Source organism: Dromaius novaehollandiae, chromosome 20 (assembly GCF_036370855.1).
Source record: "Dromaius novaehollandiae isolate bDroNov1 chromosome 20, bDroNov1.hap1, whole genome shotgun sequence".
Classification (NCBI taxonomy): Eukaryota; Metazoa; Chordata; class Aves; order Casuariiformes; family Dromaiidae; genus Dromaius; species Dromaius novaehollandiae.
The window spans coordinates 11,998,853-12,242,645 of NC_088117.1; the positions used below are offsets into that span (position 1 = coordinate 11,998,853).

Below are 243,793 nucleotides of genomic sequence, written 5' to 3' on the forward strand. Positions count from 1 at the left end.
TTTTATTCTGTGTCCTTTTGCTTTCTCCTTCTAACGTGGCAAAGCCTGGCAATAAGCCTAATGTGAGTTCTCAACTCATATCTGGGAAAGTCTAATGAGGCAGTGCATTCTAGCATTAGCTGCTTCCCTCCCCTGTACCCCAGTCAGTTTTTTCAGGGTTGGCAGAGTCTAAAATCTGAACAGGTCCATCTTTTGCTCTTGAGGGACATACTTCTCAGGGTGTTTAATTACCAGTGAAATGACTGAAGATCTGTTGATAGGGAGAGTGGACCTCAGTTTTTCACCTAAGCTGTCATTTGTATGGGAATTCAGTCTTTGCAGCCTCATTTCTTGTTGCCTTAGAGCTGCCTCTGTGTCAGCACTAATCTGCCAGCTGCTTCAGTGCTGTGCTGAAAATTCAGAGGAGGCTCAGTTGCATGCAATGCTCTGTTCTTGCACATAAAGAGAGATTCCAAACAGGGAGTCCGTTTATCCCCCTATTTCCATGCACTTTCTTCTAACGCACCAGGATGTAGGTGTGGTCAGAGATCCCTTATCGTCAGCACATTTGCTGCAGGTTTTTCATTCTTCCATTACCTCCAAATTTTATCCCAACTCCGAGGTAACACATGTAGCCAAAATGTCTCGAAGTGTTACTTAGCTTAAGAACCAATGACACCTTAACTGGTTTTTCCTCACTCATAAATAGAAGCCATCAGAGAAACTCCTTCCCTGAGTGGTTTCTGTCCTTCTGGACAGATGTCAGTAGGCAGCTTCCAGCTCTCTGTAATGTGTAGGGTTTACAGCTGGGAAAAAAAAGCAATAAAAATTATCAGCTGTTCATTTCCTTGGGGTGTTAACAGTTCTACAACAATGGCCATTGGTAATAGTTTTGCGAGGCTCCATCTGTCTGGAACTGCATATTGTCTTCTCTAAGGGGGGGAATAAGAAGGGGATGGGAGTGACTGAGAGTATCTTGATGACTTTGTGAGATTAACACCTTGTGTTGCATCTCAGACTACTTTTTGTAACTAATGCTTTGGCAGCTTTAATATGCAAAGTGGCAAATGTGACAACCATGTGTATGAAGGGTGCTAGCTGCTCATATTCAAGTGTTGTGTATTCAGCTGAAGAGAGCCAACAACACTATGATAGTAACTTCAATTCTTTATTCTTCTCTTGGTTTTAAGGTAGCATCAGGTGTTTTATTTCTTTCTGGAATCACTCTTCCTTCCAGTTAGTCCTGGAGCTCCTTAAATCATGGCTCCACTGTGAGAAAAAAAGGATAAATCTTGAGTGTCTAGTTGTTGCAGCAGGTTCAAGGATATTTCCAGAAAAAACCAGTGATTCCTTGACATTTTCATATCTATTTTATTAATGATACTTACAGGAATCCTAAAGACCCTATTTTTACAAGGTTTTTTTTTGTAGTTTCTTATGAACAACAAATTGGTACATTTTACTACCAACTGCATGGTTTCTGGAAATGTGATCTAGGAAACCTTTTATTGTGGAAATTCCCGAATGCAAATACAAGGTTTCCAAGTGAAAATTTTCACATTTTAATATTTGTACACTCTTGTTAACAAAATGGGAATTTCATATTTCACTAAAAGCTTCAACAGTAAAGTCGCAAACAGCAGAAAGCAACAATCAAAAATTAACAGATTTTAAAATCTTGTTTTCATCTCCTGCGCTTGCTGCTCTTTTACCTCAGGAATAATAAAATATAGAGGAAGTATCTTAAAGGGTATTTGCTGAACCGAGAGGACAGCTGCTTCCTTCTGTATACATTTGGTCTGTCACTCTGAGCGTATGCCCGTTTCCTGTGGCCAGAAAAAGCAGCATTTCCTTATGCCACTAGATAATATGAGCAGGTGCTTCCTTAATGGTGGCATGCAGCCACCTTGCCTGATGTGAAATTGCTTTATGATTCAGGGTACAGTGCAATGTGGGCTCCTTTGCGTTGATACACTGGTGATCTTGATCATTTCTCTGATTTTGTCGTGAAGTTGGAGCCCTGCTGGACCTAGCCAAAAATAATTGACTCTGAAAAACAAAAAAAAACCCTTTATGACGATAGATAAGTAAGGCTTGGAAAGAAAAAATTGATTTCAATAGGTAAGATGTTAAAGACTATAATCCTAATGATAGGTATAGCCCAATTCAAATGAGTCAGACAAACTTTCCCAGCAGGTTTTATCCTGCTTTAATGGCTGTGATTTGCTGTCAGCAAACTCCATCTCCACAATATTGATATAATTACAGATGTATAATGTCAAGCTTGACAAGTAGCATTTCACGTCAAGTACTATCTTGCTTATTGTATCGTACTCTCACTGATTGTTCTTCAATGCTAAATCCTAAACTCAGCTTTTCAGTTGATTTCAAGCCAAATATTTTGTGTTATATTTTTACAACCTCTTCAGTAAAAAAGATTTTGGTTCTGTTGAGCAAAGCATTTGCCCTATGCATGAAAAAACCACGTCTGGTTTTCGTTGTTGGTTTTAAATATAATTTGTCCTTATGGAATTGCCTTCCAGTTTTTCTTGCTCTTGGGTGCCATTATACATTTTTGGAAATGCTTTTTTTTTTAATAGCAAGCAAGAATATCATTCTAGAAAGAAGCCCTGTGTCAATAAGTAGTTTAAGCCTGTATCCGAGTTTCAATGTCGTTTAAGCATGTGCTTACATGAATTTGACTTTTAGGAAGAATGGACATCTCCAGCTGGTGTAAATAGCTATACATGTTTTAGGTTGTCAAAACTTGCTAAGGAATAACTGCCCAGTCTCTGCACGATGAAACACGTGGAGAGAAATTCAAAACTTCACATAGCCTTTTCTATACATTGCTCAAAAACCTATGTGAAAACCAATATTCTAATTACTGCACAGACCAGGAAGAGCTACTGATCTGTTAAAGCTAACCTTCTCTTTTCACCTGTGTCTTGGATCCACAAATGGTGAAATAGAGATGCTTGTATGTGGCTTACATTTTACAGTAACTTCTGAAAACAACTTGGTTCATTAAGGAAAGAATTTCATCCATAAGCTGAAATTTCTGTGGCTCCTGCTGGGTTTAACCACTCTATGAAGGACTGTGCTGTGCTAATACCAAGGTGAATCTTGCCAGGAACAAGAGCTGGATGAAGTGTTTTTGGATGTACTTAACTTCCACAGGAGCCAAAGCACTTATTGCCAGAGGTTTTATGAAAGGAGGGTCATTCCCTGGCTGCTAATGGCATGTTTCTACTAGTCAGAGCTCATCAACTGCCTGTCTTGTATCTGACAGTGTGTTTGGGTGCATTATTAGTTGTCAAAAGTGGCCTTGATGTTGAGTAATCATCAGAGCTGAAAGCAAGTGTATTGCGTGTCCCAGGAGGTCACCTCGTTATTCTCTCAGGGAGAATTTGTTATTCTCATATGAACAGACAAGAGTGTTCTCTGTTATTTCTAGCATTTGTAACAAAGGAGATGTCTGATCTGACTGTTTTAATGCGGACTGAATGGGGATAGTGGGACATGAGAAGCCTGTATGTTGAATTGTGTTATCTGAGCAGTTCTGAAGCAGGATTAAAGTATCATTTGGTCTAGCAATGCCTTGCCCTAATATTTTGTGATGCAAGCCCAGAATTTTTCTTAAAAGCTAGTTTCCCTGATGGAGGAACTTTTTTAAAAAGAAAAATTTGTTCCCTTCTGTGTGATTGACCACACCAGCAAGGGGGTTCCAGTGCAGCTTTCATGTAACTGTGCTTTTCCATTTAAGAGTCAAGAAAACTGCGCTTGGTTGTTCCTGTCCAATTAATCCACCTTTCATAGATGTTGGAATTAAAAAGGGTGAAAACCCTAGAGAGTAAGAAGAATATGCTCTCCTTTTAGGAAGTAAAAGAATTTATAAACTAAGGGAACCCCAGGCAACCTTAATGCAACACCTCATGTGGCTGAAAGGAGAAACAGATGATACTAGAAGTAGGATATAAGGTCCCTTCCTCTGAGAGAGAATGTATGTCCCTTGAAGATGCACATTCGTTGTACAGGAGTTGGATTAAGTGCCTTACTTGACACAGAAAGTTTGAAAGTGTGAATGCAATTGAGCCAGAAGACCAGGGAATAGAAACTCATAGTAGAGCAACATGAGGAAGCTGCAAAATCTAGATCCTCCAGGAAGAAACACTCAACATAATTACCATTCCACATTATATTACATAACTTCAGAGGACAGGGTCTACATTTCATTTATGAATGGGATACAATCTAGAAGGATTTGGATGTCTTCTATTCTTGTTTATATTTGTCCAGATTGCAGAAACTGTAAGCACGTGCTTACAGTGCCTTCTGCCCTCAGTTGAAATGACTGCTGGATTGTTAAAAAATAAATTCAAGGGAAAACAGTTGAATTCTGTTAAAAATGTATGCAATAAAGGGATTTATCTGTACTGGGATAGAATTTTGACTGTTATGGCCTTGATCTCTTGTTTATGGTGCTATAAAGCTTCATTATAAGAAATGATTCAAATGCTCTTTTTATTTCTTGAGCTTATTTTTACTTTGGTTGTGGACATTTCCTGAGTCATAAATTCTGTTTGGTCTGCCTTTGTATCTTCTGTATCCACCTCTGCCATCTCATGAAATGTTCATTGTGTTACACTGAAAGCAACTGGGCTGAACTTTCATTATATGCTTTGAACAGATCTCAGTAAGGAAGCACAAGATCCAGTCCACTTGCCTAATCTCATAAGTTTAAGCAAATAATTGTGCCCTCTGTGCAGTGCTCCTCTGACTTTCTAAAGTGCTTTGAGACTTGCAGATGCAAAACATTATAGGTGTATTGTTTTATTTGTTTTTAGAAAGTAAATATTGATGCTCAGAGTTATGCTAGTGTTTTCTGAAGTAGGTTGTGGTGAATCACAAGTGTTATTTAGCAGTACATATGCCTGAATTCAACAGTTTTGTGGATAATTTGAGGTACAGATATGAGAAGAAATTCTTGAGATAATACTTTAGGTGCTGCTGTCAGTGTGTTTCAGCCATATCTTGTAGGTTGTATTGGGTGGGGAAATGATTAATTCTTTATTTATACTTATATTTAACTCTTAGCCTCTCTTCATCTGGTTTGGGAATTAGGACAGTGAAGTACATCTCCATGTTTCCTATAATAATCTGCCTAAAATCTTCAGCAACAGATGATGAGATCATCTACATTTGGAATCACTGTTACAGGGTAGTACGAAGGTCCTAATATGCTTTCAGTCTTTTTTTCTCTTCTGTAACAACTGTTGGGTTCTCTTTAGAGTATTCTTTTTCCTTTTTGTGTGTATAGGATCATAGGAACATAGGAACATTGGAAGGGAGCTCAGGAGGTCAATCTAGTCTAACCTCTTGCTCAAAGCAGGGTCAGTTATGAGGTAAAATCAGGTTGCTCAAGGCTTTATCCAGTCTGGTATTGATTGATAACCTCCAAGGATAGAGACTGCACAACCTGTTTTTGAAGGATCAGAGGAGACAGTGTGGGAAAAATTGAAGATTTAACAGAAAGAGATTCTTGCAAATTCTGCTCAAGTCTTTCTCAATTACAAAAAGGATTTTCTCAAATTAGCCACAAGAGGGAGTTTAAGCCTTTTCTATAAAGAAACAAAAAGTAATATTAAAATACGCCACCAAATCTTGGTGCTGAAACTGATTTCCTCAGACTTCTCAATTAAAGGGCTAAATGGATGGATGTCCATCACCCCAAATCCCAAGCTGAGGGAGTTGTAAATGTTCATGCTACTACTGCATCACAGGGTCTGTTTTGTCTCCATGGTATATATTTAGCTTCACCATTATCATTTAATTGTCTTTGTTGTTGGCACACTGTGCATAAAAGAATATGAGTCCTCCTGCTATGCAGATAAGGAGCCTTTGGAACATTGTTCTATGTATTGTTGTGTCATGTCTTAGCTCCAGGTTTGCTGTAACCTTTGTTTTGTGTGGTAGAGAGGTAACTGCATCCCAAGCATATGCTACGTATCAACACAGCACTTATTTTGTCTTATGGCTGGTATAAGGAGCGTTGACATCCTCATCTTCTTCTCTGAAGAAAAAACATATTAACTCCTTCACTGCTGGTCTACCACTGCAGCTGCTGTGCTGCTCCTGTTCCACTGAGGTTAGCTTAGTTCTTCTACTTCCTTTTGCAAAGATACAAATTGAGTCCCATCATCAGTTATCTAAAATGTTTCCTGTGAGCAGTTGTGCATCTCCTCAGACAGGCAGTAGGATAGGCATCTTTTATTTCTAAGGGTTCAATCCAGATTAGTAGTGACTGAGATTTTTTCATAAAGTAGCTGTTCAGAAAATACTGCAATAAATACAAATCTCATGCCAGTCTTTCAAAAAAAGTGGCCATTTCACAAGGTATGTCATCGTGATATGCAGTAACATGCCTCAGCAAATTCATCAGAGAGGCCCCAGCCCAAGTGGAGTCGGGAATTTGCATAGCAGCTTAAGAGTACCATCTCACTATGTTGAACTGAACTTGGTTACATTGAACAGCTGTTTCTTCTGACCGTCCTCATCAAGTTTTTTCCCCTGACATTTTGACTAGAAATGAGATGATAAGTTAAAGTGCATGCAGCTATTCCATAGACTCCATGCCTTTTCCTGAAAGTGATACCCAGATGCAAAATGCTAAATTTGCTCTACCAGCTACATCAGTCTTGATAAATCTCACTCCATACAGCTCTATAGTCATTCTATTAGGAAATAAAGTATAAGAGGAAAGGTCTTTTGGTGACAGCATTGGTCTCCAAATGCCAAGAAGCTTCACCTAACATTGGTCATTTCTGAACTTATGCATTGAAAGCAGATTGTATACACCATCTGTTTTTCAGATGTGTTTTTCATCCTCTCATGAGAGGGAATTAGTCCAAAGGCTTGAGTTAGTTAGAGAGAAATACGAGGATGAATATCAGGGTGGTTTTGTGACCTTGAACTGACAAACTAAGTAAATGATATTGATTGATACTGAAGGGCTTTGCTCCGAGGACGTTAGGAATGGTCTTGCTCTTCACCCTTTAACTGCAGATGGTCCCCACTTATGGGTGCTTCCAAAACTTACTTAGGAAAGGTGGAACTTACTTAGGTGCTTAGGAAAGTGGAAAGTGTAAGGGCAGACTTTGGAAGTTATTCTGAGCAAATGGCTGTGAAAATAAATGTTATTCCTCGTATTAAAATTTAGTTTTACAAGTAGCAAAACAGAGCAATTGTATTGTGATAGCTGGCTTCTCCAATTCTGAGCTGCAAATTGTTAAAATAAAAAAATTAAATAACCTTGAATCTTACTGAATTTGAAAGAACTCTCCTCAAGATGAAAGGAAGGAATAAAGGGAGAAGTCTGTCCCCACTGAACTTCTCTGAAACACTAGATCCAAAAAGGGGCTTGCATTAGTAAAAGCTAACTGCTTTTAATCTATTGTAAGGCTGTGCTGTTATGAAAAACCTTCTGGCTGAATTATACATTCACTTTTATATATTCACTTGTGTTTAACCAGAAAATCCATTAGAGGCATAGAGGCCACAGAATAGATCTTAATTTCAGATCAGATGCAAGAAAGCAAAGGCTGAGACACCAAGACTATGTGGCAAAAGCTTAAAAAACTAAGTTAAGGAAATGAAATTAAGGAATTGAAAGAAATGTTAAATGATTCAAGGGCCAAAGGAAGGCTGTCATGAAAACATAACATTTCTGATGCCAGTGAAGGGAGATGACCTGTAAACTATTCTGCATTCACTAGTTTAAATTAACAGATGGATTCTCTTCAGGTCACAAGTATGATTTTGGAAACACAGCCCAGTGATTAGTTCTGACCTGCATAAACTTTCCTCCTTTCTTTTCCAGAGAAAAAATACCGCCTTCCTGGCCATGTTAACACAAGGAGAACTGTCCTTTCTTACCTCTCTAGAACTCCTTTATCATAAAGGGAGATTTATATCCTTAACACTGCATGTAGTCTGCACAATTTGATGTAACTGGTAGCTGTATGCTCAGAAAAGTCTCCACAACAAACACTTCCATTTTCATGTGGAGACAAACAATTATTTTCAGCTAGGCAACCCCCCTGCTTAAACCACCTGCTTAATGTTGATTTAGGAGAATCGTTATTATGTATCAAATATGTACACCTTGTGATTGAAGCCATATTACTCTCAGCTGAAGATGAAGGAGGCTTGCTACTATTGTAAAGGGTAAATCTCACCATTGGTACACCTGTATTTATATGAGATTCTGCAGTGTAGGAAGGAAATGGGTACTCCTCTAAAGAAATATGTATGTACTCCACAGAGTTATGCATTGGAGTTTGATGGCATGTTGGAAGGAACTGGCCCTTCTGAAACTTTTGGTTCTGTTATATGGTCTCTTTCAATAACTTCATATCATTTATTTTTTCCATCCTCGTTTTTTTAATAAAGGAAAATAACTTCCTATATTTATCGGTGACATATATAGCAACAAAAAAAGTATCTCTAAACGAGTTTTGGGGATTCTCATTTTGAAATATGAGGCATCACTGTCTGTGATTTTAGGGAACAACCAGCACAGATTCTGTGATAAATTAGTTTATGAGATTCGTCCAAAGCATTCTGTAACCCTGCAGTCAGTGTAACTCAACATCTTTTCTCTTTGTTAGAGTGCTCAAATCCATTAGTTAATTCAAGCTGAATAAACTCTGTGGTGTGTTCATGCCAAATGCTATAAAAGGGAATATTGAATTGTTCCTTGGAAAGGCCCCTAGGTTCTGTCATGTCTGTACAGTACTTTTTACTAAGATGCAGATGTGCTCCTGTGTATTTCTTTTCCATCATAATCTGAGGTTTGTTGCATGTGGAGAAGTGAGAATATAGGCCTGGTGCTTCCTGAAATTATGAAACTTAGGGTGCAATGAATCTAACATAATGCTTGTAAAATGCAAAGTACTGGAGCCCATTTGCATTCAGTCTGATAGTGATAGATTTCCTGTGTACAGATTCAGTTTTGTGTATTTTCTATTCACATTGCCAGCATCTGCTGCAGGTTCCTGGTAGCAGCTACTTCGCTAGGAACGAAAGCGAAGATGAAGGAAACTTTTAGGAGGCGATATTGGTAGATGACCTATGATACAATTGGTCATGGTCTGAAAGCCTTAGCAGTCACAATATGTGCTCATTTCTCCACTGGCATCCTACGTGAAAATGCTTGCCCTCCTTCAGCAGTAGTCTGGCAAGAGCAGTATCACGTCTCCTACTTTGGAGTAACCTAACCTTCCTTCGTTCAGAAGAATTCATTATCTTACAATGTCATTAATAACTCAAGTGATATAGCTCCTTCACGTGTCATTTCAAAACTATGGAATACTCTTACCAGGGAAAGGTGATCGTAGGAGAATCTGGACAGGAGAAAAGAGAGTATCATAGAAAATGTTAAGGTCTTGGAGTGTTGCAATACTAAGCAATGAAGCAGTGCTCCTATATGCTTCAATACACTGTTCTTGGCATCTGCTATGGATGTCAGAAAACAGATTACCCAAGCTGTTTTCTCTAGCTAGTTAGAATATGGTGAATGGCTGGAAGATGGGCCAAAGAAGCATTACAAGGGCATGCATGAAGGCAAATCTTGGCAGAGGCTGCTATAGTGAGGCTGTCAAAACCAATGAAGCAAAAACAGATTGATGCTTCTCTATGCAAAAAGCACCAGAGAAAAGCAAGTGCAGCGAATGCAGGAGGTTGCATCTGTGACATCTGTAGCCTCTGTTGTACTGTGAAGCCACAAAAGGTGAATCTTCACATATGTCTAACTGATGGGAGACCCTATCATGTAATATGTTTGTGGAACAAATCTGTCTTTGTTTAGTGCTCCTCCTTTTGTCTCTGTTCTTCTCACGCTGGGTAATCAGTACATCAGAGCATAAAAGTTTTCCTCCAAAGCAAAACATTTGAACAATTGAATTAAAGGACAGTCTTCTTTATATGCTAGTGAGACGGAGACATTGGCACGTATATGGACTCAGATCTATTCAGCTGTTAGAGGGTGGTTGCTGTATGATACACTATATCATTTGTAAGCACATCTATAGTAAGATTTTACAGATATAATTCCTCCAAATGTTGAATTTTTGCTGTGTGTATTCAGATGGTGAAAGATCAATCAGGGAGACCTTTTTGACATTGGAATAGTAATGTAGTTTCTTTACAGCTTTCTTCTCTCTTTGTCCTGTTTTGAAACTGGATGCTATTTTTCTATAACTGTATGTTATCTTTATATAACCCAGGTAATATTTCACAAGCATTTCAATGGACAATGGTGCTGTCAAGGACTGCGGTGCTGCTTCCCACATTACATTGCTAAGCAACATACAATATAGCAGCATGATATCCTTCTGCACTTGGTAAGAAGTCAAGCTCTAATATTCAGTAAAATCATTCTGTTCTCCTTTTCCATCACACAAGAATCCGTTTATCTCAGCTCATAAGTAAAGACTTGTATTAACAGTAACAAAACCCATACAAGAGTTGGAGATTTCTTTCTAAAAAATTTCCAAGTGCTTAATATATATACATTAACAATTTTTCCTAGTCAATCCTAGAGAAGTTAGTACGTTTTTTTGCCATTTTGCCTATTGCACAACTTTCACTGACTTTAATAAGATGTGCTCTTATCAAAGCATCAATTCAGTAAAATGTTTTAACTTTGAAGTGAGGTTGTTTGCTCATCTGCTTAAAGTTATGCATATGCTTGAATACTTTGCTAAACAAGGGTCAACTTGAGAGCGGAGACAGGATGTCGAATTTGTGTTCAGAAGCAACCTGTATATTTTCTTACCATCTGCCTAAAATACAAACTGTAATATTTGATGAGGTGAAATCTCAGTTATCTCATTTATTCCAAACTGCTCTATTTAAAACCAAGGTAACTGTGAATGTGAAAAATCTCAACTGTAATCCAATTTATAAATTCATGTATGACATTTCATAGTGGAGAACATTTTTGCCAGCTGATCTCATCTCTAAAGAAAGAGATGCATATTTCAGTTCAATTTTTTTTTCTGTTTTTTTCAAAAAGAATTAGATAAGATCATCACACAAAATGTTAGCCCCCATTCTAAAGGATGAGTCTATCTAAAATATTTCAGTAGATCATGAGAGAGAAATTCTGTCACTTGCAGATTTAGTAAAGCCTTTCCTATTAGTTGTTTCTCACTGTGTTTTAAAAGCTGTTAATATTAATTATGCTTACTGTGCCTAGATATGCAAAATGTTCATGTTGTTGCTGTTAAGAATTGTTTTAACATTTTACTGTTAGCATTACCCACTCTGATTGGGATCAAAGGAGACTTTGTATTATTAATCTCGTATCTTAAGGAGGTGGAGCGCAGGGTCAAATCAGTGTTATTTTCAGTAATAAAATCATGAACTGTGTAAAATTGAGTAGGTGAGTATCAGCAAAAACAGCAACGTGGAACAGTAATTATTTAGGGTACTTCAAGAAGTTACTGCTAAGAATGGCTGTTCTGAGCTAGTGGCGAGGAGGAATTCTGGCTAACTGAGAAGCTGTTTCTCAAGAGAAAACTTACTCAGTTGCAGAGATGGTCTCCTCTTGCTGGGTGTGGAATCCGTTGGTTTGAATGCTGCTCCTCAGAAAGCCAAAATTACGCCAGGACCACCTCCTCCTTTTTCCTGTGTGCCAGCATACCTAATGTTTCATGACTGCCTGGGAGTGAGAGAAGCCCCATATCTGGACATCTCTCTCCTTCTCCAGATACCTGAATTCCCATGTCTTAATTAACAGAAAAGAGAAAAATCTTTGGAAGATATGTACCTCTGTTAGGATGGTTATCTCTCTAGGTGACTTATAGCAGAAGATGAGGGCTTTGAGGATAATAATAATAATGTGTATGGATGTAAGACAGAGCAGCTCAGTGTGTGAGAAATGGTCTTCATTTGAACAAGAGCAGAGTAAACAGACTGGCTGATAATGCTGAATGCCGTGCAATTTCCTTTTAAATTAGCAGATGGGGAGGGAAAGGAACATAAAAGGAAGTGTGAGAAAAAAAGAAGCTAATGATGAATGTTGAACAGGAACAAAATGTTGCCAAGACATCACGAGGGAATGAAGAATTGATGAAGAAAGGGAAATGAAATTGTTGCTCTATAAGGGAGCTCAAAGAGCTCTGAACCCCTGCCTTCAATGCCTAAGGTGCACATTATGTAATCCTGTAAGAGACTTGTAGTTTCGCTGGCACCCCCATTGTGCCTAGAGAATCAGAAGTGGGAAGGATTCTGTTCGATGATGGTAGAGACCCATAGCAGAAGATAAGTCTGATAAAGGATATCACAGCCTGTGCACACTGAAGAGCATTTCCTCAAATCAGGCAAAGCTAGTTTCATCTGACTCTAAAATTTTTCTATCAAGTGATGGGAACTGATTATAGAAATTCGTTATACTTCCTAGTTAGAACAAGAAGGCAAATCAGGACACTGCTAAATCAGATAAAAGCAGGCTGCCAAAAAAGGAGGAAAAAATATACTTTAAAATCTTCTAACGGTTCTAACATTTTCAGTAACTCTAACTAAGCTAGAAGAGCTGAATGTAGAGACTGAAGGTGATAATATTGCACAGGGAGAGGAGTATATATGTGTCTGCAGATAATGCTGAACAGTCGGTAGGATCAGCAACTGAATCTTAATGCAGCTGTATACAGCAGTAAGTCAGACTTGGTAATTGAAGTTGGATACCCCCAGTTATGGCACATGTGGTATTCACAGGGGCATCTATTCATGCGAGTAGTATAGAATAACTGATTGGAACAGGTCTGGTTTTGAATATGCTTGAAAACATGCACAGATACGCTATATATTTTCCAAAAGCTAACCCACCTGGGGCACTGTTTCGTAGCCTGTGGTCTGTGGACTATTCATGATCTGTGAACTAGCAGAAAGTGGTCTGTAAAATGATTAAAAAAAAAAAAAAAAAAGACAATTAAGAGTACCAAAAAAGCTATGTGCACCTTCTCCAGCATGCAAGCATGGAAACAAACAAAAGAGAGGGAAAATAAAACAATAAATAAACATTGAAAGTTTAGCTCAAGTTTTACTTAGCTGTAAATGAAAACCATGTTGGTAAAACTACATAATATGGTGCACAGTTTTTTTCAAAAAGGTTTCCTGTTCCTTAAGTTTCAAACAGGTTGTGAAACACTGAACTGAGGATTATTTACTAAATAGTGAAGTTGTTATTTTGGCTGAAGTGGAAGCAGCCTCTGCTTTCAGAGTCTGTGGTAACTTCTGAGGCATGTATATATGTATGTTTATAAACATTTAGACATATATCGTTGTTATATATGGCCAGCTTACCCCAGTGGGTAGATTAGGCTTGTTTCCTGCAGACCAGAAACACAAGCTTAGATTTACCATGGTGGAGAGTAGGGAAACTGAAGCCCTAGCTTCAGCTCCACCCCATGCAGCTCACACACTCTTGGTGGCAAGAGGAAGTGACAGTCACAAAGTTGGATAGGCCTCTCCTCGCCATCTGCATTATAGCTATGCATGACCTTGATAGACATGCAACTCATGTACTGGCCTTTGCATAAGACTAAGTTACCTGCTTACTTGATCACAGGTCCTTTATACAGTGAAACTTGACAGAAAGGTTATAGAAAAATGAATGGGAAAATTTAAGTGGAATCAATTCAATTAATAGAAAATGAGCTTTTTTAGAAAATGAGAGAATTTTGAAAATAAAACCCCAGATGGGGATGATACACTCTATTATCACTGAAACAAAACAAAATTGTCAAAACAAGCTGCTACAGTTCACCAGGAACCATATGGGACAAAAACAAAGGGAAAACACAGATAAAGACATTATTAAATAAAAGTGAATACAACTTAAAGATAATGAGAAACCATAAATAAAAATAATAAAAATAATGAAAATAAGCAAAAAAGAGTTGTTGGTCCAGTTTACATTAGAAAGGATTCTTACATTAGAAAGGACACTTCCTAGCCTCCTGATGAGCAGAAAAAGATGAGAACTTTTTACTCAAGCTCAAGAACTGCAGGACTGTTGCATCTCCATAAGTTAAGCTGGAAGGGGTAAACTTTATATAGCTTCATTAAGATCTTTCTGATCTTACTGCATCATGTTATAAGACATTGGTTTAAGTGGCAGGTGCGTTTACTAAGAAGACAGGCAATCCATTGCAGTGACCTGTTAGCAGTTTTACAGAAATTGCAAAATAGCTAAAAGGTTAGGGGCGGCAGGTGGCAGAGACAGACAGAAAGAACATAAACAATGGGGAAAGATGGTTTGCAAGAGAGGCTCTTTAGGTGCAGAGAACTGATAATCTTGAGCAAAACAAACTGTTTATCCTTGCAAAGGAAAATATCCCAAGGGAAGATAAAGTTAAAAATGAGGAATCCGGAGTAGGAAATGGGCATCTCAAAAGGAGATGTTCCTTCTCATTATCTTTTTATGTTGCTGAAGGAAGTGACAGATTTCACCTCTCTGTATGAGCATTTCCAGGTCCTGGATCCCCTTTGCAGCTGCTGTTCCTTTGAGGTCTTTGAGATTAGGGCTGCTGGGGAATGGGGAAGGGAATCAGGTGAAGAATCAAATTTGATTACAAGCAAAATCCTTGAAATATGCAGGAACTTGGTATAATACAGAAAGGAATCCAAGAAACTGAGATACATTGCAAGTAAAACAAAGCGCATCCAGGAAGAGTTGTTTCAGGAACAAAGAACACTCAGTCATGGAGAACAAGGGTGAGGTTTTGAGAGGAGACAGTTATTCAGCCCCTGGGAAATGATAATGGAAAGAAGAATGGAGGGATAAATGCTGAAGTGCAGAGGAGAGATTGGTTCATTTGATTTGGTTGTAGACAGGTTCATGAAACTTTGGAAAGGGGAAAAACGCACAGCCAGCTTCTAAGTAGCAAGTTGTTCACAGTGCCTGGATGATGAATGATAGAAGTGCTATCCATCATTAACAATCCCATCATGCTTTTTTGTTAGGTATGGTAATTATGGAAACCTCATTTCATGGTATCCCTAAATTAAAGAATAAAGTGTCACCCCAAAGTGGCTGATATCCTTCATGTCTGATTTCAGTCAAGAGCTAGTAAAGAACTACATACATTTATCCCATTTAGATATTTCTATCAAGTGTATGTGTTAATTGCTAGAGAAATCTAAAATGAAAGTTTCACAATGAAGATTGCACACTGGTTCTGTAAAGAGCAGATGGAAGATTAGGCATTCAAGCACAGGCAGTGACACTTGGTCTAGCAAAATGATACTTGAATTGCCAAGAAAAAGAGATAGCACTTGGTGTACGTAGAGGACCATCAAGATTATGCCCTGAATAAACAAAAAGGATATATGTGGGGTGGGAAGGGGGAAGAATTAGTGAGAAGAAAATGAATAAATCTGAGTGGGAAAAAGGAGAAGTAGTATACACATCACTGGAGATCCTAGGAGAGATTAGTTATAAAATTGAGCTATAAAAGTTATCATGCCCCACTGGGAAAAGATGTCCTCAGTGAGTGGAATTTGAAATTTAAGGTATGCAGAAAGACAAAATGCCTGACAAAATATTCCTCAGAAAAACAATTACATAAATCATCTGCATACAGGAAGAGAGGAACTTTCAGATTTAATCTTGGCTTAAGTGGACTAAGCATGTTGTTCTCTCATTTGTTGATCAGTGTCTTTGTAGCTGTGTTACCCAAAATGTTGCAAACAAATGCTAATTCTATTCTGCTTTAATCTGTGTTAAGAGAAATTTCAGGATAACTGGAATTCCTCACCTGAGGGCAAATATGGTGCATCTATAAACCAAGATAGTGGGATTCTTAAGTGACTGTCCTAGCTTCCCAGTACATTCTGTAGAGAAACCTAAGAATAACCCTCACAGAAGCTGCATGAACTGATCTGAGAACTGATGTTATGGGGGTCAGGAGAGGAAAAGAGTGACAGATGATTACTCAGAATTTTTTATGCATCGAGGTAGTGAATAGCAGGTTTGAACCTTGCAGTCCCTTGTCGTATGCCAAGATGGGCATTTATTTTCTGCCTTTTCACCTTACCCTTCCTCTTCCCATTGATTTCAGTAAAGTTTCTCATTTTCTATCTGAGTCTGAAATTAGATTTGCTGTATGTACTTCATACCCAAACCAATATTTCAACAATTCCATGGAAGCCTTGGGTTAAAAAAATGGTTTATCTGTGTCAGATAGTTAGATCTATTTCTGCAGGTCCTAGCTCAGGCAAAACTAATTGAGTGTAGGAACAGAGACTGTATTCTCATACTTTTATTCTGCCCAAAGCAAGAAAGAGTATTGAAAAAGTGAATGTGAAATCAGAAGTAAACAGACAACAAAGAGAAAGAATGACAGTAATATTCCAAAAAAGAGACATTATAGGCCTTTTTTATGGGAAACAAATTAGAAACATGGGAAAAGAATAAGACCTCATTTATCTTATGTTTCTTTTTCCTAGTGACATAGCAACAAACAAAAAAGTTAGTTCAAAATCTTTGCTTTTTGTTGTGGGGATTTCACATAAAGCAAGAGTCTGTATGGAGTAATTTATCCTAGAAAAAGCTATTAAAATAAAGAGTCTCCTTGATCTGGAAGGACAACAATTAGCTGAATCACTAAACAAAAAGAGAAAGAGGAAGGAAAAGTCAGGAAACAATAAATGAGAGAAAGAAAATAAGACAGAGCAGGCTCAGAGCAAGCAGCCCGGTAGCCTTTGAGGATTCGGAGTATGTCTCTTAATGTGATGGCTTTGTTCATGTGCCTAAACATTGTATGGAATTTTTTGTCCTCCCTAAGTAGCATGTGTGTGTGTAAAGAACCTGCATACATAAAGAAATATATATTTTGTTATATTATTTCTATGGTGTAACTATGGATGTGGGAATAATACACTGATGCGTGGAAACAAATATTTCAGAGAAGAGATCTGGATGTGGGTTTTCTCTCCATTATACTCGGTATAACACTAGCTTTCATCTGGACAGGTGCGCTTCAGTACAAAATGCAAGGCCTTATACCTGTCAGTTACCTTACTTGCATCTATTTTGGGATCATATAAATTAAATAATCTCACATACATCTGAACCTTGTATTTGCTTTTTGCAACCTTTCTTATTTTTGTAGAATTTTACAAACATATAAGAATGGCAGATTTACTAAAAGTCCTAGGTCCCCTGATCCAGGTTGGAGAAACAAAGAGCAATTAGACTTTGTCCCATCAAGTCCAATCAGCAACATGCAGAAATAGTAACAGAAGAGTCTGTATCTGGAGGAGGGAAGAAAAGATGATTTTCGATATGCAGAAAGGGATTTATATAATAAATGCTCCCACAGATCTATTTTTTCCAGCAGATGTTGTTAAGGATTTATGAATAGGTTTGGATAGCTTGTTATTTTAGCCTGAACCTTGATAGGAAACTCTCATGGAACCTCTGTCCATGTTCCAAGAAACTGCACTTTATTTTCCCCATTTTGATGTTCAGTAAGATCACCAAAATACCCTTCAACAGCTATATTCATTATGATGTTAGCATCGTATGAGAAGAATGTACTTGTAACTCTTCATTGTCTAGTCTACTCTTGGAAGATTATTAATCTAATCTGGGGATTCCCTTGAAATTCTGGTATGTATCTGAATGTTGGTATGGGTATTTCTCTGAATTACACTTTCCATTGCTACTTGTGGTCCAAGTTCTTTTTAATGACATATCATTACACCAGTTCCTACTGGCTGGTATCAAAGAGCAACCCATTTTTTAACATTGTCCACTGATTAAGAAAATATCCTTTGATTACTTGTGCATCCTGAATGTGGAGAAAGCTGTTGCAGAGTTTTTAAAAAAACTGAGAAACCAGCAAATACTTCTTGTTCCTGTATCTAGGAGACAAATGCAGAAACACAGTTAGGAATATGTAAAGTCAGCCAGGGTGGAATCTCAACAGACAGGGTGATAAATTGTGCACAGTACTGTGTGTTGCAGAACTTTTGTTATTTTTGCCCATGAGTCAGTTTAGTTTTACTTTCCTCCATTAAGCTGCCAGTAGGATTTTACCAAAGAAGTTCAAAGATAGTTGCCTCAGTTTGAAGTGTGCAGTAGCAAGAGGTAACGTTATATTCTGCGTATTCTGAAAGAATGTCCTGAGAGCATTATTCAGTTTTTGGTCTTAGATACAGAATGAATTTCTCCCTGACTACATTAAGTTCATTGTTGACATCTTTCATGGCATAGAGTATATAACATTTACTCCTTTCAGAGCCACAGTTGTATTTTCTACTCATGATTACTATAGAATTTGTAACTCAGAAGCATTTAGTTTGGTTTAGTCTTCAGAGATTTTTGCTAATGATGATAAAATTTAGCCGTTTGTTGCAGAGATTTGAATACAGATATAGGGCTCAATCTCTTTAGAAACTGAAGAATTTCTTTATTCTAAAGATCCTACAGTCAAAGATGGTTTAGTAAGTTATATGTTTTGAACATTTATTAGACACTGAACTGCTCTTACCCCAGAGGATATTCTTATAAATCAAACCTTCTAAAACACTTAAATCACTGAAGAGAAAGATTTGACACACAACTTCTTGCACTGGTATCCTAGGGAATGTCTTTCATATAGACTCTTTCTCCAATACAGGCCTTCCAGTTTTCCATGGTCTGTTTAATTGTTCCACCTTCTGTTTTCATCTATGGTGGGGGTTGGCTGAGTTCTGACTGGCAAGTTGCCACCTCAAATGTGAGCATCACCCACTTGAAAAAATTAAGGAAAAAACCTGCCGATTTAACAGAATATGTTTCCATCTCCGTAGATAAAGGATCCTTGGAGGATGTCTGCCCTGTTCCTCCAGGTTATATGATGCATATTCCAGAAGGGACCCAGCTGAGAATAAAGGCTTCCATATGGCAATGGACAACTCAGCAGACAAATCTTCTCTCTTTTGAAAGTTCTTGAGTAATAAGCTTAAAATAGGTTATAGTCTTTTCTTAGCATGATGATTGGTGCTTACTGACCAGAGCATTTGTATAGATAGAATCTCGGCAACTAGGGCTGCCCTGCAGCTGGGGCTTCCTGAAGATCCCGGTTATATTTAAATCTGCTACATTGAAAGGTTAAATTGCCATCAATTTCAGCCACAGCGGGGAGATTCTTTCTCCCAGTATGAAGTAACCAAGGATGCGCCATTTTTCAGTTTGTGCTTGTGTCATATTCAAGCACATTTAAGACAGACAGAGTTCAAGCCAAAAAAAGGCAGAATGGGGCTATGATATGATCTTCTTGAGTAGGATCATCCCTGCACTGACTGTCTGGGGCAAGATAAACTGCATTTCAATGCAAACAGACCCAGCCATGAGCAGTGACTTTGAAAACCTGCCAGGTAAAGCCAAAAAAACTGTGAGGCTGGTTACTTGGTATTAATTGTTATTCAGCCCTCACAAGAGAGAAGGCTTTGACAACACCCTCAGTAACCTTGGCAAACTGTTTTGTTAAGCAGGTCTGTGCTTCAGTGGGTTTTCAACTTGCATGCATTCATTGCTCCCTCCTACATACGAATTTATGTTTCAAAGCAAGGCTGTGTGGTGGCGGGCAGCTGTGGCATCATGCTGATCTTTTACGCTGGCTAACAACAACCGCATCAAACAGCAGGCAAAATAATGTACCTCTCTTCTGTTTCTGAAGGAAGAAAGCAACTGAAACTCTTCTCACTCTTTTGTTCGATATGCAGCCTGAAATGTTCTCTCCTTATTTTCAGTAATGGAGATCTTTCTATCTCCAGCTTGCTTCTCTCACATAGTGTGATATTACCAAACTGGCATGCTGACAGTTTCCTGATCCACAGGAAACATTTTTGCACAGATTTTAGAAACTGAAATGTAGTTGCTGGATTTTTTTGCCTGGTTATACTGGTAAAAACTCATGATAGGACTATTAGACCTTTAAATAGTTAATGTCCTTTAAGTTTTTTTATTGCAAAGAAGATGCTTTGCTGCTCTGTGCCTCCATATCTCTAGCTGCGATATGGGAATGGTAATACTTACCTGGCGCAAGCAAGACCTAGTAGATGCTTGTGATGTACTTTGGGGTCCTTAGGCTATTGGAGATAGGCCTTGTGATAGAAAAATGAGGAGTTGCCAGGAACAATGTAAAAATAATACCAACGCTTTCTTTTGGCTGTCCTTTTGAAGAGTGGATTACTGGTTTCAAAATAAGTGTTGACTGTGCATGTTTATATGTACAGGTATTTCTGCTTATCTTTTCCTCTAGATCTAGATCTGTTCCTATAGAACAGCTGGTAGAAAAGAAAACATGCTTTACACAGTCTCCACTGTTGAAGGTATTCTGTGGTCGCTATACATAAAATGGCAAAACCTGATCAAACAGACCTATGAAGTAAATCCACTCCCTGGAAGTAAATCCAAGATCAGTTAACCCCCACATTTCTACTACTTCCAACTTAGACAGCATGGCTTAATCTGGAAATATTAGTACTTTATGAAGAATAAAGAATAGGTATTGTTATCTCACTTTACAGATCAGTGGATCTGAACAAAGAGAGATGGAGTGATTTGCCCAAAGTTTTACATGAAGTCAGTAGCAGACTAAAAGTAAATGCCATCTTTCTTGATTATAATTTCATGTCATTGTGTGAAATAAAGGCCAATATGAGCTATGATTCCCATCTTTTATGAAAAGAAATGGGAGTTAAGTAGTGGCTACGAATTCCTTCCATATAAAGTCTTACATATTGAACACAATTGGAGTCTGATACATAAAAGTTGTTAACATTAGTATCATGCAGACATTAGGCATTTAGATATAACTTACTTTTTTGTTTCAAAACTAGCCATCTAGGGGAATGTAGAGATATTTTGATTAGACAGAAACAGAGTACATTTCCTGCTTCCTTCCAACCATTTCAAAATTCTTTCCTTAAAGAGTCAGCTTTCCAAAATTCCAAGTTTTGTGCTATACTTAACCTCATAGGTATTCCAGAGAATATGCTAACTAGACTTCTCTTTCCACACTCATTAGTTCAGTGTGCTTGGCTGATTTCCTAGGATTTGGTCTAGCATAGCCTCTGACCATTCAGGCCGTTTGTCTGAAAATCATTTCCCTCTTCACTTTTGCAATTTTCCATTCAGTGCCTGAGCAATTAAAATCCCTAGTGATCAAAGCCTGGTCTTCCAACTGGCCCTTTCTTTTCAGAATCATTGGATGGGCTACTTTTTCTAACTGCATGAACTGTGCTCAAACAAAGAGTATATGACAATTGCTCTGTTGTTAGAAATTGTGAATACTGCCTTAGCCAAAATATTGACATCATTCTGAATGGCAAATTAAAGATTAATTTTTACTAGGACTGTAACTATAGGTGAGCAGATCATTTGGATAATCTTAAAATTAAATTACTTGTTATATAGAATTATTGAGGTCTATTATTTTTCACTATTCCTATCTTGATTTCTTGGTCTTTGCTATTCTGTTATCATTCCTGGATTATTCATGACTCTCCACAAAGATGGATTTCACAGGTGTTTATTGCTTTCTGTCACTACATTGTCTATGGAAAGCAGTTTTGTACTAATGATACATTATCTATATGCAGGACCTGTTTCATGGAAAAGTATGAAATTGTTTTCTCTTTATATAATTCCTGTCCATTCAAATGTTCATTAGAACACTGTGTATTCCTGTATTGATGACCATGATCTATTCAAGTAGTCTGTGAACTAGGTAGGCTGTGTTAATGAGTCACTGGGTGGGGGGATGTATGTATTTGTGTATCTTCAGATCCTGGGGTACAGGATAGGTGGCAGGTGATATCTGTTCAGGACTCCTTACCTCCAGAATTTCTGTAAATCCCATCTATACCAGAGGTATTATTGTAAGCTTTAAGTCAGACTAATGTGTTTAATATCTGTCAGTCAAGAGTTAAGACACTCTTTTCTGTCATGTCCTAACTCCTAGACTGTATACATAACCCAAAATAGGTGGAGAGTGCCATGTTCCTATAGTCACAGAGTAGGTGGTTTTGTGGGGAAGGTGGAAAGAGGGAGTTTTTTTGTTGTGTCAGTGAGTGGGAGTGGCAGTGAAGTTGTAAAGAACATAGGGAGCGTAGGGTGCATGGAGAGAATATAGGGTTTGCAGCACTGTAATTTAGACCAAGGCAGAGATCTCAGAACATTCTTTAATAGAGGCTATATACTGTGTGATACTTAAAACAAATAGATGGAAAAGAGTTTCTCTTCTCTTAATATGGCATAATCCTCAAGAACAGTACTGAAGTGTTTTTTGCAAGGTACAATTACAGCAGAGTCATATCGACCTGCTAGGTTAATTTCTCCATACAGAACTGCATGTTTTTCTCCCTTCAGCCAGCCATTCATTTGCCCGCCTACAGCTTGTAGCACCAGGCGTGAATAGTTAGCTCTAAAGCACTAGTTACATGACTCTGTAAAGAATGAGCTAGTAATGCAGAAGCATTACCCAGACGCACCAAAATAGAAAATCCTGCACTATCTAGCCAGCCTTAGAATCCCGTATCATCAGCCATGACAATCCAAAAATGCTCTAAATCTATTGTAGATGTGTAGAGCAATCCTTGCCTTGGACTTAGCTTAGACTTAGACAAAAGCATTTTTTAAAAACAAGATTTGGCTTTGTGCCTTAGCTGGAGCGTTAAAGAAAGACTTTGAATCATAGATTCAAAGTAAAATTGATCCTGAAAGTCTGGATTTGCAGAATTGCTCCAGGATTGTTGTAACAGGAGTATGAATTACCTTTCAGAGACACATCTTGCTTTGTAGTTGCACATTGATATTTTTTTCTGTTGTTTTGCAGAGATGTCTTCAGAGAAAATAAAACTTTGTATTTTTCAGCTAGGTGATGGGGTCCTCTTCCTCAATCCTTGTACTGTACTATTTATCCAAGAAGTTCAAGGCAGTTAAAGCTGGGATGTTTCAGCTGTATTCCTGTGAAATAAGGCATATTTCAATGTCTATATTATAGAAAACTGAGGCACAAAGAAGAGATATGAATTGTGTGAGGTCTCAGGGAACTAAGGTTAGACCCAGTAGCAGAATGAGGTTGACCCAACTCCTAATACAGTGATCTAGCCACCAGCTTATATTGTCTCCAGAGCAGACTCTGGTATAATATACTATATGATTCTAGCAAAGCCTATGCTTGCTCCTCAGCTCATTTGGAGAAGCCTTTTAAAAAGCCAGCTTAGCAGCAGCTTCTGTCTTGGCAAAGGAGGTAAATACAGGGCAAGGTATCCAGCAGAAGGCTCTTGCTGCAGCAAGTTACAACTGCCCGGTGCAGAGTCATTGAGTTGCCTCCCCATTAGGCAGTGGCTGGTCTATTCATTTTGCAAACAGCCTCTTTCCTTTCCAAGACAGCCCTAGGGACACAAGGGAATGGCAGAGTTTATTATAAACTGAGTGAAGGAACAGACTATTGCTGGAGGAGATCCAGGGTTATAAAAGATTGTAGCGGGGGGAGGGGGAGGAGGGAACAGGACATAATTTGTGTTTGTGTGTGAGGGGGTGGGTACTGGTGGCTTCAGCAAGGCATTCCCCAAACCCTCAAGACCTGTGCTGGTTTTGGTGCGATTTTCTGCAGTGCATACCATACTGTGTCAAACCCCACTTACTTTTTATTGTATCAATCATTCTCTTTATGCAGCAACACGAATCAGAGAACGCTCACAGGTCCTGTTCTGAATGAGCTCCACTCTCTGCCAGCTCAGCCTAGTTACATTACTGTAACTCAGTCGGGGGGAGGGGAGAAAAAGGTTGCTGCTACTTTAAATATAATGCATTAAGAGGATGCTGGAAAAAGGCCTGCATGCTGTAATACCCAGCCATCTAGTTGGAAAAGCAGCCAGATGTAATACAAAAGAAGAAACACAGCCTCTTATGGATGCAGCACTAATTCATAAATCAGGTGAATCAGCTTAGGCAACTGCTGTGTTTTTATGCCTCTGCTGCATGGAGAACTGCATGTTGGATGCTTTTATTTGAAGTAATGGAACCAGATAATCTCTTGGACCAGGACAACTCCAATGGTAAGAAGTAGAAAACATAGAAAAGAGAGAAAAAAGAAAGGGTAGTGAAAGAGTATCTGAGTTACACATCCTACTTAAGGCACAGGATTAGGCATGTGTTTTTACTGTCTTCTGCATGGATCAGTAGAAATGAATGTGATAATGTACTTCACATTATTTTAGAAATCACTGTTTACAGGGTTTAGAGATAAACATACAGTAGACTGATATATACAGGGTATTGTAAGAAGCAGCAATCAAGCAGAATTGGTGCTTTTCTCATTAGCCTATCTCCTGGACAGTCTTTGCATTATTGAGTTCGGGGGTCTTTTTTGCCAACGAGAAAAGAATGTAACTTTATGCCTTATGTGCTGTCAAATGTAGCATTTAGAAACAGTTTCTTTATCTGCAGAAAGCTTTCCTAAAGGCAGTTGCAGTGAGTAATTTACTTAGAAGGATAAATTTAGCTAGGGACCACATGAATTCACCCTGGAATTAAAGTCCATGGTTAAAACTGCAGCTATTCCCTGCATTTACAGCATTCCACATACTGATGTACTGGTATCTGGTCTATTGGAAGGCTTATAAGAGGCATAAAATTGGAGTGAAAAGTTGTTTGTAATTGCAAGTCTTATTTATTTCTCTGTTAGTGGATTGGATTGGCTGCATTGAGGACAAAAAATTGTTTACACTTTTTTAGACTAAATTGATTCCATGCTCTTTAATATGTATTTGGTGCTATTCTAGATACAGTTTTAAACCTACAAAATATTGTGTTTCCTACCTATATATGGTTCAAGAACTAGTTACAAATTTCCCACAGCACATTCTCTGGAGATAAAGTAGAGCTTCCAGTACTACCTAGCTGTGGTGTTAATACCACAGTAGCCCTAAAACTGTGTGGAAGGAATGTGGTTAAGGGAATGAGGTAATATTTAAACTATGTGAACAGTTGACTGGACAGATATAAGTGGGCAGCACTGCTTTACTTTGGGCTCTGTGCCATGCTGAAGTTGAGTTGTCTAAAATAATCAAGGACAGATTTCAGTGTTAATGATAATATTTGCATGAAAAGATTAGAAAGGGAGAATCACACTTTTTGCTTTAATTTTCTGTTCCCTTTTTAAGTAGTTATATTAAATGGTCTCTAGAGGAACAGCATCTGTCTCTAATGTCTTACATCTCTCCTTATACTACTAGGACATAGAACTGATTCCTTTTTTATAGCAGGAAGTTTTAGGATTATCAGAGAAGTGCATGCATATTTGGGGCTGATGCTAACAAAGATAAGCAAGTATTCTTGCCTGTTCCAACATTAGACCTGAACTTTAGGAATCACAGAGAGAATGTCTTGATTTTGTGGGAAATATAACTTTGGTTTCTCAAGTGTGTTACAATGCCTCACTAGATTTAGAATGTGTATTTTAACATACACAGTTTTTTCATTCTTCTCCCTATGGACGTGTAAAGCATATTCTGTCACATTCTACAGAAACTTGTTTTCCTACAGAATATTTGAGTAAGGGGGCATATGCACTGGAAATGTTCATAAATTGTGAAATTAGAGATAAATAAGCACTCGTGGTGCCAAGTACCAGAGAAGAACCTTCATTGGTTCTCCTTCCTAGCTATGTAAATCCCTGTCTTCCTTTTAGAATTTTTAAAATTACTTTGATTAAACTATCCCAGGGTAAAACAAATGGGTTAAACAATTTGTTGCTCAGGAGGTCAGTTGCATAAGATGTTACGCTGCTGGTGCTGCAGGAGCAATACAAAGGACTTACAAATTCATCTATTATTATGATATGCCATGCATTACTTCTGCATGAATTCGGTAAATAGAAAGTCCTCAAACATCTGCCAGTACAGTGCTGGGAAGGAAAATTTTCTTCTTTGAGGAATTTTTCTGGTAGCTGTCATTCTTGAAACAGCTCCTTTGTCCCTTTTATTATCAAACAGCTAGTGAACTGCTATGAACACACTGGTAACTGTTGTGTTTACTATATTGCTCATGTGACAAATACTAATGCCTTGGGAAGTGACCATAACTTGAAATTTCTGTACTTCTTTCAGTAAAATGCCTTTTTTGTCTTCAAGAATGTCAAAGCAAAGTCCTTTTTCTTCTGGCAGAATGAAAACTATTATTTCATTTTTGATCTACCTGATGGTCCTTACTGGTTAAACATCTAGCTCATTTTAGAATCCAGTGTCAGTTCATTTTCAGTTGCTCATTACCTGCCCAATGAATAGATCATTAATGATAGCAATAACTGTTTTGAAGAATATGTGGCAATAATATCCTTTAGAATCTTTTTGCCTCCTGCGGCCTTCTTTTGCTTATAGAGCGGTATGAAATGAGTTAGAAGGACTGTAGAGGAACATGCAAGAACGAGAAGCTGTGTGTTCCTCATTTCTTAGCACAGATTTTTTTCTGAACAAATTAGACTCCTGGAATAAAATCATAACCTGTGGGTGAACTGGTTATTGAGTTTTTCACTATGATTCTTCACTGAGCTGTAGTACTTGTCCTGCTTTTAACACAAGCTTGATATGTTGATATTCATCTTGAGGTTTGTGAAAAGAGACGGAAAGTTCTGTAACTTTTCTCCGTGTGTTAGCTTCAGCATTTCTGCCTAGGCTGAGATCTCACAAAAAAATATAGGCTCTTATAAGGCTTTTAAAAACCATCATAGGACAGCCCCTCAATATTTCCTTTCCATTTTATGAAATATGGGAATATAAAGAAATATTATTGTCATTTTATGATGGCTCACAGTTCTGACTTTTTGATGTGTTCTTTTTAATGAACTAGAATGGGCTTACTTAATTTTTTTTTGCAAAAAACTTCTCTTGGAAGAAAAGTGCTGAAGAATGTGCTGATTCCAAAACCATAACCCTAAATTACCCATTTCAGAGGGATGACATACTAGAGCTGCAGATTTCTCTTTTGTACTATAGCCACTTACAGCTACAAGAGTAAGTAACAGCTCAGCAGCTTTTTGTGAGCTGATGAAGATTTATATGATGTTGTATTTGTGTACAAAGACGTAAGTACAAAGTATTTGTGAGATGTGCATTCATTTTATCTTCTAATTGCTTAGATTACAGCTTATAAATCTATAGTGAATACTGGTACCACCTCTGAGTGGTATTCTATCATGTATGTCCTGATAATAATTCTTTGTGTATTAGTTTTTAAGCCTTTAAAGGCATGGTATTTTTAATGGACATTTTGAATAACCTTGTAGACCAACTCCCAGCTACTGGATTTGGTAGAATCAAATCCACCTACACAAAGAGTGAGTGTGAATCACAGATGCAAATTTTAGACCACAGAGGACTGGAATCAAAACTACTGTGCCTTGATATTGTAAGACTTGTGGCATTTTTTTTTTTAGATCTCTGACATACACAAGCAACCAGGCAAATTACATGGATGACAGCCAGGCCTGACCTGTATCTGCTGTTGTTAATTTGGGCTCTTCAAGCAGTATACCAGGGCAGTAATGAAATCCTAGCCTCAGTGACACCTTGATGTACATTAGAGAACTCATTTGGTTGAGAGGAAACAAGAAGCAAAGACTGGAAAAACAGAAATTGCTGCAGATTAGATAAAATGTTTATTAGAGTTGTGTGGGAACCCAAGACCAGGAAGGTATGACTGCAGTAGGTGAAGACTGGGGGGCATTTGGCAGTAACGTAGCATGGGCCACCTCTTCCAGTATCTCAGCAGACAGAAGTAAGGGCTCCTCAGCCCTTTAGGCTCTTCAGTTTCACGGACATGAAATTTACTTTCACTGTATAGACAAATATATGTGTTATTGACCCCATATGATCTTCTTATAAAGATGATTTGATGAACTCGGAGTGAACAAACATGAGATTAAAAATAGGGTAAACTGGGGCATAAAGAAATCTTTTCAAGTATCTTTGTGAAGGTTCCAGAGGAAAGGCTTGGAATCAGGAATTTCACTTGCAGGATGAAATTCTGCTGCAGAGCAGTGCAGCGGAGGTGAGTAATAGGCGAGCTGATTGGGCATTTCTTCAAAACCGTATTTTAGGCATCTTGGAGTGAGAGAGAAAGGAGGAAAATAGGAAAACAGCACTAATTTTCAGTGCAGTACTCTGGAACCCCTGCCTTCTAAATAGAAGTACTACTGGAGATGTTACACAGTGAAGTTTTACAAAGTAAACTCCCCCTCGTCTACTAGCAACTGAGTTTGCAAACTGAAAGTTGGAAAGTATGTTGCTTACATTTTACCATTGTAAAAAAAATTAGCTTTTTCTGGAACAAATCTTAGCCTGATTTGCATTCTCCAAGTCTGTGGAAATTTGATCTGGAATCTATTTTAATAGAGGTATGTTTTGTGGTTTAATTTTGTACATTGCCTGGAAATGACATGTTAAGTTTCTCTTATAGGTGTTGCCATTCTGGTGTGCTATCTGAGGAAGCAAAGTTAATATTATTGAGCATTTGTATTTGGCATGTCCCAGAGAAAATAAAATTCAGTGTGATTAGATGGGAAAGCAAGGTTTGATTTAGATGTGGTGTACAAAAAAAGTATGAGGCATGAAAAGAGGAGAAAAGTATGAAAGAAAAAAACCTAGCTTGCTTGACATTTACACAGAATGCATTCATAGTTGATTTATGGGGTTTTTTTTCTCTTTTAAATACTCAAATTAGGCTGATATAGATATTAGTCAAACAAATTGAATCTAGAGAAAATGTGAGGTCTGAAGAAGATGTGGAGGTAATGCGGAGAACCAATGGAAAAAATTGTAATGCAATCTTAAAACGGCACAGTATATATATTTTTGTGCAACATCAAAAATTAGTTCATTTTTGCTGTCTTTCTAATGGGGATGGGTCACTGCATATTGGCTTGTTCTGGTAGGCTTGCTCAAATTGCAAACAGCTCACCAGGATTTTTTGGAAGGCAGAGCACTGATTCTTTTCTTTATGTGAGAGAGAGGGGGACGTTTTGCCTAGGATCAGCCATCTTGCAAAGACTATTAAGTAAACATAGGTGAACTCTGCTATTTCTTATACTTGGTATATCCTATAAATACACCCAGTTCTATTAAGCCTAAGAGCTCAGGTTCCGTACATGGTGAATATTGGAAAGTAATGGGTTCTGGCAGTAGTAGTTTTTAAAAGTTAATTTCCTGTTATTGTCTACAGGATTGAAGAAAAATGGTAATGAGTAGGTTGGCAATTAGAGATATTAACCTATCATTAGGTGATTAAGCAGTGCTGTACTGTGGCCTGTGACACAGATCATTAAAAATTGATTCCTTCTTTTCTCTGCCTACCTCAGCCAACATTTATATTGTTTGCTTCTGTTTATAAAGAAGTCTTTGGATTAAATACATTGAAGAAACAAAGTGTGCATTATTGCTAGAAATATTTATCCTAGACATTTGTGAGTAACCAAATTATTTAGCAAAGTGCCATTTCCTGATACTCCCTTACAACACTAGCAAAGTCTGTTTTGATTAAAGAGCAGCTTTTAAAATCATACTTTTTCTTAGTGAATTTCAGTTTTCAAGGCTGACAATTGCAGAGGATTATAAAGTGTTGAGATAGTTATGCATCATTCTTTTCTTCTTTGTTATAGTTCCTATATCATGTCTATTTTCATGGCTTCTGGCAAAGGAAAGGTGCAGAAACATACGCTTGTGGGTAGGAGAAATGGAAAAGAGAAAGGTAAATGGCAATATAATCCATGAAGAAGATTAATTCGGATTGATTTCATGATGAATTGTACATAAAAGCAGTAGGTGGTGTTTTGGGTCGTTCCCCCTTTCTCTATGTTGTGCTGTAGTGTTCTTCATTTTACCTACACCATGTTCAGGTGCTAACTATAACTCATAGGAAAGATGTGTTCTACTGAAAGGAAGACTTAAGGAGGTAATAAATTTCTCTGAAAAAAAAAAGTTCTACATCTTAGAAAAGACAAAGTGGGGTATCTGCACATAAAAAATACTGGTGACAAATTCAAATAACATGTCCTACCTGAGGGCATTACTTATTGGTGAACATCTCAAATAGTGACAGCTTAGCCCCCAAAATAATATTAGGCTGCTGTTCCACATTGTTTGCTGAGCAGCATACAAGTTACATGACCAGTATTGGACTTAGTCCAAAGAAATGATACAGGTATGTGTCAGGCATCATTGTTTGGAAAATGGTTATAAATAATCTGCCTGAACTGACAGTGAATGTGTGACAAATAGAACAAATGCCACAGAGTTTAAAATAGGTGAGAGGATGTAACTGGATTATTCTGTTGTCCCCAAAACTTTGTTGGCAACAGAGGGAGAGATTTATAGACGGATATCAGCACTATCTGGTAATTTCAGTATAGTTTACAGTATGTGGTGAAACAGAAAGATCCAATATAGCTTTAGTGAAGTGTCCAACAGTATCATATAAGCAGAAAGCTCCAAGGGAATAGGAGACCAAGGATTAACAAGATTACTATATAATGCTTTACAGATTGCCTTTTACAATTTCCAAGTTTTTAATTGAATTATGAACAGTATTTACATGCAGTCCCTTCCTTTATCTCACTACTGAAATGTGTTGAAAAGGATAGAGCCAAGCATAGAACAAGCACCCCACCAGATTATGAACATGCAATAAAGGTGAGCCATCAAGGAATATGAGATGTGTGGAACGTAATCTTCCATACTTGGACTTAGTGAAAATAGTCAAAGTAGCATCTTAATTCTTTGGTGATAAACCAAGGGATCTTTCATAGGTAAGCATGATCCACACCTTTTTTATTCTGCTTCTAAAAGAGAGCAATTCCAAAGCATGGCGTTTTGGTGGAGTCTTCCAGTTCCATCTCTAAAATACAGTAGTGCTACAATTCGCTCACAGAACTTGCTACCGCACCAGCCTCCTACTGGAGAGATGAATTCAGTATGATAAAATGGAATGGAAGAGTGTACACCATTAATCTGTTCTTTCTTCTGTGATTACTGAAATTCATCCAGTCAGAACCTGATAATGTTAGTGAGATGTATAGGCTGTGAGAGGATGCTACATAGGAGAATTCCTCAGAAAGATGTTGCAGGATTAGTGAAGACAAGAGATTTTAAATGTTTTGTTCAGGCATTTGATTTGGAAGAGAAAAGACAACAAATTTCATGGAAGTAGACATGATGAATTAAAATCCTACAGGTAACAACATATCAAGGTATTTATAGGTCAGAATTTTTTAAATTCATGCGGTTCTGGTGACAGACAACAGAAACTTGAGAAGCTGCAAGAGAAATTGTGAGTTCTTATTGAGAGAGGAGGCCTACATTTTGACAGAAAGTCAAGGCTTTTTGGAGGGACCTTTAATCAAGAGTTACCATGATCACATATAGTTAAGATGTTGGACAGCAGCCTCCTGTTCCACTGATATCAAGAAAGATTGACATCAGCTGATGCTTTACACCCATCTCTAAAAATGTAATGTACACTAGGGATATAAAGAATAAATAGCTGCTTACCCTTAGACACTTCACTATAATATTCTTTATAGTGTTTGATTAGGATGTTTGCCAAGGAGGTTTCTCAGTGCATAAATGTGGTTATCATGTCAGGTGGAGCATTATGGTAATAATATTTACATTTAGATATGCTTCCCCTCTGAGCATCTCCAAGGAACTAGCACATGTAACAGACTTAATTGCAAAGCATCCTTACTACTGATAAGGACTCTGAGGCCTTGCTAAGTGAGTCAGTAGTCAATGACTGTGGCAGCTGCAGAGCTTAATCCAGTTATCAAAAAATGTCTGCCAAAATTAAGTTTCAAGAAATGTTTGTTTTCCTGCCAAATCTAAGTATGGTGCTTTTTTTGTATTTTACACCTTTAAATGCTTTTCTAGGGGTAGTTGGGAATTTGATAGGCAACTGTGGCAGATGTAGTAACACAAACCATTGTTCTTTGTCATGCAGTTGTACGTATGGTTTTGTTTTCTTAATCATTGGGTGTGCACAACGCACACGTGGTTTATGTAACAAATGCTTTTCAGTGCAGGGGTGATACTTAGAACATCGCTGGTTCTTTTGCGTGGTCAGAACTTGAGGGGGAAATCAATACCTCTGAGTCTAGGTCCTGCGGTTAATCCAAGCTGGAGAAATTGTGATGCTTGGTGTTTTGGAAGAAGGAAAATAGGATGCTAATAGAGTTCTCTTATTTGTTGTAAAAGGAAAAAAGATAGATATTTAACTTAAAATAATAATAATAAAAGTTAGACCAGAGTTCATGACATTTTATTGTTCTTGCAACTGGTCTTATATTTTCCAGTAATGCTATTAAAGCATTACTCATGGCAGAGGGAATATCCCTAAAGAGTTTTTCACAGTTCATGTGTCAGACAGGAATGCAAAGGATCAATTTACAGTCACAGACAGAGATCTGAAAATGTCCAGGAGGACCTGGGAGAATGCTTCTCACCCCAAATAGCTTCACTTATTTAGCTGATTCCACTTGTCTTGCCCGAGTGTGGTTTCAGCAAACCCAGAGTTGATTTCTGAGTGGCAGCAATAAAAGCGCTGTGTGTAGACTGCAGTGAGAGCAGGCATAGGAACATTAAACACTGTGTTATCTCCATGCAGTTTCTTCTGTTATAAGACTAAAGAGAATTTCAGTATGTTTTGGAAGGCTCACTATTATCTTCCAGAGAGAAACCGTTCAGTGCTGTGGAAATCTGTTTCCACAAGTAACTTTGCTTTGTTTAGCAGATCATCCTTTACTACTCAATCGCAGCTGTCAGAAGAAGCCAGGCATCGAGTTGTGCAGATGTAAAAGTGATCTTGGGATGAGTCAGTTGCAGGGTTGTACAAGCTAAGCCCAGCAGTTGGGAATAGTTTACTGGTTCTATTTGGCCAGCTTTTGGATAACAGTCCTACTTCACCTAGAAGCTGATAGTCTTTTTGAATTTATTTTCTTCTTAGATGTATTTCTTCTATTGTAATTTGGTAAACTTTATACAACACCAGAGGAAATACTAGTCTGTTTAGGAGAAACTCTTCTGAAGTCGACCTTTCTTCTTTTTATGCCATTTACAGCAGGATATTTGAATTTATTCCTCAATCTTGAAAGTGTTTGTGTATGTAGTTAGCACTAGATGCATGAGCAGTTTCATTGAATTAATTGGAAATCATTTGTCTGGAAGAACACACATACAGGGCAGCGCTTTTTTGACACTTTCAATGTTTATAGTTTTTAAGACTGAAGAACAGATTGTCTTATCTGCTGGGAAAAAAATGCAAAGATCTAATTCTTATTGTGACTTCTAACCCAAGATTAAGTTCATAACACAAATTAAAGATTTGGAAAATGTAATCATTATTTGGAATTTAAGGAAAAACAGGTGCATTCAACTTGAAATCAATGCCCAGGACACTCAGGGCTGTTGAACTGACTGCCTGTGTCTCTGACTGGGAGAGAGGCGTGTTTTATTTTCCCTGCTTATTCATTTTCTGAGTCATTCATCTTGTGCTGTAGCTATTGAAAACTGTAACAGAGTCTGGGAAGCGCTTGGCTTTTGAGTGCTGCCTCCTGATTGGACTAGGGAATGCTGCTGTTGGGGAATAATGTGTGAATACCATCTGCTCCGAGGAGTTGGGAGTCTCAGTGAATTTTGCTTGTAGAGGCACCTTTAGCCAGGAATTACGAGCAAGGGGAACAAGCTTTCCTTTCCTGTTTCTTATCCAAACTTTTAGTTGTGGTTGGATTTCCTTTCTGCTTCCCTGTTAAACTTTCTTGTGCTTTGTTCAAGGACTGAGGTGCTTCTGTTGCAGATTTTGAGTTTGTTTTTTTTCCCTGCATGGGATTTCTTTTGGGGTTCAGCATGCATACAAAATGGGGAAGTAAATCAACAAGTTTTGCAGCTGTTTATTGTGGCACAACAGCCAACATGGAATGTTGGAGTTGGTTTGAGAAACTGCTTCCAAAAATTTGACCTGCTCATAGAAAGGTAAGCAGTTAAGGACTTCTGAATTTCAGGGACTGACTCTTCACTTGCATAGAGGTTTTGTTTGGTTAGGGGTGAATACCTCTCATTGTAAATGTGCAGTTGCTGTGTAACAATGCCTGAAAAGATCAAAGACTGTGCTGTGTCTCAGAATTTCTTTAACGACCCCCAAGAAATGCATATAATTGGAATGATTATTGTCTTTTGCTCTTTTGTGTAGAAATTATTTTAGAATAGGTATTAAAGACAAACTTTGTGCAATGTAAGTGGAATTATGATTTAAGACAACATATACTTTTGGTTTTGAATCTTGATGAATAGAAATATTTTGGCTCTTGTTTTCCTGATTATATAATCACCCTTTTAGACTTTAATCTCAGACTAAACATGGCTATTTTTCAGCAGTCTGGATTTGTAGTCAAATGGTGCATTCCACTTTAAGGCGGCAAGATGTAGTGTGTGAGCCCATTAAATCCTGCTCACTAATGACCTGCTGGTGTAGACTCAGTCACTAGAGAGAAAACTGTAGCTATCCCTTTAACCTTAAAACAACAGGCCTGACACTAACACCATTGATAGGCACGACTCTCTACTATTACTGTTATCACATACTTAACTTTTTGCTGTTATTGTTTTAAAATGTAATTATAATTTTTTGTGTAGGTTACACTTTAGCCAGTCACTTGTATGTACACAAGGCAAAGTTAGCGAAGGGAGCATATGCTATATTGATGTTTTACAGAATCCTAGCCTTCCTTCCAGTGAGTCAGATTATTCAATGTTACTATCATCTGTACCAAGGCGTGGAAGTCTGCAAGCATTGATAGTGCATATTTCTAAGACTTTGTTTATGCTGAAGGCTTTGCTGTAATTTATTTTTGACAAATATCTGTTTTCTAGCTTTCTTGTCAGTGTTTTTTAATTTTAATGTAATTTTAATTTTAACTGTATTTAAACTAAGTGTGTCAGTTTCACAAAGCTCTATGTATTTTAAGAGAAATGTTTAATATCTATAAATAGAAGAACAGGGGATTTATGTAACTGATACTTGATCTAACCTAAACTTGCATATGTAATCAATTTTAAATAAACAAGAAAAGATCTTACATCTAGCTTGCTTACTTACACTGAAGCCTGTTGAACTCACGTTCTTTAAAATAGAGAAAAGAGCTGTAGCTATCTGCAGTTTCACAAAAATGGATTAATAATAAGATAACTTTTCACTTTGACATTTTCCCACAAAAATGACTGATTATCAAAAGCGACACTACTAATAACAAAAAACCTACTATGGTGAAGCCCTAATCAGGAAAGTTGCTGCAAGCCAAAGATGGAATGTGTGAACCACACAGAGGTGCTACACCAATACAGTCCCTTTCCTGGCAGCCCTGTACCTGCCTAGGATATAGGAGATGCAGATTACGGTCTCACTTATGCCTGGTGCAAGCCAAATTTGTCTCTCTCACTTTGTAGACATTAAAAAACTGTGAAAGGTCTGGCATGACCCAGTTCAAATCGGGGAATCCAGTAGTCATCACATTTCTGGGAATAGAAAAATTAATTCTCATTCTTTGTTGCTAATAATAATATATGCTCATCTAGGCCTTTTTTGGTGAAATTATATTGGCAATGTTAGATTTCTCAGGGGTCCTTTTCTTAATGTCCTTGTCATTGTGCCAGACATCATGATTATAGTAAAATGACATGAGGACTCAAATCTTTGAACACCACACTTTGAAGTGACAATCACTTCTATTCCAGACATAGCAGAAGGTTTTTTAGCTGTTGGCAATAGTGACTCAGTATCAGCAATAGCTGATAGTATATGAGACAGTGGAATCAGAGCTGTGTTTAATCCAACTGTATGTGCATATACACATTCAATCAAACACCAGCTGATTATACCAGTGCATTTATTTTTTGCTAAGAGTCTACTGACTTTTTATATTTCTTCTTGATTGAACACAGTAGTTACTTGGTCCTGTGTGAATATCACTTGTATTTGTCTAACTCTGATGCGTGTTTTTGCATGGGGTAGAGTTTATTGTTCAGGAACTTGACATACAAACCATCTGTAGAGGGTTACTACTGGACCCCTCAACAAAATTCTCCACAACTTAGTACCGATTAATGTTTCCCTTAAATGTGATTCTGTGCAGCCGCAAAACACTTTGTTGCCTGCCTCTTGCTAATGTGCTAGTGTGGTCCTTGATACTGCAATATTTAAATGCCTTTCAGTGTCTAATCTAGCTATCCTCATGCCAGTTTTAATGCGTTGCTATTATCCCTTTCTTATAAAAGGGAGCTGAATTAAAAGTGACTTCTCCAGCGTCACACAGGAAGCTTTTATCAAATCAAGAAATTGTATTGGATCTTCTGTGTTCCTAATTATCTCCTTAGCCATTCTTCTTGCCCTTAGTCTTCTTGCCCATTTCCTATTCTCTCTTCTTTTCTTTCCCTCCCTCCCCCAAAAATTAATTGCTGAAGGACATTTGTCATTTTGCTGTGGAGAGCATTATCTGTCTGACATGTCCATATGAATTTGGAAAATACCAGTCCTATTTTTTCCATCAGACCAGAGTTTTTGCTTCCTTAAAGATGATGAATTCTCATTTTCAGTACAGGAAAGGGTGCCTTCTTGCTAAAGTGGCAACTCTGAAAATGCAACAACATTGTTGTGTGTTTACAGCTTAATTTCCAGGAATCCCACACAGATTTCTTTCCTCTTTTCCTCCAGTGCAACTCTTCTTGCCTGACTTCATTGCCAGACTTTCTTGGAGAGTTCACTGTCACTTAATCCACAAAGAATGTGGCTTCCTCTGCCATCCTCGGGGCCTGGTGTCTAGGTCAGTAGATTTTTCAGTGAGCTGCAGCTTAAGATAGATCTGACCTGCCTAGAATATAGGCTTCCCATTTGCAGGCATGAACCAGAGCGTTGAAATATTTCCATTAACATTAAAGTACTCGGCATGTGCTTGTGATAACTATTTCTATTACCTTTTTATATAAGCTAGTGTTTCTTTGCCAAGAAGTGAATATAATAGGAACTATTTTTGTGTTCTTGGGAGTATTTTTGCTGGCTCTGAGCTCCTCTGAATAGATGCTGCCTCCTGCTATGATGTCATCACTGGTGCTTGCCACTAGACTATAAAAATAAGAAACAAGATAAAATCAAGATAATTAAAATTAAAAAGAAAGAAAAGAAAAAAGGCCATCTTGCCTCCTTTTAGGTCAGGTGAACACATAGAAGCCAGTGTTTTAAAAAGAAAAGGAATGCAAATCAAGAGAGAAGGACTTTAGAGAGAGTGGGATAGTCTAGTGGCAAGGACGGTAGACCAGAGAATTCCTGGTTTCTGTTTCATATTATTTGAAACACTGTTTTGGAGAACAGCTGTAGGACTGAAAATCAGCAAAAGCAGATTTGATCTGGAATTTCTTCATGGAAATGTTGAAAGTCTGTCTTTCTCTCAAGGTATTTAAATCCACATCAGCTCCTCTCTCCCAGGAGACTATGCTAACTACCATGATCTGGGGTGGATTACCCTTAGTTCCCCTGACCCCAGATCCCTAAACTCTTCTGCTTTGAACCATATGCAGTAACTGGAACAGGGACTGAAAATGAGTGGCTTCACCTTCCTTCAGTCTTGTGAATTTTGTCCTGAAAAGATTTGGCCAACGCTATATGGCAATTAGGTGAATGGTTAGGTTTGAATGATTATAATCAGATTTTCTATGGAATGAATTATTTGCCAAAAAATATTCAGCTAATTTCTTCTATGCCTTTTTCCTCCAAACTAGTCTTTATAAATAGCAATCCTTTGCAAAGTTACAATTTGTTACTCTTTGACTTTTACAATGTCTAAAGCAATGCTATTACCATAAGACATGAAAATAATAGCAACTTTTGAACTGCTAAAAGGATCTCAAACAACGGTGACATTTCTTTGATTTTATTAGTTCGTCATTCAAGTCCTTAGAGTTAATGCTTTGAACTAGTTAACTACTACATTTAAATCAAACTTAGTCAAAACTGTAGTGTTTTTGTTTGTTATTTTTGGTAATTTGCAAAAAGATACAGTGCATTGTACTGTAGGCTGAAAATTAATTCCCAAACCTATACTGTCCTTCCTGTTGGCCTTCTCTTTTTGCCTGGCTGCCCGTTATGTGTTTGGCATTGTTAGAAGTGGAAGGCTGCTATCTAAACTCTAAATGCTGTCTGGGTGTTGTGCCAAGAGTTACTATAGAAGAATAACCACAGAACCACATTTGTGATGCTCTTAACCACGAACCGAAGACTTGCACCTCCTTTATAAGCTAGAATTAATTTAGGCTTCAGGGTGCTTTTTTCTGAGGCTCTCATTACTGGGGACTCTGAATTGGCAAACTGCTGTGGTGACTTTGCCGTATGGGCCTTCTGCAGGCCAAGGATGAAGCAGAAACAGCCAAGGGTAATTTGATAAAAGACACAGGTTAAACCTGCAGTGCACTGTAGAATGTAAAGCTGTTAAATTTTAAGGATTTTGTTAAAGGACAAGATTCTTTAATATTTCAAATAATAAATCTCTGTAGATATTATTTACATAATATATACATATGTTAGATATATATATGCATACATATCAAATAATAAGGAAATCTAGAACAAGGGGCAGCATAACAGAGGTCCATGTAATAACAGTGCAGTTTTTCCAGGTTTTCTTGCTGAAGTCCTGTACAGTCGCTTTACCTTCTGATCCTGATCTCCAAAGCAGGACAAGAAGCTTCCTTGTTATCATATTACAATTTTTACTTAATGTAGCATAGAGTTGAAGGCAAAGAATGTATCCACCGGAAATGAGTCTCATACTTTGTTCTTCAGTCACATGTCTAACAGAACTAAGATTAGATGGTGTGTGGACAGTGTAGAAGAACTGAACCCCTGAAATTAAATCAAAGTCTGAAGATAACTGCCTTTAGAAAGAGAAGTGTTTGAAGAGAGTAGTATTTTAAATGTCCATAGTACCTTTCACTGAAAAAGGAGGATGTGGTTTAGATTAGGACAGTGTGTTTTTCAAACTGCAGCATGTGAAATGGCTGCTGGCTATGTCTGTAGTTTATGGATTTTCACAGAAGAATTTCATGATAGGATTAATTGGAGAAATGGTGATAATTATTAATAGGATTAAAAAGAAATGGAGAATACTGATAACATATACAAGGCCAGTGCTTTTCATACAGTTTGTGTGGGTGAATTCAGGGAGGAAAGTAAGAGGAAACAAATCTGTTCTTAAAAAAGAATTCCTCACAGAAAGATTCATATCTTAGTACATATGGTTTCTTCAGTTTTCTTATATTTTTATCCACATGGCTTTATCTCTAAAAGCAAAGAAAAAAATGCCCAAATCCCTATCCCTCAAAAGAAGAGTAACTGCCAGGTATCAGAAGATAGCAGGAACCTTCCTTCTGTGAGTGCTGAATAGTATTGTAGCTATGGAAATTATGGAATAAGGGGAGGTTCCCATAGCAAGATTTTCAAGGCAGTGAAGAATAACTTTTTTATGGATGGAAAGAAAAGAATCAAGAGTCAAGTTTTCAAGCCATAGAGCTTATAAAAACCCCTTGGTTTTAAAAGAGCTACCAGTGTTCGGGACTGCTCCATAGAGAGGAAGAAGCAGTTTCCTCTAGGGAATATCCAACACAAATTTGTTATAGTCTTGAGCTTTGTGACAACAGGCTTTTCCTTCCTTTGTAAAGGGTCACCAGTCCAAGTAGGCTGTTCAGATTTTTGAAGGCACTTACAAATTAACAAGGAAAGACTTTCTTCCCTCATATTTTAAGGCTAAAGTAAACTTGGGGTAGGAAAAAGCTTCATTCACCATTATGTCAATACCGTAACAGTCCAACAAAGAATATGCCAGATTATCTCATTTTGTGTTTTGCATTTATGTATGTTAGGGATGGGAAGAGAACAGACACCAGAAGAAGGTCTCTTCTCCAGTAGTATATTTTAGTATTTTTGGTCAAGAAGGTCAAAAAGGCTTTTGTCAGACACCAGGATCTAGGCGTTTTGATATCTGGGTGCTGCTTTTTGGCTGTCTTCTAGCTCTTTCCAAACTCTTCTGGTACCTCCTCCTGGTCTACTTTGTCATCATTAGCCCTTGCCCCTCTTTTGGCAGCAGTAGCACAAAGGATTGCAGTAGCACAAAAGGTATTGAGCTTTTTTTTTTTTTTGGCATTTAGCCCTGTCCGTAGAGATGTCCTTCTGATCCTGCTCTTATTCTGGCTTCCAAGGATAGCTATTAATTAAAATCAAATGTAATTCAATTATGCTAAGGTTGTATTTGTGTCAGATTTCTTGTTTATATGTGGGATTTCCACAGCTAAACATTTGTGGCTGCAAAATAACTATGAATAGGCACCTTAACTACTTTGCATCCTAAGTAGGCATGATAGCAAGAAGCTAAGGCATACCTGCTGAAGTATGGACACAAACTATGAATACAAGGCATCTCCATTTGCAAAGATGTCTTTTTGCTTTGTTTTTTATAGCTATAGGAAGATTGGGATGGATAAAAAAGATAGCAATTTCTCTGGTACTGCCTCAGAATTTTCCATATATAGATATGTCATAAGGTTTTGGATAAGCTTACCTTGGTTTCTTACAGGCCTTTTGGTTTGCTATCTGACTTTTTGACCTCAGGCATTTGGTGCATCTAAAAGAGAAATAGGGAATTTTTTAACCCTTTCCCCCAACATTTTGTAGACAGCTGATGAGATTCCTGTCCTGCTCTCATTGCAGTTGCTATCATTCACCCCCTGCTTTTTATATGCAGTAGAGTACTAGTGATTTTGTGCTAGTGCAAATGAGAGAAGAATCAAGGCCTCTGCATTCTTTATTTCAGTGCGTCTTTCCAGTAACTACTCCAAGGCATTAACCACAAATGTAACAAAAAGAAGAAATAAAATTGTAGAACACTAATCATCAAAGCTGTCTTTCTGAATACCACTCCTCAGCGCTGCACGGACATCTGGACCACCCAAAGCGCGTGAGGAAAGGTGTGCTATTCCAACTCCTTTCTGTGATACTGCTAGGTTTACTGCCACTGAGGAACAGTCTGGACACAAACATGTCTCGCACATGTATAGATGTCTGTGCAGAGCTACTGTGCAGCTGATCTGCACTAGGCCTTGTGGATTTGTGTTAAATGGCTGGAGAAAGATTTTTTTTTTTTGTTCTCTCCCCTCCTCGTGTTTGAAATCCAAATATCAAAGAGTGGAGGAGGAATAAATGGGTGTTCAGCTTTATTCAGTATTCGGTCTTGAGCATGACTGTCCTACAAACCATCTGCCTGGAGAGTATCTTAGAAAAGGCACTCTGTATATATTGTTCAGGAAAAGGAGCACTATAAAGTGACGAGAATTAGAAGTCATTGTGGAATTGCTGGGTTTAAGTGTTAGATTCTAATACGTATATACTTTATATTTGTGAAACAAGCCAGTTAAGCTTAGTGATTTTTTTTTTTAATTTTACATGTGACTTTAATTTTACTTATCAGACCTGAGCCCTTTCCTCTTCTTCTTGTGTATGTACATTTTACATGCTCAATCGTTTGTAATAAGGGATTCTGAAATCCTTGATTTGCATGCATTTCATTTACCTCCTCTTTGATAAGAAGAATCATGATCTTGAGGGGAAGTAATTATTGTGTTGACTGACTCTTGATACTGATTGCATTGCCAAACACAAGAATACTGTCTACAAAAGCAAAACTGGTCAAACGCCTGCTAACTTCTGCGAAGTCCATTGTTACTCTGAGCTATGTGCAATTCTAATCTGTATTTTCTTAAAACACTGGAACATTCTTTCTCTTGTGAAGGGAGCCACTCTCCCGTTAGCTGTCTGGAAAGGTGTTACCATTTCGTGTAGAATTACAAATAAAAAGTCCGAATCTTTTTTCTTTACTATCCTTAACCACGATGAGTGGAAGGGGGTCATTAACGTGGGGAAACAGAATGGCAAAATTGTATTTTCTTCTGTCCTCTATGAAGTAAATGTTCATACAAATTAAGTTCCTCAGTGAGCCAACAATTTATAATGATTGCATTTTCTCTAGTCTCTTTCACGTTTCAGTGTTTTTTAATTAAATTAGGAAGTTATCCAATAATATGCTCTGATTTTTTCAAATGGAAAAGGTTTATGCACAAAGTCCGGTCGTGTTTCAGGAAGTGCAGCACGTGATTTTATTTGATACAACTCAAGCTGAAGACCTTCTGTGTAGTAAACTTATGAATGTTATGGCAATTTATAAATTATGCAGATTCCTTACTGGCTAAGGTATCTACATTTTTGAAAATATTGATGCTTTGTCAGTAAATCATTTCAATTGAGTCTTCGCATTTCAGTATCATGTTCCTTCAAATGAATCCCATATCAAGAGATGTTCTTAAATATTTAAATCTAATTATGCATGTACATATTTTGGTGTAAGATAGAGATGCAATGTAAATCAAAAACCAACACACAGAAATATATTCCCAGTTGGATTATAATTAACTTCCTTCTACTGTAAAAGATTTGTATCCAAGTAGAAGTAACATGGATATTTTGAAAACTATAATGTCTAAGGGTTAAGTGTCCATCTCTTACAGATGCTGTGGATATGTTCCATTCTCTAGAGGCCTTGCCAAAGAACAGGACTTCTCTATATCCTGATCTGTAATTAATTAAGCCCTAATTTTCAGCTAGAAAATGAGTAGATGTGCATCTTAACATAAAAGTTACTAATTTTTCTACTTCTGCTCCCTTTTTCAGGAAGCACTGAAAACTGTCAACCCTTTGCTCTCTGTTTCTTCTTTCATTACTTGAAAACTTTCCTGAGGGATTTTACCTCATTCTGTGACTTGCTTAGTGCATTTAGGCTAACTTCTGCTTGCCAGAGTTCTTACTAAGTAGAACTGGTCTCAATAAATCAATGTGGCTTTGTAAAGTCTGGATTTCCAGTCACAGCAGTTCAGAAGAGGGAGGGGAAAATAGGAATATGAGAGCTTTGCCAGCTTGGTAAAGAGCAAAGGCAACAGCCAGGAGAAGAGAGAAGTTTGAACAGGAAGGTCTGTAATAGATTATTGTGGATATCATTCTCTTATATGTGAGACTAATACTTCTTCTGTAGAGGTGGAGCAATGTGTTCTTATGGTTGGAAGTGACAGAATTTTACTGAATTCAGCTTCCTTTGTCAAGCTTCTCCCTCAGTATAACAGTACACAGTACAAAACCTTTTTTCAAGCAGTGTAGAAACACAGATCTAGCTGCAGTAAGTTAGCCCAGTGATACTGGAGCGAGTTGCTTAGCATCTGTCTCTGACAACTGTAGTTGATCACTGCCTTGCTTTCTTGAGCAGTAAAATTCACATCCCCAGTTTAAATCTCCATTTGGCATTGATTCAGACTAGTACACAGTACATTTATTTCATTCATGGCTTTATTCCTGTAATGGTTTCAGATAACTAGTATCTGTTACAGTTTGAGGTAGTAATCTTATTTTATTGACTTATTTAGTAGAAAACTAGCTTTAAACATCCCTGCTGTTACTGCTACCTAGCGCACAGCAAATTTATTCCTTTAAGATTGTTATTTTTATGGTAAGTGTGCTTCAGTATTAAAATCAGTATTAGCTGGAGAGTTTTGCTAATGGTGATTCATGTGGTATGATGACAGAACTGTTTTGCCAACTGTCCTGACCAGGATAACTTGGAAATCTTTTCTGGGTTTTAGGGTTTTTTTCAGTTGCTACTTTGTATCATAAGTGATATGATGCTTTTGGTAATGGTCATCAAGTTTTACAGCCGTCACTATCATCTATTCTCTGCTGTCAACCATCTGCATCACTGCTCATGTTCTATAGAAACTGAAGAGAAGACAAGTACATAGTTAATTTTAGACAGCACATCACCCCTGCTAGTGGAGTTTTGTGTGCTAAGTATTTTCACTGTGTGACGTCCATACAAAGAATCTTTTGTAAACCGTAAAGAATAGACACACAAGTGGATTTCATGATGGTTTAAAGCACTTAGGGCTGCATAACAGGTATCACTAGCCAGCCTGCAAAATGCATGGATCTTTGCTTTTGACAATATTGTACAGATGTCTGGCCACTCAGTGTTATAACCTCTAACCAGAAGATTTTCATTTCATGGAATCTGAATTTGACATCACCTGAACACAGAAGTCAGGTGGAGGGTCTATAAGTGTTTTCTGATTATGCAGTCACAGACACTTGCTGTACACACCTTATGAAGTGCCATGAACAGCAAAGAAAGCACATAGCACCCTCTGTACTGTAGTGAAGTATGAAAAATTCTTAACTGATTAAAGAGAAACCTGAGGAAAAATAGTGGAGAAATGTTACTCTGTAAAATACTGGATCAGCATTTATATAAGCCTGTGATATTTTTACTTCTGGTTCTACAAAAAGCAAGACTGTGCAAAGACAGATGGAGAAAAGCAGTTATATAGATAACAAGGTTGTCTACATCCTGTATCCTAATCCTGTCTATATGTTGTTTTGTTCTGTGGCTTTAGGCAAGTCATTTACTCTTCCTTTCTTCTCTTCATCCATCCATAAATAGAGTTGTCAGATATCCTACCTAATATGGGATTTCCTGTACTTCACCTTCAAATCCTCTGATTTGTTTAAAAGCATATGGAATATTGCTTTTGCTGTGCTTCTGTTACACTTTAATACAGAACCTAGGTTGAAATATGGGATCACCTCACAGCCAGCTCCCTCCCCTACTGTGCTCCCCTGGCTTCCCTCCGCTGTTCAGGAGTGCCCTCGGGGTAGTACAGGCAATGGTCAAAGAAGGTCCTCTGTTGTAGGACAGGTGGAAACACAGCTTCTGAAAGTAAACATCTGTCAACTCTCTCTAAGACAGGGATAACATGCCTGATGTGCAAGATCTGCATTCATGAGAGTTGTCAAATGATCTGCGTTTAGATACCAGGTGTTATAGAAAGCCCCCAAAGCTTCACATACAATGATATTTTATACTTATACTACCTGTTGCTTCTTAGGAGTATTGAGTGCTCAGCAGGCACCGTCTTATTTGAATAGTACAGAAGAATTTGCCACTGATATAAGTATAAATTAGAGTTAGGCTAAAGCTAAATATTTTTGAAAATTCCTCCCGAAGAACCTGGAGTGAAACCTATATCTCTCTCTGTTACTTAACTTTTTATTTTAAAAAATCTTTTTTTCTTATTTTTAAGATAGAGTAGTCGTAAAAATGTAATAGACAAAGGCACTGATTCAGAGATAAGGCCATCATCTTGAAAGCAAAATTGTGGCCACTTCATTTAGGCTTCATCTGAGTGGTCAGGATTGGTGCCTAACATGACATCTGTGTATAGCAAGACCTTTCATTATATTATTTAATCACTGGGGAGAGCTGAAAGGGTTCCCAGAATTAAAATAATGTGTTTTAAATTTCTTGATCATACTGCTTTAACCTTTATATTATTGACACACAATGGGTAAGTTAGATTTTTAAATGAATGTTCACTGAAACACTGTACTTTTGTATCTCCCCAATTTTTTTCTTCAGAGGGAATCCATTTAAAATTACACAGTAAACCCTTCTTCATCTTCTGAATATCTCTCTGATTAGCATAATTTATAGGTAGTTCTTGTGAAAGATGATGATTGTACTCAGGTGATTACAAAAAGGTCTGCTGATCTTGGTTTTATAAATATTATTCTGAGTCTAACTTTGTGACTGTAATTTATGTAACATGAGTGAGTGCCTTGCAGAGTTCTTCAAATGCAAAGACCACACACTGCGTAATCTTTGGAGCCAATTCTCATCTTGGCTTTGCTTTTCTTAGCAAAGAATTTAACAACTCCGTGATTATAAGATTTAGCTAATGCTTTATCTCCGCAGTTGGAACCTTCTCACACAAGACTGTTCAGCCCACACTCTAAATCCTACCCTCATTATCTATCACGGTTTGCCTCAGAGAACTGAAAAACTAACTTAACGGTAGCTCAGCAGACCAAATATGTCCTTAGATAGTGAGGTACTGCAGGAAACTATTAGCAGGTAAAGATCTTTGAGACAGTCTCTGACAATTAAAAAAAAACATCCAAACCCTCCTCTTTGCATCGATGTTTTCATCCACAGCTGGCAAGGCACTCTAGAAATGGAACAAGAGTTATGCTCCTAGCATACAAAGCAGTAACTAACGGTCAGCAAGATTAATGGAGTTGCCCATGGCCATACAGCTTTTTTGTCAAAGAAACAGGCAAGGTTGCTTGACTGAATCTCCAAAACTGACCTATTCTTCTATCAGAAATCCAGTCAGGGAAATAAAATCTACAGACTTATTGGCAATCAGATAATTATTTTGATAGGCATATTTTGACTGTAGTTTTTGTTGTAGTCCTCAGGTCATGAACAGCAACACTGAAATAGTAGAGACCTAAAAGAAGCCTAAAGGTGGTACAGCTGCCCTTAAAGAAATACACATCAATGGGTTTGAGGTTTCCTTACAGGAAAAAAAAAAAACAAACAAAAGCCAGCATGGTGCATTGGTTTGGCACATCTTCACGGCTTCTTTTATTTTGAGTAATTAATGCTGTGTTTTATTAGTGATGAAGGCAGGGGCTATTTTGTACAATGCTAGAGCAGTAGTGTGATTCAGCAGACAGTTAGATCCTGGTGTAATATTATTTTTGCAGTTTATCACCTGCCTGTCTTGCTTATTCAGCGTATAAAACAAGTTTATTGGTGTTCAGACCAATTGTATTCTAAAGACACATAATAATTACCTCTCAAAGACAAGTAACTTCAAAAAATCAATCATTTTCTAACTCAATGAAAATGTATGGTGTGATATCTCTTCTTTGATGCAGTCTAAATATAAGCTCCTTTTTGGTGGTCTGTTTTAAATAAAAGTGATTTTATTGAATAAATATATGCATTATGGCTTGAGGGTCCTGTATCCAAATGCTTGAAGGCTTTCTACAAATTTGTAATTATTCCAGCTGTCGTCTTTCTTGATTTAGTGTATGAAAAATCTAGTCTGTTTTCCCTTTGGTTAAGGAAGCTTAAGATACTAGATGATATCAATGTACAGATTTTAAAATGGTAACAATATGGTACAAATCAAAGCTGTGTAAGCTCCATACTCCTTAATGTATCTTCCTGAAGTTGCATTCCAGATGTTATATACAGTCTGCACAAGACACTGCTGACCCATTGCCTAAACAGAAACATTTTCTAGCACTCACTGCATTTTTACATTTTTCCATCTGGAAATCTCAGTAACACTGAATTCCTGGTAGAGACAATCTGAGAGCTACGCAGAACTTGCCAGCTTTGCTTCCCAGGAGCTCTCTCAGTCACCTCCATCACTTTCAGTTTGTGGAGTTTTTCTATTGCAGCAGGTGGAAGTGCCACTCCTGTGTTTTTTATTTGAGACTAAACTTGAAGTTATTTAACTGGCAGACTTAAAAAAGAGTGATGATAATAAATAGATCTTACATAATATTTATAATCTCAAGGTCTTTATGAAGCGTCAATTTACCTGTCTTGGGAGAGGTACAAAATGACTTGTTCAACATCATGTAGCAGACCACAGCTAGGGATAGAAGAGAGCTCCTGTCACTTTGTTACATTGGCTCATTTAGCTTGAGCACTGGTTTAAGAATATGCACATTTAAAACCCAAAGCCTTTCTATTGCGCATTTTGCATTTGTTGACCTGTTAGATAATTGTTTGTTGGTGAATATTAGACACTACAGTCTTCCTTGATTTTCCCACAAAAACATAGTAGGCTACAAAGTTGACTTCAACAAGTCAGTCCTGGTTGCTAGTCTTCAGCATAGCAAAGTAGGGTTCACCAGCCAAACACAAAAGACTAACCAAAACCCCTCCAAGCTATTGCTAAGCTTTTATCTTCTGAATCTTTTCCTGCTTTTACAGGTGTGGAAGTCGCTTTAACCTATAGTATGTCTGCAGGGGCCAAACACAGCTCTAATTGATAGTCTGAATTGCTCTGTTCTAAGGGTCCTGCAGTTACCACTCAAGCTCTACTGAGTTACTGCACAGCTTTAGGCAGCAGAATTTTACTGACTGCAGCAAATAAATTTGCTGTGCTTTATGGAGCACGGAGAAGCATGTTTTCTGAAAGTTAATCTTCTTAATAAATTGTCTTTAGATTGTGTTCTATTAAACCCCAGGAAATTAATGAGAGCAATTCAAGTATAGACATTATTTGGAAGGTGTGATGCTAACAGTACAATTAGAAAAAAGGTTTTGAAATTTGACTGAGGGAATAATCAGGGCAATAGGATTGTAGAGCTACGGTGTGCAGGTACCCAGGAATCTCCTTCAGTCATGCTTTCAACCTCCAGTATTCTGAGATATATCTTCATGTAAAGATAGGAATAAAATGTCCCACTGGGGACTAACTGGTTGTGGTATTTGATAGCATTTTATTGCTGTCTTTACATGAAGATATATCTCAGAATACTCAAGATCATTTTGAGAGCAGAAGGCCCCACAAAAAGGTATTTCAGGCAAAAGAATGTGTGGAGGATAAAGCAGTGTGGTTTATTTTCGCAGCCTCCTCATCTGAGTGTGTGTTGCTGTCATGGGTGTTCCTTTCATGCAATCCTCTCCTGTGCATTTCCCAGAAGTGTATCTAAGGTGAAGCGCTCTCCTCTCTAAAAAAATACTCCACTCTGTGGTCACACGTTTATGCTGTTAAACATGTAGGAGAATAAAACCTATTGGTGCCTTTTCAAGACATGTTTTTCCCTTTAGGATATTTGCTTGTCCTTTATGGCCTCTTACATGTAAATGTCTGTAGCATCTTTCATTTTTCTTCTCTCCTTCATAGGGTTATATAACTTAAAGGCAGGTAGAATAAACTAAATGTCATTGCTCTGTAAGAAAAACTGCTCGATATTTCTAAACTTTTCTAAACTATATTTATTTTATATTATATCTTGTGCACTAGCAAAAATCATAGAGGGTGGCTACTCAGAAATTGCATCCAGCTGTAAAAAGCAGCTGCAGAAGCAGGGAAAGTAAGAACTACATCACTTTAGGGAGTATAACACAGAGCCTAGGTGAAGGTGTTCTGGACTGATTTGTTGGGACCAAGAACTGTGTAGAGGAAACATCGCACATCTGATGTCAGCAGTCCTCCCCTCTCCTGGCCGATGGAAGGAGCTGTTCAGTGTATCTGCACAAGCACCAGGACAGAGGTCTTCACCTCTTCCTTGTTTTCTCTTGTCTGATGCTGCTATGGTTTTGCTCTCACCCACCCTCTCATTCAAACTAGGTGAGTTGGTATCTCTGAATTTAGAAATCACTAGATTTTGAAGTAGCTTGCACTCTGATTTTCTTTCTGGCCAGCAACAATTTGCTACTTATTATCTGGCACTTTGCAGATAGGAGTCCGTGTTCCTTAGGCACTGCCATAATGAATGTGATTAATGACACCATAGTGCACCAGATCCCAATTACAGGCTATGACTTGGTTATTCCAGGACAGTAGTTCTCAAACTTTTTTCTTTAATTCTGAACCTACTGAAGATCAGTAGCAGAGTAAAGTTCCCAATATTCGCATACAGACAGGACGAAACTACATTTGCATCAGGCTCACAAAGCCACTTGTAGCTGTCATAATTTCACTTGAGAGGTTCCAGTTTGGGAAGTGTTGTCCTAGGCATTTTAGATACACGTGATAACACTTCAGAATGGAGCATTTTCAAAGTGCAAATACTAGTACCTGCAAGTAGTAAATATTATTTCTGTGTCACCTGCAGCAAAAATAAGGAAAGGAACTTAGAATTTGCTTGAAATCAGAGTACAAACTACTTCCAAAGGCAACGATGAAAGAAGTGCCACACTGGAGAGCAGTGCAGCAATGGGATATGCCGAGTCTGTGGATCTTGAAACGTGTGAGACTGTTACGAAGCATCACAAAATCCTGAGTTGTAAGGCTGTAAACAGTTTTGTTTTCAGCTGCCAACCTCCAAGCAAATAAGAAAAGCTTGCTGCATTCCAGATCAGATTTCATTTATAAGTGGTGGATGGGCTTTAAGTATTTTTTTTTTAGTTTGTCTTCAGTTTTCATATTTCCAAGCAGCAAATTTTGCAGAAGTGACCTATGTGGAATTCAGTATTCATCAGCTGATGTTAGGACTGAGTTAGAGACAGATAAGCACTCTGCCCCTCTCTGTCTGTCTTTAAATGAGACCATGCTCAGAGAACTTCCCTGAGCAGCTGAAGTGGGGCTCTGACACCTGAGGATGAATTTCAGGGTCACTTCACAGAGGTGAGAAAACCTTTGTGATGGGGGTCAAATAGCTGAAATACAGAGATTGTGAAAGGGGCATTTGGTGGTCAAATTATAGTTTTAGATCATTTAAGATGAAACCAGGAATTACAGCAACTGAACTTAGCGCTTTCATCCTTAGAAAGCTTCTTTGCTGGATGTGATGTATTTCTTTCTTGTATGCCAAACTGTAATTTTTCAGTGACACCATTTCTTGTTTGTTGGTCTGTGTAGTACCGATGGTATTCAGTGTCAGGGCTGACCTGAATGTTCACATTGCACTTTCATCTTATAAGTGTGTGGCAGTCTGCCTTCAAGTATGCTTCAGCTTAATAAATCCTACATTCTCTTTACATTCCTGAATTGAGTGAACCTTCCAGGTTAGTTTCACACAGTGAAAAAAGAGGGAAAGAGTGTGATCGTAGGATGAATGATACTGTGGTTCATAATGTTACTTTATCACTATTGAAATATCATCATAACTTGTATATGCAGTCACATGTACACACAGATATCTGTGTATGTGTATATGCATATATAGATACAGAAAAGATGTGAAAACAGTTAATACAGGAATGTTTGAAAAGAAAGATTCTATTTAATAGGGAAGTGCAGTAGAAGAAATGGAGTGTCGTCCAATATAAACAAATCAGTCAGACGAGAAACATCAAAGAAAACATTTTGATTCTGTGATATAAGAGTGTGGTGCTAATGATCACAGCAGTTAAGACAGGCAAATTTTAGTTCTGGACTCTTCTTGCCCCTGCAGTAAGTGGACGAATATTCATTCTTTTCTTTGAGGGAATGGTTATGCGCCTTGGGATCAGGGAGTACATGCAAGACATGATTCTCACACTAAGGCCTGTCATTTGGATAGCCTTCAGATCTTTATGTGCAAGATTAGAATGTTTTCAAAAAGATATGCCAGATTGAAGCCTCTTTATTAGTCTATCTCAAAACATTGTACTAGAAAGCTCTAATGATTGATGAGCATTTCTCATTGTAATTACAGTGAGAAACAGCAACCAACAAATCATGCCACACTGATGTATCAATTACTGAGACACCCTCTGTAGTTTGGCCAGCAAATCATTTAAATGAAGAGAAGGTGAGCAAGGAGCTGCCTGGATGTTCTCACCTCAGTACAGCAGCTGAGTAAGTTGCTGCCTGTCTAAATCAGTCTCTGTGCTGGGAATTGAAGCAGTGGAGACATGAAGCCTGTCCATAGCCGCATAAAAGACACATTATGGCTGCCATTTAGGGGGCTCTTGCTAAAGCAGCTCTTTGAATTCCTGTCAGTTTTAACAAAACAATACAGGGAGGCCATACTTAGCTATGTAAAATTGTTTTCTCTTCTGACTTTCACTTGAACTGGGGAATCCGACCAGTTAAGATAATCAATGGGAAGTTTATGCACAGTATATGTTGTAGTAAGATTTTACAGTGCAGGTCTTGGCAGATATATTTGATACAAGACAGTTAAAATTGCTTGGCTGCCAAACACACTGAGCATTGCCAGCCTTTTGGAAGGACCTGTGAATTCCTGGCCTACATAGTCATTAGAGGAAGGAATTCAAGAAGAGGAGGGAAGCATGAACCAAGTATGGAAGACAGGACTTCTTACTTCTTATCTGTTTCCATTATTTCTTCTGAGTAGTAAGATTCCCTAACATAACAAACTAACATAACATACCAAATTGGGTTAAGAAAATGATGTAGGATGTTAGGAAAGGATTAATTAGTTTGCAAAATTTTTTGGTGGCATAATCTGTCATGCTGTCATAAGCTTCTAGCTTCCACAAACCGCGTGTTAGCTTTGCAATAAGGCTTTACATATGGCTGTGGTGGGTCTGCACTTTAACAGCACGGTTCTGTGTAGAGTTATCTGAGCTACCACCAAAAGGCTGGGTACTGGACCTGCAACCATTTTAGTTACCTCAAGACTGTGTGGCCTGTGGGCTATTTAACTGGGCTAAGGAGAAGCAAGGCTAATTAAAATGAATGCACTGGATGCTGATACTCTGTCCTGCTGATACCTCTGAGCTGTGTCCACTTTGCCGCCTAGACACTTTCTTTGCAGTTATCTTGAGGGTATTTAAAACGATGCTACGTTAAACAGTATAGATGTTTTCTGATAATTTTTGATTGTATTTAAGGTACTTCATGTGTAGGATTACCCAAATGGCATTTAAGAAGTTTGAATTCTTACTGTATTTCAACTGTGCCATGATTTGTACTGTCCAGGTTCTGTTGGGTTCCTTGTAGTTCAGCTAGTATTTTATCTGACGAAGCTGTATTTTGGATGGTTTATGCAGTCCAGTGGGTGAGTTTAAAATGTTTATATATTAAAGTAACATTGTATGGTTCTGAGATCATAAGGTCATCTCACTCTTGAAGTTGTTCCAATTTCAGTCTTTATATAGTAATTTACCTTATGCTTGTGGTAATGAATAATGAAAAATCTAAACAAACAGGGCATTAAGCCTCAATCCTGCATGTAAATCTGTGCACATGTGCTGCAAACAAGATAGGACCCATGGACAGATTTGTTTGTGTTTGCATGTGAGCCAAATGCTATGTTTTTGCTTAATTATTCAGTCCTGAAAGAACTCACTGTGAAATCCCACCAGGCAGAGATAAGACTGAAAACCTTGTAATCTACAACTATACAGGAGGGTCAGTTTATGACCTGAATGTGCCAGTGAATTTAGTTGTTGAAAGAATCTTTCATAATGAAATGGAATGAAAACCTGTGTTATTTTAGTGCCTTTGCAGCATGCAAACCTAAAGCTTGGAAAAACTAAATGACTAAATCTAATCCAGATTTGCTATTCTGATGAATTTTTTTCATTTGCAAATTAATTCAAATTGTCAAATTAATTCAGTCCTAACATGGCAAAGGCAAGACAAATTAATTAGCTTAAGCTCCATGAGTTGTGGGGGTGTTGTCTCCCTGTACTTTGCATAAGGATATGCAACGCACTACCTTCAGATGATTAGCCGGTACACAGTGGAGTCTCTTTTGCTTGCCACCTGCCCTAATATCACTCTCAGCTGAGAAGATTGAAAGCTAAAATATTTGAATGCCATTACAGTTTGGAAATGAGGATCACATTGCTAGTGCAGACACAGTTTTTAAACTATTTATGTATTCTCCTGAGGCTGCACAGAAATTGCAGGTCATGCTTAAAAAAAATTTAGTTGTAGAAAAAATGGCCAGGTCTAGTCTTATGAAAAAGAAGATAATTTTTTAAAAATGTTGGGTCCCACGATAGATGGAATTCCTGCGTGTAGTAACCTTGTTACATGTAACATGGTTGTGGTAAATGGGTTTATTGCAAGGGAGTCCCCTGGCACTCTTAGTGTGAAGATTACCTCTCTGCCTCTGTGGTATACAGATTCTCCATCAGACTGAGAATAAAGTCTCTCTCACCTCCTTTAAAAAATATCAGTAACTAAAGACAAAACAACAGTTAATTCTTTTTTCGGAAGGAAAAGAAAGTCATGTCTTGGGAAGAAGGAAAACCAAATAAAAAATTTAATCCTGGAGAAGAAAGGCAGGAAATGCAGTTGTCATGGAAACTAGAGTATAAGTAGAAACTTTCCAGCAAAGAGCAGAGCCTAAAAATGAAAAACTGGAGTGTACCGCCTTGGCAGATAGCCAGCTGCTTCCCCCACCTTCTTCTTTCTTGTTAACTTGGTGAGATTTTCTTTTCTTCACTTTTTGCCCCTCTGAGTCGTCTTTGACACGTTTGGGGAGTGCCCTGTGCGTTCAGAGAGTAAAGCTGAGGTTGCGGGCCTGTGGACTCCACAATGGTAACAGCGAATGATGACATTGCTTGAGATAAGGCAGGATCTGCCAAAAAGCACACTGTATGATTTAGCTTGGTGCCACTTCCACTGAGGAAGAGAACATTGTCTGCAGATAGGCATAACATCACAGTGGGTTTGGGAGATAACTCAAAGGTGGGCAGTTGCTTAGTCCAGTGGTCACAAAATGCTGAGTAAGTCCTTCCTCATTCTTACCTCGTTGAAACCAAGGTTCTCAAAGTGCATTGCAGCAATAAGCTACATGCCTCTTTATGAGCTAGAGTACTTCTCTGATCCCTTTTAGCAGGGAAAATGGATGCTTTAAAGCCTGCTACTCAGGCAAGGCTGGAACACCCAAACTCAGATCTCTGCTATCATCTCAGAATCACACACTGCCCCTTTTTGAAGGGTCTAACTTGGGCATGGGACATGTTTCACATCAATTTTTGGTTGCATCTACTGTATTTCTGAAAGCAGAGGCATATTTTAGGCATTCAGTTTTGTCTAGGATTCTGGGATTGTCTGTTGCTAGCATGCGTTTATGTCAGTTACATGCAGTATATGCAGTTATATGCAGTAAGGTTTTACAGTCATTGGATTAGTTAAGTCCTTGTATGCTTTTCAGTATCCCATGGAAAAAAGTAAGTTGGGAAAATTACCAGGCAGTGCTGTAAAACCTTTGTTTATAGCCACAAACTGAATCTGGTGAAAGATTTTGAGTGTACTTAAGCATATGTACTGTTACAGATGGAAGTAATGAAACCTGTAGTGTTTAGACTGTATTGAGATTATACATATTCTTGAAATTAAGCAGGTCTGTAAGAGCTTTGCTAACTTAACTTCAGACTGCTCAACATCTTATATGATTGACTCCTTTTTTATGAACAAAATGGATAATGCAGTGCAAACCAAAAAACAGCTTTGCCTCTTTGTATGTGAAGTCTGAATAATCTTAGATGCAGCACCATGGATTATGAAACTGCCTGTCTCTCACAGTTTATCACTAATGACAATCACAGTAAGGCCTACAGATATTAAAATCTGCTATTGTACCACTGAATTTACTGCTCAACTGTACTGTAACTGTCTCACCTGGACTTTTTCCTTGTCCTTCATATATCTCAGTTAAATGTTATTGCAAAACAACAGCTTTATTTTTAAGCTGGAGGTGTTTTAAGAAAGCCCTGGTATAGTGGTGGATTAAATTCAGAAGTTGCAAGCCTGCCGAGTACTGCCTTGTTGAAGCCTTGAGCAACTCACTTGGCTCCTCCAGTGGAGATTCCTACCAAGTAAAATGGAGATCATTTTTTTAATATTCTTTAGCATTTGTGCATGAAAATGACTGCATATAGCAAGTGCAATGTATGATCTTATGGTTATTTTCCTATGCCTATTTTTAATGCCTAAGGGCAAAGTTTATTTACCTAAAACAGTTCCTGGTTTCTGGAAAAAAAATTAATGGTCTTTCGGCTCCACAAAAAGCTCTTGGAGGATTTTTTTTAGAGGAAGAAAAAGATCTTGGGTGAAAACATACCTACATGTATATTTGGTTAATTTGGTTTCTGGGAACTGCCAAGGGCAAGCTTTTTCTGGGCAAAAAGAGCGTCCTGAGCCAGGGGAGTTACGGGCGAGTTGCGACTTCTGTGGGGCTCGGTGAAGTCGGCGCTGTCCTGCCTGCGGGGGGCAGCAGAGCTGTGCGAGCGGGGCCGGGCGCCGCCGCCGCCGCCGCCCGCAGCGCAGCAGGGTGCCGCCGCCGCCCGCAGCCGGGCCGGGCCGGGCCCCGCCGCCGCCGCCCGCAGCCGGGCCGGGCACCGCCTGCCCCCGCGGCGGGGCTGGGCTGGGTACCACCGCCGCCGCTCGTGGCGGGGCCGGGCCCCGCAGCGGCCGGGCCAGCGCCGGCTCTGCAGCTGCCCCCACCGCTGCCTTCCATGGCCTGCGCCCGGGGGGCCCGATAGGGGGGCAAAGACCGTGCAGGGCTTGTTAGAGGAATATGTACTTGTTCTTTTGCTGGGTTAGAGACATGGCCCTAATGAAAAAATTTACCTGGAAAGACAGCTTTGACCATATTAAAGATAGTACTTTAAACACTTCTCACAGGGGCGTAGTCTTAATTTATGAAAGAATCTGGTGTGATAGCAAAAACTTTCCTCTAACCTATATGTGAATGCAGGTCTATCTTCAGAACAGAGCAATATTCCATTAGACTTAAAAATGCTGAATGGCACTTAGTGTTTCTGGCTTTTTCAGCTGGAAACGCTTCCTCACTTCTTCTTCATCCTTCTGTGCTCAGTGTAGATGGCAAATGTTTTTCCTGTGTGCTCAACACAGGCCAAGACCTTTGGAACTGTCTTTGTTTTATGTGGCTTAGTTTGAGACTATCTGGCTTCTGTTGGGATAGTCAAGGTAGTGATGGACTTTAGGGCTTATTTATTACTTAGGAATGCTCAGAAATGTTGAGACAAATCAAATAAAGGTGTGCAAATAATGTATGTAATGCAAAGCATGCGCACTCCGTTGGCTAACACTTCACAATGCTCAGTATTATGTTGATTTAAACACAATTGTGTGTATTTTGATATGAAGCATGTAAGTGGCACGTCCTAAACTAAAGATCACTCCAGTTGCTGCCAGGATTCCAGATGATTCTGACTGTAAGACAAGTGACAACACTCTTTCCATGTAATCTCGTCACATACTGTATGAAGATAGCAACGGGCTACTTCACGGAATTGGAAACATTGGAAACAATGCTCATGCATTTGGGGAAATTCCCTCCTCCTGCTGTACTGGAATGTCTGTTTTCGGCCCTGCTGTTAAGCAATCTTCCACTTTAAGTTTGTGGGTGTTTGCCAGACTGTCTTGTTTAGATATAGATCTCTTATGCCAGCTAAACTCATATTGGGGAAAATCTGTATCTCTGACCCTAATGAGTTCTGTTAGGAGAAAAAGTGCCTTTGTGTAATGAGCTAAACGGGGCCCTGCAAGAAGCCTTGATTCAAGGAGTTCTGGATTCTCTTGTGCTTAGCCCAGTTCAGTAAACATGGGGCTCCTGGCCGATGGGAGGATCTCGGAAGAAGAGAGAAGCCTTTTCCCAAGCTGCTTGCTAACTGAGCCTGCACATCAACAGCTTTCTCAACCTGATGTAAACTATGCTAACGTCAGCTAAGGCATCAGGCCTGGCAGACTGAATATCTTTCAGTTAGTTTTAGGGATCAGTGCTAACCAGGCTGTGTGTTCTGGTGGTATCATCTGTTCCAGAGGTTTTCAAAGCTCAGTTTCAGAAACAGTAGAGGTATTTAAGCTGATGTTTTATGTGAGGGGTCCTGGTTTCAGAATACTAATCTCAAGATCTTTCTCAACCATCTCCTTTGTTGGGGGACTGGAAATGTATTTCAGAATGCAAAATTTGCTCTTCTTTCTTGATCTTCTGCCCTACCCTTTCCATAAGCTCTTCTGTGTACATCACTCTCTCTTGTCATCCTATCAACCTTAGCAGTCTTTGTATCATCTATAGGCTCTAGGCAAGGATTACTGTATCATTCCTCCTTCTCCTGCAAGCTGCTCTTAGAAGGAAAGAAGAGAATGCATTGGAAATTTTTTGCTTATATTTTAAATCATCTCCTGCTTATATGATTTACCAAATCCATCAAATCAGTGACCTGCTCAGTTAGCTGCCCTGTCCGCCTTTGAGCAAGTAGCCTACATCACAAAAGTTACCCGTACAATTTCAGTGAGATCTTACCTAGCACCTTCAGACAGTAGGCATCAAAACCAGATACAGTAGAAACAGTGCTGAAAATGGACTGCAAATAGGAAGATCAGTATCCCTACTAAATATACTAATGTTACATTTGTATTTTTTCTCATCGAGTGGGATTCCCTTCACCCCTTTCAGAACAGCCTGTTAAACTCAGCCTGTACCAAACTTCCCTGCAATTGTCCTTTAATAGTTTCAGATTTCAGCTCCCTGGCCTCTGACTGTATGTTCCTTTAATACGCTCACATCTCCTCTGGGAGAACTAAGCTAGGAATAACTAACACTTTTGCAAGCCAGGCCTCCTGCTTTAAGGCTCTCTGTGTTTCTTTTCATACCATATACATGCTTGCTCTTCTCCACAGTTCACACTTCCTTATGCTTTTGCATTGCCCATACTGAAATTAGGTGTTATCAGGCATCTGAGGGGAGAGTGTTGCATCCAGTGCTTTCCATTTTGCCAGCTGAAGGAGGACAAAGAACTCTTAACATTTCTCTGCAGTCGCCTCTTGGCTTGGCATACTGTTCATTTCAATAATAAAGTGTTTCCTTTCATTCTCAAACAGTCAGGCCCCTGCCAGAGCCATAATTGTTCACAGATGACTCATTTTGGCTGCAGGATCAAAACTGGGGAAAAGTGCTGTTTGCACAGCCTTTGAAATGTACGAGATGGGAAGAGATGTTCGTGCTTGATATTTGTACCATATGTTGTTTCTAAATTTTATTACAGAGCCTTTACATTTCAAAAGAAACTGTAGTCTTGTCCTGGGGATGATTTAGAAAGAAAAAGATAGGCAGAGTTGTGAGTTAGACTGAGATTAGTGAAGACTGAGTATCTACTTTCTTCTGTGAAGAAGAGCCCTGCAGGGGCTAGGTGGGAGGCTGGGCTGCAGTGGGCAGTCTAATAGATCTCTTTCTGCTCTGATGTATGTGTCTATGTATTGCTTAGGAGCTGCAGACTCAGTTGTGATTTTTATCAAAGTCGCATCAAACTTTTCATTCTTTGTAGAATTTCTTTTGAAATCTGGCATCTTGCGTTGTAGCAGGTGTTTGCATTTTCTTCTCTGTAATGAAATATAATGAATGTATGTAGAATGTTTCTAATGAACAATCGCAAATATTGATCAGTTATTTGCTCTGTTGAGCGTTAGTTCTCTTCTTAAAGAACTGCATGGTTACTTCAGAAATACCTGTTGTTGCAAGGTTCTGCAGACAGGTCAAGGACTGAGGGACTCTTTTTAGGGTGAGAAATAAGGAAATGGTATGATGATACCTGCATTGCTGTCCATGAGCAGCATGCACTCTGTGGATTAGGAACTATTATTTGTATCTCCCAGGAAGACTGTTTTGAGACCACCCAGCTAGTTTTAAATAAAGCAACAAACAAGCGTCAGAAGACGAGAAAAAAAATTCACTTGTTTTGTCGGAGATTAATATGTCATTCCATATCCTTCTACTAGATTGTGACATATTTTTCTCTTACAAAACACCCAGTTTGGCTTCTGGAGATCAGATCTCACACTGGGTAGCTGGGGAGATACAGTGTGGACATCCTTAAGCTCTGCAACTTGTGACCTGGTTTGATTATTAGAATTTATCATTTTGTAGTGGAAAGTTTATGAATTTCTCCTCTTCAGGTATCATATTTCTCACAGGAACAGAAACTTTGGTCCCTACCTCTGTCATCCATCCTAATTTACCGTGTTGTCGATCTTGCCTCATTACTAGGTAAACGTTGCTTCTTGTTTCTCTTTTCCCTGTAGTTCTTGTATCTCCCCCTCATGGTTCCCTCTGCTCATTCAAAGTTCACTTTGCCTTAAGCAGTGCATCAAGGACAACAAATGACCCTTTGAATACTAGCTTGTATTCATTAGAAATCTGAGTGCATGTCAGTCTGGTTGTGCTCTGTCTATTCCACCGTTTGAGCTCATGAAGAATAATAGCAAGGTCTCCCATTTTAAATCATTTTCAATTGACAGCACTTTGCTGGAGGAATGACTGTACTGTGCTTGCAATAGAATTAAATATTCACCGACATTAAATACCAGCCTTTTTTGCATTAGTGTATCATTCTGACTAATGAATTGTACAAACCCTGCAAAGCAGATCATCCAAGACTGCTGCCACATGGATGTGCTAGAAGCATGAAGACAAGTTTGTCAAGCTTTCGTTGTATGGCCTTTTGCAGGTGCTTAAAGGAAGGAGTCAGGCATGTTAATGCAAGGGGGTATTTTAGAAGAATAAAGGATATGGGGTTTATAGGAAGAGTTTTTGCTGTAGCTCTTTTCCCTCTAAAAATATAAGAAGCATATTAGTGGAATGGGTGTAGACTAGGTAGTCAGTGGAAGATCTGTCTGGATAACTAGGAATATAAATAGAAAAATTTTGATTTGAACTGTAATAGAAGAGCATTGCATCATCATTTGGCAAGAATAACTTTGTGACTTGCTAGATGTTTTCTAACATTTTTATTCAGAGTATCCTCTATGAGCAAATCTCAACCAACTCTCTGCACAGTGATTGTGAGGTTGTTGAAATAGAGACTTAATGGTGTGATGCTTTGCTGGGATGGGTCATGACACAGTAGAGCTTAGGGACTAGAGGTGTTTGTTGTTTTCTCTGAAGTTCCACACTTAACAATGTCCCATCCCTGGTGTTGCCCTTTGATTTTTCACGTTTCTGTTATTTTATGGAGGATCTTCTCTTTTTGCAATCTACTGAACAAGGACAATAGATTAATTCAATAACTTCTCTCAGACTAACACTGTGTTCTGTTTCATGTAATAGGGAAGAAGGTAAATTAAAATAAACCACTTCCACAATGTTGTTTAAAAATTCATTGCAGGATTTCCAGTTGGTTTTGTCTTTAAAAACAACAGTTGCATTTTAAGTTCTAACTTGTTAACAGGGTATTCTTTTATAATGGATGGTGTTTTCTGTGATATACAGTCTTGTAAGCCTGATAGGGAAGGATGGTTAAAGAACATATTTGCAAGAAAGAGTCCTTGGAAGTGTAATTTGAAGCTGAAAAGCAAGTAAAACAAGCAACTGTATTTGTATGGTAGTTTGCAAATTATGTGACAAGGAAAGGAAGAAAATAATCTATCACATGAAAAATGGAGTTTGTATTGTGTGTATATAAAGGAGTGATTTTTTATAGGAGTGTAAGATCATTATCAGGCATTTAAACATGAATTGGAAGTGTCTCATATTAATTAACTAGGAAAGTTTTACATAGCATGCGTAAACAATTTAATCTTTCATTTCACTTGTCAACATAGATGCTGCTTTCAATGCGATGTTATCATGAGATTAAACACCCAACATGTTGATTCATACTGCTGTGTAAATCTCATGTGCCTTTATATTATACTTTGGAAACATCTACACATCAGAAAGTGAGTATAAAAGTGTCAGCTTCCTCAGATTAGGTAAATGTTTGTGTGTAAAGGGAGTTATCAGACTACTGTAGTACCTGTGAATCCATTCTCCTCTTCCGCACCTTGAGTTAAACAGAGTAGCTTTCCAAGCAAACAGGGATAGCAATGCCCTGCAGCAAATTTCAGGAAGGTTGATTATTTTTCCTGATCTTTTAGCACATAGGAAAGCGACTATATTTGAACACATTAAAAAAATAGCTAAGAGACTTCTGCTAATAATAACTAATATATTTGTCACAGGGAGCCAGTAATGTCAAACTTTAATCAACTTGCTTCTTCCTTTTAGCAACGTGACAGCAAGGTTACTACTGAAATACAAAGTTAAAAATACTTTTAGGAGTTAGATTTACATCAACAGGCAGAAGTATGAGAAAAGGCAGTTTACAGAGGCAGCTTCCTTCTGGGAAGCTAGAGAGATGAGCTACAGAAGAAACAACAGCTTTCCTTTGCTGTGATGTTTTTGTAATATGTTTCGCTTTTCCCCCACAAATTTCAGCACGAGAACTTCAGACTCTTGAATATCTTTCAGTTTTGTTTTTCACAGCAAATATGTCAATTTCCCTGTTTTTACTATAGTAGAAAAGTGGTAGGGGCAGGTGTAAAGGTGCTTTTATTTCCAGCTGAAAGAATAATAAAAAGATTTTTGATAAAACTAAATTTTTCTGAATATTTGATTTGAACAAAAAGCAAATTTTAAAATAATCATAATAGTAATAAAAAAGTGCAAGAAAAAAATTGCATTGCTATGTGGTAGATGTGGTCAGTATTGGCAAAAATCTGGGAAAATGTTGCATCATTGTATATTATTGTAAATAAGTGCATTACAAGACTGATGAAGTGAATTATCTCGGAACAGTTGAGACAACTTTCTTCATTCTCCTGTTGAAAAAATCTGAGTGGGGGCTTGGCGCACTTGCAGCAGGCAGTATGTTTGGTGTACATTACATAGCTCCTTTTGTGCTGAGTGAGGACTAGAGCCAGTATTGTTTGTCACAAGGAACGCTTTATGCCTGGATCTTTCTACTAAAAGGAAATCTGTTTGTTTTAGTCTGGCTAGCTAGGTCACCCCTGTAAATAGCAGTGTTAGCTCAACTGGGCTCAGGGAATGAGTAAGGAGTTTCTGTGAATACATTCACGTTGCCTGAAAGTCGAGTTCGCAGAAAACCCCTTGGGTCTGCTTACAGAGGTCACAACAGGGTACTGCGTTAGTTTTGTCTTGGAGAAGGAAATGGGAGCTCTTTGGAAACCCAGAGCTGAAGTTACTCTGTAATCCCTCAATGGATCATTGTTAACATTTTATTTTAGTAGTAAGTTCTTTGTAAAGAATAGTCAGGCTTAAAGAAATATTTCCTCACAGCAGCTACTCATAGAAGTCACATGATGCCAGGAAGTGTTGTACCCAAAGGAAAATGGGAATCTTCCCATTTATGGGGGACTTTGGTGCTTTTTCGTATAGAAGATTTTTTTCAGTATGGTGTTTGCTATAGGAATTTGATAAAACTTTCTTCTTGAATTTATTATAGACTTCACATGCTTAATTTCTTCATTAGGTCTATGGGAATCATAGCACAAGTCTCCCAAATTTTATTAGCAACATTAGCAAGTTATCGGAGTAGAGAAACTGAGTTATCTGAGTAGAGCATTCTTTATTGATAGGATTAAATTAAATTTAGAGTAATTTAACTGATTTTATTTTGTCCCCCTAGCTAGTTGGAAGTTGACCTGAGAAAGCTTATGTTCTTTAGCTCTATTGTTCTGCTGGGAAGTAGCCAGGAAGCTTGTTCTGCTTTGAGGTCAGTCTCCGTGTTTCTCCCCTGTTGTCTCTCAGCAAACAGTTCATTACATGGCACAGGAAATGTCTCCAGTTGGGTTCTCAGACACACTGACTCTCCTTGGTGTTACTGTAACCTGCCTGGTGACTGAGCAACCCTTCCTATATGAATCACTTCATGTGTTTTTCACCAAGCACTACACATCCTTTCAGCATAATGAATAACATGTTTGTCAACCTTCTGCCTGCCTGTTCCACACTAATTTGGAGCTGGTATGTTGTACTGAGTTCCCACTGTCAAGAAGGTGCCTTCTATGTACAGAAATCAAACGTTGTGGTCCAAAACTCAGCTTGTTGATAGACAGATTTGGGAGGAATTAGAGTTAGGATTCTTAGCCTCTGTTTGTATTTCTCTTGCTTTCTTTCTTGTGAATGACATTAGTGGTCTTATTTAGAGGTATAGACAGTTCTCAAAACAATATGACCTTGATCTTGTTTGGGATCTCTAGGCATCACCATAGTAAATATACAGTAAACATAATAATAGTAAACAATAGTCATAGCCTGAATGCAGGGAACGCCTATGCTTAAAGAATTCATGCCCCAATTTAACTTACATAAGACTTCCTAAACTCTTGTTTAATATTAAATTATCCAGACACACATTCTTCCTCTTGCCTTTTTTTCTACAGCACTGTTTTTTCTACTCCTTAAATATCTATGTTATGTATAATGACTGCTTTCCCACTCACATTTGGATTTCATCACCATACAGACTGCAGGAGTATTCGATGGAGTTTTGGTAGCTATAACACTGTTCTTTAAGTGGAAAGCAACGAATTTTGTGTTTAAATTTAATGTAAAGGTTTGTTTCTCATTTCCATTCCAGATCTTTGTGATATTTTGTTGTGAGGCTTGTGGAAAACTGCTATGTTCCACCTAAGGTAGTAAGAAATATGAAACTTTCCTTTTTAAGTCTTCAAACAAATAACATCACTGAAGATTTTGTAAGGAATTTAGTTAAAAACTGGAAAATGCTCTATTATTTCTGTTTTCCCCTGAAAAGTACATTTTATTTTAAAAAACTTTTTAATCGAGTCCATTCTACCTGATCAGAAGAGCTTCAGTTACACATTTTTCTGACTGTTTTATTATCCTGATTTTTTTTATTACATAGTTCCAGCCTGTCTGCTAGATTAGGCATGCTTTACTTGTTTCTTTAATGTCTTTCTGAACATTCTCCTGTTTGGAGGGTGTTCTTGTTTGGAATCACTTGACAATGTTGCTCCTTTTGGTGTGGGTTTTTTTTTCCTCAAAGGCAGGTGTAAAAGCACAGAAATTCACTCTCAGATTGCAGCAGGTAAACTTTCCATGGAGGACCTCTCTTGAAAGGTCCTTTCTGATGAGGTAAAGAATAGGTTTTGAAAGCCTAATTGTTGGGAGGTTGGGACATGAAGAAGGCTAGAGTTGAGTATTTTCAGCACAAACTTCTTTTACACTGCTGCTTGAAAACCAAGTCTGTTCTACTTCTGTTGTTCTAGCTGAATTGAAAGTAAGTTATCCTTATACAAAGGAAATTATCTTCCTCTCTGGCTTTGCATATGAGCTTATGTATTCCTGGTAGCCTTGAGGCAATAAGCCTGGAAATCTTGCAGCTTCACAGTATGCTGAACTGAAAACTGCAATGAATTTATAAGCAAATTCAAGCAGGCATATCCTGCAAGTGTCTACAATCCAGAGAGAACACTGTTATTGCTTTTATGTTTAAAAATGTAGATATTTTGTAGGGATTATTCCCTTACTCCTTTCGCCTTGGACTGTGAAAGAAATATAATTATTTCTCAAAAGTAGTGTAGATATGACAGGCTGCAACCAGTGATTTTTTCCAATATCTTGATGATATTGACCAAGTGCAAATTGGAAATTATGCTGATGTCCACCACTTGTCCTCTCTGTACCAGCTAAGGCACAACTTTATTTTTTGAAAGTCTCAGTTCAGTTCTTTCAGAAAGAATTTGCAAAACTGAAATAAAATTAACTAAAACTGTTGTTCTCTAGAAGATAGTCTAAGTTCAGAGGCCATTAATTAATTGCATAGAGAAACCAGTGTATTCTCATGCCTTTACAAATAGAGCATCTGGGGCCAGTGCTTGGATCTATTGAGAAAGCACTGTAACTTTCATTTTGAGAATAAAGAATTCAAGTTCCTTGCCATAAAATCACAGAGAGTTAAGAAGAATAATCGTTTCCCTCTAAAGCCATTTGGGAAAGTGAGAGGTTTAATGGTAGGAGCTGCCTTGGGAATGTACATTCTGAAAAGCAGTCATTATTTCCCCAGCACTAAGCAATAAACAAATGATAAAAAAGCCAAGTGTTAGCCACTGAGGAGGCACGTCTTCCGTCAGCTTCCATGGACCAAACAGCCCCACTGTAGCTGAGCAAACCCTCCAGCAACTGCTACCCCTTTTGATGTCAAAGCAAACACGCCAATGATTGTGTAGATCTCCATCTCAGAACTTACTTTGGTGCTAATTTAAAATTTATGCACATGCTGTTAGTTTTGGTAAAGGAGTGCAATAAATCCAGTTTTAGGAAGGCTTAATAACGGGATAACACAAATATATGGCAGGGGAGGCCAGGTCAGCTGGATGTTGCAGTTTGGATGGGTATTTAATTTCATGGGTTAGGTTTCTGTTCAGTGTGTGTGTGCGGCGGGGAGGGTTAGCACCCCAGGAATCTGCTGTGTTTGGCTCCATTTGGTCCTTTTACTGAGAGTTTCGGTAGAGCCCAGTGACTGAACTCATTCTGCTGCTTTTCGGAGGGAACAGCCTGGCCGGACCGTGATGTGTTATTGTAGAGACAGAAATTTTAAGGTTGTCAGCTTTTCTCCAGGGCAGTTAATATATCTAACTTTTGCATGTGGTAGATCCTGCTACACACAAAAGAACGTTTGTATCAGGATGTGGCTTTCAGAAAGGGGGGGGGGGGGGGGGGAAGGCAGCTCTGGATTAATTGGAAAGGTCCAGACCAGCCACATTCCCTCCCAAATGGATCATTCATTTTTTTGCCTGCCGCTATGTAGCATCTGAACTTAATGCTGTCAAAAACATTGTTGAAGTAAGAGAGAGAGACAGAGGCAAGCTGGCTAAACTTGAACATAACTCCCAGCCACTTATGCTTTTGTTATAAGGCTGCTTTCTCTTGTCATGATAGTTTATAGTCCCTCATTAACTTCTCCTGTTTTATGGTCACCTGCATGAACATTTCTGAAGGTACTAGGTTGATTAAAAAAAAATCCCTCCACATGGAACAGATGCCTAAGTACATGTGAGAGAATGCACAATGAGTGCAGGCCCGTCACCCCAGCTCTGCTGATCGTTCCCACCTGTTCAAAGAGGTTAGCAAGATCTCCAGTGTCCCTATCTCACCGCATCCCAGGTGGCTTGAGGATGAGTCACCTGGTTCCAATTAAGCAAAACCAGGCTAAGGGAACCTTACCCTTTCAGACCCTCTGAATTTGGGTGAGCTTTTTAAATGTCTTTCTTTAAATGTCGATTTCTATCTCTCCCTTCTTGTTGTTGGGAATGACAGAAAGAAAAACAAATAAGGTAGGCTATTCTCAAGGCATTTCTAATGATAAAAGCGTAATCTTATAAGATTCTCATAAGAGACTACCAGCTCAGTTATTAGGACATAGAAATGCAGAGAGATACCTGAATATTTGGCTTCTTGCCTGTGACAAATCTTCAGTTGAACCTCAATATTTTCAGGCTTTCCCATCACTATCTTATACAAGTTCTTAGCTCTATTTGTGCATTGAATTGACTGCACAGGATGGATCTCTAATCTCCTCGGAAATGTTTTTGGCTGTTCCTGTATTTTGTTTTGTTTTTACCCAAATATCTACCCAAGTATCCAAAAAAAAAAAAAAAAAAAAAAAAAAAAGTATTCTGGATGAAAATATGAAGGCAGATGTGTAGCAGCTGAAGCCTTTTCCTTCTTTGCTGTGATGTGTTGTGTGATTTGGTGAACGATGGTGCGTTTGGGCGGAAGCGGCAGTGGAATGTCCCAGCGTAGCATCGCCCTGGTACGAGGCAGTGGGAGCCTCTGTTGTCCAGCTGGGATCTTGCCTCCTTGACCTGAACTTGTCATTGCCCTGTTGATTGGCTCATTTCTGCACTGCCTAAAAGCTGGCTTGAATTCTTTACGTGTGGCCTCAAAACCAGGCATGGATTTCACTAAAGACTGAAACTTGTTTTTTCTCCTGGAAGGGCCTTTCTCAACTGATAGTCATGTTTTTACTACTCAATATGTAAAATAAAAATGGATTTTGTAAAATTCTAACATTTTCCATGACTGCACAAGTTTATGAAGTTCTGAGATTACAGTGGATGGTTTTGGTGACGAGGAAGGGAATCTTTCTTGAGGAACTACTGTTTTTTTTGTTTTCCTTGCATGAATGAAGCACTAACTAGAGATGTTGCATTGAAGGTCCTGAAGACTGATAGTTTCTGCCTTTTGCTGTTGAAGGTACAACACCAGTAAGGTGTGCAAATGTCACTTTCCGGGAGTTCATCCCACTCTGATCAGGCTTTTGTGTTATCTTGGAGTGTAAATACCAACTTCAGAGAAGAAATGGCAGCACATTAAGTTCTTGGCCACCAGTCTGATCTTCTAAAATGTTATCTATTGCTGTTCCTTCAGAGCATTTCTGTGCCAGCAAAGGAAGGAGCCCAGATGAAGGACTCTAGACAATTCACATCTTACTGTAAATGTGGAGTGAAATTTTATATCTGGTTAGTCTATTTTTTTCTTTTCCTTTCCTCCATGGCTTAAAGTGTTAATTCTGCCCATTGAAATGTAATTTTATTGAGCAATATGAGCCGGAGACAGAATCTTCACTGCCATCAGAACCCAAGTGGTAAATAGGCTCTTTCGTGGGCTGTGCTATAACTCACTTTGAATGTTGAAAGGAAATGGGCCTCCAGGGGAGTCTGGAGCTCTGTTCATTCAAGTTCTAATTAGAGTTTTCCCCTCTCAAGTTTCAGTTTATTTTCCGGGGCTTGTGCTCCATGATGATTATTAACATGTGTCCCATGGCCAGGAAAATTACTTTACCCTTCCCCACTCCAGTCTTTCATAGCTATCTCCTGCTGCAAACCAAGCTGCCTGAAACTACCTCTCTGAAGTGATCTGAAGGCTGGGGCAGGCAGAAACTAGCCAGCACCCTAAGGCTACCCAGAAAGTCTCGTGCAGCGAGCTCTTTACTTTTTCCGGTACACTTTGGTCAGATGTTGCTGTCCAGTGGAGACGATCCAGTCCAGGATTTCTTCCAGCCTTTTCTTCATGTTTCAAGAGCCCAGGCCAACTCTGGCTTCCTATTCCAACTCCAGCAGGCTTATCTTTTTTGGGGCAGGAATTGTTAGTACAGTTTATCTTGCTCGCTGCAAGTCCTCCCTCTGCTGAGACATGTACTCTGGTGCCGCGTTCTTTTTTTTCCCCTCTTTTTAATGTTTTTTTTTTCTTGTTGTTGTTTTTCTTTTTAAATGTATAAAGTGAAGAATTCCTCTTCCCCCCCTCCCCCTTTCCACTCCAAAGAACCAACCTCCTGTTAATTAAACGCTGGAACTGTTGCTACTTTGCCAGAGGGGGAGAGTGAACCTGTGCCTGCATGTGTGTATGTGTAAAATAGATACAAAAATGTCAATGAACAGCAGGAAAAGTTCTGGGAGACCGTCTTACTACTATCGACTGCTCCGGAGGTCACGACTTCAGAGACAGCGAAGCAGATCCCGGAGCCGGAACAGGCCGCTTAGTAGGGGTAATTGCAACAACAGTTCTGTTTAATTGACAGTGCAAAGACATACATTCTGTTGCTTACAGGTAGCTCGGTTACTATAGATAATAATGACCAGTGCGAATATTCATGAGCGTACCTGCTCCCTGTGAAGTGTGTATTGAGCTTTACAAAAGGTCAGTTGCTTGTGTTGTGCTGCAGTCATGTAAGGGGAGGGAGAACTGTTTAATTTTAAGAGCTTAACTCTGGGAGTCAGGCTTGGGTGCTGTTCCTTATGGTGGTTTTAACATGTTATGTAACTTTAATTAAGCCAGTCTTTTCAGTTATCCATAGCTTTTGTTTTTTCTACTGGTATAATTAAGGTAACAGTACTTTTCTAGATAACTGAAATGTATGGAGGCCTAATTGATGATTATAGAGATCTGAAAATCCTTGATTAGGAAATGGTATCTGTATGCAAAGATGCATTGCTAGAACTTGCTCATCTTCATAAGCTAAGTATCACCTGGGTTTCTACATTGCAGCTGAGTACAGTTTCGGGACAGAGTTTTCAAAAGAGCCTAAAGATAGTGCTCCTGAGCATTGTGAAAACCTAGGGGACTTGTATTCCCAAATCACTTTGCACTTTTAAAAATCTTACTCTAAAAGGGCCTATTTGTCCTCAGCAGCAGAAGTTAGGTCCGCAGGGTAATGTGTCTTTAGGGCATAGTCACTCATGCAGCCTATTTATTCTGCTTGAGGCAGCTACTGACCCAGTTGCATTTTTATGAATAAGCCATCCTGACTTTCTCTTGCAATGTGAAATAAACGTTTATTGGTGCTTATGCCTATCCTTAAAGCAGTCAAAGAAGCAGGTGTATTTGAGTCATTTCGCTGTTGGAGTATCTATTCAGCAAGGGAAGAGAGTTGTGCTTGGCCTCTGTTGTGATAAGCCAGTCGTATTTATGATGTCTTGAACTTCTTGGTTGGTATTAATCAAAGCCATTAATTAAAAAGATTTTTCTTGTCATTGTGTGAATAAAAAGCCATAAACAAAAGCACAATCCCCAAACCATATCCTCTATTAGGTGCTTGTGCAAATCCAGACCTATACTTGTCTTGCTGAAGTTGATTCAAATTTATCCAGCAGATTTTAGAGTAGAGTCTAGCTCTACGAGATTTAGCATTGTGCAATGTCCCCTCTTCCTTTCCTGACATTTAGTACATTTTTCAGGATTTTGAGTCATCACTGAGAAAACAATAGGAAGCTAAATCAGACCCTGAGCTTCATCTTTTCCTTTAATCAGACAGTGTTTTTCTTTCCATGTTTTTCTTTCTGTTTTGCCTGTCAGGGAGGAATGTTTGTAGACTCAGAAGCATGTAACAGCTCCTTTTCTCCATTTATTTGTATACTGTTCAAAATCAAAATGTTTTACTGTCACTTCAGTTACTGTGACAAATGAAATGTGTTAGTTTCTGTAAGTAACCCGGTATGAACTTATCGGCATCATTTGTCATGAACACAAGGAATATGCAGGCAGATTTGATTAAAATGGAAATCAGTCCTAATGTTTGTAAGAAATTGGATCTGAACCAACTGAAATCGTCTTGCCGTTGATCTCTTTCTCACTATTGTGTGTTTTTCACAGTTTGTGTCTGGGATTCCTGCCTGCTAGAAGGATTGTAATACTCAGCACTAGTTTAGCTCTTCTCATCTGTAGATCTTGAACTGATTTGCAAACCTGGATAAGAATTTTCTCTTCATTTTCTACATGCTTTTATAAGAGATGCAGAAAGCAAGTTGCGGAATGGTGGTGTCTTACAGCAAGGTCATGCAGTAGGTCAGTGGCAGGAGTCAGTCTAGAGTCGCTACCTGTCGCTGTAGTGCCCTGGCTGCCAGTCTGGAAAGAGTGAAGAAAATGCTAGAATAGAACAAAAGTAAGTATTTTTTGTGATAGTTTTGGCCCACTGGAAGGTTAATGAACAGGAAACTTTAGGGGTGTGGGAGCTGTGCAGAGGGCGAAGATCAGAATGTGGTTCCAGACTCTGGTGTTGGCCTAATGTTAATTTCGAGCACCTTCGAGGCTGCATGCAGGCAGGAACCGAGGGTCACCTTCTCAAATACTGATCTGCAGTGTCATTTGCTATCTTTAGCTAAGATGCACAAAGATCAGATGTCCTTAGTGGGAGGTTACCATAAATTCATGAGTATTGGGGTTATTTCACAGCAATTAGCAGCGGTCTGTTTTGCCAGTTCTGTGTTTGTGGGACGTTCCTTTGGCAACATTGTACTGTCTGTGCAGACCTTTGCCAGGATCCCAGCAGTGCCTAGGTAGCCCTGTGGCCCTGTCTGGAGGAGCAGTGATACCTGCAGGTTGAGCTGTTCCAGAGTGTATCACTTGAGCAGTACGCTTTTGCACAGGGAACTTGCTGAGGACCAAGCAGTTGCTACACGTTTCCTGGGGAGGAGGAAGTCTCTGCTGGCACAAAACTCCTTCTTCCCATCTGGAATCATTTACTATTGTCTGTGTTGCATCAATCCTGGATGATAAATCCCTGATGCTGGAGCTGACAGTGGAGCACCCATGAGATGCAGGTGCTGCCATCTGCTGCCAGCATGGCTCTTCTTTCAAAAAGCTGTAACATGCTTGTTTTGCTCTGAGTTGAAGGACCCCTTTCAGCCCACTTAGTCTGTATCAGTCAGTCTGTTTGAATGAGGAAAAGGCGGTGTTTAAAGACAGATTTATATTCTGCCACTTCCCATTCTCAGCCCTGTAAGGGGGGTAATGCCGGCTATCCATGCCTCTCATTCCCACGAGCCTTGCTACACGAACGCGCCTGCTTGTCATTCGCAGGTACGGCGTGCAGCCTGCCAGAGTAGGAACGGTGAAAGCCATGCTGGGGATTATAGCTTGCACTGCTGAATCAGGCATAGATGGTGACTATTATAGCTAAGACCTAGTTTGGAAAATTGGTCTAGCTTCCTGAGGTACAAAGAAATGACTGCTTCCTCAGGAAAACCTTACTGTAATGTATTTTAGATAGGCAAAGTGAACAAAATTTGCATTTTCCTTATAAGTATCTAAGGAATATGGGGGATTGCTTTCTGTTGGGACTCCAGATGCAGACAATCTGATGTAGCATGAGGAAAAATCTATAGGATTTTCATCTGTTTGCTGTGACAGCCAGCTTTTATGCACCTCTGGCAGAGTACAGCATGTGAGAGCATGTGATCTCTTGCAGTTTCCACCAACTTCAGCAAAAGATGCTGTGGCTGGGGCCTGATGTGGCATCCTTAATTTGGTCTCTGCAAGGAATAACTCCTCTGCAAAGGCTATAAAGATAAAGGACAGAGAATACCTGTTTAGTGTGGTCCAAGTAAAGAAGGAGTATGGTGTTATGTAATAGAAAATATTTTCTGATAATCAGTTTTTTTCCAAAGATGTTAGGAATCTAATTTGTGAAATACTTTCTGAGAGGGGTGAAAGTTATGTTGCTTGGACCAGTTCAGATTAGGTTAGATTAAGTGCTGTGCCAGGATTAGTCCTGCACTGGGCTGGGTGATGAATTTGATAGGATCCAATTAATCATCTCACTGCTGTGCTGCCTCCCAGTACCACCAGCAGTACCTCTCTTCTTCCTTCTTATTAAGAGGAAGCTGAAAACCACTGCACTTGTCACTTGAGGAATTGCACCTACTTTGCTCCTGTTAGCCTTTTCTCACAGATATGTGTATATGCTGCCAGCATCTGTCCCCTTGTAGCATAGCACATGACTGCTGAGAGCACAGGCGCGAGCAGGTTAGGATGGGCTGTGCCTGAGGTTGAAGTCTGGAGTATCATTTCCCTGGTTCAGGCAACATATGTCCATTAACCCTTAGCGAGGCTGGGTCATAGCAAAGCTGACTGTTGGCTGCATGTGGGAGTGAGCAGGTTGTGGAACAGTATTTTCTCAGAATGAGCAGTTCCTGTATTTGCTATATTTAATTACCTTAAGGAATTCGCATTAACCCTTTTGCAGGCTGAATGGTGTTTTGGATCGCAGCTTCTCTTAGCAGATAAGGATGACTCCTGGGCTAAATCCTTGATGGAGTGTAGTATGTTTTATCAGAGATTCAGAATAAACACAGAATGGTATGCTGTGAAGAATGCTTGCTGAGCCCAACCTTTTACAAAATGCACCATTATCTTTTACACCTGAGCTAAGCAGATCCTCAGTGTTAGTCCACTGACTCCCACTAAGTTGATCCTGTGCACATCTCCCACATAAAGTGCTGCTACACTGAAAGGTTGGTGCCTCTCTGCATTTGCTCTAAATCACTTGGCAGTAATCTCAGCTAACCCAGCCTCAAACCCCACTTGCCTCATGGAACTATTTGCCAGCCATGTCACAAGAGCAAGCCGCTCTTTGCCATTCAGTTTGTCTCCTGGAAGAAAGTTACTTTTAATCAAGTATTTTGAGTGCTGTATATTAAGGTTGTTATCCTGTGGATTGAGGAATTCCCATTCTTAATTAGTCCCAGAGGTGAATATTTTAGAAGTATACCAGCAATTTTATTTGTCTTTCTGTCAAGTTAGTGCCCACTACTCAAGCCTTGTTAGCTACTTTTTACTTTAACTTGTTTTACTTTTACTAAGCCTGTCTCCAGAAATATGAATGGCTCTGAATGGCTCAGAATCTGCTTCCCAGATGAGACTGTATTTTGACATGCGATGGTGTCTTCTATTCTTGGAGTTCAGAGTTATGCGGTTTGCCCTGGCGCTCATAAGCTCATCACACTTTGGTATTTTCAGCGGTCTGTCCTTTTGAGACGCCCAGGGCTAGAGCAGTCGAAGAACAGTAAAACTGCTGGGGAGGGCAAATCAGACCAGAATGGGAATGCATACTACCAGGAAGCTTGTGTGATCATGCCTGCAGTGTGCTTAAATTAGTGCTGTTTGATGGTGGATAAACGAGGCAGGTTTCCTCCTGCTGTTCATCTGTGTTAGAATGATGATAGTGTCTGAAATCTCCTGGCTCTGTTTACCACAGGGATTTGGGACCCACTGCAGGTACATTAGTTAGATAAAAAGAAAACCTGCAGATCTTCCCATTTCTTCCTTGGACCATCTGTTCAGCTCAGAGATGTGTGTAAATACATGGGGAATCATGGCTGTAATTATGATTACTACCAGGTGATCCAGCTAATGTACAGGAAGATTCTTGGGAGGCTGAGAGGGTAGAAGGAAAATTCTCTATAAAAGCACCTGCTTCTGCCTGAAGCACTTTGGTCTCTGGCTTTCTTCATAGCATCTCTGCTTCTGTTTTATTAGGACCAAAACGAAGGAACAGGTGTCAGTGGCAAGGGTTCTGAAAATTCAGTTTTCCCATAGAAACTACTCATGGGTGCTCGATTCACAGTTCTACATCTGAGCCTGCATTTAATGCCAGGATTCAGCTGCTTTATTAGTCATGAAGAATATGGTCTGTGTGCTCCCAAATCTCAGAAATTACTTTTTAAGTACAATTTTTTTAAATATAATTTACAAGTAAATTGGTAAATTACTGTATCATTTAATTAAAAATTGGATCCTCTGACATATTTTGCTTCCTGGTAATAACATTTTTTGTCCCAATGTGCAACGCAATGGCATAGATACAAGCAAGCTTCCTTTGTAGCTAAACCGTATAGAAATTTCATGCATTTTTCTCTTGTGTTTTCCTAAGTGAAAATGTATTTTACAGCATATTAGTGTATCCTACAAAAAGGAGATGCCATGGAAAGAGGAAAGTTCTATGTCCCTTATTGTTCTCATTTGGTATAAGTGATTATTTGCCCATGATTAACCAGCTCTCCTAAAACAACCTTCTGTCACCCATTTTTCTCAGTGCGACTCAGGCTGGAGGCTGCTTAAATTCTTAGTAAGAAGAATTGGAAATAGTGGTTTGAACCAAACACATCTTTGGCTTCAGCTCTTTCTTCTGTAAAACTCCGTAGGCAATCAGTTGGCATCAAAGCTCTAGGAATTTTAGAACATTTTGAGTTCCTGATCTTAGAGGTTTAGTGTTCCTGATACTGCTGCCTGTGTCAGCTCCCTGCACATAAATGTCTTGCTCGAGTTCTGTTTATCACAGATGCTTTTCAAGGCATTCCATAAAAAGAATTTTTATTAAATACGCTTTCTTCTTCTTTTCCTTTGATGGCTGCTGTGAAGAGAAGACTGACTGATCTTCAGCAAAGCCCAGTATTTTAATACACCAAACAGTGAGAGCTTGGAGGCTAAGGTCAGACTCTGTTTTTTCTCAGCACAGGCTATTCAAAGATACATATATATCTTTTAAGTGATATATGAGAGATCAACTTATACCCAAATAGCCAATACCTTAGAGTTTAAGACACTCACTTGAGAGGAGAGCAGAGACTTGAAAATTGTCCCAGCATGTAACAGAATGACATAACATCAAAGGAAGTTTTATTATATCTATAACTGAAATTCCATACATTTTTCTCTAAACTTTCCTAGCTAAAAATTTATTTTGCAGCATGTTAGCAAGAAGTGATCTACAACAAGAAATGCCATGTGGAACTTCTGCCTTTCCACCTCTGTGGGACTCTGTCCTATAGCCCAGGGCAGTGGCCTAGATGCTGTTTTATTACCTGTTGTGAGGTGGAGGGATATTGCTCTCATTTTGATTAGAAATTTTGTTCTTACTGAAAATTCCCCCTAAGCTCTGTCATTAGGCCTGATCTGGGGCTCTGTAAATAAATAACTCACATAAAATGTATAAATAATACTTGGTTCTTTTCATGACCTACAGTTAATTTTTTTCTTGAATTGCACTTAATTGCAGGCCTTTTAGATTGTTGAAATCACGTGTCTTTCAATGTATGTCTTTTGCCTACACTTGCTCTAAATTAAGTTTAGCTTAGATAGTACTAGCTATGACAAGGTCATATCTAGCTTAGATAGTACTAGCTATGACAAGGTCATGTCAGAATGCCCGTGTCATATCTCAATCTAGCTTTACTGATAGATTGGTATTGGCCAAACTTTATCTATCTCAGAAGAACATTGCCAGAATCAACTAATAAATGAATAAATAAGCAAATAAGTAATTTGACATGTGCTGTCCAAACAGAGCACCTCTCTGCATTTACAGTGAACTCTTTTTCTTGCATGCAAAACCAGTATGTGCTTCTGAGTCTTGATTTTTCTTTCTGTGGTCCCTATATTTAACAAATTAAATAGTCATTGTGAATACAATACCACTATCAGAACCCCATTTATACATCTGCCTAGAGAGAGTACGCTTGTTACTATAACCTCCTCTTTCACACTCACATACTTTACTGGGTTGTTGCGCTCATCTTTTTGATTGCATCTAGAATTTTGTGTCATAAATTTGTTGAAAGAGATCATGTCTGTCTGACAAACATCTAGCAGCTCTTCAATGGCCTCTGGGACTGAAGAACATGATTTTTTTATTTAAAGAAAATGATTCTATATGAGCATATAGGAGTTTGAAATGCACAGTGTTACCCCGGCAAATACAAATGTACCCAAGTGTTGCAGGTATTTATTTTGGCAGACAGAAATCTGAATAAAATATTCCTGTTTCACTGTTATCCTCTGACTCATATCCTACCAAATTTGACAAGACAAGAAATGATTTTGCCTTTTCAGCACATCTTTCTGTACCAGTGGTTAACACTGAATGAGGTAAGGTCAGTAGGAAGCCAAGTCCGGAAAGAAAGATGAGCCTAACAAGATACTACTGGTCAATCTGCCCACTTTGTTCTTTTACACTCCAAAGTAGTGCTAAACAGGGCAGCTGCATTGCCTTGATTTTTTCAAGACATCTGTGAAATCTATTACAGAGAAGGAGTCTTGTAGTTTTGCTGGGATTTCTAGTAAACAACCAGCTTTGGCCCTGATAGGCCAAAATCAGATGACTGCTTGTGTAGATGCTGCAGGTGTTTGCGGAAATAGAACTCTAAAATGAGGAGAGCTGAAGTTTGCTCCATTTTGAGTGCAAGTGCATTCTTGCAGTTCTTACAAACCTCAGCACATAATGCTTAATATTGACTTCACCAGAGAAGTCCTCATAGCGAGGGTGCGAATGCTGCCTGCTGGGAGGTGTAATCCCCATGGGCCAACATCTGAGGCTAGACTGAGTCAGTGACTGTATCTTGAAACTCCAGTTGCTTGGCCATCTTTCAGTCACAAGCCATTGGCAGGCAGGACTAAAATCATATTCAGACTTAGAATCAGTCTTACCATTCTTAATTTGTATTTTTAATTTGCCAGGTTTCATTTCATTTCATTTTCCTTTTTAAATTATTCACTTTAGTAGCCAATAAATAGAATTGCATTGTATTCTGGGTAGCCAAAGGAGTACATGTCAAACACTTTGCCTGTCTTCTGTAAGCAAGATTTATTTAAAGAGTTCAAATGCTGTGCCTTAAAATGTTTATTATTTTTCTAAAAAGCATGGCATAAACACTTTTTTTCATGTAAGGGTTGGGAGTAGGGGAGTAGAGAGTCTAGTTACCAAGATTAGTGATTTTTTTTTTTTTTCCAAGGGTGGTGTCTTTTAAGCTTCAGGAAAAGGAGATCTTCCTGTTCAGCAGTTTTTAATGATCTTTGCTTTGTTTTTCAAGTCTCTTTTGTGGCGTTTTCTATTAGAATTCTTTCCTTGTGGTGTTTCATTGAAATTTTAACAGCATGGCTGACAGATGCCCATAGAAAGATCTGCAGAATTTTTTAAGCTGTACTGTTTGCAAGAAATATTCACGGGCAGCACTGCTATTTTTAGCTTTAGTGTTCCAACTGAGACATTGCCATTTTTGTTCAATGCTTAATCGTCTAATAATCTACAGTCAATTTAATAACTTAGGAAACAGTGCATGATGGAGGAATTCTTGCCCGTGAATTGTTTTGATAGGAAAATAATGTATGTAGAAATCTAAGCATCCCTTTAATAAACAAAAATTCAGAGTCAGTTTATTGTCTATGGAAGGTTAGCTGGACCCTTCAGGAGGAGCATGGTGGTAATGCTTCATGAACCTGATGTGCTGCTGCTGCTGCTGCCCCTAAGCCCTGTCTAGCATGCCTTGAGCTCCTTCTTTTGCCCTTAGGGACAGTGCTGGTGAATGCAACACTGACCTGCATCATCTCCCTTAGAAGCATGTCAGAAATGTAGAAACATCAAAATTTAGCATGTATTTTCTGTCATGAGTGTATCAATTCCTGCTGGATTAAAAATGAGTTAAGTTTTAAGAATTTCCCAGTAGGAGCTATTGTAAACACCAGAGTGAAGCTCCAAGGAGCACTTGCCCTTCTGGTATTTGCATAGTAAGTTAGAAAACCACATGCAGTAAACAAGATTTACAAATATCCCATAGCATCTTGTCTCATTAGTAGCGGAAGCAGTAGTCTGTATTTCCAAAGACACTGATTTCCTGATCAGTCATGTTGTGTGTAACCACTGGACAGTGCTGCCACTTAGTGTCTGAAGCCACATGGCAGTTAAAGCATAAAATTGTGCTCAACTTGCAATGTTGAAAAGCTATGGGGGAGTTTTTGGAGGACACTTGGGTTTTTGGGGACCAATCATTTTACTTGCTTTTGACAGGCTGAGTTACACCTTAGTTCTCTGTATTTACCTCTTTTACTAGCAAGATCTCTCTCACTCTTTTGAGGCCTTTGTATGTTCCTCCTTGTTTGCTCTTTGCTCAGTATGTTGTAACTTCTGTTAAAGAGGAAAGTTACAGAGGGGTGATTTAAGACTTGTTGGATATGAACTTTTTGTGGTGAGACACTAAATAAGAGTGAGGGGAAAGAGGGGAAGGAAAAGGAAGACAGGAGAACTCTAGGGAGTAACTTGGGATATGGGAGAAAGTTTATGCAGGGCGGCATACACACCTCAATTTGGTGTCAGCTGCTGTGGATGTGTGTGTGGGCTGAGGCAGGGATAGTGAGGTTTGCAAGTCAGATTAGCAGCATGAAAAGAAGCAGATTTGGCTAAAGAGTCCAGAATCTTGATGAAATGGGTCAGCTAGGAAGGAGTGTGTCTGCTGACACCCTCTGTGTGGATTACATGTCCATCATGGTGTTTGTGGCACTGTCCCAACATGGTAAACCTCTTCTGAATATCTTCATGTGTAATCAAAACTCTGTCTTATAATAATTTTTTTTAGCATGTTTTATAAGAATTGCAAATACTTTATGGACATGGAAAAATTCTTAAGCAGATGCATTCTTTAACCAACAGGATGTCTACAGATAATTAACCAGCAGGACATCCCATGAATGGTCAGTGATGGCATAAACTCCAGTAACTCTGTATTCTTCTCTGAGACTGTCATTTCGCCCCAACACAGGAGAAGAACTCATGAGTTTTGACTCGTACGCTCTTTCTCTGAAATCTTGACCCCAATCCCATACACAGTGGTGATGTGGCAGCCATAGCTGCAAGTCCCATGATCCCAGAAGCCACATCTTTAAAAGATAATTAAATATAGCAACAGTCTTGATTAAAAAAAAAAAAAAAATCACCAGAGTTGCCAATACTGCTTAGGAGTAACTCAGGTAGTTACTACCCAAGGCATAGCCCATTGAGTGCTGTGACAGAAACTTGGGAATTCTGTCAGCACAGCAGAAGGCATCAGATGTGCAGGCAGTGGATCGCTCGGTGAGGCTGACGGTGGGAATAACTGACTTCATACCATTATCTTAAGAAGAATACACTCCCAGATGCATACTGAGCCACAGATTTTCTTAAACTATCTGTGTTCTTATGCAGTGTTTCAGGCAACTTGAAGACTGATTGCTGTCTTTTTTGCTTATCTTTTGCTTATTTCCCTACCTTAAGTCCTCTCCTTCTGGTCCTAAACTCACTTTCCCCTACCAATGTTGCTAAGAGGGGCAGATTATTCTGGGAAGGAAATGAGCAGCAGAGTTGCTCCCAAGAAATGCAGTGCGTTTTTATCCAAAAGGCACAGGTAATACATGAGAAACAGGTTAAAAGTCCTGATTCAGGTCCAACAAATAATTGCTTCCCAAAGCAGGTTTGGAGGGGTTTCAGCAGTCGTTTCATGATCTCTTACGTATTAGAGTAAGCTTGTCCCCTTTCAGCTGTGGCAGTCCAAACAATTTAGACACAGAGCTGCCTTTTAAAGCTTTTAAACCTGTATTTCCCTGGAAGGTCTTTTACTGTGCCACTAATCCCTTAAGTTATTGCACTGAAGACACTCTATAATCCTTTAATTTGCTCTGGTCCCAATAGAAACAGCGAACTGCATGGGTCAGTTCCCATATTTGGTCATTATCATTTTTGCTTTTTTGATCTTAGACACTAGCTGAGCATAGTTTGCTTTCCTTTTGATCACTTCAGGGAATATTTTAAATTTAGATTTTAACTGCTTGTGAGTGTGTGTGTGTGTGTGTGTGTGTGTGTGTGTGTGTGTTTAAAAATCAACAAAACCGAGAACTTCCTTACTCATTTCATTGGTTTGCAGAGCCTTAAGGTCAGGCTTAAACCAAGTTTTCTCAGGCCCCTTTGAAAATCATCAAATGTAAATGTTGATGACTTAAAAAACTGAAGTCGTACCTGATGCAGAACAGGGGAGGGTCAATGAACAGTACTGTCCACAGTTAACTTCTGGAAGCCTCATGACCCCAGGCCTACAGGAGGCAAAGCTTCTGAGGGAGATTTCTTCTGTAGTGCAGAAAGTAAAGCCTTTCGGTGATGAGTAACACTGGCCAAGTGTGCTTTTCTGAGTAAGCGGAAGTACTTTAAAAGGCAGTCTAGAGCAACACATGGGATTCCCGAATGTGAAATCTTGTTCTGGCAGTTGCTCCTCCCTTGTGTGATGGGCGCATGTTTTTATCGTAGGGTTGTTCTTGAGAGCAAGGCTGGATGTTCTGGTCTGTTACTGGAGGTTCGTTTATGAATACTGGCTAGTCAACATTACTTTAGAAGTTCATTTTAAGACAAGCGTTGAAGCTTTCACTTTGGAGAAAAACATGCCCTATAATAATTGTATAGCCTTTGAGAAATATCGACAAGAAAAAAGGAGGCCAAAGTTTTGCTTCATTAACATTTACACTGAAAAAGGAATCCTCAGATGTTGAGCACTTAATCTTTCTTTTTGAAGAAACCAATTTATTTGAAGTGCAGGTTTCTTTTGTACATTAAGTGCTCACACTTTTGATTTCTTACAGCACTTCTGCATCAGTGAATTTCTCGTAGTGTTGGAGATCAAGCCTGGTCTTGTTCTGAAGTATCCAAATGTGGCAATAGATGGACTGCTGTAAATTTTGGCATCTGGAGTTAAATTACAGGATCCTTCTTAAGCTTCTTGGTTACCATAGTAACAGGTAACAGTCATCCTTCATGATTAAGCAGTGTCCATGGTAACAAAACGAGCAAGTTTTAAATGAAAGATATTTTCCCTTTTCCCTTTGCATTTTTAGTAGTCAAAGGTTAACAGTTACTACCTTTAGACCTCTAGGTGGGAACAAATTTTGATATGGCTGTTGTATTTAAAGTGAGAACATTTATTGTTCATTTAAATAACTTCACTTTTAGGACCAGCTGATTTTTTGGGTGAATACCAGGATAAAATTTGTAAGAGTGGAATGGTGCATTGATCTCCGCCAGGAGGAGTGACTGTTGTTCACTACATGTGCTGGACTGTTCTGCAGTGTTGCACTGTGCTGCTAAACAGCTACCGTATATCTCCCCAGAGTGATTGCAGTTCAGAGGTAAAGGAAGCAATCCCTAAATATACTCTGCATATTTTTTAGGATGGAAAATGCACATGTCAGTGACAGGGTAGGCAGTAACATCTTCTTCCCATTTAAAAATAGGATGGGAAATGCACGGGTGAATGTAATCCTGTTAGACCCCTTGTCATAATCTGCTACACATTTCTCTTTGAAAGTAAACAGTGTATATCACTTTAAAAAAAAAAAAAAAAAGAAAAAAAAAAAAAAGCACCATGATCACTAAAGCAGGACAATTACTATAGGTTAGTTGGATAAAGGATTAGTATTTTGAATGGTGCTTTTTGACTTGGACAAATAGAAAAAAATATTCTGCTAACTTCTTTCATAAGTGATAACTGTAACTGGAGGAAGAACTATATTTTCCTACTTTTTTGTCACTGCTGCTTTTTAACTCTGTCCTTAAGTCAGTTCACCAGGCGAACTACATTTAATTTACTACATTTACTACATTTAGTTCCGCAGCTACCAAAAAATTAGTACTGTACAGTTAGAGAAGAATAACAGATTTTACCTGGGTTTGTCCAGTCAAACTGTATCCTAAATGACCAGTGTTAAATCCCAACCTTCTACTTTCTTGAACAATATCAAAGTTAAAGTAAATGTTAAAGTAATCTAACTTGGATTAATTGGCTCTGGGCATTGAGAATCTTTCAGGCTGATGTAAGAGCTGCAGATACTATGTGAATTTCAAATCTTAATGTTTGGTCTATTATGCAGATGGATGTGAGTAGAGATATGTATGTGACCCCATTTATCTCTCTAATGAAGCACCATCAGTAGAACATCTGTTTCTTTGCTGTAGAAAATCAAATCTCTGATGAATCATGCTTATAAATTAAGTATTTATTTATTTAATTTGCATTTTACCAGTACAAACCTGTTATAGCAGCTACCACGCATGACTGGAAAGAATAGATTAGTGATTAAACTGTGCAAAGGTTTCTTTTGTGTCGTGCTGCTACGTCAGACATAAAGTAAACTGTCCTGACCTGGTCTGTAGTTCAGCTCTCCAAGTCAGCTATTAAAAAAAATACCAGAACAAACAGAAGAACACCTTGCCAGTGAAACAAAACCCTACTGAAGAGAGACAAAGAGCATGGCTGCAATCTGGATTTAGATCTCCTGTCTCATTGGGGTTTCCACTGTGGAACTTGAGCTGAATAGACCTACAGCAGAAGGGAAAATCAATTGCAAACAGATTTTTAATAAAAGCAGTGAGCTCTGAGAGGTTAGGATCCTGGCTAGTTGCAGGGACAGGGGAGCACCTGGTTTTAAGAACAGGTAGGAACTAGGGGGAGGCTAAAATGAGAACAGACTCAAAGTTCTAACTAAAACTTGTAATGAAATAAAAGGAGAATCAGGAAAAAAAAGTAATGTCCACCTCTCTTTCTACATTATTTATTTCAGATTTCTATGTGCCCCTATACTTTTTAGTTCTCTCTGAAACTGGAAGCAAAGAGGGCCAACATACTGCAGCACAGTCTCTTCCTGTGAGATTTCTAGCTCTCTTTTGCAATCCCAAATGTTGTAATGAAGAGGGAGGCCTTGTGGGACCCGTCAGCTATGCTGAAATCACTGAGGGAGGCAGTGTGGCACATGGACAGAAGGGGCGGTCTGCTGCAGGGATGCTGCGAGGTTAGCTAAAGACCCTGTGAGCTTTCGCACTGCTGACCGTCTCACGGGTGTATAGGGTCCCCTGCTCCTACGGGCTGTCAGCCGCCTTCCGTATGGCCCATCAGTCCACAGAGGCAGCAGGCTTCAGCTCGCCGGGGCTCCTGTTAACCTCAAGCAGAAGAGGGTTACATCCATGATGCCTTCTCCCAGATGGCGTGTGCAGGCAGCATGGTTTGTAAGTGCAGTGTGCCTTTGCAGACACAGGTTGGAGTGTGAAAGTTTCTCCATTGTCCTGGATTGCATTTGTGAATAGGCAGCCGTGCTGATTAAGTACGGCAAGAAAGCAGCGTGGTAACAGTTTTGAATCTTCACAGAAATGTTAAGCATGATGGATGAATCTAATTTAAATCTCCCCAGAGCTGACTTCTTGTTCTCCAAACTCTGTGTTGCTTGTCTTTATCATCACATAGGATGCTGATGCTCCACTTCACTTTATCATCCTTTCCAGTCCAGCCAGGGTATTAGCAGTCTCTCCCATCTGGTCCTCAAACAGGCTAGAATTTCATCTTATTCTGATGTATTTTTTAAGTCTGTGCCTGATTTCAATTCTACCCTGGAGAAAAGGCTCCTAATGATAAGCCGTTAGCAAAACATGAATTTGTTCTCTAGACATCACACCAGAGAAAGATAAGTATCATACATATTTTATATTGGAGACTGATAAATAAAGAAGAGAAATACCCAAATATATATATGTATCTAATTAAAAATACAAGACAGAATAAAAATGGAGTTTGTAATGAAGGCTGTTCAATCAGCACAATTTGCTATTTATTTTTAAAAAGGGGGGTTAATTTTCTGGATGCCTTATGTTTTCTCCCTGTCACTGCTGTGGCATGAGGTCTAGGGACCTGCAGCTATGTCTTTTTTTAGTACGTGGATCTGTTTATTCAGTTTTGTTCTACAGAGAAATTAGTGTGCATGTTTTCTGATTCCTCTTGCTGAGATTATCTAGGCTTCCCATTCCTGTGTTTTTCCATCTGCTCTATTTTCTTCTCTCCTTTCCTTTTGGCCCTGCTGGAATAGTCTTTCTTAACAAATAAGCTTAAGCTTTCTCTGAAGGTAAGGAATATGTTTCCCGTCAATTGCCATGAGGGCAAAATTGGGCCCGAAATGACCATCACTAAGCTACAAGAAGGAAGGCACTACTTGGACAGGGCTAGCATCTGTAATGGTCATGTTAACTGGCCTGGGGAGAGCGGTGTTACCTGGTCTCAACAGAGGCATGGTTCCCATCCAGCAGTGGCTGGTGGCATTCCCCATACAGGGGATGGTCCTACAGGATATCGAAACATATGAAGGAGCATACAGAAGAACAGGATGAGTCCTCTTAGCTGTAAGTGGTACTGAACGTTAAACAAAACAGATAAACAACACCAGAAAGAAATCCCACATCCGTAATGTCTCTCACAACCAGGTTTCTGCCATGTAATGCAGATGTCCTTTGTGCTCTTGCTCTGTCAGTGCCTGTTTTTATGTGGGTTAACACAGGCTTCAGCTCCCTCTAGTGAGGCAGCTGGATTCCTGCTATATTAGAGCTACATTCCCTTTACCCCACTGCTGGGTGATAACAGAAACACAGGTAATTCCTACTTTGTAGGGGGAAAGGCCTAACTGACCTTGCTAGAATAGAATAGATGTCAAAACTGGGCAGCCAGAGCCCACCAAAGGACAAGAAATAAGGTGAATAAGTCCCATTTCTGCTTACATGCAACAAAAACCATCTCGGCATGCTGCTGCTAAAAGAGCTCAATTATCCTACTGGTCATATCAGAAAACAGAGGAATAGATACATATCAAGTACGCAGAAAAATAACACAGCTTTGTTCAGTACTAGATTCAAAAGCTATTAATAACCCTTCCTTATGAGCAGTATGAGGAGTATTAAATACTACACAGTACACGGTATCCCGGAGCCTGACACAGCGATGATAGGAGAGCCATTAAAATGCACAGTGTGCTATGGCAAAGGTCAATGTCACTTCAAATCATTATTTAACAAAGTGAAAGAAAAAGCTCTTCTCCCAGAGGGTCTTAGTCCTCCTTTGAGAGAAGGTGGACATAATTTTTTTGCTGATGGGAAACAATTTGGACTGATGTTTTCTGTGAATTGAACTATTTTCTATTTTCCAGCTAGTTCTAGTAAGATCTTCAGTTTACACAAGTGGCCCAGCTACCATTCCGGTAGCTGCAGAGGATCATGTGAGTCTTAGCAGTGCCTCAGCTCCCTTTTTGTGCTTCTGGCACGGGCACAGTCGAGTAAGAGAAGGCATTCCCCCTGTGAAGCTGAATATAGTGTTTTTATAACACTTCGGTCATTTGTGAGGGAAACAAAGGTAATGATCAGAAACTGAATGTTTGGTGTAATCGCTGTGGCTGGCATTAACTACAGGCATACAACCAGCTTCTAATGGTTTAATGGTAACAATTTTGTACCCAAGTATAGCACAAAAGGCAAGTAATGATCCCAGTTAATTTCTGTGTTTTCTACCCAAGTAGTTAGATAAGAAAGATTTTTTTTTTTTTTTTTTATAAGCTGTAGTTCTGTAAACAGCATCCTCATTTGTCTGAAGAGGTAGCAAAAGCATGAGAGCATGAAAAACTTTCTACTTAAAGCAATAAAGAATGGGGAGTAAATCACAGATTCTGGTGCGGAAGAGTCATGGGTGCAGGAGTGAGATTGTTGTGCTTTACAGAAGTGTGTTTAAGCTAGAGATTCTACAGTGCAAAAAGATAATTTTATTCTTATACAGAAAGTGGTGGTGACCTATTGTATGCAAGCATGCATTAGCCATGGGAATATCCATTCTTCATGCTCGTTAGCCTTACTTTTAGATAAATCTGATTTTTGGATGGCATCATTAACTGCCCTGAATATTTGCTCCTCAGCCATTTTCATTTAAAAGTCAATTTTACTGCCAAATAAAGGTTTGACTTTTAACTAGAACTCACCAAGGAATCATTAGAGCAATAGGTTACATGTTAGTTCTCTAGGTAATCAAACAAAGAAACTGGCCTTGCATCTGTATTTCCAGTCATAAAATACATAGTTTCAGCTGACCAGAACAGGGATAGATTATGTTAACAAGTGCATTCATAATCCATCAGTGGTTCTTAATTAATATTTATCCATTAGAACTCAGATATTTTTTGTGTCTCTGCTACCCATTCAAAATTATTTGTGTTCCTTGAAGGAGAAAGTTAGCTCAACTCAGTATTTATTATTCTGCGCCTTTGTTTATTCATAGGGTGACATTCCCCTTTTAAGAAGTTTCACTACTCTAACAACATCTTCTAAACGCCCCTTTAGATTCAGATTAAGGGTCCATCTTTCCTCCTGGACTCCTGCGGCCGCCTAAAACTGTCTGAAATGTAGATTTTTCTCCATCCTCTTTTGAGTGTTCTGAATCACAGACACTACAAAGTCTACTCTCCAGGGATTGTTTTTAATTCAGAAATGCTACTGTGAGCCATGTTAAATAAATCACTTCTGCTACTATGTGCCTCCTCTTCTCCTCTGTTGGGTCTATAAGTAAGGAGTTATTAGATAATGCAGAAATTAGAAGAATAACACCTAAGTTCATTAAGCAATAAAATTAATTCACCAAGTGTAATTGCATGAGCAGAAGACCGGTAATTCCTGTTCTCTCTAGTTTCACAGAAACTCCACCCTGTTAAACTCTCTTGAGGCACATTATAGATGTCAAGCACTAAACCAATGGGGCAAAACAGGGAAATATCAGGTGACCAGAGCAAACCTTCATTGGCGGATCATAACCGAAGGTCAGGCAAGAGCTTGACCCCTTCGAGTACTGCATGCAGGACCTTTTCAGTCAGCTTGTGGTTCTGATGAACTTTTATTATTCTTCGTTATATCCAGACAATCTGGTGAAGTTTTATTGTCCTCTAAAGTCTCCGTTCCTTAAAGCACGTCACTGCAGTACCGGTGAAGGGACCTGGCGGTTCCCAGCCTCCTGCCGCGTCTCTCCAGCACTGCTGGCTTGTCCGGCATTCCAGTCATACTTCTCTTTCTTGCTGCCTCTGATGAAGTCATCATCTCTCCTTCTCCTCTTATTCCTGACTTGTTTGGAGTGCCATGGCATGTGGGTTGCTGACAAGCCCAGCTTCCTTTTGGTGAGTTGAGGGAGACGTTTCTTATTGCTAACTTCTCTGACGTTCATTCAGATTTGCACCTCCCTTTCTTGTTGGGAGTTGGAATGGTTTCATATCAGAAAATCAGCTTGCTGGGAAGTGTCTGCTTGTTAGCTGTTCATTCCAGCTGGTTCACTTTGCTCCTGTTCGTGTTGTCTCTTCCACCGGCTCGTTCCTGGAATTGTGTGTGAGAGGAGAGCAGGAGAGGGGGAGCGTGTGACAGGAGATGAACAACCAGAAAGAGTTAATGTGCTTCATTCCCACCAATGAGAGCATAATCCTGATGATCTCTTGGACTAGCAGTGATTCACAAGAGCAGGTAACACTAATGCAAAGAAATTTCACTTCTCAGATGAAAAGTAGACAGTATTAATATTTGTGCCATGTGTTAAACATAACCACCTGTGCTGTGGCAGTGTCCGAGAAGTTGCAACTAAGAAGACAGCAATGCTGAGCGGGTTAAGCAGGAGCTTGGGTGCCAGGAGATCCTCGCGCAGTCAGTTCTGCTGCTCCTGCCCTGGAAGCCTTGGGGGGATTGCTAGGCTGCTCTGTAACTGTCTCTCAATATGAAGAAGAGACACTGAAGAGTGTGCTGAGGATTAATTATTCTGTTAGTTCAAATGCCTCAAATTAGTTAACAAATCAAATGCGTTTATTACTGTACAGAAACACTTTCAGACATATTCCTAAGCCTTAGGGTCCTAAATTAATGTGCAGTGTTTACAGTGCTATGTTAGTGTCCTCCTTCTGTTGGCAGTGAGCTCAATGGGATGCTTTTCCACCCTAGCAGCTTTAAAAAAATCCTAGTGTAATACACAGCAAGAGGCATTTTGGAACCAATTATGTATAATAACCTCTTAGAGGTTTCTGCTTTTTTTTAATTTCAAGGCAGTTTCTCTTAGTTTTAAGATCTTATCCTGCAATGTGAAAAACCCAAGACATTGCAGCCTCTGTAAATATTTGGAAAAGCAGAAAACGTTTGTTCATTTCTTCTTGCTTCTGTTCCTCTGTGATTGCATAAGGCAGAGGAGCCCCAGCCCAGCATCAGTCTCTGACAGAGATTGAACGCTTCCACTTATGATGAGATTTAGTACATGTTGATGAGAAAGAATTGGGAGGACCCACAGGAGCATGGTTCTGCAAAGTGCACAGTGGAAGTTAGACAGTGTATGAGTAGAAATGCCTAGTTTTTATTGTTCAAGCTTAGAAAAGTGCAGAAAAATGCCATCAATAATGAGGAAGAAATTCATTGAAGTATTTCAGTCAGAATAGCCACAGTTCTCCTCAGTGTGAATTATGAACCTTTTCCAGTCTAATTTTGAGACTTAAGAGCTTCTAAAGAACCAGGTAATATGTTTAGCTGGCCTGATCCAGCTGTCTAAAGGTAATTAGAAATATTCTGATTGCTCATCTGTTTATATCCCATCCCTTATTTGGGTATTACAGTATAGGCTGGTGGAAAGAGGAGAGAATCAGAAAGCCATCCCTTGCGCGCGGGTATCCATTTCTGCTCACTGGCGTCTCTGCTGTTCACTATACCCAAGGAATCATTTTTCAGATCTGGCATGCCTGCACTAAATCCTCATTTAATAGACTGCTGCTTCAGTGATTTGCAGGCCTCCGTGTCATAAAGGAGAGATTTGGAGGTTTTAAGTTCATAAGAAGTTGAGGACTTTGGGACAGCAAATAGTGTCCTGAGATACTACGCGTATAAGCCCTCAAATCAGATCTGATCTAGAGCCAATAAATGGACAAATGAAGGTATAATCCTGGAATTTCTATGAGCTGAGGGACAGTATTCAGCTAACAGAGAAATTCAGTGGCCAGCGAGGATGTTATCTGATAATACCAAGTGCTTCTGGAAATGTCATTCTGTGGTTACTGCCTGCAGTAACACTGCCTTACTCTGGAGTCTTTTATCTTGGGATACGAAATGGTTGGCAGACATTAATTAATGAAACCTTGCAGTGTCCCCATGGGATTTTCAAGATTTTTATTGACTGTGAATCTGAGACAAGGCATTAAAATGTCCAAGGGTCACATAGCAAGTCTGCAACGAAGCTGAGTATAGGACCTTGGACTGTTTCTGTTTGTGCTGTGCTATAGAGGAGTAACAGCAACTTCTCCCTCCCTGCCAGTGAAATCTGTCTGCATAGAAATGAAGCAGAAGTTCAGGAGAGGAGGAAGATGTTTAAGTGTGTGTGAAGAAAAGGCTAAAGTCAGACACTGAATCTGATCTGTATCTTGCTTGTCTTAGCACAAGTGAGCAAGTATGTCAGAAATGACAGAAAAAAGGCTGGAAGGGATTTCAGGGGATTGTCTAGTATCCCTCTGCCCCAGGAGAAGGGAGGGAAGGAAGTTCGTTATACCTCAACCTCTTCTGACAGCGATGTCTTTGTCACTGAAAGTTTTAAAGATAGGGTTAAACATAATAGACAATCAATTCCAAAGTATAACTAACCTTGTCAAGAGATGACTTTTTCTAACGTCTAACCTAAATGTCTTTTGCTGTAAATTAAAACTTATTTCTTTTTCTCCCTCTAGTGGATATGGAGAGCAGTTTATTATCGTAGTCATATAGTGACTTTTTATGTCGTTGCTGAATGCCACGTTGTTACTGCAGGCTTGCTATAGACAGTGCTAGTGCCAGTCACTAGGCAGAGTAACCTGGCTTAAGACTTTTTCCCTAACCTTGAAGAAGTAAAAAGGGCAGTTCAAACCTTTAATTATTCCTGCCATTCACTATGTAAAACAGTTTTGCTCTACGTTTCTGACAGTGGGGAGATACTAAATCACCTGTAAGCTGTTTTTACCTCCCTTTAAAACAAACAAACAAGCGAACCCCCACCCCAACCCCAACCCTCCTTCTAGTTATTTCTGGTTTCTTATTAAGAGTTTTGGAATATGTCTCCCCTGCACAGCCTCCCCTCTGTAGGGATATCCACAGTGCTCACACTAAGCTGAGACGGAAGACTGACTCCAAACACTTTATGAACCATAAGCTTGGGAATAATAGGAGGGATCAGCTCCTGACCCGTCTCTGTGCTTTGATCTGGGTCAGAGTGGTGTGTTTTCTGGCTTGGCCTTGGACATGTTGCAATGATGAAGTAACAATTTAAGAGTACAGTTTGTGGCTTCAGCGCAATCAAATTTAGACCCAGATATAGGTCAGCCATGGGTGATAGGACACTCTCCCTTTCAATAAAGAGGCCTGACCTGCTGGTTGAAAGGAAGCAGAGTGACAGATTAAGTGAGACAAGTGTGCAGTTTGGTCTGACAAACCACCGTGGTGCAAGTCAAAAGTGCCGTAACACCTACAGGGAACACGAGTACTTTCCGGCTGTGTGTTGGGCACACAGCTCTGTGCTGTGTGGCGTAGGCCTCCGGGGAAAGCGGTTTCTTGCAGCTGCTTTTCATTTAGTCCCACCACTCCTGTTCTCCAGTCACGTATATGAGAAATGCTTTTTAATATGTTTGTTTGTTTGCTGTTCTGATCATAAAAAAAAAAATGCAAAACAGCCTCTTCAGTTCTCTTGTCATCTTGAACCTACTTTCAAAACTGGTGTAATCAAGTAGTTTCCTTATGACAATCCAAAAAAGGCGGCCACTACCAGAGATTCTGGATCTAGGAGAATAAGAAATGTGAGCTTCAGTTTATCTTCTCCCAACCTTGCACCATTCTGTATTCTGGAGACCATCCTTTGAAGGCAGTAGACAATATTTAGATATGCGTTACAGTTTTTAAGAACATCCCTAAACCTGACTTGGTAAAGTTTTGATATATTATCAGGTTCCTTGATTGTGTTTTCTCCAGTCCTTGCTTCTCTCATTTGGGCAGTGCTGGGGAACAGCAGGAAATGCTACTACTGCAGAGACAAGAATCGTCTTTACGCTGTGTGCAGACCTGCTGAGTCTCATGCACCGAACAGGGGCCTTCCCTTAGTCTTCACTCACATTCCTCTGTGAGTACCTGGATCTCTTACATTTGCAGATGAGCTCTGCAACAGCCTTCTGGTTCATGAGCCTCTGACGCCAAACTCAGCTTGGCATGCATTTATCGTGTGACCTGGCTGGGAGAAAGGCCCATCTTCCTCATGTGGGCTGACACATGAGTTTCACATACTGCAACTTCACTGACTTAAGGGGTGTGTGTGTGTGTGTGTGTGTGTGTGTGTGTGTGTGTGTGTGTGTAAAGCAGTAAAGATACATCTTCCTCTCTGTGTGAACATGTTTTTGTCATGTGAATGTGTTTCCAGTTTCTGAGAAGTAGGACTCTGTTGTCCATATCTGAATACTTATGTGTTCTTGTTTCATTTGCAATGTTAGACATCCCTTTTAGGGGTTTAAAGAAACCTCTATTAACTTTGGGAAACAGATGAGACATGAGCACAGGTGAATAGTAATGATGAGTTCACTTTTCTGCCAGGTGCGTTCATCTGCACCCAGTCACATCCCGTCTGGCCAGAAGAGCGCACCGATGACAGTCTCCTTTGCTTTCCCTAGTATCTGCTGTCAGAGCTACCATAATGGAAAAGCTAGAAGACGACAAAAGTGTTTCCCCAACTTGCACCTTACCAGTTTACATATATACCAGCCTGATATTTGTTTCATTTTTCTACCCATTTTGAGACTCTTCAGATAGTTTGGGCTGATTTTGAAACACTGTGGATCACAACATTTAAAAATTTTTCCTGTCAGCAAAAGTCTGGTTCTGAGCAGAAATTGTGGAGGTTCCACACTGTCTCTCTGTTGGATGTGGTCAATGCTGCAGCAGGGCAGAAATGAGCAGAAAAGAAGCACTGAGCTCAAAAGGATCCTGTGTGCTTGCTTTCAAATCAGCAGCAAAGTAGCTGGTGTTCGAAAGATGAAGGTGCATTGCTAGGAGGATTTGCTCAGGTCTTTATTTAGTGCTTCTGACATTTTACATGGGCTTAAACTGTTCTCATTAACATGATTGAGCTATTACTTCTAACCTTGCTTTCCTGTAGAGATCTGTATAAAGACATTTGCCTAACCTGCAAAGCCCCAAGCAGATCTGTCTGGCCTATATGGGAGACTGTGCTGTGTCCCACCAGGCACGGAGCCCTCTCAACTCCGAGAGCCATAGCAGTGTTTGAAGAGGAAGCCTCCTTCTGCCCCTGTGTCATGTGCCCGTTCCTGAGAACACTGTAGTCCAGACAGCTGAGTTTTTCCCTGCAGTTATCGCTAGGTGCCTGTGTGGTCATAACCACGGGCCCTGCCTGCGTTCTAGATCTCCTGCTGCACAGTATGGAAATGACACCGCTCTGCCCTGTAGGGCTGGGGAGATGCTTGGCTAATCAGGACTCGAACGGTTTGAGAAGGAAAGCTTATTACAAGGTCTGAGCACCACTGTATGGCAGTTTGAAAACAGATCTACTTCTGTGAGCTTCACAGGGCTTTCAAGGAGACTTTGTGAACTGAGGAACCACCACCTTTAAATTCTGCTGCTGACCTTATCTAACATCTTTCTAAGTATTTCCAGACGGTTACACATACTTGTGAATTTAGCCTTACAGCCCCCTTTCTTCCTTCCCAGTAGGGAAAGAGGTAAGTAGTATTATCTATATTCTATACCTTAGCAAACTGAGACTTAAATAATTTGTTTCTAGTTGCAAAGCAAGCTCCTAGAGGAATTAGAGAGGGAACTTAAGAATCCTATGCCTATAACAGCATTAGCAGTTTGCCTTAGAAGTATCAAGTCCACATGTGCATGGATCTGTACTTGGTGTATAATTCTCACTCAGCTCTGTGTGTTTTCTTTTTACCCATCCGAAGACTGGCAATAATGCCTGCTAGGTTGTCATTATCACTATCTGTAGCTTACAGTTTTGTAAAAAATGCTAATTGATGAAGGTTAAAGTCTTGCTGATTAAATGTTTATCTAGGTGACTGTGGGAAAAATGAGTAGATGCAGCGGAGATGTTGTGTTGGCTCATTTGCAAATGCATTTTGAAGGAAAAAGACACATCTTGCGTGGCCTGCTGACAGTGTTGTACTGTTCCTGTGCTGTGTGTTTGTAATGGTCCTTTATCCTCTGTGCTGTCCACAGAGTCCCCCCCGGAGAGGTGTGGGCAGAGGCGCAGTATGCCCAGCGGGGTCACTGAGAAGAACCCCACCATGGAGCCCGCTGCCACAACGCCGTTCCGGGTCACGGTAAATGTCTCTTCCCAGCTTAATGGTTTTTATGGGTTTTTGCCAGCAGGGAGAACGACTTGCCCATCCTGAGAGAAGAGATGGTGTATATGAAACTATTTAGTTGCCTACTTCTAAATAAATGTGCAGTTGTTAGATACTGTTAGTGATAAGCAATGGCAAAAGATGTCTTGTTAAAACAACAAGGTTTGAATTTAAATTTGGAGCAGGTTTGGGTAGGTTGTTTCACTTGGGAGATTTCCCTGGTGAGGTTTTGTTTGTGAATCCTACAGTAGTTCGGTATATTCATACGCATGTTTATTGGTCTGGAACTAAACAGTAGTATAGAAAAAACAGAGAAAATCTGCTGTAGAAGAACATGTCTTTACTTAAAAATGAACCACCAGGCTGGTGGTTCTCTATAGCCTGGTATCCCCTCTCCAGCAGGAGCCTAGAGGAGCCATTCAGTGTGTCCTGACTCCTCAGTCATCTCGCTTTGAGATGCCCTTCCTATATCCCTGCTTCACTGTGATCACAGTAGGTAAAGAATGGGAGGCCATTTGGGGAGTGGAAGAGAGCAGCACCACCATGAGAAATAGCAATACCATGCACAAACAGGGTCTTTGAGGTCCTTGGGGAGGGGCGCTACCACGTCCATGTTAAAGAAGGCAGCCGAAGACCCAAAGAAGTCAGAGTTAGCAGTTGACCAAGGGTGCTGACCCCTACTTCTGTGACGCTGCAGACAATAGAGTAGTTGCAAACAGTCCCACAGCAGTATCGGGAAGTAGAATTAGTCTAACCACAGGACTTCCCTATCCATACTCCATTCCAAACAAAACTGTTTGCCATTCCATTGCAAACAGGTATTTTTATTTAGAGAAGAGGCAAACAATTTTGGAGCTAATTTGCTCAATATATATTGTTTTCTCTCCAGGCCACACCTACTTTACAGGCTCAGCTTCTTCCTAACAAACCTACATGGGTAGAACCAGATTTTCAAAGAAAGACAGTGGTGCAATCTGAAAAAATCTGAGCACACCCAGTTCACCTGAGAACATTTGCACTGATGAATGAATCACTAATAGCTGTTTGTCAAGTAGTTTAATTCTATAAACTGTAAGTCTGAATGGGTGAGATTCTTTGTGGGCTTTATATTCTGTAGCCATTATATGCAAACACAGGCTGAACATACATGAATGGGTTTTTTTGGTACTGTACTATTTGCTAAATATAAAGGGAAGAAGGGATCAAAGCTGTGATGGGACAGCAGGAGATGAGTTCTGCTTTGAAGGTGGCATACAGCACGTGGCAAATACTGACTGCAGTCAAGGAAACAGAAAAACAGTGGAGTACGGGGTGTTTGTTAGCATTTGCTGTAGGGGCATGTTTGGTTTTCTTTTTCTGGAGCTGATGAAAGTTATCCTACTAACAGTTCCCTGTCCTAAGAGGTCAGAACACAGCAGGATCATCTTTTGGTCCGATTCCCCTTGTGAAATCACCTTTGTGCTAAGCGAGGTGTATCTTGTGTCAATGCCAATAGGAAAAGTAATTTTTTTTTCTCTGATCCCCATGTTCCACAAGCCTTCTATCTGAATTGAGTATCAGTTGTAAACTCTCTGAAACTCTGAGCATGGCAGGTAGAAAAAGAAAACAGTAAAAGTAACCAAATAGGCGTGCTTTTGCTTTGTGCCTTTCATTTACCAGAATCCATCTGCTTCAGTAAATGTGTATCTTTGAACCTTAAACATTGTGCTGCTTGTGGATAAAAGAGACAGAGAATGAGGGGGAAACCTGGATTCTTCTCACGACAGAGGATTTAGGGGTATTTTTCTTAACTTACTTGTCAGTGAAACTAAAATGCTGTTTATTCCTGCTTCAGTAGCATGTGTCCTGCTGTATGTTTTTAGAGAAGTCATTCCTGTCTTTAAGCAGTTTAGCTTATGGTAGCGTGACAGCCTATCTGCGGTGTGGTTACGTGCTTTGGCTGGCTCTGTTGTTCAGTATGATTAAATAAGGGCAGTCATTGCATGGCTCACACATAGCATTTGTCTTCTCTGTGTTACAATGCGCTCATCCCACTTCTGTTCCTGCTTAGCCCTGTGAACGTTATTCTCATTAATATGAATGGCTTCATTACAAACACAGTTTTTATGGCTGCCCAGATTTCAGCAGATGTCAGACTTAAGAAATATATTCTACCTCACCTTCCTTCATTAACCAGAAGAGGAACATTAACAGTCAGTCCACTCCAGCCACTGGGAATAGTAATTAGTGCTTTAGTTTATGGTAATGGGATTATTACTTTTGAGCCTGCTGCTGTAGGTTTTGATGTTGTAAACTTTTCGTATTTTACAGCTGATTGTTCTTCCCTGACATCTCCATCCTTCTGCTACTGAGTCTCCAAGGGATGAATAAGCTCAGGAGCTGCTGGATTCAGCTATTTGGCAGTGCTGCACTCTCAGTTGCTTTCTTTCATTTGAAATCCAAAGCAATTTAGGGTGGAAGTGCCTCCCTTCCCATACAGAAGTTTGCCAAGCAAATGATAAATGGGCATTTGGAAAACATCAGTTCATGCTGGTTTTTGAGTCCTAGAGTTCTCCTTATTGTGTATAATTTTTAAAATCAAGCCTTAAAATTTCTACATCTCAGTTTGTGAACTAGCTGTTCTTTTTCCTTGCACATTGAGATGTTTCTATTAGAGCTTCTTAAAGATAAAAAGAAAAAACTCATCTAGTCCTAATCATCTCATGGTGTAAAATGATTATTTTCCATTTAAACCCATCTCACTGAATTTTTGTGCTACCAGAGTTTTGTATGATGTGATGCAGTCTAATGTATCCAAGTCTCTAATCCAAGCAACTGCTCGTCTAAGGGCCCCTCCTTCTGAATCTGCTCTGAGCACGAAGATCCATAGTCTGTTTCTGGTCAGCGTCTGAAAAAACGGAAATGTACTTCACCTGTCAGCTTGTGTGAAGTGGGAGAGACCTGCCTGACTGCCTGCAGCAGTGCCTAGCATCGGTAGATTCAGTGCATGTCACTATAAAACATAAATACAAACAGGGAAATTCTAGCCCTAATGGAGGAAGGCTTGTTTTACATTATCTGATTTACTCATGGAAGAGACTGACTCTGTCCTCACACATGTTGGAGCAGGAGACAGCTTCAGAGCTGAATGGTCTTTTGGGGACCCAGCCAATTCAGTGTGATTCTGCTCCTGAGATGAGGAGTCCCAATTAACCAGTATTCCAAGAAAAGTCGGTATCTAAGGATAGAAAAAGAAAGACAGAAGGCTTGGCTGAGCATGAGATTGTCAGTTAAAGTGTTGCCTGCTTTGGTAGTAACCTAGAGTTGTCTCTTCTGAGAATGGGTAAATGGCAGCAGCTGATAATGCTCAAGCAGGATAGGCACCAGTGTAAGCCAGGGCAGAGTCTGGGCTCCTCTCCTCCGTGCCTGAGGGGAGATGAGTCAAGCCTTGCTGTTGACTGCCATGTACCTGTTGTGAGAAGACAGAGAGACATTTAGCCTCTTTGCATTGAATCCAAATGGCTTAAAATGTGGGGTGAGTTAAACCCAAAACTTGTGTTGTGGTTTAATAACCTATGCAAACATAGAGACCAGAAGATGAGAAACTGCACTGGGTATTAAATCCTTTTCTGCCCACCTTGCAGGGGTGGAATCGCTCAGTATTGCTTGTGACGACGTCTCTTCCATCTTACTAGAGTACTGCCATCTATTGACTGCTTTTATTAGAGCCTTATTTACTTAGTTCTCTCAATGTGCAAATGTTCTAGGCCAGAGAGCTGTTTCCAGTGGGAGAAGTCCAAACTGCAGAAGAGCTTGTGCAAAAGAGTTGGGCTGAGGGATTGGATCAAGAAACCAGAATGATTTCCTGCTATTAGTCCACCTCACTGATTGTGCAAAGAGTCTCCTTCCTAACAGAGTAAAGTAATATAACATGTGTAGTCTGAATACTTTTAAAATGGTTTGAAGATGCTTCTCTGCCTTTCTCGCAGAGCTGTGTTTGAAGATCATCGCCTCTTGAGAGGAAGCATCTGTATACTCTCTCTTCCCTCCAAAATGGTAGTAGGGTTTAGGATTTTCTTTGCTTCTAATATCAATCATTTGCTTTCTAGTATCTTAGAAAACACTTCTGTGCTTCTTCTGTTTGAAGCCACATTGACTAGAAAAAAGATATTTCAGCTGTAAACTACATGATTAGGCTGTCACCATGGAATTATGTAAATTGGGTTAGAGAAGAAACAATTCTCAGAGAAGCTTCAGAGGTTATACTTGGTGGTGTAAACACACTTTCCACCTGACCGTTGTCAGTCAAGGAGATCATATCTTCTCCCTGTTTTCATCTGTCTGCTTGTTGTCTATGGTTCGGTACTAAGAGTGTTATGTCTTGGAGCAGGAGCTGTCCTTTTGTGGTTTGTTTCCATAGCACTTCTCAGCTGGAACACAGGGCTAGATGCGTCTTCATTACAAATGATTAAGCCTATATATTTACAATTAGTCATTTTTAAGTGAGGATGATCAGAAGACGGACTACCAGTTTCTTCCAGGAAGCTTTCCTGCATCTGCGTAGGGACTGGTTGTACAGCCCAACTCTGCTATATGACAGCACCCTGAGCTGCTCAGCTTGGTGTTGCTTGGAAAGACTAGCGCAAATATTAATGCTTTGCCTTTCAGGTCCCCTAATAATGAAGCATTTATAGTCCTAAAGACATGGAATTTCTCTTTTGGTTTAGTTCTCTTCCAGTCTGCTTGTAATGATAGCTTGTTTCCCAACACTTTTTCTGTCTGTTTGGGTTGGGTGCACAGCTGAATTTGTGTGTGATATATTATAAGCTACTCTTATGGCATCCTTCCTTCTATCATGTTTTTAATCCTTGATAAATGAAGTATTAAGTACTAATGACATCATACCAGTAAATAGAAGCTCCTGGAGAGATGAAAGTAAGTAACCCTTCTGCCATTCCTCTTCACTGAACATAATCCTAAATGATGGGATCCTAGTTCAAGCTGCTGTGGGCTAGATATTAAAGGATTTTTTCCCAAGTTTTTGCCAGTATATAATATACACTATTTGCCATTTCATTTCAAGTATTTTTTTCAAAAGCAGTTGTGTAAATTATATTTTAATAGTTTGACTTTGGAGAATTTATCTTCCCGTATTATCTAAAGAGCTGAATGGTGCTTCCCTCGGCATGAACATCCCATCTTTAATTGAAATGTAATTGTTTACTAAACCATTCCAACTAGAAGGGAAAATTACTATCATTTCGGTCTGTGGCTGCATACATTAGAGCACCCCGTTTACTGGGGATTGAATTTAAGCAGAATGGGAACATTATCACAGATGATATATAAACAGAAAGCTATTATCATTAAGCTGTCAACTGCAACTGAATTTGGATAACAAGTGTTAGTGGCAGCAAGAAATATGTAAATTACTTTGAGAACGTTTCTGTAGATTCAGTCACCATTTTGTGGACTAGGACGTGCTTGGAAGCTTTGGCTTTTGAGCATTTCAGGGGTGGAAAGCAAAAGTGAGGTCATCTTGAGCATTTGCTTAGGTCCCACTGGTACTGTTTTGCAAAAAATTGGCAGTGCTAACCTGCCCGTCGCATTCTTTCTTGGTCAGGTACACCAACAGCATGCAAACATTTTGCTCTTAAAGCAGGTTTCTTTGATAAATTTCCAGGCTCTCCACAAAGGTGGCTAATTATTATTACTCTCATTTTACAGTTGGGAAAACTGAAGTAGGGGAAGGTTAACTAACTTAACTATCATCATGCAGCAAAAACAGGAAACGTGTCCTGAACTGAATTTCTTAATTTCTAATTCCCAGTCCTGACGTTAACTGCTAGCTAAGTTACTCGTAATTACATTTTACGCTTCTGACATCCTTCTTCAGTTTCGAAAGGATTAAATATTCTTCTCAAACTTGATGCTCTCCTGTGAAAATGCCTGAGTGGTTTTCTGGACTGCAAGTCACTGTTCCCCAGGCTCGACATGCCCACTTTCTTACTACCTCTGCCAGCACCCAATGTTATCAAATTTGCAATTGTTTTTAAAATTAGAGCTCTCCGTCTTATTTTCCTAAGCCACCTTGTTAATGTAATTCTCTGGGTATGTTTGCTCTTTAAGTTTTGTGTGTAGTTTGTGAGCCATAGGATAAATTCTAGTTAAGGCATGGAAGTTGGATTTTGTTTGAAAAAATGGACTCTTTTTCCTTACTCATGTATGTTTCCTTACTTACGTGCTAGCATAGGAATTGGAAAATGAAGCTGATTGTACATAGAATACTTTTTAATTATTTGAGCCTGGCCTTGCATATTTAAAGTTTTCAAAGTAAGCTTTGAGTTTCCATTTGGGGGAGTACTGAAAGACAGTGTGTTTAAAGAAAGATATGTGGGACTGTCAGATTTCAGTGCAGAGCTGCTGTTCAAACCACTGTGGATTTATTATGTGCATCAAGCAGGAGACAGGAATGACAGGATAAAAGACATGGTGCTATGACCTGCTTCACTGAAAAGGACTCAGCAAGGCAGAGTATGGATTTTTTTCCCTTTTTGAACTGAACATGTTCCAGGGAGGTCTCTTTTTCAGAGCTTGCAGCTGTCTAAAGGACACTTGCACAGAAAGGAAGAGGCATAAGGGCTTATCAACAGCTTAATTCACACACTGAGGCCACTTTTCTTTAAAAGTGTTAGTAATCCTGTTTTAGTTTTTGTGGGGTGGAGCATGGTTTGGACTGGTGATTCACAGCTTCCGATTGCTATCGGACTGATGTGGCTGGACAGCAAGTCCAGCTGTACCGACAGCAGGAAGGCTAGCTCTGCTATGTGGCAGTAAGGAGGGGACGGAAGATATCCTGCTATTGTTAGAATCTGTTGATGCTTTATATAAAAAGAATCAAGAGTCTGCTCCTGTGGGCTCAGAATCCACACAGCCCGTAATCAGACCTGTGTACTTAATCTGCAGCTATGGCAGCTTTCACGGGGAGGGAGTGGCACTGCGTCACAAAATCGCTCTGCCCCAGCCACCACTGGAATTTGAAACATATTCAGGTTTAGAGGAGAAATTCACACTGCTTCTTCCTGTGTTAGGTCTGGGCAGCGGATTAGCAAGGAAGCTTATGTTTCCAGGGCACTGAATTTCTTTTTAAAAATAAAGTCAAATACTGTACATTTCCCAGGTTAGAAAGAGAAAAACAAATATTTCAGCAAACTGCCTGGCTCTGTACCTGGTGTAAATTAGCACAGTTCCATTGGATTCATTCAGCTCTGCCAAATTTCTCCACTTTCCCGCCCCTTGGGGTACATGAAAGCCAGTGGCTTTCGGAGACGAGTTGTTGAGGGTCCAAAGGAGGCTAACGGCAGAGAGCTCCCGGGGCTGCGGCAGAAGGCAGCGACCTTGGGCCGGGAAGGAGCCTGGAGGTGGGCGAAGAGAGAGGGTGGGAGCGCAGCTCCCCACCGCCTCTCCCTGGAGAGAGCAAGCTTTTGTGGGAGAGCCTGTATTGCTCTCGTGGTGTTTTGGCTCTTTGCTTTAGATACCTCCATTCCTCCACCCTTGTAGCAGCACCACGGTAGCCATATCAGAAGTACCAAGAGTTCCTCATAAATTAAGTTTTCATGGAGGGAGCTGGTGGGAGGAATAGTTCAAATTTAGGCTGTAAATAGGGATAATAAGAAGTGCTGAATCACATTTTATTCTTTTGATCAGTGTATTTTGAATGATAATTACAGTGATAGTACTTGGCACTTCTGTAGCACCTTTCATCTGAGGCTGTTAAGTGTTCTGCTAATCTGCATGAGTTCAAGCTTGCAGTCACTGTGGGGTTGCAAGCTATCATAATACCTTTAAATAAATGGGGAAACTAAGGCATGGAAAGATTATATGATTTTTCCAGTCTTCTAATAATCTGTATAAAAGATTTGAGACTGGATAGTACTGCTGTTGATCATCTGCTACAAAGAGCAAAAACAATTCAAGGCATGATTTAGAAAGTGATGAAATTTGTTAATACTGTCCAGAGGATGAGCTTTTACTCTCTAAAACATTCTTTTATTTTTTTGGCAGTTTCACAGTTTAATGTATGCTCAGATGTTCTGTAGTATTTTCATCTGCAGCAATTGGTTTGAGTCCTCCCCCACAAAGACAGGCAAACAATCTCAAGCTCTCGCTGCGTATTTCAGCAGCATACCTGGATTCATAGCAGTTCTTCAGAGTCTTCCAGTTCCAGAGGATGGTTTGGACAGAAATAGCTCCCTCTTGTTCATGTCAAAATGATGACAAATAAAAATCTGGTAGGGTTTTAAACTCTTCCCTGGATGTCCAAAGGCAAACACCCTGGGCTAAATATTAGGTTAGAGGAAGACAAATTGATCTGGCTAGTTTCACTTCTGTGAAATGAATGAAATGTAAAAAGTAAAAAAACAAAAAGTCTCAGTCTCGCAGACAGAACAGGGAAAAGAAGACCATTAAAATATACAACTTGACAGTGTCCCTTTAATTTGTTTCTGGGTCACAGATAAATTATACTGCAGAAATAAAAGGTAGGATAATAAATGCATTCTGTTCTCCCACTTTCAATAGCATTGATACAGTGCTTTCAGAAAATAAGCTAGATAATACAAGGTATTGTTTGAATCTCTTAGCTCCAGCAGACCATGAATGTCCATTTGATAGGACCTCCATCTCTGACCTTCTTCCATTTGGAAATGTTTATTGTCTTAGATTACAGATATTAGATACTAATTTAGATATTAAATTGATTGTTGTGGAATTAATAGAAATCATTGCTACAGTAAACAGGACTTGTTAACAGTTGAGAATACTGAATGGTTAGTGTAAATTTTTTCCAAGTTTTTACTTATAATCTGAGACAGATTTTTTTCTTACTTACACTGAACGCTTAGCTTTCTAAAGTCAAAACTATGCTAGATTTTGAACCATGATTTCTTGGACTGTCATTGTGGCAGACGGTTCTCGTGTCATCTGCATACTCTGTGTAGGATTTTTTGGGTGCTGTGACAGGAAGCCACTTAGAAGAGGCTCTGTCCATCTAAGCCATCTCATCTGGGTTGGTGGCCCCTGTTGAAGTGACTGACTGACTGAATATTTACAGACATACAAGAACTTATGGCACTTTCTTTTGAGTAGGGCTGCTAAGTTAAAGCATTCGAAAATTGTTTTGGAGATTTCCTCCTCCCACCCAAATCCCAAACTGGTGCTGCTTATTGTGAGACTTTTTCTCCAGGTGGTGACACTGTTGTTCCAAACCAAACACAGCTATTTGAAACAGCAGGTTTCATTTGGATCACTTGTATGTTTTGCACTATTATAACTCCACTCATGTAAATGATATAATTCCTCATTTACATCTGCTTTGCACCTTATATCACCAAAACATCAGGGAACTCTTGGATCAGGATTTTTACATGATCTCATGATACTTGCAGTTGAATAACTTTTTATTGCTGTGGGTCTGTATGTAAACATATGTATTAAGATGACATTGATTTCTATATACTTTTTCCAAACTTTAGTTACCATAGAAACAAGATTTCTCCTCCATACTGTTTTTTTTTCCTCAGTGCTGCACTGTGTAAAGGAATAGACTGTATTTCTCCTCCCCTCTCTGGTTCTCCTAGTGAACAGTGATAGTATTGGCTCAGGCATCAAGGATAATTTGAGAAGGAGATGGTACAAGCCATAGTGCCTTTCCTGAAGTGTTCAGGTATTGCTCGGCCCTGAAGTTTTCACATGGAAGTGGATAGGGAGAAGCCTGATGACTAGATACAACATGAAATCCACATGCTGCTCCAAGGCCATAAATCAAAGTTAAAAAAGCGCATATAAAACACACTCATGAAACATTTTATTTTGTATCATATAGCAAAAGTGGATTTTAAAAGAGAACATTAATTCAAACAGATTTATGGAGATAGTTTTCTCATCTCCCCTGTGTGTTTATTGCTCAGTTTGGAGAGCTTTGATACCTGTTTTTACATGAGGCGATATATTTGAATAGCTAGATTGCTGGCATAGGAATGAAGCGTTCTTGAAAAGTCATTCTGCCCTTGCTGCTTATCTGCTGTGTAGCCAGTGTAGGAAGATGTTTAGACATGTCTACCTTCAAACTTGTTTCCTCTATACATTGCTCTATACCAGAATAAGCTATTTTGACAGTATTTCCTGCCTGCTATCCCACCTCTACCTCTACTTGCACGTTCCTCTCCTTGTCAGACAGTAAGCTTGTTGAAGCATGGATCTGCCTATGGACTGTCTTTTAAAAGGCATATTCTGATTCCTGATATTGTAAAAGAATTAAGTTCGTCTGCTTTATATGAAAAGATACCTTTTTTGTTAAATTGGAGGGCAGTTTGATGTATCATGACGATTTATGCGCAGGTTAGGTATCTGATATAAATGGATAGAGCCCAAGGCTCATTCACCAGCTGGAGCTCAAGTTCTGTCCCACGACAGCAGTTCCGAAAGTGCAGCTCTGGGGAGCTCCTGGGCTGCTTGGACCATTGTAGGAGCACCGAAGGAGTGTGGGTCAGGCTGTCTATGGCCACATGCTTTGGGCTGAGTTACTTATCACAGCAAGCAGGACGCTTCAAATAATTATATCCCAGTACCTTGTGCACTGGCTTGAGATCTTAAGAACCACCTGTTTGGTGGTTTCCCTTGGATCCTCTCTATAAAAAGTCTGAGTGATAGAAACCATCTATCTTTGCAGAGTTTGCTTGCTTTTCATGCCTGAATGGGATCATCACATTCAAATATACATTGCTACCATGTCCTAAAAATTCTTTATTTTATCTTCAGTGAAATCACAGCTACGTTTTAAAAGCAGGATGAACGTAATGATTCACAGCTGATATCAAGTGCTTAGTTCATTATTACGCTACAAAAAGTATTGTGAAAGTTTAAATTTATGGGAGTGTGAATAATTTTCTGTCAGTTGGGGATTATCGCTTTTAATCTAAAAGGCAGCCATTCTCTCTGTGTCTGAGGTTTCAGAAACATTTGCCTGATTGGAATCTATTGCTCTCCATTGTAAAATAAATCTCCTGTGTATACAGTGCGCAGGAGACTGTAGAAGTGAAGCTTACTAGATTTATTTAAAGTCAAAGACTCAAAACTCTTAGTATCATAAACAGCTGAAGTCTCTGAACACCATAGGATATATTTTCAAAGTGCTGAGTAGTGGTTAGCTGTATATCTCCTGGATTTGGAAGTTTTATTTGAAGTTGCTTGAACTCTTATGAGTCTAATCATAATCTTTTTTTTAAAAGAATGGAAAATTGTTGGGGAATTTCTTAGGAGTCTAGAAGTTAGTTTTCCTCCAGTAGCCTTCTGTCTTGCCTTGGATATTTGCTCAAAAACACTGTGTTACCCCCAGCAATTGACTGGACACTAGATGCATCAGAAAGCAGGTTTCATGTCCAGTATACATCGTTTTTTTTCATGCAGACATTGTTATTGGTAATATCATTACCACTATATTCATCAGAGCATTGTTTGGGCAGGGTCTGAAGAGGCTTTTATCAGTCCATCCCTGTAGTGGTACCTTGCTTCTCACATTCAGTTTTTCCTTTTATATCTTGTCAGAAGCTTCCAATCTCCTGATCCTAAATCCAGGCACGCTCGTTATTCGACTCCTGGATCTCCATATGGCCATGTGTATGGCCCAGGAATGGTCGCTAGGACTGGAATGACTGTGATAGATGTTTGCAGCTCTGTTTCATCTTGTTCTCTGCACTGTCGATTACTGTATAAAATCAAAGTGGAGTAGTAAACCTTTCCTCACAGCAGCAAGCTCATTTTGGGCTTCTCTCCACTGGAAGAGACGTTATGCAATGGACTACGTCTCAGGGAGGAAGCTGTCTTGCTTCCTCCTGAACGTGTTTGGGTTGCTGGCGTTTTGTCTGCATCCGCAGAAGCCTCGTCGTTGTGATTTGTAGTTTGCAATGGAGGCAACACAGAAGCCACCCCTCGGTGAAAGTTGTAGTACCAGTATCTGGGCTTGGCTTGCCCTGGTTGGCGGCTTTATACTTTACAGTGTGGGTGAGAAATTTGTTTTGTTCATATTTTTGCCTTTTCCACATTTTTTGAATGAATCTAGGATTTAGGAGGGATTCAAGGCTCGTGACCCTGAGACCTCTACTCAGCTCCATGAAGAGACAGCTGCACTTTTGCAGTCACCTCCCTGGCCAAGCAACAGCCCCATCTTGGCAGTCCTGGAGGACCTACCCCTAAGAGCGAAAGGCCCATTCATTCCCCTCAGCTCCTTCAGACTTTGATATCTTCAGGGACTATCAGAAGGCACTTCTCTTAGCCCTGAGGCTGTCGACACATAGTTCTTCCTCTGTTGCAATTACGACCTGCCATGGTGGTTGCCAGCACTTGGACTGCTGTTCAGTAGTGACAACTTTGTTTAGGTGACTGAAAATGCTCAAGAACCCAATTCAAGCAGTTCTCTAGGGGGAGAGAGAGCAAAGCTCGGAGTCTCTTTTCCTTCATTCCAAAGTGCAACAGTTCGGGGGCCGCTGCAGCAAGCCCGGTTCCAGGAGCCGGCAGATAGCCCCTGTGAGGTGTCACCTGGTCTCGCTTCTGCTGGCACTGCTCAGCATCGCACAGGTGCTCCCCTTGTATCAGGATTGTTCTCACTAAAGAGCAAACAAGAAGTTTTGCATGAGAACAGTTTTTCCTCTTGGATGATTGACTCTATTGGGCCAGTTAAATAAGGAAACTGTTTCACCCCACTGGGATGCTTTCCCAGGTGACATCCTTGCTCGGCTTCATCTAGGCAGCCTTCTTTAGTTGTTCTTCTCTTTGGCTAAATAAATAAATAAATAATTTGGTGACTTTGTTCTTCAAGATTACTTGCGTTCTACCTGTATCAGAGCTCCCGCATCGTTCATCCCCGATTGCTCAATTACCCTTCTCCTGCCTTCCTCAGGAATATTTATGTGCCTTGTTCGGATATGAAATGTTGACAGTATGATAATCACAGAACTGTGAACAAATAATTCAGAGTAGTGTGGTTTTATTTTAATAGAAGAACAAAAGAATCCAAATCGGAGAATTGGGTGATCCCTGAATAGCAATGTCTTTTGAAGGCAGTTGTTTTCCAGGTTCTTCCTGGCAGTGCTTTCCTTTCTTTCAGACTCCATTAGTGCCCTGCCTGTTACGTGTTCACGCTGTATGTAAGTCACCAGGGCTAGTGATTTCCCTGCTTTCCTGTTGCTTTACCAGAGGGCTTTGCCTTGCCTGAGCTTTTTTGGCAGCTCTCCTGGTCAGTGACTGATGGGGTGTGCGGGTCGCGCATGACGGTTCCCGAGGCGGGGAGAGGGCAGTATTCGTTCCTTAGGAGCAAAGAGCAGAAAAGAACAAAGTGAAATTGTGCAAAGAAACATTTAGCTAAATAACGGGAAAAATGTCCCTAGAGAAGAGGCATACCCAGCAGATGTCGGGCTGTGCAGCTCTCTCGCCAGGGCAATGGGAGAAGACCTACGATCAAGAAATTTTCCACAAGGTAGATAAAATCTGTACAAAAATAGAGCACAAGCAACAAGCCTTTATTGGCCAGAGGTGACAAAGGGTGATGTTATCGGTTGAAGCTATTGCATCTTTTATCTGTGATTTGCTGATACTTGCCTGTATTAGATTTGCCAGATTCTTAATTAACCCTCAGTGCCTCTCAACTGACATAATTCCAGTTTTTGTGACCTGGTCAGACCACACTTGGGTCCCTTTGGTGACCTCTGGGACTTCAGCACTTTTTTCTCTGATTTTTCAAATAGACTGAGCTAAGTATTTCTAGTGACACTGCAGATTTGTTTAATCTTTTGCCGTACAAGGGCAATGTTGCTAAGCAACGCTTACCAACATGCACTGTTTCTTGCATTCCTGGGCTGCTTTACGGCCTGGCTCACGAGCGGCCCCCCTTGCGCACTCCCGGGCTGTATCGCTGTGCTTATGCTCAGACTCCGGATGTCGGAGCACAGCTCTGACCGCAGTGTGTGGAGCAGTGAGATTTGACCTTTCATTGCCATCTATCATTGGACATACGATGTTTTTGCAGCTATTTTTCCATTCTGTTGGTTTTCATCCTAATTCCAAGACCCTTTGTCTCAGAGGGACTTCCCTTATCGCTACAGGATGATGTTTTAAGGCACCATCAATCACAGCAAGTTAGTGGCTCATGCACGGATATCGCTTGTTCTCATTTTTGAACGTAAGACTTCCTTACTTCACTGCATCTCCGTGTTTCTCCAGGGGCTCCCAGGGTGACTGGGAAGGGCCCTGAGACCGATGCAATAAAATAGGGAAAGATAAACTGAGGGACTTTTAACCCAGTTGAACAAAGTCATGCTTTCAGCATCCTCTGATCAGAAAGGCTAATATATGTTAATCCCTGTGTGCATTTCTGGGTCCAGAGATAACAAACTGTTCTGGTTTCATTTTAAGTTCACATCCCTGTTGCTCTACAGACTTGGTTGGTATTTCCCTCCCTCGTCCTTTCCCTGGGTTTGCAAGCCAGGCAGCTCTTTCCAATTGGAGCAAGCAGGTTTTTCGTCATGTAACCAGAATTTGAGTTTGTCAATGGATAAACGTGCAAGAACATAACTTCTGAAGGTTAACTCGGCAGGGATTCTCAGGAGTCTGGCGATGTCTTCAACTTCAGATGACGCTCTGGCTGACATACTCCTGCATACGGTATGCCCACGTCGAAAATGGATCCTATGCAAGAACAGTGTATACTAGAAATGCCCTCTCCAGGCAAGGGCAGTCGATAGGGACTGTCTGTTTGTTAACCTCGTGAGCAGAGCCCTTTATCACAGCTTGCGGGAGCAGAATTGGATGATAGGAAAACAACTTTTAACTTACAAGTTCAAATCAAAAGAGCCAACAATAATAAATTATATATGAATTGTTTGAAAGGACACATATACCTACAGGCACATGCCTCTATACACCGAAAAAGTACAAAGATATTTGATCCCTGAAGGTCAGTGCTGTACCTGAAATTCCCCTGCTTGCCTGTGTCAGTTCCAGGAGCCCACTTGGTGGGTTGCCTCTGTTCTCAGACTGTCAGGAGACGCACCTGACACCTGAACTCACACTCAGCTTTCTTCCATCTGTGTGCGCTTGTATTTTAGTGCGGTCATGTTTTACAAAGATACGAGTAGAGATGTGCACTTTGTTATATTTACCAGGTAACAAGCAATATCAAATGCTGCCCAAAAAAGACCTTTTTTTAAATTTTAAAAGCTAAGGCTAACATGGGTAATTGTAGAAAAGGGGAAACTCACTTTTTCTTACATTTAAGGCTATAATAAGATCCTTAGCAGTGGGAAGTCTCTACTTGCTTCACAAATACAGATACTAATTTTCCATTCAGTACACGCATAGTACCCAGTAATGCCAGTTTTATTTCTGTGTTATTTTACAGTGGGAATAGTAAGCACTAGAAGTGAGAATGTGCTATTTCATGTTTTAGTAATTCAATTCTTTCTCTTGGTGACTTGCATTTTGTATCCCAGAAAATAAGATTTTATTTAAAAAGACAAGCAACAATAAAAATCTTTAGTCCTCATGACTATGAGGAAAATGTCAATGAGATGCCATAAAGTTTGCTTTTGTCTTTAGACAGCTTGAAGAAAATAGCATAGAAAGTAATGACAACACCAATTCATTCCACATGCTTGTTAACTCTGAAGCATAATGATCACATCTCAACATAAGCACAAGCTATTGCATGCTTGATCTTATTATTTTAGAAAAAAAATGAAGACATTATGTTGTAGTATCTCAATTAGGTATAAGCTGAGGTATGGGATCTATTTACCTTTGTCTATAGGAAGAATTTAGGAAAGTATCACGAGTTCTTAGTTGCATTTTTATTCTTGTCTGGCAGATGTCTCCAGTTTCTTTATAAATCATCTGCTAATCTATCTTCATGTCACCTTGTAGGTAAAAGTAATAATTTATTTTTATTAATGTTACATTGGATTATGGTTGTCCTTTGGAGCCTCAGTCACAGAGTGTTTGTGTGTGTTGTGATAGATGCTGTGCAAGGCTGGGACAAAAAGATGATTCTGGACTTAAAGAAGTTTAATAGAAAAAAGAAGCTGAGCTTCTAAAGCCCAGAGTAAAGACATATCTGGTACAAAAGATTTACTCCCAATTTTATACAAGTAAACTCATTTCTCCTTTACTAACAAAATACGCACCTGATATAAAATATTGCATCACACACTTGCGGCAGACATTTATTTATGCAGTTTCATTGTTATGAGTAGTGAACACATTTCTGATGTCCTCTTGAGTCCTCTATAGTCAAGATTTGCTTGAACTGAAACAACAATCTATGAAAAAAACATAAAAATAGCCCTGTCTGTTCACTAGTTTCTGTGATATGTCTTTATAGAGTTTATTCTGTGTGGCCTTTGGATAAGAGCATAAGGCAGGGCTGCTGTCTGCTTTGCTGATGTTCCTGTTGGCCCAGAGGTTTCCCAGTCCCATGGCTCAGCCCTTGCACACACACACTCTTCCCTCTGCCTCGCGGGCGTTTGGCCCATGCTCTGCCTGTCCCGCTTGTTTGCTGTGCATGGCACAGAAAATACAGCGAGCTGCCAGGGCTCTTCCAAAGAAAGCTGCTCTTGAAACATCCAGCTTGATTTATTGATGTATGTATTTTTTATTCCACATATATTGTGTTTCCATAGTGCTGACATTTTACCTTTAAATTCTTTTTAATGAGAGTTCACTGCGAATGAACATTAATGGTGTGGGAGTCGGTTCCAGATACATGAGACTTGCAGTGTTACGTTTAATGAAACAGGAGCCCAAGAGGCAGACTCAAGATTTTGCTGTCTAGAATCCTTTACTCAGTTTTGCACCCTATGCTTTTTCTCTCCACTTTCCAGTTTTCTTATCAATGACCCAGGGTGCAGGGAAGTGCACACTTTCTGCTTCTCCAAGACGTACAGTTCTGATGGATTTGCACGTGTGCCATAGAAGTATTCTAGTATTCAGATTCGTTCAGGGTCTAGAGTAACTGGAAATGCCAGGATTGATAGGTGGGAAAAATTAAAAAGAGAATCTGACCTTCCTGCAAAGCTGAGGGATCAGATTTCAGGTTTGCCCAAATATATAAGAAAAACCAGCCTAAATCATAGCGGGTTTAGTTGTCCTGTTCTGAAGTGTGCCTGTCTTGTTTTAGCTTAAGTAGCCATTCCTCAAAAGGATTTGTTTTGGGTTTTTTCTGCCTTTCTTCTCTGTGTCTTATTATAACTTCATCCAGCTCTTCTGATTAGAGCAATTGTATACTAGACTCAGGGTTGTACTGCAGAAATAAAACAAGAAAAGCAAGGCTCTTGCACTTGAAAAAGTTAAATCCCTTAGTTGCACAGTGGGGGCTCCGCATGTCTCTGTTGCTGGGTTAGCTGGGTTCTGTGCTCACTCTGCGGGCTCCGACGCGTGGCAGGTCTCCATCCAGCTACGCAGGTCTGCGTGGTTCTGTGTACTTGACCAAAGTGGCTGTCTCTTCTCTGATGACCCTAAAATACCTCTTCTTGTTCAAAAGATATTTTAGTGGTTGTACAAAGGACGGATTTATATAGTACCTCTGCTTGCATTTAAGAGGGTATTTACTTTATAGCTGTTCCCTATGAAGAAGGTAATGTTATCCTAAGTTCGCTCCATTGTATTGCAGCAAAGTTTAAAAAGTCATTTGGGCTGAACAAGGACAGACCTATGCTAAGCGACGGGGAAGCATTATTCTTGCTTGTGCTGACCATTCAGTGTTGCGCAGGCCAACCGCTATAAAGTTTCTCCTTTTGCTTCCTTTGAACCTTCTGTCTGCTAGTTTACGTGGTGCCTTCCTCTTCATGTTTAGGGAGAAAACATCCATCATCGAAGGAAAAAATAAGCTTTGCTTTTCCATAACATTATAATTCTTAGGACGTGCCTGTGATGTGTAGTAAAATGCTATGTTACATGCACATTTCGCACTGAGTAAGCCAACATGTCTACGCCTTGCAGTGCAGCACAATGCGTGAATATTACTTTGTGCACCACGAGCAATGCTGCTACACCCGATCCTGGCTAACTGGTTCCGGAGTTTCCCTAGCGGTGTGCGAACAGGCTGTCTCTGCCCTGGGCCGGGGCCGGCCCCGCGTAAGGACTGTGGCATCTCGTGATTTTCTGCTGCAGTAAATTCTGAAGAGATTCTTTTGCTCTTCAGATTTCTATGTTTTGTAATTTAATACAGGACACTAACTTCTTTTGTGCTTCTCAATATTACCTTCCTAACTTAGCAGTTTAATTTTTCCTAAGATTTATTTATTTTTTAAAGGTAAATGCTACCCACGAACAGAAAGACACAGTTCTGCACTACAGAGCTCTCCGTATAAACTTACAAACATACCAAGAACGTGTAATATACGGGGCAACACTTTAATTACTAGAACCCCCAAGAATGCAGGAAGGCTGGAGGAGTAGGCAGTGTTCATAGGGTAGGATTAGCCTTGTTTCTCTAGAGATCAGAATCAAATCTTGTTTAAAGTCGTATATGAAGAAGAAATGGATGCTGTGCTTATGATCTCACTGGGAAAGCATGGCAGTCACACCCCAGGTTGGCTTCTCTGTCTTGCTTTGCTGAGGCCACCTCCCCTCTCTCGGAGTTACCCATCTACAAATTAAAGAAGGTAGTATTTTGCAAAGTAGAGTTTCTGATCTCTGGCATGCACTGTGGAAGTGTAAAGTATTGCTATAGCATGATGTAGTGTTATAATTTATCAGCATTAAAATCTCTGACATATCATTCTTCCAATGAAACTAGCAATGAAAACTGAAAGTGGCACGGTGTGATCTCCTTCTGGTGGCAATGAATGTAAAAACAATGGGAAACAGAAGGGAAGTAATGTCTTATTGCAACTCTAAATTCTAATTTCCAAATCCTGCACGAATCATCTAACAATTGTCAAGATGTGAAATAAAAGATAGTGAAAGAAAGCTGTGAGCATTTGTTACAGAAAGTATATGGTTTTTTCCTTCTGAACTCCCCGTCCAGAGTTGAAAGCTGTTACTGCATTTTAAAAAGTGGCTTGATAATATTCTGACATATTTGCCAGCTAGGCTGGCAGTGATAAAAGAAATCCAGTCTCTTGCTTCTGGGCAAAAGCTGCTCACCATGGGGTGATTGGCCAGTTGCATTTTTTTGGTATTTGGTTTTTCCCTTCACAGAGTATTAGCTACCCTCCATAGCAGGCGATCAGTGGCCTGCTCTAGCTTTGTAAGCGTGGCATGGCTTAGAGGAGATGGCTGGAGATTTCCTCTTAGGAGTCAGGGAAGGAGAAAATGGTGGCAAAAAATATACTGTTATAGTAAAATTTTTCATTTTATGATATTTCAATTCCAGCTATCCATATGAAAGGAGTAAACATATTGCCTGCGTTTCACTGACTTTGTGAAGAGATGACTCTTGCACGTTTCAGTGTGTTTGCTGCTGACGTACAGAAGCTCTCCTGCCTTTTGTGCAGGGAGAACAGCATGAAGAATTGTTATCAAAAGTGTGAGGCTGGCAAAGGTCTGAGTACAGAGGCAAATATCTTATAAATGTTCTCTTCCATTATCCAAAAGATAATTCCAAATTATCTCCAATTATTCCAAATTATTCCAATATTCAAAAGCTAATTTTATTGCCAAAAGATAGTGGAGGAGATCTCCAAATTTGCTATTTCTGAGTCACATTGTTCCCTCTTTCTGATATTTCCTTATACCGTAAAAATGAACCTCTTTAAAGGTATTTCTCACAGACAAAACAGTTGTGGAAAGGCCTTTGTTTCTTATGCATTCCCTTAGTGTGAGATGGCAGAGTACACAACCTGATGGCCGTGTGTTCGATGTCCTCCTATTTCAATCGTACAGGTAGCGCCCAAAGAAATATTCAGTTCACTTGAATACACATTACATACCTCATTTGTAAGTTAAGTGGTACTTAATAAATGTGAAACACCTTTGGTTATCTACGTATTTCAAATTCTTGATGAACTTACAAACAGGAAAGTCACTTCCATAACAAGAGCTGCACACACTGCCCCAGGAAATTTTGCAATGTGAGACAGACATAATGTGACCCATGAATATCCTAGGTGGGGAAGGCACATTTAAATAGAATGAACAAATGACAGGCTAGGTATAAGTTATACTATGATTATGTTCCTGCAAGACATATAAGGGGTATCAATTTATGAAGGGAAGCTGCTAAAGGGTACATGACCCATATCTGTTTCTGAAGATTGATTGGAGAAGCTACTTAGACTCATGCCTGGAACGGAGAGGAGGGCTCTGGGGGTGTATCTGGGATGCTGACACCGCACCCAGTGGAAAGATTGCTGTTCCTCTCACATTTCTTTCTTCCTATATGTCAAAATCTGTGCTTGATCCAGAGGATATCTTTACCCCCTGTGCTGGGGACAGGAAGCATATGCCAGGAAAGTGGCATATGCTAAATCCCAGGTTGTGCAGGTATTTGCTAAGTTGTTTGTATGTAGCTAATTTATTTCTTTGGTATGACAACGTAGGAAAAGAGCACTTCCTCAGGCTTCGCTATGAAATCCTAGTTTCTCTTTAAAATGCTATCCCACTTTCTCTAGCTAACGTGCTTGATCCATTAAGACTATTCTTACATACTGTAAATGCTGGACGCCACAATAGTATTATTCTTTTATTACCATATTTAGCCTAGAGATTAAATGTAATGTTCAGATTATGTAGAACATTAACTCCTAACAATAAGCAAATAACACATTAGAAGCTTTGCTATTAAAACGTTTAGTGCTGGCTTTGCTCTAGAGCACCATAAGAGCCATGACTTATATTCCATGAGGGAAGGAGAAGCAGAGCAGACAACATGCTGTATGTGCAGTGCCAGACTCTCCACCTCCCGTAAAGGTGGCATCCAGCACGCAGCTGGTGCTTGAGAGCTGCAGATTCCAGACAGTGTGTTTGTGTGTGCACTAGAGGATATTGTTATATGGATTGAAAACACCTGAGTCCAATTCTGCCGGCTGTGGGTGAAATCCGGGGGGGAGTTGATCCCGTAATTAAGTTATTACCTGTGTCCTGGTCACTGTGAAAAGTGGGTGATTTTTTGCACCTGTGCCTGTGAAATGACCCTGGCAGCCCGAGCCAGCCAGAGCCCTGCATCCCAGTCCTTCCTCTCGTCAGGAGTTGCAATGTGCTAGTCTTGTCTTTCAGACAGTATTTTTATGTGAGCTAATGGTTGCCAGGGTAACAGAGGCTTTGGGGAGTCTCGCGCCGACGCAGCGCCCTGGCCTCGGTGAGCGCTGGGAGCAGATGCTGGCTGCAGCCGGGGAGCCGGGCTGCCGAGGAGCCGCGCTGCCTGCAGCCGCACGCGCAGGGAGCCGAGAGCACAGTTTGCCTGGCTGCTCTTGGGTGCAAGAGAGCAGGTTCAGGGCTCGCTCTGTCTTTCTCCTTTTTTTTGGTATAATTTAGTATTCTTGTCTCACCCCACAGGGGTTCCTCAGCCGTCGGCTTAAAGGCTCCATCAAAAGGACAAAGAGCCAACCGAAGCTTGATAGGAACAGCAGCTTCCGGCACGTTTTACCTGGCTTCAGAAGTGTGGACAATGAAAGGTAAGGGGACGTTTCGCAGAGGGTGGGGAGGACAGGGCATTTGAGAGAGAGAATGAAGATACTGATTTTTTCCAGGGCTTGCTAATATCTTGCTTACCGTATTCTGTGATAGAAGTAGACTTGCTTAATTGCAGTGGAGGTGATTTTAATTTGTTGGTGAGTGTATGGTGCAAACCCTCCCTTTTCAGGCTAAATAACATGTATGTAGAAGCCTGTCTATTCTATTTTTTTCCCACGATAAATTCTAAGTTGATGCACCAGTATATAAATAGCATGTAGGTGCAGCAGCCGAAGCTGACTGATGTGAGGGAGGGAGGGGGAGAGAGGGATGCTTACACACTGAACTACATTGAACATTGCTGGGTTACACATTGTATGAACAATAACATAGAACAATAACAACCATAATCTGCCCAAATCCCTTCCCCCCCTCTTCCCTCCCTACCCGTCTTCCATAGCCGACGACTCCTGTCATTATGCCGAGATGGATTCTCGGCATGTGGCCGAAGCTGCTTTTGCTGGCTGAGCCATGTCAGGATCTTTCAGTCCAGAGGGGATGCGTTGCAGGGAATGTGCAGATGGATCAGAGGAAGCATTTGACTTGGGGTGGTCAGTGTTGGAGCAGAATGCAAGCAAAATGAAGTGGAAATGAGACTGTTAATTTTTCAGCCTAAGCTGAAATTAAGTTTGAAAATAAAGTAGCGCTTTATTGTATTTGAATGTATTAATGTATATGTAGATTTATGTGAATGTGTGCATGAGCCAGGTGCACATTTCTAGGTAAATTTATGTGTAAATTCACCTGCAGATCAAGGTGAGAGTTGGGTAAGACAGACACTGTTAGTTACCACAGAAATGAACTAACTGTTTGCTTGCAAAAGGGAGATCCGTCAACCTTACGTGACTCTCGTCAGGGAATGACATGGAAGTGCCGAGAAAAGTCTATGTCTGAAAAACAGCAAAGACTAGATTCCAAAGGAGGACATACACTGATGTAAACATTTTCTAGCAATGGTAGCTTAAAACATCAGGACAGTACTTTAGTCTGTTGACTACACACTTCACTTTGAAATGTAGTGACAACTTTCATTTCTATTTAGCTATACTTCCTGATTCATTGGAGGGGCTGTTAAATTTTGAACCCCAGAAATGACAATCACCAGTCTGTATTTTTCCTTACCTTTCCTATTACAGCCTCTTAGGCTCTTTTCTTCTGAATTCTGCAAGTGAAAGGATTGTGCTGGTCAGTGCAGAGCGGTATTTCAGAGGTTACTAGAGGTGGGAAGACGGAGTTGGTTTGATTCCTGTGCTGCTATTTTCACAAATGCTCGAAGTAGGGCACTGCGTTCCATATGGAAGACGAGCAAGTATAGCTAGACGTCAGGGACTCTGCCTAGGGTGTTGCTTCCTCACTCAGAGTAAGAACTGGCATATTAGACAGTGTTTTCCCTCTAACTAGCTGGGTTTTGTTTCTTCGTGTGAACTGGCAGTATAGGACATGGAAATGAACTTTTTGGCCAGCCCTGCAGTCAAAGTCATTTTTCTAAATTAAGCCTTGTAATTTCCCTTTCCTCCCAGGGCAAGAGTTTGGGAGCTTGCTGGGCATCAGTATCCTTTTGTTTAGTGACAGATTTACCACAACTTGCCTTTTAAGAGATTCAGTGAATGGTTGTAGTACGTTTTCAGTGCAGAGCTGAACAGGTAAGTTAGAGGAGAGGTAGCATTTAGCAGCCTTGAATAAAACACAAGAATTTGCTTATGTGACTATTTAGAAACTGAAAATGAAAGGCTTCCGTCAGGCAGCGATCGCTCATAAACTTCATCTATGATGCATAGATATGTGCTGGTCTGTAGGAGACCATCTGATACTAGGTAGCTTTTGACTACAAGCTTTTAGTCCCCTAACCGTCATAACGTTGTCAGATCTATAGTGCAAGCAATCCTGCAGAAGATGTTGGCCTTCAGATACTGTTGTTCTCACAGAGGTTGAAGAAAGCAACAGCTGGGCCTCTAGGTCACGCACCAAGGTTGGGTTATGGCAGATAATTTATCCTCTTGAACATTCCCATGTCCTCTAAAAAGAGCAATATGCCGTGTTCTGTATATGAAGGGACTTGAGCCTTTCAGACCGCTCTCATTCACTTTCTGCTCTGCTGCCTTATCTTACTCAAAATCCAAGAACTGCTTCAAAGAAGCATCTTGTGTCGGAATACTTGGTTCTTAAATATTTGATTCTTGACTCCATCTTGTATTCAGGCTGATTCTCTGCAGACTGTTCCTTTTCTGGTGTAAGTAACCATTATAACAGTTTACCGTTCTGGAGCTGTGTAGATTTTTTTGCAGGAGATGCCATAGCAAAAATGAATAGCGCAATAAATGCAGTTAAAACATGTGAGGTTGAAATACTGGGCTATAATAGATTATAAATGATTCTGTTACTTGACGTCTCTGTATCTAAATTTGGGCTGTGTTATACCTCTTAGTTTCTTCATTTTTCCTTTTCTTGCATGTCCTATTTATCCTGCTATGTACAGCAATTTTGTATATAAAAAATTTATGAAATGCGTGTGTACATGTACAGACAACTACCTAGTTGGACATGGCATGTACATAGAGCAGAGAGGAGAATATAAACAAACAGATCTATGCTTTTTATCCTGTTTTTGATTGATGCATGCATTTAAATACATTATGTAAATCTAAAATGGCAAATGATTACCTCCTACAGGAGTGGGAAATTTGTACAATGTGAGTTTTGTAACAAAGCAAAACAAGGAGCCATCATTAAACATTGAAAATGTCACAGAATGTCTCACTGGCATCAGTTCAGAATTGCCTTGTTAATTCTGTATCAGTAGAGTCTGGTTTTTCCTACCTTGCCTTGGCACAAAGAGAAAGGCTGGGTTTCCAGTAGAGTCTTGCGAGCTGCACTTGCAAAGCTCGGTCATTGCATCTTGAAGAGGAGTTGGCAATTCTGAAGTGTGGGATTTCCTTTGGTGGGTTGACGTGCCACCTACCAGGGTCCCGTTTCCACTGCCAGGCAACTATTTGCAGTTCTACCATGGCACGGGCAGGTGTGTTTAGAGTAACTACGAAAACTTGGGGAATTCGCTTTTAGTAAAATCTTGGCCAACCACTTTTTCTCTGTAAAGAGTATCTGAGGAACTGTTCAAAGTGCTGTGTTAGAAAAGTATACTGGTTACAGTCAAGCAGAGTGTGTGTTTGTAGAAAAAACATGATTGTTTCTCACATTGTTGGATTTTATGTTGATTGAGAAAAGACCTTTTGTTTGGAAAAGATGAATTAAGGGGTTTGCACTAACTTCAGTAGACTGTTGTGGGGTTCACTTTGTGAGCAGACCAAGTTCTGCCATCCTCTTGCACACTGAATTTCTATAGGAGCCTTGTTATAGTAATAAAGTACAATTATTGATTGTGAGTAAGAGAAGCAGAACCAGGCCAAGCATAACTGCTATTCAATATGGGGAGTGCATTAATCTGGTAAAATCAGTTCATATAAATGCCAGACTTAAAGGAGGACTGTGGAATGAGCCCTCCTTTCAATTTGTTGGTCACTCAGATTGCTTGTTAGAGCTAAAAAGAGGTTTCCTTAAAGTGGCTTTTTGCTAACAATGTTTCCTGCATCTTGATTTATTACAGCAGTTGACAAAATTTTTATCATGGGGTGCTGAATGTTCATCTTCATAGCGGCCTCTCTGCAATCGGCCACAAATCAAGCATTTGACAGATATACTTTTCTTAATGTAACCCATATTTCTTAGATGAAATATGCGAAGGAGAAAGTTTCTAGGTTGGGCTTGGGACACACAGAGAAAGTTATTCTGTAGCAGTTTTAATTATTGTTGTTAGGGCATTTCTGATTGTTTACTTCGTTATAGTGACCTTTTGGGTTGCTGTTTCCACTTTGTTAGAGTGATCTTTTAAAAATACTTTCTGAAATAGAAAGTTTATGTAAGTTTTGTTTTGGTTTGAACCTAAATAACAAGCTTGAACTCATCTCCTCTGAACGTGGCAAAGCTCGCTTTGGGTTTGCGCGGGAGCTGAGGGGCAGGAGCACGGTGTCCCCCGCGTGGGAGGGATGCTCACGCTTCCATGATGTGGTGAAATACGTTTACTCTGTGCGACTCACTCTTCTGATGTAATCCCCAGACTGATCGCTCTGAGGACACTTTCTCTCAGTGAGCCTAGAATTCCTCTAGAGCTAAGGGACCCTCAGTTACTAGCACTTGAGATTATTTTGCACGGTTTTTTCTTTTTTTGCATAATTCCAGAAGATAACACTCCATTTATGCTTTTTCTTGGCACTCCAAAAGTCTGAGCATATGGCTGATTGTTAAATGAGCCTCAGCCTTGGAAGGGATACAGCCATGAATTAATGGCACCACCGACTTGCACTAGTGTTACCCCTTCTCTCAACTACTCTTCCCCCCCCACCCCCGCCATTAAAAATTTTTTACTTATAACTCGCAGAGGGAAGAGAAGGTGCACAACCCATGGACTGCCGCGCATTTAATTCCTTCTCTAGTGTTAAAGCAGTCTGCTCTGTGGGTTTTGAAACATCTGTAAAGTTTATCTTGCTACAGTAGAGAGCACCAATAACTGGAGATGTCTGTACTCTTGCAGTCAACTCGGTTTGTGAGTTCTTTTTAGATCTAACTCGTGTTTGTTTATTCTCAACAATGAGATCTGCCAAATGTTTTTAGTCAAGATGAAATTGGTTAAATTTGCTGAGAATATGGTGGCTGCTGCACTACCGAGTATGAAAAAGTCGCTTTATTTCCTTTAGAGAGAGGAGTGACTCATAGTGCAGAACCAGGGCCCTGGCAGACCCGGAGCGTGTGCAGGGCTTTCTGATCGCTGTTAACAGGCGCTTGGGAGCTTTCTCTTCTGGCTCCTTCCCTAAATAGCATTAGCCAGCAAAGCTGTTTGAGTAGGTAGAGTTACAGTAGTAGGTGCATGGTGAAGGGTGAAACTGAGAGCATGTTACACACTGCCAAGGGGCCTCTGCTGTCTGTGACAATGAAACTACTTTGAGGAAGCACTGCTGAGGTTGTATCTGGAAACCATTCAGCACTGTCAACAATAACTGAAGTACAAAATATAACATCTTGCAAAGTAAGGAACAGAGGCATCCAGCAGGTAATAGTGTCTGTTTTATCCCGCAGTAGGTAATGTCTGTTCTTCCTGTGCCCCCCAGGCAGCGAACGGTTGTGGGAAGCTTAAAGGTTCAAGGACAGTCTCGGGGCTGTTGTCTCGTAGAGTACCTGCACTTACATCACGGCAACCTTGTCTAGCAATATGCAAATCAGCCTTTTAATGGGATTCCTTTGCAAAATATTTCTTGAACCAGAGAGTTAATTACTGATCTCTAATTAATGGCTGTTAGGAGGCTAGAGTGAAATAACAGAGAACCGCTTTGAAGGAGTGATGCAGGAAGAAATTACTGGTTCTCCCCAGAAAATGTTACGTTGCTCACCTTTTCCGAGGTAGTAGGAGAACTTAGGTACTCAAATACTTTTAGAAGGATAATACTCTTAATGACAAGAGGGGTTTTTGGAGTTTTCTTCTGAGAGGCACCGAAAGAAAACGAAGTAATCTTTTATATGGAAGAAACAGGATTACTCAGCTTTGTGAAACAGTATGTAGTTCCCTTATGCAGGCGGTTTGGGTTTTCATCATGTTAATGGTGGCATTTATTCCCCTCTGGAATCAGTTTGATGCTGCAGTTAATGACTGATGACAGGGGCAGCTAGTGCTTGAGCGAGTTCTGTGCGAGGTGTGGAAGCAGCAGCTTCATCCTGCACAAGCAGCAGCAGATCAGCAGAGCTTCTGGAAAGCTCACGCGCTTCCCCCATCAGCCTTCTCTGCATTACATGTTTTTGATGAAGGGAAGAAACTCAAGGCTCCGAGTAAGCGTGGAAGGCTGCAGGTCTGTCTCGTTGCCGCCATGCGTATAGAAGTAGTGTTATAAGCCCCTGCTCAGCAGTATGATGCTCCTCCTGGCTAAAGCCCTTCAATAACCCCAAGAGGGGGGAGACAGACTGGAAACAATGTGGCGCTTTTCAGTTTCTCCCAAGCCAATGGTGAGGTCTCAGCTGTATCTCTGGTTAAATTTGTGTTATACCCCTATGTGTTCAGGCTTGTGCATATGCATATAAATCTGATTTGTGTCTGAAGCTGCCCAAGGTAAGCGTATTTGACGTTTCCAAGGAAATACGTAAGCACTTCACTTATACTACATATTCAAAGTAACTTCCTAATTTAACAGGGAAGTAATGTCTAATGTATTTGAGTAAAAGATGATATTAATTCCTAGGAGTTTTTCTAGCTCTTGTAAAATGTCAGGGGAAAGCATAAGAATTTGGAATTACTCTAATAGTCTTCTCTTTCAAGTTTCTCTGCTTCCCACTTTCCTAACAGTCCAAACGAAACAGCACAATGCCCCATCGGGATACAGCTATCACTTTGACTCGACTTGGAGGCACGTAGCAAAATTATAAAATCCTTCCTGCTTAGGCATGTGCAGTGCTATTGTGGTAATTGGCTGCATGCATCTTACAATTAGCTTGCAAAAATATGGTTTGCGTTCCTGACCTTTTCTCTGTAAGCAAGGCCGTTGTTTGACTGTCCTGCTTAATTACAAAATATAGTGTTGTGTGAGGATACAGATGACATCGTTGTATCGCTGCCTCTAATTTGACAAGACATCATAATGGGGAGTTTTCATACTGAGGGCACTGGATTAGTGTAGCATGAAGGCACATTTCTCTAAACCTACTATATAAGGAGAAGTTAATTTTATACTCTATCTTTTTGACATTTGTAATCAAAGCATTGTACTGCAGCTGCAGATGGTTAGCATGTGAAGAATGTTTGGTAAATACGTATAATCGGAAGGCATTGTTTCTGCAGTGGAAGATCAGGTTGATTAATAGATAGAAGGATGCTTTCTTTCATGTTACTGTTCTTACAGCCTGAGCAGATCTCTTCGGCTCTTTATTTGGCAATTAGCGAGCAGAGAGGCTGTTGTGGTGTAGCAGTGTACACCTCGGGGTTGCAAGGAGATAGTGCTGCTCCTACCATCTGAGCACAGCTCTGAGCAAGGGTGGCGGTTAAGTTTCATTGTGGCTGATGGTGTCATGGCAGTCTTCAGATCAGAGAGAAATATTGCTACTTCATTACATTAACATTTTGTTTCCAAACACACCATTTATTCTGGCTTTGCCCTGGTGAGACTTTCATGTGCATGAATTTCAGTGCAATTACATTAGCATTACTCTTCATGTCAGTAAACTCAAAGAAAAAAGAGCAAGAAAATGACGGCGCTATGGCTTCTGTACCAGAGAGGGTTTTCTGTTGGTTCTAGACTCTTCTGCCTATTTTTATTTGTTTACATTTGGGAAACTAAGATACTTCTATCCCAGGCTTAAACATTCTGGCACAAAATGAAAGCTGTTGCTCATGATGAAAATATTACGTATTAACTAAAAGGGGTGGTCTTGCTTGCCCCTGCCCGCTGCCTCCCGGCCACGTGTTGCCGGTGCAGCAGGTCTGGCCAGCACACAATCTCAGGAAGGTCAGCAAGTTGGCTCAGTGGAAAGTTTTTCTTTTGAGGTGGGTGGTTTTCTGTTGGATTAGGGCGTTGAGCCAACTCCCACGGCTGCACGTAGCAGGGGAGAGGGCAGAAAAAGGAGGATTCTTTCTTTCCATGGCAGTGTGCGGTTGCCTTTAATTAGATACAGTATGAAACTGTACCTTCAGCTTCGGTCCCTAGCCCTGCGCAGACCCGGGAGGGATACCCACCTGACATCTGCCTCCATTTTCCATCTTTAAAATGGAGATTCCCATCTCATAGGAGAGCTGTATAGCTTGATGGATCCATTTTTTTCTGTCCTATGTATTGGCAATGGCTATCAGCCATAGATGTTTTCCTTTATTGGAAGGAGGGAATGTTGAGGAACAAGTTTAGCTTTCTTCTGTATTGAAACTCTGCAAAACATTGATTTCAAGGTTTATGCGAGGGGCAAAGATGGAGTTGTAAGTGAAAATATAACAACTGACGTGGGCAAGTTTGCAAGCCTTTGTTCGGGGTGCTGGAAGACGCAGATGTTGGACATGTATATCTCGTTATCCAATTTCATATTGCGGTGGTCGTGCACAGAAATCCGTTGATTGTAGCTGGAGGCAGCCTGTGCAGCAAGCTCACTGCTGGCAGTTAGCTGTACGGAGCACTGGATGTAATGATGTTCAAGACTTGTGAATATGAAATAACTATGTCAAGTTCATCCATCAGCTGGGAAGGGGAAAAGAACAGACTGAGGAAAAATGTGCTCCTCAGCCCTTTTTTCTTGCCATACTCTTTAACAATGCCTTGTGATATGGAGCCTCATTTGAAATGATTTTTGGGGAGATTTCAGGTGGATTGTTCACTAGTGGGTATCTTGTTATGTACTGATATTATGATCTTATTTACCTGGTTGGCAACGTTTGTAATTCTGATTTTCAGTTCAGTTGCAGAATGCCTCGCTTTCATTCTCTTCAGCAAAATTTTGGTAAGGTGTGATGAAAAGAAACAAGAACTGAATTTAGTTGAATGAAACCAGTGCTTTTTAGCTGGAATTAAGTATTTTTTAAACAAATTTTATTTTAATTGATTTGAATCAAAGCCAGAAATATAAATTGCTGTGAATTTGGCTTTAATCCATATGGATTATATATGTAATTATGTGAGAAAGGGATGTGGTGTGCATTGTACATGACTGATAGTGTGTAGAAGGAGGGTGCCATTCATTCACAAAGCGATGTAAATGTATTAGTAATTATAAAGCCACGGGTTTTACATCAGGCTACCCCCTTTGTTCAGACTTACAAATGTCCCCAGGATCATGTTGGCCCAGCGCAGTAGCCCCCATGCTCCATTGCTGGTACATGAGAGATTACGCACATCCCCTATTGGAAGCGTTCAGTGCTCCTTCCCCATAGGATCCCTCTGCAAAGCAGTCCTGCGGTCGTTGCCGAGTGATTTACATAATTCTGTTGTATGTACCTTGAATAATTAATATTTTGCTGTCTTTGCCATGTGGGAAGCTTTGTTTCATTATGGATGTGTCTGCAGCTATATGGTAATGCTTCCAGTGAGATATGTAGGTTTGTGTGTATGTATTTATGTATATGTATATTCATATTTAAATATGGATGATATTTATTTATTTTTGGCAAGAGCAAAATTTTAAAAATTGCATTGCTTCTGAGAACTGAGACTAAAAGGCTGAGGACTGCTGGATGCATTAGCTCATTCTGGGAATCTGTTGTTCCCCCCGGCTGTGAGCAACCCTCCTGGCGCTGCGGAGGGCCCCGTGCCGGCCTGCCGGGAGCCGGCCGAGGCTGCGGGCAGCCTCTTCTCCAGCTCGACTGTGACATCTCCCTGACGAGGAGCAACCCGCCTCCCTCGCTGCTGCCTGATCAGCCATCACACCACTCTCTGTATGCTCCTCCAAGCAGAGGAGGACCAATTCTGCAGCTAGCGCAGGGGGAAACATAGATGCTTTGCAGGCTTTTTCTCAATTATCCTGTTCTTTTGAATCTGTAATTTAAAAAAAAATCTGTTGGTTTTTTTTCTTTTTTAGTGATACTCCTTGCATTTTCAGTCAAAGCTAAATATGTTACTTAACCACCTTGTGGCACCTGAACAATTTTAGTCCTTGTTATTGCTTAAAAAAACAGGAAGAAAATAATTTGGATCCAAGTTTCTAGTAGAAATTTGGTGGTGCTTGGATCAAGAGGTTCTGTTTAGACTATTGTAAAGAGAAGAGGCGTTTGCACTGCGTGATTTCTCTGTTACATTCAGATTCTGAAGCAGTAGAGAAGCCTGGGGTGTAAAATCTGGCTGTTTGAGCTGTCTTTTATTTTAACTTTTGTGCTCTCAGAACATCAGGTTTGTATAGTTTTAAAGCCAGGTTGCAGCACTTCTTATTTCTTTTGATTATATGTTGGAACAGTTGCTTTAATGCTGTACCTTAGTGGTTTTACTCAATGACATGGCATTGTTCGTGATTCTTTGTATTGTGGCATTTTCACTGTGCCTTTTACTAATGCTCTAAGTGCACATGGAGGTATTTGTTGTTTGTGCAGCCTCTGTGTTGGCAAACATGGAAGGTTTGACCAGCACACCGTAGTTAGCCGAGTGACGCGGGCTGCCTGCGTGGAGCGCCCCGGCGGGCGCTGCTGCTCCATGCTCTCCGGGAGCTTCCTCAGCTGTGCGTCGCCTCTGCAGAGGTCTCTGCATGAAACCTCTGTCGCTCACCCGGAGTTAGTTATTCGCTGTTCATCATTCAGACCTGATGGGTTAGGGAGGAGGGCTGGCAGGATGGATAGAAGATGCAGCAATTTGGATTGCAATTAATATTTCACTTTTTTCCTTATTTGCTGTTTGCTTACATGGAACTTATGTTTTAGAAATAAGTAGGGATTTAGATCCCAGCGGTGGAAGTTTCCTATGCACCAGAGACTATCACATCCACTACAGTTGATAAGCTTCCTAAAGAGATAGCAATGCGTAGTCAGTTTGAGGAGCTGAAATATTAGGGGTGTAAGGTTTGCTTAAAAAATATTGTAAGAGAACAAAAGTGTCCAGCCTCCTGAAGTAGGAGAGCTTCATTCAGCCCTGTCCTAGCCTTAAGATAAGAACATCTAGACTTTGTGTCTCTCCATCCCTTGTCTACCTTCTTTCCCAGTCTGACTCCATGGGCATGTGCCTTACTAGCAGTCTCTGGGGATTACAGTTGTGGCGGATCCGTAAGGGATTCAGAAGCCTGTCTCAGTAAGCAGACCCGTATCAGACAGGGTAAACCTGAAGCCACTGGGCACATCAGGGACTTGTAGAGTGTAGTTTTAAGATGAGTCATTGCAAAAATGTTAGCGAACAGTTAAGCCTGCTTTACTGGTGAGATTGTGCCTAATGGTGAGTCCTCAAGGGACTTTCTTGGTGACACCAGTAACCACAGTCTGGGTCACGCTTCGCAATAGTTATCCTGATATCTGAAAGGTTGTTAGAAAGTCTGTAGAGGAAGGGGCCCAGCTGCACTGCAAAGGATTTCAGAGGTATATGCTGGCAAACCTTCAGCACTTAAGTAAATCTCTAAGTTAGCTCTTTTAATTGCTTTCATGCATCCCTATGCTGTTATAAGCTCTATGAGCCATCTAGGGAAGTAAGTCTAGCTAATATTCATCTCCTCAATCCCTCTTCCTTTAACTAGTTATTCCCAGCTTCATATACAGAGGCATTTGAGCCCTACAGAGTGGGAAATAATTCTGATTCTGTTCTAATGTGTCGTGAACATGTCCTAACAGAACATGTAACTTAGGACAAATGATCAGCTGACTTCTGTAGTTGTTTTGTTTTTCCTTCTGGTCTCTTAAATGTGGCTTATTTGTATAGCATAACTGCTTCCAAAGACTGTTGGCAGCTTCCTTGATAGGTATTCGTAAGCATTTCTCGGTCCTTGAGTGAAACACACAAGAAAAGGGCCAAGAATTATTTTCTTTTTCCATTAACATGGTCCTCTTGTATCTGTTTCCAACGTGCACTTGGGAGAAGCTTTCTTACTTGATACCATTAAAGTTCTCCATATAAACCAAGGCAGGGTATCTTGCCCTCCGTGGATAAAGTCACTCACTTTGAGGCTATCGCTCACTCTGGCCTTATTTCCAACCATCTCGTGCAGCAGGCAGAACCTGTGCTTACCCCTCAGAGCAAATGTTGCAGTGATGGGACACTGGGAAGACAGAAGCACAGGAGCAGCTTGGAATGATGGCCCAGGGAGCCCGCTGCCTGGGGTAGAGCCATGGGGATGGCAGCAGCGCCCTGGCATCCCCAGGCGTGTCACGCCAGCCCCTGTGGGACGGCTGAACCTCGGCCATCCTAGGTGCACCAGTAACAGCCTGCGCTCGGCAGTGCTCCCGGTTTGTACCGGCGGAGCGTGGGCTGCCCTCGCTCTCGCCCGCGCCTCCCCAGGGAGCCCCCGGCAGAGCAGCGAGGCAGCCTGTGCCCCCTCGGCCGGGCGCTCTGCCCCGCGGGCACGGCGCGGCCGCCTGCCCGGGCCCGGCTCCCTTTCCATCGCTGACAATCCCCATCCCTTCCCGTCTCGGAGGGACGTATCTTTTTATTAAAATGAAGTGACACGGAGTCAGCTTTACACAGAGGAATGAGTTATAAAATAATGGGGCTAATAAGCATGTAAAATAAGCTGCCTGCGCGGAGCGCAGCGTGCGGAAGAGCAGCTGCAGCGGCTGCGCTCGGGTTATCGGCGTGTGGCTGTTCTGCGCCGAGGCGGCTTAGGTGTAGTGAGAGTCGCTGCATCACAGGAACTTTTGGCAATGAATAGTGACATTTTTCAATAACAACTTTTAGAAATGAAAAAAATCCCCTATATGAATGTAGTGCTGGCTGACAGCTGGGGGATATCCTCTCCCTACCCTCGCAACAGGTATGGCATGTGTGGTGATGGCAGCTTTCCCTGCGCCTCCCAGACAGCGTGCGCTGGACCGTGCCGCGGAGATCTCTGAACGGCAGCGAGGCCGTCGTGTCCCCCACCGCTCGCCGGGTGGGCGGGTGCCCCGAGGTCTGGCAGTCAGCGCGGGGTGGCACGGCGGCTCTTTGAGGGTTGCGTGCCTGCCGCCGAGACCTGTGCTCGGGTCACCAGGCTGATCTCGGGCAGCAAATGGTACTGCTCTGAACTGCTTTAGTCCCGCACCAGTGACCTGTAGCACCTGCGGTTTGAGGACCTGTCAATAATTTCCTGGGTTAACTGTCATACCTGCTTCTGAAATTCAAGTTAGGGTGTTTTTATTATTATTATTATTATTATTATTATTATTAAAATACAAAGCAGGTCTTGACCTAGACGATTCCACCACCCCAATCATAAGTCTGAAGGCTCTGGAATTACCAAATTCCCTTTAAACATTTAAGGTAATTCTGAAGTTCCTGTTCTTGTCCGGCCCCTTGTCGCACCTTGCTCTGAATCAGCAGGTGCCATTCTTGGTCCTGATGCCAGTGAGTAACAGGCTAGAGCAGCATCTCGGTGTGGTCGGAATTGGGAGAGTGCTGTGCCACCTGCATCTCTGGCATTTTTATTTTCTTCCGTGTGATATGGTAAAATCACAGGTCTTTCAGCAAGAGACCATAAAACTGTCATAAAGCTGTACCACTCTCAGCTCTGCGAATAGTTTTTCTGGGCACTTTTCTTCCTGTGCGTTTTTTCTTTCTATAAATATCAGTGCACAGAGAATGCAAGATTAAATTTAGTTCATGCTGTTGGTATTTTGCATCTACAGAGTAAGACTAGTATCAGTAAAATATAGAGGAGCAACTGACTCCTAATTGAGTTCATCCTCATAGATGAGCAAAACACAACTAGATCTTCAAAACCTATTGTATACCTTCATGGAGATTAGGGCAAGCAAATAGTTCAAAAAGTGATTGGTAATATTTACCTTAAGAAATACTGTGAATTGGCTTTACAGTTATTTACGGAGTCTGACCATTGTTTCCACCATGATTTTACAACTGTGAACCGTAATTATGCCCATTTTGTACAGTCAGGTCTGAAAAAAATCTGAAAACTTATCCGTTCTGTGTTAATTTTCTCTTTACAACTTGAGTTATATCACCCGACCAAAAAACGTAGTAAGAGGTTAATTTCAACAGTTAAGATTATTTAGGCTAGCCTATTTTGTCCAACAAAGTTATCTACCATTTGAAAAGGAGTGCTGGAAAATGTTTCTGCTCAGTCCAGCTTCTCGCTGCGTGCGTGTTTGCTGTGATGTTTCTGGGGTTGTGCATCTACAGTTTATCTCTGTCTCGGTATCCAGTTCATAGGAGCCTCACGATAGACGGGCTTAGCGATTCTAAACACGCGACTCCCCGGTCGGATTAATTCTGCATTAACCAGAACGAGGTCCAAAGCAGGTCTGTCGCTAGGCGTTTTTCAGCAGTGGCGCCTGCCCGAGGGCCCGGGGGGTCTGCTGGGACGCGTGCTCGCACTGCTCTCGCCTGCCCTGCAAGCGTGCCTTATTTCTTGTCAGTAAGGTTGTGGGAAAGTCTCGCTTTGCTTTTTTTTTTTTTGTTCTGGCTATAAGCTGGTGTCTGTTGCTGAGCTGAACGCAAGCCGAGAATCTGTTCAACGATAAAACATGAAATTGCATAATTGTGACTTACACAACTCACATGCAAACAAAACGGGGAATTAGCATGTCGGCTGGACTAGGGAAGTCTGCTTTGTACGGCTTTCATCACTAGTATTCCCTGCTGGAGGGAATTCCTGTTACTTAACTTAGAATAATTTAAAGTAAAATATGCTTCCGACTCTAAATTTTCTGAAGAAGAGGGGAATGCTGTTACTGTTTTATCTAAAGACTTTCGCACGTGGTGACTCTTGCATAGTCCACGTTGTGCCTTGCCATCCCTGTTTCTTTGCGTTCAGAAGAGTGAGTGGTTTTCCGCAGCAACAATTGGCAATTACAGCTCTTATTTTAAATGCTATGAAAATAAAACAGGCGGCTTCCAAGCGTACTCCCACTCCGGCGTCTGCAGACGGGCAGTGCTGTGAATCCTCTCCGAGCAGTCGCTGGTACTAAATACAGCGTTTGGGGAAGCCCGTGGGGTGCTGCACCGTGTCCTTCCAGGACGGGGGCTTCAGCGAGCAAGGCTGCGCTGGGCGCGCTGCAGTCTTAGTGTGAACCTAAATGCAGCAAACCGGAATGATTTCTCCATTGTGATTTCTGCTGTTTGCTTTGTCTCTGCTTTTCTTTCCCATTCTTTGTTGCTGCCCTTGCACTCCCCGTGAGAGAGCTTACAACGGCAATGTAGTAAGTGCCTGAATGGCTAGAAAGACCTTTCACAGTGAAGATGTGATTGTTATTTATTTTTATTTTATTTTATTTTAGGTTACTATGACTGGAATACAAATGGGGCTCTAATGCCTAAGGGCCTTGCGTTCCTAAAGTAATTCCTTATGACATGTGTCAGGCTCTGTTTTATTCAGGTGGGTGGTATGATATTAAACAATAAAGCAAGCTTGCTTTTCTCTGCAACTGTACTTACACACAAATTCTCTGGCACAGAGGTGCTTATTAGTAGGATGTCATATCCACAGTGGCTATCCTCAGTCTGAAACCTTTTGCAAAGACCGTGTGGGCCTTAAGCGAAATCATCTCAAATCAATCAGACGAGCTACTGCAATAGTGTCCTTCCTGCCTTCTCCTTTGTCCAGGCGAAGACGCGGCTGCAAGGGACGTTCCTTAAGTAATGCTCTAGACAGAACGGTGGTGTCTGAACGGAATATTGATTTTCTAATTGCCATGCTGCTGTTAAATGAGTCGTTAGTGGGGAGCAGGGGAAAAGCGAACTCAGATGCCTTGCAGGCTTGCTCTGGTTTGTCTGCAAAACGTACCCAGGGTGTTAATGTGGGAAATCCAACAAACAGACTCGGGTGGAACTTTTTCATGTGACACAAACCTAGAAAGGGCAAATGAGACTTACTAGTGTGATAGTTTTATTCTCTCACTAAGCACAAAACAGCCTTTCAGCTTCAGATATTCATGCTGCAACTGGGGAAAAAAGCAAATTGCAAAGCAGAGGCATCTTATGCAGCAGACCGCAGGAGGTGGGTCAGTCACTCTGAATCATCCTGCATGGTCTATCTGAGCTCCTTCAGGCTCTGATATGCAGAACTGAGTTGTCTATTCCTCAAACAGAGGCCGAGGAAAAGCAGTTTTGTTTCCGTGATGCATATTTGCTACTATAGGAAAGCTGCCAGATGGACAGTCCTTAGTTTATCCATGGCAGCAACCGTGCAGGTGCTGCCCTGCCAGCCCGCGCCCCACCGGCTCCGCGTTGCTCGTCTGTCCAGCCATTAGCTTTGCTGCGGAGGCAGCCACTGACAGCAGCGGTGCAGTTTGGGGTGACATTTGCAGAAAATGGGCCTGAGACCCTCTGATGAAGTTTATCAGGACCGCTCAACAGCTGCTGGGCGCACCCGCCGGCCTGCATGTCAGCCGAGGTCACCTTCGAAGCAGTGACCTACATCTTACTGGTTCCAGCTCCCTTCGCAGTCCCTAGAAGCAATCTAGCTGGGAGGGAAACTTAGTTAGCTGGCTTCTCCAAAACCTCTAGTGATGCAGTGGCTTTTGGAAAGTAAATGCAGTCTATCTAGTGAAATCTCTATCACAGAGAAACTCCGTGAGACAATAGAAATACGTATCAGCTATACCATGTCTAGCCAATAAATAGTATTTTCTAATGTAGTTGCAGAAAATACAGCATATGTTTGTGTTTGAACATATCCTCTTAGCAGAAAAATCACTTCTTTAATTTTCTGAATATTAAAATGCCAAATCAACTTACTACTTTTATTTGAAAATCTCAACCATATAAAACACATATTCCGTGAACTACATTGATTTATATTTGGTCATTAATTCTTTATAGCCCATAATCTGCAGAACAACAAAGTTGGAAGATGTGCCCTGTTAAGGCACGGAGCTTTCTGAATGAGAAGGAAATACGTTGGCATGGCAAAGAAACGCGTGGGCGCAGCCTTGGCAGGCGTGCGCAGGGCTGTGCTGCGGCTCCTGCGCGACGGTGTCAAGTGCAGCCGTGGGAGAGCACCTCGAGCTGGCTTACAGCGTTATCGGAGTGGTTTTCCAACACGCTGAAAGGGCAGGTCGTACTTGTGTGGATAGCAGCGAGAGCAGGGGCAGTATTTAGGCAGCTAGAACATTTCATATTATAGATGTAACTATAACTGTGTATAACCATGCAGTTTTTCCCAAGCTGCTGGATGCTCACTACTGCCACTGCAGATCAAGTCTACGTATATAATTTAATTAGGTGCCATGACGTTTTCTTTTGGGAGACTTTTCCCATCAGCCTAAGTGTATTTGAAATTTTTTCCTAATGATTCCATTGTTCTCATTTGCATTATCAATGGAAGATTTTTTTTTTTTCTTAACTAGGAGAACTTAAAAAAAACTAATAAAATTGCATTAGATTTCATCCAGTGTGTGCGTCATTGACTGGAATTCAGATCTTCATAATGAGATTGGAATTTGTCTTCTATTTCAGGGTAGTAATAAGATGATAGAATAATCTGGGCATTAGATTTAAAAAGAAAAAAAAAGCCATTTTTGGCAAATGATTGAGATGTTATAAAAGATTGCTTTTAGTAAACGTGCAGAAAAGAAGAAAGAATCATGACTCAAGCAAAACCCCAGATATTATCAGGTGGGCTATCTTGTGAATGGGATATAGATTTTCCTCCACTTTTTTAATGCTGTTGCTATATTAATTATATTGCTATATTAGTTAAGAAAGCTGAAGTGTCAGAATGACTGTGCAAATCTGTGAATTAAGTTAATAATTCCTCTCTTTAAAAATGAATAAAATAATCCTGAAAATATTCAAGCAAACAAATCTTAAAAAATCAGAACCTCCTTCTGGAAGCAGAAATTTTACCTCAAGAAAGGAGACTTAATGGAGCTCCCTGTGATCTCTGGTTCTTGCTAGTGGTATGGTTTCTATATGGAAGACGCTTAAATACTACAATACCAATGGAGATACCTAATCCCTTTCTGTGCACTTCTGTGCACATAATTTAGTGAAGATAGTATATTCTCACAGTGCTAAAGCAGTTATTTTGACATAATGATATTTATAACAAGTTATTCTATTCCAAAATGGTAACAGAAGCATCTTAAATTGTGCCGATTTCATTATTTTGGTATAAAATCATCATCTTAACCAAATGGTTACCCTGTTTTGGGTTGGTTTTTTTTTTTTTTTCCTTTCTTTTAAAGTGATGTTCAGATCAGCCCGTAAGCTTAAATATATGTAGAGAGAGAGATTGATTGTATATGGGTCACCGCTGAAGAAGTACAGCTCATTTCCCTTAGACTTGAACAACTCTGCTTGATCTCAGGACTTTCATTTAAAAAACTACATTGAATATGTATTCAGACTCTAACAAGTACTCTGTTTGTTCCTTATTTCCTTGAATCAGACTGAATACTGAGAAACTGCTGGGTTTTTAGGGCTTTCTCTTTAATCCATTGTGTTTGGAATATATCAGTAACATCAAGTTTAAAAAGAGAATATACAGTCTTGTAGTTTTTCCAGAATCTCAGCTGAACCAAACTAACCTACTGGTTGTTTTCTTAATGCAAGAATGATACATTCATTTCAAAAGCAAAGAGGAAAAAATTGTGTGCACAGAGCTGTGTGTTTATGTGTGCAGGTATATACAGAGAGAGAGAGAAATAAAATCTGCACCCTCACTAAGTAATGCTAACCTGGAAGAAGCCAGCAAGTTGCATGTAAAGTGGCTCCATTTCTGCTTTCCCTTCTTCTCTGACTGGCGTTTGCAGTACGTGGAGGACCCTGCTTCTCAGCACGTAACTCTTGTTACGGCAGCAGATGTTTCCTTGGTGGTGAATCTCTAGTAGCCCACATCTTGCCTGGCAATTTGTCACCAGCCTAGTGCAGTGCTGGAGGGTCTGGATGCCTTTCTTTTCCAAGATGGGATTCTTTTTAATGCACCTTTAATTGCTGTTTTGTTCATCTGCAAATACCATTCTTTGTCATTCCACCATGAAATCTCTGTGCAGCTTCACTTGCTGGAGCGTGGGGAAAGGAACAGAGGAAAAGGGGACAAACATCTCTCTCGTGGCTTCGTGCCCCTTGGCAGTCTGTGCGCTGGCCTTTCGGGTGTCCAGCTGCCAGTGCGTAGACCATCTGGATACAGATCTTGCTGTACTGGGAGTCGGACTTGAAATGTGTGTGCGCTGCACAGCGTGCTGCCCTTTTGGCTTGTCGACACTAAATCCCTGTTTGAACTCACAGCCTCGGAGCGCGTAGGAGTCGGTGCCCCGGCAAGGTGGCACGCTCCGCGCTGTGCTGACATACCAGTGTGTTTTGTCTCTCTTTTAAAGAAAGTTATCCACCTTTAATGTCTGAGGGGCACGCTTACTGTGTATCTGGCATTTCATGGCAGGAATATGCTTTTGCTGAGTACATTTAAAAGTACTGTGTGAAATCAGACTGCATTAACCCCATTACCGACTGAGACTGCCTAGACAGAGGCTTCTCATTAAAAAAAATCAATTTTTAATAATGCTGCTTTTAGTAGTCCTCTTACAGTCCTCCTGCAATGTATTTATTTTCTCTTTTCTGTGCTTACATGATAATTGAATATTATTGTTTTTAAATGGCTGATTCTTCCTAGTCACTTGCAATTTCTCAATGACATGCTTTGGCTACTTGTGACAGCGTTATCAGCAGGCACTTCTCAAATGCTTGTAATGCATGTGCGAGTATATTAATTAATTCTGAAGGGTGTTGTTCTACTTGGATACCAGTGGAGGATAGTGGCCAGCAGGAGACAGGTGAGCCTTCAGGTCACGATTCAGCGAGAGGTTCTGCATGGGTGGCTGCTGGTAGTTTTCATACCATGATTTCAGTGTTATATGTTCTCCAAAAAGCTCATCTCTCTGTCTTAAACCATATCACACTGCCATAGAGGAAGGTGTTTGAAAATTTAGGACAATTTGCAAGTCCTAGTAGATGCCTTTGTGATTTTAAGGAAGGTACTCGGTCCCTGTGCATTGCTGTCTCCCATCGGAAATCACAGTGCTGTTCTGTGTGCTTCAGGCTCCATGGGAGTGTGAGCCTTAAAGAGCGTGAGGCTGAAAGAGGATTGGGAGCAAGAGTAGGACTTCAGATAAATACAAGCAATAAATGTGTAAATTTGAATGATGAATTGTAGGTAAGATAGCTGGCTTAGTCTGTAAGGGTTAGTTTGGTGTCTGCTTTTTATGGAAATCTTCTGTTCATTCCCTGAAATGGGAGCCTGTCAAACATACTAAATAAGTGTAGGGAAAGCTATCAAGGAGGTGTTACAACAGAGGGAACAGAAACATAGACTTGAACAAATTAAAAAGATGGTAATTAACCAAATGAATTTCATCTTGGAGATAATCAGATGAATACATTTAGAGGGAAAATAATCGCAATTCTCAGAAAACAGTAATTAAAAAGTACTCATTTTGGTGAATGGTTCACAAGCTAGATTGGAGAGAGCAAAGTAAAATAAAGAAATGATGACTGATGCCTGGGAGTGTCTGAAGAGCCCTCGGTGGCCTGGGTAGAACACCAGATGCCCAAACGTAGAGTTTTGGAAACATCTCCATATAAGCAAGATCTTGACAGGACGAAGGGAGCGTGGAGCACAGCCAGTCCTGTTATCTAGGTCGGCTGAAAGATAAGAGTGTGAATGTCGTAATCCCATATTTAAGGGTGTCAGCACTGGGGAGGTGAAAGAATTTAGGGTGGATAATTGACAGATAAACATGGGATAAAGTGGGAAGGGAAGATATAGACATCTAGGCATCAGGAAATTATCTGAATACTCCAATATATCAGTCTGGAACAGGCTCCCAAGAGAAGTAGTGAAAGTGCTTTCATTACTGACAAAATCCTTGGGGATGTGCTGGACAAGTCAATTGCCTAACAGGTCTCTTCTGGTTTCCATCATCATCTAAGGATCCCAGTCAGGATCTGAGAGTAAAGAGATTTATGGGGAAAAAGGGGTTTGGGGGTCAGCATGGGAGAATGTATCAGTGCATATTTTTTGAATGTCCTAACCTAGGTGATCTGTTTTGCTCCACTAGCAGATGTTAGCTATGTGTACCTGGTTTTGTTTTTTGTTTTGGGTTGTCTTGTACAAAACTCAGATGTGGTCTTCCACAGACAGAACTAGAGATGGGTCAGCCACGATGTATGGATTCATGCCGATATGTTGAATGCTACAAAATTTGAGGAAGGTTTAGGCTTTCTTACAGTTTGATCCATTGAAGTGGAAGCAGTTAGGTAGAGACAGAACTAGAAAAAAAAAATTAATATTTATTACTTAGAGTAAAAATGATGCTGCTTCTCAGGACTTAGTCCATGAATTGCTTAGTGTCCAAGCCTCATTAACAGACTTCTCTTCTGGGTTCTGCATGAGCAGATGTACTTTCTCTACCAAATATGGATAAATATTGAATTTCTAGGAAATACCCATCTGATCTGATTGTATCATATTGTGGCTTGACATCTGCTCACACATAAAATAATTCATATTGATCTAATTTACTATTTTGAAACTGCCAGTGGATGGATGGATGGATGGATTGATGAGAGGTATAGTGTTTGAGTATTAATTTTATCCTCTTATCAGAATGTCCTCGGAGCGGATAGATGATCTTTCTCTGGGAAACAGACTTCTAGGATTGTCCTTTTGTGTGTTTGTGGGTGGTGTGTTTTTCTTTCTTTCTTTCTTTCTTTTTTTTTTTTTTTTTTTTGTCTCTTCAGTAGAGGGATGAAGGGTATCCTTGAAATAAACTTCATCCCCACACGGTGTCTGCGATGGACACACTGGAGGGTGTCTCCCGAAAGGAAGGCAATGCCTGCAGTCCCTTGTGTCTCACTCAGATGTGCCAAATGCCATGCAAATAAAGTAGCTTAAATGCTATGCTTCTAGGATTATTGATGAATCTGAGATCCCTAAATTGCATATTAAGGGGTTTCTGTAGGATTAAACCTGCTGCACGCCACAATGCTCTTATCTAGAATTTATCTGTACGCAATAAAATGAATAAAAACTGAATTAGAAAACATCAGTAGAAGTCACATAAATTAGCATGCATATTTATAATCTGTAATAACTGCTGCCTTTTCGAATTGTTTATATGTTTTTTTGCCCTCACCCAACCTTTAAATGTTTCATTCTAAATTTACATACCTAATCTTGCACCATCTGAATTCATGGCTTCATCTAACAGTTTATCTGTTTAAGCACTTTACTATGGACTGTGTTCTTGCTTAACAACAGGGAATTATTGATTTTTAAGACGCAAATTGCCATCTCGTTCTTGTTACGCTTGCTTGTAGACTTGACAGGAACACAGGTTTAGGGAGTGGATGCGCCTCGTGGGTTGTCAGCCTCTGGGCTTTGGGCAGCGACTTCACGCTGATCGTACCAGCACCGGGCCATGTCACACAGCTTCGCTGCTGTTCTCACAACCTCTGAGCCTTGTGGACACTGGTGACTCCTCGTGGCTTGGTGCCATCAGAGTGGGACCTTCTGTCTAGCAGGTTGCCTCACACCATGTTCAGCGTTCAAAGCGGACGTTTACCGTCTTTGTTAAGGCTGTGAAGAGAAGATTGTTCACTAATCGAATACGTGGGCAGCTCTGTCAGGTCATGGTCCAAAATGTGGTGCAGAGAGAGGAAATAGCCATGGGGACTAAGGCTGGCACTAAACTTGGGAAAGAAATAATGAGAGAGTGGGCTTGGGAAGGTGAAGTTCATAACTAACTGCACAGACACTGCGAGGTGGCTTCCCCTTCTGTGTGCCTTTCCTCCAAGCTATCGATCAGCCAGAAGGCTGTGGAATACCTGACAGCTTAAAACAAATCAAGCTCAAAAGTAGCATTTAAGTGAATAAGAAGTCTGTGCTCTTGAAATAAATCAATAGCCCATTTTTCATCTGTATTTGCAGCACGTGACTGCTTGCAGCCATTTGTTATGGTAGTATTTTTTAGTCTAGCTTATGTTTCCCTTCCCCAGCTAATTATATTCAGTTTCAAGTAGGTGCTCAGGATTAACTAGTGACTATCATTTGAGAAGTCAAAGTTGGGAGGAATACGGAGTTTCATGAAACCCTTTGTGACCTTGGAACGTAGCAGACATTTTTCTTATATTATTATTTTTTAAGTTTAACTTCTTCAAAGGAAGACCTTAAGCCCTTCTCAGATTGAGGCATCTCTATAATGCAGTCATTAAAGATTCTGTAGTCCCCTTTAAGTCCATGTTAGGAAATTCAAAATTTTCAATTTAGTGAAGTTGCATCACTTTTCAAGTATTTTACTGCTCATTTTTGAAGGTCTTCCAGGATTTCTAGTGGCTTCTCACAGAACAAGAGCCAGAATATGTTGTCTCAATTTAAAATCTCAGTGCAGCAGGACTGCACATGTTCTATGGTAGAACTGTCTACAAAATTAAAAATGGCACGTAGGCTAAGGAGGAGCCCCTCAGGTGACCAGCACTTCTCCTGGTGTGCTGCTGAAGCCCTTTTTGAGCGTGGCTTGGTTATTTCTTTCTTTCTTTTTTCTATACCTGGGATTGGACCAGAAGTCTGCTCTCCCAGGGCTCATAGCTTTTAAACGTTAAAGGTTCAACTTCATAGTTGCACTGGGCAAACCTGCAGTGTGCTTTGAAATCCGAGTCAAGCTCAGGACTTTGTCAAGCGGCCCTTCCTCTGCTTTGTGCAGGGGAGGAAAAGCTGAAGCCTCTGCCTGGACTCCTGGTCTTGTTCTAATTAATCGTATTTTTCCAGCGTGCTGCCAGCAACTGTCAGGAGGAAGGAGATGCTTCTAATTCAGATTCACAACAACCAAAACCAAATGCACTAGAAATATCCCCAGCCAATAAATGGACACATCCTGTAAGAAATAACACCCTGCCCACAAACCAAACTCAGAAAAACTGATGCAAAACAGACTTCTCCCGCTCCTAATCCCAGTCTAACAAGGTACATTCTCTGAAGAGAGATGAGTGCCAGCAGCAGTGCACTCCAGGAACCTCCCATTAGCCCAACTGGAAGCACAGGTGATGAAAAGGGAAACGGCTTGGCAGGGAAATAGATTTCAGTTGCAGCCTTCCCCAAGGATCACTCCGAAGAGCGAAGGGCCGGTGAGGGAGTGTGGACAGGAACAGGATTTCAAAAAGATCTGACACATTGTGGAATCCCATCTCAGGCTGCAGTAAATTAAAAATTAATTGCCCATTATGAATGTTGGGGTAAAAATAACCCCTTTGTTGCTACATGTGGGGCTGTGCATTTTTCAAGGATAATGCTTAAGAAAAAGCTGCAGTGAAACTCCAGGAGAGGGAGATCCCGAGGAAGGGAGGTGGCTGGAGCCATGTTCTGGGTGACGAAATTGAATCTTCCGTAGTTTAAGAAGTGCCCAGGAAATAGAGAGCAACTCGCTTTCCTTCACTGTGCTGTAGCTGCCTTGGTACTCATGGAAAAAAATACTCACTTGGTGCATGATGAAGAGGACAATTTTGTCCAGTTGACAGCGTGTTTGACTTGCTTACACTTTGGGTTTGGATTTATTTTTCTAGTTAATTCACAGGCAGTTCTTTTGAGAATAGTTCATTGTCTTTTTTTTTTTTTTTTTTTTTTTTAAAAAAAAAACCTTCTCTTGCTATTTTCTTTCTTTCCTTCTTTCTGATAATTCAATTTCTTACCTACGTTTTGTTGGCAATGTCAAGCTCCGTGCTGTGAATTGTGGAGCGCGCCCTCGAGACGCCGAGCGCCTTCTGTTCCCTGTGGGGCCGAGGCTCTGAAATGCCAGTGCTTAGCTTTAGAAATCCCTCCTGCCCTGTGCACGGGGCCTGGCTGTACTGGTGAGGAGCCCTTGCGCCTGGGCTTGGCGTTTCCTCCCCCTTGGTTAAAGGCAGTTGCAGGCTTGCTGTCTTTCACCTTGTGTTGGCATCAGTGTGTAATGTACCTTTTCATTTTTTCGTTCTTGTCATTTTTGAGCCCTCACTCTGTCCTTGGGCCTCTGTGCTCCACGGTTTGCAGTAACGCCTGCTAATGCAGGCAGCAAAAGGGCTGTTGTGCATCTGGATAACTGGGAGACTGCAGAGCTGTTTAGCCCACTCTGCCATGTCTTTGTCCCTCCTGTACATGCAAGCAGGCCTGAGCGACCCTTTCAGCTGAAGGAAGCGTTGTTCAGATCTCGTAGCACATGGCAAGAAAGCGGGGAGGGACCCATTGCTTCCAGACGCTGCTGCTTAGCGCTCATCTAAAACAACGTGCGAGTGCGTGAGAGCCTAGTTTCGCCCGCCAGGTAGGAGCGCCAGCCGGCAGACCCCGTACCTGCGGGCTGACAGATCCGCCCAGAGCCCTGGTGCTCAGCCCAGGGCTCGGTCCGAAAGCCAGCTGGCTTTAAATACCTGGTAGAGCCTTGTCGCTTGAAAGTGAGTCAGGGTGAGTATGAAGCAGCTGAGAAAGAGCAGGGGTTGGGAGACGAATCTAAGGGCTGAATACCCGTTATTTATCTATCATTTGCAGTGTCGGTTTGGGTTACCTGGGCTGCAGGGATTCCCTGTAGCTGAGGGCAGGGTATGCTGACCCGAGAGCAGTGCCTGGGGGTGGTGGTCAAAACGTGTCTTCCAAGTTCTGCAGGGGAAGACGCTCTAAGTTAGTGTGGCTGGAAAGAGCTGGAGTATTTGCTGTAGTCCTCAGAGAAGCTGAGGGGTGGAGTGGTTAAAATGAGATGGTCTTTGAGTTAGGCCAGGTTAGGCATGCCAACCAGGAAAAACTGAGTGAAAAAGATGAGTCTGGTCTGTATTAACTGAGTGAGAAAGGAAGGAGACTAGATCAGGACAAAGCAGTACCCGTAGCAGGACGGGCACCACTGAGTGGCTGCGGAGTGACTGGCCTTGATGTTTGTGATCATTCAGTAATGTGGTTCGCAGGGAGTGCGTGCATGCATGCACACGCACGTGCACACAAAATAGTAAGACTTGTACTCTGCATTGTTGTTTTAAAAACACGGGAACACTTAGCCTGGGGTTACCTGCTGGCTGGGAGGGCGCATCTGGAGGAGGCTTTCTTGCAAGCTGCGTGCACAGATTCCCTCTCCCCCTGTAGCACCCAGCCTTCCCTGCGGGCTCCGCGCCTGGAGGGCAGGCAGTCTGGGCGCTTTCTCAGGACTGGGAGCTTCCTTGCCCTGAGGGTTTGGTGATACACCCAGCCTATCTCACCCCATATTGACAGTGGGGAGAGAGCAGGAACTCTGGGATGGAGAACACTGTGTACTGAATAAAAGAAGAGGGAGGACTGAATCCTGAATCTCACCAGACCAGACTGTAGAGAGGGGTGGGAGAATTGATTCGTACGTTGATGGTGTGAAGAAGGTCATTACCGATGTCGATGCTTGTAACTCTTCTGTGACTAAGCCCAAGCCCGCTTTCTCCAGGGCTTTCACAAGTGCTAAACCCCAACTAAACCGTGTTAAGAGAAATGTCCCAAGAGCTGACAGTGAAAATATACTGACCTACTGTGGCAAATGTGGGCACTGTCATCATGATGCGCGCTCGTATTTCTGTTTCGACGAAGTGCCCAGAAATGAGTTCGTAGCTCTTGCAGGGAGAGAGGATGCGTCCTTTCGCTGACCAGGCAGTGGCCCGGGGTTTTCCCACCCGCGGGGACTCGGCGGACGCTGCCTTTGCTGGCCAGCTCCTCTGTTCTTGCTCCCCGTCTCTGACATTGAAAAGCTGGCGTTCCCCGGAGCTTGTCCTGTTCGACTTTGCCTTTTGTGCTTGTCACTGCTACTGGCCTTTCAACGTGCTCCAAAAAATCTGAGATATATTTTTTTCCCACTGTTCCTGAGCGGTTTCATTTATTATTTACTAATGACATCCAGAGGACATACTAGTGATGGGTTCAGTTGTGATGACTGCAGTAAAACTGTGTGCTTAGACTAGGTTCCTGGGAAGATAATACATTCATTGGACAGACTCTGGGATTAACTCTGTAGAGGTGTAGTCATCTTTGTCTTATGGGAGTATATTTTTATGAACCTTTAAAAAATGACTTTGCAGGGATTAAATTGGGAACAACACAACACAAAACAGGCATTTCTGGGCTCCACTTGGGAAATCACAGTAGAGCTTGGTCACATATATCCCTTGGCCTTTCTCTGAGCCCGCGACCGTGTGAGAAGGTTAACGCTGATTGCGTGGCTTATGTGGCTGTGGATCCTTGTGGCTGGGGCCTCCATCTTATTTCTTGTGAGCCACCGTCTACCATCCATCGCAGAATCCGGCCCTGCTGCCTGCCGTTACAAGGTGCCTTCATCTCGTTATAGTTACCTCCGCTCCACAGGGCTCCCTTCGACTCTGTCTTCCTTCGTCCTGTGTGTTTAGCTAAGTGGTGAAGGGCGATGGGCTGCTGTAATAGGAGGCACAAGTTTGCTTGGAGGAGGCAAGCACTGTCACTTTCCCTTCATATCCACTCGTAGACCTTCTCTTGCTACTGCTGCTGGTTTTGCACATCAGTGTTGAAACTCTAGTGCCCCTGAGCCCTCGCAGCTGCTGAGCTCCTCTCTGGCAGAGAGCCTCTGCTGTGCCCGGACTGAGGGACAGCCCCCCTCCATGGCAAAAGCAGCCAACGGCACAGGTCAGCCAGGAAGCTCAAGCTACCTATGTGCCTTCTGCAGCCTGTTTCTCTCCCATTCAAGTCGACGGGCGCTTTGTCCTGGACCTCAGGAGTGCCAAGTCTGAAGCATTAACTTCCCCTCGGTCACCGAGGAGTTCTGTTGTGGCTTGGATGCAGCCAGGGGCCTTTGAAGCTTTGATTTTTGGGGATGTATTTGAAAGATTAATCACAGTCACAATAGACACAGGGGTCTTTATGGACTGCCTCAGGCTGTGATTCACCAGACGCAACATCCAGATTGTTTGCCAGCTTCAAACACTTCGTTTCAGAGATGCTCTCCTGCGATGTTGTTGTTGCGCCTAGCGACAGGAAAGTGTCACTCACAAAGCTGTGGTATCCCGGTGTCAGAACCGGTTGCAGGGGCAGTGCCAGGTGCATCTGAAAGGGATGGCACGGGGGATGCCGGAATTCACATAAGGAGGTACGTGGCAATGCTGGCATGTGCTGTCCATACTGTAGCAATTGTTCAGCTTTCCAGGCCCTACCGTCGTTCGTGTTACTCGAAGGTGTTTCAGTAGAGATGGCTGAAATATTTTGTTTAAAAAATGCTAACAGTATCTCTTATTTTCATAAAATTGTATTTTTATAACCTTGAAATGCTTCAAGTTTTTGCCAGTTACAAGCCAAGATTTCATTTCATTTCTTTCTTCCTATTTTTCACTTTTTTGTGTAATGTAAATGTTCTAAAATGTTTTGAAATAGGGTCATGGAATAGGTAGAGAAAAAGCCTCCTACATTTTCAATGAAATAGGAAAACCAAAATCTTAAGTCTTCCCATTTTTTGCCCAATTTTAGGCATAAACGTTCCAATGGCTATGACTTAGGAAGTAAAATATGCATAGAGAGTAAAGACATTTTTTAGCTTTTGGTTATTATTGCTGTTGTCTCTTTATTCTTTGCCATTGCAAAAGAGAGTGTGGTAACAAAGAGTGTCAGATTAAGTCTGCTGTACGTTTTTTTTGTTACACAAAGGATAGTTCTCTTCTTTGAATGGTACTTAAGTTACATTTAATACTGAGAAAACAATACTGATGATACTTCCCTGTGAGAATATCCCTTTTAAAGCCGTTGCGGAGGCACCAGGCTCCTGTGGGTCAGGCCGAGTGGGCCCCGTCCGCCCCTGCCTGGGAAGCCCGCGGGGGCGATGCTTCTCCTTCCCAACGCCCCCCCAGACCCTGTGTGCCTGCGTGGCAGGATCAGCGCAGGGCGGAGGGGCAGCTGCTTTGAAGACTGTGTTCTTGCTCTCTTCTCCATCACTGACAGCGCTTCAGGCAGCAAGACTCTTGCCTATTACCATTTAGAAAACTATTTAATCTGATCCAACTGCCCTTATTTGTCTTTTCCTGTGGAACTCTAGTTTAATCAGTTCAGAAAGATCTGTAGACTTTGAAATTTCAAATGGAATTTCAAACCGGTGCCTTGACTTTCAGGTATACAGATACGTGTAAAAGATCCGTGTGACCTCTAGAAAACTTCCTTGCTTTTTAAAATTAACTCTGATTTGTATAAAAGTAAAGATTTTTTTTTTTTGTGCCTTCTATTTTTGGGATGAGGATGTCTTTAGGTTTTGTTTTTAAATCTTCTAAGATATATACCAGTGTCAGTTATATCTTTTTAATTAGTCTACTTGTTTGAGGACTTCTTCCCATCTGATTGTCAGTGCTGGCAGTGTCAGCTGCCATTAGAAATACTGAGTGTGGCATGTGTCCTGTTCACTTGAACAGCTTTAGCTTGGGGTGTAGAGGAGTGCAGTGTCTGGGTGCTGGAAGGCAGAGCTAGGAGCAGATGCAACTGCTTTTACACATGTTGTCTCTAAAGGTGTGTTCAGAGAAGATAAATTCCCCTCTGTGCAGAGGGGTAGCATAAGGCCACAAATCTGGCGAGTCCTGCCTAAGCCCAGGGGGAGAGAGGGACAGGTGGAAAGGGGCAGCGGTGGTTTCGGTGGGCCTCGAGTTGTGCGAGGCCTGTCGGGGCACGTGGTTCTCCTCCCCGTGCCCTTCTGGGGTTTGCCCCTTTGGTCCCCTGGAGCTGCTGCAGCACGTTCCTCCCCGGGGTCAGGGCGGCCTTCAGCGAGATGCACGAGAAAGTTGAGCAGGTAATAAATGAAGATTTGGCCGGGGTACTTTGTGCTTGGCTTTACTCAGCAGAACTCTGCTGCATCTGCACCACTTTCCTGCTTAAATTTTCTTAGTTTTCTGCTTGTAAACTGGCTCCCCTGCAAAGCAGATGCAACTTCCCTTCCAGTTTTGCCTGGGGCCGGTAAATGAAAACTTGCCGTTCTTCTCAGGGCACGTGAAACTTTGCAGTTTTTCACTGTGGAAGCCAAACTCTTTGGTTGGAACTAGTGTAAAAACTTCCCTCAAAGATGAGCTGCTCCTTTTCCACATGAAGAAACGTCTTGATTTTTGGGGAGAGCTGTGCCCTGCTCCCTTCTGTCCCTTTCCATTGTGGTCAAGGCAGAAAGTAAGCTGATGGCGTGGGCAGACAAAACAGACGGCAACATCACTGTGTCTTAGGGATTACCCAGGGCTGCATCGCGGTCGGCCATATATATCATCAAGTTATTGATCTTACTTCCGTGCATAGAACCTCCTCACAGCGCACCAAGTCAATTTTATCATGCCTACAGTAAGATATACAACAGGGAAATCCTCCCCAATAATGCTTTTATCATTACTTTCCTTAGGGCTTCAAATGTCATTTTAGCTGAGCCTGTGGGTGAGACCACAAGATAATCAAACCAATACATCTTGTAAACAGCATCCATCTCTAGGACAGGTCGGCCGCTGCCCGTCTCCTGCATCCGCGGGCTGGAGACAGGCAAACGCGGGGGGCTCTGTGTGACCGGCCGTTGTTCTGTGCGGCACGCCGCGCTCCCCCTCAGTGCTCCCCGGGCCCTCAACAAATCGCACGAATTGTCTGGTTAGACACGTTTAGCAAGTGGGTCCCACTGTGCCTAGTGGAAAACTACCACCGCTGTGCGTGTGTGCACGCGCCTCCCTGCTTCAGCCAAGCTGTCAGTAGAGTCTGCTTTGAATAATTCAGGCTCTGAGCTACAACTTGTAAGATAAAGGAAAATAAAAAAGTGCCTGCAGCTGCCTATAGCGGCAGTAACTCTCTCTGCCAGCCTTCAATATCCAGCAATCGCCTTTAGGAGCGAGTGGGACGATCAGAGTATCCGCCACGCCTGCGCCGCTTGAGCCGCCTGATTCCTCCAGTGTTGTCGTTCTGAACACGTCTGCACGCAACGGCTCCAGCTTGGTGGTACTGTTACATGGTCCAAGTTCAGGGTTTTTATCCCCATCCCTTCCCCTCAACAGCTTGTGTCGTTCCACAGGTGAACTCATCCTACCACTAACAGCTGGGGAAATATGAAAGTGTGGTAGATATGAACTAAGCTCATTTATATTAGTGGTTCCTCTCCGGGAATTTTGTAAATTAGTGTAATTTTACAAACTACATGCAGTGGTGTGTAACGTGAACAGCTTGATGGAACATTAGACAGAGCTTTTAGAAAAGTCTTGACTTTTAAGAAACGTCAATGCAAATGGACTGCAGTGCAGAACCTACACTGCCACTTCTTGTATTTCGTTTGAATCTGGGAATGCCCGTCACAATATTTCGCTGAGCAGTATTTCATTTAATTAGTTTGTATTGTTAACTGCAGAAAGTCCTGTCAGTTTTTATCTATTGTTTCCTGCCAAGTGCTTTAAACAGTCAGAGCTAAATTATACAGCTATTTCCTTAAGCAGCCCAGTGGCAGTCTGTTGATAGTCATTCAGTGGCACGAGATGAAAACAGATAAGTTATAAGATAAATAGTGGGTTAAGGAGCTCTTCTCATGTGCATTAGCAGAAGGATTGTGCCTCGTTGCTTTGCAGCCGCCCTCCCAAGGATCACGCTTGCTCGATCTCCTTGTCGCTTGTTGATGCCTCTCCTCTCGCTCTGCCCCGTAGCCACTGGCAGGCATGCTGCAAGGCTCCTGCGCTGCTCCCCAAAATGCAGACTGCAGCAGAATTTGAAGCAGTTTCAGTGTTGTTTAGCTTGCTGTGCTTTAAAGAATAAAGTACTGTAAGGTATTATAGTAGGTTCCTAGGCTAAAGCGATGAGGCCGAAGCAGTCTTCAGGGCTGCTGAGCCATTCCCGTCAGGACCAGAAATTGTCTGTGGGGAGAAAAGGATTCGTTCCCCATCTCAACCGGAGGGATATGAGAAAGCTATTAGCCTTGATTCAGTAAAGTGCTTCTCTTCAGGAAGACATTAAGCTTGTGTCTAAGTGTTTTGCTAAATAGAGAAGACCTTATTGCAAGAAATTTTAAAGGCACATTTGCAGCTTAAATCTCTCTCTCAGATGAGACTTGCTGCAAGTAACAGAGATGAAGGGAATAGCGTACTGATGTGTGCAGAGGTTTCTCAGGATTTTTAAAACATAAGGTCATCTTTTGCAATTTTGGCTCCTTCAAGTTAGGCATGCAAATCCTTATTTAGGTACATAAGTAAGTGGCCTACTTTTCTGGGATGCTGAATCCATTAAAGTCAATGAAAGTTCTGCATCTCTGAATATCACTTATTTTGGTAGCTAATTTTAGGTACCCAAATACAGAAACTTTGATCTAAAAGAAGAAAAATTTTAAAAACACTGCTGAGTTTTTTGCCATGGCTTTATGACACCAGACTCAGTGGCACATGGTTAATGCCTGGCATTCAGAAAGTTAAATTGGACTGAATCCTGCATGAAAAATTACTTAGGAATGACACTAGCATAAAAGAGGGAAGGATGTGGTCTACAAAGTGCATGTGAAACTGTCCACTCTCAATTCACAGTGTAGGCTGAGGGCACACTGAAAGCAATGAGCAAGATAACAAGGAACAGGTCAAAGCATGCTGTAAGAGTCTCTCCATGGGACCAGTAGTTCCAGGGGAGGAATTTTGGAAGCCATCGCGTTGGTCGGGGCAGGTACAGTCTGTGTGTGTTGTCCCTCACAGTGTGGTTGCCAGATCATGACGTGTTTTCTTGCTCAGTCTAAATAGTAATGTTAATGACAATATGATCTCAGTAAAATGAAGTGAGAAATTTGTCATGTTCTTTAGTCTTCAGTTTTATAGCATTAAATATAAAAAATGAGAGAGGCAAGTGTCCTTTTGTCCCATGAGGTCATTGCTTTTCATTGCCTGTTCCTGTCGTGCCTGGTGGCCGTTTGGGCCTCTGGTGTGTTTGCAGAACATTAAGTTAAAATTCTACATCTAGGACTCTTCTTCTGTTGCACTCTTTCTCCTGATCCTGAGAGCTTTTCTGGTTCGCCTTGGTGCCTTGCACTTGATCCAGCCATCTGTGCCACTGCTCCAAGCGTGTTGTACCTAGTCCTTCTGAAGGCTTCCAGGCTGCAGGAGCTCTCCAGCATCATGTTCAAGTTTCCTCTTCCCTTCTCTTTCAGGCCCTGAACTCACTTTCCCCAGTGTGTATCTAGATCTCCTAAGAAGTGTTCAGTCATCTTCCTAATCATTTTCTTTATTTCCTCACCTGACTCTGGGCTTTATGTCATGTTTGTGCCTTTCTTTCTGACAACACCTGTGTATAGAAACCGAAACAGTCTAGGTCGTAGCCTGTTCCTTCCACTCAACGCTCTCCATTTCCCAAGTGTCTGTCACTCCCCGTCCCTGCTTCAGGTCCCCCCTAAATAACCATTTCTCCCCTGCGGTCTTAAAACCTGATCTCCTTCCCACTCCTGTGTCTGTCCTGGATGGTTTTGCTCCTTTTCATATCCTCCGAGTTCCAGTGAGAGTCAGATCCAGTATTTTGAGGTTCTGTCTTTTCCTGTTTGCAGAACACCCTCTGTGAAGAGTAAAGGCCATTAACACTATGTCACAACGTCCTTGTGTGCTGCCACACAAAAAAATTTCTTCTGAAATGCTCCCCTGATGTCAGCAGTAAAAGTTTTTAGTAAACTCTTAATTTACTAAGTACTTTCAGATTAAAGAAGAACCTGGAATGGCTTACATACAAAAAATATTTAAAGGCCAGAGGGACTCTGCAGAAAAAATATTCATTTAAATACAATTATTTTTCAAGAGGACAAAAAAGTAACCTTTTTTTTTTTTTTAAACTGGGTCAACACTACATCTGCAGCACTCAGCCATTTTACATATGACATGATCACCCACTCTGTTTATCTTTAGGCAATATGCTCTTGCAAACTGCCAATTAATTGCATATTTGGTGCCTGCTCTCTCCCAGCATCCTGGATAAACAGGGAGAAGCCAATCGGAAGGAGCCGGTCCTGGCTGCGATGGAAGGAAATCTGTCATTGTCTCAGCCTTGTTATCTGCAGCAAAGGCAGGCTTGTAGCAGCGTTCTGCTTGTAAACACCCGCTTTAGACACCTTCTGATTTACATAGATGGTGTGTCAGCTCTTGTTTACAGCAGTACTTGAAGCTTTTTGAAGAATTGCTTTCCAAAATATTAGATGCAGATTGTCCTTGATAAAAGGCAAGGACTATCACCATTAGTAAAATGTGGCAAGCAAAGTTCTTAAAATGAAAAGATAAAGCCAAGTCCAAACTAGCTTAAGAGAGAGAAAAGAAGAGAAAGGGAGATCAAAATTTGGTTCCCGGTTAGCTCTACTTGGAGTGGTCCTTTCTGTGGATTTTATCTAGATTACTGTTTGGAAAGTTTTGGGGGACAGTTCTGATGGCGACTTGACTTTTTCAGGAAGGTCAAATCTGTTACGTTAGCGTGGGGGTACATTTGTTTCCTCCACTCTAAGCTGGAAGTATTTCCTAGTCAGTGCAAGATTCATGTGTCATTTAAATCTAGTCTGGACAAAACAATAAAGTGTAGGAAATAATCTCCATTGCACACTGATTTTCGAACTGGCCATGTACTTCCTTTCTGTCTCTAATTGCTATGACTACTGAAATCCGGAGAGAACGCACTGCAGCGACAGCCCTTTGTTGGGGTTGGAAGTGCGCTAGATACGGCCTAGCAGGTATTTTTTCTTTTTCTTTCTATCGTGCTCTAAAACCAAGTGACTTAAAACGAGGCTCTGCTGAATCTACAGCGGCTACAGAGACCCAGGACTAAATCTTCTCCTAGGGCAATCCTCGGGAGGATTTTAAACTGCCATCTTGACGTTGAGTTATTGTAAATTAACTGTTGCTTCCAGGCAAAGAGTGATGAATGGTCTGAAATGGAGAGAGAAGTGTGCAGATGGATACCATCTCCCAGGCTCTCATGGACCTCCTGAGGCACTAGCAGCTGGAAACAATTCCGAAGACAGGGAATAGTTAATGCTGGGTCAATTCTTATTCTATTATGCCAATGTATGTAAGAGAATGAGTGAGTGGAGTTAGTTCAAACTTGTAGTAGTGTCATATAGAATAAGAGCAAGTTCCTTGTGCCTTGCAACAAGGTAGACACACATGTTTGGGGGTTTGGTTTTCTGTTTGGTTAGTTGGGTTTTTTTTACCAGTCACAGTTGAGACTGTCTGTGTTTAGTCCTGTCATTTAACATTCACCTTGTAGTACTGCCTTAAGGCCATGGTTAAGCTGAGTTTGACGTGCCTGTCAGTCTGCCTGTTTGATAGTCAATCCAGCAGAGATTCACGTGCGCAAGGGAGGGGTCCCGGGAAGTGGGAGGGTTGTAGTGAGCCCGTGATGGCTGCTCCCATGGTGCTTCTGACATTTGCTATGAGCTTTTACCTCTGGGTATTTAACTGAAGGGAATTTAACTGAAGCCTCCCAACAATTAGATGGTTTTCGTACAAGTGGATTATTTGCTGCAAACGCATTGTTTCTTTGGTACGCTACATGATGTTACTTGGCCTTTTCAACCTAGTCTAGTCTAAAATATATGTTTTTCTTTCTACTTTGTAAAGACCACATGGGTTTGAGTGGTGACATTTTAAGGGGACAAAGGAGCTGTGCTGCAAGGCATCTGCAGAGAGCTTTGGGGAAGTGGGATATCCATAATAAGCAACGTGTAGGAAGAGTTGTCAGCTTGTCAGGACAAGCAGGAGGAACCTCCCAGAGCCTGAGGAGCTTGGGACAGCCCGCTTTGGGGTGTGCACGAAATCCCTTCCAGTGATGAGAGATCTCTGTGAAGTAGAGCGGAATGGAAAGAGGCCGCAAATTACAGTACAGGCAGGAGGTTTGCTGTGGGATATGGTCTTGCCATGGAGATGGTGCTGATTGAGTAGATGTAGTCAGTAACTCGGTAGCTTTGAAGCCCATGTTTTCTATGGGGAAAAAAATCAAGATATTCCACATGGAGCTAGCACTTCTAGGCCTGCACAGGTTTAAGCAATAGTAGCTTAAGTTTGTGAACTCAAAGGCTTTTGAAGGCCAAAGATATTTTGGCTTCCTAAAATATTTAAGATAAGTCAGGGCGTTATGAGAGCAGGTAGCATCACTCTAAAACAGTGACCTCCTGAGACAGATCGTTTAACAGTTAAAGCTTCTATTTATACTTTTTGTACATCCTTGTGCTTGGAATAGAGCTGTCACTTCGTATTTGCTGAACCTAGGTCAAGTAACCATAATTTATATGTGCTCTTCATGGCTCCTATAGAATTCCTTGCTCTTCCAGCTAATAGAAAGGCATTACTCCATTTTCAGCAGCAAACAGGAGCATTGCAGAGATGCACCCGTGTCAGACTACTGAGAGTCAAATCCTGCTCCTGCTAAAGCAATGCAAATTTAACCATTGGACCTCAGCAAAAGTGGGATTTGGCCTGCAAACAGCTAACACAGAATAATGATCTGGCACCCACTTACTGTCTTCTCGCTTGTTTTTCTGGATATACAATCTTAGACATGTTGCCTTTTCTGTTGACCTGTGGCTGCTGCTGCCGCCTCGCTGTGGGTGTTACCAAAGCATTAATTTCTTGCCTATCAGCAGGGGGTATAGCATGGGTTCTGGTGCAAGAACAGCTGAGCTCAGGTTAAACAGGATCCAGATTTGAAGGAGTGTGTGCCCATATGTCTTCAGAGCCAGCTGTGCAAATTGCGCTTGGTGGATTAAAAAGATGCTTTTTTTCCATTGGAGTGATAGTGAAATAGAGACTGTGACTGTGCACAAGTCTCAGCCAAGCTGTCAGCCTAACGTTCGGCCGTTGAGCAGAGATGTAATAGAAAACAATTTTTCCGTTCTGCCCTCCCCGTTACTTTTCTCAAGAAGAGCATGTTCGGAGTCACAGCAGCTCCTTGCTCAGTGCTCTCCTGTGGCGCGACGAGCCCAGGTTTGCAGCAGGAGCTCGCGGGGCCCTTTCCCTCCACTTGGGGAGTGGTGCAAACAGCTGGAATAGATAATATGGCAGTTCCCACTGCTTGTGGTCATCACCAGGGCAGTGAATCTAAACATTTGCCATCAGAAATGACTGAAAAACACTGCCTCAAGCAGGCTGGTTTCCGGAAAGAGGGATATGTGAAGAGCTGTGGCTATTCATCCAAAATACTCTCTTTTCTTTCTCTTTTAGTTGTGTAATTTGCCAGAATTTTCTAATTGACAGGGTGAACCAAAATCTGCTGAACTGAGGCTGCTTGCCAGGTCGTTGTACAGTATTGAAGTCTGCTGGCGACAGGAACACTGTGCTGCCGTCGGGGACTGGGGTTTAGTGTCACGCTCGGTGTGGCTGGTATAATGGCAGCTTAGGTTTCAAGAGGATTTGAGGAAAATGTCCTTTAATTCCTGTATGCCTGGATGGTGTTTACCTTTTCATAATTAAAAATGAGAATCATAAATACCAAGAGCAGGAGGCTGCAAGCTAAGCTGACGACGTTTAGAGTTTCAGCTTTGCAGCTCAGCTACCTCCAGGAAGCGATGAGGAGCAGAGCTGCCCAGCCCGGGGGCCGCCGCGTCCCCAGGAACCGTGGCGTTTTAATGGGGGCTTCAGGAGCAGGCAGCACGTGGCAAGGAGGGTCTGGAAACCCGCACGCGGCCAGCAGCCTCCCGGGAGTGTCCTCTCCTTGCTGCCGTCGGCTGGCTGAGTGTCTCCCGTAGGGATGGGGAGTGGATAACGCTTTGGAGGTGGACGGGAGCCTGTTACTGCGTGGATGAAGAGGAAACGTTAAAACTAACTGGAGGTACAAACAGAGGAGCCGGGGCGTGTGTGCAAACTGTCTCACTCCCTACCCGTTCGTTTGCTGTGCTAGTTAATAGCATAAAGAAACATGGTTAGATTAAGTTTAATTAGGAATGAGCCGCTTTGTCATGTAAACCTGAAGTGCAGCACGCTTTCTTCAGCCTGGACCGCAGCCAGTACCTGTGCGGGCTCCCGGCAGCGGGGTGAGGGCTGCGAGCAGATGCCTCTCCTCCAGAGCAGCGAGCCTCGAGGAAGGGTTTGAATTACAAAGGAAGGGAAGGGGCTGAGCTTCCCTCTCCTCCACCTCCCTTCACAAAGGGCAATAGTCAGTTTACTTTAATAATCCCGCTATCAGCTGCAGAGGAAGTCGGGCAGCCCGGGAGTCTGCGAGCGGTGTAGGAGCCAGCTGCATAATAGAAGCCACACAGCCCCGAGCAAGCCGCGCGAGGGAGGGCGCCGCAGGCGATGGAGTCGCGCTGCGCTTGCAGGAGCTGACTTTCCTGGGATCCCAGAGTTGTTTTTCTATTCTGATCTTATTTTTCTCTCCTGTGGAGCCTTGGGTAAGTGTCCGGTAGTTTTCCACTTTTCTTTCTTTTCAGTAGTTTGCCAGGACTTGACAAATTAACAGGGAACTGCAATGACAAAGTGTTTCCTGTGCGTTCTTGAATTTGCTCTGGAAGTGGATGACCAGATTTGAAAAGCTGGACCTTTAAAATCTTTTGAATTCATATGTTGCTTTCTAAAAAAGGGCCAGGGAGTAGACATGGAGAAAACAGGCTTTCCAGCTCATTGTTTGAGCTGGTGGGGACTGCTGGGGCTACAGCGTCTTGCAGTGTGTTGGATTTTTGAATGTTGGATTGCTCTGAAGAGAGCTCTCCCGAGGTCTGTCCGTCGGGTCGGCCGTGCAGATGTTTGTGCTGTTTCCTGTGCATTCGGGCTGTGGGGGTTGCAGCAGCTGCGCCTCCAGCCAACCTCTGTGTTCAATCATCTGCCAGAAAAGGGAGCGTTCAGCGCTTTCTCTAGACGTTCATGGGGAGGGAAAGAGAGAAGCAGGAATCAAATGGTGAAATGGTTTGCTTGAATGCCGTTTACTCTGGACCCTGAAACTCCAGCAAAAGGGATCCCCAGATTTGGGAGCCCAGCACGCCGGCAGGCAGCTCACCCACAGCCACGGAGCAAAGCCTGCGGATGAGCAAGCTGTTGCACACAGAGTTAATAGGGTTTTCAAAGTGAACGTAAAAGTTCTGTGCGACCAAAGAAAGGACTCGGCAGTGGAATAGCACAGGGTGTGTTTGCAAGCTGTCCCGGGTGTGCGTGGGCGGGTGTGTACGTGGTACGAGTCCAGCACAGCTAACTTGAAAGGGAGATGTACTGAAACTTATGTAATTTGTGAAATTGGATGTCCTTTCCTGACATCCCTGCTGTGAACCTGAAAAGACTAACTCTGAAATGACTTTTAAAGCTGTCTTTATTAGTCATCCTTTATGCAATTTGTTTCCTTTTCACGTTTCATTTTGAGTAAAAGGAGATAGGCTGGCTCCACTTCCCTCTCCGCTCCTCCTCTATTGTTTGTCTCTCCCAGCTTCCTGTACCGTTGTCCAGTTCGGCTCTTTTCAGAGCCTGCAGAAAAGGTTCGTGTTGAAACAGAAAGAATTTCTAATTAAAGTCTGGCAAGCATTTGTGTCCGCATTAGGCTCCATACCCACTTCCTCCCTCCCATCTCTTCTTCCCAAAAAGCATCAGGGTGGCAAGCATTGCTCACCATATTTTAAACAGCTGCAGCATCCGTCTTGGCCTTTGGATTATTCATTATTCAATAAATGCAGCAAATAATAACTGCAGTTTGAAATGGAGGCAAGTTTATAACAGCATGTATAACTAAGAGCAGCTAACTATAGCTAAAGCAATGAATTCTTGCGTTAGGACAAGCTTCACGCACGTCCGTGAGCAGGAGTCTGTGCCGAGCATCGCCCCAGCCAGGGTCGGGGCACGCGGCTCGCCGCGAGGCCGCGCGGGAAGGAGCATGCAGCGTGGCGGGAGGGCACGGCTGCCTCTGCATTTGCTCTCATTAAATTGTACCTTGATGTAGTGAATGGTAATTAAGAGTCATGTTAATGTTTAGAGGTAAACTGATGTGACTTCCCTTGCTTCCTTTTGATTCCCAGCTGTCATTTGGGGCATTTTCCTTTGACGAGCACAGCTGGCCCTGGGCATCTTTGGAGAGACCCGGCCTGCGGGACGCTAGCAGGGTGACATTTGCGCTGTGCTAGGTCCCCACGCCATGATGGGGCTCCTGGCACCTCCCGTCTTCTCTCCGCGCAGCAGTTAGCAGGAGGGGTCCCTGGGAATGGCTGCGGCGCCTGGGAGGAGAGGTCTGCCGTGGGCTTTGTGAGAATAACTGAGACTCCTGGGGCTGAACTGCCTCCCGCGGCCTCGTTAGCGGCAGCCTGAACAGGGAGATGGGAGCGGAGCGGGTGAAGAAGCCGTTCTGGAAACAAAGGGGCTCCCGGTTCAGCCGGCGCCAGCGTCTCCTGGCAAAGGCCGTGCTGGGGCTGCTCCCCGCGCACCCGGGCTGCCGCTCTGTGCGGGGTGGTGGTTTTAGCACAGCAGCTTACGAGGCTTTTGTGGCCCCAGGGTGCCTGTTTGGGAAGACAGTGAGTGGGATGAGAAAGCAGGTAGTAATTTTGTGAGCTTCTGTCTGCAGAAAGTGACGGGAATAACACCTTTCTTATTTAAAATGCTCCCTCAGCTCCGCTAGGTATTGTACGGAAATACCCCCCCTTATTTGCTTCTCTTTGACTTTCACTATTTGAGATCTGCAATTTGATGACAGATTTAATAATAACAGATACAATTGTCTTTTGTGTAGAGAAGAGCAATTTGGAGAGCTTGGAGCTGTATCAGCTGGGATGGGAAACATAAGGCCACTGGTGTGCTGGGCATTGACGTCTGCTGGGGTTGTGTTAAGTGCCGGGCCCAAGCTGCCAGATACCCCGGTCTGTGGCATGGTGAGCGTGTGCAGGCTGACTCACTTTTCACAGCTGGAAACTTACTTCAAGAGTTTTTCTCTTCCCCCAGTGCTGTTTCCTCCTTTCAGCCCTTCATCTTATAAGAATTTTCTGTCTTTTTCTAGAGAGCCGTTGTCTCCTTCCCTCCCCTCAGCTGTGGCAGTATCGGCACCCGTGAATCTCGGCACAGTCCGGTACTGCGCCCGTTCGGGGTGCTGGCCACGCTGCTGCTGTCTGCGTGGCGCGAGCGGAGCTCCAGCCGCAATGCCACCCATGCTGGCTGCGTGTGGCCTGCGCGCTTTCGCTGCCGCTCGTCTTGCCTGGAGAGCCCCTTTCACCTGCGCTTCCCTGTCGTCGGGTTTGGGGGGGAGTACTGTACCTCCGGTGTGCAGGGAGGTGGAGAGGTTCAGTGCTCACAGCTTCTGCATCAGAGAAGCAGAGAGGCAGGAGCGTAGGCTGCCAAGCTGATCTGGCTGTGCAGAGCCTGTTCATGGAGCGTGTGCCCTGGCAGGGACCGTTTGCCGCGTGTCGCAGGCGGGCTGCGGGGTCCAGCAGTCCCCGTAGCACTGCACATGCTCTGCACTTCATTGAGGCTGTTGCAGTGACAGGTGGCAATCTCTGCCCGCTGCGGTGGGAGGTTCTTCCACGCTCGATTTCTCGGTAAAGAGCAGGATGCAGACTGGGCTGCAGCCAGTAGATTTGCAGCAAAGACAAGAAAAACAAGAGCTAGACCGATAAAATAATAAGAAGGCATTAACAAAGCCTCTGAGCACTTTGTCATATCCTGCAGCGTGATTGACTAATGTTCTGGACGTGAATGTTCTCAAAGGGGTTTGTGCACCATGGTGCCTGTGCCGGTGACATCCCATGGGAGAGAGCGGACGTCTCCAGAGGTGAGATTCAAATCAGTCTTTCCAGTCCGGGCGCTGCTCTTCACGGTGCCCGCCGTTTCCCCGTGATCCCCTTCCTCCAGCGTTGCACCTCCTCGGGTTGTGCCGCTGCCCCGTTGGTGCCGCACGCGCTCGCATCCCTGCTTCTCACCCTGCGCCTGGCAGGCGGCTGCCCTGGCAGCAGGGCCACCTCTGAGGAGGTCTGGCCCTGGGAAAGGTGGGCCGTGTCCAGGGAAAGTGATACCAACAGAACGTAGGAAATACGGAGCATAGGATTTGGGGTGTGAGGAGCCGGTGCTCCTGCTGTGGCTTGCGCTGGGCGTAGCGGGTTTCGAGGCCAACCTGTGTGCAGAGCTGAGGGCATCGATTTGTATGGAACGTGCCGAGAGAAGGACATGCCGGAGATGCCTCCTGCCTGGGACCCCAGACACAGAACGGAGAGGTAGCTGTATGCAGAGGGCTCCTCGTCTCCTTGTGTAGAGTGCCGCAGACTTGGCCTTGCAGAGCTCTCGAGGCTGGTGTCAGCTAAACTGCCGTCCCTTGGGAGCCATCGGAGGGGACTGAATGGAGCGGGCTCCGAGTAACGGAGCCCGTGTCCTTGATAAATGGGGGTTAACCCCAGTCAGATGCCATTGGTGGTTCAGTTTGCTGACGCTTCCCTGATGGTCCCCAAGTGGTTGTCCGGTACGCTGGCACCGCAAGCCAGCCTTTTCCAGCATGCCCCTACAGCCAGGACAACATCAATAAAAATGAGAATTTATGAGCTCTGTCATGTACAGCAAGCAAAGCATCTTGCAACAAATTAATCACTGATTGCACTGCGGTGCTGACTGGGAGCTTTCTGGTTCTCTCTTGGCATCATTGCCAGGTTGTTCAACGAAAAAAGGTCTGATAAAGAGACCCTTGGCTCCCAGCACTCCTGTATCCTCTGTTATCTGCTCACCAAACATGAAGGATTGCTAGCCCAAAATGTGCTTTTTACTCTCCGAGTTGCTCCCGCTTTTAATCATCAGAATTTGACAGCGTTAACCGTTCCCTGCACTTGCCAATTGCTTCCTACCCTGTAATTTGGGGGTCACTTCATAATTTGCCTTCTAGTTCTGGCCTGGGAGGACCCGGGGTGCTGCCCGACTCCTGGGGGCTGAAGGAGCAAGCAGCGCAGGAGCTCCTCTCTGGGCTTCAGCAAGATTCCCGGGGACCAAAAGAGCTTTGGCTTAAGCTCCACTTCTTCGTTTCAACACTTGCACAGCAGCAGCGAAGAGCAGCTCCGCTCTACTCCCAGGCTCTAAAGCACTCCCAGGTGCTTTGAAGGGGCTATGCAATGGCAACATGAGTTTAAAACAGCCCTTGGCCCCTGCACATGGCCTGTAACACTGGTGTTGTCAAGTCAGCTGCTATCCTTTCTCCTGAGCTCTAGGTAGCATCCCCTGCTGCCTTAATGGGATTGCATTTGCTTCTCTGTATGTGTATAGATACAGCTGTACGTGCATGTATGTCTTCTGAAGTACAAAGCAGAGAGGGCCTTATGTAATGGAAGTATAAAACCTTATCAACACTTGATGTAGCTCTGGTGTCTGTCTGCAGTGTCAGTGAGAGCTCTCGAAGCATTTCCCGAACGTTAGCTCGCAGCAGCTAACATCTCCCTACTAAGTCGGCAGAAACCAGAGCGGAGCACGTGTGCTTTCTGAGCGCCTCGTCGGCACGGGGAGAGCTGCTCTTCCCGGCTCCCTGCCCGCAGCTCCCGCCGCCGCTCCTGAGCGCGGCCCAGGGCCTCGGAGTCTGCCGCCTGGCCCGTGTCCCCCCGGCTGCTTCCCTTTCCTCCCGCGGAGGTGTTTTGCCCATTGTGCTCTAATTTGAGCAGACAGGAAGAAAAAATGTTGAATTCGGTTACCTTCCCGCCTCCCAACAGCTGCTGCGAGCAGTTGTAGGGATGCGTTTTCTTTGTTCTCCTGGGGAGCAGCTCTGCGAGGGTATTGTTGTTGCAGTCGTTTTATTTAGCCCTGCCGGAGACTAGACCCTTGTTTCCTATCGATTTGTGTCACCTGTTGATGGCCGCGGCCTGCCCGGCACGTAAAGGGAGCGCTGGGCGGGAGGCGGAGGTGGTGGCAGCAGCAACCCATGTCGCTGCAGGGCTGTGGGACCGCGCGGGCAGCCAGAGCACCTGCGAGGGGGGGAGGAGGATCTGCTGGGGACGCTCAGGGGTTCGGGATGCTTTGCCTGTCGTTACGGCAGACCTGAGTCGGCTGCTGCCATCCAGACTTGTTTGCTCACGGGTGCTGTACCCTGAGACCCTCCAGCTGTTGGATGAGGACAAAACAAGTATGGCCTGTAAAAAGACTATGAGCGCTGTCTAGAGACCCCGGTGGTTTTGAGGCATCGCCTCGAACCCTTGGCGGGTCTGTGGAAGAAGCTGCCAGCAGTTCTGCTTTAGCTGCGGGTTTGGTTTGCTTCCTCAGCCTTGTTTCTTACTTTTTTTCTTTCTTTCTTTCTTTTTTTTCCTCTTTTAAGAGTGCTCCCACATCAGAACTGGGAGTTTGCCTGTCACCACTGCCCATCCTCAGTGTTGAGAGGTGACAGGTCTCTCTGTGGAATGAAGCTATTAATGCTAACGGAAATTGCCCAGGCGTTTGCAAGGGAGGGGGGTGCTCTGTGTTTTAGATGTAACATCAACATCAAATTTCGTCACCTAGGTTTCAGGAAAAATAAACTGTGGCTGGACTTAAAACATAGTGGTGAGGAGGAGTAAGGGAGAGAGCCTTTTATGAGCATTGAGAATATTTGTAGCTAAGCAACCAACATCAGCAGGAAGAATAAATCAAAAGTTTCAGGGCTCAGCCTGCTTGCCTTCAAGGGTCAGGAACTATATTTTCCCTCTGTAACAAGATTGCCTTCCTTTGAAACATCAGCTATTAGCTACTGCTGGAGGCAGGATACCGTATTAGATAGACTAGAGGCTTCTTCTGGGATCCTGGGCTAGAAACGTAAATGAAAGGACAAAGATAAGCATCTTGCCAAAGGCCCTGAAGTGAGTCAGGCCTCCCAAGAGCTCGCAGGAAAACGCTCTTAGGAAGAGCAATGTCTGACATATACATAATGTTTTTTAGATGTTCCTGTATGAGTCCTCCTAACAGCTCCTCAAGGTAGCAGCTGTGGACTGTATTCCCATTTCACAGATGGGAAGGATTAAGTGTCTGACTGAGTCCAATGGTTTATGGTTGAAATTGTAAGTTGCAGTAGCTTTTGCTCATGTTACGTATTTGTGCAGCTCCTATTGCTTTGGAGGGCACCGATCTCTGTCGCCTTGATTGCGACGTGGATCCAAGGCCGATCAGTTAGATTGATTGGGTTTTATTTTCTAAATAGCTTTTGTGCAGTCGTCTTCATTAGGTCGCACAAGAAAACCTACAAGCAAGATATTTTACTTTAAAATAGGTTTTATTTATAAAGAGGAAATTTCCCAGAAATGCCTATGGGAATGGTAGCAAATCAAATCCCAGCAGTAGTTTCTCAAAGGAACTTTTTTTTTTTTTTTTTTTTTTTTTTTTTTTTTAACACCATCTTATAACCTCAGGGCATGTTCAGTCTCTGCTTCCTTCTCCTGCATAGTCGAGAGCTGGTTAGAAACGATCCTGGGGTCTCGACCGTGCCGTCAGCCCGGCCGACGTGAGCGGCGGGGCTTGGGCAAGCCCTCTGCACTGCGACAAGATCCCCTTCAAGTACTTCAGAAGCAAACTGCTGGGGCCCTGGGACCCTTTTAAATACACAGCTGTGACACACCATAAATCTAGTCCTTAAATAGTTATTCCCTCATCAAGAACCCCAGAGACCTCTTAGCCTTCATACACACTGAAGTTGGTGTTAATTATAAGGCTGCGTATATTAAGGCCAGATCTCATGATATTTATAAGGAACTGTATTCCTAAAAGAGATTTATTATTTTAATGAAAGGAATGAACTGTAATACAGGATAAGTCATGTGGTCTTGGACTTCCAGGAACCCTCCTGGTACCTGCCGTGTTTACGGGCAGTGGCGCGCTGGAAGGCAGCCGCGCAGCAACAGCCGCGAGCGGCTGTGTGGAAACGGATGTATTCCTAGACCTCCAGAAGCTCAGGGAGGCAGTTACTTGTGTGCTGGAGATGTGTTAGCTGTTTAAAAGACATTTAGTCTCAAATACACCTTTGCCAATAAAACATTGTGTTTCCCTCCTGTGGAAAAATCGGGGGCGGGGGGGGGCAGGGTCTTTCTCTTCTTGTTTTTGTAAGTCTTGAAATGTTTAAAAAATATTTGATTCCTTAGTAGTGCAATTTTAATATGTAAGGTATAACTGCATATATGTCAAGTAAACTTTTTAAAAGGGACTGTCCATATATTTTAGCACCTTATATGACGTTTTCCCCACTTTTACTCCTAGAAAGCTTACTGTTGCATTGAGCGTTTCAGTGGAGTTAGAAAGAAAGAGAGAGTCTCAATTTTTCTGTGTTAGTGCCCGGATTTGTATGTCATTCCCTATTCAGAGCATCCCTTTAGAGATGATGGAAACATGTGACTCGCAGGAGGCCGACGGCCGGGTTTTTCTGTCTTATTTTGTGATACAGCTGTAAGCCTGGGCAGTGGCGACCGGAGTTACTCAGCTGTGAAAAGCATTTAGGTACTTCAGAGCAGAGGGGGTTTGTGTCCATTAGCACCAGCGTCCACCGAGGCTCAGCTGGGTGGGGAGGCCGTGTAGCCCGGGTCCCGCAGCTGGGCTCGGTGGAAGCAGGCGGAGGGGAGCGGCTGCGGGGTGGGTTTAGCAGCGGTGCTGTGCCACTGTGACGGGGAATGAATTCTTGGCCGTTGCTGCTGTTAACATTCATCCAGGATGGATTTTATTTTACATATTAGAGAAACTAATGCTTCTGGGAGTAATGCAAATGCAGTTTGGAAGTGGCATCAACTATTTTAAAAGAAAAATATGTGATGGCTGGTTTGAGAAAGACATTCTGGAAAGAAGCTACAGACTGGGTTGATGGAAATGCAGCCTACTCATATAGGTCCAAGCTTCTCTGATGTTTTTTCTCTCTCCTGCCTTGGGACTAAAGCTGGGTGAAGTGTGACCTGCTCACGCTCCTCTGCTGCGTGGGAACTGAGCTGCAGCTACTGGTTCCTGTGCTGTTCCCAGTTCCCAGTTAGCCCATTTACAGGGTTTCCGAAATGCTTCCACAAAAACAGATAAGCACAAACGGTTGAAAAACAAATACTCAGACTTTCCACAGCCCTTCCTCTCTCTGCTGTGCCTGAAAATGCGAGTGGTGGGTGAATACCCTGGCAGGGCAAGCAGGGGGCCCAAGCCGGGTGCCCCCACGGCTCGCTCCGCCTGAGCCACTGCAGCTCCCTTCTCGGCGCCTCTGGCTCGCCGCCCCGGGGAGGGAGCCCACCCGCCTGCGGGTGAGGGACAGCCCAAGGACGCAACGTTCAACTTAAAATTCATGCTCACGGTAATTGTTTTAGCTTTCTTATCACATTTTACGCTTTTTTTCTTTGTCTGCTTGTCAGTATTTCTGATTTAGGCAGCTTCCCCTCTGCTCTGTGTGTGCAGCCAGTTCGTGCATTCGTTACTGGAGGGAGAGCAGGATGGGCATGAACCAGCCCAGGCGCTGCCAGGACTCAGACTACTCTGTCTCGTTATTTTAAAGTTGAGGAGTTTTCATATTGACAGTGCCCCCGAGGTAACTAATGTTATTTATTAATTAATTCTTGGAATTACAGCCTAGCGTAGCAATCCCAGCCTGCTGTTGCTAAGTGCTGAGCAGATTCAGAGTAAAAGGACAGCTGTTTGCACATGGAAGTCTTGAGAGTTTAAAGGCAATAGAAAAATGCAAAATGGTGAGGGATTTTTGGTCGTTTCACATAAAAGTAACATCATTTTTTGCAAACGTGGTGAGCTAGATGCAGCTTTCCTGTGCTGTCGCCAGCCCCTCAGCCCCGCGCCCGTGCCCCCGGCGGGCGCTCGAGCCTGTGCCGCCGTCCCGAGGCCGGCGGCTGCTCCCCGCTGCGGGAAGGGGCTTGAGGGGCGCGCTTCCAGCTTGCACTTTGGTTGGAGGGGTGAAAGGGAGAGAGCTGGGCTGGGAGCCACGTGCCAGTGCGCGGCGGGCTGGCGGGTGCACGGGGAGCCGCCGTGGCTGCTCGCGCCCAGCCCGCGCCAGGGCACCCCGCTCCTGAGCCGGGGACGTCCCGGCAGGGACCCCCAAGGGGGGTCCGCAGGCACGCTGCTTTTGGTGAACATGAGGTGGAATTGCCCTTCAGTGCTTCTGTTCGGGTATTTTCTTTATCTCTTTCTGTGTCATATAAGCCCTTCTCTTTCATTATGCTACTTTTTCTTTCAAAAGTCGTAGTCTCATGTCTTTAGTTTAATTTTTACATCTTATGAAACAACCTTGTAATTAAATCTAGTTTACCAAATCCCTGGACAGGGTATCTCATGACAAAAAGCAGTCTGATTTTATTATTATTAATACAAAGTAATGAAATGTTTGAATCTTTAGCAAGTGTAATGCGTGAGGTTAATCATTTGAGATGGAAGGAAATGCAGGCTCCACCATTTATGCTGAACAGACCTGATTAGTGTCCTGTTACCTTCTTTACTATTTATTTAGACCCTGAGACTATACTGTTCTAGCCTAGAACATACAATACATGTAGTTGTACATATGTTTGTATGAGCTCCTTCTATATGTTAGCACAGTATGTTTGAATCTGTTTGATTTTCTAGCTCGCTGGACACATGGTTAATAGTGAGCTAAATATCAGGAAAGATAAAGGAGGATAATGGGTGTTTTCAGGGCTGCCTGTGTGATATCTAGCTTAACAAAGCTATCAAGCACCTAAGAAAAGCAGACTAAGCCTTAAAAACATCTGTAACTTGCTGAAAAGTCCTCACTGAGAAATACTACTGCTCCTTCAATTTGTGCCACAAAAAATAGCAACTCCGGTAACTGTGAGTCCTACGTTTCCTTCTGAATTAGGCTAGATCTCAGTTCAGCCACTCTCCCTTCCCGTCTCCTGCTCTGAGCTGTTTGTGTTAATCATTTCCAGGCTTCAGCTGAGGAAGCAGTTTGGGCAGATGTTGGCCACCTGGGCCCCGGGAACAAGCTTTCCCAAAGTCTGGGCAAGGCGGCTTCCAGAACCATGGTTAGACATCAGGAACCGCTGTCAGCACTAGGTCGGTTGGACGTCGAGGGCTGTGCTGGGTGGATACCCCGTTCTGGGCTGCCTGGGCTGGCCAAGCGTACGGCAACCGTGCCTGTCGGCGTGCGGGAAGATGCCTGTGTGAGATGGGGCTCTCCTGTTGCTGTCAGTGTTGCACTGATTAAGTTGGCAACGGCAAAAATCCTTTGGGAAACCGGAAACCCGTGTAAAGGTTAAAAGCAGTCATTGTTTGTATTTAGAGGCTTTACATCTGAAACTGCAGCTCTCTGGCAAAGGACATCTGCAGCCAATGCAGAGAGCCGGGGAACGCGTTTTATGCCTCGCTAAGTAGCCGTGCGTGGGACGGGAAGCGTAACCTGCGGAGCTGACAGTGCCGGCTGGATGCCTCTGCTGCGCGCGCTGCAGCTCGGGGAGCAGCGAGGAGACGAGCCGTGCTGAGACAAGGCGTGCGAGAAGGACTTGGGAGGCCAGGGGTCCGGTTCAGGGCTGGACGTGTACTGGACGTGAAGCTGCAGCAGGGTCGGTGTCCCCAGCACCTGCTCTTCCTGGAGCAGGCGGGCAGGATGCGGCCACGCAGGCTTCGGGCAGGGCTGCCCGGCTGCCCCACGTCAGCTGCACAGCAATGCCTCCCGCCGGCAGCGGCTCCTCAGGAGAGCGCGGTGCCTGCTGGGTCCTCTCCTGTCCTCGGTAGCCTCCCGCAAGGTCTGCCACGGCGGGAGGGAGGAAGCACAGGCGTGTTGGGGGCGGCTCTGAGGCAGCGCAGGAGTAAGTTCAGCTGGAGGGAGGAAGGTTTGGAGTTAGTCTGCATGTGGCCAGCTAAAACGTTCCCTTCTTCTGATCATCCTTCAACTTATTTTTGTTCTGGGCTGTACTTTTCCCTGGAAGTCTTCCAGCATTCTTGGTGTAACTGTGAAGCTTCTTTTTTTATTTATTTTATTTTATTTTTTATTTCCCTGTGCGGGCCACATCCCTTGAGTTAAGAAGGATGCTGTGATGAGGAGGTGGGACTGCTGTGTGTAAATTCATTGCTGGATAAACACGTTTGACTTCTTCAAACAACAGCACGAACTCCCACATTTCATCCTAATAGTTTGGAGTAGTGCGACATGGAGAAATCTTCCCTGTAAGGGGTTCAAGCTCCGTGTTGCGAGTCCAGACAGTCTTTGTCCAGTAAATTGAGAACTTTTGGCGACTCCTTTCCAGGCTGACGTGCCAGACAGATTGACACGCCAGAAGCACACTGGGAAGCAAAGACTGGGTTGGGGAGTGTACCGGGACCCAAGAGTTTGTACTGCTCGTGAGCCATGAGAGTCCTCAGGATGCTACATACTTTGGCCATCTCTGGCTTAGACAGCGCAGTGACAGAGACTCTCGAGGCAGCTAGCTAGGTAATGATGCTGCTTTTTGAAGGATGACAAAAAATGTCTTGCACCCTGGCCTGGCTTAGGAGGCTCTGGGGCAGGAGGGGAAAGGTGCTCTCCTCTAGAGGTGAACAGTCACTTCTCTCCTACAGCAGTACAAGCCTGGCACTGGATAAGTAGCTGTAAGATGATTCATAAAAAACTAATTTATAATTTGCCAGAATATAATCCTGTTTGATCAGTGTTACTCAGTTCCTCTTTCTGTTAAAATTCAGTGCACTTAACTGTTCTACGAGGGTTTATGAATGTTTAAAAATTGCTTTGTGGTCCCTGAAGTAATTTGACAAGTCTGACAGCTATTGATTAAAAACCTGAAATTATTCAGATTGTAGGATGACTTGGGGGATTAGATAGAAAGTTTTTTCAAATGTGAAAAGAAATAAGATGTTGGAAAGTAAATATGTTCTTGAATATTTTTGAGAAATCCATTACAACTGTGAAATTAAATTGAAATGAGATACTTCGTGTGGAGATGGAGGAACTAAATGCTGGCTTTACTGTTTCGGCATGGGGTGGAACTCACCGTACCAAGTCCAGCAAACGTTTCCCTAGAAAGCATTGATGCCCCAACGCTGGCGTGGTCCCGCTGCGGGAGCCCCTGGGAGAAGCCGTTTGTGTAGCCAGGGCACCTGCCCGGTGCTGGCCAGGGACCAGGCAGCTCCTTCCACCCAGCCGCTCTGTGTCGTGAAGCTACGTATGGAGCCAGGTCAGCCGGCGGCTTAGAGGCTGACGGGCAGGTGTCTGTTTCTGTCCAGTGTGTGTGTTCCCGCCCGGCTCTGCAGGAGCAGGCTGGAGCTCATCTAGCCCCAGACTCGGTTACCGCAGCCTCCAGGACTGTCCTAATTTGCACCCCTTACGCAAGGGCTGCTGTGGTAGTTGGGACCAGCTGTTGTGTTGGATACCTCTGTCTCTGCTTGTCCTCCTTCCCCAGAGCCCCAGGAAGGGTATCCAAGGACTGGCTAGGCCACCTCTGTACGTGCCAAGCAGAATCTCCTAGGAGATCATTAGACCAGCTGGGCCATTCTCCAAATGAGCAGAAGGGACCGCTTTGTTCAGCAGGGCCAATCCATATTTTAGGATATTCTTCATAAACATACATTCTCCATCTTACTGTCTTTGAGGCTTTCTCTCCCATTCTCCCTCCTTCTGGAAGGCTGCTCTCAGATTTCACTTCTCATGGTTGAAAGCCCTCCTCTAATTTTCAAGTCTGAATCTATTCACAGCCAGTTTTTACCCATTTGCTTTAGCAATGCTGCCCTGTAGCTGGAATAGCTCTCCTCTTTCTCACGTATTTGCTCTGGGGTATGTATAGACCTTCTCCCCCTCAGTCTTTTCTTGTAGGCTTATCAAGCTGTGGGTGCCAAAGTGCTCTAGCAGGAAGCTGAATTTGGCCCAGCGGGTGACATCCCCCAGCTGAGACTCAGATCAGTCGGGGCAGGCAGAGGTGGGCCCTTTCCCAGCTTGGCTTCTGAGCACGGTGCTCAGTCCCAGTCAAAACTCAGTCCAACCCTCTGCGTGGGTGCCTCCATACCCAACTCCTCCAGGACTCGAGAAGTGGTTACGCAGCCTACCAGGAGCTCGCGGGGAACACGGGCAAAGGCCAGTGGAGCAGCTGGGTTTGGGGAGTGGAAACGAGTCCGTTTGCTGCATGTGTTGTGGGAGAGCCCTCCTGCCCCAAACCCTGGGGGAAACACGCTGCTGGGCACAGAAACCCTCCAGCTCGGACAGTCTCTGAAGGCAGCAGCTGTGGCCATCTCCTCTGCACCTGAGGAGCGTGTCTGAGACTGGCTGCTCCGCATCAGGGCTGTTGTCAGGGAAATGTGTCTGCCCAGGAGGAAGGGATCCAAGTATGAGAGTCTGTAGGCTGGCCCAAGACATCTGGTCAGCTTTGCGGGGGTGCGTCTGGCAACCCAGAAGGTCCACAAAGACCTGATTCTGCTTTTGCTGGCATTACCGTTGCTGGTATTTAATTAGATGATTGCTTGCCGTCGGTATTGGTTAAATTTTGGAGGGATTCTGTCCACACAGATAAGGAAGTGTTTGCAATCCTGATTCAGTTCCCTGGGTTGGACAGTACATTTGTGAATGGAAATTGTCATTATCGCCACTGGCGTGATTGCTGTAAATAATAACAAATATCATGATGTTACATGCTGTGTTGGACGTTCACAGCAGTCTAACATACGTATCCTTTAATGTCACCTCAGAGTACTTCAGCAAGGTCAGTAAGCAGTCTGTGAGGAAGGAGCTGAGACATAAGGATATGAAGTGAAGCAGACTGAAAATAAGAACTGATGCCTTCAGCATCGTATTTCTAACCTTTTGTGGTCAGGATTATCTATGAGGACCTGGAATCTTCTATTAGAATTTTTTGGTGGCTTCAGAGGTAAGAAAAAGATTGTGCGTGTTTTCTAGAACGACTTGGCTTCAGGTAAATAACGTTAAGGTTTAGAAAAGTCAGTAATAACCTGCTGACATGCCTTGGCATTTCTGTCCTTTCAGAAATGCTTCTGTTCTTGTGAAATGGGAAATGTGTGGAGCTGTGCAATGAGTACGTGGTTCTCAGAAGTTACTATATGCTATTCGTTGTGGTAACGAAGCGGGGTGGCTGGGCTTATCCAGGCCTAACTGTGTGATAGGACACGTCTTTGGAGATACTAAGGTTGTGATATACATCCATTGAAATTACCAGCAGCGTTTCTATCACAGAAGTGGGATCTGGCCCTAAATTTCCATATTGCTGATCTGTGAAAAAAGACTAGAGAGGCATGAAAAAAATAAAGAGCTGCTTATGAAAAAAATAAAGAGCTGCCTATGTGGTTGCTGCCTGGCTGTCATCTTCAGCTCCAGCTCACCTGTGTTCTTGGAAGGTTATAGCAAAGCCATCAGGAATGCCTTTGGCCATAATGTGGAGATATCAGACATCCCAGTGTGCTTCCTTGCTCGCCTGCCCCTTTTGGATACGACACTGCCCTTGCTCATCTCCACTAATTCTCTGTTTCACTGAAATTTGCCTAAACCACGTGTTCGAAAACCTTAGCTAGGGGAGTCCTCAGGATGCTACACGGAGCTCATGCCCAGTGTCACTGCACTGTGCGTGATATTTTAAACCTTTGTGCTATGTGTGGCCCTGAGTTACATTTCAGTGACATTATTAAGCTTTAAAAAGATGAGTGAAAAGAAAGGAGACCTTCAAATCTAGTTACTGCTGGCAAATACCAGGCACCAGGTAGCTGTCATTCTGCAGCAGACAGGGATTATGCATAAAAGCTGTACCTCCAAAGCGAGGGAGAGTAATAAAGCTGACCCTAGGCGCACTTTGAACTTAGCTACCTCTGATTAATTAAGTTTTTTTTTTTTTCCCCTGAGCCTGATTTAGTACTTATGTTCAGAATGAAGGATTTAAGAAACTGTTGAGAAATTAAGGACAGCTCTCATCCCCTCTCTTCCTCCTCTCATCCCCTTCACTATCACGTGCACGCACACGTGTACAATCTAGGGCTTGATGTGGTTGCTGAGAAATCAGTCTCCAAAGGGATTCCTGTCCCAGGATTCTCGTCATCCCCCTGCAATCGCACCGCTTCCCCTGTCAGCAGGATTTTCCTTCCTCCAAGCTTGTAATGACGGTGGGGTACGACAAACACTTTGCTAATACTGGCCGTAGGTCTTGGGGCAGAGGGAGAGGTATGATAGTGATTCTGCATTTACATGGAAGGAGGAAAGGTTTCTGTGCAGCTGGGGAGTATCTTTAATTAATTAATTAAGTGACAGAGCTTTCTGGGATATTTAAAGCCAGACAGTGTCAGGGCTGAGGCACAGCAGTGCTGTACGGGGTCTGAGTCTGGAGAGCTTCCTTCTGCTCTGAGGGCAGAGGCTGCAGATGAAGATGAGCTCTTGACCAGCTCTGCAGCTCCTCAGGCTGCAGGATTGCAGAACGGCCCCAAACTTCACTGCCCTCCCTGGCTGGGAGCTGTGATGATTACAGTATGAGTTTGAAACGTGCAGGTATTTGCAGCCGCCTGTATGGGTAAGGAAATGTTGAATAAAACATGAGAAATAGTGCAGGAACAAAGAGAACACTGGATTTAGATCCCCCCCCCCCCCCCCCCCATGCAATGATGTGTCTAGTCCAGAAGACAGCATGGTTCCCAGCAGGACGGTCTGGTCGGGCAGCACGGCACGTTGCAGCACGCGGGCCCCGCAGCACAGCGGAAACCCCTGATGGACGGAGCCCTGTGCTGGGAGCAGAGGCCTCGGGCTGCACTGCAGCCTCCGAGGTGCCTGTCCATGCCTGGGAGCTGCGGTTCCCCTGACCGAGCTAAGAGCCTGTTTCTGGGCGCTGAGCTGGGTCTCACGGCTAACGCCTTTAAGGGAAAAACGACAGCCACTGCGTGGACACGGCGTTGCACGGGCTGTGTGGTAGCTTTGTGACTTCTGACTGTCCTTTGTGATGCCGTTTGTACTCCATGATGAGCAGGACAGGAGCATAAATCCCCCTGCTGAGGCAGGCAGCCCCTGGCTTTGAAAAATCTCTGTTATGGTATGATTAGGGATAAGGAGAAATGCAAATTAAGAGGCAGAATGGTTTGATTTCTCTTTTTCCTCCGCTTCTTTGGGATTTGGTGACCGCGATAGGATTTTGTTTTACAAGGAGTTTGGTAAAACATAGTTGGCGATATGTTTGCTGCTACCAACTGACTGAATGTGCTCGTGTCCTGGAAAGTCACTCAGCCACCGCTTCCCTAATTGGATGGTTGCGGTGGCGGGTTCCTGTGCAGCACTCGCGCCATGTCCCAGCAAAAGCTCAAGGATTTGGAGCGCTGGGAGTTTCACATCTGTAGTCAGATCTGAAAAAACTTGTCAGAAACGATTCTGCTGATCCCTTAATCAGAATTCTTCTAACCCACTTTTTGGAGGAGGAACAACCGTCGTGGAATAATGAGTGTGTGTGATTTGACTGAGGGATGTGCAATCATCTGCCCTGGGTCTGCTCTGCTGTACTGTACTGAATTAACTTATTTCTCTGTATTTGTTCATATGCAATCCGTAAATAATTGAGCATTTTGTGTCTCGCTCTGTGGATGTGAGACGCATGCTTGCTGGTTTCAGATCAGCTGCAACAGTGGTATTTATTACCCCGATGCTGGGGAATGATTGTTGCATATTTCATACCGCCATAAATGAAAGTCCCGCGGCTGCGTTGCACCGGTGGGGCAGGCGTGCGGCTCTTTCCTGACGTGTCTGACCTGCAGAACCCGAAGCGTCTGCGTGGTGGGAGCAGAGGTTTTGCTCGCCTGTGCGGGGCGAGGGGACGAGCAGCAGCTGCGCGTGGCAGCGGGCCGGGCCGGGCAGGGCAGCCGGCGGGCCCCCCTCAGCGGCAGGGCAGGAGGCTGGCAGGAATACCTGGGGCTGTGTACCGTGTGACACAGCAAATACCAGAAGTAAAACAAAGCTCTGGAAAATAAAGTGGCTAGACGATAAGGCCAATATTTAACTTAAAAACAATATTTCTTTTTTATTTTTTCTTACTAATGCTTTTAACAATTGTCTGCAAATATTTTATAGTAATGGCCAAAGTAGCTGAAGCTTTTGGCATTCTTACAATGGGCAGGGAACATCTCTGACTTTAGTAGTTTTATTTCAAAGCGTGGAGAAAACACTATGGAGCAGGTGAGTATCCGGCTGTGCCTGTTATTTATAATCAACATTTCCGTGAAGAGCGGCACCGGCATTGCAGTGTGTCGCAGTGGCGGGTGCGAGCGTCCCACCGCGCGGTGGTCTCTGCGGCACTGCGGTCTGGGCTCCTCCATGGGCACGCGCGTCATTTTGGTGAGGCGCCTCACTGAGCTCCGGCTTGTCTCCCAGTTCCATTTTCCATCTCCTCCCAAATCCACTAAGACGGAGAGAGATTCTCGCGGATTTTACTGAGGGCGCTTGCTGGAGCGAAGGGAGCAAGGCACCGCCTGGCGATGCTGAAAGGCGAGGGAGAAGAGCGAGCTCTGTCGTGAGCCGCCTGCGAGCCGAGAGACTCCCGCTGGGTCACGTCGTGCTCTCGCAGCCTTGGCACGTTCCACCTCTTTTGATGGAGTCCAGCGTTCCCAGTGTTTCCAGACTTGTTTCAGTGTTTGCAGCGAGTTGGGATGTTCTCTGAGAAACGGTTTGCCTGGATCTGATTTAGAGCAGTCGGTGTCATGGTGTTGCAATGCCGAGAGCGCGGCCAGGCAGGCTAGCGGCTGTGCCTTTGGAGGGTGGGCTCCGCCGCTGCTCGCATCCGAGAGCCTGCTGACCCTGTCAGCATCTTGGGGTGCATCGCACACGCGCTTCTGCCCACCGCTGGCTGCGCTCCGACTTGCCCCGCGGACGGTCTCGGAGCCTGGGGCCTTCTGGGGGTGCGCGGGGCGGTGTGTCCCTGCCGCGGCTGCCCGCTGCCGGGTGCAGGCAGCGTCCCCGGCCTCTGCCCCAGGGCCCATGCCCGGCCCCGACGGGCATCTCCACCAGCGCCAGCGAGACTGGGCAGCGTCAAACAGATGTGCATCAGAAATGGCTCAGACCCCTTCCTGTACTGGAGTGCGGCCATTTTCCGTGGTTAGCATTCTAAAAGCAGAGTTAATAACTATTTTTATCTCTATTCTCTCATTTCTCACGTACATATAAAGTCTCTGTTGATGTTTAGCTTGACAAGCCAGGCTGCAGTTGTGATGCCAAAACTCTCCAAACTGTCACGGAGCGAGGAAAAGATAAAGGAAAAAAAGCAACTTTGATAAAAGAGCTATGGAGTCAGAAGTGCTGTATGTGGCACACTTCCCAGCCTCGGAGAGGAGTATTAATTTACATCGTGGAAATCTTTATGGTGCACAACTGAACTGGCTTTCTGTCTGCACCTGGGATCTTGCTGGGTTTCAGAAGCAGCAGCTTACGCAATGCTACACTCAAAGGCATTTAGAAGCATTTTTTGTTTCTTAAAGTGTAAGAGGTGGTGCAGGGGAAGCCACGTGTCAAAGGCGGGCCGGGATGGTTCAGCCAGTTCCCATCAGGGCACGTGGCGCTCGGGCACAGAGCCTCTGCTTTGACAGCCCTGAAGTGCTTTACACAAACCGATTCCTGTGACAGCCCCCCGGTGAGGCTGGGCAGGTGGTTCGACCCGCCGTCCCACCGGGAAGCTGAGGCATGGGACGACTTCGCGGCAGTGCCCGGCCGCGGGCGCAGGGGCTGAGCCCCAGGGGCTCGCTCCAGGCCGCCTCCGAGCTCAGCTCCTGAAGCTCAGATTTTGTTTTTCTTTATTAGTAACTTTTTCCCCCTTCCCAAAACCCTCACCCCACATGTAGCACAGAATTAGTTAGGCTCCTGAGTCTGCATGTTTTACAGTCAGAGCAGGAGGACTGAGGGAGTTGAGACCCTTCTCAGGTGCCCAAGCAAGGGAATAAATCGCTGAACGTTTCTCTCCCTTGGCAATTGTTTCGATTCCCGTGCAGCCGGTGTCAGCGCTGCCCCGGTCCCAGCCCCTCGGTACCGGCGTGCCGGGGCTTTGAGCTGCCGTCCTTGTGCAGGGGGAGCGTGGTATGGCCGGAGGTTATGGAGCGACTTAGTCACCAAACGGGCTGGGTTACTCGTAAACAGGCAGAGTCCTTTCGCGTAATCCCTGTTGACAGGCTGATGATTTCCTAATGGAAAGAGCGTGCTGAGGCCGTGGGCATGTGCGCAGTCTCGCAGGCAGGGCCCGGGGCGGACGCGCCACGTGTGCTCGCTGCCAGCAGGCCCTTGCTCCGCGGCGGGTGGGTGGGTGGGTGGGCCTGTGCCTGGGTTTTGGAGGCTGGCGGCAGCTGCCCTAGTCTGGGAGATGGAGTCGGAGAGCTGCAAGTGCAGCACGGAGGGGGAGAGGCGGTGCAGAGGGACCGCTGTCGGAAGCAGAGCTTTGCACCTCGAGGCCGCCGGTGGGAAGCCGGCACGGGCTGCGTGGGCTGCGCTGCCTCGGGGAGCACCGGGGACCCGGCAGCACGGGTGCTCGGCCCCGCCGGGTGCCACACGGGTGCTCCCGCGGGGAAGGCCGCGTGCCGCTTGCTGGCGGGAGCTGCCTGGGGAGCGTCAGCAGAGTCGCTTGTGCCCAGCAGCGCCTGCCTGTCACCCGCGGGAGTCCTGCCCTGCCCCGGGCCCAACACCCAGGGGCCGGCATTCAATCCTGCAGCTGCGGGAAGGAGACGTCAGCACGCTCTGGGCAAACAGCACGTGCTCTTTGAACTGCTCCGGTTGTTTTACGGAGTCGGTTGAAGTTTCTGTGCCGCTTGTGCGGGACAGGTGACTGCAGTGGTTTGCAGCGCTTGTTTGCGATGGCAAGTGCAAAGCGGTTGTGACCGGCTGGGCTGGGCTGGACTTTGCCACGCGGTGTTTACAGTGCAGTTGCTCATTTGGGAACTAACCTGCTGCTTTCGGTTTTAATCCCCTGAAATGGTATATAAAGACATTCAGCCTCTCGCTTGCGAGGCTGGCAGGGAGAGGAGGTGCTCAGCCGGCCAGCTGGCTCCTGCTGCGCGGGAGGTGAGTCACGCTCGGCGGCGGGGAGGCGCTTGGCACCGCCGCTCGTGCCCACCCAGGGCCGCGGCCGCGCTCTCCTCCCAGCTCCCCTGCTGCCGAGGGCAGGCCGCGGCGCCCCAGGGATGCTGCGGGCACCTCTGCTCGGGGCTCCGGGCTGCCAGGGCCACGTTTGTCTTTTAACCCTTCTGCCTGTGTTGCCGCCTGATCGGGTCTTGGGCAAGAAAAGGACGTGGGAGAGGGAGCTGCTGAGACGGGGCCTGGGGCAGGGCGCGGAAGGGCAGCCGATGCTGGGAGGGAGTTTGCCAAGGGAGACCCTGACTTCAGCCACGTGCTTTGTGCCGTTCTGCCCTCACCCTGCCCGGCGTCACTCAGATCTACTCAGCTGTCAGTTCTGGGAAACTCTCTCGGGTTGGTCACCGGCAGCAGCCCCGCCGCGCTCCCCGCTCTGCTCCGGCCACCTCGGCACCGTGGGCCACCGTGGCAGTGCTCCGGGAAGTACGCTGATTTTTGTAGTCATTTAAACCTACAAATCTGTCAGCTGCCTCCCCGAGTGGAATAGATTCTGATTTACCGCTTGGTTATACTGAGTAAATCACTCTGCTAACGGCCGGAGTCCGGCACCTTCGCAACTCCGGGCTGGTTGAACCCCACAGCTCAGAGATGTGGGGCTGGCGGGGAGCGGGGAGGCTGCGGCCCGTGGGACTCTCTGCCCCCATCTCTGTGTCGTCTGGCTTCTCGTCGCGGGAGGCACAGAGCGCTTCAGCAGCCATCGGCCACACGTACACATGTCCCTCCGCAGCACGTCTGGTTTTAGCCGTGATGCAAGGCAGCCTCGCGAGTGCAGGAGGAGCAGATTGCAATTTTGCAAACGAGAGCAGAGCTTGGCTCCATGTACTCCCATGGATTTGAACCAAGCTTATCATCTGCCATAGCAAGAAAAAGTGGCTTAGTGGCACGGGCACAGTGGCAGATCAGAGGGTGGGGAGCGCCTGAAGGGGGTTGCTGCCTTTTCCTTCTTGAGGGGCAGGCTCATATTCCGGCAGAGAGAGACAAAATATTTGTGGAGGTTAAAGAAATTAAATGCAACAGCAAAACCCACATCCTAACTTTCTAGATCGAATTTTAAAAGTAAAAATGTTTTGAACTTTCTCAGAGGAAAGTAAAATGGGAATTTTTGGTTTCTGCCAAGAAGAGTTTAACCCTTCGGAGCTGGGGCACCGTGAAGAAGAGCCAGTGACGGAGACTGGCCGTGGTGAGAGCCTGCCTGGCTGCCTGAGGCCTGGAGCTCAGGCCAGATCTGCAAAGAGGTGTGTCCGTGCAACTCTATTTATTTTAACTCAGTCTGATTAAATCAACACAGGATCTTAGTGCAGTGCGTCTAAATGGTTTTAACTCTTCTTGTTATCGGACAGGATAATGGCCTAAAATGTAGGCTTGTATGTAAAGAATGAAGTAAAATTGCAGAGGAGAGAAGGCATACTTCCACCTCACCAGAGGTAACTGGGGCCAAGCCAACTTGTGGTGGAGAGCTGTATGGTGACCCTGAATACCTGTTGTATAGTAAAATCCTTCCAAACTCTTTTTCCATAAAAATTCTACACTGATACAACTATCAGTGTAAAATAGCCATTTTTTTGTAGTGATGATGAGCTGGAGTTTAATATGGTTAATAAGTGAGGTGGGTTAATCCTGTTTAGGCAAAGACTGAACCAGTTTCAGTGCATCTGTGTCAGTGCTTTGCATCTGTCTAACTAGACCGATTTAAAATAAGTTGGTAAAGTAAGTTGGTTACAAAAGGAAACTGTTTCTGCTGTACAGCTATTGAATCGGGGGACGAGACCCGCCTCTGTTCCTGCTTCCCTGTCCATCTCACAGCATGAAACTCTTGGTCAGGCTGCTTCCCATCGGTAGCCTCCGTTCCCTCTTGCAGAAGACGAGGATGGTAATATCCTCGTACCAGACAGGGCTGTTCACAGAGCTTGTTCAGGAATCTCTGCATGTCCCACCTAGAAGGTGGTAGAAAGCCTTTCTGGTATTAAAGATTGACCTGGTCTAATTTCATCTCTTTGAGAGAAGTAAAGTAAGCAAAATTTAGCAAAACAAGTGTTGGTTGACCTCTTTGTTTAAAGCTCATCTGTTGGTAATGGCAATTTGGGGTTTTTAAACTTGTTATCTTTTCCTATCGCACACAACTCTTAAAATAGAGCTGAGATGCAATTTTAGGTTTCAGCTTTCATTGCTCAAAGGGAAGGTGGGTATGACATTCCTGCATCCCCGTAGCTGTCCCTCGCTAGGCTGGAGCATGCCCGCGCAGACCGGGGCCAGCGTGCGTCACAGAGCAGGTGGCTTTGGGCTCTGCTCTTCCATCTGTAGGAGCAGCTTTGCAGCCCCTTCTCCTCCTCCAAGCTGGCAGCATGGCTCTAAGTCCCCCCTGCCCCAGCATCCGTGCAGAGGGGAAGACTGGATACAGCCGTGCCGTGGACTGGCCTTTAGTGAGGCAGGAGCCAAACAGCCCCCTGGAAGCTCACCACCAATGATGACACTCCTAAAACGGCGTAAGGGGGGGCTGTAGGTCCAGAGCTCCCTGAGTGAACGGGCAGCAGCCAAAATTGGCCTGCTACTTTTCCTCTTGTTCTAATTAAGTTGTTCAGCCAGGTCCAGAGACTCTGCACTTCTGCGGTCTGATTTAGCTTTGCAGAGCTCGTTGGCACAGGGGCTGGCTTTGCCCTGCAGGTTCCAAAAGGCACAATCCTTATAAGCAAACTCACTTTTATAAACCCATTCAGAGGAGCCAGTTCCTCCCTTCCCTGGAGAGTGCCATCTCGACTACACTCCGAAATCACAAACCATGACTCGTTTAAAGTACAATAGTCGGTATTTTCATCTTCTGGGAGGTCACATCCTATCCTCAGTCCTGTGTGATGATAGCTAGCTCTTAACAGGCACTGGCAGCTTTCATGGACTCACTGATAGGAAGTGTAACATGCTGTATCGATTGCTGGGAAACTGAGGCACAAAAAGCCAGAGTGATAGGACCAACTTTGCATAAAACAGACAAAGCCTTTTTTTTTTCTTTCAGTCTGTGCTTAATCTAGTAATATCACTCTGATACCTTCATCCAGTCAGGCTCTTCCTATACAAAGATTTATATGAAGTTTTGTTGAAACAATTTTCAGAGATTCATTTTTTAGAGTGTTAGCATTGATCCCTGACTGCACGTGCCCTCCTCCTCCTCCTGCCAGCAGTCTGTACCCAAGGAGAGCTGCATTATCTGAATTAGAGGAAAGCTCACTTGTCCTAATTTATAGAAAAAAATTAATTTTAGGCTTAAAATGGGGCTGTCATTTCTGAACCCTGTTCAGTCGGTGCTTCACTTGTGGGTCTTTGCCGTGACTTTTCCGTATCTCAAACCTCTGGGCTGCACGCTGTGGTCATTAGGCGGATGTTCGGCGGGGAGCAGCAGGTGTGCGCTGTGGATAAGCACTGCACGCAAGCTCGAGTCTGTGCTCAGCCACGTGCCCCTATCAGGCTGTGGCTGTAATTTAATTTAGGGTAGCGCCAGGATTTGGACTTTTAAAGAGTTTTTCACAGTTTGTAAGTTTTAATAACAGTTTTTACATCAGCTCTGGAAGTAGCTGCCCCAGCATTGCACGAAGTGTGCAGCGATGATGCCTGTGCTCTGGGACTGATGTGGCAGCCCTCAGGACTGCAGAGTTTGGTTGCTGCTCGGGGAGCCTGGAGCTGTGAGAGCCGGCCTGGGCCGGGGACGAGCCCGCGGGGTGGCTGGGGTTGCCCGGGCCCCTGGGAGCCGCTCGCGTGACCTCGGCTAAAACAAACACCTCGTCCCCTCCCTGGAAAGGGGTTGTCAGTGTAAGTGAGAAAAGAAATACGGAGAGACCAGTGAAGAGCAGTGAGGCGATCCGCAGGTGTGCTGGGGCAGGTGGGGCCCGCAGTCGGGTGATGATGGCTCTCCCCGAGGTCCCCTGGGGCTGGGATGAGTGCCGAGGCGACTGCCGGATTCTGCACGCAGAAAACCTCTTACTCCTGGGGGAGCTTTTAGCACGGGCTTGGCTGTGTGTGCAGGTGCTGTGGTTCCTGTGTCGGTGCTAACTGATGTTGGTTGGTAGCTGCCTGAGGAAAGCACCAAGGAGGGACAGCCACCGGCTGTCCGGGAAAGGGGGCTCCCGGCTGTGTCCAGCGTCGCTGCCTGCAGTAGCGAGTCCCAGGGACAGGACTGGAGGGCTGAGAGCAGCCCCGGGAGGTGCGTGCAGCGGCACAGGGGTGCTCTGCGTCCCAGGGCGCCTGTCGCCCGTAACGTGCCTGGGCTGAGCGGGGCAGCGGATGGGGCGTGCACTCGCTGGGATGGATCGCCTGCTGTTACAGCCCTGAAAGCCATGGAAAAATCACCCTTGAGAGCTGTGAAACTCTCCTTCCAGCCAAAAAAAAAAGGATTCCCATGAGGAGGATGTAGTTTATATCCCTAAAAGACACTAAAGTCTACCTGGCTGGAAGGCAGATAGCAGTTGGAAGAAATTAGCTTTATATCCTGATGCCAGCTCTGGTGTGTGTATTCCTGCATGGATAAAATGCAACACAATCAAAGGGAACTTCAAAATGCTTTGATCTTTTTTTTAAGGAAGAATTTGTAAGTAGTAACAAAAGAACATTTTCTTAACTTTATTTCAATTGTAAACTTTCCATTGATTGATTTTTTTTTTTTTTTTTTTTTTTTTTTTTTTTAAAGAACACCATTTTGTTTAAGAACATCATTCAGTCTCCAAATTCGGCTGTTACCTACTAAGCCGAAGGTATTATATATGCCAATATTGCTAGACAGAAGGGCAAACCAAAGTAAAATGTTGTTTAGATGCTAATACACGTATTGGTGTATGTCAGACTCAAAGTCGTAGGGCATCGGTATCCTCACGCAGTTCAGATTTGAAATTCAAAAGTTGACTTCTGCAAATGCTTCCTACTCGCGTTGTCATTGAATGTTAAGTCGTGTCTCTGAAGCAAGACTAACAGCACAAAAGGATACTGGACGTTTGCAGGAATGGGGCCTGACAAAGAGATTTTTAAAAATCTGATATTAATAACAATGTTATGATTAAAATATAACACCTATAAAACACGACTGGCATCTCCGAAAAAGTTGGTTTCCTGTTTATCAGTATTACCATCCTAGAGAAAAGGCTGACACTGGCTCCGGAGAGCAGAGGAGTGGAGCTAATTACAAGCAGAAAGAGAAACTGGCCGGTTCACATTTACTGTCTAGCCATAATGAAAAGGCAGCATTAGTCAGAGGTTAAATATTCTTTCAGTGTAAATACTGCTTGATACGGGGCCTGATTTTTCAGAAGCACGAGACATCAATTCTGCGACAGCGTGGCAGCTCAGCTTTTGTGAATGTCAAGCCCATTTCAGTAATGCAGGTGGAGAAAACTTTTGATAATGTGTTAGTTTGATCTGCAGTCGTTCCTCTGATCTGCAAGGTCTGCATAACTTTTGTGCCCTTCAGCTTCAGATTAACTATTTTGCTGAAACGGAACTGAAGGACAAAACAACCCCCTGCCCCGAGGCTGTGGGCCGTTCACTCGTGTTTCCTCGGTACTCGGTGGCCTGGCGTGGGACTGTGCTGCCGCTGGACGGAGGAGCACGGGGCATCCTCAGCGATACCGCTGCGGACACTGTTAGGTTACCCGTGTGTCACTTGACGGTGCCAGGAGAGCGCAGCTTGCTTGTTTTCTGGCAGCTGCTGAATATCAGTCTGGAGCTGCGGGAGACGAAGGCACAACCTGCTGAACGGAGGGGTCGGGGAGGCAGCGTCGGCCGTCGCAGGGAGCTCGGCAGGCTGCCAGAACGAACCGAGGTGAATCTGGTGAGTCAGACAGAGCGACCAAACACCGCTGGCCAGGCCCGAGCAGACGAGGCTGCGACTTGCACCTCCTCGGCAGCGCCCGAGCGGGGCCGTGGGGGCTCTGCCCCCGGCACTCCCAGGCGGGGCTGTCAGCAACCCGCGTCCCTCAGATTTTTGAACGAAAGCCCCATCTTTATAACCTCGCCCACCTCCAGAGATGAGGTTGCTCCTCCTGCAGCAGTGGCAGAGGTGCACAGGTGCTGGAAATCTTCTTCGGCAAAGCCCTGCAATAACGCGTATTCACAGCTCCAACGCTTGAGCAGCAACGCAGTAGCAAGCCAGTTGTGCAATTACACATCTTATACCATTAATTATGCTGAAATATGGGACTGTTCTAAAAAAATGCTTTCTAGGACATTAACAGGCATTTGATTTTAACCGTGAAATTGGAACGTATGTGGCTAATCACAGTACCTTCCACTTCTGACTCTTCAGGACTATTAGGGGATTCAGCTTTCCCTAGCGATAGATGGAGAGACCGTAAAGCATTGGCTCCACAGCCAGTAACAAGTGAGAGAGATCTGCGTTTAACAGCTGAAGCAAAGTAAACACAGCAGGAGTCTGGAAAGGTCGCTCCGGGAGGGCTGGCAGCGATGTCTTGTCTTACCGTCCTCCCCCTCCAGCTGCAGAAGCACGTACTGAGGCAGGCCCAGGTGGGACCACAGAAGAAAAAGCAGCCAAGGAGACAGCCCTGCAAACAGTACCAATAATAGTCAATGAACTAACTGAGAACCAATGAAGAACGTTAATAACCCACCAGAGGTGGTATTGTACCTGCCCTGTGTCAGGGCACAGGGGCTTTCCTTTCCCAGCTGTTCCTTGGACACTGAGTTGTGGGTGAATGATGGAAAACCTTCAGTAACAAAGTGCAAATGCGAGGACGGGACGGAGGTCGAATACGGCGCTCTGAGGAAGATATCAGCGTTAGCAGCAATAGCAGTAGCTCCCAGCATGTTTTACAGCTGCATCTAGCCCTCCTCCCTTCGGGGAGGAGGAGGAGGACAGTCTGCAAGAACACACCAGCTTATGCAGCTGAGGAATGAGGTGCAAGGCAGGGTTAAGGAAGCTAGGGTAAATCCTGGCTTTGAATAAAATTAGCTGGGCCTTGGACAAATAGGCCGGGTTTCTCTGGTTTTTCAGTTTTAGTAATGCTCACCGCAGTGATATTTAAGCATCAAGTCAACTGAGTACAGTGTCTTCACTGCCTTGAACTCCTCGAGGAGAGGGAGAAAGAGCAGTCTGAGGCGCCCTGGTTTTTAAGGTTTTAGCTTCCCTTCTGTGCCTCCAGAGCCACACAAGCATGTGCAGTCCAGGTGCTGTGGGAGGGTGAAGGAATAAGTGATTTGTGCGTTATTAGAGACCTGTAGTTCCAAGAAGTTTGTGTGTGTTAGACGTCAGTCCACATACAGCGTGACAGACGGGGCAGCCGGCTGGGGCCCGGGCACGTCAGCGCACCGCCGCTGGGTGACTGCCGTCTTTGGGGAGGTGGGAGCGCGGAGGATGAACGCGCAGTGGGACGGTCCCCCCCGAGCTCCCGAGGGGCTGAGTTCCTGCGTTTCTCTAGCTCCTGATGACTGGTCTGGGCGCCCAGACCGACAGGGAGAGATTGTAAGGAGTTTCACGTTTGGGACACTGGAAATTAGGTTGGGCAGTTCCCAGCAAATACAGCTGTTCAGCTGGGCCCTGTTGGTCTTTCTGCCTGTCATGTGCATCAGCCACGTCCTGCGCTGGGTAGATCACGGTGACGTGGTGGCTGTAGCGGAGCTGTCAGGTCTCTGTGGCAGCTTGAATGGCCACGGTTCCCAGCACATCTGGCTTGCTGCTATAACGCAGGCCAAAAGCACACGCTTGCTCAGTCCCGTACTGCCTTCCAGCCTGTCCTAACAACGTGTCCGACCGTGCAAAAGCATTTACGCAGCGCTGGCCCGAAGAACGACCTGGATCCTTTCCTCTTCCTGCTGGCCTTGGTGCAGGGCTCTCCACCCCTCGCCGGCGCGAGGGCCTGTTCCAAAGTTCAGGTCCTGCAGCGCGGTGCCTCGCCAGAAACACCAAATGGTTAGTAAAAGTGTAACCTGACCTGAGTGTTTTGCCGCAGCGAGGGAGATAAGGTGCTGAAGGAAACAAGCAGAGCTAAGCGCTGGCTCTCCCCACGCCAGCCCCGTGCTGGCTGCCGGCTCCAGGAGAGGGGCGCCGCAAGGCGGGGGCTCCCCCAGCACAGCCCGCCGGGCCGGGCGGAAGGGCTCAGGCTGCTGAGCAGGAGTTCGGTCCGGCGCGTACCGTGTTTCGTGCTCGTGCACAAAGGACCCCAGTGCTGCCGTTGCTGCGGATTTGAGAAGGAAAAGATCTCGACTGAAGCTGCCTGCTATCGTTTTCGGCTACTCCAATAATGTATCAAAAGCCTGACGCCGGGCTGATGCTGGTGCCCTACTTTATAGAAGCCCTGAAAAGCAGATCGAGGACAGCGAGCTTGTCTCTCTGCATGGCACCTGCCAGCAAAGGGTGAGCAAGCGTCGAGCCGCGGGAGGGGAGGGCAGGGAGAGGGGACGAGAGCCGGAGGCAGCACGGGCTGATGGCCGAGCCCCGGCTGCAGGGCAGAGGGGCCTCCGCGCCCTGCCGAGGAGGGAAGGTGTGAAACGGTGACTGCGGGTGTCCCGCCGAGCAAGCGGCTTGTCTCGGCGTGGCTGGCGAGCACCCGCCGGGCCCCACGGGCACCGGCAGCAGGTAGCGGTGCTTGTTGCTCGCTGGGGGGAGGCTCTGCCCGGGGGCCCTGCCGCCCCGCGCGGGGGACAGGCAGGGTGGTGTTTTGAACCGGAGGTGGTCCCGTGCGCCCACGCTGCCCGCGGCGGGGTCGGGGTGCCTGTCTCGCCCCGATCCCGAGCACGGGTCTGGTTCGCGGCACGCCTGGGCGGTGGCTCGGGAAGGGGAGGAGGAGGAGGCAGCCGGAGAGGAGAGCGGGGTCGGTGCCAGGCGGTGGGTTCTCATTCACGAGGCAGCCCGACTTTGTTCCCGATGAGTGATGGGGGCATTTGAATACGCGCGATGCCCGCGGCAGCCGGGCTCGGGAGCGTGCCGGCGCGGGCCGCGGGGGGATGGCGGCGGTCGGCCGCCGCACCGTGCTGCGGAGCCTTCTCCGCCGCTTCCCGTCCCTCGCCGCTGCCGCTCCTGCGCTCGGGGCGCAGCCGGCGCCGGGCTCCCACGCGGGACCGCGGCGTGCGCGGGGCGCCGGCCTGCGGCCATGACTCACGCCGGGGCCGCCGGCTGCTGCGGGCGCTGCTCGCTGCTGTGGCCGGCGCTGCTGCAGAGGTCGGTGCCCGGGCTTCCAGGACGGGCGGGCGGGCGCCGGGGCACAGGCAGCCGCTCGCCGGGCGCTGCTGCGGCCCCGGCGCCTTCAGCGGCAGCGTTTGGAGCGGCCGCGAGGGAAGCGGCGGGGAGGAGCAGCGCGGCTTTGGGGCTCCCGGAGAACCGCGGTTCCCGGAGGTTTATTGCAGCCGAATTAAACGCTGGTGCCTGCGCACGGGCTGCGGCGGGCGGCGCGGGACCCCGGCGGCGGGGCGCGGGGCGCTCTGCCCAGCTACAGCGCAGCCAATGGCGGGGCGGGGCGGGGCGGCGGCGGAGGGGGGCGCCGGGGCGGGGGCGCCCGCCGGCGCGCGGCCATGGCCGGGCCGGAGCGGGGCGGCGGCGCAGCGGGGGGGGCCGCGGGCCCGGCCGTGCCGGTAAGGAGCGAGGCGGCTGCGCGCGGGTCCTGCCCTCCGCTAGCCGGGGGTGGGGGGAGGCCGGGGCCGGGGGCCGAGCGGAGGCCGCCGCAGCTGGTAGCGTGTCCGCCCCGGCTCGGTGTCGGTCTCGGGCCGCCCTTTGCGTTGGGCCGGTTCTCGTGCGCTGCTGGCTGTTCGGAGCCGCGCTCCCTCCGCGGCTCGGCTTGTCGGGGTTTCTGTTCGTTATTATTTATTAAAACTTCGCCGCCGTGCGAGGCAGCGGCCCGCGACGAGGCAGGCTGCGGGCCGGGGCCGCGGCCGCGGCGGGAGGGGACGGTGGGGCCTGTGGCTCTCGCTTCCCCGGGGCCGATCCCGAAGGAAAGATCCTGCGCCGCTTTCTCTTGCTTGTTCTCGTTCTGCCTCCCGAGTTACGTCAAGCAAAATTTCGGTGATAAAAGGCCGAACCTGTCTGCCCAGCCTCGGCCTGCCTCTCGGGTGCGGCTGGGGAGCGGCCCGTGCCGCCCCCGAGGCCCCCGGCCGGGCCTGGCCGTGTGGCGATGGCTGGCGCTCGTCGGGCCCTGCTGCGGTCTGAGGCTCCGGGCAGCCGTGGGTCCGTGCTGCCCGCGTCGGCTGTGCACACACGGCTCCGTTAGCGCCTGCTGCTTCAGGCCGGTGCGATGAGAAAAGATAACGTTGCTGTAAAGAAGCGCTGGTTTCCGTTCAGGAGACGGTGGTGTCAGTTCACTGCTGGAAGGGGGGAGCAGTAACCGGCTTCTCCCGTTTGTGAACGACACTTCTAATTGCTGAAACTCAAGTAATATTTTTGATCACCTTTTATTTCTTACTCCTGAGTCATTTTGATTGGTTTTGTGGTTTCTCTCATCTTGCACGTTACAAGTCAAATCACTGTCCCTGCTGTTCATACCGAGTTGGACTTTCAGGTTTTCGCCGGCAAACTGCCGGAGCACGTTGTTAGGCAAAGAAGCGGCTGTGCCACGGAGAGTGTCACGGGGTGAAACCGTCCTTCAGGTTTCTGGAGGACTTGCTCCGGTGACAGAATTTGGCGTCTGCCCTGAGTTGACAGAGTCCTTTTGAAGGTAATTATTTCTGCTGCCAGTGAAAACTGAGGACAGTCAGAAAACAAGGGCAGGTCTGCATAAGTTTAATTACGTGTCCTTTCTGTTGCTCAGTGAAGGTGTCACATTTAGCAAGGGTAGCATGTGACAGAAGCTGCTGATTACGAGGTGTGCTGAAATTTCCCCAGTACCCTTCCTGCTAACGAAGCCCAAAGGCTGCAGACTGTTCCTGCCTCCCCCTTATCCAGCTGCAGCGCTTCCACAGCAGAAATCAGCAGCTGGAGCTCCAAAAATGGAGGGAGAAAATTCAGGTTAGCAGAACGTGGTTGTTGCTGTTGTACTGGGAGGATGTGCTTATTGCGCGCTCTGCGTGTGCGTGGACTTCATCCTGTCGTACAGGAAGAAAACCATTTTCTCATCTTCTGGAAGCGTGCAAGTTCTGTTGTGGTGTTGCTCTTGGTTATTCCCATAACATCATTTCAACATTTATTTGTTAAATTCAAGCAATGCGCTCGGCAGGATGAGACGCTGGGGCGGGAATGGATGAGAACTGCGGGCAGCGGTCAGGAGGTTAGCAGGGAGTCAGCAGCAAGAAACGCAGTGTCACATAGGCAGTACTAGCGAGGCAGAGAGAGGCTTGCAGGAGAGGCTTGTTCGCATGTGTTGCCAGAAGAAACACAGTCACCAGACCAGTTGGGGCTCTGGGCAGAGAACGCAGTCCCAGTTTTGTTACCAGCAGCAGGAGTCTCCTGAGTCCCGGACGGTAAAGGTCTGCGTTTGCAGAGCAGAGCGTCCCAGCTTCTGTTTTTGCTGCCTCTGGTGAAATTCGAAGAGGATGGTGTTTGATTTAGTCCCGTGCGGGACTGTTCAAACCCTTCTCCTATCTGATGATGCAAATCAGTTTCCTGGAGTTGCCCACTTTGTTCTGTCTTAACAAATCCTAATCCCTAGGCTGGAGACGATCAGAATTAAATTCTCCTCTCCAGGCTGCCCGCGGGACCTCATGGTCTGTTCCAGTGCTTTTGGGTACCTGGGATGCTGTGCAGAAGCGTGCAAGTAGGAGTGTAAGAATTGCCCTAAAGACCCCATTGCAGGCTGGGTCGGAGGAAAGGACTGTTAGCCCTTGGTAAGCCGTACTCGTTGGGTGCTTCCTGGCCAGGAAGGATCACGGGGAGGAGTCTGGTTTAGGAGAGCGGAGCCTTTGGAGACCAATTGTGGGACAGGGAGCTCACGCTTGGTGGTGTCAGCCGTGCTGACAGGAGAGGCGTTCGCACTGCGAAGGCCAGCCGTGCCGTTGGCATTTACAGGACATCTTCAGCTTAGGGACGGGACTTCAAAAGTCTCCAGTCAGTCTGTGCTCACACTGTAGAACAGAAGATTTAAGAAAGGATTGTTATTTTTCCAGCGTTTGTATTTTACATCTGGTGTCTGCTCCCTCTCCCTGTAGCTAGCCTGCCAGTTTCCCTGTTTGTTTCTATCTTTCAAAAATATTAGGAAAATTTTCAAACCACAGAAGTCGGCAGCTGCGTGGTTTCGGGCAGGTGAGGCTCTGAAGTGAAAACAGCTGGGGCTGCAAGTTGATGCTGCCCTGTTGAGGGCTTGTCTTAGAGTGAAGGAGTTTAACGCACAAGACCTGTTCCAAAAAAATTCTGCATAGACAGGTCCTAAGTATTCTCCTTCCTTGTAGTCTCCGCAGAGTATCTCCGTTCTTGAAAGAAGGTTGAGCCCGAATTCCCCCATAGTCGCCCCGGTCATGCTGCGGTGCTCCTGCGTGTGTGGTACCACTGCTGCAGATCGACGGTTGCTGTCCCCAATGCTAGAAATCCAGCCGTGACATTGCAGAAGGAGGGAATGGATCGTCTCTCCGCGTTTGTTACTCCTTATGCACAAAGCCCCCGCTGTAGTGCACAAAGTCCTAGTTAGGTTATGTGTGCTACCGCAGTCTGATAACGCTACTTGTCATCCCTAATTCTGGCTGTGTGAAGGAAGCAGGGCGAGTGGGGTAGGATCCCTTTACGTGGTAATGTTTTATGACTTATTATTTAGAAAAACAATCCTATCTCGCTGCTCTTGGGCAGTAAACCTCTTTCTTTACTAACCAGAGACTGGCTGCCTCTCTGCAGAACACTAGGTCAGTGCCAGTGGCAGTAATGTTATTTCTCTTCAGAACTGATGTGGTGTTTTATGAGATTTTTCCCTCCTTCATTTCAGCTGAACTTTAGGTATGCAGAAAGGGATTAAAATAAGGCCCATGGTAAAAGGAACCGAAAGTGCTGTTTGGAAACGGGGGTCAGCTGTGAGATGTCTCTGGGCAGTTGGATGTTCCCACCATATTAAAACACAGGTGTAGGGACTGACTTTGATCCACTCATGTAAGCCAAGGTGGGAGTGGGAATGCAGCGAGTTATTACAACAAGGAATTAGATGGCCACAAGGGCTGTGCATTTTTAAAAGTGATGGTAGGGATATGGATTTGAAAGAAATAGCTGTCATCTTGGAAGTGTATATATACAGTAAGCAAATGATGTTTAAGGTGACTTTGGCCGTTAGGATGTTGGATGGCTCTTGGCTGCCCAGCGGAAGAGCAGGAGGTCACAGATGCCCAGGTGATTCTGTCAGCAAGGGCGTTCTCCGCCCGCGCTGCGTAGGAGCAGGCAGAGCTTAGGCATGTCCGTCCCCTCGTTACGGAAGTTGCTGCTTCTGAACCAGTTGCATCTCATACTCTTTTCAGGATGTCAGTTTGATAGGGGTCTTTAATAGAAATATTCAAAAACACCCTTGAAAAGGAAAGCCTGGCTTCTCTGTGTGAGTCTGGGGGCAGAGCTAGAGGGAGTAGAGACAAGTCTTGCAGCAGCACTGAGGCACGCTCCGCTACAGCAGCAAGTGCAAAATCCTGCCCTGATGTTGTCTGGTGCCCCCATTTCACGCCGAGTCCAGCCTTCACATTGCGTGCTTATTATTTCTGCAGTTCTTCATCAGCAGGCGGATTTGGTTTTTTGTTCTCCACTTGCCAGCCCTCGCCCATTAAATTGTCTTGGACCGAGCCCTCCAGGCCTTTCCTTGTCTAGCGCGTTGCGAGTGGAGCTATTACTGCTTCTAGCGCTTCCTCTGTATCTGCACACTGCAGATTAGTGTTCTCCCTCCCAAAAACGTGGGGAGGGCTGAGTGGTCATTTCAGCAGGAGCATGTCCTTACCCTCTGCGTCAGGGAATCAGTTTATGGCATTAGCAAGATCTTTTTCTTACTGTTAATATAAAAGGACGTTTATGGGAACTGTGACAGGCACTTACAAACATCTTCCAGTAAATGGATTCCCGCTGCAAATGTCATGGTACTAAAGGACATGAGAAATGTTTTCTCCTCTTGAACTGGGTATTAAAATGAAGGAACAGTGTGCCCTTTGAAGACTGATGATACACAGTACCTCTCCTTGCCCTCCAGAGCAGTTTGTTCCTGCTGCAGTGCTCTGGACCAGGCCAGGCTTCGCCGGCCGAGCGCAGCAGCGTCGGGGCTGCGCCTGCTGCGGTGCTGGGGGGGGATCCAGCCGGGGCCCCAGCAGCGCTCGCGCCTGCTCTGCCTGCCAGGGCTCCCTCTGGCAGAAAGACTGTTCCCGTCCTTCCCTCTAGGATGTCAAACAAGAGTTTCTAATTAATGACATCTCCCCATTTAGCTCCTGATATCTAGACAGATGCCCAGGCTTTTCAGGCTGGTTTGAGACCTGCAACACTCACTGCATCTAACGCAGCATCCAGTGAAGAATTTTATTGTTACTGACTTGGATGGGACTTGATCAGCCCTTTGGGGTAGAAGACGTCATGGGAGCGGGTCCTGCCTACGAATGAGTCTGACAAATAGCCTCATTTCTAAGGAAAAGTCCCATTAGCTGTGGGATTCCCAGAGGTGCCAGAGTATGGAGGGATATAAATATGCATTTTTTGAATTTGTTAACAACATAATATGACCTGAGAATCTCCCCGTGTTAATTCTTCGTGTTGCACATCTGCATTCCCCCCTGTGGCCTTGCAACCACAGTAATTTTAAATAAAAAAAGGACTTGTTTTAATTTTACCAAAAATTCTTTTGCCATCATGACACAGTCGAGACTGGCGAGGGGAACGTGCGCGTTCTAGTATGTAGCTCCTGAGCTGTGGATTTAGATTATCAGTGTTTGTGTATGCCCCACAAGAATGCAAGCCCCAGCTTGATTACTTACCTTTTCTAATTTCATCTGTAAACTGTGCAAACAGAAGTTACCACAAATGCCTTGATTCCTGGCGTATCCAGGACTGGCGAATAGTCTGTATTGTCAGTTCCTGAGCTGCTAGATGTTTCTCGGTGCTGCACTCCGCATCCAGGGGTAACTCGATCTATCTACCTAAATTAGAGTTAATTTACGGTATCATTCAGAGCAAAGGATATGGGCCCCTTTTCTTTGAAAATAGTGTTAAATTGCCACAAAGTACTGGGAAATGACTGTGCTCAGTTCCTAAAGATCAATTTATTCACAATAGAGACAGGGGGTGAGTGGGCAGCTCCGAGGACTGCTGATGGGATCAAGAGCCTTTCGCTTCCCAGCCGCAGCTTCTAGTCCAGTACAAGTCTGTATTAACCTCAGGTTTTTCACTTTTGAAGGTCTATTGGTTGACCCCTGAGAAACGCCTGTGGTGTCTTAGTCTATCTTTCTGTGGACACACTAAGAGGTACGAGCACGGTTGGTCCTGGCTGTCAGCCTCAGTAGACTGGGGACGTCTGACCAGCCCCTGGAGGCCGTGCTGCCGTTCAAGCCTTCGGCAGCGGCTCCCGCATCGGCCGTGCCGTATTGCTGCCGCGGTGAAGCAGTGGCCTCTGGGGCTGCCCGTTTAGCATTCGCAGCAGGCCAGCCCAGCTGCAGGCTGATCTGTTATCACCTCCGGGCCTGTTGATGGCATGAATCTTAATGGCAAAGCTGCAGAAGCACCTGCTTATCTATCGGTGCTGTTCATCTTCGACTCTGCTTTGGCTCTTTTCTGGATTCAGCTTGGCACGTGATTGACTGGAAGCTGTAAACTTTGCATGCACTGTCGACATTTCCCCGTGTTTTGGTTAGCTTTATTCTAGAGAATGACAAAACTCAATACGCGCAGACAGAGCAATCTGGCCAAAGATATTGGGAGCATCGCTGTGTCGCGCAGAGGACTGTGCTGAGAGCAGCTCGACCTCCCCTTCTTTTTGTCCTCCTGTTCCTTTGAAGCAGGCAGCATCCGCTCTTTGTAGACAGGCAGGCACGTGGTCTCGCTGGAAGAGCAAAAAGTGCTTACCGGGGTTTCAGAGGTCGGAGTCACTGGAATCAGAGCTTTTGTGAACTGGCTGGTGTAGGAACTTTTGCACTCTACAGACTGTAGAGAAAGCAATTGTTTCTTTTGCTCTCAAATTATTTTTTCCTTTGCCATTTTAGGATTTTGTTGTGTTTTCTGTGGGAGTACCTAGCATTTTTTTTCCCCTTGAGCTCTCTGATTTTGCTTTAAGAGTTACAGCACCATTGATTGTATTGGTTGTCTCTGGAAATGGTGTAGCGCTCGCTGTCTTTGGGCTCCCTGCTGCTAAGTGCTGCCAGTGGGACTCCAGAGCATTTAGATCAGTCGATAGGGCTATCATGGCCTTATTTTCCACACTGTCCCCAGCCCGGGCGTCTGTGTAACAGCTGGAAGGAGCACACGAGCCCTCAGATCACCGGTTACCAATGCCAGTCCACACGCTGGCTGCATCCATGATACAAATGTGTGTGGAGTTTGGGAAAAAACAACATTTCTGCTATAAATATAGCCTGTAATATAACCTGTTCACCAAATTATAAATGGGACTATCTAGCAGTCCCTGCTATTCCAGGCCCTCTGTTATCTCATGGCAAAAAATTCCCAGGAATATTCTGCAGTTGTTGCTAACAGATGGACTTAATCAGCTCTCTGGGAGGGAAACTATCCACTGATACCGTTACATTCTTCCTCCAGATCCCATCTAATGCCGAGGCTGAAAGAATCGCGCTCCCACGAGTCTTTGCTCAGTCCCAGTAGCGCTGTCGAGGCCCTGGATCTCAGTATGGAGGAAGAAGTGATCATCAAGCCGGTCCACAGCAGCATCCTGGGACAGGACTATTGCTTTGAGGTAAGGGTCCTTTCTGGTTATCCGGGGGGCTGTTCCTGTCGTGTGACGTGGCTGGCCGGGGAGCGAGGTGTGGGGTCACATCTTGGACTCTCGCTGCTCTGAACTGTTTCTGGTCTGAACTGCTGCACAAAGAGACCATTTCACAGGGAGAAAATTACTTCATCTTTACAAGGAGAAGCATACCCATAAAACCAGAGCTTTGAGCTTTTTGCCTAGTAACCATTGTAGCGGAAGGACTTGCTGCTGGCGCAGGTGCTGAACTACTAAAGGCTGTATTAGTAGAGTATATACTAGTAATTTATGTTCATACAGATATGAGAAGGTGCTAATCCCTGTTCTGTGTTCACAATGACATTACACATGGTCGCAAGGATAGCCTACTGCTGTCAGTGGAAGTAGAGTTGAGGACTTTGTCTAGAAAAGTAAAGTTTCCCTTGTTTGGGTAAATAAAAGATCTGTGAATATTTTAAATTTCTTTTACGTGGCTATCATCTGTTACAGCATGTGATGAGGTCTTCACTAGCAGGAGGCAGTGGTACACAAAAACTTGTACAGTTAGATAATGCAATGTAGCATCACTTAGGAATTGTTTATCCTACATCATGGAAGACAAAATATTGCTCATGGCAGTGGATAGATATAGACAGAATTGGGAAATGGTTTTCTTACAGTAATAAGGTGGTCGATACTTGCATTTCTGTGAAGAGCAGGTAACCTGTTTATACTTGGAAATAGAAGAGCAGGTAAACTGTATGTCTGTGGTTGCATCTTGGATCATGCTGTAAGGGGGTTAATGGGAATGCAGACGTTTTTTGGATGGGCAGTGCTAGATGGAGACAACCTTGTCAGGGTTAACGAACAATCAGACAGGAGAGAATAAGATTTTTTCATTATTGAAATCGGTGCCTTTTGAAAGAAATGAATTAAAAGACCCATTTCTTAAAATTTAAACAGGTGACACAGAAACATTCATACAAAAAAATAGCTCCAAACATAAACTCTGAAGTGGGTAGAGCTATAAATTTTCCAGTGCTGTTCATTCTCTGTAGAATTGAGCGAGTGCGGCAGGTCAGGAGGAGAACCGTTTTGTAAATTATATGGCCTCTATTACATTCCACTCAAGAAAGATAAAATGAAGCTAGATGGCAAATAGATGTGACATCCATAATATAAGAGTTGTTTACCAATTCTGTTCAGCACACAAGAGCAGAGGAAGGGATGTGAACAGTACTTGCAGAAAGTTGACTGAAAGGGAATTACACAAGTCATGCATTTCTAAGGAGGAAGAAAATTTTATTTTTAAGTGAGCTGGGTAAGAAGTCATACAGAAAAAAGATCATGTTAATTGCTGTTCTGCAAATCCTGCGGAGGAAAGGAAGAATGCCAGGAAACAAAAGGGACATTGATTTGTAACTGATGGTTACTCATCAGCAAGCTCCAGAGGGAAGGACTTAGGTGAGAGCTAAATGGCATATTGTGTTAATGCAATGGTCTTGTATCTCTGGAGAGCCTGTTTCGGATACTGATTTGGGTCAGAAGGCAAATGAGTTTGCAGATCTTTCTGAATCCCTAATAGGTAGTAGACAGCGTCCACAATCCGCTGTGCGTTTATGCCTAACTGACAGAGGCAAGGGATTAGCTTTGCCTTTGGACAGCGCAGGGCAAGAGAGATGAGCACAGGTCATGTCCCGGGCCCAGGACAGAGCAGCGGCGTGTGCTGGTGGGCAGGCTGGGCAGTTCTTGGTTATTGCTGACCTCCCCCGGGCTCTCACGCGCGTTGGCGAGAGAACTTCATCGTATGGTTCTGCGTGTCAAGCAGTAGTGTGGACTGAGCAGCAAAACTGCCCATGTGTCTTCCGCTCTTCAGTACTTGAATGTTGCCTGTAGTTATTTTGCTCTGGAGAATGTTTTAAATTACTAGGAAGGTGGATCTCTAATACATCTCAAAGCACCCCCGTATCCTGAGGGTCCCGCCTACGGCCTGTGATCCTAAATCCTTCAGCGTTACTTTATCTGGAAGTACAGGGAAGACTTGGCAAAGGCTGTTGCCCTTTTTTAGTGGAAGCAAAGAGAGTAAAAAACTGTGGTGATTCCTGCGGCTTGGAGCTGTGAAAGCTTTGGTCAAGTCTGCAGGAGGCTGAAAGAAAAACAAGCTGGTAATCGAGAGCCATGACACCGCTGCATGTGAGGATACTGAGGAGTGAGAAACGCAAACTGATGTCCTGGAGAACAAACTCCGACTAGAAAATTGTCGAGTGAGAAGGGTCTGCCGGAGTCCTGGAGACTAGGGGAACCACCACATTGCCTGCACTGTGGAACACGAAGGTGCGGTGGGTTGATGATGCCGCACCGTCCCTGTGAAGGTGTTGTAGATCTGCTCTCTGGAGACGTCAGTGAGGAGCAGCCAATTTTGCGCTCTCAAATTGAGACGTGGAGCGTTGCTGTTGTTGGGCAATGCCAGCCTTACGCTCTGCTGAATGATCTCCTCCTTGTGCTGTTGCAGTCGGGGAGTGGACAGTGCCTAGGAAGTTACTTTCTTCACCAGCTGGCTGGTGTCTCTTAGTTCTCTTCTGGGACGGCTGTGCTCGCTTGTCCTGGACGGCTCAGCGTGCTCCTCTTTGGGGTCTCTCACTAGCGACCGTAGGAGGCAGGTCTTCCAGAAGCTGCTTGCAGTCCAACCTGCGCAGCACATGCGATGCGAGGAACGGCACGGCACAGCCCCGCCAGCCCCGAGCTGCAGCAGCCGCCACGCGGTTTGGGAGAACGAGACCGCGGGATTTGACACGGCTGCAGATGGGGTTACACTGGAGGGGGGAGCGTCGGAGAGAGAACTGGCAGCACAGCCGAACGGAGCAGAAAGCGAGAGGTGCCGGAGCCATCTGCAGCGGAAAAAAACGAGTGGTTTGTTCGGCGGCAGCTGGCTAGGCAAGGGTGCAGTGCAATTGTTCCCCTCCGTTAGCGCGACTGACCTGCGCTAAGGCGTGCCGTAGCCGGCTGCTCAGCTCCGCTCCCCCTCAGCAGGGCTCTGCGGGGTCGGGAGAGCCCAGCTGCGTAGACAGTGGTAATGCGCTGCTTTTTCAAATGCTGCATTTGGCTTTTTTTGCTTTTTTAGTTCTGAGAGACTTGCCTTTTCTGACGTGCTGAGTACTTGGCAGTCAGTATTTATTCATTTTCTTCGTTGGTATTTTCAAAAAAAAGATTTAATGTCAAGTTTTTTCTCCCCATAAGACAGACCTCCCAGTCAGCATAATTATCTATTGCTACTGCATGTGCTGCGTGTGCTCAATAGACAACAGGCAGCTTAGTCTGGTGAGAGAGACCGGGAGTCCAGACTCCTGGAGCCTGTTCCTGGCTCTGCGGTTTGTGAAGTCCCAGTGACCAGGACCAGGAATGGGAATGAGGATTGAGGGATTCTGTCACTGTCTTGGCAGGCCAGAGTCTTGCCCTGTTGCACAGCTCGTGTCTAGGCCGTCGCCGGGCATAGTGGGAGAATGAGGAACAGGACAAAGAAAATACAGCTAAAACCTTGTAGTCTCATCCTGGCCTTGCCTGAGCAAGGGAGAATTTAGTGGGTAGGCTTAGTCCAGCTGTGTAAACATCTGCTGTTGCTTGCACAGCCCCGCAGGCTCCCTGGGTCTGCAGGGCTGGCCCAGGCCCTGTCTCCGTGCTTTGGTTTGCCCTTCTGCAGCTTGGATATGGTAATATTTATCAGCCTGAGACTTCATTTTTGCTCATAAAATCTTTTGAAGACTGAGTGGAACAGCTTCATTAACGAAGGTACCACCTTTCGTTGCTACGCCACTGAGGTTCCTTGAAATGTAGTTTGAGCAGCCCGTACTATTTCTAAGAAATTTTAAAAAATGACAAACTTTTTGTCTGATTTAAGGAATCTCTCGTCCAAGGACTGTGGATAATGAGTGTGAATAAGTAACAATTTAGAAATTAATGCGTTTTATTAATTGAGTTTATCCTGTACATTAACAAAATTTTAGCATATCCAAAAACCTGATGAGACCAGAATGTTCTCTTTATTGAGCTAATTAATATCTCACGAAGATCATGACTACGTACAATGTTTGGGTCAGAGGTCAAAGCCAAGATACTGTTGCAGATATGGGTAAATCACCTATTTCAATACTCATGGTAGATCTGACCTTCAGCTCCCATCAGATCGAGAGAGCTTCCAACCTGACACATGAGGAGTTTCCCCTTCTCTCGCCTAAGTATGGCAGTTACAATTCTTAAGGTTCTGAATAACTAGTTAATGGGTAATTGATTTGGAATTGAATCATAAATTTTACCATGGTAAGTCAATGCCAATGTATTTACTTACATGTAGCAATAAAGTATATTAGATGTTCAACTTAACAGATAGCTGGTAAAAGCAGTGACATTTAATTAACAGATTTAATAGAAGGATGACTAAATCTCATTCTTATTTATTTGGATATGAATCCTACTGAGATCAGTAGCATCAATGTGTGCCACAAAGAACAACTTGTCTTAAAGAGAACTTCTTTCAATAACAGTCAAAAAAAGTTGTAATTCCCTGCTCTGGAAGGACTTCTAAGTTTCCTCCCTAATTCTCTAACCTGAGAGCAACATTCAAATGCATTTGTATACCAAACTCCTATCAAAGCGAAAGAAAAGAAAAATGGCCTTTGAGGAAAGAGACTCATGGCATAGCTCACTGAAAGGTGTGTTTGACCTGTTCCACCTTTATTGACTGATTTCTAAGCAGTCAGAGGGAACTTAATTCTGTGGACCTTAATTTGAATTTCAGTGGGAGGTTTTTTTTTTCCCGCTCTGGGTTACAGAAGCCTAGCTGTAACTGCTGCAGCATGGTGTGGCTGTATCAGTAGAGTTCAGGACTTCTGCACTTTGGACTTGAACATAGATGATTTTGAGTCTTCCACAATTGAATTAGATGGGGCAAATAAGACAAGGCTCGAGTTCTGAATTTTTAGGTTCTTGTCTGAGCAGTTTTGACGCCTTAGCAGATGACGTTGATTTAGCAATTACTGAGCAATCTGGAGCCATGCTTGTTTACTGTGCATCTTCCATGATACTTCACTGTAAGTTCTGGTCTTAAAAACTGTTCCTAATTGTTACTTCTGTGATCTTTGTATTTGTAACTCAGTGTTAGACATTACAGCACCACGCTGAAGTAATGCAGCTATGCGTTGTCTGTCTTTAGGTGTCATTACCATTCAGGCGTATGGCTGTGCTCCTCTTGAATGCTGTTGTGGAAACTCTGCTGAGAAAAGGATCAAGATGCAAAAATGCCGTAGCCTCTGGCAGAGCAAGGCATAGGGATCACACATGGTGGACACGATCAGTCTTGCAACATCTCTTGTGCTACCAGAAGTTTGTTTGTGAGGGTTCAAGGATATAGGTTGACATTAGCATCTGCAGCAGCAAATAGGAGATAAAGCAGACTAGATTTATAATGGGAAAACTTTGAAGAAGCTAGAAATACACTGTGGCATGCACGGGTGCTGAAAAGATTATACAACTACGTCAGTCAATACAGAGTCTTCTGTTCTTAGAAATAGAAGATAACTTGGGCCTAGAAGAATTTTTAGTTTTACAGATCAGAGAATGAAAGCGCGTAAGGACAGGGAAGAGTGTCTGCACTGAGCCTGAAGGAGAGAACTGGAATATCGAGGGTTGGAAGGTTTTTTGCATTTGCTGTATAAAGACAGGAGAGGCCTCTTGTCATTTTGTCCTGGTTGGAAAATGCCTGTGTTCAAAGGAAGGGATGCGTTCAGCTCGTCTTTGAGGTTAGCTAATGACAAATCTTAGTGAGAGCCAGCTCTGCTTTAAGAACAGACTAGGCTTCTGGGAGATGTATGAGATTGTGTCTCCCAGAAGCAGATAACCCGGTGTGCAGCATGTAAAAACAAAGACTGGGAGGTGATGAAGAACACACCAGTAGTTCTGCAGCTCGGACCTGGAGGAAAGGAAACTCGGAGGGGAGTTATCTAAAGTACCAGCCTGGTCCGTTTGGCCTGCAAGCAGTGAGGTATGTAAAGAATATTGCTGGACGTTGCCAAGTGCAGTGAATACCGAGAAGGTCAGAGCGGCTGAAGGAGGCTTTTATGAGTAGTACAGAATTCGTAATACCACAGTCGTGGTCCATCAGCTTGCCAGCACAGCCGGAAGGAGGTAGTTGCTTGAGGAATATGTGTTCTTGAGAGGCCTCTTCTAATTTAGAGTCATGGCTGGACAGGGCCTTAGAGCACTGTTGGCCAAGGAAGCCTGGTGTGATGGATAGGAGGAAATGTTCGGTGGCTGCTGACTCGTGCTGAGTCCTGGGAGACGCCGCTCACCCTGTGCCTGCCCGGCGGTGGCTGCTGAGGTGGACTCCCCCGGAGCTGGGGTCACAACCACGCTGCAGTGGTGCTGAAGTGTGAGAGGTGAGAGGAGGATGCAGCAGCACCTCCACCTGCTGTCCCCAGCTTCGGGAATCCCAGCTTGGTTATCCGTGGCTGCGGAGCGGGTGCTGCGAGCTCAGTAACGCCGTCAAGTGGGCTGTGAGTTGCCACTCCTGCTGCTGCCAGGAGCACGCTGCATACCCAGCCCCATGTTCTTCCCAGTAGGGTCTTCAGAAGCAGCAGGATAGGAGAGGGGAAGGTGTGAAGCAAGGTTGACCAGGGGCTGGTGTCTGCTCAAGACAAGGGATGGGCTGTTAGAGTCACAATCTTTGTGCTGAAGCTAGAGGAATGCCAAGTGGTTACAGTTTATCTTTAGTTCACCTGAGGATTTGCACTCTCTGTTGTGGACCTTGGCGATTTAAAGCATCCCATGCATAGGGCCCAGTATCTAGTGCCTTCTGGTGTGGAAGAGGGGAAGTAATTGGGATTTGTTTCCATGATTAATTCTGCAACATGCAGAGTTGCTCTCTTTTTCTGTTAGCCTTAGGTGCTGTTGCTTCATGCTTGGTTAAAGCTGTTTACCGGGGAGGGGGGAAAATCCACCAGTGCTTTTCCTTACTTTCCCCCACTCCCCCAAAACACAGTCTGCAGTGTGCTGGTCAAGATATAATCCTGTTCCTTTCCCTGTAGGTGACGACTTCATCAGGAAGTAAGTGCTTCTCATGTCGTTCTGCAGCGGAGCGAGATAAATGGATGGAAAACTTGCGGCGTGCCGTGCACCCAAATAAGGTAGTGGCTTTGAGGAATCGCCTCTGTTATAGTTCAGTTCCTCGTTATTACATTTTAAAGCCCAGTGCATAGTAGCAGCAGGGGATGTATTGTCATTTTAGTGAGTTAGTGTAATTGTGGGTCAGCTTTTCTCCATATTGCTTTCTTCCACAATTATATTCACAGAAAAGTGCTAATTATTTCTTCCGCTCTTTTTGCAGCACATGCTGCTTTCAGCTGTTGCTGAGAAATGATCAGACCTCAAGAATCTTCAGTCTTGCTCTGTTACTAATGACTGACTTACGTAGGATTTTCCACCTCCGAAAAGCTCTGGGACAGATGGCTGGTAACTGCCAGCAAAGTTCCAAGACTGAATAACCTAAAGAGTTCACGTAACACCTTTCCTGACTCTGGTGGTACTTGCAGTGTCTGTTTCAGAGCTGGAGAAGCTCCGATGTAACATCGCAGTGAGTTCTCTGAAACTGCAGTGGAATCTGGCTTTGGAACGTAGCTTTCGCTTCTCTAGCCAGTTGAGTTGGCAAAATCACGCCCTCTGGGAACTACAGAAACAAATTCCTCTCTCCACTAGAACACAGGGACGCCCAGTATGTGTTTTTATGGTCCACTAAGGCTAAGTGCATCCTAAAATAAAGTCTACAGCTGCTTCTTCCTCTCCGCATTGGAGTTAGCTAACAAAGATTGATCAGGGCTAATCAGCTGCAGGATTTCACAGCTGATGAGCTCCATCAACAAGTCATTTTCTGCTGATCAGGGAAAATGCAAATGATGGGATCCTGTGAATTCATTCCTGGCATCAGAGATACCTAACTGCGCACACAAGTTAGATCCAGGCCTGGCAAGTTGCTAAAGGAGCCCTCTGTGTCCGAGTTTATTGTTCCTAGTTCAGTGCCAAATGTTGGTATAACATTTCTTTTATATCAGAAAGGGAAAAACAGACTGGAGGGGTGGACTTCTACCTCTAGGAATGCGTTTCTGCATGTGGAACTCAGCTGTTGCATCCAATGCTTTGCATCAAGAGTAGAGCAGCCCCGGTAGTAGTGATCTGACAGAGCTTCGTAGGGTTTGGGAGATCAGGCTGCCTTATTTAGCATGAGAGCTCCTGGGCTGTGGGGGAGGGATGGGCATATCAGCGTGGCTTTGAGATGCCGCGTCCAGTGAAAATTCGTGTGGAAATATGCCATTATCTTGAAACATGCTCTTAGCTGATGGCTAACTTTCCATCTTTGTTTGACTTCTTAGACAATAAACTCTCAGTGTCTGAGTTGATATTTCTGTCGGGAATTTACTGTTCTTGTATAGTTTCCTGTGTGTACTTCCTGGACCTACAGTTACCCCATTGTGGACTTCCAGCAAAAGTGTTCCTGTCCGGACTCCTAAGCAAAGCAGACAGAATAAACCCTGGTTGCTATTTCAGTTATGGACTTCCAAACAAAACAGGGTACTGCAGAATCCGTAGGAGTGATTCAGCTGCGAGTGCTTTATCTTTTAAGTCACTCCTGCAGCAAATGCCCCTGGATGTTCTTCCAGGATGAGGTCATTATTGTTGGGGAGTCGTTAAGGACCCACACTGTCCTTCACTGCATTATTGTTAAAACGATATCGAAGCCAAATTTCTATTTCTGAATTTTAATGATTCTCCTGTGTGACTCACTCTGTTTCCCATAATTCCTCTTGATGTTTTAGTTGGATACTCTGGTCTTTAGTCCTAAAATCTGGCGAGGTTTTGCAAGTGCTTCTTTCCATGCCAGAGGTGGTTGCAGTGCAGCCATGGATGAGGTGATCCCTCGGTGTACGTTAGGATCCCTGTGTTGTAAGGAAGGTGTACTCCGGTGCTGCTGTGAAGCAGCAATATGAAAAAAAAGAGGGGGAGGGCAATGACACCTGTAACATAGCTTTTGTTTTGCAAAAGACAGTAATTATTGGTAAGGCTCTTTCCTGTTTCTTTTGAGGCCTTCTTGGCAGTGAGTTGGAAATGGTACATTTATTAATTTGGAGGGGATTTATCTTTCTTGTTCCTTATATTAATTGGCACCAGCAGACATGGAGAGCACGGTGATATTTGGAAAATTAACATAAGTAGTGTTATTATGCAAATTCCTGAGAGCCAGTATTTCCTTAAAATAAAGTATAATTAAGCCTCTGCTCATTTAGCACATCCGAAATAATTAACTCATATCTCCAGTTTTGTTGTTCATGGCTTTGTTTTTTTCTCTTGACCTTTTTTCTTTGCATCTTTTTTTCTAGGACAACAGCAGAAGGGTAGAGAATATGTTAAAGTTATGGATTATTGAAGCCAAGGACCTGCCAGCTAAGAAAAAGTACTTGTGTGAATTATGCCTGGATGACGTTCTTTATGCACGAACTACCTGTAAATTGAAAACTGATAACGTCTTTTGGGGGGAGCACTTTGAATTTAATAACCTCCCATCACTCAAAAACATTACGGTGCACTTATACAAAGAGACTGACAAGAAGAAAAAGAAAGACAAGACCAACTTCATTGGACAAGTGAACATCCCTGTCGGCTCCGTCACGGGCCGGCAGTTCGTAGAGAAATGGTACCCTGTGGTCAGCCCCAACCCCAGCAAGGGCAAATCCCCAGGGCCCATGATCCGCATCAAGTCGCGCTACCAGAGCATGAGCATTCTTCCCATGGAGATGTACAAAGAGTTTGCCGAGTACATCACCAACAACTACATGGTGCTGTGCTCGGTGCTGGAGCCCTCGCTGAGCGTGAAGAACAAGGAGGAGATGGCCTCCGCGTTGGTGCACATCCTGCAGAGCACAGGCAAGGCCAAGGTAAGACCCTTGTGTCGTCCGTACGCTCCCGTTGGAGATGATCACAAGCAAACTGCTGTACGTAACGTTTCAGATTGTTGGAAATCAGCACGTTGGTTTGACTTTGGTTTGGTTTCAAGCCTTACCATCGTTAATATACTGTAATTTTCCTTTTTACTATGAGCAAGTTGGTAGCATATGCAGTGCACGTTGCTTAATTAGAAAAGAGGTTGGTGGGACCAGGAAGATACCCACATAGTTATTTTTCTCTGCTTTTGGAAGCTAAGGGGCCAGATTTATTTCATAAACAGGCACAAATGTAAAAATAAGCAAGAAGGCTGTTTTCAGGGATGAAACGGAAGCAGCGTTGGTTTGAGCTGTGCAGACTGTACGTGCTGTGTGTTCGCATCAGAACCGGTAACGCTGCCCGCTCGGGGCCCCCCGGCACAGCAGCGCTGCGTTGGCGTCCCCGTGCCGTGGGGGCCACGACGAAGTCAGCGCGGCCTCGGGAACTGCAGGGCACAGTCCGCCTCCGGGCAGGCGTGTCTGTGGATGAGCTCCGAGTCTTCGGGCTCTGCCCTTTCCCTTTCGGAAGGGAGATGCGGTGGGGACGGCACTGCAGGAAGGCGCAGAGCTCGTGGGGTGCTCCCCGGCCGTGCTGGGGCGGGGTGGGGGGAACTGATACAGGCCAATTTGCAAGTGCCCAAATTCAGTCTTTGGGGCCACTCCGAACTTCCTTCACGACTGGGAATCCCCAGCCAGGTCTGGGAGAAAAGCAAGCCAGGAAGGGGCAGCGAGTGTGGGATTTACTCCTGGGTGTGCTTGGTGCGAATGAGGGCGGGGGGCAGAGCTGGTAAGGCCGCTCGCTGGAGAGCGCAGGCGAGCCCCGAGCTCTCGGTGACCCCAGGGGCACGGCGCAGCCTGAGCCTGTTTGCCACAGAGCAAAACTCCCTCTTGCCGCGTGTCCCCAGCTGACACGAGCACAGCCGTGACGGGCAGTGGCAGCCACCATGCGAGTGGCAGAACTGGAGGAATTAAAGCATCGTAGTGTTTCTGTGTCAATGTTTCCCTGAACTTCACAGTCAGGAGCTGGGGAGGAGCAAGATCTCCGACGCTTTTGTGGTGCTGAGGAGATGAAGGCTCCTCACCTGAGATGGGGAAAGGTGAGGCTTTCCTCCTCCTGTGCAGCTTCCACTCCTGCCTGCAGTTGTGGCTGGATTCGTGGATTAGATTTAATTACCATCTGTCGTACAGAGAAGCGACTCAGCCTCCTTACCTAGTTCAAGGCAGGAGAAGCTCGCTGAGCGGATTGCGAGGCCGTGGGCCTGCCCTCCCAGAGGTGGGGAGAGCCAGCTCAGTTAAAGCCGTCCTGATCGCAGGACCGTCAGGAGGGCGGGGAAGGACCGCAGTCCGCCTCCCTTGGCTCCGTTGCTTTCGGTGGCAGCAGAAGTGGCTCAGTTTACTGCATGTGAAATGGTGCTGTTGTGCTTATGTAACAGGGAACATCTTAGGTCGTCCCTCTCTCGCTCGCTGTGCCCGTCGGCGCGTGCCGTGGTTTGCTGGCACGGCCCTGCCTTCTGCCGGCGCGGCTCCTCCCTGCATGCAGGGAGCTGCCCTGCCCTTGCTGCCTCCGCGACTGCACCGGTGCCAGGGCTCTTGCTGGCATAAAAATACCATAAAAACCTATCCATGACTAACACGGTTCCAGTGCAAAAGGATTTAAGCGTCACCCTGATCTCGGTCACTGTGAATCGTGTGTGTGTGTGTCTGAGCGCTGTTGTCGCTGCTCCTGCCTTTTCCTGCTTCTCGCCAGGACTGGGGAGGCTCAGGAGGGAGCAAGTATGTTTCCAGACACATGTCTGCATCAGTGCTGGGACCCCAGAGGCTCCGCACAGGGGACGCAGCAAACAGACTTGATAAATTTCCCCTAAAACGAAGCTTCTGCTTTCCCTGGCTGTCATCTGCCATCAGCGTTAGCACAGGGTTAGAGAGCGTCAGAGCAACGGGAATTATTGGAGCGTGGGAACGGGGTGGTCCAGCCTTTGCAGAAGAGCTGGACAAGCAGAGAGAAAAAACAGCAATAAGGTGAAAAGAACAGGGAATGGGAGAGGGAGGCGTGCCTTGTCGGGCTGCGTGGGAGCAGGGCGGAAGCTGCTGCCCGCTGCTGCTGGTTCTTGCAGCGGGTGGGTCGAATGCCGCGGCCCCTGTCCTCCGCGGACAGGAGGTCCCTGTCCTCCTCGGCCGACCGTGGCTTGCTCCGAGGAGCGGGACTGGGCAGCACGAGTCCGCGCTCGCTCTGCACTGAGCCCATGTGGTTCTGGGGAGCTGGCGTGGGGCTGTCCCTGGCGTTGGCGCCCCGGGATTGGTGCAGACCGAAGGTGGCCTGGGGACAGCTCCCGCAGCAGAGGTGGAAGAGAGCAGGAATGGCGGAAGGGCGAACCGCTGTTGCCGAGTCCCCGTGGGCAGTGCGGCCGGCACCCGGCGCTGCTCCCGGCACTGCTCCTGGCACTGCACGCTGCCCTGCTCGCAGCCCCGCGCGGGCGCTTCCTTGCGCTCCTCTGCCCCTTTCCGGAAGCTGCTCGCTGTCCAGCAGCGCGGTGTCTCTGAGCGTGCCGGCAGCACGCGCTCCTACGTGACCACTTTGCGGGTTTGTGCAGCTCTCGTGTCTGTTTCCGAGGGCAGCGGTGGTGCCGGGGAGGCGGCATGGGGCTGGGTCCCCAGCGGCTGGCTCTGGTGAGGGCTTCTGGGCGGGCCGGCGGTAGTTCCTGGCGGTTCCCGCGGTGCTGCTGTGCGCCGGAGCCCAGCGAGGGAAGCGGCACCCTCCGCCGGGCGACCCCCTCTTGTGACCCCCCGAAGCTTTCCCGGCTGGGGAGGTGGGTTTCCGTGCTCGGGCCTTCCCGGGAGCCTTCCCAGCAACCTCTGCAGAGTCCTCCTCTCCTTCCCTCGCCCTCTCCTAGCTGAAGAGTGCAGACGTGGCCATCGACAACCCATCATTCATTTTGCTGATAAAGGGGTTTTTGTGGCTCTTGGCTGCTGTAGCTGATGCTAAACTAGCAATTACAGTTGGAGTGAGAAACAAGTGTCCGGTGGATTATGAAGACTCGTTAGCAGCTAATTGCTCTTGCCCTGTTTCAGGCTCTGTTTTCCTGTACTGATTAGCTGTAAATACGGTGTCACCCCTTAACGAAGCGTGAACGGTTGGGTACACGTGCCCATGCCAGGCCACGCTGCAGCTCTCGTGGCCGGGGGAGGCACGGCGCGGTGCTGAGTGCTGCTCCGCGGTGACGCGGCGGGGCTGCCGGCCGCTCCAGGCCTCCGTGGCGGGCGGTCTGGATTCTCTGGCTGCTGACCCCCCCCATGAGCATGGCTGGATGTGGCCCGCGTGCTGCGGCTGTGGATATGCAGGCTGCGTCCTTCCCAAGGCGAGGCTGGTTGTGACTCTCGATGCTTTCAGAGTATTTCCCTTGTCTGGTTTTGTTTCTGGGCTCTCTTTCAGCTTTTGGAGCTCAACTGATGGCTGTAAGTATATTAAAAACTTCCTTGTCCGAACGGTTGGTAGATTAAAACCAGCATCCGACAAAGCTCTAACTAACCAGCTGCTTACTTGAAATAAATATTTATGGTGTTGTGCATGGAGTGAGGGATAAACATGTGTCCCTATTCGTTTATGCCGCAAGGATTTGCTTCTCCGAAGCAGATGCATTCGCTCCCCGCCATGCGAGGCTGCTGGGAGCTCCCTGCCTTCTGCGCGGGGCTGGGGGGGCGGCCCTGCGGCTGGGACGGGGGACGGAGCCGCGAGGGCGGAGCGTGGCAGGAGGGCACGGCACTGCTTGGACTTGGCGGTTTGCTTTGCGAAGCCCCGCTTGCGTATCCGTACTGGAAAGAGCGTGAACGCAGAAACGCCGGGATGCTGCGTGCGTTCAGCCGTGTGCGGCCTGGCAGCAGCCGTATCATTTCCCCCACGAAGACTTTATCTCTCTGATAATATTTTATAGCAGCTATAGTTGAGCTAATTATGTTTCTAATCAGTTTTATGAGCACAAGAAGTCCCCTCTCCCCCCCTTCCCCAAGATAATAGTTATGTTGGTTGGAAGGAAAGAACAGGCTGGCGAGTGGCAGCTTCAGCGAGCAGTGCTCCTCCTCGCGCAGGTGTCGGCGTTAGCAGGCGTTTCAGAGCCGTGCGCTCCGTCCCCCCGCTCGCCGCTCGTGCTCGCCGCGCTGCTGCCTGCCCGAGGCGATGGTGGTTCCCAGCATCCCGCGCCGGAGGCTCCTGGGCATTTAGTGGCCGTTCACTGTATTAATGTTTTATTCCTCAGCTAAACAAGGTCATTGCTGCGGATCCCTTGTGTTAACCCTCTCATTGCCACTTCACCTCCTTTTCCCAAGGAGATTTAGAAAAAGCCAGGAGGGATCAGAGGATGAGCTGGCTCCCCGCGCGCCGGGGAGGCAGCATCGTCGCTATTTCCCAGCTGCGAAATGCCCGGTGCTGGTGCGAGGAGCTGCGTGGCGGCTGCAAGCCCGGGACCAGCAGCGGGGATCCCCGGGTTCACGCCTGCCGTCGAGGGCCCCGTCTCGTGCCCCGCTGCGCTCCCCTCGTGCGCCTGCGTCCGCCTGTAATCTACAGCCCTGTCCACTCCTGGTAATGGCTGTTCACCTCTGCATCCAGGGCCCTGCTGGACTCTGGACTAGTCTTTGAAATAAGCAGTAATCTTATTACCTTTATCAATTCAATCCTCTTAAAGTTAAGTCAATCCTATTAATCAGGCTTGTGATGTGGAGAAGGTTATTTCCAAGTCAATCTGCCCGTCAGTCAGTTGCAGTGTCGGGAGCAATGAACTCCAGCACGAAGGGGGGTGCGGTAGCAAGCGGGGCCCCAGAGCCCTCGGCGCCGGGAGCTCCGTGACGCCCCGTGCGGGCCGGGCTGCGCGTGCTCCCCGCGCGGCCGTGCCTGGGAGCCTTCCCCGGCTGGCGAGCTGTGAATCCTTCCTGGGCGCGGAAGGGCTGGGTACTACACGTCTTGCAGGACTTAGGTTGCTTGTTCGTTAGATGTCTGGAAGGGGTTCTTGTGCCTGGGCAGCGCTCCTGCTCGTGCCTGGGCTCCTTGGCGCTGCCCCTTGTGCAGCGCTGGCAGGTTTCGTTAGAGTTTGATGCTGGCAGCTCGGCTGCGGGGAACGGCGAGGTGTCCGAAGGCAGCGCGCCCGGCAGCACCGCGCAGCGCTGAGCGGAGCGGGCAGGACGCTTGGTGCTTGTGACTCTCGTCAGGCTGTCGTGGGCTGCTCCGGGATGGAGGATGGCTGTCGCGCTGCAGAAAACCGCTGGAGGCAAGGAGTGCTGGGGTTACGGACTGAACGTGGAGCTGAAGGAGCTGTCTTGTCTGCTGCTGCTCCGTCCCTTGTGAAGAAGCTTTTTCTTCCCATTTTGTGTGTCTGTGAGCTTAGCAATTAATCCGCTTTCTCAGTCCTAGCGACATCTGCAGTGAAGGACTGCTTTCGTGGGCAGGCGTTGGCTCTTTACTGAGTGAGCTTCACTTTTCCATGAGCCTTTTTGAATCCAGGCTGGTGGCGGGGCGGCTGGGCTGGGGCTGGGGCTGTGCGGGGGCCGCGGCGGTTCTGCAGCCCGTGCCCGGGAGCTCGGTGCCGCCTGACGCGGGAGAGGCAGCCGCAGGCCGCGGCCTGCTGGGCACCGGCGCAGAGCACCGCGCTCCGCTCCGGAGCATCGCCGAGGGCCCTTCCCCCTCGTTTCCATCTTCCTCAGCCAAAGGTTTGGGGGTTGCCTCGCCACTGAGGCGGCCTGGTTAGTCAGTCCTACCCCGTGAAAAGACGTTGGTTGGTTGTTGTTTGAGGAAGGAGGGTGAATGCACACAAGCGGGGCGGGGGGGGCCGGGCCTGAGTGTCACCGGGCGAAGGCATGGGGAGGAAAGGAGGTCTCTCTAGGCTGCGCTGCCGATAAATCAGGGTAGAGGTTTTTGCAGGTAGAGAGACGCATGGAACAACCGCAGGCACCAGGGTGGTGTCGGGCTGGTGCCGCCAGCCACTGCGCGCGGGGAGGGCCTGCGCTGGGATGGAGGGGTGACACTCAGCCGCAAGCTGCTGGAGCTGCGAAGGAGGGTGGGGGCAACACGCTGCAGGCTGACGTGGGCGGCCCGCACAAACGGGAGGCCGCAGCACGGGACTGTGTTTCGGCCGTGGTGTGTTTCGGCCACGAGGGATGGTGAGGAGCGTCCCCGTCCTCCCGTCCCCGTCCCGGCAGGGAGGCAGGCACCGACTGTCCGCTCAGAGCCTGGGGCGGGGGAGCAGCCCTGGAAGGCCCAGCGCTGGGCGGGATTTTGGAAGGACTTGCAGGAGCTGCTGTGGGATAGGGCTTGTGGCAGTGAGCTAACACTTGAGTTATATGAAAAGTACTGGAAACCCGTGCTGCCTTGTGCTGTCATGCCCTGGATTTATTTATTTATGAATTGTTCTTTATTAGCATATGTGCAGGGACTGAAGTTGCACAGGTTCAGCCGTGTCCAGTCTGGAGCAAATATCCTTAAAATAAACAGAGGAACAAGCCTGAAGAACTCTGCTACCGCCCTTAATTTTTATTGTAGACCTTTTCCTTCCCCTCTCAACTCTGATGTAATGAAATAAAGCATCTTATTTTCTTACATTGCCAGGGGCCCTAACTAAAAACAACCCCCCGCTGATCTCTGCTGCTCAGAAACAGGGAGTTTTATTGGCTTTAGTTATTGCATTTTATTCAGAGACTTGTATGTGGGTGAGCGAGGCCCCCGGGGGGATTCAGCGAGCATTTGCATTCCGTTTGTGTCTGCCGAGTGCTGGCTGCCGGTGTAGTTAAGGCAGAGATACCAGACGCGTGATCCAGAGCTGATGTGGCTTGTTCGTGTGGAGGGAAGGCAAGACCTGGAAGACGCCCCTGAGACTGAAATCGCGGGGTGTCATGGGAACTGACCCGTGAACCGGTGGCTGGTGGACCTCCGCTGTGCCCGGTGAGAACAGCCTTTGCGCAGGAGCTCGTCCAGGGACAGTGTCTGGGGGTATTTTGACCTGCCGGGGTGTCTCGGGCCGGTTTGTCCAGCCCAGCGAGGTGCCTTCTGGAGGCAGCCTCTGCTGAGGGTGCCAAGGCCTGTCCAGCCCAAACCGGGGGGACCTGCTGGGGCAGGTCAGGGAGCCTGGCCGCAAGGTCTGGCTTGATGCCCTGGCTCCAGCATGCGGTTCCCGTGGAGCTGGTGAGTAGCCGGGCCAGATCCTGCTGCGTTACGCCCCAGCCTGCCTGCGGCACGGTAACGGAGCTCTTTGGGGTTTCAACAGCTTTGCTGGCGACTCTGGAGACGGTGTGTATTTTCTCACCAGCACATGTCCTCTACAGGGGAAGGACCACCGCAGAGGTTGGAGAGGGGTCTTTGCTGGTTTCCTGTTGGGTCACGCACAACTGGATATTTGCCTCATTTTAAATTCTGATAAGTTCTGTAGATCAGCTAAAATCATCAAAATGGTGAAAATGATGAAAAAGTGGCAAAAACTTGTCCGCTAGGTTTCAGCAGCCAGCATGGCTGGCTCTCAGTTTGTTTCTGCATCAAAGCTTGCGGTTCTTCACCCGCGTCCTGCCCTGGCGTCGTGCTCTGAGCCATGGGCAAGGCGGAGGCAGCGCTGCCCTGCAGCCAGCGGTACGGCAGCTCCGGCCAGGTCCTCGACTGAAGAGAGAGAAAAAAAAAAGGCAAACGCTTGGCCAAGAGGAGCTGTAAAACCCAGTGTTCCTGAGATAATTAGTATGTTGGGAAAGTGACAGGAAAGAGAATCAAGCAAAGCCAAGGTCAGCGTCTGCTAATTGAGAATCAGCACCTTGTGTCAGCCTGAGCTGTGGCTCGGAATTGAAACGCACCCCGGGAGAGACCCGGGCAGATAAAGGTGATCGAGTTACCCAGAGAGCAGCTGAAGGGATTTGAGCAGGGGTTTAAAGTTTCACTCCAACTTGGCTGATAAAAGGGGCAAAATCAGAGAAAGCAGTGGAGGGAAGGCATGTGCCTGGTTCCAGGAGGGCTGCCTGCCCGCGACTGCCGGGGAATTACAGCCCTAGCCAGCCTCCGAGGGAGGGGATCGCCTGGCTAAAGGAATAGTGAGTGACAGTGACACAGCTTTCAGGAGCTCCTCCCCTGGCTTCGGCTGGGAGGTCGCGGCAGCGTGTTGGCCCCCGCTGTGGACCCGCGGGGCCTGGGAGCGCTGCCTGTGGCCCCGAACCACGGGGCTGCTGCCCGGTGCGAGAGGCCAGGGCGTCTCAGCCCAGCACGGGGCCGTGGGACCAGCCCGCAAGGGCACGGCTGAGGCTCCCTCCGAGCGCCTTTGCTTGCCCCGTCTCTCGGAAGGCTGTGCCGAATGCGACGGGTGAAAGGGCTGTGGACTTCTTAAGGCAACTCATGGAATTAGCTGGGGAACAGCTGTGTTGTGCCCACATCTGTGGGATGGTTTCAGAGTCCTGGAGGAGAACTGTCTTCTCCCTTCAGCTCTGAGGCTTTTCAGAGATTGTTCGGGGCCTCCCGCTTTCTTCTTAAACTGGGATTTTTCCAGAGAGGCAGCGTAGGCTCCTTCAGCTGGAGATGGAGGGCTGCTGGTGAATGGGGCGGGTGGGATGGGCAGTGGTCCTGAGATGGCAGCTGCAGCTACTACACACGCGAGGAAGCCTGCCCGGGGACAGCAGCCGGGGTCAGCTCGCGGTGCCGGGGCTGCACGCCTGCCTCGCGGCGATCCCGGCGCCGGCACCGTGGAGGGGAGCCGGGGAGGGACGAGGGCCAGTGTGGATGTGTCGGGCAGTGGCGTGGGCCCAGCCCGGGCAGGAGGGGGAGCCGCTGGCAAGGGTGCTGCCGGAGCACTGCGTCCCCACCGCCCAGCTCAGCGCGTTCCCCACCGCGGGCCCTGCTGAGTGTCTCTGCCTTGCTTTACTTCTACTACGTTTTGTCTTTAAACAAGTATAAACAATTTGTTAGGATGTAAGAGACAGTCACCCTGTGCCTTGAAGATGTTCAGAACTATCCTGTCGTGTTGCAACTCATTTTACTACATGTCTTGTCCCTAGAGAAGGGAAGGTTTGAATCCCTGATTGTACCTGGCTTCCTATGTTCACCCGCTTGTGGGGTAGCGCTGGCTTCTTATCACTTATGCAGTGCAAGTTTTGAATCATTCTGTGCATAAAACTGTATGTTGGTAGTTCTTATTAAACGACAAGACTAATTTCTGGGAGGAACAAAAGGCTCTTGGCCGCCGGCACAGCTCAGAATCTCTGCTGTCGCTGCAGACAGCTGCTGTGCAAACCTGGCCTTTACGCAAGATGCTGGGAAAGATGAAGGTGGATATTAAAACAGTACTGCATATAACTTGCTTTCTCTGCCAGTAAATATATTTAATCTTCCTGACAAAAGCAAAGCCAGCCATCAGTCAAGTTGGTCAGTGAGCTGTATTATTGCTGCCAGTCTTCATGGGAGGAATGGGACTGCTTGGTACTGCAGAGAGATTATCAGCCTTTCTCCCTTCACCTCCCCTTTTTTCAGAGGTAAAACATACCTGACTGCAGCCTGGTTTTTCCTTTGTCTGGAAGAGAAGCACAATACCGAAGGGCTTCAGCATTAAGTGGTCTGGGCATGAAATGGGCCAAGAGTGAGTCCCAGGAGGAGGCCGTCATTTCCAGGTCACCCTTGGGATTCAGCACAGGTTGAAGGTGCCCAGAATATGCCGCACTCCAGGCGGAGTTGTTTCTCAAACTCTGATTAAAATTTTAATGCACTGGCATCCGTAGGAGAAGTAAACCCCACCAGAGACGGAGCTAAGCGCCTCTCCTGCAAACCTCAGACAGCCGCTGGCAGGCTGTGGCACCTGGGCGTCGTGTCTCCCCAAGGCCGGGTTGAAGCACACTGACTCCTGGCCACGGCGCGGCGGGAGGCCGGGGCTGGCCCGTCGGGAGCTGCGCTCTGGCTGGGGACGGCGGGGCAGGGCTGGAGCTCTGTGCCGCAGCACTGGGGTCCTTCTCCTGTCTGTGCCCCAAAGTGGGTTACACGTGGTGCAGATAAAGAGATAACCCTTAATGAAGGGTTATTACTGAGCAGATTATTTTGTTTTAGGGGAAGGCAGTTTAAAACCAGTGCCTTTGCTTACATAAGTAAATTTAAATTTCTGTTTCCTGCACAAGGAAACAGTAAGAGACATAATGTGCGTCATTTACGCAGTCTCAGCAGCCTGGCTTCCTCTGCCATCCAGGTGAGTGGTGCTGGGTGGGAGGAGGGCAACTCTGCAGTACCAGCACAGCTGTGAGCTCAGCTGAGGTCTGTAGTTGATTTTTCCCATTAGCAGTGCAGAGAACAGAAACTGAATATATATTAGCATTAAAAACCCTGCATGGTCCTGCATTAATGTTAGCTACACACTAAAGATTACACCACGCAGTGGATTTTCAGCAGAATGCACGGGGCGAATCAGAGCACGTGACCTCTCTGATCAGTTAACGCTCTTGCTGAAGCCTACATGGAGCTCTGTCTTAAGTGTTGCTTTTGTATTAGAATTTACAATTCAAAGAGCCCAAATTGATGCACAGGGCAGCTGTCAGTGTGCATTTTGCTCCTACTTACCAGTTCCGTTACCATGCAGCACAGATGATGATAAAATTGCATGGTATTTGATTCCATGCATATCACACCAAAAATGTGCCCAAGATGGAACTACAGCAGTGCCGTTTATTTGTGTGTATACTAAGTAAATGGGACATTTGAGCATCTTGATGCACATTACAGGCTTGATTTTCAGGCATTAACTGTGGGGCACGGCTCACGCCATAGAAGTATGCTCCTGTTTCGCAACCAGTGCAGTTAGATACCAAATGCAGCCACACTTAACAGTGGAGAAAACAGTCTATTCACAAAACGCGAGGCTGAGATGAGACCTACCTAAAAACTGGTACAGATGGAGGTGCTAACGTGGTGCAGGACTGGAGTGAGTAACACATTTGGAGTGCAAAAGCTGTGACTCCTCTAGAGATTTATTTCTCTACTTATCTCTGCGAGGTTGGAGGAACAGAAGACAAATCAGGCTGGTAGCAATGTAATGTGCACACAGAGGGTCACCGGCAGCACCTGCATTCCTTCTTGTGTCTTAAGAAGATGAGACCTCTTTGGAGAAGGGGTGTGTGCTGCCTGCTCTGCTAAACAAAGCATTTGTGAGTACGTGGTGACCCACCATGGACTTTGCTTTCCAGGATTTCTTGACTGACCTGATGATGTCTGAAGTTGATCGCTGTGGTGAGAATGAGCATCTCATTTTCAGGGAGAATACACTGGCCACCAAAGCAATCGAAGAATACCTGAAGTTGGTGGGGCAGAAATACTTGCAAGATGCCTTAGGTATGTACAGACGCTTGGCAAGTCTCACCTGCAGAATACGATCCTTGGAAACGTGCTCTAGGTGACCCTGCTTGAGCAGGGGGGTTGGACTAGATGATCTCCAGAGGTCCCTGCCAGCCTCACCCCTTCTGTGATTCTGTGATACAGTTCTGTGAATTTCCGTGTGTTCTGCACTGTGGAAAAAACACCAGCTGAGTACTGACGGCCTTCAGTGTATCAGAGGCACCAGCATTTACCTAGCTGAAGGTTTCTGTGGCAGTTTACCAGAAGCCTAAAGGCTGCGAGCAGTTTGCATAAAGTCAAGTGCAGATGTCCTAGAGGATACCAGGAAGTTGCAGGCCACGAGCCCAGGGCTGCCCGCAGGCAGCGCAGGAGCAGCGCGCGCAGCCGGCACGGCTCGCACCCAGGCCTGAGCGCGGGGCACAGCCCCGGCCCCACTGTGCAGCCGCCTGCTCCCAGGTGAGGGTCGCTGCCGAGTTAGCTCTTTAATGTGCTTTCAGAGGAGGTAACAAATTGATGTTTGAAGGCGCTATGCTGTGTGCCAAGTCCTCTGTCTCCGTGCTGGCAGTGTCATGGAGGCCTGATTGAATCCTTCCCCTGATTGCACAGCCGTGCTCAGAGACTTTTTCCCCCCTTGGTTGCTCGCAGTACTATTGAGTCAGATGAAATCTCCCAAATTACAGTGATGAGAATTGCTTCCCAGTTCACATCAGGAACCCTCCTGGTGGCTTTTTTAAAGGGCTGGCTATGCTTATGGCTCCAAAAACATTTCTCCTGATACAAACAAAAATAATTAGAGCTTCTGCTTCAGGGTAGGTCAGGAAGGAACTGCTGCGTACGGCTAACACAACACAAGGATGAGGAGGGGCTCTTTGAAGCATTGTGTCTTAGACTCAGCCAAAGGCAGCTAGAGCGGAGGCAGGTCCTTACAGTAGGATGAGCTGTATCTCTATCAAGCTGTTAATTTTTCAGTATGTTGGATTCCTTCTAATGGATTTGTGTAATTTTAGAAAGGAGCAAAAAAAATGTAAATACTTCATTAATATAATAATAATAATGAAGTTGAGGAAGGGGAGATCATTGAGCCAGTCAAACCAATGGACCCTGTGAGATGAGGAAAAGGGATATTATTTGTTTCTGCCTTGTAATGCTGTTTGAAGGCAAGTCTGTAACTAGATTATCTCACAGAATTTCTAAAAAGCCAGGAGATTAATGAAAGGAGAGAATTTCATAATATTCTCCTTTCAGGGCTCAATGCAAATGCTGCCGAGCCAGCCTCATCCAGTATAGCAGGAGCCTGCGGTTCTTGCTTGCTGTTAGGGGCGCTGATTCTGTGTAGACCTTTTATCAGTGAAATGATTCATCTTTTTGTCACAAGGTAACGCAATACAGTATAGTGCTTTCCTTTAAACCATGAAGCACAAGCAAGTAATAGGGCAGGATAATAACAGCAGGCACCACCTGCAGGCAAGCAGAGAGGCTCCAGACCTCCCTGGCGGAGCTGCAAATACATTGGGCAGGCTCTCCAGTACTTAATTAAAATCTGTTTTGGCAATAGAAGGGGAAGAATACAGACTAGAGTGGGCAAAAAGCAGGAAGACAGGAGGCGATGAGCAAACCGATTGGAACTAGAAGACAACAAACGGAAACCTTTCCCCCGGCACAGCACCTGATGCTGCCGGTCCCTGCGCGAGGCCGAGGGCAGCCCGTGGGGCAGCGTGCCCGTCCAGGGAAGTGCTGTTCCCGGGATGGCTGGTCTGAGCCCGCTCCTGAGGGGCTCTGTCCACCCTCGCCTAGCAGCCTGGCCGTGCTCCCGCAGGACTCGCAGAAGTAGCTAAATACGGCCTGTTAATTCCCGTTAGTGTCCTGTCATGCTGTCTGCCCAGCCACTACTGTGTGCTAAGCAGGAGGGACAGCTGCAGCTCCCGGGGCGTTGGCTGGAGGGGTGCAGAAGTGGTGGGAAGCACCCTCAGCCCGGGTGGCACTGCTCTGTGCCCACTGTATGCCAGGATAAATGGCAACACGAGGGCGAGATGCTGCAGTGCAGGGCTGCTCTGCAAGTCTGGCAGGGTAAGGAACAGCCAGTCAGCAAACATGAGTGCAGGGAAACTCGGAGACATATTTTAATCTAATTTTGTGTGATGCTCAGCTCAAAATAAATCAAGAAAACTGTTTCTTTCCTTTAATTACCTATTCCTCCTGTGAATCACATTGGCTCATCAGTGCCAGGGTGCTGTAATAGGCAGAGTCTGCCGTAGCAGGACATCTTACAAATAATTATAGAATTTGCCAACATACTTTCTGCTGGAGTAGCCCAAGGGAACGTCTCCGAAATTGTTATAATCTGGGGGGATCAGGGCAGGCTGAGGAAGGCAGTCTTTTGGCACAACAGTTCTGATGTAATTGCCCACAGCCATGTAGACAGAGCTGCCAGCTGGGGAAGAGGGATGAAACTTGGTTGTCAGGAGTTTGGGTGCCTTTCTGCAGGGCTTGCTGTGTTGTTCTGTGAACTTCCAAGGCCACGCAGGCTGCTCCCAGCAGCAGGATCCACTCGGAGATCGTGACAGCTGGCTGGGGCACAACCTCCCCTGGAAGCCACCTCCGATTACTTTCATAGTCCCAGCTTTGTTCATTCAATGTGACAGGGGCTGGGCTAACTCCTTGTGCACTGGGGCTTACAAACCGTCTTGCTTGTCGACTGCTTCTCTGGTGTCTCCAAAATCCATCACTGACTGTCTGTTTTACAGGGGAGTTTATCAAGGCTCTGTATGAATCAGATGAAAACTGTGAGGTGGATCCCAATAAGTGTTCATCTTCGGACCTTCCTGAACATCAGAGCAACCTGAAAATGTGTTGCGAGCTGGCCTTCTGCAAAATCATCAACTCTTACTGGTCAGTATCCCACAGGTGTCAGTTCTCTCCGCATGCCTTCAGCTGTTGCAGCAGCAGCACAGCTGCAGAGAAGTGTAGTGTCAGCCTGCTGGTGTCTGCCTCTTGCCTGTGCTGAGGGACATCTTTCCAGACAGCTTTGGATAAGAGCTGCAGGCTCTGTGCACACCCCACAGCATGCAGGGAAGTCCCTGGGATTGCTGCCTGAGGCTGCCCCAAGGCACTGGTCTCTGGGGAGACGGGAACTGAGGTGAACACAGACTGGCGTCCAGGGTACGCCAGGGGTTACACACTCTCAGGTGCACTCTGCAAACATCTGCAGTATCTCATCAGACTCCTGTGCGTCTGGCACGGGAATGGGAGGGAGTTGTTGTGGGTCATGGCTGCAAACAGCGGAACAATTTGTCAAGAACAGATTTTCCTTCTGAACCGGTTTTGTTTGGGGCTGCAGCCCTGCAGAACCGTAAGGCAAGCTACGGGCGCGTGGCCTTGGGTGAACCCTTCCCTTCTGCCCTCCCTGGTGCCTGCCCGGGACCCAGCTTGCTGCAAGTCAGATGTGGTGTGGCACCGTCAAGGGAGAGGAACGTGGTGGGGATGGTCAGGAGGGAGAGAGAGCAGCTCCAGCTCTAGCCGGCTTTGGCGTATCTGCTCTGGAGGTGCGACAGAGTCACTGATTCCCCACGGGTTTTTCCAGTGGTAGGTGGGGGTTAGTGGAGCACAGACGCTGCGACAGGGTAGGGAAGTCAAGGAACAAGAAGTGCTTTTCCCAGTGTGACCAATTCACAGAGGGGCTTGATGCCCATTGTATATGAAAGTCAGGAATTAAGGGCAGAAATGCATGTCCTGGGTCTCATACCCATACGACAGTTCTATACATGCCAAACGTATCAGACTCACGGACTCTGCATGACGGGGACAGATGTTTGATACCAGCTTAAAGTTTCATGTAATTTTTGTCTGCTGCCTCCTGCATTCTCTTGCCTCCAAAGCATCCTGTAGTTTGAAATCCTGTCTGCAGCAGGGCAGGTTTGCGGCACTCCTCACGCCTGCAAGGAAGCTGTATCAGCACCGGGAGCTTTTGTTCGGGCAGATGTTCCCTGGCTGCAGAGTGCTGGAGCCCTGGAGGCTGCTACCACCTCCTCACTAGACTCTTGGTTGCTGTTTGGCTCAGTGCGGCGCGTTCCTCTGGGCGAAGCTCCGCTCCCAGCCCGCGGGGCAGCTTGCTGAGGCAGAGACGGGCAGTTCACTGTTCCACTGGCACGAGGTCTGGTATGCAGCTTGAGGCATTTCCCAGTTGTTCGTTTTCGGAGGGTAGGTAAAGGCTCTTACAGCTAGTTGGGACAGGCTTAAATAAGCAAAATTGACTGGAGTAAGGTAGTTATCTCTTGGGGTTGTAGAGGTGGCTGTCAAGCCCGGCTGTGCTCACGACGTTGTCTCTTGCTAGCACTGGGGACTGGGGGCCACGAGTCCGTAAGGTCTGTTACAGATGCTGCCTTCAAAGACAACCTGAAAGGGGGAAAAATGGGCTTCTGCCCCTCTCTGAGGAATAAAAATGCTGTATTTGTAGTCTTTCTGCTTAAAACCCTGGGTTTAGTTTTTATTAATGTATTTTCTAACAAAACCATTGTTGCAAATTATCCCTAAGGATAATTTTGGAGGAAGTCTTTGATAATAAAGACTTCTCCTTTTCTCCTCATTGCAGCTGTTGTATTGAGGTCTGAAAACTCACTGTATGTAATCTCTTAGGATACTAAATGTGCCCTCCTGGAAGCCCAGGAAGGAAGGGATTTGCTTTTCCTGATACTGCTCAGGGAGAGAACAAGCAGCCGAAGTCTCACTCGGACTTCCTTTATCTACCACAAGTAAGAAAAAGGGCAGATTTCCCTGCAGGTAGCCTATACCTTATCTTGGGCCAGTTAATAATTCTCTGACTCAGGAACCGCACTTACCTGCTTTCCCAGGAGAGATTCGCTGCTTTTAGTCACCACTGGATTATAATTGTTTGAATTAGCTTCCTCCCAAAAATAACCAAAGCAACACTAAAAGGTCAGCCTAAAAATAGGCTTGAAAAGTGACCTAAAGAAAGTCAAGAATGCATGGAAAGTTTCTTCCTCCAGCTCTCCCTTTAGGGGAAGGCCGAAGCAACTGAGATGCTGCTCTGCGAGTGTCGGTCCTTTGTGCTCAGTGGTTCTTGGGGATTAATTGGGCTGATGATGAGTGTTTGGGATTGGCCAAAGTATCCTGACAGCTAACGATCTTGCTTTAAATAGAGTGCCAGAGTGTGCCTGCTCATCTGCTAGAGAGAGTCAGAGAGAGGAAAGAGGTTTACAATAACTGAAAATTGTTATAATTATGACATAATTTAGACATCTGGAAAGTTTCAGTGTAAGCAGAATTTCAGCGTGTGGAAGCTCGTTACTGGAAAGTTGGGTAATGAATTATGGACCCGTTTGTCACATAAAGCCAGCTAACTGAATTCTGTCTGCTGTTATACAATTAAACTTTTATAGTCTCTCAGCCTGCGATAGTGAACGGCACTTCATGGGCTGCATGCATTCGGTGCACACATTTTCAAGGGCTTACTTTTCAGTAACTGTGCAACCTGTCCAGATCGTTCAAGCCTTAAATTGCTCAAAGGATTCTAGTATTTCTGGGCAAATACCGTGAAGTAAAAGGACTTTGTCCAATTGTTTGGATCAATCCAAAGACAGAGGAGAGCTTATCCAGCCAAAGAAATTGGCTGGTGTTATTTATAATGCACAGGGTAAAAGCTCACGAGTGTGAAAGCATGAAGCCAGCACTGAGCAGGAGCTGAACATGATGGCAGCATTTACCACGTGCTTCCATGGCGAGTCACCCCTTAGGTCAGAGATGGAGAGTGCTCAGAAACGCTGAGCACAGCCGTACGCCTCCGCTCGCAGCAGTGCGCTGAACGGCAGATGGGCTGCCTCGCGGCCAGGCAGGAGACCGCAGGGGGACCCAGCTGGCCAGGATTAAGAGCAGTAGCCCCCAGACCCGGAGCGTGCCACTGGCCAGCGCGGTGTTCAGCCACCCAACAGCACAAATAGATAAGGGGTGAGTGTTGCGTGTGCTGCAGCAGGGCAGTGGGAGCCATAAAAGCCTGGCCGCTCTTGAAGCATGTTCACTGCTAGCTCAGATAGTGGCAGCAGAATTAGAGGCCATGGACATTTGGCCGCAGGGCATGTGACAGAGCACAAAACTCAGCAGTTCCCGAACTCTGCAGCTGTGGAGAGGAACAGTCGGTTGGACTTGCTAAGTGAGCGTCTGTAGCCCTGGGAAGTAGAGGCCACAGGACAGGGAGCGCTGGACCAGGAGGAGGGTCCAAGGGCTGGCAGCACTGCTGCAGCAGAAGCAGGCACAGCTGGGTTGTTCTCTTAACTGTTCCCTCTTTTTAAAGCCTCCTGTTTTGTTGTTGCTGCTGCTTGACAGCGTTTTTGGCAGTGTGCTGTACAGTGTGAGACCAGGACAGCATCTCTGGCAGTGTGACTCACATGGTTTTCTCTTTCTGACTTGTGTGGGATTCAGCCACAGGGCAGTCGAGCCCAGAGAAGGGGTCAAGCCTGTTACAAGCCTGTTCACATTGCTTGGCTTATCCCAGCTATTCCCTGCAGCAAAACTGAGAAACTGTCCTCCGAAATGGCCCGTTGCTAAGGTGATTTATGGCCTAAAATGGAGTCTGCTTTCATACCATCCAGCTCTGTAGGTAAATAGCTTTGTTTTTTAAACAAAGACTGTGGTTGCTGGCCAGGGCAGCCTCCTGGGAGGAGGGGGAAGGGGCTCTGTATCAAAGACCTGGCAGGCCAGTGGCCCAGTGCAGCGGGAGCCGCTGTGAGCCTGCTCCCGCGTGTGGGTGTGCCCAGCTGAATAAATAATACACGATGGGAACAGGATAAGGTAGGAGCAGGGAGCTGGGGAGGGCCCGAGGAGAAATAGGCAGCAAGTTCTCCAGTGATAAGGGCTGCTGCAGCTGGAGTTTGTTTGACCCATGGGAATTTCGGAATTTAGGAAAGCTAGGCTGAATTCTCTGCAAAGTTACAAGTCTGGAATAACTCTGCTGGGGTTCTGCAGTTTCACCAGTCACAGTGGGATTTGACCCAAATGCTTGAACAACAGTATGACAGTTTGCACGCCCCTCCCTCCAAACACCAGCTGGGCCCGTGACCCCAGGTACTGCCACTCTCTCTGCCAGTGTCCTGGGCACGGACTCAGAACCTCCTCCTGTGTGGTCTGAATCTCCTGATGGGAGCTCTGCAAAAAAAGGGCAAGAGCCTATGACCGGTACAGGTAACTGCGATACCGTGGCTCGGCAGGGTGAGAGGGCTCTACCTTTGTAAGAAGGTCTGGGTGTCGCTCCCTATGGCTGATTCATGCCATATTTAGTTACTGCTGTGAGCAGCCTGAACCCGCTGGCCTCGAATTTACCATCTCTGAACATTGTGTCATTTCAGTGTCTTCCCAAGGGAGCTCAAAGAAGTTTTTGCCTCATGGAGACAAGAATGCAGCAATCGTGGCCGCCCAGACATCAGTGAGCGTCTGATCAGTGCCTCCTTATTCCTCCGATTCCTCTGTCCAGCCATCATGTCCCCTTCTCTCTTCAGTCTCCTCCAGGAGTACCCGGACGACCGCACTGCACGCACTTTGACCCTTATTGCCAAGGTCACCCAGAACCTCGCCAACTTTGCCAAGTAAGTCGGGCTGCAGGAGCAGGAGGGGCAGGTCTGAAGAGGAGGAGAGAAACTCCAGCCATGTGATGTGGGTTGGCTGGATTCAAAGCAGAGGGTCAGTGCGCTGGCAGCAGCTCTGCAGGTGGCTGGCTCAGGCTCGCCAGGGCAGCAATCATGGGCAAAGTCCCATGCTGCTCTGCCAGGATGCTGCAAGCCCAAGCCACAGGGATGCAGCTCCAAGAGGACTCAGTGGGAGTATCAGCAGGGCCTGGAAGAAAAGTGAATTTGGGAGAGGTCCTGGCACTAGCAGCAAGAAGGCCAAGTTGTACTGTGGGTGCTTCTCTGCATTAGGAGCTGGACCCAGTGCTGGCCACATGGCAGAGCCATGGCTCCTGGATCAGGAATTCTGCACCGGCTGCTCCCCTCCTGGATGGAAAAGGCCTGTTTGTTGTTCTTTTTCCCACATCTCTCTGGGAGCCGTTCCCTCACTGCTAGGTCAGGGAAATCATTTAAGTTCCCAAAACAGCACATGTTTTATGAACAGGAAAACAGGCTATTCTTACCACACAGAAAAGCAGGCTGGGCCACAGCAGAAACACCCAGGCAGTCAGGAAGTTTGTCCCACAATTGCAGCATTGGGTAGGGCTGATGGCATGCACACTACCTGCCTCGCAGCAGAGGCACCAGCAGGGCCAAACTCCAACCAGCAGCAGGGAGCATGGCTCAGGAGCCATTCTTTCCTTCTGTGTGCGCTGGAACTCTTCCTGTTGTTCAGATGCAGTTGTCTGAATTTGGAGGGCATGGAAAGAGAATGAGAACATTATCAATTTCTAACTAAGCCCATAGGTTTGATGGAAACAAAGCAAGAGATTTCTGGAAATCTTTCCACTGGCTGCAGCTCTGAGCTGCTTATCCTGAGCTCTGATAACAGCGTGATGAGCTTTTGGAAATATGAATGGACAGTTTCCATCTAAAGCTTCTTAGATCTGGAAACTAGCTTAGTACACGTGCTCACAGGAATGCATGCACATAGACACAGACAGAAGACATACAAGTGTGTTACACTAGATGACAGAAATTCTCCATATTCCTGATCAATCCCTAACTGAAAGGTTTTCACATTTTCAGCACTTTGCAAGAAAGACTTTTTAACTAAGCTGACATTAGTCAAGCCGAAGCGATCAAGCTGAGCTGTCCTGCAGACTGCACGCAGTCCAGCCTCTCCTCACACCATCGCTGTCCCTGTCACGACACGAACCGTTGCTGGTACAATTAAACCGCGAAGCTCTGCTCTGCTCTAAATAAGACATCTGAGAGCAAAGACTGTGTGGCAGAAGGGGAAAAGAGGGTGCAGAGAGTCTGAAGGGGCAAACAGGCTGAGCCAGCTGCAGGTGTGGATCTCCAGGGGAGCCCCAGAGTGGTCACGTCAGGGACAGCTGTGACCTGCAGGGCTAGGGTTAGCTTCTGTGCCTCTGGAAGGGAGGGAGGGTGCCAGACGTGTCAGGGGCGTCTCCTGAGGCTGACTGTTAGGCCACTGGACCCTTATGCCAGTTAACAAAGAGCAGTAGGCCAAACATTGACCTTTTCACATCAATGCTGTCGTTACACTGGAATGGACTGTTTAGCCCAATCAGTTTGTCTTTTGTCCCTCTAATTCCCCTTATCTCACTGTTAGCGTATTCAAAGCTTGAAGCCTATCACATTCTCACGCCAGACACATCCTCACCTGGTGAGCTTTTACACTTTGGGACTCACAGGCAGTGGAGACGCTGTTCCTTCTCTCCGACGGCAGGCCTGCTAGGAGTGCCGTGCTGTATTAATGCACCAAGGCGGCAGCAACTCAGCCAGCTCTGACATGTTGCAGGTGCTGGATGGAGGCAGAAGGCAGAGGGCCTTTGCGCGGTGGCCACAACGTACTGCGAATGAGAGTACAGAGCATTTGTGGTGATGTGATGGTTTCAGTTGTCTGGTGATGCTAGATCATATTGGTCATAATAGGCTAGTCCTTCCTGTGAATTCTTTAGAAATGCTACAGAGGAGGAAAAAAAGGGAAATTTCTCTTTTTCCAAATCTGAGGTTTGGATTTGCACAGAGCTGTGTCAAAGCCGCAAAATCAAGGTTGGCCTTGAAAGTTGAAAGATGCCGCAGTGATAAGAATCTGGATCAAAGATTCAAATCTGGACCCCTCTATTTTTTAATCTCCGGACTAGGTTGGGCTGGGTGTTGCAGTCTTATATCTGGAAGCCATATCCAGTCTCTGGCTTTCACATTTATTTCTCTGCTCAGATCCCATGCTGACGAGCACCTAGCTGGGCTAGACTGGACTTCGTTTTGGCTGCATATTTAGTGAGGTACCAGTTAAGTGAAAAAGTTAAGTGCTTGCTGGCAACCTAGTGATCCCAAAGGCTTTGAAAGGGTTTAGATGCTGGAGGAAAGGCTCTAGCATTCTTCTCTGCATAAGTACCTGACTATTCAGTTGACTGTACCTCTGTTTACAGGGTTTAGCTGAGATTCATATTCCTGTCTTGACAGGTTTGGCAGCAAAGAGGAATATATGTCCTTTATGAATCAGTTTCTGGAACATGAATGGACTAACATGCAGAGATTTCTGTTGGAGATTTCCAATCCGGAAACCATCTCAAACACAGCTGGCTTTGAAGGCTACATTGACCTGGGCCGGGAACTCTCCACTTTGCACTCATTACTCTGGGAAGTCATTTCTCAGCTGGAGCAGGTATCTGGGGGAAGTCACAGGGGCAGGCTTTGAGGGAAGCACAGTTGGGCAGCGCTGGGCATTTGGGCCACATGGCACCACACACCTCCCCTATGTCCAGCAGGTATCAATCCGTTAGCTGTATCTGTGCATGGCATAGATGTTACTAACGCTTAGCACTTCCACAACCTTTGCACGTGCTGCAGAAATAGTTTATTCTTCATGTCTCTCTCAGAGGCAGGTGAGTATAGTTTTTTTCTGCTGTTTATCATGTTGTGGGGGGTGGGAGGGCGAAGATGGAGGGGCAGATGGGGATGAGAAGGCAGAGCTGTTGAACATCAGGCCTTTTGTCAATCCCAGCAGATTCAAAAGATTTATTTTTAATTAAGGTTTAAAAAGGGTTCCTGTCTAGAAACCTGGACTAGACCTGGCCATAGCGGTCTTTTTTCTGTCTGTAATACGCTTTTTGCTGAGAATGCTTCCTTCCTTCCGCCCCACAGCAGCAAATGGCTTCTGGAGGCACATGCCCTGGGGCAAACCATAGCCTCAACAGTGGGGGTAAATATGGAGAAAATTAATGCTGCTAACAAATAATTCACTGCAGAGACTGCTCAGCAACTGATGGATCCCACAGTTCTCTAACAAGAAAGCAAGATGTCTGTAGTAATTCCTCCGTCCTTTCTCCCCAGGGCATTGCAACAAAACTTGGGCCTCTGCCTCGGATTCTGAGGGATGTCAACTCAGCGCTCAGTAACCCGGCCTGCGTGCAGGTCTCGGTCACGGCTGATCACACTGCCTCCACTCCTAATGCCGGCAACAGCATCTCTGCTGGGCTACAGAAAATGGTGATAGAGAATGACTTATCTGGGTAAGAAACTAAGAGGTGGTGTGGCCACAGACCAGGGAAATACCAAATATTCAGCTACTACCAACACCCAGGCACCTGCAGGGAGAGGCAGAACAAGGGGTAGTGTGGAGTCGGCTGATCCCACGGCTAGGCTTTCTGACTGCAGAACGCATCCTGCAGGTAGTCAGTCAGCTTGCCAGTCAATGGGCAGTAGTGCAAGGAAGTGGCTCCACCCTGGGTCTATCCCGAGCCAAAACAGGAGGGTTGGTCCTGGTCTCAGCTCTTGGCATGTGGTTGCGGAAACAAAATGCTCCCCCTTTGAGGACTCGAGGGCTCGTTCTTACCATCCCCGGGTGGTAACTATCACTATTAAACTCATTAGGTCTCTGAGCAAGATATATGGGATTGGCCTTATCCAAGACGTGCTGAATTTAGGGAGATCCGAGTCTGGACATTTCTCTAACAGTCCCCAAGTTAGAGAGGCTTAATAATCAATTCCATTCTATTCTGTCTGGTTTTTATAACGCTGGCTATTTTTAATGAGCAGTGATGCACACGCACAGTCACCAAACACACTTTTTGGCCTAGTTATGTAAGTGTGTTCGTTCATAGGAAGATGAGTCTGTTGCAGACCTGCAATGCTTCTGTTTGTGAAAAATGAAGTAGAGCCTACACAAATTGAAAGACTGCTAATAACTTAGTTTGTAAGTGGAAACTAGATGTTATTTAACAGTTTAATTAGGAATGAAAGGCAGCAATAGAGCTGGACTTGCTGTAATCAGAGCTTTCATCTCTAATGCTTCCCAGCATGAAGTACAGTTATTTAAATTTAAAGATATGGAGAATCTCTGACAATACGCTTTCTGCTGAATACTTGCTTATGGTACACCATTTTTGATCAGAGACTATTTCACATTAAGCTACTGCAAAACTCTTTCTTCTTATCCGCTTGAAATCAATACTGCATGAATGAATCCGTTACAGCAGGAGGACTGCGTGGATGACCTTCAGTTGCTAGGATTTAGCTAGGCTGCTGCTTAGAAAGCAACAGCCAGAGTTGTTACTGATAGTAAGTGTTAATTATTTGCATTGCATAGATCCTTGGAGGCCTAGTCATGGATGAAGACCCCACAGTGCTCCACGCTGTACAAACAGTGGATAGCACGCCCCCACGAGCTCCCTGCTAAGGTGTAAAACAGGGAACAGGAGAGTGGATACAGCAAGCTGGAAGCGGAGACAGTGACATATGCTGGGCAGCATGAGCAGATCACAGCTAGTGAGGCACAGCCTCTGGGAGCGCATCTGTGGATGCCTCCTATGCACAGTGCAGCCCTCCCCGTCACACGTACACATCCCCTTGCTCACCTGCCTACACCTGCTTGTTCCTACAGGGTTGGCCCAGGACTTCTCTGCACTCTTCTGTCCTCCCTGCACTCCTGCTGCACTGTCCCCCTGTGCAGGCAGGGCCAGGCCTGGCCTGGCCGACGGGGCAAGCCCTGGCTCTGTGCCCCGCAGGGGACTTCGTTACGTCCCTGTTTCCACAAAGCTGCGCCCTGCTGATTTCTTCTGAGTGATAACGTTTTCCTGCTCCAGTGCAGCATTCACAACTCTTCTTTTTTTTTTCTTTTTTGTTTTCCTCTCCTCTTCCTTATGCACTGACTTCCCCGCAGTCTGATAGATTTCACACGGTTACCATCTCCAACCCCTGAAAACAAGGACTTGTTTTTTGTCACAAGGTCTGCTGGGGCTCAACCCTCACCTGCCCGAAGCTCCAGTTACTCAGAGGCCAATGAGCCCGACGTGCAGATGTCTAATGGCAGCAAGAGTTTGTCCATGGTGGACTTGCAGGACAATCGGCTCTTGGACAGTGGAGCAAACGCACCTGGCACTGCTGACTCCCTCAATGACAGTCAGTCATCCCTCGGGCAGCTGCAGGGCGTATGGACCACACGGACGCAGCAGAACAGCGTGACAGGCATGGCCACCGTGCGCCGGGTCGGCCAGACCCCCACCACGCCGAGCGGCGAGAGCGCTCCCGGCCGGCCCCAGCTCCTGGCACCCCTGTCCTTCCAGAACCCCGTGTACCAGATGGCAGCCGGGCTGCCGCTCTCACCCCGCGGTCTGGGCGACTCCGGCTCCGAGTGCCACAGCTCGCTCAGCTCCCACAGCAACAGCGAGGAGCTGACAGCCAACAAGCACGGCTTTGCCGCTCCTGCCGGCAGCGAGGACTTCACCCGCCGGACAGGGGAGCTGGCCCGCCGACAGCTCTCGCTGACGGAGAAGGGCGGCCAGCCCACCATGCCACGGCAGAACAGCGCAGGACCGCAGAGGCGGATAGACCAGCCGCCACCTCCGCCTCCGCCCGTTACCCGGGGAAGGACGCCACCCTCCCTGCTGAACACGGTTCAGTACCAGAGACCCTCCAGCGGCAGCATGATGTCCTCCTCGCCTGACTGGCCTGGCAGCGGGGCCCGCCTCAGGCAGCAGTCTTCCTCCTCCAAGGGTGACAGCCCTGAGATGAAGCAGCGTACGATGCACAAACAGGTTAGTTCCCGGAGGCTGTACCCAGGTGAGACAGCCTCGGGGGTTGAAGGGACTGGTCGGGGCTGGTGGGGTCAGGCCCGGAATCTGGAGAAAAAATTGGCTCTGTGGGGATTGCTGCAGTGGGAGGGGATATCATGCTGGTTTGAGTCACTCTATCCGTGCCAGCACCATGGTGGCATGTGCACATGGGGATGTACCTTGGCTCTTGCGTTCGGCTTGGCCTGAGACAGAGGCCCTCCACAGAAGGGGACACGCTGGTGTTTGTTCTCTGCATTCCTCCATTGTGTGGTGCGTCGGAGCGTGCCTGCTGCAAGGCAGTAGCTGGTGGGAACACGAGAGCGATGGCAGCCGTGCCTCTGTCCTGCTCTACCATCTCGTCACTGCTTTGTCCCTCCATGTGCAGGCTGTCATCCCATGCCATAGTCAGTCCAGCACCATCTCACGGACTTGGACCAGGTCCTAATCTTCGCTTGTAAATAAAGAGGCTCCATGTTGCTACTGTTCCGCCAGAGCTGCGGTGCTCCTGGACACTTCTGTTGGCTCTTTTAGACCCTCCCATAAGGGAATCGGGGGAGGTGAGAGTGGTACAGAAGAAGTGTTTTTCCCATCGGGAGTGAAGTTCTTCCTGTGCAGAACTCTGCAGTGCTTCAGGTCTCACAGCACATGCTGGTCTGCAGAGAAGCAAATTCTGCTATTCATGGTGCGAAAAGTGAAAGCAGTGGGTCACAGGCCCAGGGCCCTCTGATTTTCCTGGCATGGGTAAATTGCTTTTCTAGGGCTTATTAATTCATTTTTTTAGGGAACTAACCCTATAGAAAATCAACACAGTGGGGACTCTCAGTGCCTAAAGGAAGAGCTTTAGAAGTAATACAAATCCAGAGAATGTGCACAACTGGCAGGAGCTCACTGCATCTCAGCTCGGACACGGTACTAAGGCTCCTTGTAAGCAGAACAGTGCTGAAAGAGCAACAGAGAGTTGGTTTAACTACCCCTCCTTTTCAAGGCAGCTATGGAGGCCTTTGTCAGTGCTGCCTGTTAAAGGCTGTTTTATCAGCCTGATCTGGAGCTGTTCTGTGCTCATGGTATTGATTCGTAAGTGCTGACATTAGCAAGCATGCCATGTAGCAGCATTTGTATAATGTGGATCAATACTCATTAGGTCCAGAGGGCACAGAGCTCTGCAAAGCAGCAGCCTGTTTGGTAGAAGAGTTTCTTCCCGAAAGAGAGAGCAGTGAACTGCTGGTGACCTTTGAAAAGCTCTGACAAATTTGTGTTTGCAAATCTTTCATCCACCCTTGTTCTCCTCTCAAAGGTTCTCTCAAGAGCTCAAGTCCTGAAAATGCCTCTCCTACCCTTAATCTGCATATTTTGCTTTATGTTAGAAGCATCTGTAAATCATAATGAAACTGCTTGTTCGTAGTTGGTAGTATTTAATGCAGTTTGAGAACAAAGTAATCCCATGCGGTGGCTGTTCCAGTAGAATTCCCAAAAGCTCACTGCGGCCAGCCAGAAGCGCTCCCTTCTACCTCTGTGAGTTCATCTATTGGACTGAGCTTAAAATGGGCCAGACCAGATGAATCTTCTTTTCACTTCTTCAGATAGGGCAGGAGGAGGCAGAATGACTCATACACAGTGGTCTGAGCTCTGTTAATTGGCACTCTTGGACCAATGGTCTTTATGTTGCGAAGTGAACCACAATGGTAATTGCTGGTGTTCCTCATAACCAAAAATCTGAGCAGTCGTCACAGATACAATGCCTGAGCTGAAGATGCAAGAAAGAGCAGAAAGCCACAAGTCAGGGGAAGGATTTATAGCAAGTCATGTTCCATGAGCCAAGCCTGAAACTGTAGATTTAAAATTCTGGAAATAGAAGACCAGAGTGAAAGATGGTATGGGAAATCTCCCAACCCCAGTGAGGTGATTAAAACCAGTCCCCACTTCTTCAGAGTGCAGGATCCCCTGTTCTGCTGCTGCTGACAGGGGCTGGGTTTCTTTACTGTCCAAAAAGAAGAGGATGTGAATGGAGGAGACAGTCCTTTACGTTTCTGACTTGTTAACTGGGTTCCTCTTGGCCAGATCATCCAATATGCCTTGTGCTCAGCCTGAGAAACTACTTACTGCGGCTTATAACCAACCGGGATGGAGGGGAAGTAGCTGCAGGTTCACTTCTTCAAGGTTGTAACGTGCTTGGAAAATACTTAGGCAAAGGTGTTCAGTTGGAGTTTGCCATCCCTGCCCAGGCTAGGAAAGCAAAGCAGCAGCTGTGGCTCTAGCTCACTGACGGCAGAGCAGCGCGCTCGGCAAGGCTCCTTCAGCTCCCGTAGCTACATGAACAAACCTACAGATGAACTACTAAGATGCTGAGCACTCGGACCTCTCCAGCACTGTAACTGCAGAGTCGCATCCAAAAAGAAATCTTTTTTTTCTGAGAAGGCACCAGCATGACCAAAAGTAGTATTTCAGTTCGCAAATCTGCTTTTGTGTATATGAAATCTCCACAGCAAGCAAAAAGACAGCTCAGTAAAGCAGCTGGAAGAGCTGAGTGAAACCTCTGCTTGCCATGAATATACCATGTCAAGCCAGTCTGTCTGCCTGCGGCTCTGCACCTTGACAGGTCATATCTTTGAGAAATTAGGGCCTGTTGATTTCAACCGGCTCCCACTGAAGTGCAGCTTTGTAGGACTGTTCTGTGGGGATGGCAGACGGAAGAACTGGGCCTACTAAAGGCTGTCTGACATTACTGACCTAAAATAATGTGAGGTACGTTAACAGCAGTTGCTCCTGTTCCCTGCCAGACCACTCTGGTAGCTCAGACCTGTTCATTGCTGTTTGAGCAGCACGGGAGAGGGCTTGGTTGGAAGGATGTTCTCTTTCTAGCTTCACGACCATTTCTGTTACAGGTTTTTCTTTTGTTATGGTTGTATGTTTCATTGTAGGCCCCTTCTCCTGTGAACCCCAATGCCCTGGACCGCACTGCTGCTTGGCTTTTGAATATGAACATGCAGTTTTTAGAAGATGAAAGCATTGACCCAGATTCCAAGCACAGGGATAAGCTCAGGAATAAGGACGAGCTCAGCCAAGCAGAAAAGGTAAAACCTGATTGGATTGAAACAAGTTTCTAACTAGAGAGAGGGTTTCCTTAACTGTTGTTCACCTGAGCACGCTGGGGCAAGGCGGGCTGTGTGGCACCTCACCGCGCAGGAGAGAGGGGTGACAAGCACTGGGCCTGTGACTTCACTGATGTAGCGACACTGCTCCAAACTTTGGTTATGTCACACGGATTAGGGACTGGCCGGTCTGTGGATCTGTCAGGGAGTCAGTTCCAAAGTAGTCAGTCTGAGCCTGCATTTGTGGAGAGGCTCTACACTGGAGGAATAGAGGGGTACTGCTTCCTTTCCCTCCTTCCCAGAGAAGCCTGGAGTGGGAGCAGCAGGGAAGAGACTGAGTATGTCTGGGAAAGGATCAAGAAATAGGGTTAGAAATTAGGATGCTGCAGTCAGAGTTGAGAATTTCCTATCTTTTCTAATTGCTGCTTCTGCAAGATGCTTTCTCAGCAGCCTGGCACTGCCAGGACATCTGCAGTAGGCCACGGTTAGCATTTGGGACCTTTCCTGAGTGTGCGTTCCTTTTGTCACGTCAGCCATGAGTTACCAGCAGGTCAGCTGGAACTGCAGACGTGACCCTCCATGTACCTTTTTGCTGTTTCCAGCAGAGTCATATTTCTGCTTCTGTAAGAATAACCTTCCCATTCTACTTTTGCTGTGCTATATATGCTTAACAGATAACTAGTTCCGTGTTAACTTGAAGTGAAATGCCAAAGACAGGTATAGTAGGGACTGGACATACAGGAAGAAAGCTCACAGTTTCCCCAAGAAAAATACAGCAGTTGTTTGTGAGAGTTCAACTCACTTTTTACTGGCTTTCTCCTCCTTAGATATTCTTGGAAAAATAGAGACATGCACTGATCAGAGAGCAGCTGACAGAGAAAAAAGCTCTGCATTTAGCAGACCTTATTTCCAGATGTATAAAAATCTTGACTATGACTTCACCACAGAAGGCAGAGCTCTTTTCCCTAGCAGAGGCACCAGTAGACAGCAAATGGAAGAGAAGGTGCTGTCCGGCTGCTATATCACGCACTGGGTTATTGCTGCGTTTGGTCACTGAAGCACTTGGGTTCAGTGCTCATTTGAATCTGAAGTGGAGATGAGAGTGATGGGCTTCGCTTTTGCATTGGAACTGGGGGGTGAGGCAGAAGAGCCACACGACAGGAAATGTGTGCTGGCCAACTGCAGCTCACACCTGCGAACTCCCACAGGCAGGCAGGAGGCACGCCGGTGTGGGCACTGTGCATGCCGAGCACTGTCACTAATCCCTTCTCCTGGCAACCCTTCCTGTGAAACGGGCTCAGCTTTTAACAGGCGGGCACTCGCATGGACTGCTCCATTTCCACGCAGCCCAAGAGGCCGCTGCCCCATGGGAGGCGCCGGGCTCACCCTGTCCTGCGCAGGGAGGGGTTGGCCAGCACTGGGCCCTGCTCGGTCAGGGCAGACCGTGTCAGGATTATAAATTCTGACAGTATCGCAGCAAGGCCCTCCCTGCCGAAAGCTCAGATGTAGCTCCCACAGAAGTCTGGTGTCTCATTCCCATGCAGCATCTTTTGTTACTTTGTTGTCATATCAGTCACTGGCATTAAAGATCTTCATTAGCATAATCTCTCTCCCCATTACTGTAAGACTTGAATGGTAACCAAGAATGAGACAAGTGTTCTAGAGACAGGAACGACTCCTACGGTCTCTGAGGCCTCTCCTGCTATCATTTGAGCTCACTTACGCTACTCCTATTTTAAGGCTAGGGTAGGTATTCAATCTTTCCTGTTTGAGCAACTCCCTTCTGTCTGACTGTATTGCTTCTGTGCAACTGTATGGGTGTTTGTGTCCCCCCCCATCATGCCAGGTGCAAACTGTGTCTTTTCAGTGCCTCAGTGAAAGCTTTGCTTAAAGGAAAACCGCAGTGATCTGTTGTGACTGTCTCTGCCCAGGCAGGAGGAGCTCATAGGTCATTCCCACTCTGCCTGCCGTGGCTTGAATACTTTGGCAATTCAGGAGACCACCAGCATCATAAATTTTCAATCCAGATGAGTCGCAGTTACTTTTGCTCTCAGCCAGCTAGTCAGTTTGTGGAGTGCTTTGGTATTAGGAGAGCCGTGTGGATGTACATGAGCTGGAGAGCTGGCTGACTGGTACATGCGAAGCAGCGCGGCTGCGGTCCCCTCACACAGAGAGCTGGTCTTTTAGTAAAACTACCCAGCAGGACTCTCGAAATGAGGACGCAACAAACAGGTTCATTGTTTGAGTGCTTACACAGGTGGAGATGGCCAAACCTATTAAAGGCCATACTTTCAGCTAACAAATACAAGATTAAGCACATTTCTGTCAGTGCATGAATAACAACATAGCCTTTTGTAACATGCTTTAAAGCATATTTGAAAAATCTTCATGATTCAGATTCGTTCTTGTCTCAAACACTTTAAACAGCTTGTCAAAATACCAGCTCCATGTTAATTATTCTAAGGGTTATTACAGTTGAGTTATCTTTGAAAATGGTTTAAAAAATGTTTTTGAAATTAAAGTCTCTTTTCTCTTATACAGAGATGCACTGGAGTTTTCCTTTAGCAAAGCAAGTTCTACTGAATGCTGTGCTTCTGCAATAGCTGCCAATTTTGCTGAGTTAGAAAGCTCTAATTTTTTTTTGTAATTGTTTTATGTGATTCTTTTGCTGCTACTGATTTTAGCTCCATTTGTATGGATAGTTCAATCTGTGGGGTCTTGGCTTCATGCAGCAGCTCTTCTCACATTGAACCCTGGTCTGACATCTGATTGAGTTGTTTAAAATAATGGGCCGCAGAATGCAGTAACTGCTCACTCAGTCTCTGATCAGCGTGCCCAGCTCCTGCCGCGTTACAGCCTATTTGACATCCATTCCCTTCTGAGAGAGCTGAATCTGGCCCTGCCTTCGGTTCTGTGGGCAGCAGTCCACTGATGGCTGGCTATGTATTAGCGCAAATCCCCTACGGACACTAGGTGGAATTAGAGCCGCACAAGGGATAAGTGACCAAATGGAGTGCCATCTGGCAGCTGATTGATGGCCTGCGTGAGATTAGTTTGACAGGCCCAGTAGAAAGGCTTTTACTTTACAAAAACCAATGCTCCAGTTGACAACTGTGCTGGCAGTCTCGCAGAAGGGCTGGACTGCCAGCCTTGCACTGAAGCAAAGCTTGCATTGCTATGTATCACGCAGTTAGCCTGGGTTGCTAAGACCCCAGAGCAGCTGCTCTGCCCTCCTTGCTTGGGGACTTGCCCGGCCCTTCTTGAGAATGTGACCATTTTGCTCTGAGACTAGACTGGCCTACGTCAGTTACTGCAGCAGTGTTCCCTGCCTGGTGCAAAGAGGGAATCAGTGTTAACAGCCCATGCTTGGCCTTCAGCAACTCTGAAGCACCCTGTGTTTATTGTTGTAGACCGCAGAGCTCACGTGTGAACCCAAAACCCCACCAATGCAGCTTTTTCTGCCTGTGTTTAGCCTTGCACTGTTAGTGTGAGGAAGATCCCAGATGCATTTACCATTGAGTCACCCTAACCTGCATCCCCATGTGAAATGCCAAACTCTGCTAACAACCCATTCTCTGAACCTGCCAGTGACCTGCCATCCTAGAGGAACGCGGCATCGCTCCTAACGCAGTGTGGAGAAGACTGAAGAGGTGTTGGCGGCAAGCAGGGTTCTCTGATGCAGTTTTGCAGATAGGCCAATGCAAGGAAGGGGGCAAGACTGGGTTACAGGGAAATCCTGGCAAGGGCAAAGCCTTACTAGGTAACATGCCACATGTTTTCTCCTCCTGTGTCTGTCCTTGCATACTGTAGTATCAGCAGGATCTAGTAGTGCTGCAGGACAAGCTTCGCATCTCCAACAAGAAGCTGGAGGAGTACGAGACACGCTTCAAATGCCAGGAGGAGACAACGCAGAAGCTGATGCTAGAGTACCAGGCCAGGCTTGAGGAGAGTGAAGAGCGGCTCCGGAGACAGCAGGAGGATAAGGAGATCCAGATGAAGGGCATCATCAGCAGGTACAGGGAAGACGGGTGCGCGTGCTCACACACAGTGCTGTGCATCAGAGGAAGGCAGGCACACAGCCTGACTAGTGTTAGGGCTGACTCCTGCTCAGGAGAATTAGACTTCTTTAGAGGTGCAGCCAGGTTTCCCATGTGGGTTTCCAGTGTTTGTTCCTTTCCTGCCCTTGTGGGTTACAGCCCCTGGGGGATTCCTAGACTTAGCTCTGCAGACCCTCAATCTTTGGGTCCCACCCAACACTGTCACCTGGGACAAGCAAAAATTCACATTTTTTTCCTCTCAGAGGCAGAACTTTGGGAGGGAACTTAGGGCTGGCAACCAGCCCTAGCTCTCAGAGGATCTGGCAGGCTGGCTCTTCTGTTTGTCTCAGAAGTAGATCTAATGACTGAAATGTTCTGATGGTTAGCTGAAGATCTCATCATCATCCCATTACTCATAGCTATGAACCCCTTCTCCCACCCAGGGTAATGTGTTTATGCTCCTCTGGCACATAGACTTTTCCAGTCCCGCTAGATTCATCTTTACCTGAGCCAAGCCAACTTAGATCTTTTAATGTGTCTTCATAAACTGGTCATCCTTAGCTCTCGCTTCTCACTTAAGAGTTTGGACAGTCTGTTATAGACATGTCTAGAGAATTAACACCCAGGAAAAAAAATGATTTTGAAATACTGAAGTAGTGCCAATGACTGCATGTCCCCTTCATGCTTGAATGCACAGTTGCAGGTACCGGGAGCACCTCAGTGTGTGCCTCAGAGTTGCAGTTTCAAATGAGAGGGCTCAGCCTTTTATGGATGATGGAGGCTGCTATTCAAGGCCTGTTCCAGCTGCAGACTAGCTTCTCTGCTGTTTCACACCTCTCGCTATGTGCTTCAGAGACATACATCACCCCTTTGCCTCCTCGGGTTTCAAGAACCAAATGAGGAAGTGATCTGAATCATTCACCATGGGTGGCTGATCTAGACATGTAAGACTGAGGTCTGGGCAGCTGGATGTGACAGAGACCAGCAAATGTAATTAATGTATTCTTGACACTGCATGCTTGCTACAAAAGGCCATTACCTTTCAGAGTGTTTGATCCTGCTAAGAAGTGATCAAAGCAATCTTGCCTTAGTGGTTAAAAAAAACAGCCTCCTGGGTCACTGTCAAGCCGTGCGAGAGCTAGGAGCGTGCACGGCTTAGCATGGCTGCAAGACAGAGAGTGAAATTTTCTGAATGGAGCAGATGAAGAAATGCTCTGTGGTGCACACAAGGCACTCGGGCATACCCTAAGTTGTCACTGCCCTTTCTTTGGGGGGTGCTTCGGATGTGCTGGTTTTTGGGTTTGTTTTTTTTTTTTTCTCCTCTCTTGTAAAGATAGCTTTTCACAAAGCCACCAGCTCCAAACCAACCTGTACTATCAGGAGTCTGGGGAGGTGAGAAGTTACAAGGCTACAGGATCCTTCCCCCTGCCCCTCCTCCTCCCAGCACTCAGATTACCTCTTCAAGCAGTACAAACCACTTTCCAAACAAGGGCTATGTGCTCAGCATCCTAAAAGCATGTGTTTTTCTTGCCTGTTCTGTTGCCAGACTGATGTCAGTTGAGGAAGAATTAAAGAAAGACCATGCAGAAATGCAGGCTGCTGTGGATTCCAAACAGAAGATTATTGATGCACAGGTGAGTCCCTGATACCAAGAACTGCAGCAACTTTCAGGGTAAGTCTACCAATATGCAAACCCCCTGCCATGCAGCAGTGCCAGGTCAAGCATGGCAAGACTGCCTGGCATGGGGCAAGACAGCGCCAAGGTGAAGTCAGTGAAAGAGCATGTCAGACTTGAGCATGATGCTATTTAGTGTCACAGTATTTGTATTTGTACAGCTGTTTCCAGCCTCAGAGCTTGGCAGGCAACACAGAGGATGTGGGGAGTGGCAGAGAAGGAATGGCAGGAGTAAAATCTTGACAAGGGAATGGTGTGACAGAAGGGCCAAGGAAATGACATACAGGAGAAGAGAGTACATGCATCAAGCTGGGACGGAAAGGGAGATTTGCAGGAGGTGGGTGACCTGCAGGATAAGAGGGGAGCTGATGGGAAGAGGAAAAGCCTGTGGCTAGAGAGAAAGGTGGGACTGTGACAGTGGTAGATGATTTGCCTTATGCAAAAGGTCAGCATATAGTAGTAACCACCCTCTTCCTTGCAGGGATGGCCATAGTCCCGTTCATTCAGTTTGTGGAAGGACTGTATCCTCGTTAAGTGAGGACCTCAAGGTCCCTAGAGCTTTGCTTTGTGCTTCATGTTCAGTTCAATCTCAGCTCTCAAACCACAACTTGCATCTTTGCTTGGGATTCATTTTTCACGGCTTCCTGAGCTGTCTAAAACAGGGTTTTATGCTGATTCTTTCACAAAGCTCTAGCTACAGGTCTAGGCCAAAATGAAGGAGACCTAGATTCAAATGTTGAGTAGTGTTTCTCAGCCCAAAGGCTCTTTCTAGTCTCTCAGACTCATCACTAGTCTTTCTCATTCTCTTAGATGTGCAAAGCGGCTTGGCTGGAAGCAGGGCATTAGATTAAGTTGCACAGTGTGGAGAGCACAAAATGATCCCGCTGGTCGCTGTGAATCTCCTACCCTTGCTGATGGCACAGGCCAAAATGCACGCAGGGATTAGAGGAACACCTTAGTTCCACATATCAAGCCAATTTAGCCTCACAGGAACATGTAGCAGCCTGAATGCTGGAAGTCTGCCTTGTTCCAGCCCTCTGGACAGTGAGACAGAGACTGTTTCCTGCCATAGGGGCACCTTTTGCTTCACTACTGAAAGCGTGCCCAAATGGCACTCTGCTGCACAACTTCTGGGAGAGCTGGCATGGTCAGAGACAGAGGTGAGCCGGGCAGAGGCAGGTGTGGTTCCCTTGGGCAGGTTCAGAGCCTGCACAGTTCCAGTAATGCTTGAAGGACCTGCATACAAGGAACACACAAGCTGGCCAGAGTAAAGCCAACATGTTCTTCAGCCTTGGGATTGTGGCTTGCAGGATTAGGAAACTCAGTTAGCTCTACAGCTTACAATGATAGATGGGTATTGGATTATGGAGAATCCAAAAATATGGTCCATAATCTCTTAATTTGTCTAGGCAGAGATGAGTATTTTCTCAGCAGCTAGACTTTCCTGCAGTTTGCCGTGCTACTGTATTCTAGGATTAGTTTTTAAGGACCATATTAATCACTTGTGAATCACCAGTCATGATTCATTTACTGTATAGCTAATTAAAAAGGAAATCTGACAGTAGCAAACTTCTTGAAAAAGAATCACTGTTTTTCTGTAATTTGTTCAAAGCTAGTAAATCAGCATGTTCACTTCTGCACTCAGGCAAAGCCTAGCAGATCAAGGGGAGCCTGTTACTGGGACTTGTGCAGACTGAGGACTGCCAACAGCTCTCACCTGTCTACCCTGTACCTGGCTAGCGTGTAACACCTTGTGTTACATGTGAGCTGTTACCATGACCCCCAGTACAATCAATAACTCTTAGTTTTTTGTCAGCTCAATCTGTACAATATCAGACATGGATGTAGAAAGTTATCCACAAACTGTCCCTTTGAGGTGTTTTTACTTCCTCTTGCTAATGGGCAGACAAAGGAAGGAAGGTGGCTTGTTCAGTGTCACAAAGAACAGTAGTGGCAGAATCAGACTGCAACACAGAAGCTCTTTCTCCCCGCCTTGTAATATTGCAGAGTACCTGTAAGGGTAGTCAGTGAGAGCAAGGAACTTGCCATCACAGATGTCCTGGGAGGCCACAAGTCGTTTAAACTATTAATTTACACTAACAAAATCAATTAAATGCTGACATGAATAACCATCTTGGGAGAGAGCTAGATTTTAGAAGAGGAATCTTACTCTCATTCTAACAGCTGCAGATAGGTTAGAAACAGTGCAATGAGTTTCATAACTGAAGAATTAGAAAAACTGCTTTATCTCCATTTTGTTCAGGATCAATTAGAACATGATGATAAAATGAATTTAGCTCTAATTCCACTTGTTTAAAAGCCTGATGCATTAAAATCCTCTGTAGGCCAAGCAGCTAACCATGGAGAACTAAAAAGAGGCTCTGTTAAACAGCATCACTTGGGACAGCAGCAGGTTTGATAGGGATTTCCCATTGCCAAAGCAATGCTGAGAATGGGATCGAGGCTAGAGAACCTTCTACCTAACATCACTGCGAGAGTCGTATACAAACTGGAATGTTACCCTGCAGGGATTGTTGCTTTTCTGAACTGGCCCAGATATTGGTGTTCCGTAGTTAGCTGAGTACGGTATTCTTAAAAACATGCCTCCCAAAACAGAATTTTAGAGGCTAATACATTTTCAGACCCGTTAATAGCAGTGGGTTTCAGGAAATGGCTTAAAAAAAACCAACAAAAACACCTAAGAATGTCAAAGATGAAGGGGCCTGGTCCAAGAGATTCTAGGTTGCCATTTTGGAATTAGCCCTGGCATCACAGATAGTCAGGACTTGCGCACTTCCACTTACAGTTCCCCTTCTGCCTAATTGTTTGCAGGAGAAACGCATTGCTTCACTGGATGCTGCCAACGCACGGCTAATGAGTGCCCTTACTCAGCTGAAAGAGAGGTACAGCATGCAGACACGTAATGGGATCTCCCCCACAAACCCAACTAAATTGCAGATTACAGAGAATGGAGAATTCAGAAACAGCAGTAATTGTTAACCCATGGAGGGCGCTGCCGCAGGAGAGGAGGCCTGGCCAGACAGACCGTGCAGCAGCAGGTGTGAGCCCCGGCTTCAAAGAACGGCTGCTCTCTCTCTCCCCCCCTCCCAGAGAAACCAGCTCCTTACTGCGGACGGCGCACTTGACTGAGCCTTTGTGGGAGATGCTAATGCCAGCACATTGAGGGGACGAAAAGACCGAGTGTGAGATGAGTGGCATAAGGAAATACCATATATCTGAGAATTGCTGTCACTGTTGGATTTAAATCAGTGTTTAATGTTTAAACAAAGTAACCTTTTCCTTCCAAACTGCCCAAAGGATATGCCGCAACCCTCCCGGCAAGGAATAATGCCCTTGTCACTGCAGTAAGCAAAATAAAGGGAGCTGGGCAGAGCCGGTGGCAGGCAAGGCCCAGTCAGTCTAATTAAAGTGTGTTCGATAGGTAGGTTGCTGGCAATAACAGCTCAGGGGAGGATGAGAATGTATTGCTGGGACAGCGTCTCAGCGTCGCCCCAGCGGCAGCTGAGTGCTGCTGTACATAGCTGTGCTAGGGACTGGCAGGAGAGCTCGACCACCCCGCCTGTGACTCCGCTGGAGCACAGCCCTCACTCCTCAAAGCAAACCCTGAGCCCAGGAATCTTTTCTTACCTGGCTTTCCTGAGGCCACTCTGACATTTACAGCATGCGATTATCAGCAGGGCATTTACACAGCTAATTAGTGTTTAATTAACAGGGGGCACAGTCCAGATGAGAGGTCAGGGCTCACTCTGTGCAGTGTGGTAGCCAAAGAGGAGTTGCACGGAGAGCCATGGTGTCAGGGCACTGCAGACGGTTCTGACTAGTACTGCTGAGGCTCCTCTCTCTGGTGGTCACTTGGCAGCCAAGGGCAGCAGAGCACGCTCAAGGCCACTGCAGCAAGTGGAGGGGAGCTGACATCTGGTGAGCAGCTTCTCGAGTCCTCTCTTTTGCTTCTTTTCTCTCACGAATAATGGGGAAAGGAAGGGCAGTAATTCCAGCACATTGTGCCCCCTACATGTCTAGCTATTGAATAAAGTAAATATTGCCTGAGCTTGGCCTCTGAGCTGTGAATGAGGCACAGGGGCTGGATTTCATGGTGGTCATTGTTGCAGAGGGGGAGTGAAGGGCTATGTGGAAAGGCCAGCTCCTTGCTTAATAAAGGGTTCATTATGGGGATGTAATGCTCTGTGTAGAGATTTTTTTTTAACTAATTCTGGGGAGAAAAACAGGCAAACAAACAAGAAAAGCCCTGAAGAACCATGAAGATCGGTAATTGTATTTCTTTTCTTTCACAGTATGCATTAGAAAAAAAAACAGCCCATTTTCTGGAATACTGTCCTCTTTAAATTGGGAATGAGCACTGCATGGAAATTAACCGGCTCGAAGAATGTAAAACTTGGTCATAAGGGAGTAACCAACAGGAACAGCAGCCACCACCGAAAGCCCCCTTGTCAGGAAGCACTGTGCAGGCCTAAGCCAGGATTAGACTTTCCTAACTGCTGAAACATGCAGATTCGGCACATTCAGACACGTTGTGCTCAGCGGAGGGGTCACCTCCTTAACGGGGGATTGTGCCGCTGACCTGCTGCCACGGTGTGTTTGTTGGTTTGCATTTTTTTTTTTTAAGTTAGTACTTCATGACTCCCAGTCTCAGAGCAGGTCACTCATACCAAGAGCCAGAGATTTCTCTGAGATACGGATAACAGTGTACAGTGTACAGGACATCTGCCTATTCCTCCCACTAAAGTTTAATATACTGTTGAATGCTTGTCCTAGCTCCTCCTGCCATGTGTAAATGTACAGTCAAGGGGCCTAGGATGTTCACTGAGCTCTGCACAGCTTAGGTGCCGTCTCCAACCTCACAGTACCTAGGCTGCCTCAGCAGGACACTATTTGCCAGTGAGTGCTGCATTGCCATGCTGCCCCACAGCCGTAAGGCTCATTAACAACATTCTTCCACACGCAATTTAGAAATTAAAGATGCTTTTTTCCTAAAAGCTTTTCTGTTCCCTGGAAGCCCTGGGCCAAGTCCGGTGAGGCTGCACCTGCTGCAGCTCCGGTCCTTGGAGGAGTGAACATGTTGCTGTGCTCTGAGGTCTCCACACACAGCCAACGCCTGCAGAGTGGCACAGTCACAGAGCAGACACCCAAAGGAGCTCCTCAGAGGAAAGTAATAACTAAGCATTCATGGCATTTCAGTCACCTTTGAATTTTGGAAAATTAGCACAGATGGCTTTGAAGAAGCTCACAAAACCGACAAGGTTACAACTGGAGAAAGACCCAGACAGGTTAGGAGATACACAGGGTACTGTGAACAGTTTGGTACGTACACTTACATCTGCCATTGTCTCAGAGTCAAATATGTTGTAACAACCCTGCAAAAAGACTACTTTAAACTGCTGTTGCCCTGAGATGTATTTTTTTAGAGCTGCTTGTTTTTAAGTTCTGAAATATTTGTGTTGTGAGAGATGGAAATTTTCTCAAGAGAAAAATAGCACAGACAAATGGAAATGCTAACAGGGTGTGGGGGCGGGTGCTCCACCAGAAACATGTTTCCATTCATACATGGAAGTAATTTTGGGATGCAAAGTCAGTGCTCTCCATAAGAGCTGGAGAAAGAAAACACCCACAAAACAATTGTCCAGTACTGAAGCTAACACAGTACATTTTAATCTTCTGTTCAATCACAAACAACCAAGGCACTTCCCCCACCCCCCCCAACCCCCACCCCTTTTTTTTTTCCTCCCAGGATCTGTCAGAAACTTCCAGTCAACCTCAGACTTGCAAACTGCTGAATGCACATTGTTCTGCTGAAATAGCAGGAACACTTAAATCCTTGTGTGGTCAGTTATTAAATGCCTAGAAGTTCCAGAGCCAACGTGTTCTGGAGTTATTGCTTAGTTTCCTGAGCCAGTATGAAAAGAAATGCAAATCAAAGATGAAGTCTCTTTACAGTAGAGGTTTCCCCCACCAAGCCTATTTTCCCCCATGACACCTTCCCCTACAAGCTTCAACAACTGGACCTAAATATGAACCCCCTGCAAAAGTCTGGGGATAGGTTCTAAGATCTAGGCTCAGCTCTGTTATTTCAGTTTATGTTTCTGTTATTTATAAACTGTACATCTGCGTGTGTGCGTGCGTGTGTGTGTGTGTGTGTGTGCGTGCGCACGAACGCGTGTGTGGGTGCACATGTGTATGCCTGCGAGTGCAAGTGCCAGTTTGCAAGTGTGAGTACAGTGTGGCCAGGTTACCTGATTGTGGCCTCAGACCTGGTATCGGGCATAGCAATACCAGAGACAATTCACAGAGGTGCTTGCAGCACCAGAGTAAAACAACCACTATATGTAATGTTTTGTGATCTGCTCTATTTTCTTTTTATTCTTGCGCTTTCTACAGTAAGAGGCTGTTCTAGTGCAAACTCGTAAAAGTGTAAACAAAACAAAAACACTCAGATTTTTATCTTAATACAAGTCTTAATTTTTTTGGTAAATGTTTTCAGTGTTTACTGTAACGTATCTATCTCACTAACAGTTGTATATAGTAATTTACTTCTGGTGCTGCTTATTTGGTCAGGATTTGGCTGTATCTCACTGCTGTTTTGGAGAGGTGGACTCAAACTAGCAAATTTGGATCCAGACATAGGTTATGATTTCAGCCTCCTCCCTTTTGTGAGCTGAGGGAAGGGGAGGAGAGAGAAGCCAAGTGGGATCCAGATTTGGGGTTGGCCCACCTCAAGCATTCTGTTTTAGTGTTTTGTTTTTTGTTTTGTTTTTTTTAACTGTAGCAAACACTCCTGAATATGAGCAAAGTTTTGTGAAAAGGGGGATGAAGTGGAATGAACAGTAGTATCCCAAGGTCTGCTGCAGACTGTCAGTCTCATCATTTTGGCCAGGGACTATGACTTAAGTTTAGTGCCAAAAGATTGATGGGACAGAAATCCTTCCCTATGCCAACTTGTTACTACTGTGTACTCACCAGCCCCTTTTGCACCAGCTTAAGCAAATCCTGCCCCCATCCAAAGAGTCCTGTGCCACTCTGCATTGTCATTTGAGTCGGGTTGGTTTTGTTTTCCAATTTTGCTCTTTTAAAGCACTGACTGCACTGTGAGAACATGCTGACTCCTCTGGCCTGGCAGACAGCTTGTAGGCTTCTGCGGGATACAGGACACGGGTTCTGCTACTACAGATGTTCTGAAAGGAAGAAGGGACTTGGTGGACCTGAACAAGGCATTACAGGCTCTCTTAGGAAAGCAATCAGCAAGTAATCACTTCTAAAGTTTAGAGGGCTCATGGGCTTTTTTTCTGTTATTAATGTCCATGAGAGGCAATAGAAAACGTACCAAAGCCTATTCTGTGACAAACAACAAAAGGATTTTTTCGGTCACACCATAAAATGGAATTAATTCACTGATTTATTCTGCCAGGACAGCCACAAGGACTGGTTCATGAATAAAGTCTGCAAGGGGCTCATTTCCCACAGCAACCCCAGGGCAAAGGTAGTAGCCCTGGAAGAAGCCTTTCTGAAGGCAGTTCCTACAGCCAGCGGTGCTCCAGCAGTTCCACCAAGGTCACTGCCCTTTCAGTAACACGTAGCTTTGCCTTGAAAGGGAAGCAGAAAATGCAAAGGGAAGAACTGTGACACTGTCCTTGGGGTGAGCGTGGGGTTTCTTGTGCAGCACTACATCCTTCTCTCCATCCTACAACAACTGTTGTGTTCAACCTTTTCCTTAAAGATTTGCATTCAAAGCAACCTAGGCCTCAGTAACACTCTGGGCCAGTATGGGGATCTAACACAAGTCAGACTGCATGGCTACCAAGAAGTTCCTTAACTGGACACAGGAATAGGCGCTGCCCCTCTCCAAATAGGTCTCTGACTCTTCAGGGCAATTTCAGAGGAGACAGCTTTGCAACAAGGCTTGCAAGTGCCGTACCTGCCCTGCCCTGAGAACCAGCCAAACCCTGCCGTAACCCTGCAAAGAGACCCGTTGCCTTTTCTTCTCCTTGGGGTGATTACACTGGGGGTAGCGGGAGGCTGAAGAGAGCGAGGATGACAGAAGCCTGCTAACAGGCCACTCATGGGCTTTCCAAACCAAATCCAATCCCAAGGATGTTACACAACACTCAGAAACAATCGAGCTTTGGAAAAGGGTGTCACATTCAAGCATAGCTATTCACAGGTTACGTGAGCTGTGACAATGCTGTAAATTCATGTGGTTCTGCATTCGACTACGACTACCCCAAAAGTGCAGTCTCCATGTTCACATATTCCTTTATCATACATCACTGTGTCTTAAGATATACCTCTTTCTCTCTGTATATCTGCTTAGGCTGATACTTGTTCCTGATAAGCAGTCGCTATGTTTTATATCCTCTTATAAAGAAGAAAAAAAATTTTTTTTGTAAGTATGTTTAAAAACAAAACAAAAAAAAATGCAAAGTGGAAGTGTTTGCTGAATCTCATTCAGCTCCTTTTAAACTATGTAATAATGTACAGAGAAAGTTGTTGGTGTTCAAAGAAATGATGTGGCTGTGCAATTTATGTACATTTGCAATTAGAAATATTAAAGATTTATTTAGATATTTTATATAAGTGTTCCAGCACCTCTGCTCAGTCATTTCCAGACTGGAAATTGCTCCTTCCATGCCCTGTCCCACCATGGCAGCTTAAGGAGCCAACCACAAATACCTAGACAGTAAATTCCCATCCATGTCCTTGGCACCACATAGCGAGCACAGGCCACCTGCCTCCTACCCGCTGTAGCTCTTGTCCTTTATCCTGTCTTATACCACATGCAGCTATTTCAGAGCAAAAGCCTTTGACAATGATAAAAGAAAATGTGCAGTGAAACATTAATGTTCTTACCAAATGAGAACAGTTGCTACCTAAATAACAGATGAGCCCAAACCAATTTGCACACAAGACAGCAGACTAAATATTGCACTCTTTAGTGCCAGCTCCTCTCCATGCTAATCATTACCCAGGTGGTTTGAGTGTCTTGCCCTTCTCCAGCACAGAAATCCACACGTTTCTGACAGGACAGGAGCTACAGTGATTTCAACCAGTCCTTTCCGTCCTGTGCTTGGCCTTGGAGTTGTGCAAAACGGTGCCACCCCAAGAGTAGGGTGTCTATGCCAAAAAGCTGAGGGGAAATGGAGAGAATGAGGCTTGGGCCAAGAAGGAGAGACAGGTAACAGCAACAGAGACACCAAGCTGGGAAGCAGCTGCCAGACCCAGATCACCCATATCAGCAGAAACGATCACTGCCCTCAGAGGATGCTTTCCTGAGGGCTTTTAC

At 44.6% G+C, this 243,793-nt stretch overlaps 1 protein-coding gene across 12 annotated transcripts; it reads left to right on the forward strand.

Annotated features, from left to right (window-relative positions):
- Nucleotides 1-33,685: 33,685 nt before the first annotated feature.
- DAB2IP (DAB2 interacting protein) lies at nt 33,686-243,087 on the forward strand. Of its 12 annotated transcripts, none has more exons than XR_010392404.1 (17): nt 68,290-68,978; nt 93,603-93,706; nt 115,253-115,371; nt 190,506-190,659; nt 197,727-197,825; nt 200,070-200,624; nt 211,839-211,983; nt 214,731-214,875; nt 219,342-219,578; nt 222,090-222,291; nt 222,960-223,138; nt 224,788-225,661; nt 228,598-228,750; nt 232,579-232,781; nt 234,352-234,439; nt 237,313-238,419; nt 238,794-243,087. XR_010392404.1 is itself a non-coding variant. In XM_026094378.2 (17 exons), exons 1-17 carry the CDS (start codon nt 68,837-68,839, stop codon nt 238,801-238,803), a joined length of 3,480 nt encoding a protein of 1,159 aa, XP_025950163.1. In that variant the 5' UTR covers nt 68,290-68,836; the 3' UTR covers nt 238,804-243,087. The 12 variants fall into 12 exon arrangements, 10 of the variants coding, with proteins under 10 accessions (XP_025950165.1, XP_025950163.1, XP_025950161.1 ...); XR_010392405.1 differs by having other exon boundaries at nt 237,313-237,539; XM_026094378.2 differs by having other exon boundaries at nt 237,313-237,383.
- The last annotated feature ends 706 nt before the right edge of the window (nt 243,088-243,793 follow it).

Excerpts from the sequence above, each read along its gene's own strand:
- DAB2IP (XM_026094376.2), top strand. The coding sequence starts at position 68,837 with ATGTGTAAAATAGATACAAAAATGTCAATGAACAGCAGGAAAAGTTCT. Across the intron at positions 68,979-93,602 it reads GAACAGGCCGCTTAGTAGGG|AGTCCCCCCCGGAGAGGTGT; the intron begins GTAATTGCAACA and ends TGCTGTCCACAG. Across the intron at positions 225,662-228,597 it reads AGCGTACGATGCACAAACAG|GCCCCTTCTCCTGTGAACCC; the intron begins GTTAGTTCCCGG and ends GTTTCATTGTAG.